The following is a 229,551-nucleotide window of genomic DNA, read 5'->3' as shown; positions in this document are numbered from 1 at the left end:
TCAGAGCTTCCGCAGGGGATGGATCCGTGTGAAGTGTTCGTCAGCAGGATCAAAGCCTTCCTAGCAGCCAAAGAGTGCAGCTGAAAGCCGAGACACGCAGCAAAATAGCAAGAAGTCTTTACGGAATACAACACTTGCGATAAATATTTTATGCCCCCCCACGCCCCAAGAGGGCTGGCCAGAGTCAACCAATGCTGGGGCTGTTCCCCCACCCCAAAAGAAGAAAGGGCTGGTTTGCAAATACAAGGTTTTGTGTCTGAGTTCAGTCCCACTCCTTCCCCACCTCGATTGTGCTAATCACTTCACCTGGTGCTAATCAGACCAATGAAATGTTGCTCATCGTTAAACCAAGTGATTTATTACAGGGGCTGCCATGGAATCCTGCCACCAGCATCACGAATTTGCAGAACACAGTCAGAAGCATTGCCAATGGCAGAATCTGAAGAGTAAAATATTGCCTCATTATTTATCCTTCCTCATCACACGGAAAGAGCACTGAGCGCTGGAGAGGCAGCTAAGGCCCTTGTTGATTTCAATTGCGAACATAATCTAATACAAGGATTTATTTTTGTAGATTTCTACCCAAAATAAGAGGCTGTCAGGAGCCAAGGGCAGCCTAGGGGCCAGCTGTACGTGGCCAGCCGTGCCCCCTGGGGCGCAGCGCTGCACAACTGCCCTTTCCAGCAGCCAGACTCGAGCACTTCTACTCTGGGCAGGTAAATATAGATAAGATTTTAAATAGAAGTAATGGTCAAAGGGCAGCTCAGTTGACAGCTACATGCATTCCCCAGTAGGAAATTTGCAACTTTTTATATAGTCTAGGTACTGCTGTAAAAGCTCAGGTATGAGCACGGTTCTGTGCCCCAGCGTGCAGCCAAGCACAAGATGCACTGAGGAACTGATTCTCCCAAACATCAGCTCTACAGAAATACATCCTCAAATGAGAACTGCCACCTTCTTTTGAGTCAAGGTGGCAGATTAGTCTGCACTCATCCTTGGTTTATAGAGAGAGAATGATAAAATCCTTGCTGATAATGAAAACAAACCATGAAAGGAAGGGTGGGATGTCTGCGGGCAGGTGTCTGAGCACCCAGCCACTTAATTGACCAATATTCTGTTTCCGCTGTGAACTTTTCCATGAAGCTATCAAAATGAATCTTGTTTATGCCTAAAACAGGTATTGTAAGATCTTCTAGCCATGCTCACATCTTGACTCGTTTCTTATCTCAAATCCAAAGCACCCCAACCCCTGGGTGACTTCATCCTTCACTATTGCTAAGACCTGAAGACAGAGGGACAGAATCCTAAATACCTGTGTTTTGGTGGAGCCGAGAAGTCTGTGAGCACCAGCACCCACAATGCTAGCTGTTGTCAGTGGTGAAACTAAGCCATGGCAGCCACAAAGCCACTAAGGACCCCCAGTTTCCATAAGCACTAACCCTGCTTGCAAGAGAGGGTTCCCACTTGTTTAACAGAAGAGCTCAATTCTATTCTAGCGCATCCCCTGGAGGGACAGCATCCAAGGAACATGGATCCTAAAACTTGGCAACGTGGCACGGCGATGCAGTGGGCTAGAATTCACTTTAAAGCATTAGGAAGGAGCTGCCCTGCAGTCAGCCCATTTGAGGATTTTAATATCTACAGATTAAATGGATGTGACTAAGAATAGACACAAAATATTGCCTTGATTCTGCTTTTAGATGGGAAATTTGCTTGTGCTCCATTGCCAGGAGACTGCGTTAATTAAGTACTTACTCAGACTGGAGCTTGCTCAAGTCACAAGCAGTGCTTTCAGAGGGAGCCTGCTGATTTGAGCCAAGCACTAACAGGCTGCAGACATGCCTCGCATACAGCCCCAGAGCACACAGACTCCCCAGGTCTTTCACAGGCTCAGGAGCTGCTGCACGTGGATGGGTAGGAGAGGAGGAAGAAGCAGATACCACGAGTGGACTTGGTCACAGCCACATCACTGGAGCATTTGAAAATCCAGATGCACAGTTAAAGGACTTCTGCTCATGAGACTGGGGACCTTTTTTGAACATTTGTTCCCAGGCTTCAACCATACAATGCATGGTCACAGGCATGTATTTTACTCTCAGATAATTTCATTTTCATCTCATACCAGAAAGCTGAAATCCTACAGGGGCAGACAGCAGCAGCAACACCCCCACATTCCCGAGCATTCCCTCCTGCCAGCTACCACCTGCGCCCTGCCGAGGCCAAGCTTCTGCTTGCACAGCAGGAGGAACGCAGGCTGTGCGCTCCGGGGCCACAACCCCACAAAGTGTCACGGGGAAAGGGCCCGACTTCACGCCACCTCCAAACAATCGACTCACGTTTGCTCAGTTCATGAACCCAATGCCAAGTTTTCTATTAAATTTCACAAGGGGTCAGGAAAAGTCAGGATATCTGCTTTTTGCATCCTCCATCAGCAGCAGTAAGAGACCCTACTCCAACGCCAGCTGAGGATCACCCCACTCTTTAAGCAGAGCAGGATGCAACTCATTTCTCCCAAGGTGCACTACCTTTCATGTGAAAAGGATTAAAGCTTTCGCAGTCATGGTGGTCAGTACTGTCTGTTTTAAATGTCACGATTTGACGCAGATGCAGCAAGTTGTAAATGACATGCATCTTTTCGGTTGTGAGAACAAAAGGAGGTCCTGCTGTCAAACGGAATTTGAAGTCAGCTAATTCCACAGAGGAATTTTAGGATTAAAAGATAAGTTGTCAACCTAGTGTTTTAAGCTTGCCCTGCCTACCCACTTCAGAAGCCTGCAGTACAACACATGAAATGCCTAAAGTGATTATGTTTCATAAGCATAGAAGACACGGCAAAAAAATTGATTACACGGTGATAATGGGAATATGCTAGCTGTTTAGGTGTCAAATGAAACAATTCTGAAGAATATTTTTGCCTTTAGAATAATACATCATCTTTCCAAACTGCCACAAGCTCCCCTGTTATTAATACTCTTCAGAATGACTACAATTGAAATGATAATGCGTTTCTAAATTAATATTGCATCTTCCCATTTCAGTATCTGATGAGCTGTATCAAAACTTCATTAAATCACTCCCTGTTTTGCCAACTACAGCTTATAATCAGGCCTGAGATACACATCTGTCTTCAGATCACAGTCCACGCTCTAAGCTGTGTTCTAACTCTGGCAAACTCCAGTGCACGATGAACTATACTAATGGGATGAGCGAGAGAGCTAATGTGTTTTTCAGAATATGACACCATTTTTGAGTGCTAAATAAATATTGGAGACAATTAGCAGGCTTATCAGCTTACAACTTGGTGATCAGCTAAAAGTTTCCCCTTTTCTTCAGTACTTCAGGAAGTCATATTTTCCTCAAATTTGACATTAGTTGTAAAAACTGAAATGGTTTATGTTCTGCCTATTTTTTCACTACAGGTATAAACTTCATCCCTTTCACTTAGGGACATGTCACACTTACAGCACATACACACAGTGTGTTTTGAAGCATCTACCGCAGTCCAAGCCGCTCGGCATGACACAGCTCAGCTGCTCCTGGAATCGCACCGCACGCTCTCCAGGACAGGAGCAGAGCGCTCCGTGCATCCCCACAAGCACAACGCTCATTACCTGCCTCAAATTTAAATGTTAAATGACATAATTCAGCTAAGGGATCAAGCTAACTAACTTCCACAGGCACACATTAGGTCAGTAAATTAATTAGAAAGCAATTTCAATACTTGTAAAAATTTAAATCCCTGGCTACCAAGGCCAGGCTCTGCTCTTCCCCTTGTGTTTTTGTTTATTGCTAAAACTGACTGTAATTAAGCTGTATCTGCCAAGCCAGGATTATACCTACCTTTTAAATTAAAATAGCCCCTTCAGCACCTGCTGATAAATGCAGCTAATTCATTTAAATTCCCATTTCAAGAAAGACATTTCATTTCAAGTTGGAAACTTAATTACTTGGTCAGGGCCCAGGAGACCATGCCACCACAAAGTGATTATGATTTCTGAGTCAGGGCCAGGGACTCGGAGGAGCCCTCTCTCTGCTCAGGCCTCCCACGTGTAGCAGCTGCTCGGCCCCTCTGCTCTCACATCAGCTTCAGTCTTCCGCTGCTAAGCCTCCAAAGGGAGAAAAATCAAGGAAAACCTCAACATATTGAATAAATTCAGCAAAGATTTCTGCTCTTAAAGCCTATCACCCAGCTCAGCCCCAGCTACAGCCCAAGCAGAGCCCACTCGTGCCAACAGCTCTCAGTGCCCTGCAGCCAGTGCTCACGCTGCCTGCCCCGTGCCTTCTCACACCGTGACAGCACTCCAGGATCCCCCCACGTCTGCCCCAACAAGCAAAGCAGCTCCAAGTTTCTCCTGACACCTTCCTCACCCGCTGCAGAGCGATGTACGCTCCGCACCTGAAGCCCACCAGCTCCCCCGAGATGCACTCTCAGGCTCAGCGGAGCCCTTCGGCACTGCCACGCACTCAGACCTGGTCACTGCAAATACCCAACTCCTTTCTGCACACGAGGCTTTCCCCAGAAAGATGTCACAAGACTGACTATTTATTTTTTAAAGGCCGGTGTTACTACTGCACTCCCGATTTCAGCCTTTGCCCCCAGCGGCGCATGTGGGAGCAAGAAGAGCACAACTCGGCTGCTCAGGGCTCACCGGGCCTCATCAGCTCCAAGCAGAAAAGCCATAAATCAATTTGTAGTAAGCACTACAAAATTGATTTTTTTAAAAAGTTACTGTATAACGGCAGTTCATGTGATGGGACAGGCTCTGGAAAAATAGATCATCTGTTAATTTGCATTAATGAGCCTTAGCAGCGTTTGCCAGAAGGTGATTAAGAAACTGTACTAGCCTCAACCTCGTCAATAGCACAAAAGCAACACCCGAGGCTTTCACAGGCAGCGAGCGGAGCTGTGTCTGCTCCACCCCCAGTCTTTACGGGGGCATTTTGCATTAATACGTTGGTGTAGCTGCTGCTTTCAAAATCCCTCCCCTCAACAACTACGGCCATAGGTTTCCCAGGTAATAATCCAAAGCTTTCCAACACACTGTGGCAGCTTTTATTGCCAGGGAATTGTGTGAACGTTTTCATTTTGACAGCGCTTCTCATTGCTTAAGCTAGGAACAAACAGCATTTTTCCTTTCCAGGAGGAATTTACAGTGCTGAAACATGAAACACCAGAGCTTGTCGTCTTTAGAAGGTATTTCTTGTGCTCCTTATTAAGCTATTTAGGTTGTTGAACCATGACTTCTTTAAACTGAAAGGACAAAGGAATTAAAATACATGAAAACACCAACTGAAACGCACAATGAGGAAAGCATTTGGGAAGTGTGGCTGCAGCAATGTTACATAAAAAGATTTAATGAGTTCTCTGGGAAAAACATGACTCTCAGCAATTCGGCTGCAACGCTTTTCAGATCACTTGCTCATTACATGCGCTGCACTGGGACTTAAACTTCTTTCGTCACTTATTATGAATTGTAGCGCCGTGTTCTCTGGGTTTTCTCCTCCCCGTTTCATCCACACTCCTTGACTCGAGGGTCAGGATGGTTGCTGAGACCTATTAGTTTAGACGTCCCTAAGAGGTAAACCATGGGTGTTTTAGGGAGTTGAGCTAAAGAATTTGGAAATCAAATTTGTTTAGTGGCAGTTAAGTAGGAATTTAAACGCCACCATAAGTAAAAATAGAAATTTATCAACTTCTGAAACAGAACTTTATAACAATGTCAAAGCAAAATGACTCATCAAAAACATCTTTGCAAACAAATGACTTGACCTTCAAGGAATTCCACACTCCAAGGTCAGCTGTTATCCAAATCAAACTTGGTCTAGATTTTCTTCCTAAAAAGCTACATTCGTTAAGAACAAAACATTGCTCAGCTCAGAACTGACTGTTTAGGAGATTCCTTTTCACCCTCCAAGCAAGCCACTAAGTTCAGTGGAGGCCCTTGTTGGACCTCAGCTGACAGTAAGAAAAGGAGCTCTTAATGTGAATATTAACCTTTTCCAAGGGTGTTGGGAGCAGAACAGAGAAAGGGACGGAGGAGCATGGGGGCAAGTCAGCGTTAACTTCACGATGAAGAACAGTTGTCAGTACACAAACTGATGTACTGACAGCAGCGATTTGAGGACAAGCGGATGGCATTTCCTCCTCCAAGGTACCCAAATTACCACTTTTACACAGCGAGGACATTACCCAGCTGCATGCCGTGTGGTCGGGGGCTGCCAGAACAACCCTCCATTTGTCTGTTAATGTAGCTGTGCCTTTACACCGCGCTCCTGCCGTGGCATGAGAAGCCCAGCACCAGTCCCTTGGACCTGCCCCTTGTCCAGACGCTGCTCCCCAGCCACCTCTCCTCCCATCGCCCAGGGCATCTGTGGCCAAAGGCCTGGGAAGTCCAGGAGCAGGCAGGTCCTGCTGGCATGGGGCTGCCCTCTCTGCCTGCCCTGGCTGTCTTGTGTGACCCCCAAGCCCTAGGGAAGATTCCTGTTGCTACTCTGCACAGCTCTGTCATGCCAGAGCGTGGGTTTAGGAGCTCATTCGAAACTGAGCTCATGAACAATACAGCTATAGAAATTTGAAGTCATAATTAATATACGCTCCCGCTAACACAGAGCAATGCACTCTTAACACCCAGCATTATGAACCACTTCTGCCTCAGCAAAATTCCTCTTATGCTTCAGAAGAGGAGCACGTGTTTTCTTTGCAGAACACCGCTGGAGACAGAGGGCCAGATCCACGACAGGTGGAAGTCAGCACGGCTCTACTGAAAGCCATTTACACCAGTTAACAGAACAGCTTTATTGCTCACTGCTACAAACCCAGCAGTGCAGAAAGGGCTTTTTCAGGGGTGTCATCCCTTCTGCTGCTTCTCCCGGAGCTGCTGCAGCTCCACATTTTGTGCAGGAGAGCACTTTGAGCCAAACCTGCTCAGCTGACTGAGCTTGTGAGCTGCGAGGTGGAAGGTGCTGCTCCTGCAGCCCCAGCAAGTGGGCTGCAAGACAAACCCCCGGGATCCCGGCCATGGCGAGGTCACGCTGAGCTGCAGCGCTCCTGCCCAGGAACGGAGGCAGGGTTTGCTGCACGAGGCAGCCGAGGACTACAGAGCTGCACGATGCCAGGCTTTGTTCAATGATTCATTATTCTGATCCGCTGAATAATTCAGCGTGCGGGATTAATGGCATATGCCACCACAACACATCCCGTATGAAGCCTGGCTCCCTCAGGAAGAGCTGCTTCCAGAGGCAGCAGTTCCTCTCCCACCCCACCAAGCTTGTGCAGCGTGACAGCCAGGGAGCCGCGGGCTTGCTGGGGTCCCAGCATCCCTGGCTGGGGTGGCAGTGTAGGGCCTACAAGCACGGTAACAGAGAGGGATGGGGGGAAAAAGAGCTCTTCTCTTCACTCTCCCAACCCAAAACACGCCAGAGCCCTGGGTAAGCCAACAGCAGCAAGCTCTACCCTCTTCCAAAAACACTTCACAGGGCAGCACTGGAAGCCAGGCAGAGGAGATGCTCAGACCAACTGTTCTCTCCATGAGAAATCCCCCACAGCCATTTAGTGGGGGCAACTCCACTCGTCACTCACTTCTGCAGGCAGATTTCCAGCAGCCTGAGCCAGAAAGCTCAGTAGAGGCACCTCCTCATACACCGTTCTCACGAGTGCACACATTTGTCGGTGTAGGAACACACACCGCAGCAGTTCCTGAGAGAACCCGATGGTCTGAACATTGTGTTAGGCCTTCCGTGAGCCAGAATGATTTTTGCTATTATTGAGGGAAGGACATGGTCCTAGCAGACGAAGCAGCACGTGCTCGCTGCTTGTGGGTGCTCCGATCAGCCAGTGCTGCAGCACGTGGGATGCCCTGGACCTACCGGCTGAGGGACAGAACTAGTACTGGCATCCTCCCATATCCTAATCAATAAAAATTGAACAGAAGGCAATAACCAATTCAGAAGATAGAGATCTCACTAAATTAAATTAACATGTACAGTGTAACCAACATTCATTAAGCCAATTTAGTCAAGTGATGACCTCAGCAGCTTTTAATCATATACTTAAATGTCAAATCAATATGCAGATTTGGTATAAATCTTTTCCAATTATATCCCATTAAAAACTTTGAGGTAAATAAATGTAACTGAGTCAGCTATGTCCAATGAATATAAATACAACGACTCGCAGCAGCTAGCTGCTACCCACCCCACGTGTACCCACGGGTACGCAGTAACGGGGTGCTCTCACTGCTCGTCCTGCAGCACCCAACTCACGGGCATACAAAGCTTTGCTCCTCTCCCCACTCCCACACTTACAGAAGCGACTGCGAGGATTCTCCGTGATTTGCTGCCTAGCTGCCTCCACAGCTTCTTTAATTGTCACACATCTGCCCGCTGTCTCCAATGACATTTGTCACCCTGGTTGATGTTACACCATTTTCCTCCCTTCTGCAGCTGTTGTTGCGTTACCTGTAAATCTCACCTGCGAGACTGGGAGAAGCGAGAACTTCCTGTAAAAACAAGATTTCCAAGAACGTTTTGCTACGCAGTAAATGGAGCTTTGAACCGTGGGAGGCCTCAGCACAGGCAGAAATGCTCCACAGGCTCCCCTTGTCCAAGCTGTGCACACACGCGGCAACGGCCAAGCCTTCCCACAACAAAGGTCGGCCCCGCCAGCGCCCCGGTCAGCGCAGCGGGGCTGGCAGCCCTCCTGCAGACATGTGTGTGTCAGCAGAGATAACACAACTGCCGCTTTTTTCTCCCCGTCCTATTATTTAGGGTGATTGCAGGGCCAAGCAGTCTGACAGGTAAACACTGGTAATGTCTCGATAATATCACACCAGAGACGAGGGGAGTGCTGCGCCAGCAGCAGATGCAGCAGTAATGGGCCAGCCCTGCCCCTGCGCTGTCAGGCACTGACCCTTTTTGGGACCCCTGCCCCAGCGCTCCGGCAAACTCACTGCAGCAGTGCCACCAGCGAGCTCGTCTGGAACACTGAGGGAGGTGTGGACAAACCTCAGAAGACAGAGGAAGGTTTCTTCTATTTAGGAGAAAATTTCTAATAGAGGTGACAGAAAAAAGAAGTGCTAGAATCCAAAAAGCACTTTGAGTTTTAGACAGATCAGCAGAAACTCATTGATATCATGAGCCCTTTACACTGCCAAAAACCACCCGTCTCCTCCGGGTTTGTGGCTGCCACACCACGTGCCAAGCAGCCAGCAGGAAAAGGGCACACGCTGCCACTGCACCGAGCCGAGCGCGCCCTGCAGCATCGGGGGCTCCAGCAGCACAAACACGGCACCAAGGCGCTCGCTGCAGCTTCAGAGGAAGTTGTGCCTGCTCCTTGCAGAATGTAAGCAGTTCTGTGGTGCACACCTAGCGCGTTTCACCACCCCTCTGCACAGAGCGGATTTCTGGGAAGACTGGTGCAGGTTTGCAGAAGCACCACAGACCCGAAGGAAGCGCAAACCAACGCCAAGCCCAGCCTCAGCAGGCGTTCCCTGGTGGCACCACGAGAAGCTCCAGACCCAGTTCCTACCCTGGAAGGAATGCCACGAATGCCTTGCAGTTCCACCTTCCGACAGCTTCCTTCATCTTCCGCGAGAAGAAACTCCCTGGCCTTTCTGCTGTAGAAACGTGTATGTAGTATTGCGGGCAATTTTATTTGTGGGGCTGTCGTTTGACCACAGCAAGCAGATGAAAAAGCAAGATGAGGTCAGCAGGCAAGCAGTGCCCTGTGCCAGAACTCCTTGTGGTTAGCATATCAGGCTTCTCATCAAAATCTCCCTTATGTGGGGAGTAAATCTTCTTTAATGTATCATACCTATTGCTAACTCACAGAACTGAAAATCTCATTTCATGGGCTCCAGGTTTACCAGATTACAATTCCACTGCAGAGAGTTTCTTAAAGTAATACAAACTCCTAAGAAAATATCAGCAGGTAAAAGCAGCATTTTCCTCCCCACTGCCCCCGGCAGCGGGAGAACACGGTCCTGCCCCACCGGCACGGGACTGCCCTGCTATTCAGGCACAACACGCAGGAGGCAGCCGCCTCACCACGGCTCTCCAGTGGGTTTTCAAGCTTTTCATTTGTGCTTATCTAAAGGGAAAAGCATTTCCTCCAACAATAGCTGTGAATTTATGATCAACTCAAGATGTCAAGATTGCCGAGAGACACCCTCTTTAAGGCTGCTGTAAATTGTTTAGACAATAGGAAATGACAGCTTCTTTTATAGCTTACAGTGGAAAATCCAGGATGGAGTGCAGATTTATTATTTTGCAGTTAAGGAGACCACTGAATGAATATTCTTCAAAGGGAAGTAAGCATCTCTACAACTATGTATTCAGTTATTCTGTACTTGTACTCATACTTCAACTCACAAAAGCAGGAGTTTAATTCCCTCCTGCACAGCTCTTGCTTCAGGGCTGCTCCGAGGCACGCTCACAGCCTGGGCGATGGCTGCTGCCCACGGCCAGCTGCGGTCCTCGCTGGGTGACGGACCCAGCGCCTCCTCTCAGTTGCCACCTCCTTGCCTGGCAGCCCTTCTGCTCCTCTTCTTCGTCCTTACTGCAGGAGGCTCGTGCAGAGTGCTCTGAACCGGACCTGGCAAGTCCTGAGCTTCTGGAGGCAGGGTTCTGTGCAGGAGCTCCCCGCAGTACTCGGTGCCAGCGCCGCATCTTCCCTGCAGGACCGGGGTTGGTTTCTGATGTATTTTTGTTCATGCATATGAGCTACACCAGGGAAGCTTTACCATTTGGAAATACAAGATCTGGTTTTCTGAAGTTAAATCTATCACAACTCAGGTGAAATCAATGGGAAATACAAACGCACAGCATTTCTGAAAACACAACACCGCGCACATTTTCTAAAAATCCAAGTGGGTTGTCGTAAAAATCTCCCTGTAAAATTTCACTCCCTCTGATGTTTCTATTTCCCCTCACACAAAAATCTGAAGTCTGACTTGTCTTTACCCCAAATTTGTGTTATTTATTCATAGCCAAGCAACCAAAGATCAAATTTATCAAACAGATTTCATCATGTGGAAAGCACAGTGATGAAGTCTAAATTGCAATTGACTGAATTTTGAATTAAGCAATCAACTGATTAATTACTTGACTTTTGTCTAATAAAGTAAAGTGTAAGTGACACAGCAAAAGAGTTACATTCCATTACTGCAGCTTTCCCTTTCCCCTGCTGCCTGGCATGGAAATAACACTATCATCTGGTAATTCCAATGAAGAGATGCATGAGACTGTCAAAAACACCCATTATCCCAGTCTGCCATTATTTTTTCTTGCTGTACGTCTTACAAAAGAGGGAAAACATTGTGTGTGTATGTATATATATAGATACAAACAAATATTCTGTTTCCCCACATAGTAAATAGCAAGTGCCAGGATATTGCCAATTCTAGCACAGAACCTATGATTCTACGATCCTTCATCAACATTAAAGTAGATCCAACCCGTTGCATCTTTCAGATTGATTTCACCCTGATGAATGGGAGATTGTCAGAGTGGTCAGTGCTCCCAAATACATTAATCCAGTCTGAGGTCATCCCGGACTCATTTAAAATAGCTTTTAATGTCTCTGTGCCCCTGTGATACCTCTGATAAATGTCCAGTGGAAGACAGTCTATCCTGAAACATGTCAAGGCCACAAAAACGAGGGCTGTCAAAAAAATCAGCATTAAAACCTGCTCCATGTGCTGTTTCTCTGAAATCCTTTAAATGGCATGCTTTGCCTTCTGACATTAATCAAGGGTGACATTCTTTGGAGGGCTGAGTGTGCATGTCAAAAGAAACTCTTCAGATCCCAGAGATGCGAATCACCTGGAAAGCAGACACTGCTCTGACGGGTGAGATTCTCCTTTTCCAGCTGATTACTGCACGGCATGCAGCTGCGAGCAGCACTGCAAGATGCCACCCGTCTGGGCTTTGGGAGGAGGAGGCCTGGCTGCCTCCTGCCCAGGGGCTGGATGAGCTCCCCACTCATGAGCCCTGTGCCTACAGCACATCCTGGGCAGCTGGGACAGCAGCTCCTCCACGAGCAGCTCCATCTCCCTGGGTTTAAGCGAGCCAGGTGGGATTCTGATCCTGTGGCACTTTGTTGCTTCTGTAATAAATCCCCTCCCCACACCAGGCACAGGTAGCCAAGGGTGCTGAACCTGCACTCCCATCCTGGGGCAGTCAGCACGCCGGGGCTGGGAGGCTGTTCCTGGTAGTGTCTCAAGCTGGTTCATAGAGCAAAGCCTCGTGGCCCGCTGCATTTATTCACATGCTGCTTTTTGCCATTAACCTGTTCATAAAACTTGGGTCGTCTCACATAAGCACCCTTTTGGACATCAATGACTACTGGCTACTCCATGCTGTTTTTTGCACCAAACTTAATTGTAGTTCTGGACGACGATCCCGCAGGACAGCCGTGTGAAGCTCTGCTAGCCTCTGTTCACTGTGTTCACTGCTACCCATCAATGCTGCCCACATTGACCCAGGACTCATTCACCATACAGCAAGGTCCAAACACAGCAGGAACCTATAAGCCTGCAATACAAAAACCTGCATCGCCTGCTCCTGCTCTTATTTGCATCTCCTCCTCTCACCCTTGCACTGCTGACAGCCTTTCAGACAACGTCTCCAACCCTACAGCGTTTTTTTCAGTTCCAGTCCCTGGAGGGACAGTACCGTAGTTTTGGTTTTCATTTTCTCCCCATAACCAGAAAACACGTGTACTTATTTTTAGCTGCTAAAACCCAACACACTTCTGTGACTTTTACTGACTCACAGCCCTTCAGTTGGTCTCCACTTTTTTCCTCCCATCAGCCACTGACCTACAAGAGAAAGCTAGTGGCACGTTTCCACGTGCTCCCATAATGCCCACTGCTGGAGAATCCCCCAAGCAAAGTCCCTCCCGAGCTGGCAGCTCCAGCTGGAAGGGAAAGTACACGTTAGCATTCCCATAATAAAAAGGAGTTCTAATTTTAGCAAATGAAAAAATAAATGGCTCCAGGCCTATATAATCTACACATCAGCACAACAAGATGCTTAGTCAATAAAATAGTTCAACTAAGTGATCTCAGCATGTAATTCCATAAGGATTTTTTTCAGAGGGAAATGCTATCATTTTCCATTTCTGTTTAATGAATCATGTGAATTATAGTAACATTACAAATGGTTCTCTTTGCAGCCTATTAGTTTGTTTCTGTAGGGTTCTAATGGAAGACATGCTTCATTTAAATCTTAGCTTGCCCCCAAGCCACAAAGAATAAATTGTATTATCATAAGCAGTTACCTTTTAAAATGATCTTATCTAAAGAAAGTATTCTGCTTTGTTGAGGAGGGTTATTACCATTTTAGGCAAAATGCTGCAAGCACTTCACTTTTTTTAAAATATAAATTGCAGCAGCAAAGAGACCAAGGGGCTGAAACTGTCTAGGCATCCTCTAAGCATGAGGATGAACAACATCTTCCCAACACTGTTGTTCCCATCAGCAGTAAATTGAATCATTCACAGGTTCACAGAGTTTAAGGCCATAGGCAACAGCACAATCACTTAGTCTAAAATCCCGTGCATCACAGGCCACTGCATTTCACCCACCTGCCCCTCTGTTGAAACCAATAGCAAGTGCATTTGACTAAAACGTAGCTAGTGTTCAGCTGAAGCCTGTCTTCCTGAAGAGCCTCCTGCCTGGGTTCAAACGCTCAGGTCGGGAGAAGAGGGCTTCACCCCTTCCAGGGGAGGCTCATCCAAGTGAGGGACCACCCCCATCCTCGCTGCTTCTCCCATGTTCTCTCTTGATACAGCCCTGAAGCATCACAAGTATTTCTATTTTTACTGCCTACTGTCACAATTTCACAGCAGGGCAAACACTGACTATATTACACACACACACATTCATATAGGAAATAAATTCATATATTCATAAATTCATTCAAGATAAATGCGAAGCTGCTTGCAAGTGGGTCTGAGCACTCATCACACACCTAGAACACCGCAGTGCTGGGCACCCCATGGTGCTGGGCACCCCATGGCGCTGGGCACCCCATGGCGCTGGGCACCCCATGGCGCTGGGCACCCCATGGCATTGCCCCCCAGCCAGGAACCCCATTTGGCTCAAATAGCCCTACAAACCAGTTCAGAGAAGCAGCAGCCCAAGCCAGAGTGGATCCCCAGGAACGAGCAGGTATCTGCCACCTGAGGCTGGACCAGTTCATCTCACTCAGCAGATCCCTGCCCAAATTCTTCCTTAAAAGATTTTGGTGACAAAGACTCAGTACCTTCCAGGCAGGGTAATCCCACGCTCCACCAGTTTTAAAAGTGGTAAGTTTTCATAATATTTAATTTAAACATCTTTTTTTTTTTTTTTTTTCCTATTCAACTCCATTTCTTCTAGACCTGTCTAACGTGATGGGAGACTTTCCTTGCAGTTATGTTTTATGCATTTGAAGAACATTCTGCTCAGTCTTTTGTGGACTGAGTAATTCCAGTTTCCCCGACCTTTTCACATGGATCAGCATTACTTCCCTAGTTGGAAATTAGGTTAGAAGGCACTGGATGTTTTAGGAACTTTTAAGCAAGCTAACAAAAAAGTACAAATAAAATGCATGAGTTTTCTGAAGCCCGCCAGGACCACTTAGCTGAAGAATGCTCTATCTTGCTATTTTTCAAAGATACAGCATCTTTGATTTGAATAACCCACATCACTAAGTCAGTAGCTCTCCTACCCAGTCTAATACACGCACTGAATCAGAAAATATTATGGTCCAGGCAAGAGCGTGGACAACAGAAGAATCACTTCTAGTGATGATGGGTCGGTGCTGATGGAGTGTTCCACTTCAAGACGCTTCGGTTCACAAGCTACTACCCAGGTCACTAACTGCTAGAAGCCTCCATTTATTCCGCATCCTATGCCAAGTTTGTCATATGAATCAAGTGATATATATTCATAGCCCAGCTGCTATCTGGACCAACACAGTCCAAACAGATGAACAGCAGTGACAAAAACACCAGGTAACTCAGTCACCGTGCTTCTCAGTAAGAGTGAAAATAAATAGGGAATAAGAATTCATGCTACTGTCAAGAAAAATTAGAGTGCCATCAATTTAATGCAGTTTTGCTTTTTCAATAAAAATGCATCTGCTCTACCACACTGAACAGTAATAATACCCTGTAAGGCACGAGGTCAAAAGCCTTCTAATGACATACTGGGAAGTGTGCATTTGTTTTGCCCACCTTGTGAATGACATTCTTATTTAAAACGTGAAAGAAAATACATACCCCTGGGGAAGAAATAGATTACACCACTATCTATTGTAGCTTTGACACTGGATGGGGATGACAGGCTTCACAGGGTTATTTTCTGCAGTATGCAGAAAGTGGGTGTTAATTCCTAATTGTGTACGTACATAAGCACACGTACGCCCTGGAAGCAATGGGTTGCTCACCACTGGGAAGCTCCAGGCCAAGAACATGTCACGAACTTCCCACCTTTATATATTCCAATACATAAGCATGCAAAATAAATGGTATAGAAGGCCTTACAAAAGGCATGTCAGCTGCTATGCCAGAATAAGGGCTGTCCTGGCAGAAGGCTCACTTGTTGTCAGAGTACAGAACTGCCTTCAGGCTCCAAGGACCTGTGACACTGAGGAGAGCAGCCCTGCTGGTCTGGTATCCTGCACACTGCCAGGCACCGTCTGCCCTTTCTTAGGTATCCTGCCTGAGAGAAGGACTAGCGGCAACTGCTTGGTAAGACCCAAACAGCAGCTTGGTGACAATCCTGGGAGGGAAAGGACATCACCCACCCTTGGGACGTCCTCTGCACTGGGTGATCACAGCACTCCCATCACCTGCCAGCCCGGGGCTCCCCCTGAGCACAAGCACTCCCAGAGCAGAGCATCCTCCCAGGGAGGTCCAAGCCTTAGTGCACGAGGGCTGAGAAGCTCCCCTCTGCCTGTTTTGCTTTTTCAGTAGCTCCCTGTTATAGAAACTTGCGTGCGCAGGCCAGGCAGGAGGGGCTGACAGTTTCCAAAGCCTTTGCTTGCCAGCTGCTGGGCTGCAACCAAGCCCTACCGCGCTGAGCTCCCTGGCTACACGGCACAAGGAGAGGCAGCAGCTGTGTGCCGGCGCCTCCTGCACTCATGCCTTGCTTCTCCTGGACTGCCCCAGCTTCCCTGCCGCAGGGCCACGCACCTCCAGACTCACCTGAGAGCTCTGAGACCTGACACTGGAAATCTGGCCCAAGCTAACCCTCCACAGCAACAGTACACCTGCCCCAGTACAATTATTTCTGTGTATTTTGGTATCGATCATGTCCCTGATCAGACAGCTTGGGATACTAATTGTAATTATTCCTGAGTTCCAAGGCAATAAAATTGCCTGGAGTTGTCAAAGGGTAGTTTAAGGCACAGGGACTCTGCAAATTAAACCACACTGGCAACCTTAAAGAGCTGCCTAATGGGTTTGGCTCTAGCAGATTATTAACCAATTCTCCTGAGAAGTCCTGCCATGGGGAAAGGGGCTTCCTTTTATGAACTACAGAAAATAAGTTAGAGTTTTCTCTCCTCTCTGTAGGTAGAAAGAGCTCTACTATCCAGAAAAATGAACAAATTTCCAGAGGAAAAAAAAACAACAAAAAAATCAAAAATCAGGCCAGCCTGCAGTTGCACAGCTCGTCCCCACTTGGCAGCCCAAGCACGCAGGCTCCCCACTCAGAGTCTCACCTGGAGGCTGGGAAGGACAAGAAAGGGGCAGGGAGGAAGGAACTGGAAGACCTGCTCCCAGATGAACCCTCTGAGATGCAGGGATGGGGAGAAATTCCCAGCAGAGCTCAAAGGGGGCAGGAGATTGTTGCATTAAAACCCTCCAACGCTATGTGCCTTGCCCAGGCTCCTAAGGAAAAGAGTTTTCAGATTTCAGGTGGAATTTCCCCGCAGAGGAAGAACTAAGAACAGCCAGCAGCCTCTTTTCCCCCAGAGCACGCCTGCTCAGACAGGAACTGCCCCGTCCCAGTGTTTCTTCCCCTGGCCAAAGACACTGCATGAAGCACAAAGCAGACAAAGAGATAAATTAAGTGATAGTAAATAAAAAACAGCAACTCAATGTTAAAATTCAGGCCACAATCAAGCGAAGAAATATTGCGGTCCTTATCTCTACACACTCTGCTCTGCCACTGATGCCAGAGGCAGGAGCCTTTATGGGACCAGAACGTGATCTGTTCGTAATTGCAGAATTCTCAAACACCGGGCTTTTGTTTCTACAGAAAAGTTTTGCCTAAGAGCTATTTCAATTCCAAGCAGCTGCCTTAAAAAAAATAGCAACAAGAAAACAACTTAATATGTAGGGCTTTACTGCATAGGGCTCATTATTGACTGAAAAGACAAGAAATAATTATGTTGCTGAACAATACATTTTGTCCCTATCTGAAAAGTTTCAGGGACTAGAGGATGGATTTGAGGTGAGTTCGTGCACCTCAGCACAACTCACCTGCCCCGGGAGCATGTACCTTGAGGAAGTTGAGATCTTCCTCTTCAAGGCAATTCAGTGCTCGCCACAGGTAGAAAACATAAAATGTGCAAAGGGTAAATACAAACAAAGGCAATGAGCAAGCCTGTGGGCCTGGGCCAGAGCATCGGGTCTAGGCAAGGATCTGCTGGGCTCAGAACACCTCCCTGACGAGTCCCTGCTGGATGTGTGGAAACTCTCCTACTTGGAGGCACTTTTCATCAATTATCTCAACCCATCTGGCTCCTTCTCTCAGTTGCATTGATTATGAGCATCCTGTGCCCTAGAGATAAAAAACACCAGCCCCATTTCCCCCCTGTGCCTTCTCCATATTGGCTCATAACATGATGAGACTGGTGATGAATAGCCTGCTGGGAAATCAATAAGAGCACAGACATGTCACAGCCCCAAGATTAATGGAACTGACTTGGCACAGAAAACTTTCCTTCGTCTGCACAGCCAGCCCACAACGCTTGTCACTTCAAGTTTCCTTAACCGTGAGCACAGATCCGACTTGCGTGGCCATCCCCTGAATTGGAGTTCACCAATTTCCAGTCCTAGCTGCACAGTCACCAGCGGAAGAGCCCACACCAGGTCCACATCAGAAGAGACCCTGAATATTGAAAAAAAAAGTATTTCAAGGAGTTACGAGCAGAATACAAAAATGACTAAGCAGGAGGCCCCAGACACTGTCTTCACAGATTGGTTCTGGCAGGGTAGCAGCTGTATTTTGTTAATGATAGATAATCATTTTTGGGAAGGCTAATTAACTTTTCAATTAATCCATCAAATCAGTCCCACACCTTGCCTCGGTTTCAAATCTGATACAGCTCAAAACCACTCTCCTCCAGTGACTGCTGCAATTGCCCATGAAGGAGCTCATTCCTAGAGCACCTCTTCCACATTCCTCAGGCATCCGAGCACCTGTAAAGGAAAAGCCTCAATCTTTAAAATTGAGAGGAAAATAAAATACACTACTGTAAGCAACAACTGTATGGGTGGGGGAACTGAGCAGCAGCCAGTATTCCAGAAATCGAGCAGCAGCAATGAAAGGGAGAGCTGACAGAGACAGGACACTGCACAGACCTAACTCCGCCTCTGATCTAAGACTCTGTCTCAGAGAAGACCAGCATCTGCTACTCGCTTTCTGACTACTCTGTTACCTCTGCAAGGGCCCAGACAGTTGCATATGGCAAGTCTAGAGAATGCTCAGCCTACGGACCAGCACTCCTGGAGGAAGCTTTTGAGAACCAGGCAGGGTTACCCGGGATTCCTGTATCAGGAGGCAGAGCTGGGCACATTTACCATCTTGCCTTCTTTGACCCCACTTCTGTTCTTCCAACAGGAGAAGGCTCCTCTGGTAACTTCGCATTAGCTCACAGCTGGTAGCGCCTGTCGTGCTTCAAACAAGGTTTTCGGCACACTTAAACGCAATGCCTGCATAATGTCATGGCAGGTATCACACCCGTTTTATAGATGTAGAAGCTTATCCAAACATCAATCCCTTTCCCCAAAACACCAGAGCAGATGGCCCACCAAGGTCACGCAGGTGCTCTGCTTCCTCCATGAGATGCAAGCAGTTACTGAACAATCCCTAATCTCACTCTGGGGCTTCCTAGGGTGCTGACTAGCTTCAAATATTAAATGTCTTATGTACACAACTCCAAGCACTTCATCCAGCCTGAACAGTCCTGCTCTTGCCCCTAAGCACCCATACAAGCCTGCACAGAACTCATTCTCATACCACAGCATCCAACTTTCAAGTCTCAAAGTGTCCTATGGAGTGCAGTATCCCTGTTCGGAAAGCCATAAAGACATTTCTGTGGCTGGCTACGGCAATTCCTTCATCTGTTACATTAGGATAAATAATACATGTCTTCAAAATTACCTAGATAAGTATTTCTCCATTTAGAGGCCTCTGTAGTGCCGCTTTCCCAAACACAGCCAGAACAGCATCCCCAGAACCTGGGGGGCACGAGAGGAGCACACACCATCCCCATCCAGACAAGACACGGCCAGCTCCGGCACTCCCAGACACTGCGAGGGGCTGCAGCTGGGCTGGGAGGTTAAACATTAAACTCTGCTCCTTCTGACTCGGCTTCAGCCTTGATTTGCTCTTCCCAGCTTCAGCAGGATGTCAGAAGCTAGGAATTTGGCTCTGGTTTCTTTAGCAGGCAAAATCCAGAACTCCCTAATGCTGAATTAGTGTGTAGCCTTAAAATACAACTGATTTAGCAAGCTTTAAGATGAAGTTTAAGATTTACACCAATTCATACAAAAAGAAGCCTGGATCAAAGGTCCAAAAAAGGATGAGCCCCACCATAGAAAATCTTTACAAATTAGTATTTTTTCCTGTGACAAGAAAGCCATTTCTCGGCTGTGCTGCTTGCACAACATTTCTAGAGCCTGCTCTGCCTTCAGTGAAAGTTTCAAGAATTTTCAATCTTCAACGTGCACCCAAAGGGTGTATAATTAGAAGTGCTTTTGATTAACTATTAAGTAGCAAATAACAGTTGCCATTAGGTACAGATTAACAAGGTCATGCAAACTCCAGGAACCTGTTCTGACTCAGTATTTTCAGCCAAGCCTGTTTTCTCTAGCTCCCGCGGAACAACGAGGTCCGAGGCTGCATTCCCTACGTGCTGTATCAACACCTCGGCACTAACGAAGACGAGCGTCACTTACGCTGGACACTGCAAGCCAAAACATTTCAGCGTCCTCTCCCCCTTACTGTGCAACCTCCAATTACGTTGTAATAAACTGAAATAGGGCAGGGTGTGAACAGACAGCAGTCCCATTCATTTACCTCCAAATGAATACCTTGTGGTTTTAGTAACATGGATTTTTCACTGATCATTTGAGTATGCATAACTGCACCTAACTCCTCCTGTTGGGCGGGTAAGTGGAGGATTTCAGAGCGTTCGGGCTGCACCACAACTGTTGGTGGATTTCCCACTTCCATCCTCAAAACTTTTTCATTTCTCCCCGAAGCTGCATGCTGCTGATGCAATTGCAGGGCACAGCCAGCGACCCCGGTGCGCACTGTGTACCCACAGCAGTGCCAGCCTGTGGCAGCCACCCCAGCCACGACCAGGCAACCAGGAAGAAGGACCTGGGGTGCTCACATACCGTCAGTTTGTCGCTTTGCTCCAGCAGACCTCAGCCAGCACATGCAAGGCATCTATTTCCGCCCCTTCATCCAGCCTTAATCACTTTCAGTCTTTAAAAGTCTTTGTTTCCCCCTCCATGCCACCAGTTTCCAAATAAATGACCAAGGGACTTGCAAACCTTTCAGTAGCACACCCTACAGCTTGTTTTGCAGGACCTCCAACAAGCACAGCAGGCCTCCGTGCACAGAGGCTGACCTTGAAGCACACAAGAGAGCAACTGCAATGAAGTCAGAAGCACTGCACACTGCCCCCAGGGCTGCACCTTCACCACAGCTCAGGTCCAGACCTCTAGGAACATTTTCCAGTCCTCGGCAGGCAGAGCTTCATCCTTAATGTTGCCAATTACAAAAAAAAAGAATTAATTTTCAACCTGTATTCATGGGGCTTAGAAACTACACAGTACAAAGCTGCCCCACTGTATGTAAACTAACTGGCAGCACTGGAAAGCCAACCTGGATCCTGGAAACAAGAGGAGTGGGAGGGAAATGAAAGCATGTGTGTAAAATACAGATAAGAAAGCAAATCCCAGCTGTCTTCCTTATCAGCCCTTCCTATTTCTCTGGCAAGAACATGTAATTTTGTGCCGTAATAGCAAAGGTTGGAGTGACTGCTGTCACATTTGAATGATACTGCTATAGCTTCCCTCTTTATATGTATCTGAAATAGGAATCTTGGAATCCGTTCTCTGGGTACCATTTGTTTTCCAATGCTTGTCTTAGTCCCTCCTTTTCTATAAAATGCACCTTACTGAAGCACGGGTCTGAGATAAATAACAGTACTGCCTTGTGTGTTCAGAGCTTTTCAAAGACATCGTATTATTTATCCTTTCAGCAAGCTATAATTTGCGCCCAAACATGAGGAAAAACTGAGACCAAAGGAATAAGATTTACCCAGGCCAAGAGCAAGTCCCTGCTGTAACAAAGTTCCTTCTGTCTAGAACTGAAATATACACCTAATTCCTTCCTTCCTGAAAGGACCAGAGAGCGTGCTCGCATCGGAAAACAAAGGTAACAGTATGATTTTATCGCCTCAATAGAAAAAGCACAAGTCCAGAGAAACAGCAACTGCAGGTCCAAAATAGTTGGCTAAATGGGAACAGAGCTGCCCAACTGAGAGACAGTCCCAGGGACTTTGCTGAAAATACAATTAACAGAGCACACAAATCACCTATACAGACTCACAGCTGGTTTCAATCTACAAATTTCCCTCCGAAAACTTTACAAAGAATCTGTTCAACACTTACACACTGCAGCCTTAAGCACAGACTTCGTTCCCATTCAGCTCTCAGGAGTTATTTTTCTAATCACCAGAGTTAGCACTATATGTAGTATTATACACGATCAGGTTTGTATGAATGGGAAATAGGAATTTCTAGACAATCAACAATTTTGCAATGCAACTCTAATCAAGAGTTGAATTAATCTTTATATTTCAAATCTTAAATCTTTACTTAATGTGTACCTAAGGACATAGCTTAAATTCTGCATATGCACAGTTGTCAGGTTTTGACTAAATTAATGCTGTAAATGCCGTAGAAAAAAGATTAAGTGAAATAAATTCAGAGACTCGTGAAATTACACAGGCATTCTTTCTACCCAAAATTACAGAATGAAACTAGTTTCACTTTTCAGGACCCTAGAATGTAGCTCTCAAGAATTTTTATCTGCTTCCTCTGTGTTAAAAAGAAACAACCTGGTCTTTTTTCAGCATCTATTTCATTAAGAACAGACCCACGCAGTGGGTCCAGCACTGCCCTTGCAGTGGGAGCAGTGCCTTGTTACTGCACGCTCCATTTCCTGTGTGACAAACACCTTTCAGCCCCACTTCCCAAGCTCTGCCACTTTTGACTGATAGCAGGAAATTGAACTGCACTAAGCACACATTAGAAAATCTGATAAATATTGTTTGGAAATATAATTGAGGTTTAACTGGAGCATGAATTTTTCACTCAGAAGCAAAGATTTCTCCACTTATTTATGAGAAAGATTTAGTGTTACAAACAACGATGACAGTTAAGATAAATGTTAACCTAAGTTAGGCTTTTCCTCATAACCTGCAGAGCCTTCTTTTTTAAAAGTGCTTTAAGTCACCGCCACACGCATCACTAGACAGAGCTGCAAAACCTCGACAGAACACCCCCACCCCCTGCCCTTTTCAGGCGAGGCACTGGCTGCAAAGATCAGAAGCACCTTTTACATTTGGGGTTCAAAATCCTGAGGAATGCTTTTGAGCTACAAGCTGCAACTGAGGCTTGGTCTACCCTTGGATCAGGTTTTGTGTCAACACCACTTCCAACACATCGGTTGATAGCTTTGCCATGAATATGTAAGAGCCAATGTTCACCAAAGTTATGTTTTACGATGCATGAAGACTTCTCACATGGCAGTTTTGCTCTCAGCCTGTACAACACTTCTACAATATAAAGAGAGAATCAGATCAAGGTGGCCGTTATCTAGGTACCCGGGCTAACTGGAAAGGGCCCTCAGTTTTTAAAGCTTTAAGTAATCTTGGAAGATTCTTACCTACGATGCTGACAGCCTGGTGATGAGAACTGCAGAGACTGCTGTCAGCACCCAGCCCGCACCCGGGCCGTGCCAGGCACTGTGCAAGCACACAGAGTAGGCAAACCTTACATCCCCGAGGAACTCAGCCGGCTACACTAAGTGCAAAAGCATCTTTAGGTGGACACTGAAAAGCTAATTCCATGTGATTATCTGACTAGTTGACATTAAACAAGATTTACTTACATGCTCTCCTCTCATCTGCATTTCCATAGGTTTAAGCCTGCATTTGAATGCAACAAGCACTCGCACTTGAACCACAAAAACATGTGCTGCTCTAATCAGCTCCACTAACAAGGAACCAGCGGTATCAACCAGTGTTCTATTAAATCAAGGATGAACATTAAAAATTCCCATATAGCATCAGGTCAGAGCCAGCACTGGACTCGAATGCTAACGGCTTGCCCTCCTGCTGTATCTTTCTATTAACACTAGTTCAACTGTGCAAACAAGATAGTAACAACACTCTACTACACAGCAAATGCTGAATTCAGATCCCAGCTCTGTGCCTCATAAATTTTCATCCTGGCATCACTTCTTGTTCTTTTTACAGCATTTTAAAAATGTAGGTTATCCTTTGCATTTTAAGCAGGCACAATTGTATCAAATGCCTGGATTTTACAGCAGCTGAGATGTTCCCAAGTTTGATGAACTGATCTCAAGTGAGATAAGTTATGTCAGTTGCCTGCTTTGTCAGTAAATCAAGAGTTGACATTTCCCTGATTTGCAAAGGTTTAATGTTACAGTGAAGAAAAGTATGTTCTTGAAAATCTGTATGGCAAGGTTAGATTAATAAGCAATTTAAAGAAAACGTCCCCACGTAATGGGCTTGGAACATCCAAACTCAATTCTAGTTCATTGATGTTTCTGAGGTTCTTTTTTTAGGAACTCCAAAAATGCTGTATAAAACATTTTATGGAATATTCCATCTATGTGCTCCTTTGCTTTACAATAATTGACAACATTTACATATATTTCCATGTCATACCATCCCATAAATTTGCATATATACGCAGGTAAAATTGCTCGGATTTAAACATGCTGCTTGAATGAATTTCGGGAGCTGAATCACATCTCCAATCCGAGCTGCAGGGCTCCTACAATCCCCTCTCCTTTGAACTGCTGCACCCCGTTGTACCTTCTGCTCCCGTCCCGGTAAGCTGCTGGGTGCCAGCCCATTCCTGCATGCCCACCCTCCTGCCATGTAACGTGGGGAGAGCTTCCCACCCCGCAGGATGCCTTTCTCCTCACCAAGCACACGCTGAGCCCAGGCAGCAGGGAAGCCTTGCTGCCTCAGCAGTCAGACAACCTTCCCCCTTGAAGCAATTTCCACGCTGATTTGTTTCTGGTCCCCAGGGAGGAAAGTAGTGCTGCTGAATCTGGCTGGTGGGCAGGTCCTCGGAGTCTCTCCCACCATGGTTAAAGGGAATGCTTATTTCAGCAGCTGCTGATAAACAGGAGGGATTTATAACTCACCCCGTGTTTAAATATTGGCAGTAGTTACTTTTCCAGAGGTAACTACATTGGCATAGCTTAAGTACTGTTCAGAAGCCCTGTAAGAACTTGATCTGTTATTAAAGGATATGCATGGTGTGAATTTATATAGATACAGAGCTTTTAAGGATTTTTAGCAGGAAACTAATGAAAGCAATAAGGCACTAAAATCATCTCTAAGTGAAAGGGATTCACCACTGATTGCACCACCCTGCATTTCCCACATTAAGGTCCCCATGAACCCCTGGAGCACCAGTGTAGGAAGAGCATCGAGAGCCATGCCCTGCATCAGTGCAGCTCTTCGAACCAGATGCTGCAGAGATGAAACCTCACGGCTCAGCTCCCCAGCCCACCAACCCTGTGAAAGGCCCCATGCTGCCTTCCTCTAATCGTAATTCTCCTGCTCTTCTCTGTACTCTTAATTGACAGAAATGCAGGCTTTGGGTGGAGAGTACACTGTTCAGCAGGGCAACACATTCCACTTTAAGGCAGAGCTGAAGAGAGTGATTCTACTAATTTTTATATTGTGAAGCCATCCTTAGACTTAACCCAATTTATCCCAGTTTGTCCGTACAGTTTTCTGGAGCTATTTTTACTGCTTTGAAGCCGTACTTTAAAAGCACAGATGGTTCCTGAAATGAACCAAAACAAACCCTACTTGAGCCGGACTGGGAACAGTTATATTGAAGTGTTAGATTTTATTTATTTTTTTAAATCACTGAAGTAATTTAGAGTTGCGTTTTGATTTACATTAACTAAAATGTACTGGTTAGCAGCAGTGATGCCATGAATTTGAATGTGACATTTGGCAAGTGTACTAACCATCTGGCCCCTGCAAAGTGTATGCAGGGCATCTCGGAGCCTTGTGGGGGAAATGTTCACCGAATTACACTTTGATCACCATCAATAACTTTTTTATAGGACCAGTCACCACAGAATCTGATTGAGCAGCGGCTTTTGCATTGGAAGTGGACAATAAAACAATGGGAGGTTACACGCACTACTTCAATGTCCTTTTGAACACAAGTGAGATTTTCATGGAACAGACCGATGAACCTGAACCTTCGCTTGCACAGTGGACTCAGCATAAATCAGCTGCGATGCCCAGGCTCCAGCAACACAAGCATGTAGTAAGGGAATCCCTCGCCACTGCAGTGGACAAGAAGCAGAAACCAACAGCTTTATTAGAGGGCCTGAGAAGCTTCCCAAGATCTCACAGCAAGTCACCAGAGACACACACAGAATAGTCCACAGCAGCCAGTTCTTCCTATCGGACAGAGCAAGCTGCCTCCAAAGGCCTCAAACCTTCTGGGAGCTCAAGGCAATGGCTGCACTGGAAGGCAGCATTTGGGAAAGTGAGGACTTTGAGCTGCCCAAATCCATTCCCAAAAGCAGTGTTCTGCTCTGAGCAAATGCCATTTTTAATAAGTAGTAGTAAAGCGGAAAGAAAAATGAACTGAGATGACTGATTGAAAAGCCTATACCACTGAACACCCAGAGCTGCCCAGGGAAACAGCAAGCGAGGATCCCTCCTCTTGCATCAGCTGCTCTCAAAGTAACAGGGATTGCTCATCTTCGGGACTAGAATTGAGACCAAACTGAACTCTGCTGGCTTAATTAGCTAACCATAAGTAAACAAGCCACTTGAGGGCACAATCACAAAAGACACTTCTAGGCAACTGATATTCTTCCCATATATGCACCTTTTCGGACCTCATTCAGCTGCTGCTTTTAAGGTAGAGCTCTTCTGAAAGCAGGTGGCAGTGGGGCGAAGAGGATGAGAATTAATACATGAATACATTGTTATGAAATCAATTATTAAAAGCAAGAACCGAAAACTTAAGGACGCTAAGACCCAACTCCTCATACAAATACTTCTGGTAATGTATAAAAAGAAATTGAGAAATTGCAAGATTATCTGTGGAAGCAGAATGCAGCTCTAAGCTTGTGAGATGGTACCAACAGCTCTTTACCTTGAGCTTCCTTTGTATTACCAGCATTTGCATTACAATAGTACTGAGAGGCTGCAGCAGAAGTCAGCATAGCATTGTGCTTAGCATTTCACCAATAGAAATAGATAATTCCTGCCCTGAAAACCGAGGAGTTCACACTTACGATGGGAAGAGGAAAGATTATAATTAACTTTTTACCACAGAAGGACACTTCAGCTCATATATTGAAACTGAGCTCAAATCAACCCACATCTAGTTCAGTCTCAGCTCCAGGTTTCCTCTCCCATCCGCCAGGCTCTGTTTTCCCCTGTCCTCTTGAAGCTGAGTTAAGATTTCTCTCTTTTGAGCCCTGTGGAACGCATGGACAGCCACAAATGAGGTAGTGTAGTTGGCATGGTAAGTTAATGAACCGTTAGAGGTCTCTGGACAGTTGACTTCTGGGTTACTGTAATCCTTGTGGTTCGGTTTGTTTAAACACTTCACATTGTCTGCCAGGTTTGCAATAAAAGGTCAGAGGCAAAAAAACATCAGGAGAAGGAAGCAAGGTCAGAGAGCAGGAAGCTTTAATTTCCAGTGCAAGCAATAATATAAACCCTAGCTGAAGTCGGACAAACGCAGCCACCCTCCACACTGTAAGCAGCCGCACGCTTTTCCTCCCACCTCTCGAAACCCAGGTAGAAAAGCCGCCGAGAGGCCCCGTCCACTGCAATGCTGCTGCAACCAAAATGCCCTCCTCATGGCTGCGGCCAAGGTGAGCATTTCGCCTCCAATAAATTAGTAAGAGGGCTGGAGGAGTGGCTAACACCAGAGAAAGACTCAGTAGCCCGGGGCAGTAACCGTGCCAGTAGGACAGCTTCATTGAATTGCCATAGGATTTCTGAGCACCCTGTGCCCACCCAGGAAGGTCCAACAGAGCCCCCACCTGCATGGCCAGCACGTGGCACTTCGGTGCCTGGAGCTGCCCTGGGAAGCAGCCAGTGAGGATCCCTCCTCTTGCCTCAGCTGCTTTCAGATGGCAGGGAGTGTCACTGCTCATCTTTTGGACTAGATCTGAGACCAAACTGAACTCTGACGGCTTAATTAGCTAACCATAAATAAACATCATTTACAAGACCTAAACATTTAAAACGCCCTGTTAAGCATCTGAAACATAAATGCTTAATTACAGACTAGCTCAAGATTTAAATAACACTGGGATAAATGCTGGATAAATGCTATAGAGCAGCTGTCTATGAATATTTTACAATGAGATTGCTCTCTAGTCTCCATGGACCTGGAGACTATCAGGTTAGGAAGAACACATTCATTCTTCAGAAAGCCTGTTCTTCTCTTTGCCTGTAGAGTGCAACTGCCCAGCTATCACTGCTAGCTCTGCTACAGCTTGCTGAAAGCTTTGTCCTCCCTGAAGTGCCCACAATGAACCCAGATATTTGGGTTTCCCTGCTGCTGCGCTAAATTCTGTTCCTCTTATCCTCTCTTATCTTCTCTACTCAATATCCAGCTAAGTCACTAGAAGGATTCCCTTGGCTGCAGAGTGCTCTGGAACAGATCTCAGGATTTATTAATGACCATCCTTAAAATCTACAGAAAAGGTACAGTTTTGATTTCCTTTAAAACATGTTTACATTATTTGAGTGGTATAAAGGGACTTTAATACCCCCCAAAATAAGGCCACAAATGCCCAGGTGACACAGCTTCAAATTGCAGAGACGATGAGAAGTCACTAGTAAACCTTTTTTTCATCTACATCAACCCCAGCACATTACTGCACTGGTCACCGCACTTGTGCTGACCCCAGCTGACACCTCCATTGCCTTGCGAATGCAGGCCTGGGAAGTTTCAGCAGGGAAAGAGCAGCATTTGCCTGGCTTTGCCCAGCTGATTCTCAGGTCTGTATTTCAGATCATCCTGGTTTCTCATGAATTACGTACAGGTGTTAGAACAGCTCGTGGAAGCTCAGCTAAGACCACCACTGCAGCGGATGCAAGGCAATACTAAAAAGTTCTTACTCCAAAGAGATGCAGAAAAGCCACTGCTGCTTTACCCATGACCAAGTTCCAGCACCATGCCAGATCTCGGGCTCTGATACCTAGAAAGTAGCAAAAAACGCCTCACTGATGACTTTCCTATTCCATCGGAAAAATTCAAAATGTCTCTGGTTTGAGCTAGAACAATGTACTCGAAACATAACTATTTGAGGGCTTTTGTCCCAAGTATTAATATGACAGTCACAGGTCTCATTTAATGTGAAATATGAGCAAATAGACAGCAACTGAATCAGCCTTCAAAGAACAAAAGCAAAGCAGCTAATTTCACCTTCAGATGAGTAACGCTCCATCCCCTGAATCTGCTGAACATCTGCAGTGTATTGATTGCACTTAAACAGCTGCCTTTAGAATGCTAATTTCAGCTCTGCCTCAAATTCAGCACTTCTTTACACAGAAGGCACTAGCTGCTCAGCTTTTTTTCTGTGAAGTAAATGGAGCAAGTGATTTTTTTTCTTTAACTACAGACTAGAAACTTCATTCCAATTAAAGTGACAGTAATCTATTAGTTAAGGAAATAAAATTCTTACTACAGGAAGGGAAGGAGATACTTAAGCCTGCATTTCAGTTCATTCTCTATTAATGATGAACATTTGAAGCCTGGCAGAAATAGATCGTGCGTTTATTGCTATGAGTATATTAAGAATTAACAGCAAGCAGAACAATAAATGAAAGTCAAACGTCTTCACCCACTCTTTGCCAAAGACCTTCACGGCACAGCTGGGTTGACCAGAAATATGTACCAAAGGAATATTAGAGCCAACCAACAAGGTCTGCCAAAAGCACGGCAGACCCTGGTTATTTGGGCCCTGCCATGAGAAGATGTGGAAGATGCCCAGTGGACAAGCTGGGAACACAGCAGAAGACTCGACTCCACCACCCTGCAGAAGCAGCTGCTGCACCCCTGATCCCTTGGGAAAAGGCTACCAGGAGGTCAGCATCACAAAGTCGCTTACTTGTGCTGCTGGTGTTAGTGCTGAAATGAGACTGTTTCATTATTCTTCCATTATGATTTTTCCTCTGCTGGTTTCTTCCACTGATTATTGCACCAACTTAGGGCTCCCACATCCCAAACAGTTTCCAGTGTTACAATAAATCTTCAGTGTAGTCAGTTTGCATTATTTCCCCTTCTCTGCATATATTTTATTCAATGCTTCCAGATTTAGGTACAAGTGCCAACCATACTATCCTCTTGGGAGACTTCTAGGCATATTTTTATTAACCGTCTTAGATCAAAGCAGTTAATGTGTATTAGTGTAAATAAAATGCAGAGTGTCTTAATGAGAGGCTAAAGCTTCATTTGATTCTTTGTATAGTGCTTCATCTGAAAACAGGTACGTAAGTTCCCACAGCCTGCATTTTATACTTGGGTTCAACCATGTACATACCCTATGTTAAGTACTTAGAAGTCTACAAAGAACTTTGAAAAAAATAAAGTGCACATTTTCATGCCATCTTGTAAGATTACTCTTCTCCCCACTTCCCCCTCCCAAGAGCTCTTCTAAGCAACAACACACAGCATAAAGTTCTGTTCAGTTTAAATAACTATCCACACATTCAGATCATTTTTTGAAATTCTTCCAAACTGCCTTGGAAAAGAGATCAGATTTTGAATTACTGTGCATACTGTCTTGAAATATCCAGCTCCCAGGCCCTGAGAAAAGAGCTTTGCAGAACTTTTTTTTTTTTGCCAAAATCCATCCAGCCAAACTGTGCTTTGATCCACATTAGCGCACACTACCCACCTCTGGAATTTTAGTATGACTGTTCAAAGCAATCCAAAATCTCTACACAAAGCCCCAGCCAAAAATTCTACTTTGATAGATGCCAAAGCCAGTTTAGAATTTTATTTTGTCACACATTTAGTAGGGGGAACTTCAATGCTTTTTCCCTTACAGAAATCTGTTGTTTCCAGAGCACTCATTTGAGAGAGCCTCTCAAGTGGCTGGGACCTGCAGCATATTCCAGAGAGCTGATGAGAAGCCCTCTGGGTAAGGCAGCACGTGCTACAGAGCACGGTATGCAAAGCCTAATACAGACAAGTTCGTAAAACGTGTAAGGACTGAAGACCTGTGTAACAGCAGATAAGGCTGCCTACAGCAGCCCCATGCACCAGTCCAAGCATACTGGCCCGTTCACAGAACAGTGAAACGAGCACACAGCACCACGCAACTGCCAGGTTCGCTATCAAAAGAGCTTCCTTGAATGTCTGTGCAATCCATTACTGCTCCTGCCTTTCCTGGTTTATGCTGCTAACTGAACAGCCTGCAGAGGTTCCCCCCCCCCCACTTCTTCCACTGACAATTAAGCAGATTTATGCACGCAGTATTAAGGAAAGATTGGAGCAGATTCTGTGTGAGCAGGAAGGATTCGTCCTTCGCTGCACACAGCCTCCAGCTGGCATCAGGGCACTCCACAGAAGGCCAAGGGAAGAGCAGCACCTACAAATCAAGTTTCAAAAACCAAATCATCCTAAGAAAGTTGTAATTTGAATGATGCTCCTGCCCTCCCAGGACTCAAGCCTGCAGCTTCGGGATCTTTCACCTGTCTCTTAAGATCTAGACTCTGATTAGGCCGTGTCTGGGGCTTGAAAACTAACAAAAATTTTCATCTGGTTTCAGCTCTCAAATAAGTATTCTTGAAAATTCCATCCTGAGCTTCACGTGATTTGCTTTATGAAGCAAACTGAAAGAATTGAGAAGTTTGGAATCGCTTCTATCAAATGTATGTATTAGCAATTTTTGCTATGACCTATTTCTCAAGCATTCTCATGTAAAAAGTATTTATGGCAGTTCTGCAGAATGAACTGAAATTAGAAAAAATCCCTGAATAGAGCAGAACACACATTGTGGTTCATTTCATTATTTAAATGTGTTCTTTTCACTCTAAACAGCAAAATTAAATAAAGAAGGAAAAGAAATATTCTATCCTTCAGAATATTTCAGGAGTGACTTGCATTCATATCTGTCTACATCTCTATATTCACGCATATAGGGGATGAGGATGCATCAATTCTATCTAGCAAATGGAGTTAATTCTCATACAGAAAATGTGCCATTTAAATTCCAGAAGGGATAATGAACAGCACTGGAAAAAAAGACCACAAGACAAACACGATAAGCAACTGAAAATAGCTTTCAATGACTACAATGTATTTTTCTAAATCTGCTGTTATTTCATTTGCTGAAGATATGGACGCTTGCCCAGTCTGCTGGAGTAGGTAAGTCAGTGCAACCTATCAGCCATCTGCTCTAATTGGACATGCAGCCTGAAGAAACATTATAAATATGCAAAGAACTACAAAAACACCCCGATGGAATAGCTGGATAACAATAGCTTTAATTTTTCATTTGTTTATTTGATTTGCCTGTAATGAATGAGTTACTGGAGCGACATCTGGAATAAGTGAAATGAGACAAATGCAACTTTAGGGCAAAATAAGTCTGTTAGAAACAAATCTGCATTTTTATTTTTGATACTGGTTTGGTTTTTGAGCTGACGCTTTGCTCAATCATCTGCACCGCTTTGTTATGAATAGGTGGATGGGGATCCTGGTTTGTTTATGTGCTAACTGCTAGCTTTGAGGGCCTCTAGTTAGTCTGGTAAACTAGACAATTTCATGGCCCTGTCACTCACAATCAAATTTTCTGATTTAATGCTTGGAGCAAACCAGAGGAGTCACTACACCAAATGAACTGAATGATGTATTGCATTTTGCCATCAAAGATGTTGAAAGTGTTTTCCCCAGATCTTTGCAATTCAATGGCATCAAAAAAGCGTAATTGCACCTGCAGGGCAAGGATGGATGGACTGATGCAAAAATCACTTGAACAAAAACTGTCATAATTATAAATGACAGGGAGCTGAAGGTAGCCAAACCCACACCGCAGCTTTGCCACATAGAAGGGAACTGACTGCAGATTAAGGCCTGCAGAACCGTAATTTTAGTGCTTTCATACAAACAAGAGACCAAAAAAGCCACCAGAACCACATGAAAGCAACCAGTTGGCATTTAGTGCAGGCATCTACCCAGAAAACTTCTTCCATACAGCTACCCGTACAGCACACCACAGCAGTCTTCTGGCAAGACCAAGCCCAGCAAAACTCAAGGCTAGAAGAAAACGGACAATCTCCAAGACAAACATCCTGGGGTCCTGCAGTGTTTGGCCAAAGCATCCAGATGATCCTTAGATCACTGATGCAGGACACTACATTTGGATATGACGTATTTTAATTTTACTTGTATTTTAGTTTGGGGAATCTGTCTCTGAAGAACAGAGCAGTGACAGCATCTGCATGCTTGCAGGAGACCCATGGTAGTGAGGTAACTGCTTCTGAACAACACCTATTCTCAACACCAACAGTTCAGAAACAGCTTTAATACATCTTACTTTGAGCAGCAATTCTGAAGAGGAAAATAGCAGTCTTAATTAGGAATTAGATAAACAATTACCATATTATGTTCAATCTTTTTAATGTGCCTGGGTACACAGAAATAAAAACACAAAATGCACAGTATATTATAAGGAGAAAAAAAAATCCTCATATATAAAGTTAATTTTTAGTTAGCTTTGCCTTTGATGTCTCAAACAGTTCCCCAAAAAGCAATTCATCTGAAACAGGTGGATGATTTGTGAAATTGGAGGCATGAGCCTTGAATACTTCCCCAGTAAGCTTAAAGAAACCTGGATTTAGCCTTGCTTCACTATCCTCTGGTATACACAAGCTCCAAGCACTCACCACCCTCACCTCAAGCACATGCAGATTTGGGCCTGACACAGACTGGAACAGTTCTCTTAACAGTGCTTAGGTTATTAAGATTTTTATATCCTACCAAAAAAACAATGGGAATCCAGTTTCCAGCAAGTAAGTATCATTCTGCAATGCTAGTTGAGACATTAACTTGAGCATAAAACAGGAGCCACCCCCAAGCAACCCATTCTTCCTCAATCACTTCTCCACCATAAGAAAAGGCAATAGATCAGCAGCAAGATGCCTGATGTTTTCAAGAATATCTTTGTTACATTCTTCTCTAAGCTTTTTATTTCTTTGTCTGTGTTATTTTTATGGGATATTTAATGGAAGGTTTCAACAACCCCATCACAGAAAGAAAAGAAATAGGAAAAAAGAATAATTAAATTTTTAAAGGTTCTTTCTGAAGGAAAATGGTCTTATATCATTTTAAATGTTTAAAATCTAGCTGACTCCGGTATTTCTCATGATGACTTCAGCAACTTGGAGAGCAATTTAAAGACATGAAGAGAACTGGGAAATACAATCTATAGTAAAACTACAACAGATTATCCCATTTGAAGGGAGAAACAGCAGAACATATGTTCTTGACTTCTGAGAAGAGTTTCATAAACCACACATTCATACAGGGTCTGACACCACCAAGATCCACACTGCTACAGGTCAAAGCAGTCAGCACACAGCAGTGAACCACTGATACGAGGACTTCGATGTCTGTGGAAACCAGCCACTGGAGGGATGGGGAAGTGTCTTTCACCATAAGAAATGCATCTGCAAAGGCACAGCACACACGGAAAAACTACAGCTTTTATAAATAACAGAATACAAAATTACTTACCTTTTAACTTACCATCTGATCCATTGAACTGCATCTGTAGGCATACTTTTTACTGCCGGGGCTGTGCACCCATGCAGCCAGGAGAGAGAAAGGAAAACCCTCGGTCCACGTATCAAAGTAGAAAGTTTGAAACTGAATTCATGGCTGTGTGGTGTCCTAAATGCTGTACCTGGGCCCCGTTTGGTTTGTGGTATGTGCTGGCAGGGAGTGCCAGAGGAAAGTGGGGCTATGGTGGAGCGTGCTGTGGGGAGCTGGATCCTGTAAAAGTTGCTGAGCAAAGTGCTATTTGATAGAGTGCTTATTTATGTGTGTGTTTTTTGTTGTTGTTGTTGTTTTTTTTTTTATCTTTTTAACATATTTTGTAGATAAAACATGCATGGTAAGTGGTGTGGTGTTGTATATGAACTGAGTGCAGAAACAGAGAGAGGAGAATGCTTTCTTTTGAACTGGAGGTGATTTTCAGGTTGGCAAAGCTTGCCTAAAAACAGGTGGTGATCAGTTTGCAGCTGGCAAAGTGATTAGTTTAAGGGGGTGTCTCAGGTGGTGAGGGAGAACTATGTAATTCCAATAGCTTTTGCAATCTTGTCAATTCTTGACAAAAAACAATTGCTAAGGTGTAAGTACAGCATGGTCTGAATGGCCTCCGCTTCTCATCTCTGGAGATCAGTTTCAGTGGTGTTCCTGGCCTCTGCTGTGAGGGGAGGATTCAGCCCTGGCATTACAGGACAATGAACAGTCCTACAGCCTGAGGAATTTGAGAAGGATGGTAGCAACAGCACAAAAATTCATGGGAAGCGCAAATTTATTGACTTGGGCTTATTACTTCCCATGCTGTCAAGAGGTTGCAGGTTTTGCATCCAAGCATCAACCCTCAAACGTGAATTTACTGAAGCACTTAACACACCCCTAGGGAAGCCACTCTGAGGCTCAACACTTCTCCCCATTAAAAACCAGCACCTCACTTCAAAAACGAATTTTGCCATCACCTCCAAGCCAAGAGAACCGCACCCTCAACCACTGGCCCCTCACGACAGGGGCACCAAGCCACGCCATGTCCTACCGTTCGACGACAGGCGATGAGTCTGGAGCACTCCTCCCTCAGCAGCAGCCTCCGCCCAGCATCAGGGCCTCCACACGGTGGTCTCCTTGAGGCAGGGGCTCCAGCGGCGTCTCCTCAAAGCAGTGTCTCCTCATGGCATCTCCTCACAGCAGGCTGCCCAGGCCTAATGGGGGAGCTCAGCTCCAGGCTTTCAGGGACAAGACCCCTCATCCCACCACCACTCGTAGCACCACAAGCACAGCAGGGCTGGTGGTTTCCTCACAGACAGGCACAGAAGAGGAGCCTGCCACCATCAGCAAAGAACCACAGGAGGCAGGCAGCGGCCAGGATCAGTCTGGAGCACGGGGTAGGCCTGTGGGGAAGAACATGAAGTGAGGGCCAAGGCGCAATGCAGGGAGGGTAAACAGAGCAGCTGCTTGAAGCCACAGTGGTGGGCCCAGATAGGCATAATGCTTACCAAACTGAAGGGCAGCACCCTGGAGGCTGAAGGCCTGGCTGGGGAAGGAGATTCTGACTGGGGGCAGAGAACAGTGCAGGCCCCAGGGCAGCCTGCCTGCTGCAGCCCTGCACCCTCCATCACCTGAGCACCTCCAAGATAGCTCCACCCTGAGGGAAAAGCCTCAAAACGCTGCTTTTGGCGCCACAGTTCCTTAAAAATATAACACTCAGACACTCTCCTCACCCCTACAGCCAGCAGCAACGGCTGTGGAGTGGTGGGGGGACCCTATTTATAACCTCGGTGCTGGGCGGGCCTGGCAGCCACCGCCATTTCGAGGCCTGCAGGGAGCGCTTTGCCCCTTTCTGTCAGCCCCAGATGGCGGCGGGCCGAAAAGGCGGGCTTCCAGAGGGCCGGCGTCGAGGAAGTTTCTGTGAGGAACCGTAAAGAATTAAGGTTTGCTAAGGGTGCATTCAGTCTTTGTGTGTACTAAGTAATTCCCAGTTTTCTACTTAACTAATTCTCTATGTGTTTGGAGAATAGGTGGGAGGAAAAAAAAAACACTTTTGTTCTGTTTTAATACCAGAAAGATAAGTATAGTTACAATTGTTGACTTTAAGTTGTTAATACCTTGTATTAGAAAATAGAAGCATTGTTGTATGAAAATCTCTTCCAAGTTCTTTCAATTCAGTGCAAGAACTTTCATTGTTGAAGGTTTTTTACGTAAAGTATCTGCAGAATAGCTGGTGTTAATAAACATTTGCAGATGTAATATGCTAGAAAGTGCAACAAAAATGGGGGAGTTTGCCTCAAAAAGGACTCTAGGAAGAGATCTTAATACTCGTTCGTTCTTTAAGGTAGCAGTTTGTTTTTCCTTTCTTACCCAGTGCTGATGAAGGTCCTGGAGCTGACACAACCCTACTGTGCTGCTGGGGATGGCTGTGACCAAGGAGATGAGGTACCGATGGGTTACTGGGGGTGCCCTGTGTACGGATGTGACTTCTTGTGATATAATCAAGGATAGAAAAGGCTTTTGCTTCAGACACAAAGCTCATCCAAGCTTCCCTACCAAGTAGTAGGAAAACCATTTCTGTTCTAATTCTCTCAGAATTGAGACTTGTTACTTATTGATATTGCTAGTCCATTTTTTGAACTTGCCCTGGAAGATAAAAGAATACTCATAAAATCCAAATTACATAGAAGCTACAAGTAGGATCAGGTGGGGGAAAGAATGAGATTATATCTGTTTGGGTATTTCCCACCTGGTTTTGTTTAAGGTTGTTCTGTTTGCTTTGTTGCTTGTTTTATCCCCTCCAAACACCATTCCTTATTACATTTCTGTTTGAAAAGTAGAAAGGAAAGATCTGGGCCCATTATCAAATTTCAGGGTCCTTTTCAAAGAAGAAATTCATAAGGGTTCTGTGAAAAAGCTTCTTATCACATTTTTTTAAGCTGATAGAAAATACAGCACTACTAACTGTGATAGGAAGCCTTTTTTCCTGGTGTTCCTAGGCCAGTACTAGAACGATGATGCTGACATTTACTTTCACAGACCCTGCAGAAGTATTGTAGAAAGTCCTGGGAAATCTTAAAGCAATAAAGCAGCTTTCCCTTCCTTCCTAGTTTTTAGGGTACTGGATCACACTTTCACATTATTCTAAGGGCTGGAAGAGTAGAAAAACTGCCTCTTGCTGGTGTTGGAAACAGCTCCCTACGTAGTCACAAGACTCCCAGGTTTTTCAAGCAAGCATCAAACCAAAGCTAAAAGTCAGATGATGAACGTTGCCACCTGGGCAGCCCTGTTTCACTGGCCAGAAGGGAGGGAAGGGGGAAGAAGGGACACCTCTTAAGGGGAAGTGAACTTGAAAAGAATAGCAGCTATTGTGCTTGGTTGGAGCTGTGAATGAGAGCTGAAGCAATGTGTTTAGCCTTGCCTATTTGGGCTCTTTTAAATGAAGAAGGCTGGGCTGGGAAAGAGGGAGGAGGAGCAGAAAATAAAAAGAAATGTGGAAGCTAATCCCAAGCACTGTGAAAAGGTCATATGCTTCGATATGAGTAATTAATTTTCTTAGAGCAATGTTGAAAAGGTTAACCTGATTTATGGAATGCAATTTAATTTAAAATGTGTTGTGTACCTTGTTAAAAGGGTCCAATTATAGCTGCTAATTCTGTGGACTGACACATGTGGTATGGTCTGATAATAACCCAGTGTGAGGGGGAATATGTGCCTTTCAATAATTAGACATGGCCTATTGAAATTTGAGGGGGAAGGGGTAGAAATGCTTGAAGAACAACTGTTTTCTTTGTATCCAGGTCCCTTAGTACTGTCTTTCATTTACCTGCACTGTGAAGTACTCTGATTCATTTCAAGTCAGGTTTGCATTCAGAGTGGCAGTTTGAGACTGGGTAAAAATGCATGATATTTACAGATCAGCCCACTTGTCTCTTTGGCATAGACAACAGGACTCCGATTTAAATGGCCAGAGTGTGCCCTGTGACAGGAAGGGACCCTTCATGAGCAGCTCACACCATAGCCCTGAGAGGTGTCTCATTGTCTAAAGCAACTGCCACAGCGTGCTTCTGGAGTAGGGCTCCTTGGCTGGAAGGACTTGTGGTCTGAATCTGCAGTCTGGAAATATTAATCACCCTAATTCACTCCTTGCTTGACTGCTCATCCTTCCTGGACTCTGCAGTATCCCAATTACCCTCTGCTCCTGAGGAGTGTGTGCCTGGCATCCCCCAGAGACCTGCTGCTGTGCCTTGCTGCTCTGCTCCTCAGCAGTAGGGAGCATGAAGCACCCTGTGATGGTGCAGCCCTGAAGCCATGTTCTACCCAACCCGCAGTGAAATGTGTTTTCCTCCAGTACCTTCTTATTTTCTGTCAGTCTGTCAGCATGCAATGTCACTCCCATTGTGTTTTGTAGCCACTCCTTCAGTGAGCAATTAATGCAGTGCACATTAATGCAAAGTGACTAATAGCTGGGGAGGGAGGCATTCCTGCATGTAGCACATAATGTTTTGAGCAGTGTTCTGCATTATTCCTTCCAACAATGAGCTTGTTCTTTGCTCGATACGCTTAAGATTAATGGAGGAACAGTTGTAACCCAAAGAACTGCTTGACAGAATACATTTGTTCCTAACGTGTGGTAAGTTGCTGCCAAAGTAGCGTGGCTACAAATGGTTGCTTTGGAGGTGGTAGCCCAAGCTGCATGAAACGAGCAACTGCGTTGTCTTAGTTCGAGGGCTCTCTGGCTCCAGGTGTAGCAGTAGCTTGGTGAGCAGGAGGGATTCTGCCAGGGGAGGAACTCTGCAGCTAAAATACTCCTGGTTGCAGTTTTTCATAAAGCTAAAAAATGTGTCCGGTATTCAAAATGGAGGTTGTAGTCAAGCTAAAGGAGTTTCCAATGTCAGAAACGTAGTGAGATGTGTATAGATGGATTTCCAAATTATCGTAGGCTGCAAGTGCTGAGCAATTGCGACATGACAGGCACTGTCTCCTTGCTTCCTGGTACCCTCTTATGCATCATTTGTCAGTGGTGTTTGAGGAAAATAAGCTGATGTACTCAGGGTTATTTGTTGATAAGCATCATATTTTTACTCCTTGGGTATTCCATTTGCTGAGGAAAGTATCTCAAGCTTACCTTAAACTTTAATGAAGTGCTGTACTACTGGAGAAATAAATCAAACTTTTCTTTTCAATAGCATTGAGTGGTCAGAGACAGGAGCAGCCTATCTTTATATTAACCTTTCCAATTTTCATTGCTGTGACATTGAGTATTGAAACTTTTTGAAATCTTTAACAATCCAAGGATTAAAAAACTTTCCTGTTGGTCTGGAAGGGCAGGGATGGTGGAAGAAACTACAGCCTGTCTTGAATAACCCCAACTATCCCCATGTTCACTTCTCTAAACAAAACTCTTCTCGGCCGTTACCTGGAACTGCTTTCTAATGCCATCACCAAATTAGCTCAGCAAACTGCATCTTGTGATAACTTCATTATGCTATATTGATGTCTCAGGAAGCTGAAAGGAATAAAATGGCAATTTAGCATAATGAATAACTGGATGGGGATGCCAAGGCAGTGAAATGGCTTTTTCCTGCTCTACCTTTACCCAGTCAAAAGTCATCCATTTCACTTCCTGGTGTGTGTTAGTCTCTTATCAGGCTTTCTCACCCAAAGAGAATTCTGCCCTCAGAGGAGCACACAATGATTAGCATCATCAGGTGAAAAACTGCTGTTTGTATTACCACAATATTAAAGGGGCAATTGTCATTTCTCAGCTGCAAGGAACACTTAAAGCAAATTACCTCGATTAAGAGAATAAGAATTGGGGAACTGCTCTCAATCTGATGCATTGAGAAAATCCTCAGATAGGATGCAACATATCTGTTTGTCATTGGGGGTTTAATATTTACTACTGTTTGAGATTTTTGTCATGCTCTATTACAATTCATAGATTTGTTTCTGAATTCTATGCACTAAAATGCTTTGATTTATAGGGTGTAGTTTCTTTTTTTCTCTGAATTCCTTTTTATATTGCCATAAATGTGGTCAGTGATGCTTATCTCATGATATTAATGTGCCTCTTTTAATTATATTGTCTTGCTCAAGAAGTGCACTTAGTTTGAAAGAAACTACAAATTGTTAACTTCTGGTAAATGCACTTTTCTAGCTGGAGTGCCGAAGGCTCCTTCTGCACAGCTGAAGAACAGATACCTTGAGTGGTCGTGTTCTGATCTCAGAACCGTAACTAAGGTCCTTTCTGAATCTGCCTCATGTGGGACTCCAGCTTTAGGTCTCGCCATCAGTTTCTGTGCTTTCTCATTACCTGTTCTGTGGCTTCTCCTTCCCACTAGATGCCCCCCGAAATGCACCGCGTGTAACAGCCTGTTGGAGCAAACCCAGCTGTCGGCCTTGCATGGTGCTGCCCTGCTCACTGAGCCCAAGGAACCACAAGTGTGCCCGTGGGTTTTGACTTCCCCTTTTTAGGGTCAGGGTGCTATGATTCCCTATTGATTACTTCATCTGTGTAATTACAATCAAAACTACAGGGATTTCAAGCCTGATTGACTTCAAGTTAGAAATCTATTGGCTTGGCTGGGCTCCTAATCAACAGGATTAGGAGAGAACATTGTTTGGGCCTGTTTTTTTCTCTATAGGCTTCATTTTAGGCAACCAAAGATTTGATAGAAGAGGTTTGCAAAGGGATGCACTCTTCCACTCGGCAGAGCAGGGCTTGCAGGCGATTTAGCTCCTTCATTCCTGACCGCAGCTCTGCACGTGATCAGCATGCACAACTGGCATCCTGTTTTTGTGACCTTTCTACAGTAACAGTGTGTGCAGGAGTCAGAACAGAGACCGGCAGGAATGGCAAGAGGAGCCAAGGAGCTGTCTGGCCATGGGCCCTGCTCCCAGCTCGTCTTTGGGTACCTTGGGGACATCAGTGAGGAGGATGGATGCTGTTAGGGGAGCCCACGTGCTGGCTATGTCCCTGAGCAGGCAGTGGGTTCCCCTTCCCTGCCTGCAGGACCCATCGAGGCAGGGGACAGCCCCTGCCTTCCCTGGGGCAGTCAGACCTGCTGGGATCTGGGCAGGGGGTTCACCAATACTCCCTGCTGAGGGAAGGGCTGACAAGTGATGGGTGCTTGCTTCCAAAAAGTCTCTTGGCCTGGTGTTTGTCTCTCTGAGCGAAGGAGCATTAGTAGGCAGGGAAAGGGATTTTTTCTTTTTTTTTTCCAAATAGGTTTTCATTTAAAAGATGCCAGAGCCAGCAGATTAGTGTCTTGACTATATAGGTTTCCTAAAGATAAGGCAGAGAAATTGATTTCAATTACCAAAGTGGATAGACAGGCTGTTCTGCACTCTCCTGAGGATTGTTAACCCTCAAGAGACAAGAAATAAAAACCAGGAAGGGAGGCGGTTTAAATCTCAAGCCATTTCCTTAGGAACAGCAGTGTCTCTCACGAGCATAAATCCTCACAAAGGGAGAGAGGTAAAGAAAGAGGGTTTATTTGAGGATGTATGGTGATCCTTTTGATACTTGGGGATTTCAGCTAGCTTTCAGGTCCTTCAGCAGGGCTCAGGAGGCCAAGGGTTAAAGTGACTGCAGGGATTAAAGGATTTGGTGACTCACAAGCACCAGGTTCTCCTTTTGGAAGAGCAGCCTGGCTGCAGGGAGGCTTCCCTGTGGGGGCTGAGTGGTGTTGGACCCCAGCTGAGCTGGCTCCCAGTGCGGCGGTGGCTCTGCTGGGCAGCCCCTCTGCATCATAAGGGCACGGCTGGGCAGTGACAGCAGCTCAGGTGTGCCTACAGAAAAAGATCAGCCCCTTCGAAATTTCACACGCAGGGCATGCGAGGGGGGTTGGGGTTTGTTGCAGAGCTGGCACCATCCCTCACCGGCAGAGTGTGTGGCACCACGGCACAGGAAAAGGCAGAGGAGCGATGCCACCGGCATTGCAGAGAGCTCAAGGTGAGCCTGGGGAGGGCAGGGGGAAGGAAAGGCTATGCAGGGAGAGAAAAACAGACCTGGGGGCCAGGGCAGCAGGAAACACCCCCTCTGTGCCCTGCTGGAGCTGCAGACAGTGGCAAAAGCAGGAGGTGGCTGTGCATGTGCCTGCGAGGGAGCAGGGGCAGGCAGCTGCCTGTTCCCTTGGCACATGTGGGCAGGCCGCTTCCCCTGCCTCCTCAGACCTCTCCCATCTGCTCTTCCCATATTTACACACCCAGCAATTTCTAAAATGTCTCCATAATTGTGTCCACAGGGTGCCTGCTTTCCTTCCCTTCTCAAATTCAATTGCCTATTTTTCACAGCTTCGCTGCTGCTTAATAATGGGCACCTTGCAATAGATTTTTCCACTGTTCACTTGCTGGGTGTCTTTTGTCCTACCACGGGGAAATTTGCCCCCATAGGTCTCACAGTAGGCTTCTCAGCTGGATTTCTCACAGGCTTTTATTGCCAGCAGCCATCTGCTCTCCTCTCCAATTACTCCAGCCCGTTTCTTTGATAATATGCTTTGCTGGGTTCACCAGCAGCTTCTGCCTCTTGCTAAACCTCCATGCAGACCGTTTTCTCTCCCCAGGGCATTTTGGTGAGGGGTTTCACTGGTCAAATCTTACGTTGCACATCGCTGTTTCTGAACAGAAGGAATTCAGTGGTGCTGTGCTGTGAGAAGACCAATGTGATGAGCATATTTAAGCAAGGGAAGGCGCAGCATATAAATAAGACTTTGTTCCAGGCCATGGAATGCATTTTGTTCCTGGAAGCAGCTCAGCAACTGCAGCTTTTTTGTCCTTTCAAATAAAATTACATATTTAGAGAAACATCCTGTGATTTGTAGCTTGTATGAGTTGTAACGTGGACAGGGACTGCACCTGCCCTTGCAGCAGCAAAGCTCTGGTGAAAGAAATCCACATTACAGATAGAGCAGGAGCACCGGCACTTACCGCACTGACTCTATCTGTAGGCATCCTGGCCTCAGCTTACATCAGGCTCAGAAACAAGGCTGATCCACCTAATATCTAGTTCCTGCTCCATAGTTTCATATATCAAGGGGAGAAAAATTGGTTGACTTTCAGCATGAGCAAAAGCAGAGACAACCTCTGTCTTTTTTCTGGGGAGAGAAGAAAAAGCAACTGGGGACCAACCCTGGGAGCGAGCTGCTGTTCTCTTGCTGCAGCTCTGCAGGACATCACCAGCACTGATGCCGCAGGAGCACCTTGCTCCCATGTAATAGCTCTCAAGGAGGCTTTCCCATGCCTATCCTCAGTGTGCAGCATCCTCTTTTCCTACATCTTGCATTTCTCAAAATTCTGCACACTCCAAGGAGAGAGGATGGCCCTGCCATGCCTGCGTGGCACAGCTGATTGCAGGGGTAGCCCCTGGCACCAGGCCTAGGGAGGCTGCAAAACAGCAAATAGTTCTGGAGATGTTTGATTTCCTTCCTAGCCACTCCTGCCTAGTGAAAAAAATGGTTTCTGACACACCAGACATGTTAGCAAAAGTATACCTAGATAAAGAACTGTGTAGTTTTTTCAGACACTCACAGCCAGAATGTTTCCATTCCCAGCAGTGTTTTCGGCAAGGAAAACCTAATCATTTCCTCCCCGGTACCTCACTTATTTTCCTTCTGACTTACTCTGTGGACAATTCCTGGCTTTTCAGATGAAGATCTCGTGATTAAATGCTGTGGGAGTGGGTGTCAAAGAATGTATTAATGGCATGTAACCTCATGCTCGCCCAGCCTTATCCTCCTCTGCGCCGTGCCAAGTAACACAGTGGGACCTTGATGTAGTGCTGGGCTTGCTGGAAGCGCCAGCGGTGAATATTACCAAGATAGATGCTTTGAGGGGGCTAATTGGGTAAAACTGGATTTCATTCATTACCCGGGATTTCCAATGGACTTGCAGATTTTTTTCTGCTTTGCTTGTAGCTGTTGGCATCATTAATGCCTAGATTTAATATGACAGAGCTTTAATTGTACAGGACAAAGGTGCCTGGTTCCCTGCTTCACTGATCAATTCCAGTTCGTAAATTATCGCAGAAACAAAACTCTTTAGCAGTGCTGACAATTAAGTAACATCCTGATAAACATCCCCTTTTGTTTTATTTAAATGAAAATGCCTTTATTTCCACAGAGTCGTATCTTGTAACAATAAGATTCACTGTCCCTGAAGCTTGGTTAATTAAACACAGTATTTGCAATCTACCAAAACAAGCTGTTTTATGGGAGCTGATAACAGGGTTTCCATTTCATAATGTGAACAATTGGGTTATGCAAATGCCAGGATTTTAAGCCCCTATGATCTGTTTTTGTCGCCTTATTATCTGTTTCTGTCTGCAAACTCCAAATATAGACATCCCAATTAAAGCGGCTAAATGCCATTAAATCCAACTAAGATGTTTTTATCAGTTAAAAACTTCCACAATTTAATTAAAAATATGGTTTGAAATTGGCCTTTCCTGGCCCAAACTCCACTCCCACGTTCCCATCTGTTTGATTCAATTCTTCCCCGAGCACCCCCGTGGTTTTCATTCCCTGACATGGCTTACGAGCCCTTTGGAGATGGTGAGAGACCATTGCTCAGCCCAGCCTGTGCCCACCCCTTGGCACGTGCGTTATTAACGCAGCTTCCAGCTGACTCAGTGAGCCTCGCTGGATGGTTTGGTGCAGAAACAGGACTTGGATGTGACAGATGAAGGATCCTGCCCAGGCTCCTAGAGGTGACAGTACTCGTGGAAGATCGTCCTGCGCAGCTGATCTGATTTCCCCCGTAGAGCATGTCGTGTGTTCGCGGTGTCACGCCGTGTGTTCAGTGTATCTCGTAGCTGCGGATTAGAAGCAAGAAGGAAATGTAACCGTGAAATTGGGAACAAGCCCGGGTCTTCTCCCAAGGGGCATCCTGGCTCTGGCGTGCCCTCAGCAGTCTCAGGCGTGCACTCGCTGGGTATCTGCAGCTCAGCTCGTTCTGTCAGTGACAGCCTGGCTATCTGAACGTGTCCGTGAGCTCACTGCCGAGCTGTGTGCTGAACACCGGGGTGAAATACAGGAGTCTGTTCCTTCCTGGACCAGCTGTTGCTGAGACAAGTTATCTTCCCCATCCTCTTTGGTCACCGTGTGCCACGTGCTCCCTGCACGAGGGGTGCAGGAGGAGGAGGCCCTTCTCTGCCTTGCGGCTTGGAGTTTCCGAGCACGGCTGAGATAAAAGCCAGTCCCTTTTAATAGCCGCACGTGGAGATGAGGCGAACACGAGGCTTTCAGAGCGCTCTTGTCAGGGAATTGCTGGATGCCTCTCAACTCCCACTTTTCCCCAGGAGGATGTAGCAGATCACCCCAGCTATGTTCCAAGCAGGCTTTGCACTGCTTCCGAAGTGCAGTAATTTAACTTTATATCAACCACATTTGCAGCAGCTGTCAGTCAGCACGACAGCAGTATTAACACTCTTGATATCTTTGTTGTGAGCAACAGAGAATGTAATATTCTTGAGGGAAGAAGCAGCAATCGCTTGAGCAGTTGCTTACAACCCAAGTGACTCTCTATTGAACTGGGAGAGGTTCAAACTGAATTTTAAACATAAGAAAAGACTTGCTTTTAGAGTATAAAGTGACTTGAATTAACTTTAGACCGACAAGAGGAAGTAGAGGGAATCACTGGAATAAAAATGTGAGACGGGAAGATTAGAAGGACACATTCTGAAATCTCATAAAAATGCAAACTCACTTTTTTCAAGGCATTGACTCTGTAATGGCAGATTTACATTTCTTTAAAACTTGCAGGGAGGGGAAGAAGGGTGATTAAAAGGGAATTTGTTATCCTTGTGGTCTTAGTTGAATACAAACCAGTTGCTCAGAGAATACTGAGGGTAGTTTCTAGTCTACATTTTCACCAAGATGTCCAATGGGAAAATAATCGTACTGGATTTCAAGCATTGGTGTTTGTCTCCTCATTCACGTCCTTTTTGGGGGAAAGCAAGCGACCATTCTTTGTTTCTCAATATTTACTTTCTTTAATTGTATCTAATCTCCCTCTTCCCCTCAAGAAATACCCCTGCATTAAGATAAGACACTGGTTTTCTGCACTGGGAGGATGTATTCTACTTACTAGTTGTTTTTTTTTCCCACAAGATTGATGACTTATTAAGCTATGATTAATTACAGGTTTGAAAATAAAATTAAAGAAAAATGCACTTCTGCTGATTCTGCTCTTGGCTACCCATGCAACTTCTGCCATTGCTATGTACCAGAGGTCCATAAACATTTTTTTTAACACTCTTCTTCACTGAAACCCAGCTTTGGGGTTCCCAGCTCTATAGGTCCATGGCCTGAGCGAGAACACATGCTGATCACACCATGCAGCCGCTGTTTTTTCATGCAGGTCCGGAGCAGGGGGGTCCCCAAAAACTTCAGCGGTTGTCGTAGCCACAGCACCTCAGTGGGTACCAAATGGGGTGCCCCAGCCTGATGTACCAGACAAAGGAGAGGGGTTTGCCAGCGTCGGAGAGCAGTGAGCACCAGCTAAGCCAGCCGAGGTGTTCTGTGCGTGCTCAAACACTTTGCATGTGGTTCTGTGCTCCTCGAAGCAGCGTGCCAGCAAAGGGGACCGAGCACCTTGTGCTCCCTGGCAGCACGCAATAGAGATGAATAATGGAGCCAGAGGAATGGCTCGCAGGCGTATCCATCACATACGAGCTGATACTATCAGTCGCAAAAATACCCTCGCCTTTGTCTCATAAGCCAGGCAGTGCAGAACTGAGTGCGGGGTGGCGGTGGTGACCGCAGCTCCTGGAGCACCAACCACATTTTCGGGGAGGAGCTGTGAGACAATGAAACCTGGAAGTGCAGCCGAACGCTGTATGCCTGCAAAGAAGCTAATGCCTTGCTGCCAAGGGAGCCCACAGCAGCAGTTGTTAACCACGTTATCAGCTGTGTTTTCAGCTCTAAAATAGAAGGCTTGGATGCTAAAATTAACATTGAGCAGACTGAAATGAAGGAAAGTGTGATGTGGATCTTCGAACTCCAAAGTGCGAGAGAATAGAAAGCAGGCTGCTTTATTGCTGTTTTACTTTCTGCTTGCACAGCTCCTGCGATTGCCTGTTAGGTGACATTTGCACTAGAGCAGTGGCAGTTTAGTGGAAAATTAAAAAAGAATCAAACACTTGTAACCCAAACTGTTTGCATGGCAGAGTCTGCAAGCCAGCAGGGCCGGCTGTCAGCAGCTCACAGAGCAGAGAGGCAGAAGGAAAAGACAGGATTTGGTGACAGATTTCTGAAGCAGAGGTGTTCTGTCAAGATGGTGTGTAGGGCTGAGACCAGGCTTCGTAACAACAGAGTGCAAAGGGCAGGCAGGAAAGTCATCCTTCTTCCAGCAATGAGTGCAACAAGCCAAGGGGCCAAAGTTGTAGCGGGCCCGTATCTTTCTCATTGTAAGTATTCCAGATGGCGAAGAAGCTTTGGAGGAGATGTTGCAGCCTGCAGAGCTTCCCTTTGGATGCCCTGCTTGACGCTTCACCATCAGGATCACAATTAGCCGTGAATCCCACTTCTCCCGGTTTGTGGAAATGTCAGCTTCCCTGATATTCCTCAGGGAAAATGTTTTTGAGAAAAACACAGATGGTAAATCAATTCCTGCATCCTTCCTTCCCCCCTTTCTATCAAGCTACTAGCATTGTCCTTTTGGGAATGTACTTACGAACCATAAACATCTGTCATTTTGCTGCAGACAATTCCCAGCCTATAGCCGAATGCCTTCCTCCCTCCTTTATTTTTTCCCAGAGGCTTTTCTGGCTGCGCTGGGTATAGTTTAAGATGACTGGCACCAGCGCAGGTGCCCACAGGCGGGAGCTGGCTGACATTTGCCTTGGTACGTGAAGTGAGGGCTCGTGGCTTGTTTTCCATCTCGAGAGGCAGCAATTTAGAGAAAAAGAAATTAAAAGACGTTAGGCTAGGACCAGAAATAGCTCCAACAGCAACTCAGGACAAAGAATTATGGAACAAAAAGTTAAAGAAATGTCAGTAAGTGAGCATCATATTGCAAGTTTTGGAGTCCATCCACCTATCTTGTGTCCTGCTCAGCGTCAAGGTTATCGTTAGCCGTGTGGATTGCCAGTGCTGCTGCAGGATCCCTGCAGCACAGGGCGCTGCACAGGCTCCGTACTGTGTTTCAGAGGGAGCTGCACTGCCTCCTGGGGGAGAGAATCCCACCTGAGAGCTGCACCAGCGCTGATGCAGGTACAGAAACACCAGGAAAAAAAGGCGCTGATAATCTCATGTCAGCACAAGGTGAATGCTCCCTACGTGAAGGCACCAGAGCTCAGTTAACCAGGGTAGGCATACTGGAATGTCCCAAAGAGCCTCTGTCTTCACCCTTTGATGAACGTCACTGAAATTTGCATTCCTGGGCTCCACAATCAATTAAAATTTTCCTCTACCAGGGGCAGGACAAACTTTCTGGCTATGTTCCCTTGAACAGCTCGGTGCGGGCAGCTCTCCGGGTGGCTCGCTGCGCCCTTCAGAGAGGCAGAGGGAGGCAGCAGGGAGCAAACTTCCACCACCCCCTGCGCCTGGAAATTCGCAGGAGCTCCACGTTCAAGCCAAGGGTATCGGGTCCTGGTTCCCAGCTGTGAGGCCGGGAGCCTCTGGGGTTTGTTGGATGCTTTCCAGCTGCCACCTGCCTTCCCTCCATTGTGTGTCATTTGTCACCGCTGAAAAATAGCTCAGCTGCATGGGCTTTATTCGTAGTTTTATGAAGAGTATTGTTGCTATTTTATTTTATTTTCCAGCAAAATTCACATTCGGGGATAAAGTGCCATTCACACAGGAAGATTTAGTCCCTCTTCATAAAGTTATACATTACAAGTGAAAGGGGAACAAGCATGGGCTGGCAGCAGAAAATTGAATTAGCTCAGCAGCACATAACACAAAATAAGATAAATACTGTACGGAAATATAATTGAAGCTGTATTATTTATCCTTCTGTTTGGGGTTATTTGTCAGAAAGCGAGCTGCAAGTTGCAAATTAAAATACCTATTGATTCTAAAGTTGTTTTAAAATATTTTCTACATTCAGATCCTTTGAAACAATTATCTCAAGGTGTCATCAAACAGCCGAATCCTTATTTGTATCAGGTTCAGGGAGATAATGCATTTCCAGCCTCTCTCCATGGTTCGTGAGCATTTCAGATGACACTTTTTAATAGAGATTAGTTCCTCTGGGAAGCAGCAGGAGTACGGATGTGATCGGAAGGGCAGCAGGTTTGTGCCGTTGTATTTGTTGACTTGAGCTTCCAGGTTGGTGCCAGGGAGCAGGGCAGCTGAGCTGCGGTGCCCAGCACAGCCCGGTGGGGTTGGGAAACAGGCTGGGGATCCCCGCCTGCTGGCAGGGATCGGCCCTCGGGGAAGGAGCTGGGCTCTGCGTTAAATGATCTGTGCTGAAACAGAAGGGAACTGCTCCTTCTGGGTCACACTTCAGAGGAGCGTCTTTGATCAAAATTCTCCCCGTCTCCCTCAGATTAGCATCCACCTGCAGGGTTATTGCTTGAATTTAAAGCTGGGGTTGAGGCAGGAGAGCGTTCACCGGCACCATTAAACTTTTACCGCCACGATGCCACCTGCAATTTGCCTGGTTCGGCTCTTCAGCGATTAGCTCGAGCTGTGGACAGAGAATGCGTCACGGGGTTTGAAATTAATTTGCAGAGCGCAGTACGGCAGTGGCAGGACAAGCCCCCAGCTGAAAGTAGTGGAGTTCAAATGGCAGTGTCGTGGTGGAACGGGAAGGGGGCCATGGGCAGAAAGAGCCCCGGCCCTTCTGGGCAGGGCATTGCAGTCCGTGCTGTGGGGCAGCCGATGCTCTGCTTTGACCCGTGCCACTGCTGAGGAGTCCTGCTGGTGTCTCCGTGCAGCAGAGAAAAATTCTCTTGATTCTCTAGAAATTAGGTGCTTACTGTCCCTTTATCTAAGAAAAGAAATGTAATTTCCTCATAAATTTGTGTAATTTTATAGTCTTTTATTTTCACTCTGACTTCCAAACACAGGTTTAAAACCAGGAGGGTTTTCTTCCTGGACTGAACTTGCCAGCAGCCCTGGGGATGCATTGCTGCATCACAGACTTTAACTCCTGAGTAAAAGACCCTTTCAAGTCTTCCACTTCACATTTTAGAGTTTTCTTTTCCCTAAAGCTGACCTTTGGGGCCCAGTTCATCAAGCATGAGTTTTTACGCCCTGGGTGGAATCCTGATCTTAAACAAGCCCCAGCCTATGGCCCCAGACCCCAGCCACTGCCAGCCCTCGATTCCAGGCGCATCCTGTAAAGCTTCTGAAAGTCATCAACTCTTGTGATTAAACAGGATTCAGTGGAGCATTCATCCAAGTCTTGATGAGCTAAAGACTAATGAACTAATTAAAGAGGCTTCATTGTCTCAACAGGGTAGATCAATACCTTATTATTGTTTTCATGAGAAGAGAAGCAGGAAGAAAGGTGAGGCCAGAAACACTGCAGAAGAACTATTTGGAACTGAGGGTCGTGGAGGCAGATCTGAAGTGCAGACCTTGGAACGAAGGGATGGAGGGAAGGAGAGGCACGTTGCAAGCCCTCTGTGCTTGTGGAAGGAAGTTGGGGAGTAGATGAGGGGACTTGGACCACAACAATGACACAAACTTCGTAGTTTTCTATTTACAAGCCTCCTCTGCAGACAAGAATAGGCAAAGAGAGGGGAGGTGTGGGTGGAAATAAATTACCAGAGCAGTAGAGATCACTGGCCCGTGCATTTTCAGATATATTTTTCTTCCAACAGTGACCAGATCCGGAGAAAGCATAAAGCAAGCTCATCCTGTGCCTAAACAACTGGGTGACGCACTTCTCATTAGTGTGGAGGAGTAAAGCGATAATTTTGTTTTGACTCCCACTGCTCACTCGATAACCTGTAATGTAAGTTGCCATCTGCCTGGCAGCTAACGGCAGACAGCATCCACATGAAAAGCGCTAGCCGGCCAGAAATCCAGCCCGCAGAGCCTGCTCCCTGCCGCAGCAGTGGCCAGCTCAGCCCCTGGCAAGTCTCGTCCCCTCTGTCCTCCCCCTGCCGCTCTCAGCCCCGCACACCATCCGCTTCCTTTTCCCTCCAGCAGTACCAACGCTGTGCAGCAGCAGAGGAAACCATCCTCTCCATTTCTGCAGTCATGTGGGGTCTGATTCTGATCCCAGCCACCCCAGTCCAAATCCAGCGCATCACCCCGTGCACATCTTCGTGCCGGGTTACCTGCAGTGGAAGCAGAGCAGCCAGCATCCCTGCTTTTCCAAAAGAAAGGCATCAAACATTTTTCCCACTACAGAACTACGCTTGTACACTCCTGCTTACGTTTTCCCGCTGTAACAAGAAGGCAAATAGTCCATCAAATAATATTGACTATTCTCATTACAAATCTCTGCTGAAGACAAATACCTGGAAAGGTCATCCAGCTGTTTCTGTGTGCAGGCTGTCAGAGTCAGGGTGGATGACAGCGTGCTAGCACAGCACTCCTGCCTTGGCTGTGTATGCGGCAGGAGAGACTCGGATAGAGTTTGGGGGGGCTGCTTTTGTTTTGCAAAATAAACAGAAAATAGCCCTTGTGAATACAAAAGAAAAAACAAAATGCATAAAAAAATCCATCCGCTACAGCATTTGAGCCATTCTCCATGGGTCCTCGGAGTCTCTTACTGTTTGAGTTAAGGCTCCTTATATAAAGTTTATGGGTCCCATCAGGGTGTTTTTAGTAGATTACATTCAAACCAGCTCATGCAATGTGGGTATGAAGCAGTCAGTAAATCAGCTAGCTTAGCTCGTAAGCTTGTACATGGCTTTCCCAATGAGTCTCAGTGCTGGTATAATACCTCTTATTATTAGCTGACATCTGGTAAACAAAGATCCTGCTTTTGATACACATTGTTGGTGCTTTTATAGCCTCGGCATACACACAGTGCTTGGGAAAATTGCCACTTTAATAAGGAGCTGAAGATTTGTCTACAAAATGGTCAAAGCGTGCCTAACAGCAGTAAAGGCTTGCTGTCTTTTCACTGGCCCCTCAGTTAATTTGACCCTTATTCCTTCTGATGCTCAGAGAGGTCAAACCCTGAGGAAGATGGCATTGGGATATCTCAGATCTGCTGCATCTGCTGCAACCATATGGCAGACATCTATCTCGGTTAGTGGAATTTATACTTGCAGGGTATATGTTTTAAGATCTCCCCAGCTTTTCTTGCTCTATAAATTGCTCACATCTAGATTATTTGAGTCGTAGGGACAATAGGCTTATATGGAGTCTGTAAACTCTGGGCTGGGACAGTTGATGTGTTTCACGGGCCCCTGAAGAGTGTCTGGTCCTTGAAGGCAGAAATCAGACCAAGACTGCGCTTTCCGGAGTTTTATTATAGAGACATCCATCTTTGCCAGTCGCTTAGACAACAATGTGTCGTCTTGTTTTCAAACAGATGCCTCCAATCTGAATTTCACTCACATACGTGCATTTATTATTCTCAGCACCGCACTTTGATTTAAGCACCAGGACTCCAAGCAACTTATGTCTTACACATCACTCTAACAACGCTCCTGCTACTGGCCAAGAGCAAGCAGCAAAGGGAACCTGCCATCTGTATGAAGTGCGTTCACTTTGAAGAAACAAAAATCATTTCTTTGATATGTGGCATCGGCAGATACGTGATTTGCAAGGAGAGTCATCGGCAAATTGTTCTTCTAGGGGCAGTTTATTTAAATCAACTGAATGCTGATTTATTTGCTGTGCTCTAATTACTAAGGCGAAAAATGACTGAAAGTCTGGTATTACCAAAATCCCTTGCCTTGTAATTGCCACCGTTTGTGTGGTGAGTGTTTCACAGTGCACCAACACACAGCCTTCACTACTGCATACAAAAACCTCAGCATTTAATTAAAGGCAGATAAATCACTATTTTTACCATTTTCCTTTCCAGTTGTCACACAAAGCCGACTTAGGAGAGGCAAAAGAGTCCGGATGCTGAACATCTCCTTTGAAAAGCTGAGAAGACCTAACGCAGAGCTCTTCTCTTTTTTCCCCACTTTGCATGGGAAGAACTGCATTGCTTGGTAAATCCTGCGTGTGAGAGGAAGATGCCAGCACATCAGGGCTGGCAGCAGCTTGCACAAACAAGGCATCAGCAACCACATGCTGGTGGCAGCAGGAGGGGCTGGGGCTGGTGGCCCCTCGGGCAGTGGGTCCCAGGGAGCCCAGGCCAGCGCCGGGACCCCGCGGGGATTCTTCCCCGAAGCGCTCCGAGAATGAAATATTCTTTGTTGTTCTGGAGCCTGAAACTTCTTTCCTTTCGTCAGAAGTTGGTAATTGGAAAGCAGCAGCTTAGGCCTCCAGAACAGAAAAAGCTGAATATTTCTACATTTAGAAATGTTTTTGAAGTTTGGATTTTTTAGAAGCAAAGCCCTGAAATGTTCAGTGAAAGCCTTTTCCGTGGGGAAAATCTGTCTGAATAGACAGTTCTGAACAAGCCTGTAATTGGCATGAAGTAAATAAACAGGTCTTGCTTATCAGTATCTGCAATAAATTTTGTGAAAAATAACATTCTAAGATACAGAAGCATATCTCTTTTTTGATAAACACCTCTACAAGTGGCACATTTCCCCTCCCTCAGGGTTTATCCTTCCCTGCTCATTATGTTCTGTATTCATCATCAGAGAGTCGTATCTCCTCATAATTTAGATAGTGCAGCTGATAGTGTTATGGATGGCACAGTTGCAAATGGAAGTTCGGCTTTGATTTCCATTATGCATTACCTTGTCTGACTCCCTTTTATTGTGCAGTGGAGTAAATGACCTCCCAGATATTCAGGTTCAGATGTGGATGTGTTGGTAAATTCGAGTCTTGAAATTTCCATCCAGTGATAAAATGGAATAATAAAAAAATCACTTTCTTCTGCTAATACCTGAGCTCCTTTTGGCTGTCACAGCAGCATTATGACTAGATTGTATTTTGTAATATATAAGCATGGAATTCAAACGATGTGTGCTGGTTTCTCTTGTTGCAAAATAATACAGCATAGGCAAGAAAAAAATCAGTAGATGAGTTGTTCCACTTTTATTACTATTAGTTTTACATGAACTTGACAGATGATTGTTGGTATCAAATTTGTCAAGTATAGCATTTAATTAAATAGCCTTCCTCTTACCAGTGTTGAACATCACCTTGAATAAAATTACTTGCCTCGGATCCAGGCGTGGAAAGGTATTAGCAGAAAGGAATAGGTCCTTAATTGTGTAGTCACGTTGGTGTGAAGGCTGTCCCTGCTCCGTTCTCTGAACACTGTTGACTTGCAGCCAGAAATGGCTGCTCGAAACCCACAATTAGTCTTCTTGCTGTTATCCAGAACATCAAAGTGGATGGAGAGGACTCAGCTCCCAGCCTGGAGCTGAAAGGCCAGAAGTCCCACCCGTGCGTCCGACTCCAGAGCACTCACTGCAGTTGCCTGCCCGGTCCCCCCGCCAGCAGCGGGCCAGGGGAGCGCTGGCAGCTGCAAAATGAGCGCCCGAGTGGCCACAGCGAGGGGAACTGCCAGCAGCTCTTTGGCACTTTGTCTTGTTCTTCACCGCAGTCATTAGTTTGGGCACACAGGGGCAGGAAGTGCTGCGGTGCCGCTGTCCTGGGAGCAGAGCCTGAGCCTGGGGCCGTGCAGGGAGCAGGAGAGCTCAGCGGGGCTGCAGAGCAGGGCAGTAGCTGGTGGGGCTGCCAGGACGGCTGTCTTCTCTGTGCCTTCGTGAGTCCATCAGGGTATGTGGCGTTTCTCAGTGTCTCAGTGGGTTAATTAATTAATGGACCTGATGATGGAGCTTTGTATTAAAACATAAACTGCATATAAGCTGCTCTGTGAATGCTGCCTAAGATGCAGCATTGCCTTGATGCTGCATTACAGAGCCCAGCATTTTGTTATTACATTGGATAAATGTTATCATGTTCATCTGTTGTAGAAATTTATCTAGTTTACACTGCAACTGAGAAACATTAGTTCTTTAAACTCAAGTAATTTTTCTTTAGAAAACAACTACCCAATTACTAACATTACTTATTGGATTGGTTGCTCTCTCTATTAAATGGGACACAGTGCCAATCAAATCAGATAATTCAGCCACAAAATCAATGGCACCACATTTACTCAATCAAATACATTGCTTAGTAAATTATATCCATATGAAATTAAATAGATGAATGTACTAGCTGCGCACTGGAATTGGGCTTCATAATTTTGGCACACGCAGGTTAAAAATAAGGAAATCGATGAGCAAGAGAGAATGTATTTGACATCAGTCACTGCATTTAATACATTAATTTCTTCACTAGATTAATCAACTATTGATCATCCTTCAGCTTTCCGAGAAGCTGAGCCATGTGATTGCTGTTTGCTGAGCTCTGCCCATCAAAACCTCTTGGCACGGGGATTAAACATGCCCCAGCCTCTCCCTCCTGGTAGAGGCACCCTGAGGTCTGAGAGCCGTATGGACCGAGGAGGTGGCTCTGAGCAGCGTAGCCTAATCCCCGCTGCCTCGTCTCCTGCCGCTGTGCAGAGGTAAGCCTGGTTTGTTTGCCCAAATATTTGCCTGGCCTCTCAGGTGGACCTGGCAGCCTGTGCAGGGCTCTCTGCTGCAAGCTCAGTGTGCCAGCACCCAGGCTACCAGTGTAAAGCCCTTCTGGGATGTGTCATTAATCATTCAACTTCCAAATGAACCTGAATAGCTGAACTGTAGCACACCTGACACAAACCGCAGGCACGTGGCGCAAACCAAAATAAATTAAATGGGCTCGTGGTTGCCAACATGGAGCCGGTGGGCCAGGATCTCTTTTTAAATCTTCTTACCGCTTTCGTGATGGCACCACAGAAGGATTTTTCTGGATGCTGCAGGTACTGAGAGCAGAAGCAGGGTCAGTCATTCCACAGTACGAATGGAGACTTGATCCCTGCCTTTTGCACTCCAACGTGAAGTGTTCATAAACAGCTTGAATGGGAAGTTGAAGTGGCATGGCACATAAGGGGAGGGCAAGAAATCATCATATGTTTGTAGACAAGTGACAATTTCTAATCTCAGCATTGTGAAGGATCTGATTTACACCAGGACTGCTTATCTTTATGCCATTGCTAACCTCTAGCTTCCCTTTCTCAGCACCGTGCCAATAACACAGCTGTTGTTTGTCTCTGATAAAAGAAAAAAAAAAAAAAAGGATGGGGAGGGGGAGGGAAAAAAGTATTATAAAAATACATTGTGAGATGCCAAAATAGAAATCGTCAAAGTGTGTGTCCTACTTTAGAACATGCTGATGCAAGTAAGCAGAGAGAAAGCGCTTCACATTTGTAACTGAAGTTGGCTTGTAAGAAGCATATATCCCTCCTGTGCCCTGAAATCAATTCTACAAGGCTTAGGATTGCCTAGGTTTGAGTAGAAGATGACAAGGGTGATAAAATTAATTAGCAAAGCAAGAGACAATCCTCAAGCTGGTTTGACTGGCCAAGTATATTACGTATCAACAATGGCTTTATCTCCCTGACAAAGAGGGACACGCTTCCTGCTGAAGGTTATCACAGGTGATGTGACAGGCGCAATTGTTTCCATTTCACGATTCTGCATGACGGAGCCAGACAGGTTATTGAAACAGTGATTTTCCAGCTAACACATGCCTGCCAGTCAAGTGAATTAGTAAATACAGGGCTCTGGTCACATCCCGAAGTTATATTAAAACCACAGATGAACTGGAGCAGTTTGTCACGGCCTTCTTGCTCTCTCCCCTATCTCCTCATCCATTCGTGCCCTACACTGAGCCAAATTCCTGGGGCAAAAATGTTGTGCCTGAGATGTTACGGATCTCCTGCTCAGCTCCACAGAGCCAGGCTAAAGCCAGTTCAGGGAAGTTACTTGGCACTGGGGACTGCCCACGTGTGTTCTTACAGATGGCACTACAAGGGCCTTTCTGACTGTGTCAGCCTGTGGACTCCGGTCCCCATGAACATTTGGGGTTCCTACAGCATAGCAGAGACACGCAAGCAGAGCTGAGAAGACGGATACCCTGTAAGTGCCTACACTTACTTATAGTGATATTGTTAACAATTAGCATAGCTGACTAGCACAATTAATAATTCGTCACCATAGGGGCTTGCGTGGCCTTTTTATTCCAGAAAGCAGACAAGAAGGAGATGGTTGTCTTTAATTACAAAAAAAACTGCTTATGGAGAGATAAATAAGGGCCAAAGTTTGTTACTTTTTTCCTCCAGTAGCTGCCTTTTCTAGGCATAGATGTTGCAGTTTGGAGTAAGCCTCCATGGGCTAGGAAGGGGGCACTGCAAACAGCACGAGGCCATGACCAGCACCTGTTGGTACGACTCCTGCCACCTTGCAGGGTATCAGTGAGTGCTTGCAGACAAAGACTTTCACTCCCTGGCATTTTTCAAAGATTCGGGCTCATGGGTGAACTGACACGGGTCTGCTCATCTTAGGTTAGTGAAATGATTCGATGGAGAATCTGCAGAAACCAAGCGGGCGGAGGGCCCCGCCTGCGATTCCCATTCATTTATCTCAGCTCTGTGACACAGCAGCCGCACATTGACTGGCTCATTCATCAATAACCCGGTCACACTGGAGCCCGTGTAGGAACACCATTAAAATTAGCACAGACAGATCTCTAATAATCGCAGCTACTCTTGGAAGAAAGAAAGCATCTTTCTTTCCAAATGCAGAGCCGGTAAATAAGAATAATCAGTATCTTGATGTGAATTTTCCTATAGATGTCTTTTTTGTAGAAAAGCTTCCCATACAGGGATACAGGACAGGTAGATTCAGAGTCAGGAAGCCCAGCCCTTTTCTGCTTCCTAGAGGTGGGCTGTCAGGAGGCGAGGGGACTGCAAATACTCTTCTCGTGCTGATGAGGTAGAAACCCCACACTGGGAACAATCTGAGATGTGCATGCAATGGGAACTTCTCTGCAAAATGCAATCCTTTCTTGGCTAGGTAAATCACCTTTCATTGTCTGTGCGTGTGGAAGAATCATCAAAAATAGATGGATGGGAGGGCAGAGCAGGCCCTGCACCAGCAGGAGCCCCGCGAGCTGAGCCAGCAGCTTCACGGCTCGTTCAGATGCCGCGGTTCATCCCGGCAGTGGCAGCCCGGACATGTGCCCTTCGCAGGGTCCCATTCCAGAGCAACCCACTACAGCCAAGAAGGCTGGTTTCACAAAGGGAAGCAGGCTCGTTCCTTCTGTTCCATATAGCACTTTTTTCAGCATGTCTCTCTGTTCATTGACTAACTGTCCCCTTGTGTTAGGTAGGAGCAGCCTTCCGTACTTTGCAGATTGCATTCTGTCTTCCGAGATTGTTTGCTCGTTTGTGCTCTATTGACGTACGAGTCATAAACTTTAATGGTCAAAGGGAGTACCTCTGAAACCAAAGACTGCAGAGCAGAGCTGCAGCCGTCCAGACAGAAGAGGGCAATGGAGAAGCCCTCAGCTTCTGCTGCAGTAAGCCCGAGCTGCAGGGCAGAGGTACCTGGGAGGCAACCGCTGCTGACTATTGGTGTGGTTCAGAAAAATCCCTCAGTGACAAATGCTCCTGCTGCAGAGCTGTGGAAAGGAAACATGTGAAGACTGGACCCTGAAACCCAAACCTTCAAAGTTCGGAGGAGTTATCCTCCATTATACAGAGAAAGCCCCAAATTCACAGTGGGGTGATGCGCAGAAGGCAGAGGAAGGCGCAGGGGAGGACTGCGGGTATCTGAGCACTGGGGAACAGTTTCCAAAGCACCTGTGTCTCAGGAGGTGGTGTCAGGAGCATATGAGTAATTAGACAGTGATTAAACTTGAGGTAAAAGCTTCCAGTGTGGTTTTGAATCCCAGATTCAGGCACAAAGCTTTGCATGGGGTGCACACCTGCAGACGTTTAGCATGGTGGGGAATAGCACCCCTTGGGTAGCAGCAGCAGTGGCTGTCTGTGACCAGCTCTGGAGCAGGGATAGATGGCACATGAAGACTTCTCTCCACAAGAAGGTGCAGTAAGGGAAGCTCCTCTCTGACAAGCCTGGGGCCTCCTCCACTTTAAAAAATAAAGACAATCTTCTTTATTTTAACCCCAGATCATAACTGAGCCAGTAGCCTGAGGAGAAGGGCTCCATACCCGCCATACCTGAGTTTGTTGTCACTCTGTTGTTCAATCCTGTTTTATTTTTCCAAAGAGGAAAGCAAAATGGCCTCTCCAGGGTACAAAGTACCAAAAGCAGACAGCATTTGTGTACGGCAGGGCTGAGACCGAGCCGGCACATGCATGCAGGTGTGTGTGTGTACAGAGGGATTAGCATGTACATCCTCACCCAAGTAATCTCATTTGTAAATCTGAACGGAGCTTAAGGAGCACAACTCTGCAGAGAGGACTTCTTAGCTAATTGCCACAGTTTTGTTTGGTTGACTCTTTGGCGAGATGCCATGTGCGTATCAAAACAATTAAAAGCCCAAATCCCACAGTTGGCATGTAGATTTATTAGATGAGTTGGGGTAAAAATGTCGCCACAGAGCTCTGGTGGCTTTTTCCAAATGTTCCCCCTGTTTTCCAGGTGCAAGGCCTGAAACAGCAGGATATGACAACTTGTAGACCAATTTGTAGCATCACTGATAGAAATTATATAAATTATCCATAAAGTGGCCCTCGAGGGACAGGATGCAGGTGCTCTGTTTGTTTTAACCATTCCTGTTGCCATGAGCAATGTGCAAGTTGTGCTTCGGTTAATACTGTTCCAGTTATTCTCATTTAATTATTTAAAAATTTCGGTGATTAAATAAAAGTGCCTTGATTTCCGGAGATGGGGATCACATCAGCCTCAATGAGAACTGCAGTTGCTCAAACATTAGGCAGTTACAAGAGAAGCCTGTCTCTGGATTTAAACACTACCCTCAGGCACAGAGGGTGGAAAATGTGAGCCACTATCTTTGGTCAAATTTAACTACTTACTATAAATTGCAAGCACTAGTGAAAGACAAAGAAGAAGAGTATCAGATCCAGGATTGCTTGAAGGGATAAGGGCCTCTTACAAGCAGAACAGTCAAAGATTGTTCTCTTAAAATGCAGCTATGGCCTCATGCTGATATTAGGTTTATATTACAAAGGATTTGGTAAAAAGGCAAGAGTTTTTCCTTTTGCTGCTTTCATTTGTGTTGTGCAATTCATCGTTTCATTCTGCTGCCTCTAATTATCAATCTGTCATGCTTTTAAATAAAAAAAGAGCCAAAGAACAATAATGGTTCTGGCCGTCGGGATGCTCCAGGACTCCAGAAGGGTTTTGCAGGGACTGTTTGCCCACGGGCCGCACAAGTTGCAAACCTGACCCCTGGCTCAGCCCAACCACCGGAGCGGGGGTAGGGGCACGAGGCCACGTGCTGTACAGGCTCCAGCAGAAATGCTCATGGGAAAAGCCACCAGCACCTGGCACCTCTCCGCCCTGCACCTCGTGGCTTTGCTGGTGGGACCCCAGAGCCATCAACCCCGCGCTTGCAGCGCTCCGCAGCTCCAGCGCCGAGCCTCCAGTCTCCAGGGAGCCTCCTGCTTCGCCTGTGCAGCAATCCAGCAGCACGAAGCAATAACCAGTGATGGATAACCTCCAAGGTGCTTCACCCGCAGCTTTTACAATGCTTAATGAGGTAAACTAATTGTAAATTGCAGCAAAATGGGAAACTTAATGACACTTCAGCTCTCAAAAGGAATTTAAATGCTGAGGAATTCACTAATATTTTGAGGCATTGGGAAGTCGCAGGGAAGCCCTGGCACTCACGCAGATGGGCTTCCTGGTCTCCAGCGCACCTCCTACCACACGTGCCTGATCCCCTCACACGTGGACTTGGTCCCTGCTGGAAACCAAATGCAAAAAGCCATTTGCTCTTTAATTTGGAGATTCCAAAAGGTCTGGGGCTGTAGAACAGGACCAAGCAAACTGCTGCCTGTGACACCCAGCCCTGTTTGTAAGCCCTCCTGCCAGGCTGCTCCATACCCTGCTCGACCTGGTGCACGAGTCCTGACATGGAGCAGAGGTACAGCCAAAACAGGAAGCGTCTTGGCACCTGGCCGATTTCAGGAGACAGGAGCCTTTTCTCACTTTCTCTCTTGTGTTGAAATTTAACTAGCTGCCTGTCAGATTCCTGAAGGAGAATAAAATTACAGCTAAGAATCCTGAAATCCTGGAACAAATTCATGTCATATGTTCATGCTGAAACTCTGCTGCTCCTCAGTTACACATCACCATGCTACCAAGTCTGTGAGAAACATGCAAACTTTTCATATCGTATAATATGAAATATTCAAGTTGGCTTTGCAGCAGATGTCAATGGCTGCACCAGCTCCTCCGCTCCAGGTTGCTTCCTCTGCTCCAGTGAAATTTCTTCGTCTTTCTACAAAATCTGTGAAAGCTGTAGACGCTGTGAGCCCCAGACAAGCAATGACCTTCCCTGGCATTTGAGATTCACAGCTCAGTTTGCTCTCTAGCTTTACTTTGCACGTCTGCAGTTTGGTAGCTGTAGTTCTGTGATGTCGCCTGGCCAGTACAAGCGGTCAGCATAAGGAGAAGGCTTCCCAGCCTGGCAACACCGGGAATGCTTCTCCCTTTCTATCATACTAACAATGTCCTGGTTCTTCAGAAGGCTGCAGCAGCTCACGTAAGCCCCTGATAGGACCCCGCTCATCCAATTCAGCTCAGACCCTTACAAGAGTGATTGCAGGGATCTTGGATCCACTGAGGAAGGACTTGGGTTTTGTCCGTTCCCTTGCACAGCTTGATGAGATCTGTGTGTGCCAGCTGGGAACATGTTTATGGAACTGCATGTGTGCAGCTGACCAGAGCCAACGTCACTGGAGCCGTGTCGGGTTTTTCCATCTGCCATCGTACTGGAGAGGAAATTTGGGCTGAGTTATCAGTGAGCTGATGCAGAACCTCTCCCTGTCCTCCGACAGACTTAGTAAGTTTTGCACATTCAAATATTGACCTTTCATAAATCCTTCTCAGCCTCCCACTGAGGCTGCTGCTGCTGGGAGTGAAAGCAAGAGTTGGCAGGACACGAGCAAGCTGAATATCATTCTCCTTAAACAGCTCTGAGATGTTCAGGGGCATAAAACCTTTAAGAGCTCCAAATGGCATTTTTCAACACGCTGCTTCCCTCTCGAAAGGTCAGATGGGAGTTAAACTGGAGGCTCCTCTTCTCTCCATCTTAATCAGCTAGTGCACATGCTTATCAAATTTCCCTCCTGTCTCCCAACTCTGATACAATTGATAGCCTGATCTGAATTCTCCCAGAGCTTCGCTGATGGAAAATCAACGCGAGGCAGAGCAGGGTGATGCCAGGCGGGGGAGATGGCCTGGGAGAGCAGCTACGACAGTGCCAGCTCTCCAGCTGCCTCTCTGACCTGACGGAGCAGCCAGAGCTAAGCTGCAGTTTCTTTTTATTCTGAGCACAGCCCTGCTTTTGTGTCCCTCTCAGCATCTGTGTGCCTCCCTCCCTTCCCAGCTGAGAACAGCTCAGCCTTGGAGCTTCCTCCTTCACCACAGAGCCCTGTGGGTACAGGACGGACAGTCTTCGAGGGAAGACCAGGGCTGGGTTGTGTCACGGGATAGAGAAGGGCTTAGGATTTAGAGGAATAGAAAAAAAAACAAGAGTAGTAGCTGAAATGGAAACAGAAGGACGTAGAGGAAAATGGGAAAGGAGGCTTTGAACACAAGGAGTTTGGCAGCAGAGAGAGGGAAGATTTTGGAGCTAAAGCTTGAAGCCCATTGAAGCACGGGGAGATGGCCTGGCAGAAAGCAGCCACAGGTCCCCAGCACTGCTGTGACTCGACTTTCCGAGGACATGAGGTGGATTCACACCCTGTCCCTGTGCAAGAAAGGCTGTTAAAGCCTCCTCGCTCAGGGAAGTCCTTCCCTCCAGCAGGCTGATTGATAGTCACAGCCTTGACATTCAGCTCCGAGCTTGCTTCCACCCCAACTGCAGCATCTCTACCAGCATGTCAGATGAAAGCACCTGCACAAAAAATCAAGCATGAATTAATAACACCTTCAGATTAAAAACAAAGCATGTCACAAAGCCAGCGTGTAACAGAGTGGTGACAAAGCAGGAGAGGTACAGGAGTCTCCATGAAGTCTGTGCTTCACTCCTACCAGTTTTCAAAAGGAGAGATCATAAGGGAGGAAGGCAGCAGGATTTATTCCAGCTCTGAGTCACCATTCCCTCAAGCCAGAGGCTGCGTCGAGAAGCAAGGGCAACAGCTCCAGCTGCCAGACATCCGCACAGAAAGGCAAGTCATTGCAAGAGCCGCGTGAAATTTGGATGCTTCAGCTGGCTTAGTGCTGAGCAGTTTCTGCCTTCGTTTTATTCACCTCCTGTACGTGCTCTGATGCTGTCCCATTCCATCGGGGATTTGCCCAAATTCCCATGATCTGCAGGTAGCACACAGCTGAACCTTCTGCTCTTCTGTGAGCTGGCACAGGCTCTCGGGATGGGGAGCAGTAATGGCGAGGGGAATCGGCCACGGTCTGCCTCTGCTCACCACTTAACATCATGGCTAAGCTGAAAGTTTCATTAGCATTCTGCTAATGAGTCACTTCCAAAGCTCCCTCCTTTCTCCCTCCTCCCTCCTCCTAATTACTCTCAGACGGATGTGCCGTCCTACCGCCAGTGACAATGATGAACCAGATATTTAGATAATCGCTTTCCAGGAGGGACTTGCCCTGCCGCTCTGCCTGCCCCAAAACCCTGAGCGAGCATAAGGGGAGGAGGAGGGAGGAGGAGACCCTCTGCAGCTCTGCCGGCAGCTTGGCTCCCAACCCCTGGCTTATGCTCCTCCGGTAACCGGCAGCCTGTGGGCACCACTACCTGATACTGCCTTGAAGGGGATCTTAGCAGCCTGCCCAGGGAAGGAAGCCCCCATCCCCGGAGCTAATCGCACTCCCAGCTGCACCTCTGCTGTGGCAGGAGCTCCCTGAAAGAAGCTGATTTGAAGGGAAGACAGATCGCGTTCCAAGAGATCCTCCTCCTGTCCTCCACCTCTGCTGATTTTTCCCTGCCTATTTTATTAATCTTTCCCAGATATATTGGAGGCAAGAGGTTGAACTTGTGTGTTCACTCACCGTCAGCCCTGCAAGCCTTCCCCTCGAGCTGTGCCCCTGACCCTGACCTATCTCCCATCCCTGCCACCCTGAGACCATCAGTGCTGCAGGCTGAGTATGGAAGCATCCTGAACCCAAATCACCCACCTCCAGGCTGCTCTTGCACATGTCCTTAAGGCTGTGAATGTTGAAGTCAAGCAAGCTTTGGGCAAGGCTGGGTCAGTATTCTGAGAAACATTGCCCTGTTTATTAAAGGAATTTTTAAAAAGTATTGCATTCGAGGTCAAAATTTGGCACACAAACACATTTCCCATAACTGGTTCACCAGGCAGAACTCTGGAATTTGATTTATAGCATCAAGTATTTACTGAAAAACTCTGTGTTAAACAAAAACAAAAAATCCAGTGAAATAGTCACAGAAGTGTTTTAGCCAGCCCAAACCCTGAGTCTCCGAGAAAGAACAGCAGGATGGAAGTCAGCAGGAAAGGAGCTGGGGTGACCGTTCCCAGCCATATGTGCATACTCATCAAGGAGGTGCAGAAAAGGACAGATTTGGCTGCTTAGCTGCACGTTCCAGCCCTTGCCAGGTGGGGAAAACATTTGTTAAGCCTCCTAAAGCTTCCACCTTTGCAGAAAAGTCCTTCCAATCCGCGAGTGTGCCGGGCTGAGGGTGAAAGTCCTGCCTCTATTTCTGGGGCAGGATCTGTCATTCTGCTACCCCTGGTCGGTGCCAGTCTGCTCAGCTCCTTGGATGCAGCCCCGCTTGCTGAAAGCAGATGCTGTGACCAGATTTCTTCTGCTGTTGAATCTCAGCTGTGGTTTGGCAGTTTCACATTGATTTAGTGTTTTTCTCTCTCTTTCTGTCATGCCATCCCTCCTCTCAGGTGAGCTGGCCACATTTTCCATCAGCTGGTAATTCATCCTGATGTTTGCATTCCTATTTCTTTCCAAAGCACCACAAATCACGCTGCTTCTCCTTCATGCAAATAGCAGCTTCCCCAGGGAAAGGCTGCAGAAGAACACCCTGGGAGTGGCATTTGAGTTCTCTGCCTGCCTCAGAAGGAAATAATTGTAAAATGGGAAAATCTCTGATGATGTTAATCGGTTATTTAAATATTTGCTGTGCTTGAAGCGCTAATCTGCTTTTCGGAGTCTAGAGGGTAGGAAATAGCACAAGGATTGTGGTGGTGGAAGGCGCGCGTGCACGCGGAGCAGTGACAGCACCACTCCAGCGCCGCTGCTGGCAGGGCTCCGAGCACCCCGCGCGCCGGGGCTCGCAGCCTTCCGGAGGAATCCTTTCCCTGGCAAGTGACTGCAATATTTAAAAAGTCAAGGTGTTGCATTATGTGTCAGGAGTGGTCAAATTAAGTTAATTTGACCTTTAAACTCCATTTTTTAATCCCTTGCTTTGGCATCCAGTATGATTTGCATTCAACTCTACTGACACTCAGCCTAACAAATGACTTTCTTTCCAAACTGCCTTTGAAGTATCTGAACTTAATGGACTATAACATTTATGAACATCTGAGTTCTTCTCTCAGCAGCTGCACTAGGTTATTGATGATCTAATTGAAATGCTGGCAAATATATCCCAGCAGTATATGGGGAGCAACAGACTACACGGCAAGACCCAAGAGTTCTGGAAGCGTATGTTTTTCATGCTATTCATTAGGAGCAGGCAGTATATCTTCAGCTTTGTAAAAATAACAACAAAGAGCAGAGTAAAGACACCAGAAGCAAAGAAATCCACCTGCAGGAAAAAGGCTAAGATTTGCTGATCCTCCGTGGGTTCCTTGTCAGCTCAGCCGCGCAGGAGGATGGAGGCCAACCTTTACAAGTCGGATGCCCGCTGGAACCTGTAATCTATTTGCAGCAAGGAGCCAAAGGCAGCTTAGCTTACTTAGGGTACGTTCACTTTCCTGCCTGCCCAGTGTAAAATGCATGAACGTGCTGGACAACTGGGTACCAAAAACTGGGTTTTCCCAATTTCTCTCTTCTAAGCCCCATGGGGGTTATCTGTGCTGGAAACTTTCTAATTGGCCATAAGCTGCCTGTGTTGCTCCACAGAAACACAGCTGGCACACATTTCCTCCGAGAGTTAAATACCTTGAAGTTTAGAAATGCCCATTTTCCTAGTAACGTCTGCAATTTCATTGCATTCAGTATTTATCCAGCAACCAGCTGATAGCAACTTCTTTGCTCTACGCTGATTGGCACATAATTAAGCAAAGGAAAGAAAGTCATAATGTTTAGCAGCAGCATCACTTGAGTGTTCAACAATGGCAGGAAAGATATGAACACTGCTACTAAAAATAAATAGGGAATGTCTTATTAGGAGGTGTATTTAGTTCCTGTGCAGTGAATAGCTTCAGGCAGTCCATTCCCTTCCATTTCATTTCATTTGATAGTATCCGATTTACACCAGGGATGAAATGGGAAGAAAAAAGGATATTGAAAAAGAGGAGAAATTTTCGACATGAAAATAAAGATGAGGAGAAATCAAATTTGTATCTTAGAGCAGATGGAGGCTGAGCCATTCCTGGCATCATCCACACAGCTGGATTCCCCCTCCTGGTCCAGGCTGGCTAAAAGACTGAAAAATGAAAAATGCAAATGAATTCTCTACACCTTACTGGACATACAGAAATGGAGGGTGCCACTCAAAAGGCAATCTCTCCAAAACATTTAAAAACATTGTGCAATTTATATCTCGTGCTTGACAGAGCATCCAAAAGTAATTTCAACACTGTGTACCAGTGCCACAGCTCTCTGCCGAGGGTGCCAGTCAGACTGCAGTGCTGCTGTATAATTTCCCTTTCCTCTCCAAGCTGCAGTGCTTTAAAATGTAATACGAGTTGGCTGCTGGCCTCTCATTTCTGCTGGAAAATCTGGCTGTGCCAGCATGTGTAAGGTCAACAACACAAAGCCTGCTTATTAACTGGAAATTTGGGGGATCTAGTGCCAGAAAATAGCTTTCAGCCTTTGTGAAAATGAAGAAAGAGGTTTCAGGGCAATGGTTTGCTACAGAGGAAAATCGGTTTTGAGCATATTTCATTGACCGCCTATTGCATATATTTGCCTGCCTTCCTGAGCATCGGCAGCTATGTCTTATCCTAACGGGGCATTCAATTAGGCCTTTTTAATCTAAGCATAAAGAGCATAAAGCTCTTCTGAAGCACATTACTCGTACCTACAGCACTGCCATCACGCTGACCAGCTGGGGATGGCGTCCCACGGCCCCCCAGACCCACCAGGAACCACCGCGCTCCCTCTGGCTGTGCTCTGGCTCCTCACTGTTCTATCTCCAGGCGTTTCGTTACCAATCAATACCATTTGGGGCTGAGTCACACAAGAGAAATTCCTGGCTTCTTTCAGAAAAAAAAAAAAAATGGTTTCAACTGTGCTACCATGGATATCCAGTCTTTCCCACCTGGCTCGCTAGGCACAGATTTACTGTTGAGCAGGTAGAGCCTGAGCACTAGGAGCAGGGTTTTATTTCCCCTTCTTTCCACTAAGTGGAAATTTACAGCGAGATTGTTGAGTATGAGAAATCTTAGCAACTGGGCTGCGATCCAGTAAGGTATTTAACTACGTCCTAAATGCAGGAACGTATATAGCTCCGCTGACTTTTATAACGATACGTACTTAAGTTTATGCACGCGTCCTGGTAGCTCACTTTGGGGCCACTGGAGTTTAAGCAACAAGGTTTCTAACGTGAAAACTGGAAGCAAATATTTCCACTCATTTATCATTTTAGTTTGAAATGCAGTTTCAGGAAAAGTAATCTCTGGGTGCTAACAAGCTGTAGTACTCCCATGCATCAAAAACTTCTTTGTTTATTCATTACTAGTCTCACATTGGTTTTAGGTAGAAGAGGTAGAGTCAAACCACAGACTTCTCTCACAGATCCGTATGGAGTAGTCAGCAAGATAAAACAATCAGTTGTTTATCTTACACAGACTTCATGCATGTTTTTTAAGGCTAAAATTCCTCATTTTTTTTACAACTTTTAGCCTTTTTTGACCTTGAAGTCTGTCCCTACTCCTGCTGCAGCAGTGTTTTGGGAAATGGACAGTAGTTCACAAAATTAATTTCTGCAGTTCCCAGAAGAGGTGAAAGGATTTACACTTTGGATGATAAGAAAAGGGCATTAAAGCAACAGTATTCCACTAATTTTGCAAATAGATTTTGGATAGAATGATTAACATTTCCACTCCTGGCTAATGTATCATGTAAATTCTGATGATAACACAGCTCCCCTCTCTCTTGAGCTGTTAAATGATTTCCTGAGGCTCCTTGCAGAATACATGCTTCATTTAAATCCCCTCTCCTACTCTCTTGCAAATAATGAATACTAGATTCATTCCGTGGATTTGTCACTTAAAATTTCTATTAAGAACGGGAGTTTTATGTTAAAAGCGTAGGAGTTTTGGACCAGTTAGCACAAGCTTTGACAGTGCTTCATTGGTTCTGTTGTCATACTAAACAGTTACTGAGACTTTCAACCTAATTAGCTTTCCTTTGTAAGAACAGACAGACACTGGAAACAATAGCGCCCTCTGATCTGGGATTTGGATGCATTTGGGCTAGGAAATGAGCACGCTGAAGAGATAAGGCAGATTAATAATACAGAAGGGATTTCTGCAGACCATTCTGTCAGTCTCGCTTTGCCTGTTTTTTTGTGGGCTGAAATTCTTTTCTGATTTGAAGTTATGCAAAAAATGCATGGTATAAATCATGGTGTAAATCAACCGATGGAGCTTTGTCTAGGTCAAAACCAGATGGAGCCTGGGAGCCTGGTTTCTCTCCAAACATATAAATCATCCTAAAGTGATTCCAAGCTCACTGGGATGCTTCATGAAACTTGGGAATATTCCAGCAGACCTGGCACTAGTCCCAGTGTAGAATGGAAGTTCCTTAAAATTAGATAAATTTCACTTGAAATTTCACCTGTTTTCAAGATCTTAGCTACAAATTTCTTGACCACTTCTAAAAGTGACTTACAAGATTCAAGTAGAAAAGGCGGAAATCCTCAATACAGATTTCAGTTTTCTGTTTAAGAAAGTGTATGGGCACAGGCATTTCGTACCGGGATGCTGATCGACCTCTATTCCAGCAGCAGCTCAGGGGAATGTTAAACAGCAATTATTATTGCTAAAAATAATGTTAAATTCCACAGATTTGGATAACTCGCCATCCGCACACTGTAGAAGAGCTGTCCAAGGAGGTTTCTAGATCATTAATATTGAATTTTCATAAATCTTAAAACGATTGGTAAAGTTCAGAGGCTCGGAATAAGGTGAATGCTGTGCTTGTGTTGGAAAGGGGAAGGTGCGGTGGCGTAGTAAGGGTGGCTCTGTTAGTGCAACATCCAACCAGCACGGAAAGAAAGGAAAGGCCTTCCTTAGTGAAAAATGAAGAAGCGATTGACACAGATGGGCTGGAGCAGCCACCGCCCACGGTTACCCCGTTGCGGGGTCGTGGTGGTGCCAGGGTGCACCCAGAGCAATCCCTGCTGTCCTCGCACCCTTCCTCACCAAGGGGGTTGGAGAAGTTTTGTGGAAACGTCAGAACCTCTGGCAGCGTCTCCAAGCCGTGCCAGCTACTTCGGAGGTTCCCCCATCGCTGCTGCGGGGGCTTACATTACGGTTTCATGTACTGCAATATCAGACAATTATTTTTTTTTACAACATTTTTTCGTTCCTAAGTGAACACAGCATGTTTTCTGATCTGCATTTCCCTGCTTTGATCATCTGTTCTGCAGATCAGTTTTCATGTTTAGAGGTACAGCAGGATATGTAATGAATGCAAATGTAATGCGTTCAGAGATAAATGTCTAGACTTCAGAGCCTAATCCTCACAAATCTTACACCCCGATACAATGTTTTCATATTTAATACATTCTGAGGGATTTTACTTTTATAAATAATGAACTAATCTCATCTTCAAGGCATCACTTTGCAGTTTAGGCGTAAAAAAAAAGCAATACTCCGTGCTCAAAAAATCTATTTTAACCAATATTAACTGATACCTCCCCCCAGATAAAGGCTTCTGCAGGTTTGTCAGGTGATTCCTTTTGAATAAAAGTGTACTGGAAAATTACATTGCAGGGGGCAGGGTAAGAGCTGGGATAAGGAGACACCAAGGAGGAGGAATACATGAGCTTTGCAGGCAGGATTGCTGCTCACGGTAGAAGCCGGCAATCCCATTCCTTAAGCCTTGGGCTTTGGGTGAGCAGTGGCTGAGGCTCTCCTGCTCTGCCTTTCCTGGAGTCACAGAAATTAATCTGTAGAGAAGGAGCGCAGGTAGGCGGGAGCTATGATTTGGGTATTTTTCCAAAGCGTCAGGTGCCTAGACAAGATTACGATCTTGTCTTCGTTAGAGTACACATGTAAGGTCATGCTCTGGAAGCAGTAGCTGCAGTGATGCAAAGCACTCGGTCGTATGCATGAACTTGCACACTTCATCGGGTAAGGGCTGTGGAGCAGAGTGTGCTGATGTCCTGACAGCGAGCAAAGCAGGGAAGTGCAGGCCCCCAAGCCCATCCACACGTCCACAGAGAGAGCAGCTGCACCCACTGCCTGACCCGCCATCGCAGTAGGCATGGAGAACTGGCCTGAATCATTACCAAATAGTATGCTGTCTGCCATATTGCAGTGGATAATAATTAGCAGCTCTAAACGTAATGCTGGAATCGCTATGTAGGTTGCAAAAGAAATGAGGCAGAAAGTAGTCTTGATTGCTCAAGACCATATGGCTCTGCACACCACGGTTTCACACAGGGAAACGAGAGAGTGCAGAAAGCAGGGCGGGTGTCGTGGGAAACCACCTGCAACTCCCCTAGCTCCATGCAGTGAGACACTCAAGAAACAACAGGCTGTAACTGAAATAATTGCAGGAAGTGTACCTGTGAGCTGTCCCCTGGACCCACCTCATATCCCTTATGTAGGCCACTTGTTTCCATTGGAAAACGTGAACTGGATTTTCCCGGTACCTGTTAAAAGCTGCAAGAGGAAGAAAATGTTCTGGAAGTTGTGTGACGGTGCTTCCCTGAGATCTCCTTGTTCTCCCTTTTTAAAAGCAAACCAAAAATGACCGTTTAGAAGCGGAGCTCTGGTGGCTTTGCATGATAGAAGCAAAGGAGCTCAATCACAGTGCTTTGAAACTCCCCGTCACTTCTCCCTTTATCGTTTGCTGCAGCAGTGCCGGCTGTTCTCCGTACCCACGAGTGCTGTCTGTCCCTGCAGCTCCCGGTGGTGCTGCGGGGTGTCCGGCAGCAGTGCCTTCCGCCACCTCCACTGCTCTCTGGTAGAAGGTCTCGCTTCTCCCCAGTTCCCACTGAATCCTCCGTGAGCCCCCCAGGCTGCCAGCTGGCTGCTTTCCATCTGCACCCACATTCAAATACCTGAAAAGTTGAGAATGAACTACTGTGAATACTTTTGTTCAACAAGGAAAGAATATTATTACTATTTTTTGCAAAAGTTAGGCAAATACTTCTTCGCGTAACTAATATTTTAAACTTAAAATATAATTAGTTTTTCCAGGGAGCTTGAATCCCAGGGCTTGAGGTTTTGTTCCTGGTAAAACCAGGTGGAAGAGATAATTTGCTCTGAATACCATGCTAGTGTAATTTCGTTTCTCTGAAAGCCAGCAGAGGTTTTTATTTTTCCTCCCAGCTTAATGGCGTTTCAGTGATTTAAAATAAGTGCAAGGCATCAAGCCTGCATTTCAACAAGCCTGGAAAGTCCCAGAAGTCAGGATGTTGCTGCTCAGCACCGGGCACGGGGCACGTCGGAACCAGGATGCAACCCAGGCAGCAGCAAGCGAGCTGGTCGGGGAGGGCATGTGGAAGCTGTGCAGCTGGCAGCCTGTGGCCAACACAGGAGCAAAACCAAAACAAAATAAAAAAGGACAAAACAAAACAAGAAAAAACACAATTCTTTGGAACAAGAATGTCTCTTTTAGTATTTGTCATCTCAGTGGCAGGAACACAAGCCTCCTTTTACTACAGTGAGTCCCCAGATCTATCCGCCAGGGTGGAGAGGAGTGTCAGGTGTGAGAATGTTTGTGGAGAAAACTGCTGACAGCAGAATTGCTGCATTGCCATCCCTGCACGTAGATCCCACCTAATAGCATCCCCAGAGAGGAGCAGGAGCCTGTCGCTCCCCGTTTCCCTGTGCAGACACAGCCGCATGGCTCCTGCTCTTGCCAGCTCCTTGAGAGCAGCGCAGTCCATGGAGAGGATTTAAAATAATTGACCGTGGCAAGAGAATGTTTTTAAATTGGTAGCAGAAGCAAGTCTGGATTGTTTCCAGGTCAGAGAGAAAAACAGGTTTCTCCCAAGCCTGAATATCTCTTGCAAGATTTTCTCCTGCTGCCTAGCAAGGGAACCAGCTCCAGCACCCCGTCCCCAGCCCCGTGGGATGATGGAAACGGGGTTTGCCTTCTCCTTGCTGCTTGTGGTCACCTGTGGGGAAAGCAACAAATCCGTGCAGCAGAGCCCAGGATTGTGCTCAGGGAGCACGCATCCCTTTGTGCCTGGCGCTGTTTTCCCACAGCAGATTTTGGAAGCAGCTCCTGCCTGCCATTGCCGAGCGCGGTGTCTGGGAAAGCAGCGCAGCGGGACAAACACAGCTCGGGGGGTGCAGGCACCGGGACCTCGTCTGGGAAGCTGCTGAAGGGCCTGGGGAATTTGTGTCTGCAGAATGCTGTTGCGGACTGTCTCCAGCCACCCTGGGTTGTTCTCTCTCCTGCAGAGAGCAGGTAATTTTCCAGCAATTGCCAAATGATCCAGTCTCAGTTCTTCGGGGACTGCTCAGCTCCAGCTTTGCAGCGCGTGGAGCAGCTCGGTGCTGGGTGCAGTGTGGGAAAGCTGCGAACAGGTTTCAATCCGCCTGGGAGCCTGATCCCTCCTGCAGGCAGGAGAAAAGCAGAACAAAAATGGCATAAGGCACAGATGGAGGCTCGACAAACACCAAGGCAGCAGGTAGCAGCAGTACTGAGCACGGTACTACCTGGTTCACCATCTCCCCAGAAAACAAGAACCTCATCAGAGATTGCTCTGAAGTTCTTCGGTGGAGAGGCAATGGAAGGAACCAAACATCTGAACATGTGCCTCTTGCAGGGCCACTAAACAATTCCCTTGAGGCAAACATCCCAGCACCTTCCTGTCCCCAGAAATTCTGGCATCGTCTTTTCTGGGCTCCACTGTGCTCCTAAACTGCATTCAGCAAATGGGGTTCAAAGGGACCGAAGCTCCAATTTAAGTGCTTTACTCAAACATTACTCATGTGAGTAGCCCTCTGCATTTTGTCAGGCTGCTCCCAGGAGTGGCTGTTTGCACAGTTAAGCCATAATTACTTTCTCCTCTTTCTACAGTCAACCTCGAAGCACTTTTTTGCAAGGGGAATTGCTATTCCCTTGTCAGGAGATGGGATTCCGGTGTAATTGAGAGAGAAGCAGCAGCCTCTGCTTCTGACCAGAGCTCCTTCCTCCCTGCCTCCCTCCCTCCCACTCACTATTGTATGGGAAAGAGAAGCCCTCAAGATATGCTGGACAGACTCTTGGAAATAACCTTTTTCATCTCAAAGATCCTGCTGAATTTTAGATTAAAAAGGAAGCTTTTCTTTCAATAATGTATTTCCCCCTTGGCTCTCTGGCTATCAAGTAACTTTCCCTGAACTGAAAGCTCAAAAGATGAAGCTTCCCCAGATTCAGATTCATGAACTGAATCTCATACCTCCCAGAAGCCTGGCTGGAGAGAGCAAAGGCAATCAGTGCATGAATTTCATATTAAGAAGAATAAATAAAGCACAACCTCTTCTATTTTATTCTTTCTGCCCATGCAGGTGAGACGAGGTTATTAAGCATCATTTTAAATGAGCACATCTGGAAGGAGAGGGTCACCCAGCTCTGTCTTCGTACACCCCGAGCTGTTCCTGCCTCCAGCCAGCGGGACAGCTAAGCCTCCACAATCAGCTGTGTTTGGCCTTGGAGGGGAGCTTAAAATATGGCATTGCATTGTGGGTCCAAAGAAGAGAAGAGAATTTGAATAATCCTCCCCTTTGGCAATGCCCTTTCCAGATCCTTAAATCTTTGAAGAGCATTGACTTGAGCGGTCGGGGCCAGCCAAGCGAGCCCACACCAGATTGCGCCGGGTGTTTGGATCCAGACATCTCCCCCACAGGGTCCCGGCCGTTGTGCAGCACCAAGGAGACCTAGCACACCGTCCAGTGGGTGGATGGGTGAGCGCAAACGCGTGCTCAGAACCTGTGGCAGATCTTCAGCAAATAGGAAATGGTATAGAGGTTTTCCAAGAGCTAAACCGCTTTGGAGAAGGAATGGTGAACTTTGCTGGAAGAGCCCAGCAGCGACACCACTTTTGTGAGCTGAGCCAAGATCCCAGAAAGACAGGAGCGAGACGGCCCTTCGGGTCACCTGCAAAACCACTGCCCAAAGCCCAGTCCAGACCGTTTATGGTACACTACAGCTTTGCTTGTGACATTTCTCAGGCCGAATATCATACATTCAAACCACACTGTGCAGCTGCTGGTCTTACTGCTGTTTTCAGCTACGCCCGGCCGTCCGTAGCCAAATAACCTGTGCAGGTTTGTGTGTGTGCGTGCACGGGCATCTCGGCACGCACCTCCCTTAGAGCAACCGCACGATGCGAAATGTATAATAAAATAGGAAATAAACCTCCATAGAATAAATGAATTGCTCAAAGATGCCTCTCAGTGAATGATTTAACATACTAAACATAGCCCTGTTGCATTACTCATACCTCTCCTGACTAAGTATATTCGGCGCTGGCTGAACTAAATTAAAACTGAAGCCTTTAATGAGCGAAGTACCACGCTGGCTGTGATAGGGACCTTTCCCACATAAACAGATTTATCCCAGCTCAAGTGTGCAGCTTCCTAGCAGGTACCGGAGGTATTTTTTGATTAGGGCGCATTACTTCTATGGGATTACATCTGCGTTTATACTCCTTTTTCACCGAGACAATTCCCTGCTGCTGCTCGCAGGGCAAACCTCTCGTCAGAGCCCATGCCCTGCAGATTGCCCACCCCGGCGCGGCCGTGCCAGAGCACCGGGATCACATTCAGCCTTCGGGCTTTATTAATTGTTAAATGAAGGTACGGTAACACCTCCCAGATCCCCATAAATGCCTCCAGCCAGCACGCTCTGACAGCCTCCCCGTTTCTGCCTGACAGCTTAATGAGACATTGCTCTGCTCACGCCGACGTCTTTGGAGATCTCCTGAAACAATGCCCCGCGCTCCGCCAGGCGCAGCCCGACGCGCCCGATCAAAACTCCTGCGGGCGTCGTGCCGCTCACACCGCGACAGCCGCCGCCGCCCTTCAGCGCAGGAGACAGCTGAAAGGAGAATCCCTTTGTGGTTTCGCCGTGCTTTGTCTGTCAGCTCCCCCAGATAGGTTTTTCGTCGAGAGAAACCGGCGTCCGGGGGAGAGATAAGGAGACGAAGGTCGCACGAGCTGCAGGCTGTGCCGGTGCGGCGATGCGGTGGGCTTTGCTCTGCACCTCTGTGCTGCCTCCAGGAGCTGCCCCCTGCCTCTCTGCAGCCCTGTGGGTTGCAGGGCCTGGGCTGGCCGGGCTCGTAGCACCATTTCAGTGCACCTGGGTGTCCCCTTCAGGCTAAAGCTCCAGCTCAGGCTGCAAGAAAGTGAGTCTTAGCGGGGCTGGCAATGTCAATTCTTGGCTGAACTGATTCCTGCTGTAATTCCCCCAAGACCCATTGTTTTTCTATCATTATAGCTGTATAATGAGTACCTGTGAACCACAAATAACACTACAGCCTTTTATTTCCCCGTTAACAGCATATATGTAGCCGTGGAAATATCAAGCAGAACCGGCAGTCCTCTCTGGTTTTTGTCTAGGAAATAATGGAAAGCTCCTAGGGTAGTGATCCAACCTGCAATAAGGAGTTCCAGCAGCGTGTACACCCAGGGAGAATATTGATGGCTTGATCTCATTTCAAGGGCTGTATTCTTGCACTTGGACACAGATAACAAAAAGGGTATGATCGATAGATGCTACAGGGGCTGGTTTGCAGGGCACTAATAGAGTATTCGCTACAAGTCTTCGGATCATGTTAACATGCATGCATGCTGATTGCTTTTGTTTATACAAGCAGCAAAAAGTAGGGAAAGGACTTGGAGTCTTTCTGCTTCTCATACTGCCTGACCCTAAACTGTCCGGACTGCATCTGCCGAGGGCAGACAGAACAGACAATAATCATGTTTCACTCTTGGCACAGGGTATTTTTGACATAATGGCAGCAGCCGACAATTTGCAACTCCATAAACGGAATGCACGATTCTAATTTATGTATGGAGCTAATGGATCGTTGCTCCTGTAATAAACTGCTCAGAGTGGGTAGGATTTATCAGCAAGTGGGTTGCCCTTTACACATTTTTATTTAATTTTGCTTTATTTCGTGAGGTGCCAAGTCAACAAATGATTAAATATGAGCAAATATTTCTCCACTGGAGTTTTATCAAGTTACCTAATCCAGTTAAGAGATGGAATGTAATTGCTTCTGAAAACAAAGCTTGTTTTCCACCAGGGTTCTCGATTGAAAAATAGAGGAAGAAAGGTTTTTCCTTTCTAAGTATAACAGAAGGCTACAAAGTATATTATCTCTGGAAAACAAATAGGAAACTTGTTGAGATAACGGAGGCTTTGGATGGGATCTCAGAGGCATTTACAGTGATGTACCACGCAGGCATTTCCTTCCTTTAGCCATGTGGGAAGCTGCCCCTGCCTGCCGGTGCTCAGCAGCCTCCAGGGGCCTGGACGCAGGGGCATTCCCTCCCTTTGCCCCGTCCCCCTGAGCAGAGCAGGAGCAGCAATCCCACCTGCAGCACAGCCCCGGTGCTGGGGCAGGATCCGGCTGGCACCGCCGCAGCTGGGGCACGTCCCGGCTCTGCGCCACGGCCGGCACTGCGGAGCAGCAGCGCTTGAGAAGCCCGTTGCCTGCCCAGCTGCTCTCCTCCGCAGCTTTCCCCAGCAGAAGGGCAGCGATTACAACAAAACATTGCAGAAAACGCAGGGAAGGGGGCAGGGGACTGTCACAGGAGGGACACAAAGCACTCGAGAGTCTCTTGGCAGCACCGCGCAGTTCATTAAGCTGCTCTCAGGAGCACCGCGGACGTACTCTGTTTACGGTGGTGAGGGCGGAGGGCTAAAGTACTTGGCAGACTTGTGTGATTTAGGGCTTCAGGTTCATCATGTTGAATCGCAAACCATGTTTGAGTTACCATCAGTCACTATAAATATTGGAGATGAGAGGGCTTGGAAAAACCTGGCGGCGAGAGCTCTCCATCCCTGTCTCCTCGGAGCAGCACTCCCAGCCCGGCGGGGGAAGCAGCACCTCACCCCACAGCTCCCAGTGCTGCTTCCCAGCAGGAATTTGGGGAATTAAACCTCCTGACGGTGGAAGACGAGGGCAACCCAGGCTCGGGGTGGCAGAGGGACGGTGCCTGGAGCCTGGCCGGGAGCCGCAGCTCTGGGCTGCTCTGGGAGCGCAGCCTCAAAGGGCAGCTCTGCTCCCAGAGCTCAGAGAGCAGCTACACAAAGGGAAGGGTTTGTGCTCAGGATTACCTATGTCATATTTTCTGTTGTATTTAGTGTATTAATTAAACTCGATAAGCCCAGCTGAGCAGCCAGAGCCTCTGGCTCGCCAATGCTGCCATCTATAGCGGGCTCCGCAGCAATACAGAGCTCCTCGTCGGGCTGACCCGGAGCCAGGCAGCAGCACCCATGCAGGAGGCAGGGCAGAGATTTCTCAAAGAGCAGAGGCACTTGCAGAGCCCCTGGAGAGGTTCTTCCAGGGAGCAGAGGGAAGGAGCGACCCTGGGGCTTTGCTCCTTCCCCTCCCCAGCCTCCCCTGGTGCCTTCTCCCAGCGCCAAAGGCAGAGCTCTCCTTCAGTTCCCTGGCTCAGCCTGCCCCGTGCCAGCACCGAGACGTGCACAAGACTTGTGAGATGCCCCAAAAATGAGAGCTCAGCCCCCTGCAGAGCGGCTAAAGGACAAGGAAAAACCCATCCCCAGAAAGGAGCTCACAGCTCTGCGGTCAGCGGGTTTTAGGGAAAGCAAGAGAAGGAGCAGGTGGAGCAAGGAGAGCAGCTGCGCTGGGGCAGGACAGGAGCAGCATCAGCTGCCGCCCCGGATTTCGAGGAGATTAATGGGGTGGCAGCGGGCAGGCTGGGCTCAGCCGCCGTGCTGCTGGTGGGACAAGCCCAGGTGATGGCACGGGGCTGGCAGGAGCGGCGGCCGGGCAGAGCTTTGCAGGAGCGGGGCTGGGAGGTGGCCAGGTTGGGGACGTGCTGGCACAGCAGTGGAGGCAGGAGCATAGTCAGCCTTCTGTCTGTGGTTTGTACTCTGAAGGAGAGGGGAGGAAGCGGATTTCTGGAAAGAAAAAGAAGCGAATGGCAGGAAGAGAGACCTTGTGAAGCAATTTGTCCTTCACCAGTGCAGCCCCATGTCCTGCCCCCCCAGCAGGGCCAGCCAAGGGCTGACGTGCATGTGCCAGAGCTGGGTATCGACATCCAGATCTAAATGAAATGATTTTAAACATCCAAAATTCACACCACCCTTCTTGTACCAACCTCAACCTGTGGCTGCTCCTCCTTCAAAGTCAAACTTGGTGTGTGTGCAGGCCTGTTTCTGGTTGTAATTTTAGCTACCAGACATCATGTGGTCGTCTCAGGTTTCCAGTACGTGCAGAGCAGCCCATAAATATTGTAGCTTTTTTTATTTTTATTTTAATTCGATGCTGTCTTGCAAACTGAGCTATCTAATCCTTGGAACATCTGCTTGGAGCAGGCAGCAATCTCTTTAATGCCACTGTGCACTGAAGAAGTTCTCCTCTTCTCTGTGGGAGCCCCTGGAAGAATTTAACTGGTATAAGGCACCTCCCACAGCTCAAGCTAATGATCACAATACAAATGACATTTGCATGCTATGATATTCCTTTTGTGCAGAAGACAATCTGCACAATAACATCTATTCATCCCCTACAGCTTGTTTTCCCTCCGCCTGGAAATAATTTCCCAGCCCAGGTAACAGCCAGCAGCTGCCCACAAAGCCTGCGGACGCCCCGATCTCCCTCTGCCCCTCACATTTCTTCCCTTGTAAAGGGAACGAGCGCTGGGGAACCTTCTGTGCTGGGTGTTCAATAAATTACAAGGATTTGGGGAAGATTTTGGGGTTTTAGGGATGTCTTTAAGGGGATACGTTGCCACAGCCACCGCGGCAGGGACCGGGCGCTCTCCTGTGCCTGTGTCCCCTGCTGCGGTCTGGCAGCGGTGGGCTGCCCGTGGTGGTGGGCAGCACGGTGCAGGATTGGTGCTGAGCAGGACTGGTGGGGAAGGGCAGCTGCTGGTGTGGCTGAGCCATCGGTACCAAAGCCTGGGGAGCAAAGGCGAAGTAGCAGTGCCGCGTCCGAGTTCCCTGCTGCGATCCCAGGCGGCTCTAGGGGATGAAATCTCCTCAGGTTGTAGCTTGCTGCCTAATATTTTTTCCACCTGCAATTTACTTTATTTTAATTGATCGTACTCTCCTGTGGCGTAGCAGCTTATTGGAAAGGGAGGCGGTTCCAGATACAAAACGAAAAAACAGCCTTAATATTCACTCATTTGCCTTGCAGCTTTTCACAGCTCCACTGTCCCAATCCTTAATGACAGAAACCAATAATGTTTAAGCTGTTGAAGTCCAAGTGACACAAAATCAATGGCACAATATTGGAATTCTGAAAGACTTTGTTAAATATTTTGTTTCTTATTGTTTGCTCACTGAAAATCCAGACAGTCCCGCCAGAGCAAGAGCAAGTTAATGAATTAAAAGCTCCCGGCAGCAGTTTAATAATAGCATTAACACTGTAAAATGCATCATTAGGTCAGTGTCTGTCAGTATTACAAGGCATTGGGGAGACGAGCAGAAAGGCAGAAAGTCAGGCTGCTTATTAGAACCAGGTTTAGGAAAAAAAAGTTCCTTTTGAAGGGCTGCATTTATTCACCACCCTGCCTGCACCACGATGCTTCTGCGCTCCCCCCACCACCAGCAACCTGGGGGCCCCGCAGCTTCCCCCTGAGCCCCCCACGAGCCTTCTGATCAGCTGGAAGGAAAGCTAGCTTCACTGTTACAGAAAGAATAACTCTGTGGAAATTCACGTTCAGGTGGGGAGCAACGCCGAGAGGCGAAATCCTGCTCAGTGCTGCCCGGTGTTCTGCACCCAGCTCTCCTCTGCAGTGCGTTCAGGCTTCGGGGGATGGATCCCCTTCGGCTGCACTGGAGGTGATGGTGCTGCAAAAGGGTTTTCTTTGTCCTGCAGGAACAAGTTCTGCTATCTCCCCTTGGAAAATGATTTACCCTACGGAGATAAAAATCAGGAGAGCGCCAGCTTGGTTTGGATTTGTACTCGGCCGCGCAGGGGCTGGAAGAGCTGCAGGTCAGGAAGAAGGGAAATGGCAAGGAATGAAGTGAATGTAGAGATGGGGGGAAAATGGGGAGAAAAAGGAGCTGTCTCTGTTGTGAGGCCGTACCGGGGGAGCAGCCTGCAAGCTCGGGGATCTTTGCAAAGCCCTGGTCGTCTCAATAGGAAACGGGCTTTCCAGCAGCTGCAGCGTGAGCCTGGTTCCTTGCAGAACTGCCAGCTCCGGCTGCCCTCCTCCCCCCGAAGGAAACAGCAGGAGAAAAAAGGGGATTTGACATCCCTGGGGGGCCCTACAGAAAGGGCACGGGGGAGCTGTGACTCCCCCACACGCTCCTTTACCTGTTCCCTTTATATTTATGGGCTGTGCTTCATCAGGAGTTAAGGACACGCACAGTTTGGGGATGTTAATGCATGTAATGAGTAATCGCTTGTGACAGGGGAGTTATGAAATATTGTGTTAAATAAGCTTGACTGAGCCAGGCGATGGATCTGCACGGGGTGAGCCCATTCCTGTGGGCAGCAAGCACTGCACCCAGGCGGAGACCTCCGGCCGCTGTCAGTGTGTCTGTCCCGGAGCCTTGGCTGTCCTGGGGACATCTCACCTCCCGCAGGACTTACGGGGAGAGCTGGGCTGCAGTGCGGTAGGAGCAGGATGGGTCCCGAGTCACACCTGCCTTCCCAGCACCCCTTATGTTTTCACACACATCCACATCTTATTTTACAGAAGGGACATTAAGCCTGAATTCAGTAACAGTCCTGTAATTGTGCAAATCTCTGTGACCTCATAACAGTAGCAAGACCAGAAATCTTTCTCTTCCTTTTGTTTACTAAAGAAAAGCATGGAAATGCAAGGGAAGGAGCTTACAAATAGCAGTGGTTTCTCAGAGTCAGGACAGACCTTTGGAAGAGAGAGACCTGAAACACCTCTCCCGCCTGCCATTGCTGGGTTCAGACAAAACAGCCAGCAAGACAGGTTTTAACGGGGCTTACAACGAGGAAGACCAGAAGGGAGGAAAATGGAGAAGGTGAATTAAAAATGCTTCCAGAGCTGAGACGCGAGACGAGATGAATAGGGATCATCGTTTCTTCTCCAGGGAGGTGCTGCCACAGTGCTGCTCACCTGGCGAAGGCAGAGGTAAAATTAATGCTGGTCGTGGGCACGTTAACGCCGCTCACTCCTGCCCCGTCTGTCTCCTGCTGCCTGCTAGGGGCAGCCTGGCAGCCTGCGCCTTTGTCCTTCGCTCCTTCTCCCTCCCTGGGGCTTTCCCTGCTCTCAGACCCCACCAGAAGCTGCAGGGCTCCTTTCTCTGCCCGCGTCCTTCTGCCGAGAGTCCTCCATGTGACATTTCAGGAGGTCTGGGAGCTGTGAAATCTCGGCATCGGGAGCTCAATCCAATTAGCATCCTGACAAGCTTTTCAGAGATTTACAGTGGGTTTTACCACCTGCTGGAGGTGCAGCCACATATATCCATCCCTAACTCATTCTTGGACCAGGATTTACGGCTGCTGTCAGCCCGTGCTGTCACTCAGTGCCCATCTGAGGCAGGCAGGTGGGGAAAGGTCACTTTTTAGAGCCATAAATGCTAAAGCTGTGACCGAGCCTCCTGCTCAGAGGCCACATCCCAGCAGGGCTGTGAGCGCTCTGCATGGCTCTTGGCCACCAGTGCTGCATTAACCTCCATCCCCGGAGCAATGACTGTCACCAGCAGCGTCGCTGGGGGGAGAGGTAGCTCTCTGTGACCCGTGAGAGGTCCCCAGAAGCTCAGGGGATTTGGGTCACGGCTCACTTCTCCCTCCGGCTCCCCACAGCACTGACCGTTTGAGCCCTGGTGGTTTGGATCACCTGAAAACACGGCCGTGCCACCAGACCATCGGCAGGAGGAGGGTTGGTGGCACAGGGCTGGGGACCCACGCGTGTCCCCCCGCCAGCCACAGGCTGTCCCCGACCTCTCCCATGGTGACATGGTCCCAGTTCAGCCAGCCCTCGGGTGGCAAGTGGAACCTCCTGAGATTTGGGGTCCAGAATCCCTGCCAGCTTCCCGTTGTCTACAATTTATCATCTTTCCCAAATATTATTACACCATCGGAACAACAGACCTGCTCTTCACAGACCCTTCCGTGCCGAGCAGCTCTCCCTGTTAGCACATTTCCCTGCTGCTCAGTGGAAATCCCATCTCCTAATTTCGCTCCCTTACTCCTTCAGATAGATTTCGTCCCCTCCTTCGTGCCCACTCCTTTCCAGGATCTGCCAGGATGCATTGTGTCCTCCCTTTCCTTACTGCTCTTTTTTTTTTTGGATGCTAAAACGGAACACGCTTACCAAAAAATAAACCTTTTGGTAACTTGCAAGAACAGCAATTGAACATGAGTAGGAGTTTATAAAGGGAAAGAAAGAAAAGATGAATTTCCTCCTTCTGTTTTACACTGTGGCATTTAATATATGGCAGCAATTATTCCTGTTGCCTCTGGAGTATATGAGCAGTAGTAAACAACCCTTGCATGTACACAGTGTACTGAACTTGCACTACGAGGGAGCTGGAGTGACTTTGTAAACTCGGGGGCCAGAGAAATTCTCCCTAAGCAGACATAAAATCACAGCCCTCGGGAGCAGCAGGAGAGGGGCTCGATGAGCACAGGCGCTGAGGCTTTTTCCCCTGCTGGCACCAAACGGAGCTGCTCCAGGTGAGCCGCAGCAGCGGCGATTTGGACACAAAAAGCAGAGCCCTGCAAAGCAACAGCCGGAGCGTGCCCGCTGCCTGGGAGCTTGCTGCTGGGGTGTCCCCACGTGCTGCACGGACACGGTCACCCCACTCCTGCCTGCAGAAGGAAACCACCCGTCACAGCACGCTGCCCTGCCCTTATTCCTACCTACAGTTAAGCCACGTTTTCAAAAAGCACGGAAGCCGCACAGTCAGATATTAGATGGGTATATTTATCTCTGCGTGTGGGCAGCTATTAGCACAGCCTTTATATTACTGTAATTCCCAGGTGCGTGAAGCCTGAGGGAAGGGGGGGGAAGAAGAGGCCGGGACTGGTGCTCTCCGCTGCTGGAGGAGCCCTGCAGAAGCTCGGTCCTTGCCGGAGCCCAGAGGAAGACCCCCGCGTGCACCCGCTGGAGCTGTGTCTCTGTGAGCAGCCCGTGAATTTGCAGTGGGGCTTTTGCGGGAGCAGTGTGATCACACGAGTGGAGTCCCTGATTTCAGGGACCTCACAGGCCACAAAGAACTTCCCAGGGAGGTCGGCAGCCCCTGGCCCCACACACTTCCCCACAACCCTGCAGTGCAGCGTTTTGACTGTTTTCTCTATCCTTTTGTCTTTCACGCCTCTCCTTGAAACCAAGCACCCCCCGTGTCAGTGCGGTGTCCCTGACTCGGGGACTGTCAGAAGCTGTGACAGCTCCAGCCCGCAGAGAGGATGGTTTCCTGCACATCTCCTGGACACAGACGATTCGTGATGTTGCTTCTTGCTTCCCCAGCAGCGTGAGGCTCAGTGGAGCTGATGGAAAGTGCCTGTGGTGTCAGCTGGTTTGGATCAGGCCGGTTCAGAAAACAGCCGGTGTCCTTAGGGCACTCCTTTTGGAAACAGGCTTCTGCCGCTGAAATGCCCAGAAAAAACAAGCAGGGGGGGCAGGAAGGACACAGCCTCGCTCACCTTCCTGGGAAAAGGCTGGGTCTGCTGAGCCAAGGTCCCCCAACGAGCCTGAACCCAAATGTCCCCGGTGCTATGCACACCTTGCCGCCTGCAGCCCAGCTGAGGTGCCGTGCCCACGTCCGTGCCCATGTCGCTGAAGGACAGATGGGTTTTATTCCAGCCTGGCGACCTCTTCCCTGCTCTAAGGGGACATTTTCCCCTCCAGCTCCTCTGCCTCCAGCTCTCTGCTCAGCACAAGGAGGTGGCGCGATGCCCTGGTGCTGCCTGGGCTCCTTAGGGACCCCCCGTCACCCTCCATCAGCCACCGGCAGAGGGAAGCGCTGAAATTAAGCACCTTGTGTATAATTCATTCCACCCTGAAAAACCGCTCGTAGGCAAACATCTGTGGCGGGGGCCGGCTGTGTGGTGCCGAGGGGAGCTGTGGGCAAGTGCCTGAGGAGCAGAACTGCTCCTGCATGGCCTGGCCTGTGAGCAGGCAGAGCACCAGCGAGGTGGGCAGGGGGGGCCTGGAGAAGAGGTGGCACTGGGCAGGGACATCCAGCACCCATGGGCACCCTCCTGTCCTGCCTGGGCGGTGTGGAAGCAGCATGGTGCTGGCAAACAGGGCAGGAGCAGAGCGAAAATCCCTGTTGGGAAGTGGGGATACGAGGCTGGGAGACGTCGGAGAAGCCTCAAGGCACCACAGGGCGCTGCAGACCGGGCACCCAGCGCTCCGAGCTGCCCTCAAACACTTCCAGCCAGCTCGTCCCAGTCCACATTTTGGCACGGAAAGTCGTGGCCAGACAGACAGGGTGTGCTGGAGGCTCGGTGCTGTACTTGCTGTCTGGCTCCCAGCACACGTGAATAATAAATGAAGCTCCTTTCCCTGCCGTCCTGAGCGACAGATGTCGGTGCTGTTGTGGAAGGCAAGCTGGTATTTCTAAATGGGGTAATTCAGAAAGAAATAGGTTTCCTGATGTCCAATTCAGTGCCATGTTGACAGGACCATGCCTTTCCTGGTCGTGGGGAGGCTCAGGGGACGGAGGCTTTAGCAGACGTCTGCTGGGGAAGGAGGAAGGGCAGGGTGAGGAGGAGGAGGCAAGGGGTGAACTGGTGAGGCAGGGTCCCAAACACTGGGCTTTCCTGAGCCCCCACGTCCAGAGCAAAAAGGCAGCACTGTCTGACTTCTGCCGAGTAATTCTGCTCCATTCACAGCCTTGAGGAAATATCCTACAGAGCATAATGACGGTGGTGAAATCGGTGGGTCTGAATAGAAGTGTAAAAGCCTGTAGCAATCTCTCTTAAAACTGCCGAATTCGAGAGAGCGTGGCATCCTTTTTGTAAGTTTTATCATTCAAATGTGTTCTCCGAATTGTCATTTCTCACCCGTTCCAGCGGAGGTTTCACCCACTCAGCCTCCCGGCTCCAAAACGTAGCTCCGAGCTGGGTTTTGGTGCTGCAGCCCAGCAGGAGAGCTCCGCACAGGGCGCCCAGCTGAGCGCTGGGGGAATCGCGGTGGAGCTGTCCAGGGGCTGCCTGAGCTGTGTCGCCCTGCGCTGGGTGGGTGGGAGCCACAGGGTCACAGGGGAGCATTTAAAAGCTTCTAAAGCTGCAATTTAAATAAACCTCACCCTGGCAAGCCCCTCCATGCTGGCCAGCATCACTTTGTTTTCAGATCCGTGCCCTCACAGCAGAGCAGCCCTTTCGCTGGCATCCCGGTGGATCCTCCTCCCTGCCCTCCTCTCCCCTCACTTCTCATACTGCTCTTGTTTTCTCCCCACTGCTCTTTTGTCAGCTGCTTTGCACAGCGGATCTGTGCCTGATTTGCTGCTCCCCTTTCCCCACTTGTGGTCGTGCCAGCTCCCCGGTTGGCGTGCAGTGCCGCTGCAGCCCCAGACAAGTGAACATGGGCAGGAGGAAACGCACCCACCGGGATTTGTGTCTGCATGGATTTAATGTCAGCCTCCCATGCACGTAAACATCTGCTTTACTGTAAGAACCGGGATCTCGCAGCGCCTGGATGTGTCTCCAGAGCCAGGCAGGATGCCGGCCCCAGAGACCCCAGCACCTCAGGGCCGTTGTGCTTCCCATGCCCATTGCTCAGCAGCTCCCCTGTTTCTTGTGGGTGGAGGGGAGCTGAGGTTTGGGGCTCCTGCAGCCCTGCTCCTGCTCTGGCTGGTCCCAGGGCATCCCAGCACTGCAGGGAGGAGGAAATGCGAGACCCATTTGTGCTCCTTTCCCTCTAATCTCAGCCACTTCTGTGTTAGGTGCGGCAGTGATAGGTGAAAAACGCTGGTGGAAGCGTGATTTGTTCGCTGATGTTGTCCTTATAATGCACATGGGAAAATTAACTTAAAGCCCGGGTTATGAAGAGAGCTAATTAGTTAATCCATGTAAAGTGCTTTAAGACTCTCGGATGACAGGAAAGAATAGCTAATGGTGGGGCTCAGACAGGGCTCTGTTGATGCAAAGTGAATTTCAGACAAGAAATCCTTACTGTACAGAATGGAATTACATTCGAGGGTTTGTCTAAAAGAAAAACCTCAGAATTGATCACATCCCAGTGAATAAAGGCAGTCCATCAGTTCAAGGGCATCTTACACGTATATCCGTGCCCACTAATTATTCTTGAAACCAGCCTTCCTGGCACATTCCCAGAGTCAATGCATCGAGGACCTCTGTGTCAACATTAGCTTTGTAGCAGACGGATAATTGGTGGTAAGTACCCAGAGCTGGACTGTGCTGGACAACATAATGGCAAATATTAAATTCTTCCAACAAAATAGCTCTTTGCAGGCGTGTTCAAGCAAAACAGGCTTGAGAGACAATGCCACTGTGAGGCGAAATAATCACAGAGCAATTAGAGGAGTGAACTTCACGAACTCACCTGCACAGCACCTATTTGCTGCTCTGCAATCGTCTCTGTCAAAGCTTCAAACATCTCCTTTGTTCCCAGCAGCAGTCGCTGGCTGGGTGACTGTAAATAACAATACAGATGCGCAGCCAGGAGAAATTGGGGAAGATGTCTCAAAGCATTTGCCAGATACCCCTGCAGGCTGATTTTGGGTTGAATCCCATACTCTTTGGGGCAATTGTTACGTGCATGGGCTGCCCGAGGAGAGGTGAGCCACCCACTTTGACACCCAGCCCGTATTCCCATCCCACAAAGCGCAGTGGTGTGGAGAGCATCCCAACGAGGGGCTGCATCTCTCCGAGGAGCGGAGCTGAACCCCATCAGGAGCAGCCCCCGGTGCTTTGCATCCCCAGGGACCACGTGGGCTCCGTGCTCCCTGTGCCGATTCCCCCGGTCCCGGTCCCGGTGGGCACCGAGGGGCCGCGGCACGCCGTGCCGACACGCCAGCTCGCAGTGCTCCCTGAGTGGCACGCGCGGGAAGTAAAGGTGACAGTGATGCGGATGGCTGGAATTGCTCTGGCGGCTCTGTCTAGCAAGCGGTATAAATTGGATTACTACGTGGTGAAGTTTTCTGCGAGGGGAGCTTTGCCATTTGAGTGGCATTTCCATATTCTGTCAAGCAACCCGCATGCCCATAAAATCTGATAAGTTTTCTCGGTCATCACTTTGTGTATTTTTATGAGTCTATTAAAATGTGATTTACATTTTTTCAATTCCCTACCCCCCCTCCCCTTTTCCCTTCAATATGCCCAAGGGATGGGGAATTAGATTGGAGGGAGCCCAGGACCATATGGCCAATTGGATTAGGCTCTCCTAAACGTTCAGCAGAAAGTAATAGGGGCTCTAAACCCGTATCCCAAATTCCGGATGCTTCTCTCGTCTGAATTGCCAAAGAGCTCCATCTTTTAAGGCTGTTGCGGAGGCTGAAGCTAGCGGCACGGTGATGAGGGCGCCCGAGGTTCACCCTGCAAGCCAGAGCCGACCCCAAGGATCCTGAACTGCTCTGAACATCAGGGGATGGAGCTGGGACAGCCGTGGAGGACTCTGCTGTCTGCACCCCGCCGCCTCTGAAAGTAGTCACCAGTTAGCCTTGTGTCCGTGTATTTTCAGTGAAAATAATAGTTTATTTTTGAGACAGTACAAGCGTAAGCAATACCTCCTGCTTTTCAGCTTGCACAGGGCAAATGCTGAAGTGTTCGTGGGACATAAGCACAATGGAGCTGTGAGGGCTGCCAGATGAAAATCTGCTTTTATATTTGAAAGAATATTTGTAGAAATCCCGTTCATTGACGTTTGCTCAATTCTGGTAACACCGGGTTGCAGCCAGGTTCAAGGACAGATGAGAAGCGGGCCCCCGAGCAGCCTCTGTAATTCTCTTTTCTCTAAAGAGGCAGAGGGAGATTAATAGAAAAAGTGGCAGCAGGAGGGTTTGCTAAGAGAAATAATCATTTTCAAATCAAGGAGGCATGCTATCTTGATAGCGAGCAAATGCAGGAGCAAAAGGACTCCCGAGCCTGCCCCTCATTACCGAAGAAGGGAATTAAAGCAATTGCACTGCACACAGCTGAAACTTGGCTTTCTTCCTCCCTCCGCCACCCTCCTCCTCCCCAAGCCCCCCCGAGGCCTCCCCCTGCCCAGCTCCAGGAGCCGTTGTGCAGCGCCCATGTCGCAGCTCGGTTGTTCCTTGCCCACACCGGGCGACCTGTAGCGTTTGCTCCGGCGTTTCATTGCGTGCGGCGGGCGTGCGGAGCGCGGGCTGATGCTGCCATCTACGGAGAGCGAGTCCCGGTGGCGGCGGCAGGCAGGGACAGCAGCGACCGGGGACGGTGCAGCAGGGACAAGCAGCAGCGTGAGCCCTGCACCGCAGCCGGAGCAGCGGCTGCATGCGAGCACCGAGCAGCCCGTGCCAGAGGAACATCTCCCCGCCCCAGATCTCCTCTGGGCACCTGCAGGAGGTGCCCAAAGCTGCTCCAGCCCCAAGCATCATCGCCACGTGCAGGGTCACGTCTGCTGGTACCCATGCATGCAGGGGGCCAAGGCAGGGAGAAGAAGGGCAGGACGCTGACGGCTGCCAAATTGCTGGCTCGAGGGTCCCGGATCCCCCCTTTGGGGCGCTGCACAGCACCAGTGCTGGGTTTGCACCCGCTTCTACCATCCCTTGGTGCTGCAGAGGTGCTAAAGTGCTCTGGGCTTTGCTGCTGGCAGCTGCCAGAACTCAGCACTCTCGGGGCTGGGACGCAGGGGACAGCAGGATGGGGCTGCGGCACCAGACCCGCGTCCCGTGCAGCCATCGGGCAGCAAGGGGGAAATTGCACAACGAGGCGTTTTCCTGCCCTCGTGGGCTGTCCCACGGCTGAGCTCTGAGAGCTGCCTTCTTGTTCTCTTCATGGAGAAGGGGCCAATTTGCACTGATTAACAGGAAAAAACGAACTGGTTTCACTTTCCAGCGCGGTTTGCATAACACACGACTGCAGTTTGTTTGTTTTCGTTCTCAAATAGCCTTGGTATCCCTTGACAGCTTTCTGCTTGTAAACAGTTGGGTATCACATTCCCCCTGTGGAAAACAGGGTCAACAAAAACCTGAAATCCCACCTTTTTTCCCCCCTTTTTTTGCAGCTGTGCTGCAATTTCAATTAACATACACCTTGTTTTGCCCACAGGGAATGGCAGCGAGACGATGAGGAGTAGGGAAAATGTGGCAGGTAATGAAAGACACGTACTCACTTCTGCTACAGCAGATAGTGCAAGAGCCCATTAAATGCTAAAATTAATTGTTTAAATTGTTCTGAACAGCATTTACCAAAATCGCCTTGTCAGTGCAGCTGGGCATTTGGTTTCAAAAGCTTTCCTGGTGTTATCTCCATCTTAACATTTCAGCAGCAAGCTTCTTCACGACAAACTAATTTGTTCTACACACATTTATTTTCTCCCAGCACGACACTTATAAAAATACGTGGCAAAAATGCAGACCGTTTTGTTCTCTTGTTTTTCTACTGCTCCACAGACAGATCGCTTTGGTGCCCGCTGGCATCCCCCGCAGAGGAGCGTCCCAGGGGGGCTCACACTGGTGCTGCAAACGGCCAAACCCATGGGTCCCAACCAGCCTGGTGCAGCCGCCCTGGAGTTTTTTAACACCAGCAGGACGCACCCAGCAGGTGAGGAGGGAGCTCCCAGTGCTCCCAGCACGCCCAGTGCCCCCAGCCCTGCACGGCCCCAGTGCTGCTCGGCCGAGCTCCTCTCAGGTCCTGCTCGGGGCTGCTGTGGGAAGCAGCGGGTGGCAGCAGCTGTAAAATAATAATTCATTTAATAATAATATTAACGTGCTGATAATAGATATATATATCATATATATTATATATATATAGTATTTATAAGGGTGCTGCTCATTCTCACTGCTTTGCCATAGCCATCGTGCCTGGGTGTCAGCAGCGGTGACACGAGCTGTTAGGGCGAGCACGTCGGGCGTCACAGGGCTGGCACCTCCCTGTGCACGGCTCTGCATCAGCTCACCCCTGTGGGTTTTCCTCCCTGCTTTTTAATTAACCCCTGCAATCAGCACGCCCTCCCCCAGATCGTCCCAGCAACTTTATGGACGTTGTTGGCACCGCACGTGTTGGTCTGCAAGGGTCTGGAGCCAGCTCCGACCCCGGCTCTGCAGGGTTTGGGAGGGCGCAGCCCCAGCACCACGGGCTGGCACCACATGGCTTTTCTTTCTTCACCTTCTCTTGAATGGTCTGGCTCTGGAAAGAGACCCCTGAACCACAAATCCCTCTGAGGAACGGATTCTTTTCAGGAAGCCTCCCGTCCGAGGAGGTTGCGCCGCGCTCCCCTGGGTGCGGGCGGCTCACGCCAGCCGCTATTTACCAACAGCGCGAGCGCAGCCATCCCGGGGTGAAACACGAAATCACTTATGTAGCTATGAATATTGTATGCCTGCTTAGAAATTAAAATGAATTTTGAGTCGTGTAGCATTTATGTGCACTCCTAATTTATATTTGAACAGGAGAGGAACTATTTTCTGTCTCAAAATTCGAGCTTAATTTTTATCTCTATTATCTTTAGAGCTCAGTGAATAATTAATTCTTTTTCTTGCAAATTTTCACTGGGTTTGAGGCAACATTATTTCAACCAAGGCAGGGGCATTGCTGTTGTTGTTGGCTTTGCAGGAGGCAATGCCAGCCCCTGACCAGCGCAGAGTCCCAGCGGTGCCACGAAGCGACGCAGCTCTGGGCACAGCGCTCGTCAGGCACGCAGAGCAGCTTCTGCTGCGGGGTTATTTCATCCTGAAGGATTTTCCTGCCTACCCCAGCCCCTGGGCAGCGGTTTCCATTCTAATTGCATACCAGGACTTAAGCAGATGCTAATTCAGTCCTATTTTTCATGCTGATACATGCACAAAGAAATTTTCTACCACTGCTCAGGCAGAAAGATTTGAGGCCGTTAATTGAAAATTAATCAGTAAAGTATGTGTGCGATACCCACGCAGGCGTACAGGCCAAATGGATGTGGGCTCGATGAGAAGGAGAAATTGTGCTTGTCTCTTTTTATAGCCTTGAGCACGTTCAGTGGCAGGGTGTAATTCCTAACAAGGCACAAGCACTGACGGCGCAGCCCCAGCGCACGCCGGCCGCCAGCATCCTCACCCCGGCTGCTTGCAGAGTCCTGGCCCCACAGAGGTTTGGGGGTTTTGTCAATACAGAAGTTTTATTTTAGATGCAAACCAGGGTTAAATTAACCTGCAGGAAAAAGAGGGTGAGGAAGGCAGGGATTCAGCCCGGGAGCAGGCCGGTGGCACACCGGAGATCTGGGGTCTGCAAGCAGGGAGGGAGAGGAGGAGGCTTCTCCCTGGGAGGAAGAGCAGATCCCTGTGCTGGGGTGCTGTGAGGGAAGGTGCAGGTCCTGCTGCATATATAAGTGGGACCTATAGGGTCCACAAAGATGAAGGACACGTACGCATGGGGGACAGGTCGGAGAACAGACTTGTTCCGGCAATGCTGAGTGCGCAGCTCACCCCGGCAGAACAGCCAGGGCTTCCCTGCATGGAAACAAACAGAAAAAGGAAAAAGGTCGGCACAGAGGGCTGATGGAGGGGCTCACAGCTCACTCAGCGAGGGTTAAACATGTTAAAATGTTAAACTGTTTCTGCCCCTTGCATCCCCAAAACTCAGCAGTGCCAGGCTGCCGGGGGCACCGCCAGCCTCACGGCCCCGTTCCTGCGCCCCTGCAGGTGCTTTGGGGGCACTCACAGACGGGAGTGGGAATGGGGAGAGCACTTCAGGAGATTAAATTTCCACGGGCGTTATGGCCAAAGGGTTTTGTTTGCCTGGCAGGAGCCGGGACCTGTTGCTGTTTGTGCTCCGTGCAGAAGGGATGACAGCAGCCCCGCTGTGATTGGCATCGTAATCAATCCAAATATTCTGCTGACTGCTCTGCCTCCTTCTGCAGCGACATATTTCACTCCAGCCTGGACATGTTTATGAAGCAAAGCCCGTGTTGTGATAAGATTATTGTTTCTACCCAGCTGATGTATTTGCTCCTGTGAAGTGCAGGCCAGAACCCAGCCGCCAGCGCTGCCATCTCTCGCAGTTTTACTGCAAGTGTTGCAGTGTTTTATGTTTTATTTCAGGTCTCAGAGCCTGGGTAGGAGTCCTTACAGGAGAACCCCAATTGCCCTGCTCTTGGGATGAGCTGGTTTGCAGATGAAGGCAAACACCTGGAAGGGAGGCTGTGTTACTGGGGCACAGCTGCTGAAATGGGGGAATGGGAAAAGTCTTCTCCTCGCAGCAGGATCGGCGCTGCCGGCTGCTGAAACAGGCAGCAAATCTCACTGATATTACACTGCATACTTGACCTCCCCGGCCTTAAATAATTTCACCTTAAAACAGTCATAAAAGAGCTATTTAAAGGCGGGAGTAAAGCTGGCTATATTTCAGCATTGATTTTCTGCCAACACGCTGTGCTTCCTCTAACATAAACTTGGGTGATCTTTCAATAACCTCGCCCTTCTCGGGGCTCACCCCGGCTGCGCTGGTGGAGCACGGAGCTGCGATGGGCACAGCACGGTCCATGGATCACTGGGTGCATGGAGCATGCTGCCAGGATGGGTAGAGCGTGGTCCTTGGCTCAGTGGGTGCGTGGAGCACGGAGTCAGGATGGGCACAGCACGGTCCTCGGCTAGCTGGGTGCACGGAGCATGGCTTCAGGGTGGGCACAGCACGGTCTGAGCCTCACCTTCTCAGTTCAGCGGAGGCGAGGCACCCTGCAGGCTGGGCACTGCATTGCTCCACAGGTGAGGGCACCGAAGAGAAAGGGTTTGTGGAAAGGGCTCTGGCAGGAGCTGGAGCCTCGGAGCCAGAGGATTTGGGGCTGAGCTGCTCTTCAGCAAGCTCCCGTTGTCCCCCGGTGACTCTTGGGGCAGTCTGACCGCTTCAGGTCTGCGCAGCGCCCGCAGTGCAGAGCTTAAGGGCTGAGACTGAGAGAAGAATTATGATGCTTAAACAGCAGGATTTTCAAAGTTTTTCAAGGAGCTACGGAGTCCTTTTAAACAACTTTATCTCTTAATTCAGAAGTCTGTTTGAATAACCCCAAATTAGATCAGTATGGAAGGACTGGAAGATGATCTCCTAACCACCAACAAAGAGCAGCAATTCCTTTCCATTCAACTCAATTATCCCCTGGCTCAGTCTTGGAGAAACAGCCATGATTGCTTTCCTGCCAGCTCCTGGCTGGCAAGTTAATAACATTGCATCCTGCGCTTGATGCACCAGAGGATTTTGCAATTACTCCTGAAGAATTTCCCTGGAAGGAAAGAGCTCGGGGAGGGGCGCGGGGGGACGGGCAGGGGTTGGGAGGTGAGGTGCCTGCGCGGTTTTGTGTCAGTCCCCAATCCCCAGCCCTTGCTCCGTCCTGTTTGGATGCTGCAGGACGGGCAGGTGCCGGGCACTGCGGGGCTGCGCAGGATGGGCGCTGCGGCAGGGGACAGTGGGGGCTGCCCTCCTTCCTTCCACTGCTAGCGGAGCTTGTACACTGCTGGGAGCAGCCCCAGGCAGCGATGGTGCTGCAACCCGCGGCTGCGAGGAGCCCCGGGGATGTTTCGTGCAGCCCTCCGTCAGCAGGTGGAAGGGGACGAGCGGCTGCTGGAGCTGCTCCAGATTTCGGGGGCAGAGCCGGAGCTGGGTCCCACGGGGGCACATCCATGGCTGGTGCTCCTCGTTAGGGGCTGCAGAGCCTCGTTAGCTGCTGCATGCTCTGCGGCCCTATGGGTCCCTCTGCTGCAGCAGGGAGGTCTGTAAGCAGGGACCTTGGTTTCCAGCAGAAAAATCTAAATAAACAGGTAAATTTAAGTTAGTAGGTAAATGTAAATAAACAGGTTAAACAAGATAAATAAAATAAGCAGTGTAAATGAAAATAAATAAAACGAACAGTATAAATAATCAAATTAAGCAATGTAAATTGAATGAAGAAATAAACTGTAAATTCCATTTACAAATACATATTTCCAGCCCTCCTGGCTGCCGGTGCAGCACCACCTGCGCGCCCCTGCAAGGTTCCCAGTCCCTAAGGCAAAGGAACAACAAATCGGGGTGGTGCCAGCTGGGGTTCTTTTAACGTTCAGCTGCTAACGTGAGAAATCTGGTGTTTGGGGGCAGTCTGAAATTGGATTTTCATGCAGCATTGCTGTGCTCAGTGCTCTGCATTCGGGAGCTGGGCAGGAGCTCTGGTGTCTGCCTCCACCTGGTTCTGGCTCCCCCCCTCCAGGACCCCAAGAGGAGGGGACATTTTAGGATTTGGCTTTGGCTGCAGTTAATAGATGCCATGTGCTTTTTACCTCTTAACATGTTCTCCAGCTTGTCTGACAACGGCATTTCACAGGCTGGATAAATCCTGTCCCTGGCTGTAAAAACCAGCGCCGCAGTGCAAATGCGTGATGGCAGCCGGACCTCAGGATGTCAGGAAACCCTCGCCAACCCAAACCCTGTAATCTCTCCTTAAGTACCTCTGTAATGAGAGGATTAGCCGGGGGCTCCTCGGCTCTCCAGGCGTGGTGGCTAATCCTGCAAAATCCAATCCTGCCCATGCTGATGCCGGCGACCTCCCGCATCTCCCACCCCGCTCCGTGCGGGTGGGCTGGATGCTGCTCGCCTGCCTGCCCCGGGCAAGGATGCTCCTCGGTCCCCACACTAGGACGTGGCTGTTAATGACCTGCTCACACGTTTGCTAAGCCCTGTGAGCTGGTGATCATTGGTGGTCGGGAGTGGGAGCATCCACATGGGGCAGCTCCCATCAGACCAAAGCTGCAGGCAACGCCAAAGCAGCTTCAAGCCCTTGTCCCCAGCCCCTGGTACCAATGGGGCACCCATGGGACGCGTCTCCAGCGCCGTCCCCAGCCACTGCCTGGGGCAGTCAGGACCCAGAAATGGGACCCTGCTGCTTCCAGGGTCCTCACTCTGCAATTAATGCAATTAGCCCTGCCCAATTAACCCTGCCCCTTCGCCCCCAGACCAGCAGCAGCAGCACGAGACCTTCCCTTTAGGCACTGCCTAAAGCTTGGCCGGTCCCAGCGCCGTGATTATTTTTAATGATGTGCAAATTTGCTTAGGAGCAATCAGCCCGAGGTCGGAAGCTCCGTGGTGGGACCCAGTGTCAGTTTGCCCCGGGGGTGGGAGCTGTGGTGGGACCCGGTGTCAGTTTGCCCCGGGGTTGGAGCTGTGCGGAGCTCAGCACCGCTCTGTTTGCACAGCAGCAGAGCGATGCCCCCGGCATGCCGGGGCTCCGTCGCGCTCGGACTCGCGGGATCGATTTCAGCCCGCGTGTCTGTGCAGCAGCAGCCAGATATATTGCACTTGTGGGGCCGAGTACAGAGCTCTATTATTCATACTCCGGCTCTAAGTTATAGCAGTTTTTGTGTCAAATGTACCAATTCCTGCAGCTTTAATGGAGTTGGCCTCTGCACCCCTCTCCAAGTGGCAGCTGGTGTTTTCTACCCACATCAGTTGTACCTACGAGGAAAAAATATGGATGCTCCCGTGGCTGCTGCTTTCAGAAGCGAGTTAAAGGCCGGGGAGGTTTCCTGACTCCTCCAGCATCCGGGCTGGATGGAGCCCGTGGGGTCCCCCTGCGCCCCAACACACCGGCTGCGCACAGAGCCCATGTGAACGCGGGCTCAGAGCTCAGCCTTCGGTCTGTAATTGAATCAGATGCTTTAAAACACGCTCTGATCCCTCAGAAAAGGAAATTCTCCTGGCTGCCCCTGTAAACCACTGTGCCTGTAAACAACTGGCAATCTGCCTGCCTCCTAATTTTTTTAACTAATTACCTCTCGTTATCTCACATCAGGCCAGTAGCCAACGTGTCAGTAAATGATTAATATAATGCACACGGCAACACAAAACTGCATCCTTCATTCACCGCCAGAATTATCCTATTTGCCCTCTTATTATCTAGCTCAATAAAATGGGAAGAAAAGCAGGAAATGGGCGCCTCCCGTTGACCCAGCAGCTGGGTGGGCCTGAGGGCACCAGGGGCTGGTGCCGGGGGGGACCTGGTCCTGTGCCACACTGCGGGCGATGATGGAGCAGCCCCTCCAGCCTGACCCAAGGCTGTCCTGCAGCCGTCAGAGCACGGTGAGGAGGTTTTATCCCCGTGCAGGTCCCCAAAAAGCCACGCAGAGGGTGCAGAGGGGATGCTGAGCCCGGCTGCCGTGTGGCTGGATGAAGTGCTCCATCCGCGCCGGTGGCACCGTGGACACGAGCAGGTCCCTGCAGAGCAGCAGCCACTCGCTGGGCGCGCACACCCTGACACCATTAGTACCCTGATAATGCTGCACTAATTGCCTGTATGGATGATAACCCAGGATTAGTGCTCTGCCGGCAGCAGCGCTGGAGCAGCGGCTCCCCGGTGAGCGCGAGCGGCTCCCCAGGAGCCGACAGCCGCGTCCCATTATCCAGCCATCAGCCCCATTCACTTGGGCTTTCATGGGCTGTGTGCACTGAGCCAATAAATTAAATTGTAGTGGCTTCATCAATATTAAGCTAGGTGATGCTCAAAAGAGCCTGAGCAGAGGCATCAAGCTCTCTTGAAAAAAATCAGGCCGGATTGTTAACCCTGAGTTTGTCCCGCAGGCCGGGGCGTCCCTGCCAGCCGCCCTGCAGGGATGGGGCAAGATTTGCAGGCAGGGCTCTTCCCCTGCTGGGTCGCTGGCAGGGTCGGCAGAGACGGTGCCAGGAAGGGCTGGCACACGTCGGGTTCTAAAAAATGCCAAGGGCAGGCGGGGGGGAGCACAAGGACGAAGAGAAAGTGCCACTTTTCCCCCGAACCAACGTGTCAGTGCCACACGCAGCCCTTGTGCTCACTTCTGTAGCCTTTACAGATTTGTTTTGCAGGGGTAGCCACTGCTTTAAGTGCGATCCAAGGACAGCAAAGCCAAACTTATCCCCGGCAGGTTTCATCCCTGGTGTTTGTGGTGGCCCCGAGCCAAAAGGGGCTGCGGGGTCTGGGCGAGCAGCGTCACCGCCTGGTGTGTGCACGCCCTCGGGGCCAGCAGCGTGGCTCTCTGCCCCCTCCTGCAGCCCCTGTCCTGCACACACCGATACCAGGCCATGTCCCGTGCACATCACTGCCCTCCCTCCTGGGTTTCTGGGCCCTGCAGCCCAATTCTGCAGGGCTCCCCCCGTCCCCCTGCTCCGTTCCCGGCCCCTTGCCGCCCGCAGCAAGGGCAGGCAAGCTCTTGCACTGAAGAAGTATTCAGCACTGACACCTTTTAATTCCCCAAATGATTAACTTTCAGCGGATTAGAGCTGGGATGGCTATTTAATTAACAGACACGTCAAGCTTGCTTATGAGTCATTAAAAAAAAAAAAACACCCCAGTGATTGACTTGTTAATACAGAAGAAATCAATTAGATTTTTTTTTTTTTCCCTCCTCTGAAGTTTTTGGCTTCGGCCAAAAGGATGGAGGAAGAAAGGATGCTGGGACTCAGCCGAGCTTTATTCTTTGCAGAGGAGGTTGCAGGCACGGCCTCATGCCGGGGTTTGCAGTGGTTCCCAGGAGGCAGGGGCTGCGGCGTGCCCTGGGCGCAGCGAGCCCGGCACGGGGCCGGCGGCAGGGCAGGGACCCTGGCACTGCCCAGCTCTGCTCGGGGGCTGGATCCGGGGTCTCCCCCTCCTCCCACATCCCTTTCCCAAAACCTGTCCCAGCTGTCGGGCTCTGTTTAGGTGCAGGGATGCGGAGGGGTTGGGAAAGCTGGAGCTGGGCAGCAGCGGGGCGGACTCGGTGTGAGAGAGCGAGGGCAGCCCGGGGGGCAGAGGGGGCCGCTTGCAGCTCAGGAGCTGGGAGTTTTTATTCCAGTGCTTCCAAGGGGCAGCAGACCAAATCCAGAGGCGGCAGTGGCGGGGAGCTAATAGGACTCACGTGGAAAACGTATCCTGCAATTTGCTGAGTTAATGATTACACCGGGAAAAAAATCGCACAGCACCTGCGAGCAGGAGGCAGAGGCCGGAGCTGGGCCGGAGCTTTCTGCGCGGAGATGCAGGGAAAAGATCCTGAAATTTGGGGGCAGAGAGGAACCAGCGGGGACCGGGAGCTGGCGGCCACGCAGGGACGTGGCACCAGGGCAGGAGTTCAAGGGGGTTTAAGGGCTTTGAGTTAGCACAAGGCGGTGGGGATGGATGGATGTGGGCTCCCCAGGGGTTAAATCCCCTCCCTGCACACCGCTGCAAGCTGCTGTCTGCCAGCCTGACTTTGTGCACAGGAACTCTGATTGCTCAAATTGTAGATTGCCTCTTGACATTAATTACTATGTAAATCCAGCAGATTAACATTGTCAGATGATGAGTGGCAAGTTTCACTTGCAGCCAGTCTCCCGGCAGCTCAGCTGTTGCATAAGTTGCCATAGCAATTATTTTTTTTTCTCTTGGAAAAAAATGATAATAAAATAAACCAAAACAAAGCGGCGACAGCCTTGCTTTGCCACCCGAACGTTGGCGCGTTGCAGGGCTGCACGTGCCCACGTGCCCTGATTTAATGAACGGTCAGAGCTGGTCCTGACCAGCCCCGGGGGTGTGAAGCGCTGCGAGCACACACGGGGCTGCTCCTGGGGCTCGGTGCATGAATGACCGGGGTGGGGAAGCTCCTGAATGCTGCACAGCCCTTGGGCACGAGTCCTGGTGTGCCAGGAAGGGCTGCGGTGATGGTACCGGTGGTGGTGATGATGGTGATGGCACGGAGCCTACGGGGCCATCGGGGATCCTCTTTGTGTTGAAGAGCTGCGGCTGCCCTTTCACGGCCACTTGAGGAGGAGATTTGATTTTGTTATCTCAGTCTCCGAAACCAAACTAAAAAAAAAATAAATAAGGAAAGTGAAAAAGAAAAGAAGGCTCCCTTTTCACATGAGATTAAAAATGCATGAGCAGAATTGAGCAGGGCTGCTCGCTGCAGAGCGAGGCTTTGAAGGGGAGCCGCAAAGCTCTCTAAATAAATTGATAAAATGCCTCAGATCTCAGGTCAGGAGCAGAGCAGGCTCCAGCTTCAAACCCCACCAAAGCCGGGGGTGCTTTGAGCCCCCCAGGCCCCTGCAGGCACCAACCCCGGGGCAAGCGGCGGGGCCGTGGCACCCAGCCCTGCTGCTGGGTCGGGGTCTGCCCTGCCCCGGGGCATCGGGGCTGTGCCGTGCCCGAGCTGCTGCTCTTGTCCCGGGCTAAACACTGCTGAAACCCCCCTGCACCATGAACTGACCCCAGATGAAAGGCAGGGGCTGCCCACGAGGGTCCCCGTGTGCGCTCAGCACCAGGGACCCGGTGCCCAGCCCCATCTCCTGGGCTCAGACGAGGCCCCAGCTCCCGCGGGGCTGCAGGGATATCGGGACCCCGCTAAATATCAGGATCTCACCGTTAAATGTCGGGATCTCATTAACACAAGCCGATCCATTAGCTTTAATTACCACTCCTGTTGAGGAGAGGCGCCCTCGTTAGAGCTGCCTGATGCCGAGGCGGGCTCAGGAGGCAGGAGGGGAGGCCGGGGCTCTCCAGCTGCCCGTGGCCCCGCTCAGCACCGTGATGTCGGGCACAGCGATGCGGGGCCCTGTCCCCCAGCCCCACACTAATGGGGCCATGCTGATCCCACAACCAGCACATCCCCAGCAGGACGTCGCACCCGAAAGGTTGTTCTTCGCTTTTCAGAGGCCAGGACACGCTTCGCATCCACACCACACTTCCAAAAATACCAGGCGTGCTGCCCCGGCTTCCTTGTAATGACAGCTGAGGAGCGACATCTGTATCATCACAGAGGAGAAATAAATTCCTCCTTGCCCCCAGAGAAGGCTGATTATTTTACTGGCAAGCCACATTAAAAAATGCCTGGTGACACAAAGCGACATTAATGTCGGGAAATGGCAGCAAGGCGCCTCCGGAGAGCCCCGTGCTGTCACCCTGATTAAATGCCTGCCTCTCCCCCCGCATCCAGCGCCTGTCAGCATCCACGCCGGAGCTGCTCCACCCCGAGCCGGGGCTTTTCGAAGCAGAGAGATCCCAAAACCGGCCCCGCTGTCCTGCAGACCTGTCCCAAAGGGGACAGCGGCCAGGAGACGTCCCGCAGCGATGCAGAGGAAGGCAGCTTGCAGGGTGGGATGAAAACGTGCCAAACGATGTAGGTTTGACTTTGCATTTCTCATTTCCAACTTCCATGGGGAGGCCCGGAGCTCGCTCCGCGCTCCCAGGAGCTCCAGATGTGCCCACGACGTCCTTCGGTACCAAGAGCAAGAGCCCCAGCCGTGTCCCTCCCCAGCACCGCAGGGTCAGCATCACCCCGATACGAGCGTGTGCTTTGTGCTGCCATCACCTGCAAGTGCCTGCACCAGCCAGGAATTGTGGCAAACCAGCAGAAGCAAGAGGCAGGGATTAACATTTTAATCCAGGACTTTCCGTGCAAGTGCTGGCGTCGCCCCGAATCGCTCCCACCCCACGCCGTCCCTTCAGGTCCCCCGGCACGGCGGTCACCGCAGGCAGCAGCCGCCTCAAACGTGGGCTCCCCAGGAGCAAGTTAAAGTAGGATGCCAGCCATTAAGGGCTCGTTAATATTTATGAAATAATTAATAGATGCACCTACGTTCTTTAATAACTCCTTGAAAACCGTGCTACGAAGCGCAGTCTGCTCAGCGGAGGTAGCCGCGTTCCGCAGCCCGGCAGATCAGAGCACGGAGGGGCCGTTAATTATGCATTAAACACACACGTCTGCGTTACACAAAGTGAGGAAAAATAAAGGCTTTTAATTTAAGGAATAATGAGGCAAGTTCTGCTACCTGGAGGCTGGTTTTAAAGCGAACGCTGCTTCGGCAGCTCGGCTCCGAGCGAAACGTTCAGGCAGGGAGGGTGCAAGCCCCAAAGTGGTGTGGATTTCCCTCTTTTTGGGGGGATTTTGTGCCCACCAAGGGAGAGTGGGGATGGCACCAGGGCTCCCCGCTGCTGGCTGTGCACTCACACAGGCACACATGTGCATGTGCAGGGGCTTCCCAGGAGCTCTAGGGGGTGGCACCTGCCCGGGACCTCCAAAATCTGGCCCTGGGGCTGCGCAGCCCTGGAGCCCTTCCCGAAAGCGAGCGGCGCTCTACCCGAACAGCGAGCTGGGTTTTCAATTTTCTGAGAGATTATGTTTTCATCCTAAAAGATGTTGTCTCCTGCTTTTTGACCTGAATAAACTGAAAGATAATAGAAAGCAGATGAAATATATATCTGTGTTAATCCTCCGCAGAGAGAGCTTCGAGCGGCTCCCAGGTGCTGCAGCAGGATGGATCCGGCGCGCTCGGATGGCAACCTTTATCTGGGTCACTCCCACCCCCATTTAATAGGATTAAGTGCCCCGCGATGCCACATGTGCCCAGGCAGGGATGAGACCAAAGGTCTGGACAGACAGATGGACGTCATGCGGCCAGGACATGCAGGGGGGTCGCTGCTTTCCCCCGCCATGGTCCCAGATCCGAGCGGGGTCCGGCAGCAAGCAGCAGCCGCCGCCTCCTTCAGCGCCCGCGAGAGGAAGAAATGGGATTGAGAGGAGGCAAATGGAGTTCCCCGGAATGGATGTACATTTTCATTATACTTATACGCTGAGTAATTGGTGGTAATACAAGAGATATGGGCAGTATCATTACAGTCCAGGCTGTGCTGGAGATGTATTATCATCATCTGTCATTATCCGGGCTTCCTTGTGGCTGCTAAACTTGTAGAACATGATTTTAATAACCCTGGAAGGCAAGAATCATTTTTCTTTTGTCACTTAACAACTTGGCCTCATTCACTGATACCTTTAAATACGAAGGGGGGGATTAATTTCTAGAGGAGGAAATGCAGACCTGGGTGTTTTCTCCTCTCCTCATGCGCAGAGGTGCCCCGGCCAAGCCTGGCAGCTTTCAAGGAAACTGCAGGCGATGGGGGGGGGACTGCAGCGAGCTGGGGGGGCACAGAGCAGCGGGGTGAGGCCGTGCCAGACATGGGGACCCCCCCGAGCATCCTGCTGAGAAGCACAGAGCAAAGCGCCGGCACCAGCACTGCAGTTCTGGGTTGGAGAGGCTGCTGGAAAGCACAGCATCTCTTTTAGTGTTTTTTTTTAGCGATCCCTATTTAGGGATTTTTTTAGGGATCAGCCTGGTGGCAGGACCTCGATGGGTGCCCGGTGCATCCCCGTGCCTCGGGGTCCTGCTGGCCCCAGGGAGCTGCTCCCTGCCCGGCACAGCGCCCTGCAGCACCCAGCACGTGGCCGTGGTGGCAGCGGTGACAGCAGTGACAGCGGTGGCAGGAGGTGACTCGTGGCTGGCGCAGACGCTGGCCAGGTTAGCGAGCTCGAGGGGGTTTCATTCATCGCTTCCCTTAGCTGTGGAAAAAGCCAGCAGCAGGAGACGGACAAATCAAATTACAAGGCAGCTAATGAAAATAATGGGGAATAAAGTACTTCTGGAGGCTGCTTGGTTGGATTCCCATTTCCGTGTGTCACTGGATTTAAATCGGTGATGTTTATAGCCCTCCAGAAGCAGTCGTTTAATTGCCCTTTGTGATTAGCACGAGGCAATGGGCCGTGGGTTTCCTGCTCCCGCGGACCCGGGCGCTGGGCGGCTGCAGCAGGAGCTGGGGGCTCTGATCCAGTCCCGGTGCCGGATGCTGGGCACCAGCTTGGTCCCGGCCTGCTTCCCACCCCTACCCCGGCCACGCTGCTGGGGGCTGCACCAGCAGCAGCACGGTCAGACCCAACCAAAATTTCGTGTTCGTGCGGCGGGGTGTGGGATCTCCTGGGCAGATGCTGCCCCGTTTCCATGTCAGCCGCTTGCCTGGGCTAACGACCTCGTTCCGCGGCTATTGGCTGTGAGTAAATAATCTCCAGATATATTTTTCTCCCGATAAAAGCCGATTTTTTTTTCTTTCTATTATTGTCAGGGGTGTTTATTAGAGCAGAAAAATAATAGCGCTGTGCTCGCAGCCCGATTGCCGGGAAGCGCCGCGGGCGGCTGCTCCCAGATGTGCCGTGGGGCCCAGGGGGAGGTGGGGGACACGGGGGGCAGACGTCACCTGCCCCGCCGCGTCCCCAGGGAGGGTTTTCCAGCAATGGAGAAGGGAGGAGAGGCTCTGCACATCTGGTAGGGAAAAGGAGTGGGGATTTTCATGGGGATGGAAAGGGGGAATCTGGGCAGGGGGGGTGAGGATGAAGCAGGGAAGGGGCTCAGCCGCCGGGCAGGGGACGTCCCTCTGCCACCTGGGCATCAGACCCAGAAATTTGGGGACACACATTTTATATTCCCTCGCCCTGCATCCCAGAGGTACTCCAGGAGCCTGCCTGTCCCTGGGCATCACCCCCTGCTCCTGGCCCCCAATAAACACAGGGACCCCCCCCCGGCACCGTTTCCCCATGCTGGCGGTGTGCGCGTGGCTCCAGCTCCTCCACATCCTTTTGGCATCTCGCAGATTAAGGAAGAAGGATGGCAGGCGGCCCCGCCGCCCCGTCCTCCCCCTCCCCGTGCCCACCAGGGACTGCCCGCATCCCGGCAACATGGAAAATTAATAGTCCTGCCTCATTAATTACAGTAATGTGTCAGGAGCCTTGTTCAAGGTCAGCCTCCTGGACCCCGCGCAATCAATTCGCTCCCAATTTGCATTCGTGTGGCTGGTGAGGAACTGGGGAGCGGAGGCAGAAAGCGGCTGCGGTGCAGGCGACGGGGACCAGAGCCCCCCAGCACCGCGGTGCTGAGCCCCACGGGGGTCCGGGTGCCTCAGGACCCCCCCGTACGGCCACCGCTGCCGTCAGCAGCCGCGGGGTGACCTCAGGAGCTGCCAGCCCCAGCCCGGAGCAGAGCCGTCTCTGACTCACGCTACAATTTCCGTCGTTGGAAGGGGCTGGAGGTAATCTGAGCGTTTTGCAAGTAACGCGGCGTGTTAAGAAACGAAGTGTTCCGCGCAGAGATGTTCAAAGCGCCGGGGACAGGGACAGGGACAGGCAGTGCCCCTCTCCGAAAGGCCAGCGCAGATCCGGCCTGACGCAAATCACAACAGGAAGGTGTTTGCACCCCAAAGCCCGGAGTAAAGCCTGGGGAAGCCATCCCTTAACCAAATCAGGAGGGGTCGTTAGCACCACTAATTACACAAATTGCTCAGAAGTGGGGAAAACTGAGGCAGGGGCAGGGGAGCAGATGAGGCCCTGCCTGTGCCCGCAGCCCCCAGGCGAGGGTCCCCGACCCCCCAGGACCCTGCAGCGAGGCTCTGCTGGGCTGAGCACCGGGGTTTGTTTGAATTAATCACATCGGGAGGCAATTAAACAGCTCCGCTGATCCGTTAGAGGCTGCACCAGCTTTGCACTTAGCTCTCACATCTCACACGGCTGGCAATGTTTTATTTTTTCGGGGAATGCAAAGAAGAAAGGAGAAGTCTCTTTAGGGAGGCTGGTTCTTGCTGACAGCTGAGCCGACGCAAGCTGGTAGCATCCTTTACTTCACCTAATGGCAGTGATCCACCCGGCAGGGATTTAATCAGAGGGGCTGACGAAATGCCTGAGGGCCGGAGGCGGCCGACATCCCACCGGCATGGGATGTCAGCGGGGGGCTCGGCTCGGGGCTGCCCCTGTGCCCCTACCCCATGCGCAGCGGGGTCACTGCTGGCCCCACCGCCCCGTGCCGTGCTTGGAGCCCATCAGCAGTGCCCGGATCCGTCCCTTTCTGCCACCTCCAGCCCTGTGGGTGGTGCCCAGGGTGGCTCTGAGAGGTGCCACCAGCCCTCGGTCCCCATCCCATGCGCTGCGACCCAGGGAAAACCCCACAGTGCTGCTGCTGCTTCCCCTCCCCGCCTCCCCACCTGCTGCCTCGTGCCACGGGCTGGCAGCCCCCTGCCCAATGCCCACCCGCAGGGTGCCTGGTACTGGCCCCAGGCACCCTCGTGTCCCCAAAGTGGGCTCCCTGCTCTGTCCTGCACCCTTCCCGGTGTCAGCACCCACGTCTGCACCGCTGCAGGTGGATCCCAGAGCCCTGTGTGACCCCCCTGGCTCTCATCCGCTCCCTGCACGTCCTCCTGTCCCCCTCCTAAGGCCATGGGGACGTCACGGCACTGCTCGTCCTCCTGTCCCACCCACGGGACGGGGTCCGTGGGCTGGTGAGAGTGACTCAGAGCCGGAGGGGAACTGAGAGAGCTGCCGTGGGGACGCATCCACCCCTTCCACCCATCCCGCATCGAACCCTCTCCCTGCGGAACAGGGGAGAAAGGAGCCCAGGGGCAGGCACCCGGGGGTGCTCAGCCCCACGGACACCCGTGGGGACACCCAGCCGTGGTTCCGTGCCCGGCAGCGGGCAGGGCAGAGCTTGTTTTTGCCCGGTTTTGTGTTTACAGCTTTCGCCATCCCTCGCCGGTTCCCACGGAGATGCCCACGTCGCCATAGCTACCGGCACCGATATTCCTGCTCTCGGCAGTAAACAGCCTGCAAAGAAGATTTCCGTGGTCGAATACTGGGGGTTGCTACACCCGAGGGGAATGTTGCAAGGGCCCCCCTCCTGCCCCGCTGCGGGAAACGGCCCCCATGGGGCAGCGCCGGGCACCGGCTGGGGACGGGGACGGAGCCCCCGAGTGTCCACCCCCAGGGGGATGCCCACGTCTGGGTGCCCACCAAGGAGCTCGGTTGGGTTTTTCCCCACTTGTGTGCACTTTTTGGTTGAAATCTTGCCTGAGGGGCTGGAGACTGGGTGCTGGGGCCTGGGGCGGGGAGATTCAGGGAACAGACCCATGCTCAGGTTTGGGGTCTGCAAGGTGCGACGGCCGCAGCCTGGCCAGCTCCATCCTGCGAGAGGTCCGGCTCCACGGGAGATGCTGGGGCTGCGCCTCCCACCCCTGGCCCCCCGCATTTTGGGGAACATCGGCGTGGGGGTCACGCTCCCACGGCCCCAGTCTCAGCATCCCCGGCCCCGCGGTCGGGCTGTTTGCAGCAGGGGTTGCGTGAGCGCTGAGTGAGGCGGCGCTGACGGCAAGACGCGTGCTACAAATCCCGTAGTAAACACCCGTTTGCACAACAGCCGCCGCCGTTGCGAAGGCTGCAGTGCGTGGCGGGTTGGGCAATCCCCTGTTTACCCCGCGGGACGCGGGTTTCCCCGGGGAGCCGATGGCTCCCTGCCTCAGGCAGCAGTGCCCGCAGAGCCACCCGGCAGCCGGGCAGCACCCAGGGCGAGGTGCTGCTGGAAAACCCCGCTCCAGCACCCCAAAACCGTGTCCCCATCCATTCCCCCACGCCGCGTCCCTCTCCGCAGCCCCAGCCGGGAGATGGTGGTGCTGGAGCGGGGAGGGCGGGGAGGCCGGGTGCTGCTCCCCGGCGCTGGATGCGTGCGTGCCGCCGGGCTCTTTCCTTCCTGCAGCGAGCGAGGCAGTCCAGCCTTCAGGGAAGTGTTTTGCAATCACCTTCTTCAGAGAGTCGCAGCAATTAACGGCGCTGGTTTTGAGGAACTAACGGTGAAAGCAGCATGTTGGCAAACGGGCTGAGCGCGGGGAGCCGCGGGGAGCCGGAGGCCGGCGCTGGGAGCGGGCGGTGACGGCGGCCGGACGGAGAGGTAGGGATGGGGCTGGGTGCTGGGGGTCCCCTCGGCCACGGGTGGATCTGCTGTCCCCTGCCGTCCCCAGCCACGTGTGCCAGGGGGCCGCAGTGCCCCGGGCTGGCAGCTTTCCTACCGCCCGCGCAGGGTATCAGAGCAGGGGGAGAGGTGCTGAGAGCACTCGGAGCTGGGTGCTGGGACGGGGCAGGTGCCCAGCACCAGGGGGATGAGGCTGGGACAGGGCACGGGGAGAGCTGGCACCGGGACCCCTCCACAGCCACAGGATGCAGTGCAAGAAGTGCAGGGAGAGGGTTCAGGCAGGACCCCGAGGCCCTGCAGGCTTGGCCAGCCCTGCTGCATCGCCTTCATTCATTCTTTTCCCTGTTTCAGCTTATCTCTGCTGCCTGAAGCCCCAGCTCTAACCCCTGCTCAAACCACAAATCTCTCCCCAGCAGGGGCTGAAGATACCCGATACAAGATCAGCCCGTGGTGCAGCGAAGCACAGGGCGTTTGTGCCCCGGAGTGCCGGCGCCGAGACCTGGTGAGCGTGGTCTGTCGGTGGGGAGATCCAAAGTGACTCCTGCAGCAGCACGGGCTGAGCCCAGGGACGGACGTGTCAGTGCTGCAGGGGGGCAGCTGCGGGTGATGCCAAAGGGACGTCACCCTCCAGGAACAATCCCCGGCCGTCACGGGCTCCTCTATCCCTCCTCACCCTGAGCCCCTTCCCAACTCGCTGCGTCTCCGTTCCAGGTGATGCCAAACCCACGGAGCAGACCATGGCCAGGCGCGGTGCGGGGACGCCCTTGCTGCTGCGGCTCTCCCTGCTCCTGCTCCTCCGCCTGGGCGGTGAGTGGGGACCCAGCCCCGTGCCCCCCGAGTCCCCAAGGTGCCCGGTGCCCATCCCACCAGCCGGGGGGGTGCCGGGGACAGGAGCACCGGCAGGATGGGGCCCAGCACGGCTGCGAAAGGCTTGCCCAACGCCCGGCTCTTCCCCTCCGGCGGCTGCGGGGCCCCTCTCAGGAAAGGAGCCCTGCTCCTGCCCTGCCTTGGTGCCGGGGGGCTGAGACGGCTTTGTCACGGCCGTGCCCAGGCTGTGACATGCTCTCCCCGCCTGCAGGGACCCTCGGCTGTGCCTCGGTGGACGTGGGCTCGCCCGTCGTGCTGCTGGGGTCGGCCGTCACGGCGTCCTGCAGCGTGCGCAGCAGGCTGTGCCGCGGGCTGGAGGGCGGGCGGGTCCGGATCTCCTGGATGCTGGACAACGAGACGGTGGCCGGGAGCCAGTGCTGCGGCGCGGGGGACACCGAGGTGTCCAACCTGACCCTGCCCCAGTTCAACCGCACGCAGGCCAAGCTGTGGTGCTGGGTGGAGTGGAACGGGACCAAGCAGCGGGTCGGCCTGGCCGAGATCCGGGCGGGCTGTAAGTCCACCATGCACGTGTCTCCCCCCGAGGTGCTGCCGTCGCCGCGCGCTCCCAGCCAGGCAGCGACGCTCGGGGTGGCCGCGGCTTCTCCACGCCCGAGACGGGGCATTTTGCCCAGCTCCTCTCCTGGCTGCTCTCTCCTAGACCCCCCTGCCAAGCCCTCCAACCTCAGCTGCCTGCTGAACCTCAGCGACTACGGGCTGACGTGCCGCTGGGAGCCGGGAGCCGACAGCCACCTCCCCACCAGCGTTGCGCTCAAGTGCTCCACGTAAGCCCTGCCGGGGGACACCATCCCCATCCCTTCCCTTCGGCTGCATATCCCAGCCCTCTCCCCACCAACCCTGCCCGTCCTCTGCCCCCTGAGCCCACCCCTCTCCCCCCGCAGGAGCAGAGCCCCGGCGGTGACGGGCTGCACCCCGCAAGGTGGCCGCAGCCACTGCACGGTGCCGCGGCGGCTGCTGCAGCTGTACCGGCAGATGGAGATCTGGGTGGCCGCCTCCAACGCGCTGGGCACGGCCGAGTCCGAGCGCCTCCGCATCGACCCCATGGACGTCGGTGAGTGACGGCCGCCGCCGCCCTCCCCGCGCACAAACGAGGGCCTGGGGAGACTAATTATCGGTGAGAGAGGGATATTAGAGCGCCGTTAGAGCGTGTCAGGCTCCCGGGTCGTATTTTACAGGCAGGTTGCCGTGATAAATGGCTTGCCGGGATGAATAGGTGCCAGCGCCGCGTTACAGAGCTGTGCGGCGTGTGCCGGAGGGTTATGAGCCGTCGGTTGACCCGCTGCACTCTACAACTCTCTCCACCAATTGATTACCCATTTATTCAGGAGGTCCATTAATAATGTATCCGGCTCCCATCAACTATTTATAACAGGAACCTTCCCAGACATCGCGAGGCGTCCTGCTGGGGGCGGGCTGTCAGCCAACCAGCCCAGCCGCCCCGCTCGGAGCGGGTCCTCGCCCCCATACGGACACGGACCTGCCGCCTTCCTGGGCTGCGCACCAATCCTGCACCCCTCGGGGTGCTTCTCTCCCCTGTAGGAGTTAGCACAGCCCGTGGTGTACGCCGGTGCTGGCCCCGTGCTCCTGGGCATCGTCCCCGTGTCCCAGAGTGGGGTGGGCAGAGCCGGTGGAGACGGGGGGCAGCCCCATGGCGGGGCCAGTTGCAAAACTTTTGGTTCCTGAAGAAGAAGATGAATTTCCCCAGGCTCTCCCCGTGTGCTGCAGGTTGCTTGCACCTCATTGCACTCCTGCCCTTTCTCACAAAGTCCTGTCCAAAACATTTTGGGGGGGATCCTTCCCTGTCCCTCACCCTGAGCTCAGCACAAGCCACACGCTGGGGTTTGAGGCGTTGATAACAACAGCCCCGTGCCAGGATGCGGCCCCGGCACAGCCCCACGGACACCCCCAGCTCCCCCGTCTCTCCCTGCAGCCCAGCTGGACCCCCCGGCCCTGCGGAGCATCCAGTCCGTGCCCCCCCAGACCGACTGCGTTGCCCTGGCCTGGGCGGTGGCGCCGAGCAGCGCGCACATGGAGCTGCGGTGCGAGCTGCGCTACCGGCCCCCCGAGGACCCCGCCTGGGCGCTGGTGAGTGCTGCTGGGGGCAGCGGGGCCCTGGGGACTGCAGGAACCAGGATCCAACCCCCCCCTGCTCCGAGCTCAGCCAGGGTTTGTGCCCTGCTTTCTGCACCCTTGGGCACATCCAGGGGCAGGTTGCAGCCCCCGGGTCCCTCCCAGGAGGGATGCAGCAGCAGCATTTTGCCTGCGGTGCCATCGTAGTGGCTCCCTGCCTTCAAAACCCCAGGGCAGTGCGATGGGGCCGGACCCGAGCCTGGTCCTGAGCCCAGCCAGAGCAGCTCCCTCTTTTCCCCTCCTTGGAGGGGGAAGATGATGACAGGACGCGTGCAGTGACCGGGGAAGGGGACAGCAGGGTGCCCCTCACGTGCCCACACCAGCACCCAGCTCCCAGGGCCGAACCCCCACAGCCGGATGGGGTTTGGAGGCAGGAACCAGCGCTGACCCCGCTCCGGCTGCCCCCAGGTCACCGGCATCGTCGGCCAGGCCGGCACGGCGCAGTGCTGCGGGCTCCTCTTCGGGACGTGTTACCTCTTCCAGATGCGCTGCCGGCGGCACTCGGCACACGGCCACTGGAGCGAGTGGAGCGCGGCCAGGAACCACACCACCCATGAGAAAGGTGGGTGCAGAGACGTCCGGGGGGGGGCCCTGCACACCCCCTGGGCGGCGTGGCTGCAAGGACACTGCCACACTCACCCCTGTCCTGCTGCAGCCCCCGCGGGGAAGCTGGATGCTTGGTGGAGCACGCGGCCGGACGCGGCGGGCAGGAGGATGGAGGTGCAGCTGCGGTGGAAGGTGAGCGCACGTGGGGAGAGGTGGGGAGAACAGGGCATCTCCTTCGGGACAGAGCCCCCCCTGTAAGCCCCGTCTGCACCCAGGCCCCGCGGCAACGGGAGGCAAACGGGCGTTTGCTGGGGTACCGCGTGGCTCTGGGGCCCAGGAGGAGAGGCAGGGAGCCCCCGACTGTCTGCAACACCTCTGACACCCACTGCGACTTCACCGCCCCGGCGGGGACCAGGAGGCTCTACCTCTCAGCCTACAACGCCGCCGGCGAGTCGGCAGCGACCGAGGTCGTGCTCCTGGAGAGGAAAGGTGAGGGTCTGAAAGAGCAGCTCTCGTGGGCTGAAAGCTTCCCCCTCGCAGGGGTTTGGGTGGCATTTTTAACGTGGCTGCAGCCCCGAGGGAGGGTGAGCACCCACGGGGCTCCCAGAGAGGCTCCCCACGAGGCTCAAAGCCTGCGTGGGCACCCAGGCAGCGTGCAGGGGCACGGGGGGCTCTCGGCTGCAGGGAGCAGGGCCGGGCTGCTCCCCTCTGCCCTCAGCCCCGCTGGCTGTCCCCACGCAGGTCAGCCCCTGGCTGGGCTCCGGGCCGTACCCGGAGGCGAGCGCAGCCTCTGGGTGCGCTGGGAGGCACCCACGGCCCCGGTGGCCGCCTACGTGCTGGAGTGGCAGCGGGTGGCCTCGGAGCCCGGCCGCTGCAGCGCCTGCTGGCAGATGGAGCACAACGGGGCCGCCACCGCCGCCCTCATCCAGGGTAAGTGGGGGAATCCGGGGGGGTCCGGGGGGATCCCGGCCCTCCTGGCTGGCTGCGCAGGGTTTTGTGTCCCAGGGTCTGTCCTGTGCCTGTGGCTGGGGCTCCCAGCATCAACCCCTGCCCCGAGCCCACGCCACATGCTCCCTCCCTGCTCTGCATCGGCTCCCCTGGGGCTGGCACAACCGGGGGGCTCAGCAGCCAGGACCCCCAACCCGCAGCCCCCCTCTGCTCTCCGTTGCAGACGGCATCGAGCCCTTCCAGCAGTACAACATCTCGGTGTGCCCCCTCTACAAGGACACCGTCGGGACGCCTGCCCACACAGCAGCCTACTCCAGGCAGAAGGGTGCGTGTGCTCCCAGCACCTCCCCTCGGGGCCCACCTTGGTCCCCGTGTGCCCCTAATTTAGGGGCTGTGCAGAAGATCTCAGCCCACCGGGCTGGGATTCGGCTTGCTGTGGCTGCACCGAGCCCCCCAGGGCACAGAGGCAGCAGCTCAGCACCATGCTCAGTCGCTTGTCCTGCTCCGTTCCAGCACCATCCCACGCCCCGAAGCTGCACCTGAAGAGCATCAGCAAGTCCCACGCGGAGCTCTGCTGGGACTCGGTGGCCGTTGAGCTGCAGAACGGCTTCATCACCAACTACACCATCTTCTGGGCCAACAGCACCGCCGAGGTGGCCAGTGAGTCCCGTCCCCGTGCCCTGCCCCACCTCAGCTGTGCTGTGCAGGGTGTCAGCAGCCCCAGGCCCTGCTCAGATGGATATGGACCCAAGGGGCTTTAATCAACCTGCTTTAGTGGGAGCTGTCCCTGCCCGCGGCACTGGGGTTGGAACTGGGTGGGCTTTAAGGTCGCTTCCAACCCAAACCCTCCCATGATTTTATTGTTCTGCCCTTCCCCTCTCCCTGCTGGAGCCCAGCCCCGCCGGGCAGCCCTCGGTCGGGCTGTGCAGGGCGCAGGGCACGGCCAAGCCGCGGAGCTGCCCCAGCCCTTCCAACAGCCCCCGTGCCTCTGCAGGTGCCGTTGTGAATTCCTCTTTCAATTCCTTCATCATCCGGGACCTGAAGCCATCAACCCTCTACAAAGTGCACATCATGGCATCCACGGTCGGCGGCAGCACCAACGGCACCAGCCTCACCCTGGTGACCATGGTGCTAGGTGAGGCACGGCCGCGTGGGGCTTTGGGGATGCTGGAGGGGTGTGAGGGGACCCAGCGGAGCCAGGTCCTGCCCCAAACTTGCCCCATCACTGTCCCCCCCAGTCTGCAAGGGGCACTTCTTGCCGTGACCCCGTCCCCTGCCTGCTTTCCAGATGACATCGAAATCCAGATCCTCTTCCTGACCCTGGGGCTGATCTTTGTCCTGCTCATAGTCCTGCTGATCTGCTTCCAGAAGAACGGGAGGTGAGCGCCGAGAGCCCCGCTGCGGGGTCGGGACCGGGGTCTGCACGGGGCTGGAGCTGCCCTCAGCCCTGGCTGTCAGAGGGGCTGAAGGCAGGGAGGGGACGGCTCCATCCTGACGCCGGGCTCCAGCCCCACAGCAGCCAGCTCCTGGGCGCTGTGCTGACCCCCTCGTTCTGTCACCCCCAGGGTGAAGCAGCAGTTCTGGCCCAGCGTCCCCGACCCGGCCAACAGCAGCCTGGGCAAATGGGTGCCGGCGGAGCTGCAGCAGGTGAGACCTCTGGTGCCTCCCCTGCGCAATGCTGGGGGGGGACACAAGAGGGGACACTGCAAACACGGCCGTGCCATCAACACGCTGTTCCTCCAGGAGCCACCGCAAGTCCCCGGTGCGAGGGAGCCCGGCCTGGCGACCATTTCTACCGTCACGGTGCTGGAAAGAGCGGCAGGGAAGCAGGCGCCCGTTTGGGGCAAGGATCCCCCCGCAGAGACCGCCGTTGCCTTCCCCGGGGTGCCCCAGCCCTACGTGCAGCAGGACGGCCCCGGCAGGGCCGCAGGGACGGGCACTTGCTCCTACGGGAGCGGCGAGACCGTGCAGTACGCGCAGGTGGCGGGGGATGGCTACAAGGGCCAGCAGCACGTCCCGTGTCGCCTCTACCTCCGCTCCAGCTCCACGCAGCCCCTGCTTTTCGACCGCAGCCCCAGCCCCAAGCCCTACGAGAACCTGTGGTTCCACGGGGCCACCCCCAGCCACGGCTGCCAGGGGGCCGGGGGCTTCCTGGAGGAGCCGCTCATCGACTTCCCCCTGCTGCAGGGCCTGCAGATCAGCGGGGCCGAGGAGCTCCACGACTTCCAGCGGTGTTAACGGCGTGATCCCATTAAGGGACTGAATGCCCCAGACCAAACCCTGCTCCGTGATCCCCCCCCTGTGCCCCCCAAGCTGGGCACGGAGCCCCCCTCCTGCTGCCCCCCGAGGGCCTGCAGCCCCCAGGGGTGTTCTGTGGGGATCCTGGGCTTGTCCCTTTTGCTTTCCCATCCTTTTTGCTCTCCCATGCCCTTTGCCCTCCTGTCCCCTTTGCTCTCCCCTCCTGTCCCCCTGCCCCCCAAGCCGGGCATGGAGCCCCTCTCCTGCTGCCCCCCAAGGGCCTGCAGCCCCAGTGGGTGCTGCGTGAGGACCGTGGGCCTGTTCCTTTTGCTTTCCCACCCCCTTCACTCCTCTGTCCCCTTTGTTTTCCCGTCCCCTTTGCTCTCCCGTCCCCCTGCCCCTGTCCCCCTCACGACCCCCACAGCCTGGCTGTGAGGCACGGGCATGCCCCTCACTGCAGAGCAGCCCTGGCCGGGGGCTCCCGCTGCTGCGTGCTCGCCTCCCCCCATACCAACTCCCCCAATAAACAGGGATCAGCCCGGGGCCGGCGCCCTCCCTCCTTGTGGCCCTAAAGGGAATTTTGGGGGGGACACAGCGGGGCCGCGCCCATCGATGCGCTCGGCGATCGCTCGGCTGCGGCGCCTGGGCAAGATGGCGGCGCCCACGGCGGCGGGCCCGTGAGGAGAGGAGGGCGATGCTGGCGCTGGGCCGCGGCCTGGCGGGGGCGGCCTCCGCCGTCCTGGGGGGCGGCCATCGAGGGGCAGGGGCCGGTGAGGGGGCGCGGGGGTGCGGGACGGCCTGGGGAGGGAGCCGGGAGAGGGGGAGGAAGCGGAGGGGAGGACGGGAGGGTGAGGGAGGCTCGGGGTGGGCAGCGGCCCGGGGGGGTTCTGGTGGAGACGGGGAGCCCCCGGGCGCAGGGGTGGTCCCTGAGGGGCAGAGGTGGCCCTCAAATGGCAGAGGTGGCCCCAAGGTGGCAGAGGTGGCCCCCGAGGGGCACGGGGCTGGGTGGCCCCCGGGGAGGGGACAGGGGCTGGGGGTGCTGCGGGGGAGGCGGGGAGGGCCCGGGAGGGCCCGGGGGGTCCTCAAGGCGTGAGGGGGCCGGGGGCGGGCGGCATGGGGTGAGCGTGGGGCTGCGGGTGGGGTGAGTGGGGCTGGGCGGCCTCCTGCGTGCTGGGGCTGAGGGGGCTGGGGTGGGCGAGGGGTTCTGGGGCTCGAGGGTGAGGTGGGCTGGGGACGGCTGGCAGGGCTGCCCCGAGCACCTCGGGGCTGTGCTGAAGCAGCTTGGGTGGCCCCGACACCAAGGGTCCCTCGGGCACAGCACGTCTGCGTGGCTGCTGGGTGCACAGAACCAGCCCTGAGCTGATCCAAGGCACAGGTCGCACCTCTGACGTTCTTTCTGTGCGTGCTACTACCGCACAGCCCACACGAGAGGGCTAACTGAGCCGTGGAGAGATCTGCTCTGCACTTAGCACGTGTCCTGCGAGCCAGGGTACGGGTCTGGTGCCTCCCAGCTGCAGAGTTTAGCTAGCTTGCTGCTCGGCATGCTCCGTTTGTAGGCAGGACTGGGGAAGCCTGTACTTGAAAGCATGCTTGAAGCAGAGGTGAATAATCTCAAGCAGGTGTTGATTCCAACATTGTGGCCCTGCAGTTGGAAGAGTTATTTCTTGAACAGTCTCAGAACGCTGAGGAATATTCTTGTCTGTACCAAGGTGTGCCGGTCAAAGGTTTTTGCTGTTGTCTCTCTGCCACTGGCATAGTTCAGAGCAGCCCATCTAACTTGCACATGAAATTATTTGCATTAAATAATCCATTTGAACCCTTTAAATGAACACAGTTCAGCTGGGGAACCTTGCATTCTGTTTAGCAGCAGGCCAAGTGCTTGTGATCTCTTCCTGCTAGCCCTGTTCTTTTTTTCATTGGAGTTGGCATGGCTTCACCCGTTTGTTTTAGCACCAGTGTGAGGACCACGCTGAAACTGTTCCACGCTGTCTGTGGGACAAAAGACCTAAGCTGGCCACAAATCACCTTGGAGTCTACATACTCTGACTAGTTTTCTAGTACAGACTGGGCAGTATTTATTTCTAGTACAGACTGGGCAGTATTTAATGAGTACGCAGGTAGAAAAGTGCAAACAATCTAATAAATCTTTGTGGTTTTTTTTTCATCAAGTTTGCAGTGCCTTTATTCAGCCAGCAAGATGTTACGCCAGACCCGTGAGAAGAAAGATAAGAGGTATGGCAGGATTGATGGGAGAAATTGGTAAAATATTTTACTGTTGGTGCTATTGGAGTTGTACCCTAATGCAGCAGGAAGAGGGGATATTTGGAGAAATTTGCATCTTTTTCACTTTAAAGATGCAGATGCCCACTGCTAGTGAGGAGAGAGGAAACATAATCCCTGCTGCAGGACTTTGCATCTCTGCAGCTTGAGGGGTGATAACAAAGGTGAGGGAGCCAGACTTCTCTGTACTGCCAAACAGCGCGGTGAGGGTCAGTGGTCACAAGTAACCATCTGGAGATGTTCAGGCAGGGCACAAAAGGAGAAAAGAAAAAAAAAAAAAAGGATTCAGTGGAAAGGCAGAGCAGTGTGGGACTGCACTTCACAGCGAGGCTGTGGCATATCTGTCCCCAGAGGCTTTCAAGGCTGTGTTAGACAAAGAAGTGGCAACAGTCACACTTCACAGGGGAGATTGGACTAGAAACTTCATAAGGTCCCTTTGTCAATCTTTTTGTGGTTCTGCAAGTAGTTCCTTGCAAGCTTAAAAGTTACTTGGAGAATCCAACAGTTCATGAATGTGGGCCAAATTAACAGTTGTCATTAGCAGGAGATCACTGCTCTCAGTGGGCTGTTTACCATGTTGTAAATCCGGAGTGCTGTCGACTCCTGTCATCTCAGCATGGTCTCTTAAGTTCATCATTATTTGGGGCATCCAGTCTCTTTTCTTTGCAACCTGTTTCCTCTGATCTAGTTTGCAGCATGTTCAGAGCTCCAACTTTTACTGCTGTTCCTCAAATGTTCATCTTTCCCTTGTAGACATCCCCAGCCATTTGGATGATCTTCCTCCAACAGCGATGAAGAAAGAGTATGCCAATGTCCCGATAATAAATAGGTATGATACAGCAAAAAGGCATGGCTAATCTCTTGAGAGCTTTGTATCTTCCATTCATATAACCACCGTCTGTAGAACGTCACCTGCTCAATAATGAATGTTCTGTGGTCACAGGTACACGATTCAGCACAAAAATGGCAAAGTTATTTTGGAAGTTGAATTTGCAGAAGCCATCACTGTTTGTGACTTTGTTAGGTTTCTGTTTAATTAATGTAAGTAACATTGAGCATGTTTCTCAGAAGTGCTCTTTGTCCACATCTTTTGTGGGCTTTGTCTACATCCATAGAAAAAGAAATAATCTTGACATGATAAAAATAGTCTTCTTAGAAATAATCTATGCCTGTCTTGAAAACAGGTGTTAAAGAGTATACAATTAACTCAAAGTGAGAGGCTACTTCTGATATCTGGGCCTGGAGTTCTGCATTTTTATGCTTTGATTCCAGAACCCTTCATGTGCGGTGCATGGAGAGCCCCCAGTGGCGTAACTGAGACTTTCACAGATCTTTGAAGGAGCAGATCTTAAAAGTAATTATTTTGTCCTTGGCTACTTACCTGGTGGTTAACCTTTAGCACTCAGTTTGCATGCATTGTTGTTTTTGGAACTGATAAGACTTTAGCGTAATTTGAAATAATTCATACAGTGCTTCCTACAGAAGCTTGATGCTTCTGTGATTTTCAGCCATTATTTTTCTTTGGAATACAGAAATAGCTCGTGGCTGACAGGTTTAGGAGGGGAGGAGAGTCACTGTAAACCTGCAGAATAAATTTGAGGAAAGTTAATGTGTTCTGAAAACCTAGCTTCATTCCTGTTGTTAAATATACTCGGTTTCTAAGCTTATAAACTAATCTGCAATCTCCTTACAGCGTTGATGACGTAGTAAAAAGATTATTGTCTCTGGAAATGGCAAGCCAGGTTAGTGTCATTTTACATGCATAAAAACTAGATGGTTTGTCAAACACATTTGTGTAACTTACCTATATTATTAAATGCTCTACATTTACTTTTGTTTTAAATGTTTCTTGGTGTATGCAGATCTGGGGCTATTAAATACATGAGGATGATAAGTCTTCCGTGCTCTTAAAATTTATTATGGAGTCTTCTTTATGATAATAATTGCATATTAAAATCGGATAATAAAGTATTCCATGAGCACAGGAGGAGATGCAGCTGTGCTGCGTTATTGCTGACGGTTGGGCTGTATTACAGAAGTAGTACACTGGGCAGCAGGTGTTCTTCAAATGACTTTTATTTTTTGTATGCCCAGAAAACAAGTAAGCAAATCAGAACGGCATCACAAAGATTTTACTGTTTCTTGATGCCTCCCACCTAAGCTTAAAAAGATGCAAAAAGTGAAGGCTACTGCCGTGTGAGACCTGCTTTGGTTCTGTTTCTTCTGCTCATGAGAGTGCCAGGACCTCTTCAACACCCTTTTGTTATTTTGGGAAGAAGGATGCGCCTGGACTCTTAGCAGAAAGCAGAATCACTGTTGTTGAGATCTTTTGTGCTCCTTCCTTGCTGTACTCTGAGCACTGTCCTACGTGCAGTACGGCCCTTTTTTGTAGCACTACCTACACCTTTTGCGAGGGATATCAAGTAAAGTTACAAAGCCTTTATCTGGGCATTTGGGAAGAGATCTGGGGTGTCTCAGACCTGCAGTGTTCCTCAGGAAGTGACAAGCTCTTTTGTTGTCCACAGAAGGAGAAACTGAAGATAAAGACACAGCAGCTGGTAGAGAAGGTCAGGAGGTCTCCCGATGACAATGGCTCCTTTGAGGTGCAAAGTATGTTAAAAGAAGCAGAAGGATATTGTTGGCAGATAATAGTTCACTTTGCCTTTATTCAGCTATTCCCACCCTAACACTTCAAGTTTCCTGTATCGGTTAGGAAAATCTCTTTCAGGAGAGCACCTGAGAGGCAGGTAGCCTGCGGTATGCACTGGGTACTTACAATAGATTTGCTGAGGAAGGCTCAGCTCACTTTTGGTGAAAGAAATGTGAAATACCAGAAATGTAGGGGCACAGTTGACTCCATTCCAGTTATATTTATTACAAGTGTCTGCAAGGATACTTTCCAAATTGCTACTCGATATCCGCCCTCTAAAGGCTGCATGTGCATTATTCTGCTTGAAATGCTTACATGACATGAACCATTGCACAGCATCCATTACTGAAATGAAATACTAGATTCAGCCCTGGAAGCCAAATTTCCCTCTGCATAGGCAAGTTCTGTCTGAAGCATGGTGTAGGGACAGTGCAGAGATGAAGGCTGTACTGCCATTGACCAAGATGTTCTCTGCTATCATTAAAAAAGGCCTTCAGTTTCTCAGGCTGCCACCAGAGCTGTTTCCAAAATTTGAAAACCTTGAAAGCTGGTTGCAGCTGTTAGGAAAAGCTCTTAAATTGTGTCTGTTCCTCCAAAGCTTAAACCAAGGGGGATGAAATGAATGTAAATTCACCAGTAATTCAGCAAGGCAAGAGGCCTTACAAATAAATTCATGTGATCAGTTGTTAAAATATTAACCTCTAATCAGGCAGCTTCATTATAGTAATAGTTCTTGCTTGGGTTAATGTAGGTTATATTTTGTGTTTTGTTTACCATTTACTGTGCAATAATATTTGCTGTGGTGCAGTGGGTACACATAAGAACAGCAGTCTGTAACTGGCAATTTGAAGGAAATGCAAATGATACCATCTCACCCTGGAAAGCTTCTGCTCTCTCATGGCTTCTTATGTCTGTCCTTTATAGCTGCTATATTGACTGCCAAGATACGCACTTACGAGGAGCATCTTCAGAAGCATCCCAAGGTAACTGTCAGTAATCTGAGCCCATGCATCTGAGACAACAGCTGTTCAGGTTGTTTTCTGAGTTGAGAACAAAGGGATTTTGATTCTGGGGATTACGGCTTTGCTAAGGTGGTTTATAAAATAGTAACTGTTCCTTGTTGTCGATCTGGGAAACTGCTGGCTCAGTTGCAGCTACATTCTCACCCACTGAAATGTGGAATGTGTTTTATTTTTGTTACTGGATTGTTGGGAATGCCTGAGCAGATACCTTTCAATGGAGTTTAGCTAAATTGTTTTTGTTGCAGATACAGTTCTCTTGCTTAGTGTTCAACATAATTAGCGTGGTCACTTCAGCTGTATTCTCCGTCTGTTCTGCCTTTAAAAATAGTAGTGGACAGGACTGTGCTAATGTCATAATGACCTAAAGTTCAAGCCCAAACTGAAAACATCACAACTGTAATTTTCTGAACAAGATCTACTGAAGATTCCTAACACAGTGGGAAGTGGATTAATCAACTGTGTTTAAAAAAAGTTCATGTTAGCTAATCGTAAAAGCTTGAAGGGTAAAACAGAACAGAATTCAGTTTAAAGAATGCAGAAATTGTACCAAATGTACAGCAGAAAAGACCTTTTGAAATTACTTGGCTCAAGCCTGGTTTTAGACAAATTGCTTGTAAAGGGTAGAGTGATTTCTTCCATGAGATTGCCCTGAATGGCATGGATCAAGCTGTGCATATTCTCTTCCAAAGAACAACTCAAACTGTGAAATAGAGCCAAGTCAGATTTTATCTTTACATTTAAATTCTGGAAAAGCAAAAATAAATAGTTCCAGAAATAACACGGAAGCATACATTTGAGAGGAAGCAGAGTTTTTAGCCAGTAGACTTCTCCCACAATCTTTGCCTCCAAGCCGTTGCAGCTTGGAGAAGGCAATTTCAGTGGAAAGTAAATTAAGTCTTCCCAGATCTTCTAGTAGTGATCTAATGTTCTTGTGATATCTCGTAAGAAAAATTGTTCTAAGATACTGTCCTTAACCTGATTGTTTCCTTTTAGCCATAATTTGGTTTAAGTAATTTATTGGAATGGAAGTACAATCTTCTGCAATCTAGAGAACATTAAGTCCTTTGCAGGATAAAAGTAACCGTCGTCTCATGCTGATGGCTGTGGATCGCCGGAAGAAACTACTTACATATCTTCGCCGTGTCCGCTACGATGCCTTTGAAAACACCTGCAAGCAGCTGAATATCCAGTATGCACTACCCCCTGCCTACTCCCGAAGGGTCACCAAGCGCTGGGCTGTTAAGAAGGCATTTTGTATCAAGGTATGGAGCAAACCAGAGCAAAAGCTATGTAACTGGAGTAGAAAAAAATCTCTTCATAGAGGGCACAATTAAGACAGAAGGGGCTGATACATAAGAGTCCTGTAAATCTGTGTTTTGAATTTGAGGGCATGATGACAACTGTAGAACAAAACAAGCTTGACAAAGAACCCCACAAAGGGCAGTTAGGCCGTGGGCAGTGAAGTGTGTACTGACTGAGGGAGTACTGTGTTTAAGAACTTCAAGTTGAGCTGCTAGTTTGCTCAGAAATGCGTGATTCTAAACAGCTTTTCTTCCAAGCCTGATACGGGGAACTAATATGCAAGACTATTAAGTTTAATGGCAATTTTAGAACAGAAATGCGGGTATGGCCACTGGCTCCTCTCATTTGCGCTAAATGTATTGCTGTAACTGACCAGAATCAAAGTCAGACAGTGCCGTCAGTCTATAAATATTAAATCTCAATCCAATTAAATTATAAGTAAAAGACTGGATAGCTGTAACTGAGTATCAGAAAGCGGTACCCTAGAACATAGGCTGCTTGGAGTCCTGGAGGAAGAAAGAGGAAGGAGCTGATCTCACTGAAATACATTGCATGCCTTCTGGCCTCCGTTGCAGACACTCATCAGATCCATGCTGCGTGTCGCATTGAGCAGCAGTGGCAGAATGGTTGTAATCAGCAGCAGACAGCTTTGTCTTTCCCCTTCTCTCACCTGCTTATGCTCCTCCTGCAGGTTTTTCAGGAGGTGCGGAAGCTGAAAGCACCAGAAAGGCTAAAGAAGAGGAGAGAGTGGCAAGCAAAAGCCAGAGCTGCAAAAGAGAAGCAGGTGCAGAGCAAAGGGACAGCTGTGTAGCTGCACATTGGGTTTGTGATAACAGCCAGTCTCTCCAGAAATAAACAACTACCAAAAGGCATGTTGACTTTGCTTAAGTGCATGCGTGATCTGCGCCGTGTGAGTACCCAAAAAAGTGCAGTAAGCGGTTTAAGTGTTTTAGAAGTTTAAGGCTGCTTCCTTGGACTGTGTCCTGAGCAGTCTGTGCTGTGCTGAGAGGAGCACTGGGGGCTTTATCAGCATGCCTTTGGCAGGGAAAGGCAGTGATGTCTTCAAGTGAAAGCACCTTTGAGTAGTGTCTGTCTCCTCTCATTACCTGGTGAGCCTGCAGAATTGCACTGTCAAACAGCATTGGAGCAGCTGCTCGGCAGAATTCAGCAGGGGATTCACTACATGTAATGGAAATGAGAGGAGAGAATGAGGAGAAATGCGCCTTATTTGGAAATAAAGCAGCTCTGACACTGACTCAAAAAGCCATTCCTCCTCACAATCAAATGCAGGTTGATTCTGAACTCTACAGCTGTAGAAACCATACTAATAATCAAGTCTGTCATTTCCCAGCTGACTTGGGTATTTGCATTCGTCCTTTGGTAGCCATCCCTCAGTATCACTCTGGAACTCAGTGATGTTATTTCAAAAATGCCATTGATGGTTATTAAACTAAGTAATTACGAGTAAAGTGGCGCCCGCTGGCAGCGTTCGATAAAACAGCCCCGAGTTCCCCTCAGCTGTCGCGTGGACGCGTGCCGGGGTTGCCTGCGTGCTGAACTGAGGCAAGATGATTTTTAATCCCGTCACAAAGACTTAAATTTGGCGAGGAAATGACTACAATTAATCAGTTATTACAATTTAATTAGTTTTTAAGTCGTGGTATCACACTGTGGCGGGGGGGGACATGCCAACACGGCGCCACGCCATTGGCCCGGCCGTTGCCTGGCGGCGGCGGCGGCTGTGAGGGGGGGGGCGGGCGCCATGTCGGGCCGGGCGCTGCCGCTGCTGTTCCTCAACCTGGGCGGCGAGATGCTCTACATCCTGGACCAGCGGCTCCGCGCCCAGAGCATCCCCGGAGAGAAGGCCCGCAAAGGTGAGCCGGGGCTGGGGCCGGGGGGTCGGCAACGCGGAGACCCTTTCCGGAGCCCCGTGTCCGGCTTTGTGAGGACGGAGCTGCGAGGGGCAGGGTGTGAGGGGATCCCATACGGTCCTAGGGTCATTAGGGTTGGAAAAGAGCTCCAGGATCACCTGGCCCAACGGCCCCCTACCACCATCACCCACTAACCATGCCCCAAAGCCCCACATCCAACCTCTCCTTGAACACCCCCGGGGACGGTGACTCCACCACCTCCCTGGGCAACCCGTCCCAACGCCTGACCGCTCTTTCTGAGAAGAAATGTCTCCTCATTTCCAGCCTGAACCTCCCCTGGCACAACTGGAGGCCGTTCCCTCTGGTCCTATCCCTGGTTACCTGTGAGAAGAGGCCGACCCCAGCTCCCCACACCTCCCTTTCAGGCAGTTGCAGAGAGCAATGAGGTCTGCCCTGAGCCTCCTCTTCTCCAGACCAAACCCCCCCAGTTCCCTCAGCCGCTCCTCACAGGACTTGTGCTCCAGGCCCTTCACCAGCCTCGTAGCCCTTCTCTGGACATGCTCGAGAAGAGGCCGGGTGCTAGAGGTAATCAGCAAGGAGCCACACTGCTGTAGGTGGAGCATTGCTCAGGGCTTCGCAGGCTTCTCCCAAAGTATCATCGCTTTCAGTGCTCCATCAAAGAGATCTGTGGTTCCTTAATAGTGTGCAAGCATGCGGTCAGTTTTTTGGTAATGATTCTCTTAATAATACAGGAATTAATGCAGATATACCTGTCATGATGTTACTGGAAGGATGCTTGAAAAGTAATAGAACATCGCAGTGCCTGCCACTGAAAGAAGCCCTGGGGAAGTGGTTTCCTTACAAGTTTCATTGCTCTGCCACAGGAATGAGTCCTGTGTGGTTTTCTTCTCTTAAAATAAAGCCATTTGAGTTAAACTACTTTCATGAAGTTTCTGTTGTAATGACTGCTTGCAGGTATTTGTGAAATGCACACAGATAACACAGAAACTGGAACAGATTTCAGTATTTCTATACTTGCGTTGCAAGTTAGTGCTGCAGACACGTGCTTTTGGAATCGCAGTAGCTCAGGATCTGAGCATCTCAATACAGGCCCTGAAATGTTTCGGGATGACCAGATTTCTTTGCAACCAGAATAAGAACTTTGAAGCAATACCAAAGGTTTCCTTGCAGCAATACAATTTTTAATTATTCGTATTTGTCTTCAGTGATCTGCCGTGAGTTTATTTCCCTGCTGCTGTTCGTACAGTTCTCAGTTTATAGCTTAAACTACATTTAGTTATGTACAGTGGAATATCTGAGCGGTTGAATTAGATCTGTACCAGTTTATCCATGCATCTATTTCTGTCTTTCTAAAAAAAATGGGCTTTAATTTTACTGAGATGTGGTGCGGTCTTCACTGAGGTGTTGCTGATGCTTAAAACTGTTCACCAAAATATTGTTCATTTATAAGTGCAAAAAAACAGCTGAAAAAAATCCAAGCTAAATGCAAAACACGCTAAGGGTAAAATCAAGGGTAAAATTTTAGCTCCATTGAAGCAACAGGTTTTTTTCCAAGGGGAGGGCAAGGTTTCATCTTTTGTGTATTAATTGAAAGTGAAAGATGTCAAGTAACAGAAGAGTTCTTTCTTGGTAAGCACAGATTGCTGATGAGAAAAATCCAAGTCCATTAGTTAGATTTTTTTTTTCTTTATTTCTTTTATTCTTGAAACTCTTGTTCTTACTTCTTGAACTGATGTTTTTGTTTTATATGCTTCGTGTAGATGAATGGACAGATGTGGACAGGAAACGAGGTACTGTAACCTTCTAGCTGCATGCAGTAGACGAACACCACTACATGCACACATGAGGCTCGTTGTACGTGAACACACTGTATGCTGTTCCTGCAGCCCTCTAGTGATGGTGTCAAGGTTGAATAATATTTTTCACCTGTTAAAAAGCACTTTAACTATAGATCTTACAAAAATAGGCAATATCTCAAAATCTAGTGGCTTCAAAAGTAGCCTCTTCGTTAATTTAATCAAGGCAATATCTATAAATAGACGATAACGTTTTCTCATAGCGGTCCTTCTAACCAGAATGATGTTTGGATTTTGCTAACATCTAGCAATGCAAGCATATAATTACGCAAGCATTGTGATTTTTTTTTTCTGCTTAAAGGCAGGAATATTATGTACAGTGCATTTCTCTGTGATAACTTCTAATTTACCATTCAGGGTTTTGATGGGTAACTCCAGACATTTGCATCCTAGCTGCTTATCCACCCCTGCTAGTGGTTTGCCACCCTTGCAGCAGACTGATCACAAAGGAGCAGGTTCCCACACTCCAGACAAACTCACCTTGACTTAAATTATCGCTGAAGGTGGGTTTGAGCTGAGGTTTTGCAGTGGAGAGCTAAGGTGAGAGCGTGATTTCCTCCTGGGCTCTGCCTTGAAATGGTAGCCTCCAGAACAGGGGTACAGTAAGTAGCTGGATGAGAAAATAAATCTCTTAAACTATCACTTTTTTCTGCTAGGCGGACGTGAGTAGAACTTCCAGTGTCTCTTTAAGCAGGCCTTTTTTAAGAGAGATCAGGGTTATGATTTCCTTTTTTCAAAATAAGTCATTTGTAGGTTTTGAATGTTTACCAATGTGATACCCTGGAGTTTGCTGCTTTTTTGCTACCATTAGGTGCTGTTTCCAATAATTTGTTTTTTCCAGCATTTAATATCTCAGAAGCATAAAAGATTCCACATTTCTCCTCTCTTTTATCACACCCTAAATGGAGATAAGTTTTATAAAATCCTGCTTTATCATATTCAGATGGTAAAGGCACAGAGACAGGTCTTGTGTTGACCAATCAACTTCTCCTTGTGAGAAAAGACAGCTTTGTGAGCGCTGCTCTTAGGACGATCTCTGAAAAGTTACCAAAGAGCAGCCGCCAGTCTGTTGCTGCTGATAAAGCCAGACAACTAGGTTTGCCTGCTTTTGACCTTATGAACAATGAACCTATGAACTCATAAAGTTCCCTTCGCTGCCTTGAATGTACTTGGAGAAGCATGAGCACAACCCAGACGTGAAGTCTCATGTCATGCATATGAGCCATGTTCCGTTACAGCGCGCTAGGCGTTGAAATGTGTATGTCACCGGTGACATGACACATGCAGGCCAAAACCACCGTAAATCCTTGGCTTCTCTTTTGTCATCGCATTGTCTATACTTGGTTTCCCTCTCCCCTTCCCAGTTGATGAAATCCCTCTCTGCTAAACTGCTTTTATGCTATGTTGCTTGGCGTGCCATTATCCCTGAGCTAACACTCCTTTCTTTGTTATTTTCCATTGTGAGAACGGTGTAAGTATGTTCTCAGGGACTACCTGGGCTCTGAGATCTTTGCTCTGTCATTATCAAGTGTACCTTGTGAGATTTGGCCTTTACCTTGATTTTTTTTTTTTTGTCTTTCTCAGTTCTTTTCATAGCCAATACAGGAGGTTTTAATTCTGGATGATAATTTATGTAAGGCTTGGTGTGTGGTTAACGTAGATCATGATTTCATTATGAATATCTACCAGCTACTGTCTGCGTACAGTGGTATTGTCTCCTGACAGTTTTGGTTATTAGAGACTCTCTTAAGATGGAGGAGAAGCCTTTGTACAGACAACATGTGGACAACTTAAAGATATTTTTTGTGATAGCAGTATAGGACAAAAGTTCTTATTTTTGTCACAACTGATTACTTGCAAAATCAAATTTATGCTAATACGTTGTGTTTGATTTTCTCCACTGAAAAAAAGTGAGGATTTTTGCCTAAGACTGCAAGTAGGGGTTGTTTTATGGACAGTTTATTTGAAAAGGGTGGAAGAGGAGGGATTTTTTTTTCCATTTGTAGGGAGGTGTATTTGTAATCCGTGCTGCTCAGAAGCTGAGCTGAGGTGAGGCCCATCTCTGTTGGTTGGAGTACTTAAAACAAGAAAGTGAGCTGTGTTACGTTACAGTGCAAGGGATGCTGAAATGCATACCCCACCGTAACACGTACAGGAGAAAACCTGTCAGCATCAGCTTTAAACAAGAGGAGAGAATCGCTTCAGAAGGCACTTGCCTTCCAGAAAACAGCTGCCACCGTCCAAGTGCTCAGCATCTATTACACACCTAGCAACATTCCCCAGGCATTAATCATCCAAGAAAAGATGAAGTGACTGGAACATCAACTTCTCTTTCTTTTTTTTTTTTCCCCTTCCCTTGAGATTTTTCTAATCTATAAGAGTTAGCTCTCATTACAAGCTTCAGTAACAGTCATCTGCTTAGGGAAATTCATGCTTGTACAATTATCCTTGTAAATTGAAATTGACACTTTTTTCAACATTTTTGGATAGGAAAAAAAAATTACGATAACTCTGTATCAGGTGTATGATAAAAGTATCAAATCCAGCAGGAAAGCAAAGGTGTCTGCTTGAGACAAAGACGTTTTCTATCTTCTTTGCATTCAAAGCTTGTTAACCAGAGCATAACCCTTATATTCAGTATTCCTGGTCTCCAGGTATTCTCGAGTAGGTTATGTAACAATTCCATGCCTAAATTAACGCTTAAAAATGAAGCACTAATCAGGAAGTGTAGAGTTCTCAGCCTTTGGGCTGCTCTAATATCCTCAGAGGTTATTGTGTTAAGAGCCCTGGATGGCCTTGCCACAGACCCCACTGTTATAAATGCTTCCTTAAATACTTGTCAGTCCTAATCCGTTTCACACAAGTACTTCAAGGAGCTTTGAATCAGTCAGGAGCTTCTGTTTAGAAGGAAAAAATAGTGTCAAAGGCTAAAAAGAGAACCGATAGCTATGGTTTATTTATTTCAAAAAAAAAATGCAGACTGATGCAAAACAGTCTTCTTAGGAAGCAGAACTGTAGCTTTTATAGATAATACCTGTCAGAGTAGCCTGTAAACAGAATTATTTTAAAAGGGGAAAGTGCTAGCCATTGCTGCAAAAACAAGGCAACAAAACCAGCGTTATTCCCGTTGGAAAACAAAGTTTGTTGTCTGCAGCTCAAACACATTTCTGCCTCTGGGGACAGCCAGCAGGAACATGCTGCTTGCTGAGACCAATGTGGCATTGAGAAAATGTCAAAATGACAAAGTGCTCTTCCTTGCTTTTCCTTTTGTGGCTACGTACCTGGTTTTTACAGGTAAGCGTTCTGTGAGCCCTCACAGCTGTCGGTGTCCACGTGTGGAATGAATTAGGCGAACGCTGTGTTTGTGAGGCAAACAACCGAGGCTCTCTGTCTTTACAGTTATGAATGACATCATCACAACCATGTTCAATAAAAAATTTATGGAAGAGCTGTTTAAACCACAGGAACTCTACTCCAAGAAGGCTCTGAGAACGGTGTATGACCGGCTAGCTCATGCTTCAATCATGAGGCTGAACCAGGCAAGCATGGATAAGGTAAGAAGACAATCTGTCTGGTCCTGACTGTGCTGCACTTTAATGCTGCTCTTCACAAGTTACTCTAATTTTGAAGCATTTTGTAACAGACCTCTTTCCATTTGTTTTCTTTGTAAAAATGGCTCTAAGCCAAGAAAACTTTGCAGAAATCCATGGTAGTACCAGATAATTCATCACCTTAAGCAGAAATACTTGGTTTTGTGTTTAATTAAAGTTTGAGTTTAAAAGGTTCAGGAAGCATTCTTTATAAGAATGTTTATATATATATTAAAAGCCTATACATATGTTGTGTAAATATATTTTTGTATATATATATATTTCTGTATTGATGCTCATTATTTTGCAGTTGCAGGTGTAAGAATTTTTACCTGCCAACAGTATATCCAGTGGTCAATTTTCTGGAAAATAATGATAATAATAATTATAGGAACTTGACTACCTGTGAGACCTCTACCCTGGTGTCAATGTTGTTGAAATTGTCAGTAGTCTGAGAGGCCAGCAGGAGGGATGACAATGTGATTTTAGAAGTCTTATTTTCGTAGGAAACAAAGCTGAAATGGTTCTCCTTACCTGCAGGCAGGTGCTAAAAGAAAAAAAAAAAAGCATCTAAAACCCACATGAAATTATCTAAGTGGTGTTGCTGTCTGTGTTGTGATGGAACCCAAATTTCTCCCTTGTTATTTTGCAGCTGTATGACCTTATGACTATGGCTTTCAAATACCAAGTCCTGCTGTGTCCTCGGCCCAAAGACATTCTGCTGGTCACGTTCAATCACCTGGATGCAATCAAGGATTTCATTCGCGATTCCCCTGGCATTCTGAACCAGGTGGATGAAACTTTTCGACAGCTGATCGAAGTAAGAGTCCCTAGAAAAATGGTGGAACATGCTCTTGTTTGAAGGTTTTTTTCCTCTGTCAAGCTGATCTTAGAGACTAAATACTGCATCAGGAAGTGGCACATCAAGCGTGGAGCTTGATGGGTTCTTAGCCTCAGAGAACTTTTGCTCATGTAACTGCTGTAATTCTTTGTACAAAGAACAGGAGGATCCCACTGAAAGGGATCTTTCCTTAAAATGTTGAAAGTTCTGGGAAGTCATGAAATGGTTCCCAGGGACTTCTGGAGATGGAGTTGTTTACAACATAAATTTTTCATGCTTGCCCCCTTTAAATCAGTATGTTGCTTATTCAGCCTGATCAAAGTCTCCACTGACTTCAGCAGAAATTAAATCAGGCTCTTAGTCCCTGATAACAACTACTGATGCTGATCAGCAGCTCCCCATAATTATTTTCCTCTTCCTCTGCCACACATGTACTGGCTTTGGCCAGCAGTATTCTGATAGGCTTGTTTCCACCTTTAACTTGGTGGGGCATGGTACTCTTACAAAGTCTTCCTGTGTTTTTTCTTTTTCAGGTGTATGGCTGTCTGTCTGCTGGTGAATTTCAGCTGATCAGGCAAACACTCCTCCTTTTTTTTCAGGACATGCACATAAGGGTAAGAATCCAATACAAGTAGACAGTAAGAACAGAAGGAAGTTTGACTGTGGTTAGAATATGAACATATCGTGTAATAAGTTCATGATAAAGAGTTGGGTTTTGTTACTCATGCTTTTTAGTCATCTTGATGTGCTTGTAATTTCAGTCTTCAAAATTTAACAAACTGAGCGCATCTACTACAGTAACACCCAATAATTCTAAAATATTCTGGAAAAAAATTACCCATGATTACCTGTTTATTTCAGAGGTGACTATATAGAGTAACTCCTGATTCAGGTTTTCATTAGTTTCAAGTTTCACAAATCTGAAAGAATATCTGCTAGTAGATAGATAGGTTTTTATTTTTAGTAGAAGCTTGATGTGAAACTGAGAACCTCAAGCTTGAGGCTATGGGCCTTGATGTTCTGTAAATAAATTGATCATACTCAAGTGCATAAAGAGTACGCTTTTTTTTTTTTGATGTTTCATCAGTGTGCCCATCCTCCGTATCAGAATGTTTATGTATATCAAAATCTCTAGGAAACCGATCCTAATCTAAGCAGGAAGGCTGCAAGGTCAGACTTCAGAGAACTCAGATCAGAAGATATTTAACTGATTTTCTAGAGAACGGGATATTCTTTTGCAGGTCTCTATCTTTCTGAAGGATAAAGTCCAAAACTCTAATGGTCGCTTTGTGCTGCCAATCTCAGGCCCTGTTCCATGGGGTACAGAAGTTCCAGGACTCATCAGGTGAATTCTGAACCCCTGCTTATACTGTTTGCAGTGCCTTGCATGTATGGCTGCTCAGAAAGAACTATTAGTCCCAGAGGTCTAATGGGAATCATGCTTAGACTGTCACTCATGTTGCATGGAGAGCTGAACCTCCAGTAAGTGTCATTTATATGGCAAGATTTGGGTTTAAGTCACTTGGCAATGAAACGCTAAGCATGTTTCTGGCATTCCCTACTCCAGTAAGTCAGCTATTAGGCATTTATTCTCTAAAATAGGCACTTACCAGCATACAGAATAGTGATACTTGTACAGTAAGCAAAGGAAGTCAGTACTGAACATCAGTAATAGAACTATTAAACATGTTTCAATGATGGCTTGTTTTTAAGGATTTATAATCGTAATGGAGATGAAGTTAAAAGAACCGAGTTCACCACTGATGGAAATTACATTACTCCACAAAGGGAAGGGTCTTTTGATCTCTATGGAGACAGAGTCCTCAAACTTGGAACAAATATGTAAGTCGTTTTTGTCCTACATAGAAACATGTAGTAAACACTGATGATTATGGATTTGTTCAGAAGCACATCTTTGGTCTTGTTTATTTTTACCTCTTTGGCTGTTATCAGCTTGACTGCTTTACAAAGCGATTACCTGATACAAAACGTGTGTGGATAAATGTGTTCAAAAGAGCTGTGGAAAAGAGCAAAAGTTTGATTCATGTCTACAGTAGAGCTTTACAGAGCGTTTTCATCTGGTACTGCATATTCTGTGAAATGTAATTTAAATTTAACAGCATTCAAGAAATCCTTTTTTTCCTTCACGTTTGACTTAGATAATTTTTTCATTCTCAGAATAAGAGACAGTAATGTTCTTTCATACAGTTTTGTCACTTATATGTTTTAATGCTATAATACTCCATAAAACTGACCCGTAACTTCTCATTTCTGTAATTTAGAGTCTTCATAAAAATATTCTGAAAAAAATTTAGGTCCTGTACTGCTCCCTTCTGTTTTTGCATCACATACAAGTAACAGGTTGCTTTTCCTTGTGTGTTTTTTTTCTCTAGGTACAGTGTTAGTCGGCCAGTAGAGACACACATGTCAGGATCATCCAAAAACTTGGCATCCCATGCGAAGGTTAGTGTCCTTCTGATTCTGTCACTGGTTAAATTCGTGACCTCAGCAGCAGTCTGTGCTATCTTCTCTTTTGCTCGCCTCCTTTCTCAAGTAAACAGTAACTATCTTTTCAGTCTACGCTTACAGGATAACTTCAGGGAAACCTGTTTACTTGTTCCTCTCTAGTCCTCAGCAGTTCTCCCTGGCCCCTTTTGAACTAGGCCGTGAGAATGTTTTCGTAAAGAATTTTACGCACAGGCTTATGCGGTGGTGTACTGAAATGTTACTTCCTATTTTATTTTCTTCCGAAAACAGGAAGCTGATTTTACTGACTTCTCAGCCACCAATTTAGCTGGAAAACTATCTTGTCCTAGGTCTGTATATTCAAGCAAACATTTTAAATGTGTAACTGATATTTATGACTTACCTGTGCAATCTGTAACACTAACAATACAGAAATGTATATATGACACTCTGAAGAACATTTATGTAATACCAGGACACACAAATGCTTTTAGCCCTAGTTTTCCTGGTAGTCTGACCGCTGAACCCATTTCTGTTTTCCGCAGGAGAATGTGGCCCCTAACCCTCTTGCTAAAGAAGAACTGAACTTTTTGGCTAGGCTCTTGGGAGGTCTGGATATCAAGAAACCTGGTGGCAGTGAGACAGGATTTCGACTGAATTTATTCACAACAGACGAGGAGGAAGAGTATGCTCAAGCTGTTTTTCGTCTGGGGTTTGTGATTAAGTGCCATGTGGACAGTCCTGGAGACTGAGGCCGGCCCTTGACAGCTTCAGGGACAGAACACCAATTTTTTCAGTATTTTCTTATCCTGGTCCAGATAGTCCCTGCAGGAACAAAAGAGGAACAGTTTGTCTGGCCATTTTTAAGACTATCAGGAAGGAGAGAGTGATTTGTTACTAGTGCATCTCCTGTAAAGCAGGGTCTTGCACTGCCTTCACATGAGAAAGTCAGTCACCAGCAGGTGACGATCTGGGCTTAGGTTCCGTCCCACAGAACAGATGCATCCCTTTAGCTCTCCTCTCCCCCAGATGCTCATTTCAGAGATAAGTTATGTATCTGAACTGGTTGGAGGTGATAAGCCTGATGGGCACAAACACTGCAGCCTCCTTCTGGCAGGGAGCATAAGGGTAGTGAGAGTTCTGTTACGTGGTTCCTGCAGAATGCATTTGTCTGCTTTTATTCCGAACTACAAAGTTAGTCCCACTGTTCTACAGTTAGTATAAAAAATCCAAAGCAGGGATAAGTTTCAAGACTGGGATCAGTATATGAATTTCCTTAGCAGAAATAGGAATGCTGTCTAAACTTCACGTCTATAGGAAGCTCATTACTCTGTTTATCCCTTGTATGTCATCGTGGGGTTAAGCACTCTTCATATTTTTAATCAAGACAGGCAGCACTGACGAGACCAGAGGAGTTATCTTACAAGGTTGTTAACATACAAGCCACTCAGGTACGTACAGTGCGTTTCACATCTTTGACTCATTCTCTCCTTGCTAAGTAATTACTTTTACCCATCGTAGTAACTTTAAAGAAATACTTTTTTTTTAATTATTATTTATTTTGGTTAAGCTTATAAATCAGTGATGGCAGTATTTTCTGCTAAGCCTGTGGATTTGCTAATTGGGGTTGTTTAGTCTGGAGGAGCAGAGGCTCAGGGGAGACCTTGTTGCTTGCTACAACCGCCTGAAAGGGAGGTGTGGGGAGCTGGGGGTCGGCCTCTTCTCACAGGTAACCAGGGATAGGACCAGAGGGAATGGCCTCATGTTGTGCCAGGGGAGGCTCAGGCTGGAAATGAGGAGACATTTCTTCTCAGAAAGAGCGGTCAGGCGTTGGGACGGGTTGCCCAGGGAGGTGGTGGAGTCACCGTCCCTGGGGGTGTTCAAGGAGAGGTTGGACGTGGGGCTTGGGGACATGGTCAGCGGGTGATGGGGGTGGTAGGGGGCGGTTGGACTAGGTGATGTTGGAGGGCTTTTCCAACCCTCATGATGCTGTGATTCTGTGATCACTGCTCGCTACGAGACCTCAGCCCCCAGCCCGTTAGAGCGAGCCACCACCCCGTGAGGCTGGCGAGCAGTTCCCGACCCGTGTCCCCGCGCAGGACCCGGGGCTCCGGGCGGAGCTGGCCCGCATCGCGGGCGAGCTGGAGGTGGCGGAGCCGAGCCCGGCGAGCTCGGGCAAAGGCGAGGACCTGCTGGCGCTGATGGACGGGCTGTGAGCGGCGCGCATTAAACGCGCTCTTTCCAGCCCTGCCTCCGAGCCACGCTGCGGGGCGGGGACGGGGCTGGGGCTGCGCCTTCCTGCGGGGGGGACGCGGGGCCGCCGCGGGGAGGTGAGGGAGGGACGGAGGGAGGGGAGGAGGGCGCTGGGAGGAGGCGCCGAGCACGGGGGGGGCGCACGCGGAGCGGGAGCGGCCGGGGGCGGCGTGGGGGTGAGTGGGGGGGAGGGAGGGGGAACGGGGGGGTGCGAGTGGGAAGGGGACATGGGGGGGTGCAAGGGGACACGGGGGGAGAGGGTAAAGGGGCGACTGGGAGCGAGAGGGAAGGGGGAACGGGAGGGTACAAGGGGACGGGGGGTGTAAGGGGAAAGGGGGCACGGGATGCCGGTGGGAGGGGGTACAGGGGACGCGAGTGGGAAGGGGGCATGGGGGGTGCGAGGGGGGCGAGTGGGAAGAGTGGGCACAGGGGGTGCGAGTGGGAGGGGGCACAGGGGGACTTGAGTGGGAAGGGGGCAGGGGGTGTGCATGGCTGGTTGGAGATGGGCAGCGTGCAGGTGGGTGTGCAAGGGGAGGAGGCGGCAGCGAGCACCCACGTGTGCAAGGGGTGGTGGGCAGGGGGGAGTGCAAGAGGGTGGTGGGAGAGGGTCAAGGTGCAGGTTAGCGTGCCAGGCTTGTGCGTGCACAAGTGTGCAAGGCGAGGAGGGTGACTTGAACCCAGGGCTGCACCACAGCACGTGCTGGTGGCTTGGGGCAGGTGGCCTGTCCCAGAGCCCTTGGGTGCTGGTGGGGCACAGTGCGGCGTCTCCCTGCCCCTCAGCCGCGCCATGGAGGTCAGCCACTCGGTCAAGGAGCGCACCATCGCCGAGAACAGCCTGGTCATCCTGCTGCAGGGCCTGCAAGGCCACGTCACCACCGTGGACCTCCGCGACGAGAGCACGGCCACGGGGCGCGTCACCAACGTGGACGCCTTCATGAACATGCGCCTGGCCGAGGTGACCTTCACCGACCGGCGGGGGGCCGAGTCCCACCTGGACGAGCTCTTCGTGACCGGCAGGAACGTGCGCTACGTCCACATCCCCGACCAGGTGGACATCAGGGCCACCATCGAGCGGCAGCTGGAGCTCATCCACCGCGTCCGCTACTTCGGCGGCCGCGACAAGGGCCGCAGGGAGTTCCCCCGCGCCAAGCACAAGTGAGCACCCTGCTGCCCGGCACGGACCTGGGGCTGTGGAGGGACACGGGGACCACATCCGCACCTCGGCCAGGGACCGTGAGGTGTGAGGCTGTTTAATGATCAGCCGTTAATTGGGGTGTGAGGCTGTGTAACGAATGTTGGTGATTGATGCACTGGTGCTGGGCACTTGATGGTCCCCAGCCCCCAAACAAAGCCCTTTTGGCCACAAGGCCTGGCTCCGTGGTGCTCCTTGGGGATGACCTGGCCTGGCCTCGCCGGGCCCCGGCGCTCCCCCCCCCGGCCCAGCCGGGCCTCGCGCCCCGGAGGCTTCGCCTGGGGCCCAGTCCCGGGGTAGGCCCCGGCCGGGCGCTAAGGCCGCGGGGTTGCCATGGCAACGGGCGGCAGCGCGGAAGCCCCGCCTCCCCACCAATCGCAGCGCGATCCCAGCTCCCCCGTGACCACCAGCCCCTCGCCGGCCAGCCTTTGATGCCAGCGCAGCCAATCGGCTGAGGGAGTCACTGCGCTTCAGCCAATCAGCAGTCGGTCCTCGACCAATCGCAGCCTGCCTCCCTCCAGCCACCCCCCCCGCATCTTTTCCCACCTGCCAATCACATCGCTCGCCCAATCACCGCCGCCCTTCCCACTGAGCCCCGCCCCCTCCCTTCGGACGCCATCTCGGTGGCGGCCGCCAGGAGGCGGGATGGCGGCGCGGGGCGGGGCGGTGCCGGGCCGGGCCGTGCGTCACTTCCGCTGTCAGGTGGCCGCCGAGCGGAGGCCGCGGGGCTGCGGCTGCGGGAGGCGGCGGCGGCCGCGGCGGCCCCGGGGCCATGGGTGAGCGGGGGCGGCCCGGGGCGGTGTGGGGAGGGCCGGGCACGGGCACGGCACCGCTCGGCCGCCCGTGGTACCGGCCCCGCGGCTCGGCAGCCGGGCAGCGCGGCCGGCAGGGCCCCACGGAGGCCGCGGGGCCGGGTCCGTCACGGGGGGCTCGGCCCAAGGCTGGGAGGGGGGAGCGGGGACATGGCCGGGAGGCGGGGGGGGGCCGGCTGGGTCCCCGCTGTGCCGGGGGAGGCTTCATGGGTTCCTCTCCGGTCCCCTCCCGGTCCCCCTCGGTGCCCCGCAGCTCTCCCCGAGGTTTCGCCGGTTCCGGGTCTCGTTCCCCCGCCGGTTCAACGCGTGCTGGCGTCTCCCTGAGGAGCTGGGCCCGTCCCCGAGCCCCCCTCGGGAGGGAGGTGGCGGGGGGGGGGGGCAGGACCCTGGGGACGGGGCCCGTCCGGTGCCGTGTGAGGGCCTGGCCACCAAAACCAGGGCTCCTGGCCTGGGGAGGTGAGCGGGGTCTGTGCCGCTGCCCAGCACGGCTCTCGTGGGGCCCCTCAGCACAAGAAGGACATCGAGGCCCTGGAACATGTCCAGAGAAGGGCTACGAGGCTGGTGAGGGGTCTGGAGCACAAGTCCTGTGAGGAGCGGCTGAGGGAACTGGGGGCGTTTGGTCTGGACAAGAGGAGGCTCAGGGCAGACCTCATTGCTCTCTGCAGCTGCCTGAAAGAGAGGTGTGGGGAGCTGGGGTCGGCCTCTTCTCACAGGTAACCAGGGATAGGACCAGAGGGAACGGCCTCGAGTTGTGCCAGGGGAGGCTCAGGCTGGAAATGAGGAGACATTTCTTCTCAGAAAGAGCGGTCAGGCGTTGGGACGGGTTGCCCAGGGAGGTGGTGGAGTCCCCGTCCCTGGGGGTGTTCAAGGGGAGGTTGGACGTGGGGCTTGGGGGCATGGTTAGCAGGTGATGGTGATAGGGGGCGGTTGGACCAGGTGATCCTGGAGAGCTTTTCCAACCCTAATGATTCTCTGGTTCCTACAGTCAGGGCCTGGTGACCTGCTTTTTGTCATCACAGGGCTGCTGGCGAGGCTTTGCCTGGCTGGGGGCACAGCAGAGGGGCTGGATGTGCAGAGCAGCACTCACGCGGTGCTTCTTGCTGCAGTGTAACCACGAGCTGTTGGCTCGTTGGTGCTGGTGGCCTCCTTGCTCGGGGTTTGGGTTTTTTACGTTGTGCTGGGTGATGGAGGAGGCAGCGGCTGCTGATTTTCTGCTCTTTGAACATGTGTGAGGGGAGAAGAGCTCAGCCAAGGTGGAGTTGGGGTTTTTAACGCCACTGCAGTTCCCAAGATCCTCTTTCATCCCGCAGCTCTGTACGCTGTTAGGTGGGGTTTGTCTGCTCCCTTCCCTCTCAGCGGCAGACTCCGGGGGTGAAATCTCCGGGGAACTCGTTCCTGCACAAAGCCCGTAGGTTTTGCCGGTTACCTGAGCTCTGCGTTTGCGCTCGATACAACTGCGACTTTCTCCTGCTGCAGAAACGCTTCTTGAAAACACCCTGGCAGCTCTGTCAACAAAACCTGTGTCCGCTGCCACGCGACAGCACCCGTGCGCCCGTCCCGCTGCCGCAGGTGACAAGTGGTCCCCGCGCTGCCTGTGGCTTTCAGGGAGCAGAAACGAAACGCTCCCAGGAAGGGGCTGGGCTCGCCTGTTGGTGAGGAGTTCTGCTGGCCGTAGGGGATCCCGGGCGTTACCGGGGTCTGTTGGAAACTTGTACGGGAGCAGGGCCTCGTGCAGGTGGCTGCGGGCACGTTCCCGCGGGCAGGCTGTGAGCGAGCAGCCCCTGGGCTGAGCCGCCCGGATGTGGGAAGAGTTTCCCTGATGCCGGAGCGCTGCTGCTACATCCTTTTATTGTTTCTCTGTGGCATCCGCACCGCTGGCTTGGTCACACAGCCGCGGTACTTAAAAAGCCCCCTCGCATCCAGCTGCTGCTTGTCCTCGGGATGTCGCTGAATTGTCTCCGGACACCTCGCAGGCACCCAGCTGCTGCCTGGTGAAGGGCATCCTGCCTGAGCTCCTGCTGGACTGGAGGAAGCTCTGCTCCTGCTGTAATCTTCTGGGTGAAATAGTCTGATTTCGTTAGCTGTTGTCCTTTTTTTTTTTTTTTAACTTGCAGTGCATCAAAATGCTTTCGTGATACAAACTACAGCAACACTAGCATGGCGCTAAGAACTGGTGCTGAGGGACAGGAATAGGGTAGGAATTAACCGTGTGGGTAACTTCTATTATTTAGAAGTCCCTGTTATTTAACACCAAGCCGGGGCTCGGCGAGCAGAGTATCGCTGATGAGCCCGGTATCGTTTCCCTATCGAGCCGAGCGACCACACCTGGCTGTAAAAGTGTCAGCACGCCTGAGTCAGGCGAGAATCCGTGTGTGCGTGAGGAAGGTCCCGCTGCGGTGATTTATGGAGCGCTGAACGCACGCGGCAACGTCAGCTCGGATCAAAAACCCCAGCCTGGTCCTGCCTGGTGCAGGTTTTAAGGGCAGTGCCCGCTTGGCTCGGCGCGGGCGTCCCCGGGGCTGCGGGTTTCGCTCCCAGGCTCTCCGGTGCTGCGGGGAGAAGGGGTTAAGCTGGAGGTGGTGTTTGTGTAACCCGGCAGGGAACTCCCAGCGTGAGTCCGGGGTTGGGATGAGTCCTCGAGCCGGGGTGCTGATGCATCAGAGGGTTTGGAGGCAGCGCTGCCACAGCTGCCAGCTCGTGCCGTGGTTAGGGCGCTGGATTCCTGCGCTTCGGAGCTTCCCCCGGGGGCCTGGAAGGGATTTCCTCCCCCGTGGTTCCTGCAGGTGGCCTCGGCCCTACAAAGTCGCGGACCGGCAGCAGCTGGAGTGAGCAAGGTGCGTGGGAGTCCCCTGGTGCCACGGGGGCTGCCGGCGGCCGCCTCGACTCCCCCGTGGGGCTCAGGGTTCGGGGCTGGGGGTGCCGCCTTGAGAGCGTGGCTATGCTCGGGGGGAGCAGCTCGGCGTCCCGCTCGGAGCTGGCTGGGGCGCGGGGAAGCAGCTCGGTGAGTCTCCGTGCGTTTCCAAGAACTTTCTGAGTCAGGGCTCCTCTTTCTGGAGGAGGCGTCCCTTCCTGGAAGGGCTCGCGGCGCCGCACGCGGGTTGCACTGTTGGCTTTCTGAGTCATCCGGTGGACCTTTTTTTTTTTTCCCTCTTTTTTAATTATTTATATTTCTTTTGCAGAACTTTTGCAAAGCTTTTGGTGCCGTAGGTCTGTAAAAGTTAGTGCTCCCATACAGCAAAGCGACCAGAACACTGCAGCTGATCCGACCGCCGCTGGGTGCAGGCAGAGAAGCTCCCAGCCACTCTTCGTCGGGGCTGGTTCGTGCTCCACCTTTCAGGGCAGCTGTCCTGGGGCAGCCCTGCCTCTCCCCGAGCAGCGGGTCTCGGGGTCTCGGGGGAAGGTGTGTGGCAGGGCGAGGCGATGGCCACGCTCTCGCTGCCACCCGAGCCTGTTGCTGCCGCGCGTTCCTGCGCTGAGGAGCCAGACCACAGCCCGGGTTTTGCTCACTTCGTGTTAATCTTTGTCAGACCGTAGCCCAGGTTTTGTTCATTTCACGTTAGTCCTCATCTGGGTGTTCAGGTCCTGTCCAGCTTCGCTCCCGATGAGCTGGAATTCGCCGTTTAAAAACAGAAATGAATGAACCGGGACCTTTGTTCCAGCTCGGCGCCGGGTGCGGCGTTGGGCTGCCCAAAAACCAAACCGTGGCAAACCCCGTGTTGGGGAGGGGTCTCCCTGTCTGGGCGAGGACAGGGGGATGCAGGAGCCCGGGTGAGGCGCAGCGAGCTCGTCCCGTCTGCAGCGAGCTTCTCGAGGGGTGGCGGCAGAGGTAATTCACAGCTGGTGACGCCGGGGGGACGCCGGTGGCTGGAGAAGAGCAGTGTCTGCGCGTCCTTCTGGGTTGTCTTTCTAATGTCACACTAGAAAGCGTAACCACAGAGTGACCTGCTTCGTCCCCCGTGAGATAAAACCAGAAAGCGTCGCTGAGGTTCTGTCAGCTCTTCCAGTTTCTTAACTAGTTTCTGTGGTGCTGAGTAATCCTGTTAACGCCCCAAAGGTGCTCTTTTTGTTGTGTTTTTTTTTTTTCCTGCTGTCAGTGGTGGCTGCCGGACTGCAGGCCCTGCCTGCTCTTTAATCTGGGATGAAAAGGGCAGCTGCCTGCTCTCGCTTTCCTTTGTTGCCGTACCGGGCACTGGAACGTCGCGCGGCAATTCAGGAATTAGCCCGTGTCCTTAAGCTACGTAATTAAAAGACGTTGCGTCGAGGCCTGCAGAATGATTTGATTAATAATTCCATTAAAGGCAGAGCTGGTGCAGCAAGGAGCTGCGGCCGCTCCTCCGGTGGGACGTTGGATGCGGCGCGTCAGAAGCAGGCGGCGGATTTCTGTGCGAGGCTCCTCGTCTGCGCGAGGAAGGCTGTTGGTGCCGCAGATGGCGGAGCGGGGGCTGCTCGACTCGGTTCGAACAGTTTGTTTTTGGGGGGAAGGGGGCGGTGAACCCACCCTGCGAGTACCCACGGCCGCGTCCCTCGGGTGGCTTTTGAAAGGATGAATGCTCTCGGTCCGGCTCTGCAGCAGTGTTGGGTGCTCTCTCTTGAGACGGATCTTGCTGAGGTTGAAAGGAGGATTTTGCAGTCTTTAGGGCTGGAAAACCCCAGGTACCTGGCTCCTGAGGCTGCCTGTAGATTGCTAGAGGCGTGCTCTTCACGTTTCGAAGGCTGACCACCTCTTCCACAGGAACCCTGCTGGTCCTGAGCCTTGCACCACGTCTGAATTTTGGAAGAGCTCAGTTTGCAGCCTGACGGGTTCACGTGCGGGGCTCCGCTTGCTGCCTCTTCGCTCTCTCTGCTCGTTGTGCTGGAGGAGGAGCCCTTGTGTGGTGCAGCAGCCCCTCACCTGCGTGCTGTGAGTAAACCTGTCCTGGAGAAGCTCTGCTGCCCCGCCGCGCTAGCAGCAGGGTGAGAAGAGGGACCCAGCATGCCGTCAGGACAGGACGGATCCCCCATCGCACCCATCCTGCTCCCAGCTCCGAGTGCCAAGGGTTGCTGCGGGGCTGGCGTCTCCGTTTCCAGCTGCGGAGTAATTTTAAGCCTAAAACTAACTTCAGGCTCGTTCCTCCAGCACACAGTGCGGTTAGTTGTGTCTGAGCGCTGCCGGCTTTGTGCCGCGAGCGCTTGCAGCAGAGCCCCTTGGACTCAGAGCTTTGTGTCGAGATGAAATGAGTTCGTGGGTAGAAGGCACCTGCTGGCCCGGCGGGGAGGGAGCCTCCCGCCTTGCAGTTGTGGCTGCTCAGTGTATTTTCCTTAAGCCCTGTCTTAAAACGCTATTTTTAGACCCGTGCCGAATGGATGGCCTCGGTGCTGCGGGAGGCTTACACAACGAACTCCGCGGCCTTTTGACCAATTTCCTTGCTCTAATCGGGGTTACGCAACGCGCAGAAAAGGGAACGGTCCTCCTGCCTGCCACTGCGCCTGCCCCTGCTTCTCCCCCCTTTGTCCCGAGACCTTCCTGCATCTGACTTCCCTTTGCTCTTTCCACAAAGGAGCTCAGCACGAAGCGCTCTCACGTGGAAGCCCAGAGCTGGAGGCAGCTCTGGCTCCTACGGGGCAGTCCCTTTGTTTTTTTGTGGGGTTTTGCTGCCCTCGCTGTCCCCGCTGCCTTGAGGCCCAGCGGATGCTGAGCAGGGAGGTGGGATGCAAGGTGCCCTGGGTGGCACGAGCAGGGTCGTCCTTCGTCCTTGAGCGCACGTTGGTGTTTCCTCTCCTGCTCCCACGAGGATGCTGCTTGAAATTGGAGGGTGTCCGTAAAGAGCAGCCGGGCTGGGGCACCCCCAGAGGTGCTCTGTGCGCAGACAGCTCGTCCCGAAAGCGCTGCAGGCTGGCGCCGTGCAGCCTGCTCGTCCCGCCACCCCCCAGCCTCCTGGTGCTGGCAGCCCGGCTCCCACGTGTTCCCTACGTGCCTGCCGTCGATGGCCTGATCGATCACTGGGTGTGAGCCGGCCTGGGTCATCAAACGGGCGGCGTGTGCGGTACCTGAGGGTTAAACGCGGAGCTCTGGGGGTCGGTGCGGTTCTGGAGGGTCCGTTGTAAGTTGTAAATGGATCCTTTCTGGTGGGGCTGGGTGAACCACTAAGCAGCACCAAGTGCCACTAGCTTGATTGTTTTTTGTATATAAAGAGTCCAATATAAGCTGTAACAAGGAATCAGTTTGCAGTGGGGGTTTGTAAGGGTGGGACTCAATGTGGTGTTCTCTGCCTTTTGCCAAAATTGTGCTGTTCTAGTCCAAGCTTTAAGCATCGGTATTACCGTGACTTAAAAATTACGTCCCGTGATGAAGGTTCTGTTGTGGCAGCATCGCTAACGCGGGTATGCTAGAGAGGAGGTTAAAGCAGGCAAGCCAGTGTGCTGCGGTGGAGGTTAAAGTGCAGAATGTGTGTGTTTGTGCTGTGCAGATGTGTGTCACATCACAAAATGTCACTGGGGGCCGTTGACGCTCGTGTTTGCCTCTCTGCGCAGGGCCGTGCGTCTGTGACTCCTTGGTGACTAAACTCGCAGAGCCCTTCTCGTTCTCTCATGTGATAGCGGGAGGTTTCGGGCCCTTTCTGAGCCAAAACAAACACAGATGTCTCAGGCTGCAGAAGTCTGGGTGCATACCACGTTACTGTAATCAGGAATAATCCAGAAGCGCAGCATCAAGTGTATCTCGTTTCGCGTTACAGAGCCCTCGACCTCTCGACCATCCTGCCTTCTCCGAGGTGATGACTCCTGTCTCCTGAGACGTTGGAAAACCTAGTTTGGAAGAAGAGTCAAGATACAGTTGATGCTGAACTACGTGAGTGCTCGGATCGTTTTGTTTACGATAACGCCGTTTGCACCAGAGATTCCTATCCGGCTCCGATTGCACAAGGGTCATTATCTCAGAGTTTCTGTGCAGTGGGGTTTCTCCTGTGGAAATCTTACTCATAAGTTTCCAGCAGGGCTGATTGCGTTGCGAGGAGCGGAGAACTTTATAAGGCACAACCAAACATTAGGGCAGGGATGGGGAAGGAACGAAGCAAGGATCTGGAGATGCTGGAGCAGCTGGGCCTGGTAATGTTTCTCTTTCCCAGATGTGAACTTTTGGTGGAATTCAGTAGTGCAGGGATGTGCAGCCTGCTGAAAGGCTTCTCACCTAATCTCTCTTGCTATCTCTGACCTCGGTGACAGATACTGCTAGATAATTAATGCAATGAGATCACTGTTGTGGCTACAGAAAGGGTGGGGCTGCCAGAGGGTGAGTGTCCCAGCCTCGTTCAAAGTATGGTGATTTTATCAGTCTCTGACTTGCTGAAACTCTGAGACCTTTTTTTTTTTTTTTTTAAACAAGTACAACCCAAAATATTTTCTTGGTCTGCTGTAGTAACCTCTTAGGGAAGACCAGCAGGGCTTGGTTTTGACTTGCTCAGAGGAAGAAAATGGATCTGTGCTTAGTTCCTCCTCTCTCCCAGCCCCCTTAGAAGAAAAAAAAAATCAACCTTTGAAATGTCAGAGCACGAACATTTAATGTGTAGATGTTTGTGAAAGCCTTTGAAACTATTTTCCAAGAGAGAAAGGTGAGGACAAAGTGTATTGGAAACACAACTTCAGTTTGATGGAGCTGATTTACGTTGAGCATGCTGCGTGTGAAGGACTGCTTGGCAGCAAGTGTGAGAGGCTCTCTTCCTGCTAAGCCAAAACAGGACTTTGCTTTGGGGAAGAGAAGATTCAGTGACTGAGGCTTGAATTTATTTGGCCCTGTAGGTATCGGTTTTTCACTGCCACCTCAGATTCTCTTTAGATTTTTGAGTAGCAGAATATTCATGTTGGAAATCGGATTTTCTGCTCTGCCAGAATAAGCAGAAGTTGGTGACTTCTGGTTGTTTGTGCTCGAGAGCTGTGGGGGTACGCATGGACCTTGGGTACTTTGATGCAAAGCTTGAGGTTCTCATCTGTTGGATTGAATTGCTGTGTGCTGGTGGTAGTGCCAGAGAGCCCACGTCCTGACACCGCAGCGTTTCCCTTCATTAGGATATCAATTAAAGGCAGGTAGCAGGGCTGTAAGCTGAACAGAGCACCCTTCCTGTGTGAGGAGGCTGCAGCGAGGCAATGTTCCCCATGTCAGACTCAGATTTCAGGTGTTCTGCTCAGTCCAGTTGTATGGCATGGAGATGGATGGAGGAAGCAATAAAAAGCTTCGAGCCTAACGAGGTACAAAGAGAGAGCACTTATTCCAAGACTAAAAGTGCCTTTTTGAAAAAATCATTGTTAAATTAAATGAATTCCACAGTAACTAGTGTGTGTTGGTTTTCCGTGCCCTTGCTAGAAAAGGTGAAAGATATCGTTCATTTTTAAGGTCAGCTGAAATGTCCTGTGCTCGTGGCTGCTCGAGGAATAGACTTGAACCTCTGGGGTGCTTGGTGAGCCGGCTGCAGGGGAGTTCTCTGAATGGATCTGCACAAGCCCATAGGCTGAATCAGAAGTAGGCACCCATGCAAAAGGATAACTTAGGCATCTGCTTTCAGAGTGTTTTTTTTTTGAAATATGTTAATGTGCAAACTTGTTTTTGCTGTAAAACAAGCTCTAATTATTTTGACTTGTTCCCACTATGTCTCTCAAACAACTGTTCTAGGAAACGTTGCTTTGAATAATGAGCCTGATTTATACCTTCAAAATGCATTAAGCCTCCAGCCCACAACTGGGCTATCAATAAATGAGCCGTAGTTGTGTTTTTTTTCCACAGAAGCACGAGTAGGCAGAGACAAGCGCATCAGTAAGTGAAAGCCTTCCTGTATGAAATAAGGGATAGTATGAGGAAACTAACTCAGCTGCTCACCAAAATGTGATCTTCTCTCTCTTTCAAGAGCCGAGGATGAAGCGGCGAGCATCAGACAGAGGAGCTGGGGAAACATCCACTAAGGCAAAAGCTCTTTGTACAGGGATTTCTGGAAATAATGCCAAGAGAGCGGGCCCTTTTATTCTGGGTAAGCAGGGAGGGTTTTCTTCCTCTTTAGTTCTCAAGATAGAGAGCTGCTGATTGCAAAACTGAAAATGAAGGGCAAAGCAGATGTGTAACGTAGCACCTTATACCAGAGCAATTCCCATGATGTAACAGAGCAGCAACCCTTGCAGCTGGTCAAACTAAAGAGATCTGTAATGCTAATGCAGCAAGGCGGGCATGTCCTTTCAGATAAATGTGAACCCTTGCTTTTACTTTTACTTTTTTTTAAACTACATTCTTAAACTTTGATAAAAAAGCAAATTCAGAGGCTTTTCAGTTAGAGTTCTAGGGATGTGTTTAACCCATTTTGCCTGGAACATTCTGTCAAATCAGCATGTAGACAGCTAAGTAATGCAGTACTGGCTATTATAATGGATGTGTGCCCGGGCAAGGCACTCTGCTAGCTTTTAAGAGTTGCTAGAAAAGTTGTTAGTTTGCAACAAGTCACACAAAGTGCTAAAAACTTGATGGACTTTAACATGATGGACTTCCCAGTGGAAACCAATGGTTAATCGATCAGAAGTAGATTTAAACTGAAGAGGGGAGACTGTACATTGACCTGAAATTTGGAGTTACCTCTGCACCCGAGCAGTCCCTGCAGAGGTGGCAGTGAGGCTCGGAGGCGCTACCAGTAGTTGCCGTGGGTGTTGGTAGTAAAGGTAAAAGCTGTGTGGTTCAGGCATGCAGAAATTTGAATTTCTAAATACAGCTGTGCTGCGTGTGGGGTTTTTTGTTAAATGGTTCTCTAGTGAAGAACCCGAAACACTGTCCAAAAAGGGTTCATAGCTCAGTACCACTTTTTTCTTTAGATCATGCTTTGTGGAAAGACAGTCTCCAGAAAAAGAAGGAACTTGACTTAAGCTAATGTAAACTGCGTGACACTTGAATACTGATGTAATCCCGAATTAGTCATTTCTGCTTAAAGGAAAACAAGTCTGTTTTTGCTTTGTGCTGTTAGGTCCACGTTTAGGTAACTCCCCTGTGCCAAGTATTGTTCAGTGTTTGGCAAGAAAGGATGGGACAGATGACTTCTATCAGCTAAAGGTAAGCAAAACGCAGGAGTTCCACATCTTCAGAGCTCTCTAACTTTTGCCCTCGCAACGAAGCGCTTGCAGCAGTGTCTGGTGCAGGCTGAACTGAGGGAAATGGCTGCTGGAACTTCCCCTCAGCAGGGCAGCCCTGCCAGGCACCACTGATCTGGTGTGGAGATTGGCTCTGAGACGAGGCCGCTGTGGCTGCTGGTCTCGTGGGGCTGTCCTGGAGCCTTCAGGTCTCCACCACGGTACCTGAGATAGCGGTGGCTCCAGCAGGGAAGGTCACTTGGGGTGTTTGCAAAAACCACCTGAGCTGCTTTCCTGTGTTAATCAGACTCATGCTGTGCGTTCTGCACAGCTCTTAGTTCAGACAGGTTTGTGGCAAGTGTACAAATCAGAGTAATTACACCCAACTGTTAAATACACGTGTGAATGCCTGAAATGTGAGAGCTCTGGGCGCGTTTGGGTTTTTCTGGGAGTTGTAAAGGTCTTTTCCCTTTTCCTGAAGATTCTCACTTTAGAAGAAAGGGGTGATAAAGGAATAGAAACGCAGGAGGAACGACAGGGCAAGATGCTGCTGCACACAGAGTATTCTCTCCTTTCCCTGCTCCACAATCAGGAAGGAGTGGTTCATCATCACGGGCTCTTCCAGGTACAGCTGGTCACCGTGCAGGTTGGGGGAACGCCAGGAAGTGCTGTTGGCTTCAGCTGCTTTTGTTTAATGTACGGTTCACGCTGACCCCGTTCTTGTGCATACAGAATTAGCAGCACACCGCTGGGATTAATCAACGCTGCTTCAAACGAGCAAGTTTGTGGCAGGGCCTTGTGATGTAACGGGGTTTGGGATTTGGGGAGCGTGAGAACAGTGAAAGATGGGGCAGGCACACCGTAGCACACCCTTTGATACTTGTTTGACAGTGACTCCTGTGATATTGCACCTGAGGCCTTTTAAACCTTGTGTAATGGCCGTTTATAGGCTGCCTCGCTGCTTCACAGGGAGGAAAATAGCTGCTTTACTGGCAAATTAATTTGTGCTCGTAGAGCACCTTTAGAACTGAAGTTGTGCTTTCCGGTCTCTCTGCTGCTTAATGATGACTTGTAAGGAGGAACAAGTTGCCAAGAAACTGCTTCAGCATGTTAAAACAAACTAGTAAATGTGCTGATCAGCATCTCCAGTGAATTGTGATGCTGTTAACACCCTGAGAACTGTTTATGGGTACGAGGGACTGGTACGAATTACCACTTTGGACGTTGGAGTTGCTTTGCTTGCTGGTTAAATTTTGTCAACAGACATTTCACTCGAGGCCATCTGTGCTATATCTTAAGTAAACCAAGCCCGAGTGTCCTGTTTAATGTTATGAAACAACTGCTGCTTTTGTCCTGAGATTGCTATTTTTCTGATTATTGATGCCTTTGATCCCTAGTATTCAGACTGTACCACTGCAGAGCTTTTTAGGCTTTATCTAAAGGTGCATGTTTCAGCATCAGTACTGATATACACACGTAAACAAATGGCATTTACTTCCTCTGGCTTCTTTAAGTACAGATCATGCATCTTCTTTCTGAAATCCCCACTCGGGACAAAGATCAAGGCCTATAATTGCATTCACTTACTTTGAGATCAACGTGCATTTATTTTCTGGCGCTCTCTGTGTCAGTGAGTATGTCCAGATAGCTTCCCTGAACTATTGCTCTTTTTTTTCCTCCCTGTAGGACCGAGCTTGCGAAATTATAGAAGATTTAGAAGCCAATAGAATGGTCAGAAAAATGAAGAAGCGCATTTGTCTTGTGTTAGACTGTCTCTGTGCTCATGATTTCAGTGACAAAACGGCAGATCTGATCAATCTGCAGCATTATGTCATTAAAGAGAAGAGGCTCAGTGAGCGAGAGACGGTTGTGATATTTTATGATGTGGTACGAGTGGTAGAAGCATTACATAAGGTAAGGTCTTCGTTGTCCCTTTCTGTGCTGGAGGGCTTGGTCTTCTCCTGTTAGTATGAGATGTTTTAAAGCTTCCTTGTGCAGGCAGTGGAAAGGTTATGAAGGATGGGTGTTCCAGCCATTTCCCAATAAGTGTTCTGCGTAAGACCTCGTGCCCCGAGCCATAAAAGAGCGTTCCCTTCCCCTCCCCTCAAGTTTCTCGATGATAACGCAGCATTTGTTGACTGTGGAGAGGGGCCAGCTGGACTCGGTGCAGATCAGGTGAACTACAGTGTTATTAACCTCAAAGTGGTCGCTGAAGAGTAGGAGAGCAGAGGTTAATCAGATGCAGGAAACACTCCAAGCTATTTCCTTTCGAAGCAAAATAAATCTCAATGTAAGAATTGATTTGTGAGATCAAAACCTCAAGCTGCAAGTTTGAGATCAATGAACTAGGAGCTACTGGAACAAAAATAGATTCTGCTGATGTCTGACTTCTTACCCTGTAACAGGGGGCTTCCATCCTTCCCCAGCAGAGCAATGAATTATATATCGTTTGGTAAAATGATCGTTACTGAGGTCATACTGAGCCCGGGCACTTAAGTTTCTGGCCTTTTGGTTTCATTCAAGTCTGTCTGGATGTCCAAAGGAGCGAATTTGCTTGGTCTGTCCTTTGAGCAGAACTGAAAATGAAGTGCACAGAGTACCCGGAACACAACCAGACTAAAAAACTTAATCTGGGTTATTTTGAGGTGTCCCCTTGTGTTAGGCGTAGGACTGTGGGCATTATTGTTTTTTTCCCCCCTGCTTTTCAACCCAAAAGCCAGTGTCTTCAAGTACTGTAATTAATTTAACATAGTCACCATTCAGTGTTCCTTCTGTATGTGAGAATCAGCTCTGCCTTTCTTAATTTATATCTAGAAGAAAGCAAACTACCGAAGGAGGTGGGTGGTTCCCACCTGTTTTGTTTTAGTCTGAGAATGAAGACAACGTAATTTCAAAAGATGCTTAGTGCTTTTGTCTAAGCATTGAATTTAGACAATTCTGCCTTTGCTCATGTTATACTATTACGTATTTTACAGAAAAATATTGTGCACAGAGACTTGAAACTAGGAAACATGGTGCTAAACAAAAGGTAAGTCTGCAGGAGAGCTGCTGTTCGGGCAGTTCTTTTATGCTTTTTCCCTGAAGTAGATGCTTTATTAGGAACACAACTGAAGGCAGCAATCATTGAGAGCGCTTTTGTGTGAGAAGGCTGAGGGATGTGGAAATGAGCTGCACAAAAATACAAATCCAGTTCAGAGTTTATGGGCTAATTTCCAAAAACGAATTGAGCCCAACTTAAATAGTTCACTCTTCCACCACGCTCGCTGACATCATGTCAGCACTTTCTGTTGGACTCTAACTTCTGAAAACTACATTTTCTAGTAATTCAGAAACCTGTAAGAGAAATGCTTCTTACAAGAAAGAAGGAACTGAGATGTGTTGAGTAGTTCTGTTCACATAACTCGCTTTCCATCGCGCTAAAGGAATTCCCAGCGCTGCAGTCTGCACCATAATCACAGCAGTGTTAAATCTTTGACTGCTACACTGCTGTGTTTTTGCTAGCAGTAAAATATTTACTTATCTAAACAAAAGCTCTTCTGTCTGTGTTTGTGCTTGAAATAGCTTCCTTGATGCCATTAGCTGGTTTGCTGCAAGCCCCAGTTTATAAAGCAGTAATATCCAAAGTCTTGGATGCTGTGCAGGCACCGGAGGGAGCAGCCCTCCTGGAGCAGAACGAGCAGCATCAGTGGGGCATGGCCTCAGCCCAAGTGAGAGGCAGCTGGGGGCAGCGTACGCTTTGCCTGGTGGCTCCTTGGAGTTTTCACTTGCCTTGATTTATGTGTTTAGTTGGCACGCTAGTTCCAGCTCGGATATTTTGCTGTATTCTTCAGTATTACATTACTGGCTAAATATTTTGCACTAGCCTTAAGAATGAGCGGAATTCATTGTCTTTTCACACTCTGTCTGGTTTTCTGTGGAATGAATAAAAAATTGGAAGGCTTTAGGTCTGCAGGCTTCCGGAGTCTGCACAAAGCACTCAGGTTCACCGTGGTCACAGCTTGCTCTTGCTTTTTTTTTCCCCTCTTCCCTAATACTGTTTGAAAGCAAACAGATTTTTGCCTCTTGAGGTTGAACTCCTTGGTGTCCCCCCACCCCCAACACACACGCATAACAGCCAGTAGTTTTCAGGGAAGCCTGTGAATTGTTTAGACATTTTTTTATATAGCGACTTTAAGATCAATATCTTCTGCTTGCTTGTTTGATTCCTCCTTGCTAGGAAGAGGCAGGCAAAGGTTGCTTCTTTAAAGGATCCACCCAGAGCTTCCCTCCTTTTCTGGGCAAAGTGTGCAGTGGAGATACCTACAGCTAGCGCTGCACGCACGGGGCCCCACTAGCAAGAAAGGGAAGGTATTTGAAGCTCTGACCGTACTTGCCAAAGTCGTTCTTTGCGCTGTGTGTTATGTTTTGGCTTTTTACTCGTAAGACCATCGGCTCTGGTGAGGAACAACTGCAGCCTCTGAAGCAGTGAGTCATTTGAAAGGGTGGGTGAGGCTTAAGAATAGATTACCATGGAGAGGACCAGTCATCTGGACTGATCAGAAGTGTTTGTTCCGTTCCAGACGTGCTCACAAAAGAGCACCAGGTCTTCTCTGTTGGCTGGGGAGCGAAGTTAGTTGTGCGTCACTCTACGAGGTCCTCATTAGGCTTCTGGGCTAACGAAGGTCCCTTGGACGCTGCCCCCTGCCAGCTGCATGCGGTGAAGCCTCACAACAAGGTCAGGCTTCCATGTAGTCAGCGCAGTAGCTGGATGACTACAGGTTAAATCAAATCTCAGGGACTAAATAAAACCAAGCAACCCCGAACGTTCGAGCGTCCCTTAGAACACTTTGTCTTGTAAGTCTGTAACAAATCCCACAAATTGCTATTCAGCCAGGGAAGTCTCCTGACAGTTGAAGCTAACACTTCTTAAGCACGAGTCTGTCTTAATAATCAACTCTCCATTGCCAGCCCACACTTGGTTTTATTTCTCTTGTCTGTGAGACTCGCTGGAAACATTTCTTGATTATTTTGACTGACTTAATTTGTGCTTTCAGGCTTTTATTGTGTAATATTTTTCAAGAGTATAGAAGTCTTCTAGGCAGCGTTTTTCTGCTCAGTCCTGTAAGCTGTATGTCAAGAGCCAAATTACCTGAGTGACAGGGAAGATTGAATGTGGTAGTAATTCCGTAACGGGCTCACTTTGCCTTAAAAATGTCGTTAATTGGAGCTGGTGATGCCGTAGGGAAGTAGGGGTATCAATACAGAAATTGCATGTGCCCGCTGTTCTCACCTTTTCTGAAGTGTTTCAGTGTAGGAGGCTTTTTGATGGTGATTAGATCTTCCCTCTTTTGTGAAGAGCAGTCCTGGAGGCGGGTAACACTGCCGTGGGACTCTTGCAGCGGGGTTGTTGGGCAGTGTGCAGGTGGTCACGCTGAACCTGATCGTGTCCTGTGGTCACCCACTGAAGATGCTTGAGCAAGCAGTGCGCAGTAGGGCTTGCCTAGGGCAGCCCTTCCTGTAGGGTATTTTCCCTCAGCTTCCAGAAAACGTGGGAAGGAGATGCAAGGTGGTTAGGGAAAAGTAGAGGAGAATCAGCTTTTAAAATAGGGTTTTACTTTCTTAACGTTCGTGCCCTACAGTGGTCAGCAAGCACGTAAGTGCAGGTCCTGGTGCTGCTGATCCCTGCTGGGTGCTGTCAGGCTGGTCCTGGGAGGTGGTCGTGTGGCTGCAAGGTGTCACCGCGTGCCACTAAGGCTGGATGTAGGTTGTGTCCGTAGCTGTAAAATGGATTTTCTTATTCTCTCTGTAGGAGCCTTGCAAGCTGTGCTGACGGGTGTAGAATCTCTCCCTGTCAGGATGGTGTTGATCTCGCAACTCTGCTCATCTTTTCCCCATAGACATCTCTGTTTTGGTGTCAGCTTCCTCTGTTTGTGCTGTTTGGCTCGTGGCACGATGCTTCTTGTTCACTGATGCCTTCTGATTCTCCCCAGGACTCATCGAATAACCATAACGAATTTCTGCCTTGGGAAGCACCTGGTGAGCGAAGATGACCTGCTGAAGGACCAGCGAGGGAGCCCTGCCTACATCAGCCCAGATGTGCTCAGCGGTAGGCATCCCCTTTGCTCCTTGGTGGAATTCACAGCCCCTGCTTTTAATGTTTGCTTTGCTTTTATTCGTGGCTCTTAACATTAAATGAAAGCTGCCTAATTCTGCTCCCACGTGTAACCCACCTTTTGAGATCCCCTTAATTAGGTCCCGATTATGAGACTTGATCTATTTTTTCAAGTATCAAGGGAAAGTGTGAGTGTACCTTGTCTTAAGGTTAGTCTGAACTTCAAAGCTAATTAAAAGCTCCCTGCCTGTTCCTAAATAAGTCAGACTGCAAACAAGATGTTCCATTTCCCACATCTGAATTTTGTTCCTGAGGCTTCGCCTGAGCTGCAGATAAATCCCTAGGACTAAGCCAATTGTCTCAAACCCCTGTAAGGTCAGTTTATTGCAGGCAGTGCAGCCCAAGGAGCAGTTGCAGCAGCAGCTACTTGTTTCCTGAAGGGAACTGCTGACCCTCGGGGCAGCTTCTGGGCTGACTGAGAGGAGTTGCTAAAAAACAGAGGAATGATCATGCCAGGCCAGCCCAGCGGTGTGTTTGGCCTGCACCTTGTCTTCAGCAGAGGCCTAAAGCAGATGTCTAGCAGAAAACAGCTTTTCCTAAGGTTCTCCACCCTTCTAACTGTTTGCAGCGCAGGGACTTTCAGAAACAGATGGGGTTTCTGTCTGTTTAGTTGCTTCAGTAGGTTTCTCTTCCCTGCGGTCTGCTGCTGTGCTAGCTTTTGTGCTGGCAGTAGCTGAGCAGGCAGTGGTTTTGCTCTCTGGTGAGCTGGACTAGAGTGTTAGAGGGTGCATTTACAGTCGGGGCTGTGCATTTGAAGCATCTCTCCGTGCAGACTCCAGTTACTAAGCATTAACTCATGTCATGGAGCCGTTCTGTTGAGCACAGATAATTCCTTTGGGCTGGAGCTGAACTGCAGATTGAAGCCCAAGATGACCACTAACACATCCCATCTGCCAGGGGTTATCCATTGGCAGGGTCAAGCTTGTGTTGGGATGATGGTGAACTGCCCAAAGCTGGCCAGTAGGTCACCAGCACCAACTGTTCTCTGTACGAGCCTGCAGTGTGTTGGGCAGCACCCCTTGGTGGTGTGCTCATGGCTAGTGTGAAATCCAGAACCCCTGCCAGCCTTCTGTGCCACTCGTGCGCGTGAGGATGCCGTTAGAACACCAAGAACTCCTCTGCAGAAGATTTGGGTCGTTCCTTACTGGTCTCTGGTCTCCCAAGGTTTTGTATCTGAGAAACGCCCTCAGAGGGAGCTAGTCCTTTCTGCTCTCTTTGCGAGAGCCAGCAGACTCACCCCAGTTTGTTGTCGGGGTTACAGGAGGTGGCGATAAACGCAGCTGAGCTCTTCGTCGTGATCTCTCAGGCAGGTCTGAGGCTGCTTCCCTCCTGGGCAGGACTGAGCCAGGAAGGGAGGCAGAGGCAGGCGGGGGGGTGGGACGTGTGTTTTTTGCAGGCCTTTCCTGTTCTGCAGGATATCCTGAGGCCCCCGTGACCAGATGGATGACAGGAGCCAACTGCTCTGTAGGAGCGTGGAGCGGCTGGGGCTCAGCTAGCTGCTGTCTGGTGAAGGTGGCGTGGAGCTGCTCCTTCCTGCTGGCCCGGGGTGCTGGGCTGGGCTGCAGGCACCCAGCTGCTTCCGACAGCCCCTGGTGGTGCATTGAACGGCCTCTCTGCGTGCCGCAGTGCCACAAGGTGCTGAGCACGCTGCTTTTACTCACTTCTCTGACAGCTGAGGCTGTCCAAGACCCAGCCTCACATACAGGACAGTGCCTTGCAGCAGCACTGCCTGGACTCCTCACCTTCAGGTGCAGTCGCTCTGTGCTCCAGCTCCAGCGTCCCCACACACAGCCCTTCCTGTGCTCTTGAAACTGCTTTTCCAAAGTGGCTCAGTCTGCAGCTCCCCTCCGGAGGCAGAAAGAAAAGTTACTTGAGGACAGCTCAGGCTTCGCCACCATCTGCAGACTCTGAGCATCCTTCTGTCTGTATCGCTAATGCTCCTGTGCGAGAGGAACCCAAAAAGCCTGGTGAATTAATCATTGTTGTAGTCTCTGGGAGAAGCTGTCTTCTGCTAAGAGGTGGCTCGCGTTTTGTGGCTGCTGAAATGTCACAGCAGGAAAAGCTGGAGGAGGAGGGAGAGGTGCCTTTTTTTTGAGCATATAAAGCAAAGAATAATTAGTACAAATAACAAATGCTGCAGCAGTGACTCACCGTGTGAGTCAGAGGAAGCCATTCCCTCGATCCTGTGCTGTGGTACAGCCGTGGAGTTTCAGTTCTGACCCTCGTGCGAGCTGCTGTTGGCTGATCTGTGGAGCCACTGAAGGGATGAGCAGCGCTTCCACCAAGTGGCTCCCAGGGCCTGCTGGGCCCGCAGCAGCTCTCAGGAAAACCTCTGCGGGGAGGCTCTCGCCTTCGCAGCTGGATCCTGCAGCCACCTCTCGGGATCCGTCCTGAAGGCCCAGTGCCATCTCGATGCCCTAAATCTTCCCCTCCACCTAAATCCCCCTCGCCGGCAGTGTGGTGGCATTGGTGTGAGCGTCGGGCCGCTCCTTGCTGGAGGAGCACTTGTTCTTCTGGGGCTTTCCTCCCTGCCTGCCCTGCTTCGTGCCTGCTGGCCCTACGTTCTCTTCTCCCCTGGCCTGGACTAGCAGCAGGGTGGGTCTGTGGAGCCTGCAACGTTCAAGGTGGTGACAGTCTGCTGGGGATGGAGAAGGGGGCGAAGCAGGTGTCTGAAGGCAGAGTTAAAACAGAGGGAACCTTCTGAGAAACTTGGGCTCTTCGTTGTGCTGCCGGTTAGTGAGTGGATGCATTTCTGAGAGGCAGCACTGCAAGGCTGCTCCCTGGGTTTAGCTGTACCCCGGGGCAGATGTGGGCTGTCGTGTGAGCTCCCACACTGTGTGCTTCTGTTCACCTGATGCTATCGGATCACGTCCTAGCCGCTCAGCAAGGAAAGCATCCTCTGTAGAGACAGGATGACAGCTCTGTGGGGACCGCTGGCTTGCTAATTTGTGACAGAGGCACCTTTACAAGAGGTTCTCAGTGGCCTCCCGTAGGAAGGCTCGAGCATTTTGACCAGTGCTTAGAAAAGAGGAACACGCGCAGAGGTTGCTTCAGAGCTTTTACCTCTGGCGGTGGGCTGCAGGGGCTGGCAGGACTGTAATTCCTGTTGCTTTTGTCTCTTCCTATCTTAATGCTTTTGTCTCCTCCCTCCCTGCAGGCCGGCCGTACCGTGGAAAACCCAGTGACATGTGGGCGCTGGGCGTGGTGCTCTTCACCATGCTCTATGGCCAGTTCCCCTTCTACGACAGCATACCTCAGGAGCTCTTCCGCAAAATCAAGGCTGCCGAGTACACCATCCCCGAGTGAGTACAGCCTGTCCTTGGCCAGGGAGTCAGCCTCGTGGTGATTCCTGGGGTCAGAGCAGCAGTGGCTGCTGTGCTTCCTGACCCCTGCTCCCTGCTTGTGCATCCTGCTGCCGACTGCCCCCCTCGGACACGTGGCCTCACCTGTGCGTTCTCTCTCCCAGGGATGGGCGGGTCTCAGAAAACACTGTGTGCTTGATCCGAAAACTGCTGGTCCTGGATCCACAGCAGCGTCTGACAGCGTCTGAAGTGCTGGATTCTCTCAGCTCCATCATAGCATCGTGGTACGTTCGATAGGAGCGAGGCAGGAGCGTGGCATCTCCGGCCTCGAGCTGTGTTAGTGCAGCCGTGGTCAGCAGGCTGCTGCCAGACACAGGACACCAGAGGGTGATCTGTGAGAACTGCAGAAAGTCTAAAATCCCGTGTCTGCTGGGGACACAGCCAGCACGGTCAGTGCAGATGCTTATCGCTGCCACAAGGGTTGCGTTCTGTAAAACAATAAAATTGTGAAACAGTGCTGGGTACAGAGAGGCCTTCGCTGCTCCTTTCCCTCCCTTGCCCCAGGTTTGACTTTAAAAGTTTAAAAGACTTCAAAGACTAAGGTCTAAAAGACTTCTTGACTGAAGTCAAGAATAGCATAGCTGTACGTACACGTGAGGCCAAATACAGACACTTCCTACAAGCTTGTAATTAGGCTTACACTCTTAAATAAAATCAGGCATGAGATCTCTAGAGGGGGAGAGCCAGGAGACCCTAACACAGAGGGGTGTGCTGCAGTTGCAGGGTGGAGACGCCTTTTAAGGGTAAATCTCATGCTGGGACTGGCACGAACCAACAGCTGGGGTGAGATTCCAGTAGCACACCCCAGCAGAACTGCATCCTGGCAGCGTGTGATCTATGCAGCCCTCTCATCAGCCCTGTGACCTCCTGTCTGTGCCGCACTGTGCGCTCAGGCCGAGTTCTTGTGCTGCCTGCTGGGCCGGCTGTGCAGGCTGTGATTTTTGGAGCTGTGGCTGCTTTCTCTCCCACCTGTGTTAGCTCCGCATCCTGTTTAAAAACAAAAAGCAAGACTCTGGGGATGACGACGTGATTTCGTGCGGAGCTCTTAACGCAGCGCTCTCCCCGCAGGCAGTCCATGTCCTCGCTGAGCGGCCCCTTGCAGGTGGTGCCAGACATTGACGACCAAGTGGCTAACCCTGAAAACCCCCAGGAGGTAGGTGCAGGAGGGCCACCCCCGGCGCTGGGGCTGTGGCTTCGTGGCCGTGCTTCGTTTGGGCTGGCGGTGCTCGGTGCGCTTCCCTGGGCTGCATCTCCTGCTGGCCTAGCAGCCCTCAGCACCTGCACACCCAGACTGCTTTTCCACATCCCTGTGCCACATTTACTCAAAGCATGCCCATCCCTCGTGGCCTCCGGCCTGCCGAGCTGCATGGCAGCGAGCTCGCTGGCCCCGGGAGCTCTCCTCGAGCGGTGTCTGCTTGTGTGCAGCTGGGAGCTGGGGCAGGGGGAGCGGTGCTGGCTCAGGCTCCCTGCTGTGCTCTGCATCCTGCTCTCTTGCTGATGTTTGTCCTGTTGGAAGCGGTGGCCGGTGACCTCGCCAGCTCGTTATCCTCAGCTCGTTATCCTCCCGTGGCTCAGGCCAGTCGGAGGCAGTGGCAGAGGGGCTGCTTGTCAGGAGGGCTGCTCCTGGCCGTGGCTCTGACGAGGCGGCTCTCCCGCAGGTGAAGGTGACGGAGGAGTGCTCGCAGTACGAGTTCGAGAACTACATGAGGCAGCAGCTGCTCCTGGCGGAGGAGAAGAACACCTTGCACGAGGCCAAGAGCTTCCTGCAGAAGCGGCAGTTTGGGAACATCCCCCCCGTGCGCCGCCTGGGCCACGACGCCCAGCCCATGAACCCGCTGGACGCGGCGATCCTGGCGCAGAGGTACCTTCGGAAGTAGCTGCCCACGCCTCCGAGAGCACAAGCGCCGCCCTGCAGCCCGCCTTTCACGTCGCCTACCACAGCTCAACAGCAATACCGGTGTCCCGCGATGGAGAATAATGTAGCAATTCTTCTGAGCTCTGTTCGGGGGCACGAATCGCTCTGGAGGGAGAAGACTTTTTTTCAAAAGCTAGTTTTGGAAGCAGCAGCCTCTTGGCATCTTCTGGAATCTGTTTTTTAAATCGAAGCCTAGATGACTAATCTGCTTTTAATCATGACTGTAATCTACCTCTCTTGTCTTTTTAACCATGCTGTTCTCTGGATCGAGCAAAGCCTGGGGGAAAGGAGAAGACTACCAAGGGTGAAGCTGGCTTGCTGGCACAAAAGTTGCGGCCGTGTAGCATGGAGAGCCGGCTGACGGCGTTGGCTCCGTATGGTTTGAATAAGCTTAGATTTATCCGGGTTTCTTGAAAGCAAGGATTTCTTGAAGCCTCCCACTTCCTTTCATCTGCATCAACCCTTTTGTTGGTCTGCCCGTGCCGCCTGCTCTGGTGCAGCCTCACGCTCGGTGGCCTTGTGAGGGCTGCAGCACCCCGGGCGGCGCGTTGTCACCCGGCGTGACCCGCGGCACGGGACGGGACTCGTCCTTGCAGGCGATGGCTGCAAAGCCCGACTCGTGTCCGCAGCCGTTCAGAGGTTGTGCAGAACTTGGCCCGGCTTGGCCTTTGACCTCTTTCCTCCCTTTCACTGATTCTTTTAGTTCCGTAAGAATATATGATTTAATCTTATTTTTTTTTTCAGTAGCTTACCTAAGGTGCAGTTAAAATTGCATTAATTCTGATTTAGCATTTTTCACACTTCAGTTGTGGTACAGATATAATATATGAGTTACAATGTGAAAAAGCTTCCCAAAATAATCCGCCTAGAGTTAGCAAGGGGCTGGCTGAAGTCTCTACTGTATTTGTTCCCTCGCTTATCTTGCCACCCGGCCCCGCCACCGCCCCGCGTGGTGCCGAGGCTGGAGAAGGACGCCCCGGGTGGTCACCCAGGGCCGTGCTGAGAACGGGAGCGGTCGTTTCTGAGCCTCACTCTGTGAACTGGATGCCTGTCTTGCCAGATGACCCGTTCTCGCACGGCGCTCCTGCAGCTCCTGGTGCCCCCCGGGGCCTCCTGCTCGGCGCGGGGCGCTCCGGCTGCCTCCCCCTGTCCTCGGGGGTCCCTTTTGGCACCGGGGAAGGGGCGAGTGGGGGCAGGGGGGCTTCTGTGGCCTTTGGCCGTAGGTGCTGGCCCCCTTTTGGGGCTGGCACTGCTCCCAGAGCCCTGGGGGCTGTCCCCACTGCCCTCGCCCTGCAGGGAGCGAGCAGCGTAGCGTGTTGTTGCCTTCCCTTGCCCCAGGCAGGCTCCCCGCCTGCACCCTTCCCCTCCGAGGCCGTGGTTCTCCATGGGGGGACCCCGCTCACGGCCGCAGGGCTTGACCCAAACTCGGGGCAGCACCGGGCATTACCTCCTGCCTCCCCCTCGCCCAAGCACGCTGGCAGAGCAGGCGGGTGACTTGTGAACACTAACACAGACCCGAACGGTTGCGCCAACCCCAGCCAGCTGAGCCAGTAGCTTCAAGTCGTAGCCTTATTTATTGCCAGGATGGTCGACCCGTCCCTCGCCCCCCCCCCGTGCCACCAGCAGGGCCCCCCCCCCCCCGGCCCCAGTTGCGCAGGCTCTGTCCGATTTTTCCCCCTCCCCGTCTCTCCCCCCACCTCTTTTCTCTTCTGTTTCCCGAAGTTAAAGCAATATTCTGGGGACTCTGCGAGGCTGCGCGGTGCTGAGCGCTCCCGCACGGTGAATCGCGCTTGGGTTAAAGCGAACTGGAAAATTTGGGGGGGGGGGCGGGTCGTGCATGGGGGGCATGAGCGGTGCCGGGGGGAGCGGTGCGTGACACGCTGTAGAAAAGGTTCCTATTGTAAGGAAAAAAGGAAAAAAAAAAGAAAAGGAAAAAAAAAAGTTTGTATAAAGACGTTATTTTTGTACTGCATCCAAACTCCTCCTGCATGTCGGCAATAAAACTTGGTTCCGAGACCCAGGCGCGCAGCGACCCCGCGGGGACGGGGCCGGGGGGGGCCGGGGGGGCTGCGGTGCTCGCGGGGGCGCTGCGGGGGTGCGCGGAGCGGAGCTGCCCTGTGCGGCCCCATAGCGCCCCACATCGCCTTGCATTGTCCCAAATTGCCCTGCATTGTCCCACACCACCCTGCGTTACCCCAAATCGCCCTCCTGTGCCCCACATCACCCTGCGCTGCCCCAAATCACCTTGAATAGCCCCACGTTGCCCTGCACATTGCCCTGTATTGCCCCTTATTGTCCCAAATCGCTCTGCACATTGCCCCAAATCACCCTGCATTGCCCCAGACAGCCTGGCTTTGCCCCATATCACCCTATATTGCCCCAAATCGCCCTGCATTCCCCCACATCTCCCTGTATTGCCCCCCATCACCCTGCCCTGCCCCGGCAGAGCTCAGCATCATCCCCCACAGGTCCCCGCATGGTGCTGAGCCCCTGGGGCTGATCCAGGTGCCCCGGCAGAGCCCGGCCCTGCCCGCAGCGTTTACGGGGCCCTGGGGTGCGGAGCCTCAAGCTGGAACCCACCGAGGTGGGGCCGGGCCCCATCCCCCCACCCTCGTCTTTGTGCCGAGCTGCCGGAGCACCCCGTGGCGCCATCCTGCTGCCGGCTGCAGTGGGGCCGAGGCGCTGCTCCACGTCTGGTCCCTACTCGGCCCCACAACCCCGGGGAGCTGGGCCCAGGGCAGGATCCCAACCCCACACCTCCCCGGGGCCGGTGTCTGCCCCGCGAGCCTGTCCCGGTGTGGCCGCGGTGCCTTCGCCCTGCCGAGGCTCAGCCCCCGCGAGGCCGGGATGCGCGGCTGGATCCCGGCACCGCCAGCCCGGCGAGGATCAGGCCTGATCCTGCCGGATGGGTGCTGAGCACGGCCAGGACGGGGCCTGCAGCAGACGGGGTCCGGCGCAGCCCACCCGCGGCTCGGCCCCCCTGCTCCGGGCCGTCCCGGGGGAGCGGGCGAGCCTCGGCCCCGCGCCCCGCTGGGCGTTGGGACGGGGCTGCCATTGGCTCCGGCGGGGAGCGCTGACCGCCAGCCTCCTCCGAACTATTTCCTGTTGCTGCCGCGTTAATGCTAAACAGACCTTTCCCTCTCTTCCCTCGCTCCAGCCAAAGTGCAGCAGGCTCCCACCGCCGCCGCCGTCCCGGTGAGTACCGGCCCCACGGCTCGGGGCACGGGGACGAAGGGGTCTCGGGGTGGACGTGGCACCCGAGGGGTCCCCGCACCCCATGTCCGCCCCGTGCTGATGGCCACGGCGGGGTGACACCGCTCTGTGCTGTCCCCTGCTCCGGTGTTGTGGCTGCGGATGCGGGGTTTGAGGACAGAAGACTTGCTCTGGGCGCCAGGCTTGGTGCTTGGGGACACCGGGCTTGGGGACACGGGGCGTGGTGCTTGGGGACACCGGGCTTGGGGACATGGGGCTTGGTGCCTCGGGACACAGAGCTCAGAGCTTGGGGACGCGGATCTTGGGGCCTCAGGGCTGAGGGATGCCGGGCTCCGTGCCTGGGGACAAGGCGCTCAGGGACGCACGGTTCAGAGCCGCACGGGGCCATCCATGCTTGGGGACATCGAGCTCGATCCTTGGGGACATGGTGCTTGGTGCTTGGGGACGCAGGGCTCGGTGTTTGGGGCTGGGTGCTCTCAGCTGTGCCTGCGTGTCTGGGGGTGATGCTGCTCCGGTGCCCTTGGGGGGGGGGTCCAAAGCAGCCCCAGATGCATCGACGGAGCGAGCCCAGCGCCTGGCCAGCGCCTGTCCCCTGCTCCCACTGCCTGTCCCCCACCTCACTGCCACCCCGAGCCCACCGCAGCCCCGGACCTGCCTCTCCACGGCTCACGGCCATGGGTGCCCATCGCCAGCAGGGTGCTGAGCCCCCTCATGGCCCAGGTGCTGGTTCTGCGGTGCCCTCGCCAGCAGCCTTGGCACCCAAAGTCCCCAGAGCACGCGGCGGGGCTGAGCACATCCCAGCCGGCCCCATGCAGGGCTCGCAGCCCGGGCCCCTCCTGGGGACACCGCTGGCCTTATTTTGGGGTGTCCCCACCGGCAGGGCCGGCCCAGCCCCGCTGCGTGCCGAGGCCCCGCAGCACTGGCCTGTCCAGGGACGGTTCTGCTGATGTGTCACATTTTCTGCATTTCTTTCCTCATTCCTCCCTCCGTGGAGACGTTTCTGGGAAATGAGCTCTTCCCTCTGCCAGGGCCCGCGTGCTGCATCCCCTCCCGCCCTGCCCAGCCCTGCACCAGCATCACGGGGGGGGGGGGTGCTGGGGGTGGGGGGGGAGGGGGTGGGGGGGGGGGTTGGTGCTCAGCTGTTTGGGGCCCTGGGGGGGTGTCCCCGTCCCTGGGGTGTCCCATGGGGCAGCCGCCTCGCCTCCTCCCCACATTTCCTGTGGGAGCATCGGCGGCTTCTTCCGCTTGCAGCATGGGCCCAGCGCCTGCCCCAGCCCCTCTGTTTGTGCCCCCCCCCCCCCCCCCGTGCTGCTCACCTGAGCGGTGGCCTTTGCACCACAGCCCTGTCCTTGTCCCCGTGCTGCGGGGGCTGGCCCCGCTCCTGGCCCAGGGCCCCACAGCAAACAGCCGGGGCTGGGAGCAGCACCGGGAGAGCTGCGGGGTGGGGGGACACTGCCCCATGCCCCCCCCCAGTGCCACCACAGGGGGAGGAAGCCCTTGGTGCCATGTCCTGGGGCGGAGGGGGTGGAAAGCCTGGCCCGCTGCAGCAGATCCGCTTGGCGCAGCGTCCTGGGGGGGGGGGTTTGGCCGCATCCTGCCCAGCCCCACAGGAAGAGCAGAGGGCAGCGGGAGCGGGACGGCTCCGCTTCGGCAACCACCGGGGCTCGGCCCTGTCCGAACAGCAGCACCGCCGGGCACGAGCCCCCTCCCCTTCCACCCCTCTTTGCTCCACGTGGTCCCCCCCAGACGGTGCCCCAGGTGGGGACAGGGGACTCCAGGAGCCCCCCCGGCTCAGCCCCACATCCCATGTCCCGCAGATGCCCAGCACGTGCTGCCCGCAGGGCCCCTGAGCGCGGCTGGGCGCCGCGATGGAGAGCCGCAAGCAGGACATGGAGCTGCTGAGCAACAGCATGGCCGCATACGCGCACATCCGAGGTGAGGCCACAAAGCCCCCCTGGCTGGGAAACATCCCCAGTGGGGACCCCGGGGCCACCGCCGCCCCGTTGAGGTCTGGGGCAGCCCCTCAGCCCCATCGCCTTCCCTCCCCACAGCCAACCCCGAGAGCTTCGGGCTGTACTTCGTGCTGGGCGTCTGCTTCGGGCTGGTGCTGACCCTGTGCCTGCTGGTGCTGCGCATCTCCTGCCGGCCCCACGCCCGCCCCCTGCGCCGGCCCCGGCCCGGCCCACCCGACCTCAGCGAGGACGACGACGACGAGGACGATGAGGAGGAGGAGGAGGAGGACACCATCGACCGCGCCGCCTCCGAGTCGCTGCTGCCGGTGACCGAGATCCCGCTGGAGAGCCACGGCCCCGGGGACGGCGCGCTGCCCGTCAACGTCTTCGCCTCGGCCGAGGAGCTGGAGCGGGCGCAGCGGCTGGAGGAGCGCGAGCGCATCATCCGCGAGATCTGGCGCAACGGGCAGCCCGACATCCTGGGCACCGGCACCGGCACCCTGGGCCGCGTGCACTACTACTGAGCGCGGCACGGTGCGGCACAGCCGGGGGGCACGGGGGGACCCTCGCCTCCACCCCGGTAACTCGGCCGGTGCCGTGCCGCAAGACCCTGCGGCACTGATGGGGGCTGAGAGTGGCACATGACGTGGTTTGGTGCCGGGACTGGGGAGCACAGTGGGGCCACTGACTGCCCATGGGGTGGAGAACCCTCCCCGGAGCACCTCGGCACCAGCACCCGGTGCCACCAGCACCCCCAGCCTCTCCTCTGCCACCACGAGCAGCCGCTGCGGACACGATGCACTTTGAGCCATTGGTACGACTGCCGGCACAGGCCAGCAGCCCCAGGACCCTGCGGAGACAGGGACAAGGACAAGGACAAGGACAAGGACAAGGACAAGGACGAGGCAGACCCTGCCCCGCTGGCCCCGCCGTCTCTGCGCTGTCCCCGGAGGGACGCCACCCTGCCGGCCGCGGTCGGGCTGTACACCCGTGCGATCTGCGGGGTCCTGTCCTGCCCCACCAACACGGTGCTTTCGTCCCCTGGCTCCCGCTCCCTGTCCGGCCCCCGGCTCTCTGCGTTTCCCTCCCGCCGGCCCCGCTAAATTCCCACTAAATTTAGCCTCCGGCCTTTCCGGCACCGCCCGGCCCCTGCCCCAGCGCCGTGCCGGATGTTTCCCAGCTGGGCTCTGGGGCTGCTCGCGCTCCCCCGGGGCCGCGGCCGCTCCCCGCAGGGCTGGGCCGCATCCTGCCCACGCTGCAGGCACCGTCCCAGCCCCGTGCAGGGGTGCGGGACCGGGTCCCCGCTGCCCCCCTCCCCAGCAGCTTTATAAAAATAGCTCCTTCCCAGGCCCGTCCCCGCGCCGGCAGCAGGGTCCAGATGTTTTCCAGATGTTCTCCAGGCCCCACGCCGGTGGCGCGAGGCCAGAATGTGCCGGGGGGCTGGGAAATGGTGCGGGGGCAGCAGACGGAGGAGGAAGAGGAGGGGGTGCTGCCCCAGCCCCGTGGCACATCCTGGCTCAGCACCCAGGCTGGGGATGAGGCGTGGGGGCTGCAGGGGGCTGCGGGGGGCTGCGGGGTGGGCTCAGCCCACCCCAGCCCGGCCTCTGGGCTCGGCGCAGCCCAGCCCGTGACTCCCGGCACGTCCGCTCCCAGCGCTGGTGCTCGGCCATGGCGCGGCTCAGGCTGCAGCCCGGGACGGTGCAGGGGACCCCTGTGGGACCCCCCGTGTGCCACAGCAGGACCGGCCCAGCCCCTAAATGGGACCCCAGCAGCGCTCCGTACCCAAAATAGTTTATTTTAACCAGTATTTGTAACAAAGCAGGGTCTGCTTCATGGCCTCAGAGGCGCAGCAGGCGGTGCCCAGGTGCAGGGATCGCTCGTGTCCGGATCGGCACAGCCCCAGGCCAGGGCTGGGGGTGCTCCTGGGGCTGGGGATGCTTTGGGGGGTCCCTGCGCACCCCCCCGCAGCCCCCCGCTAGCAGGGCAGCGCCTTCCTCACCCGCTCAATCTCCGCCTGCAGGGACGAGAAGGGAGCAGGAGGGTCAGTGGGGCACTGGGGGTGTGTGGGAGGGGTCCTTGTGTCCCATGGCCATGGGGGTCTCACCTGCAGCGCCTCGCGCTTGGTCCGCTCGTGCTGCAGCTCCAGCCTCACGTCCTCCAGGTCCCTCCTGCGAGGCCGCGGGGGTGGCTCAGGTGGGGCCGTGCCCAGCAGTGAGCTCCCGGGAGACCTCGGGGACCTTTTTAGGGTCGGCCACCCCTCCCCATCGTCCCCGTCCCCACTCACAGGTGCTGGCCTCGCATCAGGTCCACGAGGATGTGCAGAGACCGGACCTCGGCCTTCAGGTCCTCCAGGGCCAGCCGCTGCTCCGGGCCCTGCCCCGCGGCGGGGAGATGGGGGCAGAGCTCGGCGCAGGGCGGCCCCAAGCCCCCCCCGGCCATACTGGGCGGCCGCCGGCCCGGCACCCGGGGGCGCGTGGCCGTGGGGTGGCTCAGCTTGGCCGTGGTCACCTGCAGGGCACTGAAGCCATCGGTGTCTGCGAAAGGGACGGTGTCAGAGCAGGGCATGGCTGCAGCACCCGGTGCTCGCACTACAGCCATGGCCCTACCTGGGTCTCCGGCTCTGCCCCGCTCCATTTCGGCCGAGGTGCCGGGCTGGGGGCTGCTGGGCCTGGGGGTGGCAGGGGGCAGTGAGGTGGCACGGCCGTGGTGTGCCCCCGGGGAGATGCCGAGCATCAGCAGAGCCCTGGTGCCGGGCACGTCACGGCAGCCCCAGAGGCCCCAGCAGGGCCACGTGCAGCTTACTTGCTCGGCAGCCCCAGGGCCGGCTTGGTTTTGGCAGGGACGGGGGGCGCGGGAGCCATCCTCTTGCTGGGGGGCGGCTTGGCCGGCTCCATCCTCACTGGGGAGAGCAGGGGGTGAGCGGCGGGGCCGGGGCCGGCACGGGGAGCGGTGCACGGCCGGGGCAGGAAGCGTTTCCTGCCGGGAGCCCCAGCACCGCGCGGCACGGGGACCTGCCCCAGCATGAGGGTCCTGCCCTGGGCAAGGGGACCTGCCCGTCCCTGTCCCTGTCCCTGTCCCCTTCCCCATCCCCATCCCCATCCCCGTCCCCTCTCCTCCCCGTCGCATCCCCTGCCCAGTTCTCACCCGTGTGCTCCTGCTGGTGGCCAGGCCGGTCCCTCGCTGGCTCAGGCTGCCGTGGGAGCGTGGGGGCTCATCAGGCGCTGGGGAAGGGTCCTGGTTATCGACCCCTCTCCCAGGGACCCTTGGCTGGTGTGGGACAGCCCCCGTCCCCCCTAGGACGCGGTCTCCAGGTGCCACCAAATCCCTGGACCTCCCACGTCCCTAAATCCCGTTCCTGCCAGGGACGGGGGCTCAGCACCACGAGCTGGGCCGAGGCTGGCGGTGAGGAGACATCCGGGGGCAGGATGAGGGTGAGACACCCCCAGGGCACCCCGGGCCCACGACTCTCACCGCCACCGCCCCGAGGTCTGCCGGGACCGGCAGTGATGCTCAGTGGGACCCGAGCAGCCCCACGGCAGGCCCTGCCCCACCGCCCGGGCACCACATGCCCAGAGCCCCCTGTGCCAGTCCGGGGGCAGCCCCAGCCCCCCCAGCCCCCCCCCCCAGCCCCGCACCCAGCCTCGCACCCAGCCCCGCTCCTGGCGTCGCTGCGGTCGGCGCTTCCTCTGCACGCCGCAGACCTGCGCCTCCCCCAGGGCACCGGCACGGGCAGGATGCCGGCCCCACCGCCACCACCTACGGGGCGGCAGCACCCCCCCTGCACCGAGCCCGGGGTGGACATGGGGTGCCAGGCCACCAGCACGTGCCTATGGGCCGTCCTGTCCCCATCACAGGCCAGTAGCTCTGGGGCCACCGGGTCCCCGCCACCACCAGCGCGTCGCTTGGCTCTGCGGCCTCGTGGGCAGGAAAACCGCCCAAGGGCTTTGCCCATCCCAAGGTCACTGCAGCCACAAGCCACGTGCGGGGCCACGGGGACAGGGACGAGGGCGCCCAGCCCCGACGGCACGGGAGATGCTCTCCAGGCCCCGGGCACCGTCGCTCCCAGCAGCGCGGGGCTGGCGGTGCCCGAAGCTGCCGCTGGGATGGACGCAGAGCCGCGGTTACCCCATCCTACCTGCCGGCACGGGGCTGCCCCCCAGGCCGTGATGCTCAGCGCCGTGCCAGGCTCCCCCCGGCCGCCCCAGCCCCACGCCGCGCACGTGACGCTGGAGGAAATCGGCTCCGCGCGGGGAAGGAAGTCAAAGTGCTGAGCACCGCGGTGCTGGTCCATGCCACATCCCTGACACCCCATGGGGGCTCCTCCTGCCCCACGGCACAACCAGCCCCGCTGCTGCCACCCACCTGGCACCCTCCGTGGGGCTCGGAGGTGCCCAGGGCCCAGAAGCTGCCGTGGCCAGGCTCACGGGACACTGTCCCAGGCCGGCATCGCCTCACCTTGCAGGGGACCCGGACGACATCTCCCCTCCACAGCAGCAGCTCCAGGGTGTAGTTGAACAGCTCCTGGCAGAGCTGTGGCTCCAGGAAGGGCAGGAGGGGGCTCACTGGGATGCTGCAGCCCCCAGCCCCTCCCCAGCTCCCTGCACCCCCAGCAGTCCCCAGCTCCAGGGGCAGGAGGGCTGCTGGGTGCTGTGTCACTGCCTGCGGCTCTTCCTGCAGGAGAAAACCCGCTGGGGTGCAAGGGACCCTGCTCCCCCTGCCCCAAATGGGGACGGGGGCCAGCCCAGGCAGCACCAAGCCATTTCAAAAACCCCTAAGCTCCAGCATGGAGTCCCCCACCCACCTTCGCCTGTGCCACCGGGAAGGGCTTGGGCAGCTGCTTCCCAGCGCAGTGAGCTCGGCGTTGGGGTGCGGCAGGGACAGGGGCCCCAGGGCTGCAGCCGTGCGATGGGGTCCCCTGGTGGGAGCTGCTCAGCAGGGCCCCGCTCACACCCCTGGTGCAGGGGGGTGGCCTTGGGGGGCCTAAAGTGGCCGGGTGGCTTTGTGCTGGGGGCCGGGGAGCAGCAAGCAGCAGGCTGGTGTAAGGTGGCCACGGAGAGAGGTCAGGAAACCGCCGCGCGGAAAGAGTCGGGGAGAGGAAGGGAGCAGGAGGTAAAACCACGGGGCTGTCCTGCCCTGGCCCCGGTGCTGCTGGGGAAGCTGAGGCAGGCACCGATTACGTTTTAGGCTCCAAAGAGGCAGGAGTAACCCTGTGGGCTCCCCTAGTGCTTCCCAGCAGCGCTGGAGGCCAGCAGCAAGCTTTGGTACAACAAAACCTCTGCACCCGCCTCCGGGCCCTGCAGCGGGGCGAGCTCAGCCCTGCCCCGACCCATGGGACTCATCCTCCCTCCCCGGCCTCCCCCAGGGCGTCTGCACTCAGGCCGGGCAGGACAGACCCAGGTTTGTGCAGGGGGCTGGCAGCAGGGAGCAGGGCCGGAGCGCAAGGAGCCCAGGAGGCAGCGGCGCTGGGTCAGCACCCGCCCGGTGCAGGCGTGTTGGGGTGAGGCGAGCAAGGGGCACCCGGTCACTTTTTGGGTGCTGACGTGCAGGCACCGCTTTGGTCTCCCTCCTGCCCTTGCTGCTGGACACTCGCTGTCCCTGGGGGCAATTCGCCGCCTCCCCTGGGAGCTGCTGCCCAGGAGCAGGAGGGATTTTGCCCCAAGCCTCCCACCACCGCCGTCCTGCAAGCACGGGCTGGGGAACGCACGTTTGGGTCAGCGCAGGGCTGGGGCTCCGGCCGCGGGGCCGGTTTATCTGACGAGCAGGAGGAACCAACCCCCCTGTCACTGCAGACAGGAGGATTTGTCACCCGGCCGTGCCTCCTTGCCCAGCAGGGAGCACGCGAGCGGCCAGCAGCAACCTGCCTGCCCCTACCTGAGCTGCCTGCGCCAGCTGTGGGCGACCCGGTCCCGCTGCAGACCCGGGAGCAGGATGAGGGCAGGAGGCTCCGTGCACCCCAACAGCCGCTCGACGCCTCGCGGCTCTCCCTGTCACTTCAGCATGGAGGGGGAAGTGAAAGCTAAACCACAGAGGGGCCAAAACCCACAAACCGCGAGCGCACGAGGCTCGTGGTCTGGAGTCCCGCTGCAGAGCGCAACGGCCGGAAAGGGGCAGCAGGGCCGAGGGCTCCCCGCTGGTCCCGGCCCCACCAGCTGAATATTCCTTTAAAATCCATTTGAATTGGTAATGCTGAACGAAGGTAAAAGGAGAGGCTTGTTTGCAGCTGGCCCAAGGACCAGCACCAAGGGGGACGTGTGGTCTCGCCCCTGGGTTTGCCCGTTCAGGCTGAAGGAGCAGTGAACACAGGGCAGCTTTTGTCCGAGTTGGCACGAGGGCTCGATTCCAAGCACGGAGGGAAACACGAACCATTAACCCACACCCCTCTAAACCCCACACGCTAGGAACGCCCCTCCGCATTGCAGGCATAGCCCTAGACTCACCCCAGACCCCCTAACCAGCACCCCACCCCGCACATCTTGCCCAAGGAGTGCAGCGAGCCGTTACCTTCCTTTGAAGTGGCAGCAATAGAAAGACTTGCACCGAACGGCACAGCAAATGCAACGACTGATTTCATAAATTAGCAGTTGCCAAGCTTTCAGGGTTTGTGCTGGCGTGCACATCCTGAGATGGATGTTGGATGGGCAGACAAGATTCCACCGAGGAAAGAAGGGGGAGAAGGGCGGAGCACAGAGCACCCCCACTGCTCTGCAGGGCTGAGGGGCTTCAGCCCCTGCCCTCATGGCACAGGGAAAGCCCTCGGGCCCCAAGCAACAAGCAGAGCACAGCAGGAAGGCAGCAGCTTTGCCTCAGCCTCCAGAGCCTTGGCCAGGGCTGAGCTGCTCGTTCCGCTGCTCCCAAGGGACAACTAACACAGGTTCAGGCACACACACAAATTAGCTTTTAGCTACTAACTTAAAAAGCAGGTCAGGCTGATGGCACAAAACACCCACGCGCCGGGTTCCTGCACCTACCAGGATCACAGCTAGCGCCAGAAGCTGGAGTAAGAAAAGTGGCCGCCATCCCATGCGCTGCCCTGACAGCTCCTGCAGGAACAACTCCAGGGATCCTCTCCTGCCCTCAGCTGTGTTGCAACGAGATTTTCCACTTGCTTCCACGTGCAAAGTTCCCGAGCTGGAGAGCCGTATAAAACAGGAACCTCGAGCGTTAGGCCAGGAGAGTAACTGCTTGCAACTGCTGCTTTTCAACAGTGGGGGCAGCCCCACAGGCCCCAGCCTGAGCTTCCTCTTTCATTACTGCTGTTCATTACTGCTGCCTAGGCTAGTTTCTCCTCTGGGACCATGTTTTAAAGCTGCTCTTCCCAGCAACTCTTCTGCAGCTCCACCCTGAGGCTGGCCAAAGCCCTTTGGTTCTTTCGGCTCCACCAGTTCATTCAGAAGGCAAATGGCTGGTGACAGAGGGAGCCCCGGACTCAGACCACAAAACAAAGCAGAGTTACACCTACTACTCATTTTATTGTATTTTATTTGCATAAACAAACTTGAGGGGGTTGCTAAACAGGAACTGTTCAAGTCAAAACAAACCAAACTCTAGTTGGTGTGTGGGGAGGGATGAGCACAGCAATCCTGGGGGAGGGAAGGCAGAGGTGGTGAGGACAGGGAGAGCGGTGTCTTTACAGCACGTGCACACTCAGCGTCGGTGCGTGGACATGCCTCTCCTGCTACCAAGGCTCACTGACTCAGCCACAACTATCTGCAAACTTCTTCAGAGTACTTCTTTTTTTTTTGTTTAAAGTAGAAGGTAAAAAGAAATGCATCATAACGGCCATCCTTAGCCAGCACAGGAGGGGTTTGCCTTTTGTTTTTATAAAAAGATTAATAAAAAATATTGAAAAATTCTCATCTTTCCTTTTATATTTTTTTTTTTAACCTAGTAGAATTCTGAAGTTTCTTAGAAAACTATGTTACCTTGGAAAGAGCACTCGAGTTCACAACCAGCTGCAAAGAGGATACACAAAATGCCTACAAGCAGTTTGGGGCTCCAGCACACACCAGGCCTAACGCTGTACACAAACAGTGATGAAAAGTAGGGTGTAATTTTTTTTTTTTAAACCATGCTAATTTCGTTAACTTTCAACATAAAAGGAAAACGATTGTTTTTAAAAGGCCCTAAAACAACTGTTACATAAAAAATGTTTTTAAAAAAACCATAGCAGTTTGGTCCCAACAAGTTAACATTTAGATGTTTATTCACATGCTTCATTGTTTCTTATTTATAAGAACCAAAAATAGTTTCCAAAAATTATCATTTAATTGATGTTACTACATACGTAAAGGCCTAAAATAAGTAAGTATGAATTTAAAAAATTGAATACACAGTAGGGGAGAAAAATTTGAACTGGCGAGTTAATCCCGACCTTTGCTATTTCAAATTATAAAAGAGAAACAAAAAGTGTCAAGACTACTGGGTTAAGATGGGCACAAACTGAAATCCACATCGCCTTCAAAGCCTGTTACCAAAAAAAAAATTTAACCGACCATTCAATAAGGTCACAGACAAGAGAGAAAATCTAGGATCTCACCCAGTACTTGACCTTATTCAGTCCAGAAGGTAAGTCTTTGGGAAGGTATACTCCATGAGCGGATCCAAGCATATATGATTTATCAGTTCTAGTCCACACTTAGGGAGGCTGAACTCTGAAAATGCAGTTAACTTCGGGATATTTCCGAGCTCCTCTCTGGGGCTCTGCTCAGCTCTTCAGGATCGCCCTGACAATCTCCATCACTAGCATGCTGAACCCCTCCACTCCTGCCAGGGCTCCCTGGAAACATGCAGACTGCGGCTACTCAGTTGTTGACTGTAAGTTGTCCTTTTCCTCTCTGTTTTCTGTTCCGCTTTCGTCATCCTCGATTTCTCCTTCTTCGCCGCTGAATTTGTCGTGAGCCCACTTGGGGCTGGTGCTCGACTTCCTGAACATGAAGCGACCTCGTCCTCGGGGGAAAGCACCCCGACCACGGCCTCTGTTCACCCACTTCTCCGCACCTTCGCCCTCCCGGTCATCGTGCTGCACGGGGAGAAGGCAATGACATAAGCTGAAACAGGCTGGCTGCTCTCGGTGTGAGAGGAGCAGGAAAACACTGCCTGGTGATATCAGCCCTGCAGCACCAACCAGATTTATGCCACAGTGAATACTGCCCTCTAAACACAAGTACTGGCTTGTTTGGGGGAAGAAAACAGCAGATGAAGGCAGGAATGCACAAGTGCCACACGGGCTCTCTTTGTGCATGGCAACCCATCGCTGCAATTTGTACAGGCTGCTATGAACCACGCTGCTGGGCTCAAACCGATCCATTTCTGTATGTAAAATGCAGGCTAGAGACTGGACACCAAAACAAATTACAATTCTACCTTCAACAAGATCAGAAAAAGCGAAGTAAGGTAAAATCAAGGCTTTCTTGTTTGAGCTGCAAGACTGAAACACAGCGTTATTTAATGAAAAGCCTCAGGTACCCCAAATCAGGAAGAGGAAAAAAAAAGTCTGTGTGTGTTTAAACTTTCCCTTCTTCAAAGAAGGGTCATTCAGACAGGTTTCTCCCAGATAAATGCCTGTTAGTACGGCAGACTTATCAGAAGTAAAAAGGAACGGTGCTAACCCATCCAGAAGCTGAACTCTGAACGGGGATGGAAGAACCAAGAAGTGTAGGCCATCTGCAACACAGTCTAACAGATTTAAGCTGCTTTTTCTGCACTACCGTGAAACACGGGGTCTTTAACCAGCCTTCAGGATTTCATTTCACATAATGGCCAACCATTCTCAAATGAACAGTAACAAACTCAAGACGAGCCGTAAGCTTCTGGTGAGGAAGCAGCACATGAAGCCGTAAGCTGGCAGATTAGAAATGTTTAAGACCAGATACCTGGTGGATTTATACATGTTTTAGTACTTCAGACACATACCAAGTAGTACTTCTTGCTCTTCGGTGTGTACTCTGGATCCCACTCCTCATCTCTGTTTCTCTTCTGGAAGTCATTGTTGCCACCACTGTTGCTGTTATTGTTTCCTGAAAAGTTGCCTCTGCCCCATCCTCTCCCCCTTGCTCTGAACTGCTGTAACGGCAAAACACGGAAGAAAAATAAAAAGGTTGTGGTGGCAGTGCCCCCCAGCTCCCTGCTGACTTCAGGGGCACCAAGCTGTAAGACTCAAATGTAACCAAGGCACAAAATTTGCAAACAACAGGCAGGGTTATGACCAGATGAGTCATTTTGGTAGCCTAACCCAAACCGACTGATGCACATTATGCTGCCCATCAGGGCTGCTCAGCAATTACTAATGAGCAAAAGCTTCCAGGCTTGATTCTGCTCCATGCAGCTTGAGTTCAACCGCCCAGGCTATGTTGTGAACACCCTGGTTAGTGCTTGAGATACGGAGTGATCACGTTCTGGCTCATCATCCACAGCCAGACCACACCTTTGGGGCTTCTCCTTTACCGTATGCTTTAACTGTGGAAGAACAATAAACAGTAGGTGCTTCTTGACTGCTTTAGCAATTGATACTCGGGGTGGGATACTTACAAAGGTCCCTCTAGCTCTTCCTCTCTCATTTGGACCTGTGAATTCTTTAGTCCCCAGCCGGGACTTGTCAAAGCCTGTGGAGCTTTCCTCTCTCTCCTCAGTCTCCTCTGGATATTCCTCTGCTTTGACTGAATGAGAGGACCGTGATGATGATGAGCTGGATCTGGATCTCTCACGCACCCTTCGGTGTTTCCTGTTTCAGTGATAGGAAATTAAGGTCAGGGGGACATCAACAGGCTTCATAACTTAGAAGTAACCTGCTTGCTACAGAATTATTTACCACTCCCCCATCAATGCAATGGTTTCATTCTCCTACTATGGAAAAGAAAAGCCATATTAACAACTTAAAATCGGCTACAACATGCACATCTAACACAGGTCCCAAGTCTTCTCTGGCACAACCTTGCTGCTTTTAAGGTGTTTATACCACCGACTATAAGATAAGCATGAATTTGAGACCAGTACTATTCCCTTCTCCTCTAGGTCTCCTTTCTAGGAAAGAAGGCACTCACAGATACAATTTTAGTCAAATGGAAAAAAATTACACTAATAGAAAAGGATTAAAATTAAAGAAAAGTCATTTAAACATTGCTGTTTTCTGTAACTGGAACAAGAAGAAAAAGTGACTCACCCATTCTGACATACGAAGCCTTCTCATTTACCTTTAACAGTTATTTAGCGTTTCAGACAGATATAACGGTATCGAGAAGACACGCAGAGGAATAATTCACGCCACTGCAGCAGTTATGTCAACAGGCGTACAACTATATATACGTGATGTTGTCTCCAACTTTAATAGCAGAAATATGAAATGCAGAAGGAAATGGCTATTAGGTTTCCTACATACTTTTTCTTTGAGCCTTTGTGAGATTTCTCCGTTTTCTCAGTTGATCTTTCCCTTGAGTGACTTGAATCTCTCGAGTCCACTGATTCTCTGGATTTATCGCGTTTAAGATCTCTTTCCTTATGTTTTTTACGGCGTTCGATATCAAGGCGCAGGTCAACAGGGTCGTCCTTATATTTCCCTTCAGCCTACAAGTGCAGGGAAGGGGAGAGTTTAACACAAAGATTTACAGCGCACTACTTCAGCACCATTACTTTGCTACTGACTGCACAGACTTCTGGAGAACAGGAATTTATCTGAATGCTAATCAATACTTAATCCATTTTAAGATGTAAAATAATGCACAGATTTCAATTTTCCTACATCAAGAGCACTGTTTTTAACCTTTAATTTCTTTTAAACAGCATTAGCACAGCCTGGTAATAGGTAGGAAGAAATACAGAGGCTGACACTTATTGTATACACCACAGCCAGTGAGGTGAGAACAACTTGGAAATCTAATCCATCTGATTGTGTGTCAGGCATTTTTGGCACGCTGCAGTTCTAGCAGCCATTTATCACCGAACAGCAGCACGCTCACTACCCTGCTGACGTATCATCTAGCAGCATGGAAGGAATTTTTAATCACCAGGTCTGAAAACTTGAGAAGCAAAAGGTGTCTCCAAGTGGCAAACAGCTAAGACAGCGATTGCTAATCAAAGAGTTAAGAGACAGAGGCCACCAAAATGCAGTGATCAAGGTTCTTTGGAGGAATATCAGCATCCCACTGATCTTTAACACATCTGTCAAGAAGATCTGCTCTGTGGCAGGTATCACCTACAGCACTGCTTGCCCCTCGACCAGAAGGCACCACGTGAAAGATGCCAAGAAGTCACCGCAGATGGCACGTGTTTCTCCACATAAGCCTAGCAAATCTACTAATGCCAACTACCTGGCATTCACAAAGAAAAAAAAGCTGAAAAAAACCACAAAACTAGATTTTTACTTTTAAATAGCTAACTAAAATAAAAATCTACTCATGCTTGAGTTCCATTGAAATTGCTGCTTAAATGATTTTCTCTAGAAAATGTCAAGTTGTGTTACTGTGTATATTTTAAGACCCATGACTCTTCGATGAACTTCTGCTCTGACTGCACACACGAGCAGCAAATTGACAGTGGCTGTGGTTTTGACAAACATTTAACAGCGGTTCTTTAGTGGGAAGCCTGTGCACAATGCTGCTAGCAACATACAGCCTCCACTGTTGCGTCCAGAGATTGCTACTTCATTTACACATTTACACTTCATTTACTTATCTTGGGAACTGTATTACTTGATATGCAACATAAATCAGATTAATCGTCTTGAATTAAATACAAAAGGATTAGTAATTCTCTAGCTATTAAATTTTTTACTTACATGAGTTTCTAAACACTTTTTTGTTTAAATAAAAATGTCAAATAACGCAGGAGTGGGAGCAGACGTTTTGTTTTGTTTTTGGTTTTTTTTGCTCTTCTACTTTCCCCAGGCAAAGAGCTTTAATTTCTACTCTGAGAATAAAACTGCTCCCAACACGATGGATGACAGATAAGTGACAAAATCAGCAGCAGCTCCCTTATGTGGTACAGCAAACACCTATTTGGGTTTGTGAGGGCACGTCTGTTTCACGGAAGGCTGGCGAGCTGTTTGGAAACCACGTTTATAATACACTCTGCCAAGCTGATGCTCAGAGTTCAGGCCCATCAAATCCATCTCACCATCGTCCATGTCAAGCCACAAGTGTGTTTGGAAAAAATCGAAAACAAATATGAAACAAGTAAGGTTTCAGCAGGACTGTTTAAAATCTCTTCAACGTTCAACGTAAATATGTATGAAGGTGAATAAACAAAGTTTAAAATCCCAAACATTAAGTTAAGCCACTTTAATGATCGTTTACAGTACGTGCGATGGCTTAACATTGATCTACTCAGAAAAGCTAGCACACTAAATTCCAAATGGTCTGGATCTACTCAAACAGGTGCTGAATGTTAAAGTAACAGCAATCAACAGAAATGGTACAGTAAGTTGTTAGAACAAAATTTATAATCTGCTTAATAGTGTATCTTGTTTAGATAAGTATTTAGTTTTACTTTCCTCTTTTTGACATGCATGTCTTTTTGAAAACATGGTTGGAAATATCGCATGTATACAATTGATTTAATAATACTTACAAGCAGAAAAATATCACAAAAAGTCTCTTCTCTCATCATGGGCACTTGTTCCAAAAATCCTCTCTTTTTTCTCAAGCTCACCTCAATTGACTTTGGGGTCATTTACCATAGTCTAACCACTTCACAAAGGTTGTTGATACATTTTTAATAAAAATTAACCCTTTGTAGTTCATTTTTAGAATTATGCCCATCCTTAAAAGAAAAACACAAACTTAAGTAGAGAGTAATTTAAACAAAAACATCACTGTTAAGTTCATGCCCAATGCACTCATTTTGTTGAATTAAACTAATCAGAGTAACAGTTCACCTTGAAGCCAGGATCTCTGGAGCTTTTCGTTTCCTCTTGAGAGAATCCATGTTTTCTAAAAGTACTGGGAGAAATATCTATCCTCCTAAAAGAAAGATAAGAGTCATCTTACAAACAAGATTAAGTTTTTACATCAAATGTCACTTAAAAGCAGACTGTCCAATGTTTCCAAATCTATTTAAAACTCCTCATTTTTTCCGTTTTTGCTGAAGCTACTTTACAGCAACTTAAGGTTCACGAATAGGTCTGTTGATGTCAAGCTATTTTTCAATAAATAACTGTCCAAGCACTCTTTCAGCTGTAGACAAAAGGACTGAGAAAAATATAAGGAAGAATGCAACATGGTAAAACATAAATGCAAGTCTTTTTAAAACCAGAACTTTATAACATTATGAAAATGCCTATAAACGATACACGATCAAACTTTTTTTTAAAAAAAAAGTTTTCATATTCCCATATGCTTACCCAGTAACACTAGCAAGCTGCTGAAGTCCATCTAAAAGATATTAAGTCTAAAATGTAAGGAATTCAAACGATAGACTAAGACATCCCCTCTCCTCTTCCACCAAGACATCACTTCTGTCCTTCAAGGATTTACTCACTAACTTCCTTTGTCTTGTCAAAGGCTGGGTAGGAGACTAGACACAACTCTAACACGCAAGCCATACTGCACGACTTTCTTAACTAGGTACAGATCCACCCATTCTCTCCTATTCTTGAATTACTCCAGAATGACTCCAGTTTAAGAGAAGGAAACATGAAATCCCCCCGCAATGCCACCAACCTGTGAATTTCAGGGCTCTTTTTGTTTTTAGCTGCATCTTGTTCCATTCCTTTCTTTAGGTATTTGGTAAAGCGTTCATTCAGTGTCATTCCTGACGATCCAAAGTGATGCTCTGTGGGGTGGTTGAGCAAACGTCACAATATTAATACCATTTTTGTAAACAGAAAGAGCACATCAGTCCCACAGCTTGGTCAAATTCAGTTGCAGGACACATGAAGCACACACATGAGCAACTCTACACTGCTGACAAATTTCAATTTCACTCTTGAAATTAACAATTCACTCAGGTAACTTACTCTTGAAATTAATGGCATGTGACCACACTTTACAGACATGATTTAGGTAAATATAAACAAATCAACAGAATATACAAATTCTAAATCACAGTCTCCCTGAATATTGTTCAGGTAAAAGTGAGAACACCTCTTCTGCCTTTCCAGAAGAATTTTTTTTAATGTAAATGGCGAGGTGGGTGTGCAGGCAACTGGTACTTGCAAGGCTGTCTCTGGATAAAGCTAGACTTTTAGGCTGTTCAATGAAACAGAGCTCAAAACTGGCGAATGTAGAAAGTTATCAGGATGGTTTGGGGTGTTGGAGTAGGTGATGTACGAGCAGAGTGGAAGTGGTGTCTCTCTCTTTTCTTCAAAATTCAACTGGACACAACACAATGCAACCTGATCCAACCTGCATGCTAGCTCTGCTTTGAGCAGGAGGCTGAGCTAGGCTCCAGGAATCACCTCCAACTAAATAATTCCACGACTACATGATCATCAGCTGCTATCCTCATCTGTTGCATATCTGCTGGAGAACAGCTCTCTGAGCATTAACTAGAGTACATGAAAATCACTTGTCTGGGCAAGGAGGGGGGGAATGAACCTTCATCTGAGGATACAGGGACTTTGACCCACCTCTTACGTGATGGACTATAGTCACTATGTGTTGAGCAAACAGTTCAGAAGGACTTCGTTGAGACTGAGCAGACTGAATATGATGAAAAATAGAACGAAATTCTTGCTCTTTTTTGTTGCTATGCACAAGGTCACGACACAGCTTGCGTTCCTGAGCCAGTATGCCACTTGGACTAGAGAAAACAGACGACATGAAGTAGAACAAGGGAAGCAGTTTGTTTCAGAAGATCAAAGTAGAAGAATTTTTATATAATACTATGAAGTAATGTAATAACATTAAATTGCACAAGCTAATTGCTTATTTAAATATCTTTAAAATACACTAATCTAAGTTACTGTACTAATTCAGATCACTTGTTGCTCTGTACTTGGAGGGCTGCAGAGATATTAAACCCTGACAGCTATGAAACACAAGCTCATTCCCACCCCACTAGCTAGCTATAATCCTCTGCTACTGTTCCTAAATTCGAGATTAACCTCTAACATCCCACATGGTATATTAACATTTACTGGCTACTGCTGTACAAACGTGCTTTCTGGAGCAACTTTTTATTGCCTTAAGATTTCTTGAAACAATGCCTAAGTGGCTGTCAGAGCTTCCTAGAGTTTCAGTAATGCTACGTTAAGAATAAGCGTAAATGCTCTCCACAAGAAATGTCATTTAAGCAGCACTGTAGTTTTACTGTATCACAAACTTCTAGAAGCAAGAAGTCACCAAGTACTTGACTCTTTCCAGAGGCTGGTGCAGCATGAAAACTGATGTAGAAACATTTACAATCTGAAATGAATCTAGTTGGAAAAAAAACGAGAAGTTTTTTAACCTCTGTGCTACACATTATCTGCAAACTGGCAACCCCTCCAACCTCCTGCCACACAAAGGGATCCCATAAGTGTTCTAAGGCCAGAAAAAATTTCATCTCTAACACTGAAAAAATAGAAATTGTGATACGGTATTACGTAGCCTTCCTCAGATCTGAGGAACGTAAGATCTCAAGAAGACAAACAGGCAGCCAAAATTACTATTTAACCTGCCCAAAACTATAGCAAATACACACCGTGCAAGATCTTCGTCAAAGGAATCCATTCGAATATTGACCTGGGCCTCACGAGTAATGGAAAAGGAGGATTTGCCAGGAGCTAGCCCATCTCCTTTCGTTGCTGGCTTTTCCTTTACCTCTGAAGTCTTCCTTGGTGGTGGGGAAGAACTTTTTTCCTGGCTTGTTTTGTAAGTGGTCACTCTAAAATTCTTTTCAGGAACAAAGCCCCTGTGACCTGATTCAGCTCTCTTGGATGCTGGCCTCTCTTCTTTTTTTGATCTTTCAGAATAGCTTTCCTCCTCTGCTTCATCAGATTTCCTTTGCTTCTCCTTTCCAGGTGGCAAGAACACCACGCCTTCCCATTTTCCTTGCCTCTCCTCTTCCTGACTTTTACTTGATGTCGCTACCACTTTAGACATAAATTTGGGCTCATCATCAAACTCCGAATCTTTTCGGCCCTTTGCCTTATCCTTCTTTTCCTGCTCATCCGTTTCCTCTTTGCCATAGTGACTTTCCTTGTGGAACTCTGGTGCCTTTAGCTTGTCAAAGTCATCCCGGAACTTGTAGCGCTTGGGCGACTGACTGCCACGGTATCCCTTCTCAGAGTCTGCTTTGGATGCATAGGAATCAGATTTTGCCTTTCCATCTGTTGATCCCAACTCAGAGAAATTCCCTTTTTCTTTAGGTTTTTCCTTTTCAACATTTGTTACTTTCTGCTCTTTGTCTTTCCCATTCTCAGTCTTCTGCTCTTCCAGATACCTGTTCACAGAAGAGACATTACAACAGTTCTCTTAGTAAAAATCAAAGAGGTTAATACTTCAGTAGAAAGCAGTCAAATCTTAGAGAACACAGATATGCATGTACAAAAGATTGTCTCTAGGCCCTAAATAACTAAAATGTAACGCAGATTTCTCGGCCTGGATTTTAGACTTTTACTTCTCAATAAATTCAATAAATGTAGAAGAAAATGGATATGCATAACTGATGAAATGAGGCTTAAAAGCAAGTAAAAAACACACTTACCCACAGATTCATTTTAAGGAAAATAGTAGCATCTTACCCAATCAGTTTATTTACTTACAAACCTGCTTCAGGAGAACAACACATCAAAACTTTCAAACTGGGCTGTTCTGCTTTAAACAACACACTGGAAATAAAAGCCTCAAAAGCTACTTCAAATTTTGGATGCAAGTTTCATAGGTAAGCTAAATATTTCATGACAGACTGTAAATACAAATAAAAAGCAAAAAGGTTAACAGTGAGGAATTTTGCTGGGAGAAGACAAAACATTTAGTAAGAACAACAATTTATCATAAGCTAGTTTCAAGCATCAGAACTAGGTTTTAAAGCAACCATTAAGCAAAACCCTAGCTTTAGGGAGAAAGCAGTAATGCTCAAGGACGTTAATTCAATGCTCTGAAAAGCCCAAACCAGAGTTTTGTGGCTTTTTTTTTTCCTTTTTAAAGTTCATACATCCTTGATATAGGATAGTCCGAAATAACTTTAAAAAGAATAAACTTAAAGCACCTGTGAATGCTGCCATATCTTTTAAAAGAAAGCACCACCTTAAGGCAGAAATCACAGTGGACTAACCCAGCAAACACAGACGTGGTAAATCGAGTCCTTCCCTATAGAAGGTTGTGTCTTAATCAGTGATGACTTCGGTGCTTGCCTCTTAATTTCCGTGATGACTTCGGTGTTCATCATACCACCCACATACACAGGCACAAGCTTCAGAACTACAACTGCCCTCGGCTGCTTGCAGCAGGCCATGCAGCAAGATTTACATTAGATATTAAAATTAGATTAGATTATAAAATCAAAGTAATTGAAGAATACACTACTTAAAAAATCTTTAACCGAAAAGTAAATTACTTAAAAATGCATGCTGTTAGGCTGCTAGAAAATCTCACTAGGCACATCTTCATTTCAAGTGTTCGTGCACTATAAACAGTTTTGCGGGGAACTAACAACTGCTAGCACTAGCCAAGTTAAATCAGAAAACAAGCCCCAACTTCCTGCACCACGGGGCTAGGTCTGCGTTTTGTTCCACCACCGAGGCTGTACCATGCCCACAGCTACCTAGCACCCTGCACACACGGGCACCTTGTTCCAGCTGGAGCCCGCAGACAGGCTGAGAACTGCTGCAGTGCTCGTGGGGACGCCTACACATGCGAGCTGGCTTGTCAAAACACACTGCCACAGAGAGAAACGCGTCACTTGCCTCTTTGAGAAGGCTCCTCCTCCAGGAGCTGTGGTTTCCTCCTTCTGAGAGGTACTGTAAATTGAACCGATTGGCGTTGGACTTTTGCACACAGGGCTCTTCCTCGTCGGGCTCAAGCCTGCCGAGCCATGGTCAAACGGACTCTGGTGAGAGCCCGCCTGAAAGGAGGTGCTGCTTTGCAAAGAAGAGCTCAGCTGCGACGGGTTGGAAAGCGGAGGGCTCGACTTCTGCAACGGACTCGGCCGAGGAGAACGACGCCTCACCACAACCGACTGGAGAGGGCTTTTTAACGCAGGACTGCGTTCCCTCGGGCTAAGCTCAGGCGCGGCAGCTCGTGACGCCGAACCTGTCCCATAGGTGCTCATATCTTGCCATGGTTTTGATCCCTCAGATGCCTTGACGTCTTGAGCCGCCGCTCCCGAAAACGGCTGCTCCTTAGAATCATCCCCTTGATTATCTCCTGCAGCCTGAGATGCTCGGGCATCCTTGGAAGATGACTTCTTCTCCTTTCCAGACTTACGCTTGGAAGACTCAACTCGGCTATGATTTGAGGAAGACCGAGAAGAGGAAGACCTCCTTGACCGATCAGAAGATGACTTATCGGAATTTCTAGAATGACTTCTGGACCTTGGTGAAGGAGACCTCCTCTTGGGTGAACGAGAGCGTGACCTCCCTCTACGAGGGCTATACGCTTGGCGGTAATTTTGCCAGTTAGACCTGTAATTGCCATATCCTCCTCGGTTATACTGGCCCCATGGATAAAACCCTCGGTTTCGGCCACGAAAATAATACGGTCTCCTGTATCCTCTGTTATGACCTCTGAAATCACGGTTCTGATAGACTCTTGGATGGTTCCTTTCTCTGTTATGAGATGGAGAATATGATCTTGAACGAGACCTAGAACTGATAAAAAGGAAAAAAAGTATTTTAAAGTTTATTCTTAACTTTTTATTTGAAGCCTTATCTTCCCTCTCCCATGTCCCTCAGTTCTCAAATACTTTTGAAATTGATGATCAAGATGAAATCCCACTTCTGTGCCAGGTAAGTTAAACAAATTGCAACACCTCAGCACGAGGAGAGCAGGAGGGGCGCAAGATGGCACACTGCTCTGTAGGTCAAGTTTCAAAAGGTGAGCCAGTTGCCACAATTTGGAAGCTGGAACTCCAAACGAGCAGGACTGCAGAGGGAGGCAGCCACTCTCCAGCCCAATGCCACGAGATGGCGCCGTCCAGCACTGCCTCCGCTCACAGAATGAAAGCGCCGGCTGTTCGTATAAAGAACAGAACTGAATCCAAGACAAGCAAAAACCCTGTGAGATGACTGATTGAAAGGACAAAACGTTAAGGGATAATTGTTTCAACAGTCTCTCCCGTTAAAATGTTGGAACTGCTGCTGTGTAACTGCTCAGAAGCCGCAGTGTAGCTCAGGTTTAAGTGCCAACTTTAGAGCAAGTATTTCCCAGCTGTTGGAAAAACACAAAACTCTGTTTAATGTCTGAGATTTTAGCAAATTGTGCTTTTAAAGTAGAGAAAGTGTCCAAACTAGTAGAATTAAATAAGAAATACTTTTCAAAATGAAATTTAAGTAGGTAATATTTGTTCAAACTGTTTCCACACTCCCTTCCTATGTTAAGAGACCCATACAGACCCTATAAAACACACTCCAGTAGACACGTATGTCTACTACAGAGCAGCAATACACAACTCTCTGCTGCCCCCTCTCTGTTCACATCCCAAACCACCATGCACAAGGCAACGCAAAGCTGCCATTAGAAGTCCCAAAACATTGAAGTACGTGCAGGCAGTAAGAAATGTATTTTATTTCTATTTTTTCCACCTATCAAATACATTACAGTCATTGCTATCAAACAAATTAATGATAATTTAAGCACCGGCTTCATCTTTTACCTCAAACAACCAGAAAGCCTATGCAACTTACCTGAGACACCTCCTCATTCAAATCATAACGATAGGGAGGAAAAGCACAGAAACAGACAGCAAGAACAATTTATACGGAATCCTAGTCACAAGCACTGAGAACACTCCCGTTTTCAGAAAATTGCTGCATTTGTTATTAATTACCAGCCAGGGACCTGTTGTATGCTGTTTCCAAAATCTATTCTATCATTTCAGAGAGGTTTACAGCAAGAAACTTTCATTCCAAAAGCTGCAGAGACTATTTACAAGAAATCCCTTTAAAAAATACAGTAAGTTCTACGCAAAATAAATGCCACCAGTAATGATAATTCTCCCAACTTTGCTACCCCCTGTAGCTAAGCAGCTAACACTCTGCTCCAGCTCTAAAGCACGCACCATTTTGCAATAGTTAAAAATGAAAAAGTCATCAAGAAAGCAAGAAACAGTAGGCAGACTCCGACAGAGCAATGCAACTTAGAGAAAACAGTAAGCTTCCAGAAGAAAGAGTAAAATACTTTTCACGATGTATGCTCAGGTACAGAGTAAGAGATTTTTGTGCCACGACACCATGTTAGACCTACCTCAGAGAATATCCTAATGCCATACAAGATGACTTGCCTGTACTAAGCCCCTCCATATTGATTCTTTTCCAAAAAAAAAGTTATTTACAAAGCAGAAGCAGACTCAGCAGCAGCACAGAGGAAACAATCATGTTTGTACAGGGTGCCTTTGTTTTCAGCTGTCAAAGTTCCTTCACAGCAAGGCAGATAATCCCAAATGACAACGTATTTTCCAGCATTCCAGCTTCCTTCTGCAAAGAACTTGGTTCGACTGAAGTCTCCGCCTCTAACTTAGTTTTGTCATGTCCTCCTCTCTCCAACTGGATGTTTATTATGGCCTCTGTATTTTAAAAATCTCTTTAATTGTTAACAGTTGCATGTGTTTACAGACTAATGATTTTCAGAATAAGTGTTATTCATTCGAGATCACTGAAAAAGCAGCTGAACATCATTATACCCAGTCCAACTAGAATGTCTTTGCCAGATACAGCTAAATGCTCAGCTAAAAGAAAAGGAAAAAAGCAGATATCCCGATAGCCAGGGAAGGAACGAGCCTTTAACTGGCCAGATCAGAATCAATTCAGGGAAGTAAGAACAACAATTACTATGCACATTAGTGATATCTCAAAGTTAACTGCAGTGAAATTAACTTCTACTTTGTCCAACCAGAACTAGAATTTTGTTTTTACTGACTCCTGTACATTGACAGGAGGGGCAGGGAAATAGCAACACAAAAATTGCCCCTACCTTTCACAGCAGTGTCTGTTAATTGACATTAAGACTCGCCTGGATTCATTTTCAAGAGAGAAAGCATGCAACATCTGCAAAGGCCCCTCAAGCCTGGGATCAATTACATTAAAAGCTTAAAAAAGCCCAAGATGTTTAACAAAACAAAGGAGCATGCTTTGCTACAAACCTTTCCAACTCTCCTTCCCTGCTCTATGGAACCCACACTCAAACTCTCTCGCTCAGAGGAGTAACGCCCGTCTGATCAACAGCATTTCAAATCTGCTAAAATTATTCTGTGTACACAGGTTGTCAGTCATGATGAAATGCCAAGTTTTTTTGTACTTTGCCCTGATTTGGCAATTTCAAAACATCATCATTAACCACGGCCACCCTTTAATACAGGAAACTAGAAATTCACAGAGATTGCGTGTGGTTAGACTATTGTGCTTTTCCTAATGCTAACACGTTACATGTAGCAGTAATTAAGAACTGCAGAAGAACACAGAAAAACACCTTTTGGCATGGGCTTCTATCAATATCTTTTAGGAAGAGGGAAAGTACAGACGTCTTCTCTTACAGCCTGGCGTAAAATGGCTGCACCAACTTCACTGCAGACTGCATCCCTGACAAAATTAGCTATGCTAACAAATCCACTTTCTGATGTAACTGTGCTGTACCTGCTAGCACTCTTATTAGGGGAAGGAGATCTAAAAAGAAAAGTAAAATTGCTGTTCACCAAAGACTTGCTACAGGGACCAGATTACGAGTTCAAGCGACTTGGCAATGCTAAGAACTAGTCCAAATTTCTTGTCCTAGTCCACTGAAAATACTTCAAAGCAGTACAGGTTGGCAGGAAACAACCTAAGACACAGGACATTATCTGTCCTCAGAATCTAATCAAAGGCTTTATATAGAAAAGGACTAAGTGACAAACCACCTGAACAGGACGGAGGAAAAAACACAGCCACACCCACAGACTTCAGAGCTGCACACACTTACCTAAGCCTGCGTTTTCTTGACCGTGAGACAGAACGAGAACGCGAGCGAGATTTGGAGAAGGAACGTGAGCGAGATCTTGATCCGGATCTTGAACGAGAAGAACGGGATCCAGACTTTGATTTGTTGGTTTTAGACATCTTTGCAAGCACCTGTCAGTTACACCTAAAGGAAACAGCGAAATAATCTTTGAAAAATGAAGTCACATTGTAGACCTGAAAGAACAGGCAACATCTGGCAGTCTGAAGAAATAAAATAAAGCTTATCTGCCAACCTCTCTCATCCCCCAGACTCTCCTGTAATTTTTGGAAGGAATCACAAACAAAAACAATAATCCAAGATAAATTAATAACCCTGTTTCCACAGATCTGTCTAGCTATGAACACTCAGGTTAAATCCAAGACGTGTCCTGTCTGTGCAGTTCACGCAGTTGCTGTGCTCAGTGCATCATCCAGCGGGGAGTTGTAGTGCAGCCAAAATAATTTAATGTCCTTCCAAATATTCGCAGAGTTATTCAAATACTAAAGATAGAAGGTAATACCTTGTAGTATTAAGTGACTCAAAGTAGCTACCGCATAAGAATTATCTGTGTTATTTTCAGGAATGTAACCAGGTACAGGTTCAAGAGTCCCTTAAGAGGTGATTTTAGGGCATACACTCTGACCAGATAGTCCTTTCAGTTACACGACTATCTGATCTGTCAGCTTGTAAGCAAAACTTTGTATCGAGATGCAAGATTTTCTAAAGGACTTTCATCACCTCTTACCTTCAGGGAAAGAAAAACATTCAGGAATATTCAGGACAGAAAAACCCACAATAATTGTTAACATAAAGGGCCGGAGCATACGGTTTACATTTGAAGGTTGGGACAAATCTTGGTAGGATTAAAACTGCTGTGTTTCTTTCAACTGGTCAGATTTTTTTGTCAGGGAGCTTCCGACAGGGGCCTTCACAAACTTTCCCCTGCACGGTACGAACAACCACATTTTGTGACCTCCTTTCCACGAAGGGCTGGGAGCAAACCTAACATACCAGAGTGACAGATCAGAAGAGCTCATGCCATTTCTGTTCTGCACTTGCAGTGCTTTGAAACTGTAGTAATAGCTGACCTATTTAATTTCTGTATCCAGCCACAAACAAAATTCCTTACAACTCAAAAGTTGATCGTGCTGCGAAACACGCTCCAGCTTCAGATTCCCCATTGGTTTCAGTTTAGTTCCGCAGCTGAAATGGAAAAGGCTTTGGCCCCTGGCTTGGAGGAGAGGAAGGGAACTGTGCTCCCTCCCCTCCGGTTACGTTCCCAGGCTCTATTTCCCTTCCTAGAAGCAGGAGGGAGCAGCAGCAGGTGGGAAGGGGAGCCATGCTACTGATAGCTGCTGTCTGGATCCTCAGCTATTCCACACCAGTGGGCAGGGTCAAGATCTGAACTCTGCAATTCCACAGGCAGTGGAGCTGAGAAGAAAACCTGCTCACATTAACCACGTTTCATTTACAAATGTTAAATAAATTGCTTCTGCTGTTAACAGGCCACCAACTTCACCCCACCACCTGAATTACTTCCTTCACGTGAAGGGAAGCAAGACTACTAGATGACCATAGCTTCATCACAGAATGCAATTTTTGCATGAAAAGCAAGTGATGGTTTTGGACAGGTTTCAGCAGGTGCTTCCCTCTTAGCACGTTGCTCTCTAAGCAGACTGAAATCCCATCAGGACACCCAACACCGCGCTGTGGCGTGGCGAGAGCTCTTGCTGTTTCCGTTGGCTTGGATTATACAACAGCGCAAGCACTCGGCGAGTTGTATCACTACCTGAAAACTAACACCAAAAAAATATATATATAATCCCTCACACTTCAAGGAGATCAATGCACTAACCCAACCAACCTCCTCACCATGTAAATCCCAGGTCCAGCACAGAGGAGCAGACAAATTCCTGGCTAGACAGCAGCACTGCTTTCAGCAGCAGGGCAGTTTGATGAGGGTAAGGCAATCGGGAAGCAAAAGAGCTGAGCTACAGTCCAGCGTGCACTGCATGTGGTACCATCACCAAATCATAAACAGAGGTCCCATCAAAACCCTTCATCCCCTTCCTGAAGTTGCTTACTTCTGTGCTGATGAATCAGACCAAGGAACTGATCCAGCAGCAAAACAAATTAAAATTAAAAAAAAAAAAGACATTAGTTCATTAGAAAAACAAAGCACAGAGCGGAGAGAAGTAATGGATTGGCTTTCCAGGAAGCACCACGAAACGTTTATATTTACGTGGCAGACAGGAACATCCTTTCATAAACCTTTGCAGTTTAAATCTCTTCCAAGAAATTACATTAGCAAAAAGTCCCAAAGTTAGGGAAATGTTGCATACGTAATTTGGACAAAGGGGGGAAAATGGTGTAATGACAGGTTTACAGTTCTGCTTGTATATACACATGTACAACAGTAAAATTCTGGTTACTGAAAAAAACCACTTTATCCTGACTTATCATTGAAAGGGGATCTGTAGACAGCTTCATTCATGTTTTGGAACTTTATATATAATGCATGAAAAACGATACTTCAGGAGAAGAAAACTCTCCATAGCTTCCAGATTACAATTTAACATATTTTTGGTTTCTCAGGAAACATCCCCAGGGCTAGCAAGCGATCCTCGTAATTCTGCAGAGCGTGTTTTAGGGTTGGACCGATCGTCATACGTACTTGACCGTGTTTGATTCATTTCTCTGCAGATCCGTCCGACTGCAATCTGAGTCAGGCAAGCAGTCAGAACCAACTCTCACATGAAGCAACCCCCACATGAGCTACATGGAGGCTGCCAGTAACACCGCGAGGAAATCTGATCTCAATTTTAAATCGGTGCACTAAAAGGCGACTTGCTATTATATTTTGTTCTCTTATTTAAGATTTGTCACCTATCCCCCTCTCAAAGACATCATTGGCAGGTCACTAAGACTTCCTATAACGTGAAACATTGTTTTTTTGTTCGTTTCCCTCCAACAGATTTTGCCAGAATCTGTTCCAAATCAGCCTCCACTACGTTATCCCAGCTCCAGGTAGAGGCAGCACGCCTAGAAAAGATTTAAGCATCTTTGTTTTTCCAGGTGCAATGTAATAAATCCAGAGGTGGAATTTTAGGTTCTCTGATCAAACAGAAACTACAACTGCGACTGTATTAATAAAAATATATTACTGAATAAACATAACACATGCTTAACTAAGAGCTGGCTTTTTATTAGTGCCTATTTAGTTCTAGTACGTTATCAGCACTTCAGTTTTAATCACGATACATCCTCCTCTCAAATAACTTAAGGAATCTCAGAATACATATGAGAGCCCCAAAAGATCATTTAGTAAAAATCTATCCAGTGTTTTTAATGTACACCTTCCCATGGCAATCAGGGTTCTCAGAACAGACTGAAATTAGACGGCTTTACTGAACCTAAGCGGCATCTCTCCTGTCACCGGATCCCTGGTGGAGACGCAGTCGTTGGACAGCTGCGATACACACTCTGAAAGCACAAAGGCAAGCTGCTGATACCATGCACGCTACACAACTACAGTCATGGCAAAGCGAGCCCAGTATCTGCCGGAGAGAAACAGCAGCTCCTACGTGCAGTGCAGCTATGGAAAAGAAACCCGAGCTGTCACGGTTTCAGGTATACCACTGCAAAAATCACCCTCGGAGCCTGACAGTTCCCAGTTCAATCTACTACAGGTTCCTGATGCAAAAATAAATAAATAAAATTCCTAGCTTTATCAGAAGCAGCTAGGGAGGCTGAATTTTAGCTGGCAAGCCTTATCACAAGGAAGTAGAACAGCTCTGCAATCCAATCACACTCACTGAATATTGCTGGATTCCACCAGCACGCTGCCTGGCTCTCTGCTACGCGAGCTGCAGCTGCCCTGTCCTCCCCCTCACCCTCCACCCCTTCCCCTCACCCTCCACCCCCCTTCCCAGGCACGGCAGGCAGCAACTGCACTCCATCAATCTCACACCTCCGCCGAGCAGAGCCGCCTGGCAGACCTGGGCACCGAAGTGCCAGCCGTGGTTTGCGCGCCCACTCTTTCAGGATACGCTTTGTGTGATTATTCCGTCCTACAGTGCCGCAGCAAAGTCAGAAGAGAAAAACAAGTAAAGACTTTGCTTCTACTTCTGGCCCTGACAGCAGACTTCTCCGCTTCTGGGTTCAGGCAGATGTAGGGCACTTTACCAGCGTAAGAAAGGAGGGACAGAGCACTGCGACTCGCAACAGCCCGCAGAACAACTCGCCTCACTGACGGCAACATTCCTGACTTGAAGATGCTCGAGGTCAAGCTGGTTTGGACTTCGCCTGAGCCTTAACTGGTATTTAGTATTATTTAACTGGTATTTAGAAAACATCAAGGAATGATAAAAGGGTGGTAATGCCAAAAACATGGTGAAAAGGTCTGTTGCAAAGGAGTCACTACACATTCATTCCTTCAAAGGGATGATAGTTCCAGTGTTAAGTGAAGAGCTGCTGTCATGAGCTCATTAAATTGCCCTTTTCAATACACTTTTGAGAAACCATGACCCCAAAGCAGTCCCTGTGAAAGCTGTGACTGTCTGTGGCTCTGAGATCATGTAAGAATCTGCTCATTTAAGTATGCAGAAGTCCGTAGCCTCTGCTGCCCTAGGAGAGAATAAAATAACACTGTTCAAATCCATGAGATCATTGAAAACTGAAGATCAATAGTAGCTGTGACGGTCCAGAGTTTATGCCGAGTTACTTTAATTATTTAAATGGCTAAAAAGCATCTCAAATCCTAAAGTGAACAAAGAGGCAGGAGGAAAACAAACTGCCAAAAGCTGAGCATCTGTGAAGCAAACACCCTGCAACGCTCGCTCCCCGCATTCTAGAACGGGAGGAAGGCGGCCCTGCTCTGGGAACGAGGAGAGGATTGCAAAGACGAAATCTGCGTTAGCTGAGCACTGAATTGGTATCAACAATTTGCAGCAAAAAGGACTGATGAATTGCAACCGGAAAAAAAAGAGGGGATTCTATTACTAGAATTTTATCCCTTTTTTTTACCTCCTTTTTTAAAATAGAGACATTCAGCTATGTAAACACGACTGATTGAGCACTTCTCTCTGTATCCATTTTAAGGAAATTCCAGTGGACTGACTTGTTTTCACTTTCAGTTGCTCTACACAGCCAAATTACATATATGGTTACCAAACGCTCCGACGACTGCCAAGGCGCTTTGAGGAACAGCACAATGCTGATCACGGGGGCAGCTGCTAGGAAAGAGGGCCATACTTCATCACGGGCTGGTACTTTCCAGAAGTGGGAAGCTTGTTTTTATTTCTAAGATCATGTTACACGTTCTCGTTCTCCCCTTTCACTGTACTAACAAAGCTATACCCATTCCACTAAAGTATTTTAACATCATTCCACAGAAGAAAGTTTGCAGAAAAAAAAAAAAGATTTAATGTTGCCTGTTCTATTAAGGGAGAAAAAAAAATGCACCAGGGGAAATCAACAAGCACTACCACTGCTACAGCAAAGTTCACTCCTATGCATGGTCATTTTTCAGGGAAAGAATGTATGAAAGGCCCATTTATAAATATTTCCTTTTAATTCACTAAATACATCTGTGGAAACAGCAACTTTTCCAAGGTCAGCTAGCCAAAAATCAGTCCAAAGCCAATCAAAAACCTAGCACACTAAACCAGAACATGGAAACAAAACAGAAGAAACAATGGTAATAGGAACAACTGAATAGCATGAAGATGATCTAAATTGCATCCCAAAATCATAAAACTGCTCCCAACTAAATCCTCTGGGGCTTTGATATAATAATGTCAGGGAAAAGCTACATTATAGAAGGAGATTACAAAACTATCCCACGAACTGTGTAATTTCAGGATGGCTTTCTATTAAATGACAGCCCTGAGGTTCAAGAACAAGCTACACTTCAACATAATACCAGCTCTAAGTTAATGTTATCAAGCCTGAATTCAATACGAGTTGAAATATTTTAATAGGCCAGTACCATTAGAATTTAGTTCTCACCACGGCTCCTCCTGGTTGTGTCTCTTCTGAGATAAATCATTTTCCAAGAAAAAGTACGTGGTTAGAGCTGACCTGACAAAGCACAGCAGAAGTGGCTTGCAGCCCACAATTACAGCTATGTTACATTGCACAAAGAGCTAAATACCGTCCAAAAACTTAACACACTATTTTTTTTATTATTTTTTTAAATAGTTCCCCTAAATACCAACAGTAAATACCAACATCTACAGTCATGCAATTACAGAGGTGCAGAAAGGGAGAACTGCTCCCTCCAACCTTGGGCTAGCTTGACAACTGTTTTAAGAGTAGACATGATCCACTTTAAGTCACAATTTTAAAGCTGAGCCTCTTTAACTAACAAGAGGTGTAAGTCCTCAGAAGGTCCCAAAATAGACCTTAAAAGTATCACTTGCTTTAAGCTCTTTAAGAGTCTTTACAGTTTACTTTGATCCGCAGCACTTACTAGCCAAACACTAGCATGGTACATGCGGTACATGTGCCAAAAGCTCCCTTGCCTTAGAAGTTATTTTTAACCTTTGCCAATTTTCAAAAGGATGATTAATTCCTAACATGAGGTAATTACTACTAGAATAGAAACCAAGTTTCTATGCTCAATCGGGAACCAAGAGGTTAAACAAACCAAGCATTGGAGTCACTTCATCTCCCCTATGTTAACACTGCAGTTGTAAACATACTATGGCACACGTTTAGTCCTTCTAAGAATTAATGATTTACTTACTGAAATAAAATATGTTCAGCTCCTAAACAAAAAAAATTGTTCTGAAAGAATCTATTCTTATAAAACCTGCTAAGAATTACCCTGATGTTACAGAGACACCTGTAAATGAAGCAAAGCTGACCAGCGAAGGCAGCAGGGGCTGCTCACTTACCTTACACCTTTTAGGTTTTTCCACTGAGCGTGACGCTGTGCCCCCAAAGCCATGCACACAGCCTCATTCAGCTCACAGGGGGATGCAGCTTTGCAAAGCATCAGAAGATAAAGCGTGCCTGGTCCTGAGAGGGGACTACAGCAGAAGCGTTTACACAGTGCTATGGAGACTCCTCATTAGCAACCTGCTCCAACAGCGCTCAAATTTCCTCCCTGCTCCCAGCTCCCGAGTTGCCTTCCCGTGGCACCGACTCCACCTCTACCTTTAAAGGGACACGATTGCTCCTGCTGACACGCAGAGGGTTTCCAGATGGAGAACCAGCAGCCTGGAATCCTCTGACAAAATTTCTTAAAGTTTGGCGGCTATTTCAAGAATTAAAGTTTGCCTTCTCCATTTCTAAATCTTTGCTGCAACCCATCATAACGCTCAAAGAGAGGAAAATTGGAATAGAGAACGCTCCTACCAAGCCACTTCAATGGACTTTGCCCGAAGACAAGCTTTTGTCATGAAACGGTGTCAGAGATGTTAATGTTTTACCAGTTTTATGTCTTCTGACAGAATTCAAAACGAGCGCTCAACTCTGCTCCAAGCAATGGAAAAAACACACTGTCAAGTCTACTGCTGCTAGCCACCTCCACTGCCTACCTAGGCTTCAGAATCGGATTATTCAGAACAGTTAAGTAGAAATTTTATGCTGCTTTTCAAGTGGCCACCGACTGAAACCAGTGCAATGCTTCAGCCAAAAAAAAAATTTAACCAATAAAGTTTAACATGCTGCACACCCAGAATATAGGGGATATCGGGAGGTATATTCCAGAACAAGCAGTTTTACCACCTTTGAACATTTTATTTTCTATCGCATGCCTACCTGCTCAAGCAGATTCACACCTTGCACCCTTCAACAGTCAGTTTTTACTGTCTCAGCTTCGTAAGTTATGAAATCAGGAAACAAACCTGAAACGAGAAGAAAAGGCACTGAAGCACTTTTTATTTACATTCTTTTACTTACTGCTGTCAGTGATCAAAAGCAGTCTAGCTTCCGTAAGCTGACATTCAAATCTGTACCCAGAACGCTCACCGTTATCTTAAACATTTTAACAGAGCAGATGTAGTTGCAGAAGTTCACTGCCCATTTCACCACGAATTCTTTCACGGACTGTTTTGAAGAACATTGTTTCTAGACTCAAGCTTTCCAAATTCTACGTCTACTTCCTCCTCCTTTCTTCTGCCTGCCCCGCTCCTCATCCCATCCCCTCTTACATACATGCTAAGTTTTCATTCCATCTGCACAGCAGTACTGAAGCAGTTTCTCTCAGCTCGTTTGTACGGTCTTACTGGAGTCGGGACTCAGTATTTTCCCATGTCATTAAAGAGGACCCAGAAGCCAAAAGAAATAATTGCTTTCCTGACAAATTCATCCATCAGCATAGCACTGTCTTCAAAGGGTGCCACTAGTCCCTGTGAGCTGTCAGAGCTTTGACAGGTCAATAATTATATTTCAGTATTCCTCCGTGCACTGCTAGGGGGGTGTAAATTTTTTAAGGAGAAAACAACAGTAAACAGATCCTCATAAATGACTCCGTGCTATTAAACCCCTGAGCTACCAGCAGGAATGTCATTTGCTCTGTGTTCAACCACAAAATAAACCTGTTCAAAGATATACTTACAAAGATACACCATTCTGTTTATTTCCCTGAACAACAAAAGGTTTCAAAGGCTACCTGAAGATTACTCTTGCTCTGAAACAGCAACCAACTCCTACTCTCATCCAAGAGGGAAGGTCGTATTCCAAGGCTTAGTGTCTTCTACACCACGTTTACCAACTTTGGGGGAACAAAATGAAAACATATCACTGACTTTTTAATGCTGTTGTGTTTGTCTTTAGGGTTAAAGAGAAAAAGCTTGCTTTCTGGGGAAAGGCCTCTAACATTCGGCCTTTTGCAGGGGATATTGGAAAAATTGGCTATAACCATTCTTTCTTGCTTTGTGATGAAAACACTTCATGTTTTCTGTTTTCATGTTTATTCCCCAAACAACATTACCACAAACTCCCGTTACGATACGCTGCGGATATTTGTCATCCAACTAAAGATTGGGCTGAATTATCTTCCGTAGAAGAATACGGTTTTCATCTTAGAGCACTACTACAATAAAAAAGAGAACCAAGACAACACACAACAACTAGGAGCTAACCTTTCTTCCAGATATGGAAAGAAAGGTAGGAAACGTGCTCAACGCTCGCTGCTCAAGCAGAAACCATAGCCCAGGAGTTTCATATCCCAGAACACTATAAAGAACATTTCTATATGCCAAGATGTGGGTCAAACGAAGAACATTTCTTGTTTTCACAATGCCTTTTTCCAGGAATTTGTTTCCTATTTCCAACTGGCCTGTGCTACTTTAATTACTGTCTTTTTCCATCCTCCACTCCTTCTTTGAAGTCTTTCAAGCAGCACTCATTATTATTTCAGACCTCTCGCAGATGTTAGAACAGAGCAGAACCACCAGAGCCCTGCACAGAGCGGTCATTTAGCAGGGTTACAGCTGAAATCTCTCCATCCTTGGCATGCCATTAGGGACTGCTAACACCACACGTTACCCCAGCCTGCCAGCGAAGAGGAAAACACAGCAGGTATGTCCCTGGAAGACGCGCTTAAGTGTGTTACAGACAAAGTAGAAACACTTGGAAGATGTGGTAACAAGTGAAATGGTTTATGTACATACCTTAGAAAGGAGCACACCACTGCAAAATTTGTTACTGCAGTTTCAGTTCATTACACAGTATTTACAAAACATTAAGTTGCAAATATTGAATATTTTGTAAGAGCTTTTGTATAAAGTCCTATAGAACTGCTGTAGGAAAACACAAATCTACTTGCTCCCTTCTGGCAAGCATTTAATGAAAAAAAATAGTTTATTTTGCTGTAAGACCCAACACAAATGAGACTACCTCATTAGTGAAAACATTCCTGCCTCGGCATCTTGTCATCCACTAGCACAAATGTTCAGTTCGGGAAGAAACAGCTGAACTGCTGCTTGATTTGCTCATAATAGCCTCCATTATCAGTGAATAATTAAAAAAAAAATCTTTCAGCCAAGTCTACAATTCATAATCCTGAGCTCCAAGACACAAATGAGATTAGTTAATTCAACACAAAACAACAAAAAAATCCTACAAAACATCTCACACAGTCTACTTTGCAGAAAACAGCAATCCTCCAGAAATACCCTTATGAAAACACTCACAGAACCACCTAGTAAGTTAGTTTCATTTTCTACAAAAGCAAGCTTTTTACCATTTGGATCAGACATTTGAGAGGCGTTCCTCCATTTAAACTGCAGTAGCCTTTGTCCCAGCCAAAAAGCTCCCTCTTTGCAAGTTTAAAATCCCAGAAGGTAAAAATTACGGATTGCTCACGGACCCTATTTCCCAATCTGCACTCTGGGAAGATAGCAGGACTGGAAAATGTTGAAATGAACAGAAAAGTCAGCCCTGTGTTCTTTTTGAAGTGAAAACAATAAATCAGCTGTTTGTGAAGTTAAACAATAGCAATTACTGAAATCCACGCCTAACAGAGGCAGAAAATCTGACCAAGCAATTAAAAACGCAGTCCTATACATGATCTTGTAATTTACAGCCCTGAGAACACACAGAAGTGGTGATTTTTGATCTACCCCACAGGGAAGCTGAAGAGGTAAGCGGCATCTGTGGATGTCAGGAGAGTTGGCCAAGAGCAGTGCTGTAAGGACTACCAAATGTTAGTTAACATACAGTGACACAAGTTAGGAAACTCAAAGATGCGTTGAATAAAACTCAACAACCGCCAGCGTCTCTTCAAACGCATTTCAGCACGGTCTCATTTCAATTTAATGCCTGGCTGCAGAATGCGAGCTGCACTGTCCGATACCAAATCGCGCTCTGAACACCGAATGATACCAACAAGAACAAACTGGTTAAATAAGCGAACATGAGCTGCTGGGCTAATGTAAAAACCACACCGAAAATAAATTTGTAATAAATTCGGTGCTCAGCACTTCCCCTTGCACTCAGACTCCCTACTCGCAGTAAAAGCACCCTAATGCCCGTGTCAAATCAGAGCAACGTCGTTTATTAGACACGTATCTGGCAAAGAATGAGTTTTTATTTTCTTCGGCAAGTGCTCCAAAGGGTTATTTTTCATCCCGTGTATTAATTCGCCGCAGTCCCCGCAGCACTTGGCTCTTGCACCTGTCGAGGCTGCTCACAGCTGAGGGGCAGCTCGCACAGCAGCACGCGGCCACAACACCCCAAAACCCCCAAAAACTAGTGAGAGGACACGTGGCACCTCCAATTCCCGTGGATCCTCCAGCCCGAGCAGATGAAAGTTTGCCTGGACTGCAGAAAGCCACTCCAGCAGCAGCAGCACTGGCTTCGCAGCCCACTTGGGACAGGAGGATTTATCTGGCGCTCCCTTCTAACCAGCCATTAACCACGGTCACCCCCCTCCGTGGAAATCAGCGTTAATACTCGGTGTCAGCCGTGTTTTATTGCTGAACCAAAACCACATTGCTCTTAACGATGAAATCTGAGCTAAAAATCGCAGTCCTAATCTCAGTGCAAGAAACCAGATCTGGAAGTTTTATCAAAGAGCAAATAAAACATGACCACAGCAGTTCTGGCTACCAAGGTGCCTAGAGTAGGTTAAAAGATGAAAATAATATTCCTAAATGAGTCATGTTTGACAAATATCAATATATTGAAGCAAATTATCTCCTGTTCTCAAAGAGCCGTCCAAAAGCACGACAGATTAACCTTGCTACGCTACACCTGCTCACCAGCAAGCTGGGCACTGAAGTTGCACAAGTTTCTTAAAAAAAGAACTTAAAAGTGAAAAAAGTTGCAGGTATCTGGACATCAGAGCACACAAGAAGTGCCGGGGTAACACACAGAGTACAGAAGGCACACTCTGACTTCACTAGCTCAGGTATCAAAGTCTAATAACCTCCCTTTCTACTCGATTCTTCCTCGTCCAGCCAAGGCTTGGTCTTGCAGCAAACATTAAGCAGGCCCTCGACATCAACAGAACGCTCAGGGGACAGGAGAACGAGCCACCTGCACGGCTCCCACTGCCGCCCCGGCGGACTGCAAATTAAAACGCCATTTCTAATCACGCAGTTAAAGTTTCATTAAGGTAACGAGCAGAAGAGCGATTCCTCTTCCTACAGCAAGTATCCAGGGTATGTTTTCAGGAGATGAATGTCAGAAGTCAAACTCAAGCCTGCAAGTACACCTACCAACCTCCCCAGCGAAAATTTTCCTGGACAACACTGCTAAAACGAAAAACAAAACAACTCAAAACAGTGTGTTCTACTTCAATACATGCCAAACACGCTTCGGGGGAAAAAAGTTCCGATTATTCTGCCATGGCAAGCGAAGCCTCAGTTTGTCAATAGCTGTTCCAATTTCTCTCCACTCTATCTGCTTTCAAAATTAAGATTTTCCTTAAAGTATGCCTGGGCTTTCAGACAATTAAACTAATATTTTAAAAAGCTTGGCATTAAGTTTCAGCGTTGCTTTCAGATAATTAAAAGCAGATTCTATAGAATGGCTGGAAGATTATTTACAGGTTCTTCCAGAAAGGACAGATTCTGCAGATTGCTGTGCTGAACAATCCCGTTCCAAATAATCTGACCAGCTGTAAACTGACTGGTGACTAATTCTGACATTAGTTACTTGGCTAAGAACTGTTTTAGGCATCCTTGAGCTTGAAGTCTTCTGTTTTTATTCAGATTGTTTAGTGACATGGAGCTCAATGCAAACATATCCAAGAAAAAGCTGATTAGAAATCAGCATGCATGTTTTTGTAACAGAAGTCAGGCAGCTGGATTTCCTGTTAAACACGGGAAAAAAAATCTATAGTAAAAAGGGAAAAACCTTTCAACAGCTTTCTTCTCCCAGACCTACACAACCCAGGAACAGAAGAGCAGACAAGCAGAAAATTCAGATCTTACTCAAAACTAACTGCTTCCTCACAGAGCAGCCCTACTATTTTGAGTGGTACTTGGATGTGAACTGAACCCTCGTCAAAACTGTTGGGGGCCTACGAATCCTTGTGACTGTAGTTTTAGAACCCCCAAGAGCAAGAGAAGCAAGAAATGCTCCAACTTATTTTACATATGAAAACTATTCACAAATGAGTTAACCAAAAGAATTCGGAGCCATGAATAATTGAAGTTATTGTGCTACTCCCCGTGCAGCAACGGAGGAATAAACCGTGACCTCCAGCGAAGCTTTCAGCTCGCTCTCGTCCCCGCAGTCTGGAACCCAGCACACCACATACGCTAATATTTCCTTCGTTACAGTGACCACAGGGCGCTTTAAACAGTTTGGAAGTCATGCTCCCAAAGAAACAGTAAGTACTGGTAAGAACAATTGAATTTGGGGTACCTTCTGAAACACACAGCCCCCAAACTGGGTCTGTACTGAGGGATTAACACTCTTCACACATTTAACCTAAGAGAACGTGGGCTCTGGCAATTTTCAGTTATAAGCTGCAAAAAACAAACCCATTCACGTATTTATTATCAAGCCAACACTGGACATTACCTACCTCAACCTGAGTCTTGTCACCTTAGGGAAAAAACACGGAAAAGGATGTCCGTGACTTGGTGTTACGTACCTCGAATAGGTCTCCCATCAATGGTGTTTCTGAACGTTGCTTTATGAGAAGCGGTTGAGCTCTCACCTAAGGAGAAAAGGAAAAACCAAATTTAAACCAACCGAGACACGACAAGCACAGCACTGGGTTCTGAGTTTACCTGTCCGTCCCAACACTGTTTCCCAGTAGAAAAGGCCACCCAAAGATGCCCACTGCAAGCAGACAGTGACTACGCAGACCCTGAACTCAGGGAACTGATCTCATCCACAGCCCTAAAGGAGCAATTAACTGCAATAACTCACAGGGCCCAAAATAATCAGGTACCAGCCCCCGATGATATCACACGCACGATCCTCTGTTAAGGCACAGGTTAGCACTGTTAACACCGAACCTCGCCTCTTAAGACCAGGATTTCAGCTTGACGCCCCCACCCCACTCCCCAAGCCATCGTTATTTGTACTCTCAGAGCAGAGAAACTTCTGGGGTTACTTGCCCAGCTTTCATTTCTTCCTTGCACTCAACCAAAGGTAAAAACGAAACGCCAACAGCGATGGGGAGGACATGTGCTGGCTGGCCACACAAGCTACAGCACCCGCACTTCACAGACGGAGTTTCTTCTTTCTTACTCCCCCCCCCCCGCAGCTACCCTACACTGCATCAGGACAGGCTAAAAATGGCCGGGTGACGAATGTGGAGATGAAACGGCGAGCGGCCCCACTTGCTCTCGTGTCAAGGAGCAGAAGCTGTGAGCTGGGCTTTGCAGAGAGGCTTCGTCCTCGCACGGGTACAGCGGGGGAGAAAGGCACCGAGCATTTTCCTGCGAGACGGGACGGGAGGGCGCTGGCAGAAAGCTGGTCCCGGGTAGGGAACTGCGCCCCCGGGGCCCTGCGCCCCAGACCGGCTGTTGTCTGCGTATTATTTTTTTTATTTTTCGGTGTCGTTATTTTTTTTAGGGATGCGACAGCTTCCGGTTACCATGGAGGGGGAGGGCACAAACACAGCGCTCAGCTGGCGCGGAACGCAGTCCCATGCCTCGCCTATTCATAGCTCTGACACGATGACGCTAAATTAAGCAGAACTCCTCGCTGTCTCGGACCTAACGGCGGTGACCGCCGCTGTCAGCCAGCCCCTGAGGAGGGAGGGGGATTTCCCTCGGGGCAGGAGAGGCTCCGGAGTCACAAACCCAGCTTGCCACCCACAAAATGGCACCCCCTCGATCCCAGTCCCCGCTTCGGGGTGACTCCAGCACCAAGAGGGAGGAGGAGGTGAGCCCTGGTGCTGAACCTGTTCCCCTCATTCGGGGACCCACGATGGAAATTCACGACCCCCTTTCAAGCCCCACTCCTGAGCCGGCTGAGCCTTTTTGCTGACCTACCGACCCCAAAGCTGAACGGGGCCAGCTGGAAGCAGGCAGAGGAAGGGCTGAACCAGCACAACCCCGGCGCCTACCACCCCCTGCTGACAGAGCCTTGCAGAATCGCCTTACCGCAGCTCCCTGGGAGCCACCAGCTCTGCTCTTCGCGCTCTCGCTCTGCCCGTGCCCTCAGCTGCGTGGATAAATAAATAAATGCACGGCTCCAGCTCCATCACACCGCGCAGCTCCCCGGGCCGTGGTAATTCAGAGGAAACCACGACCCCCAAACTTAGGGCATTGTCCTGGCACACCGAGCGGTTCACGGCTCCACGTGCAAACTTTTCCAGGTGTGGAAAGAAGTCCAGGGGCTATGTAGCTGCTGAACCAATTAACAAGTTGTGACACGGCCAACTGCCTTTTTGCAAACACAAAGCCAAGTGGGCTAAAAACCAAGCTGCTGGCAAACCTGCGCTGTTCTTTTAGGGTGAGGGTGGTGAAACTACAAAGGGAACGCCGCTGCTGCACAACCAAAGCATCCCCGGGCATAACCAGTGCAGCTCAGCACTTCCTAGGCCTCCACGAGCAAGGGTTTCTGTTACAGTGGACTGGGGGAGCAGGTTAAAAATAAATAAATAAATAAGAAATCTGCTGCCTTGTGTGAATGAGCACCCATTTTATATCCTGTTTCAAGCACTTCATGCTTTGGTTTTTTGATGGCACCAAGCATACCTGGAGGTGCTGGCCAAGCATGCCAACCTCTACCAACCTCTAACATAGCCAGCGAGCTCAACACAGGCCTGGCTGGAGCCAAATGACTAATTATTTGCTTAAGTAGAGTTTACAAAGCTTCCTGGCCTAAATAAGCTGCAGAAACCAGCAGACAGCTAAATTACATTATCATGACCCCGAGTGCAGAGCGCCCATTAAATTTATAACACAGAGGCTTTAGTCCAAGCAGAATTGGAAGAGTTAATGGCAGGGGGCACGGCTGCGCCGACATCTCAGCCCTCGGCAGAACCTCTGTGAGGAGGGCTTGCTGAAGGACTGAGGAGAACAACAGATTAGTTCTGTGCACAAATAAAGAGTCTGTAAACATGGAGTTAAGGATGAAGGGAGCAGGAAGGCATTACGGTGTAACAAACAGGCACAACTTGTGCGAAGAGAGTGGCAGGGCTCGGACTGCACAGAGCACACACCTGCCCCTGTCAGCTCCACACGTCCCGCACAGCCAGATTCACTCCAGGGCACTCACAGCAAGCAAAAGATACCAGGAGGAAAGCGTCACAGATGCCTTCTTGTCACAGCCGGGGTGTTTCTTTACTGTAAGCATCGAAACATTGCCCCTTTTTTGTTCCTGGATGGAAAAGGGTGCCAGCTCAAACGCCCGTGGGTTCCCCCGTGCAGCTGGAAGCGCTGCCCTGCCCTTCTCCCTTCTTCCCCCAAGCAGGAGCCCCAGCCAAAGGAGAACGGCGCTGCACTTTGAGAAGATGTCTCAGGACGGCAAGGCCTACCTGCCCGAGTCCTGCCTCCGCAGCACCGCTTGTAACCGACACGGGTAACTTCCTAAGGGCTTCGGGGGTCACTCCCGAAATCTGCTTGTCATACGCGTCCCTCCCTGTCCCTACTTTAGGAGCAACGAGTTCACAGCAGGGAGGATGCGAAACAAAACCACGCAGCAGAATCCAAAGGAAATTTAGATGCAAGCACAAGGCCCTCGGCTCTGCAAGGGATCCTACGTCACAGGAACGTGCATTTTAGACAGCTTTCCACAATAACTGCCCGATTTTATCCTCTTAGCTGCCGTCAGGTTGTGTAACTGGTAATGCAGTTCACGGAGTCAGCCATTTCCTCGCTGGGCTAAGCACCTGCAAAGTGCCAGGGCAAGCAGACCCAACTATTACATTCCTAAAAAGAACACCCGGGTATGTCTAAGTAACTATTTTCCTGTCTCCACAACACACTCCCGTAAAGGCAATTTGCAAGGCTAAGCTTCAAAAGCCAGCTGCTGAAAAACGTTTAAATGATGAGGCTCAGGTTATGCAACACAAACCCACAGAACAGATCTCCGCGGCCGCAGCACTTGGCGGGAGCGCCCACACAAAAGGCACGCTGAAGATGGACCCAAAACTTCCCCTTGACCTTCCCGTGAGCAATTACATTAATTACCTGCCTGCTACTAGAGGGAAGGAATACTGCGGGAGTCCTCTGCGGGAAGGAACTGGATGATTTGGGTGTCTGTGCTCTTAGGAAAGAGCATCCCGAAAGCGTCCAGCAGGTAAGGAAGGGCCCTCCTCCTTCCGCCCACCCAGCAGTTACAACAACCCCACGCCACTTTCCCAACAGTTCGGCTTATTGTTCATCACACGTTTGTTCCGGGCACCCTTCCCCTACATAAAGCGTTCCCATATGACAGGCTCAGAGCCCACGATGGGCACTGCTGCTCTCTGATCTGTAACGAGGAAGCGCAGCAGGACACGTAACAGCACGCACCCGATGGAGGCCTCACGCACAGGGCGAGCAAACAGAAGTTAGCCCGCAGCTTGCAAGGCTGCCACACTGAGTGCGGCCTGTTCTGAACTTATCACGTCACCTTCTGACGTGTCAATGCATTCAGAAAGCCGTACAGAAGGCAATTAGAGGAACAATCAGCTTGTAGAGACTTCAGAACGTGTTTATAAAAGCCTCGAGCACTTTACCCTCTCCCAAACAGCACAAGCTAGGAAAATGAGGTGTCATAGCATCCTAGAATCATTAGGGTTGGAAAACACCTCCAAGATCACCTGGTCCAACCACCCCCATCACCCATTAACCATGTCCCCAAGCCCCACGTCCAACCTCTCCTTGAACACCCCCAGGGACAGTGACTCCACCACCTCCCTGGGCAACCCGTCCCAACGCCTGACCGCTCTTTCTGAGAAGAAATGTCTCCTCATTTCCAGCCTGAACCTCCCCTGGCACAACTCGAGGCCGTTCCCTCTGGTCCTATCCCTGGTTACCTGTGAGAAGAGGCCGACCCCCAGCTCCCCACACCTCCCTTTCAGGCAGCTGCAGAGAGCAATGAGGTCTGCCCTGAGCCTCCCACACCGAGGTGCCGCAGGGCTGGGGGCGCAGGACACGACCCCGCTCCCTGCCGCACCACCGGGGGGGGGGGGGTATCCGGGCCGCGGAGGAGCGGGCGGGGAACGGAAACCTCCAGGGCCGGGTCGGGGGGGGGGTGGTGGGGGGGGGAGCGGGGCCCTGCCCAGCCACGAGGCCGCGGCGGGGCCGAGGCCGGGAGCTCGGAGCGGGGCCCGGGGCCAGGATGGGAAACCGGGGAGGGGGAACCGGGGGGGGAACGGGGAATGGGGGGGGGGCGGCACCGGGAGCGGGGGGGGGGGGGGGGGCACCGGGAGCAGGCCCGCGGTGAGGCCCGGGATGGGGGGGTGCGGGGGGGGGGGGGGAAGGCCCGGCCGGGTGCGGCTCGGCCCCGGGAATGGGGTGAGGGAACGGGGCCGGGGGCGCGGGGCAGGGCCCGGCGGAGGGGCAGGGACGGGACCGAACCGGGCCGGGCCGCACTCACCGGCCCTGCTCCGCCCGCGGCCTCCTCAGCAGCAGCGGCAGCAGGCAGGCGCCTCCACCTCCCCTCACGCACTTCCGCTTCGCTCCCGCCCGCCCGCGGAGGCTGCCGGGAGCCGTAGTCCACCCCCCACCGCTCCCCTCCGCGGGCAGCGCCGCGCGGACTACAACTCCCAGCACCCCCCGCTCAGCGCGGCGCACGGCGCGGCTTCCGCCTCCCTCTCCCTCGCCCGCTCCCTGGCGCCAGGGAGGGCCGCAAAATGGCGGCGGGGCCCTGGCGGGCGGTGCCCAGCCCTCAGCGCCCAGCCCGGGGCCCTGTCACGGGCCGAGCCCCGCCGTTTGCCTCCGAACCCCCAGCCCCGGGGACGCAGCGAGGCGAGGCGCGGGCGCTTGTCCGTTTTTATTGTTGGAGGTTGTCCAAATGCACGACACTGACACGAGGGCGCGGGGTGCCCCCCACCAGCCCCACGCCCGCCGTCCCCACACGTCCCCGGCCGAGCTCTATTTACAGTATTCACATCCATTGTACCCAGCAAGTTAAATAACTACATTATTACACCACACGTCCGGGGCGGGGGGAGGAGGGGGGCGGCTCTTGGCAGGCTGCTAGGGTGAGGGTGTCAGTCTGATAAGGTGCATGTTTAAAAAAAAATAATAATAAAGAAATAAAAACGAGAACGAAGAGAGAAACCAGGAGGCCCCGGTGCGGGCAGGGGGCCGGTGGCCGCCTTGCCGGGGCCTCGCGCCGCCCGGGCTCCCCGCGGCGGGGCCGGGTGCAGGTGGCGGGCGGAGGGGAGCAGCGCGGTGTTTCTTCTGACAACAGCTACGGGTCTGCGCGGGAGGCCGGTGGTGGCACGTGCGCGGTGGCCCCGCGGGGACATCTGCCAGGGCCAGGCCATCACAGCACCTCTGCGGGGATGAGGAGAGAAGGGATTTGCTGTCAGAGCTGGAGCAGCCGCAGTGTTGCCCCACACACAGCCCCCCCCTTGTCTCTCACCTGTGACCTGAGGGGGTTTGACCACGGCCTGCTTGAGGAAGGGCTCCTTGTCGCCGAAGGGGATGATGCTGCCGGGGCTGCTGCTGTGGTGGGAGAGCTCCAGCAGCTCCGGGGAGCCCTCGGTGCCGGAGAAGCCGTTCTCGTGCTTGCCGGGCTGCATGCCGTTCACCACGGGCGCCGCCACCTCCTTGGTCGGGGAGCTTTGGGGTGGGAAGTCGGGTTTGAGCCAGGCTCCCCGCGCTCCTCGCCCCACTGCCCGCCCCTGTGCTCACCTCGGCTGCAGCCCCTCGCCCGAGGGGCCCTTCAGCATCCCCGGTGACCCCGTACTCGGTGTCTCCGTCTCGGGGAGCTCCTCTGCCTTGGGCATTGGCCCCGCTCGCTTCTCACGGCCTGGGGACACGAGGAGAGCCCCAAATCAGCCCCCGGAGGCATGGGGCATGGCCAGGCAGAGAGCAGGATGGCTCTGGGGACCCCGGGCACCCCAGGGAACTGCAGGTGCTGTCCCCAGCCCTGCAGAAGGGTCCGTGTGTACCTGTGACATCCTCCTGCTCGGCTGCTTTCCCGTTCATTATCTTCTTGTCCTCCTTCTTCTGCAGGGAGAGGAGAGCCGTGAGGGGCAGCGGCAGGGAGGGGAGGGTGCTGCGGACCCCGCTGTCCCCAGCAGCTCGGAACGGGGCACGCAGGGTGGGCACCCACCTTGGCATCTGCCGCGTCCGACTTGCGCGTCCTCTTCATGATCTCCTCCAGGCGCTGCGGGGCAGACGGGGGCTTAGGCACAGCCCTCGCCAGGGGGACCTGCCCCAAATGCTGGGCAGGACCCCTTGCCTGGGGACCCCTCCCCAAGTGCCACGCGCTCAGGCGAGCCCCCAGCCCTCACCTTCTTCCTCTCCAGCCGCTCCTGCTCCTCACGCTGGAAATGCTTCTCCCGCTCCTGGCGCTGCCGCTCGGCCTCTTCGCGTGCCCTCGCCTCGGCCTCTTCCCTCTGGAGCACAGCGGGGGGCGGCAGGGATGGATGGGGTGGGGACAGCGGGGACAGGCTGAGCAGGCGGCTCAGCACAGCCCTGTTCCGTGTCCCCAGGGATGTGCTCCCCCCACAGCACCCCACTGCCACGGGCATCGCAGGGCTGGGCTGCTCCACGCTCCTGCATCCCGCTGTGGGGGGGACCCCAGGAAACCCTCCCTGCCTTCACCTCCAGTCCTGCCTTCATCCTCCAGCCCTGCCTCCATCCCCCAGCCCTACCTTCATCCCCCGGTCCTGCCTTCACCCTCCGGTCCTGCCTTCATCCCCCAGCCCCGCTTTCACCCTCCAGCCCCACCTTCACCCTCCAGTCCAGCCTCCATCCTCCACCCCACCTCTCCCTCCCCTCTCCCCCCTGCACCCCTCCACCTGTACACCCCTAACCCCGCACCCCACCACCCCAGACCTGTCTCTGCAGCCTCTCGGTCTCCTCCCGCTCAGCCCGGGCCCTCTCCTGGGCCTCGCGTTCCTCCTGCAGCCGCCGCTCCTCCTCCCGCTGCCGCGCCAGGGCCTCCCTGCGGCTCTGCTCCTCCGCCGCCTGCTGCGCCCGCTCCTCCTGCAGCCGCCTGCGGGGAGGGGACCCTCAGCGGGTTTCGGGGGCTGGGGACCAGGGGGCTGAACTGGGGGGACACCCACCTCTCCCGCTCCTCCTGCTCCCGACGTTCCCGTTCCTCCCGCTCCCGCTGCTCGCGGGCCTGGCGCCGCTTCTCCGCCAGCAGCCGGGCGGCCTCCTCCCGGTCCGTGGTGCCGGCTGGCGGTCTGCTGGGGGGGGTGGCCACAGCGGGGCTGGGGGCTGCGGGGGCCGGGGGGGCTGTGGGGTGCACACGGCGTCAGTGCTGCTCCCGCTCCCCCTGGCCCTGCCGTCCCCATGGCCACCCCGTCCATACCGACCTGCTGTCGGCTCTGCGGGCACCCTGGGGGGGTCGGAGGGGGCCGAGCCCCTCTCCTCCTCCTTCTTCTCCCGTGCCTTCACCTGGCCCTCCTGCTCGCCCCGCTCGTCCCGGGCTTTGGCACGCACCTTGGGGGACGAATGGGCGCTGCGGGGCAGGGGCGGCTTGTGGGGGGAGCCGAGGGCCGGGCTGGGGGACGCCGGACGGCCTTTGGGGGTGGCGGGGGACGAGGGACGGTTCTTGGGGCCAGGGCTGCAAATGGAGAGAGAAATGGGGGGGTTAGCGGGCCGGGGCAGCCCCCCGGGGCACAGGGTGGCGGTTTTGGGTCCCTACCTGCTGTCCCCTGCAGGCAGGAGCCGGGGCTGTGCCCCGGGCAGCGACTGCCGCTTCTTGAGGCTGCGTTCGCGGGACAAGGCGCTGCGCTCCTTGGCGTTCTCCCGCTCCTTCTCCTTCTTCTCCTTCTTCTTCTGCTCCGGCCACGGAGAGACAGCGTCAGTGTTTGGCATGGCCGGGAGCTGGGCCGTGCCCCGCGGCCGCCCCGGCACAGCCAGCACCCACGGGTGTCCCCGCGGGAGGTGAGACTCACGGGCGAGGACTCGGTCCGGCGGCGCGGCGTCACGTCGGGGCTGCCGGCGGGGCCCTTCCGCCGCTCCCAGCAGCGGTGCTGCAGGCGGTGGTTGTGGCAGGGGCTGAGGGGGCTGGCGGAGGCCGAGCGGGGGCACACGGGCACTGCGGGGCCGGAGCAGCAGCGCCGTCAGAACGCGGGCGGCACAGCACCAGCACCACCAGCTCCTGGTGGCTGCGGGCGCCTTCCTCACAGCCCCGTGGTGGAGCGGTCCCAGCCCCCTGCCCTGCGTGGTCCCGTGCCCCCCCTGCTCTCACCCTGCTCCTTGCCGTTCCCAGCCAGCGTCACGGCGCTCCGGCTGCGCGCGAGGAAGGACAGGGTGGGTGTCATCAGCCGGTCCACGATGCTGCTCTCCCAGGGGCTCAGCTGCAAGCTGCGGTCTGAGAAGGGAGAGGAGCCCTCAGCGCTCCCCAGAGCCCCCCAGCACCACCCCGAGCCCCTCTCCTTCAGCCCCACAGCTGCGAAGCCCAGGAGTGCCCAAACCTCAGCTGCAACGGGGTTGTCCTGGCATGGACAACCATGGCACTGCACGGGTGCACACGCTGGTGGGTGACCAGGCACCCATGGGACGGCGCTGTGGCAGGACGACGACGTTATCCCCATGCCCCATTCCGAAATGCACCCGCAGCGAGCGGCACGAGCAGCATTGGGGCCAGCTCTGCTCCCCGCCGCCCTTTCCACCGGTCCCCTCCTCGTACCCGCTGCTGGCGCACACCCTCCTCGTGCACCCCGTCCCGGTGAGACCGAGACCGAGCCCTCAGCGCAGGGCTGCTGCAGGGCACTGCACCGTGCCCTTGCCCCAAAGGAGACGCGCTGAAGCTGCCAGGCATGTCACAGGAGCCAGGCCAGGCTCGCAGCACCCGAGGAACAGTGGCCTGCAGCGACGCTGCTGGCTCAGCTGGGCACGGGGACGCTGCCAGCTGCCCTCCGGTGCCTGCTGCTGGCACCCAACACCCCACGGCCACATGGATAGCACACGCAGGGACGGGGACCCTGTGCTCCTCTCCATCGGGACCCCCGGCCAGGCAGGGAGCAGGACCTCGCTGCCGGGAGGGGAGAAAACAGAGACATTGGAGCAATGGTGGGGACTCAGCACCGAGTCCAGCACCGGTGCAGGACACAAGACGATGTCGACAGCCCTGGGGGTGCCCCCCCCGGCTGAGCCCCAGAGCGGGGGCCGTCGGGAGCCGCCTGCATCAGCTGCTCCAGCTATTTATACCCGGCGGTGCGCGCCCATCTCCAGGCAACCCAGAAACACAACAGCAGCCCCGGCGCTGGACACAGCCCCGCGGCACGGCCAGCAGCCCCGGGCAGCTCGCCCAAGCCACGACGACCTCACGGCACCCGGCGCAGCGCTGCACCCACGGTGCCCCGAGGCACCCGGCCCCGGGACGGGCGTCACGGTGGGCACCGGCCCCGAGCAGGCTCCAGGTGGTGGGCAGCCCCGTGCTGCAGCTGCCTCTGCACCCATCGGACGCGGCTCGCACCCATCCGGCTCGCACAGCACAAGCTGCCCTGGGGCAGGGAGCAAAAAGGCTCCCTGATCCCCATCCCAGTCCCTATCCCAGTGCCACCACCCAGTGCTCCTCCTCCTTCTCCTCCCAGCCGGCTCTGCCATGCCCCGTGGCTGGGCAAGGAGCCACCGGCCGGCTCCGGCCTCCTCCTGCAAGAGAAAACAGCGAACGGCTTCTCCTCTCCGCGGGCACCGTGCGGAACGGCAGGGTCGGGGGGGCGTGGGTGGGCGCTGCCTGCCTGGGGGGGGGGTCCCTAGCGTGGGGTGGGGGCCGGGCTGTGCCCCCCTGCGCTGCGGGCACACGCAAAGGGCTCTTACTTCTACTGGGAGAGTTCCAGAGGGTGGCGGAAGATTTGGAGAGCCGCTTGTTGATTATAGAGTCGACGTGTTTGGGGAGGTTTACGGCGGACACCGAGCACCGGCTCGCACCTGGAGGAGGGAAAAGACACAAGGGCATTAAGGTCGGGGGGCTGGGCTGGGGTCCCCCCGCATGCAGCATGCACTGACGTGGGGCTGTGGGGCTGCGGAGGGGCAGGGGGCAGGAGGAGGACGTGGTACGGAGAGGCTGGGACCGGGGGCGACGTTGTCCGGGGACAGGCTGCGCGGCGCTGGCGTCCCGCACGGCCTCGCGAGCCCCGCTCATGCTGGAGTCATGCAGGGATCTCGTCTTCGGGGACCGGAGCAGCTCCTGGCCCTGCCACCCTGGGGTCCCCACAACCCGGTCTGGACCTCGAAAGCTGCCAGCCAGGAGCAGCAGGACAAGACAGACACGGGACGACTCTCCCAGCAGCTCCGGTTCTCCGTGGCAGCACCAGGATGGTGCTGGGGGACAGCAACGCCTCGGCAGGGCGCTGGGAGCCCTCTGCCCCAGCCGGGCAGACAGAGAGCCCGCCGATGGAGGAGGCAGCAGCCAGGGCAGCAAACAAGAGCACTGGTGGCAGCGCTGGCCGCGTGTCCCCACGGGAGGTGGCAGGGGAACCCGGAGAGCGTCCCCTTGCCAAACCCTGCCAGGCACCGCACGGCGGGGGAAGAGATCTGATCCCGAGTGTGCCACGAGCCACAGCCGGGCACGCAGCGCCTGTACAAACCACGTCTGTACGCGCAGCACCTGCACGCACAGCACCTCTACACAGCCTGACCAGGCACCGCCGCACACCCGACGCTGGCACACGCAGCCCAGCCAGGCGCAGCCGGGGCTGCCGCAGCCACCCCGTGGCACGAGGGGAGCAGCCGTGGCTCAGGGACGTGGCGCTCCTCACCATGCTGTAGGCTATACCCCAGCCCTGTCCCCTCGGGACAGGGCGTTGGGACCTCCGCACGCAGAACCGTGGTGCCAGCACCACTAGAGAGGTGTCCCCGAGGAGAGGAGCCCGCTGTGGGGCACGAGCATCCCGCAGGGGGCACAGTGCAGCCACGCACACCGGGGGCACACACAGCCCTGCTCACCCCCACGTTGGGGCCAAACGCTGCCCCCACACAGCAGGAGGACGCGGGGACACGCCGCAGCACAAATCCCAATGAGTGGGCAACGTCCTTGCACGGCTCCACAACCTCACCCGGCTGCCAGAGCCGCACCACGTCCCGCGGCCGCCCCACAGCCCTGCGCGGGACGCAGACTGCAGAAGGGAGGACGCAGCCTCCGGTCACAGCCAGCCTGCAGGGCACGGAGCCACGAGAAACGGGAAGAGCCGAGGGGTCCCACCGGGCCCCGGCACAGCGCGGCGGGGTGACGACGTAGCAGAAAAGCAGCACGCTGGGTTTGGTGGCACTCATCCCCCTCGCCCAAGCACCGCCGAGCCGAGCCGAGCTGTCACCCCGGGCCCTGGGGGCCCCGCTGCGCGCCCAGCCCCGCACTCACCGTCCTTGTGCGCGGAGGAGCCGTGGTGCAGGGCCCCAGCCCACGACCACCGCTGCTGCCGGATCTCTGCCCACGTCTTCTTGGCCGAGCGCTGGATGGCCGCCTCGTAGCGCTCCTGCCCGGGGAGAGGGACGGGCTCAGGCTGGGATCGGGCAGCGGGGACAGGACTGCCCGGAGACCCCCAGCCTGGGGCTGTCACAGCCACGGGGACACTCGCAGAGAGAAGGGACAGTGACGCCCGCCCTGGCTGAGGCACACGTGTGCCCGAGGGGCCCTGGATGGGCTGACGGAGCCCCGATGGGGCTGCACATCCCCGCTGTGCCAGCCCCCAACCCCACCAGCCCCCGGCCCCACCTTGTTCTTCTCCAGCTTCTGCCTCTGCCGCTCCTCCAGGACGGCGCGGCGCTTCTCCGCCTTCAGCCGCTGCTCCTCCAGGCGCTTGCGGCGATCCTCCAGCTGCTTCTCCCGCAGCAGCTTGGCCTTCTCCTCCTTCTCCAGCCACAGCACCCGCTTGGCAGCTGCAGGGGGGAGCCCGGGCAGGGGGGGTCGCACCCTCGCACAGCCCCCCGGTGGGACGCTGCTCCCCAGGGACCCGGAGAGCCCCGGGGCCGCGGTGGGGACGCGTGGCAGTGGCCGCGGCACGGGGCCGAGCGGCTCCCCGGGTGTGCGGGGCCGGCAGCATCGCAGCGTGGCGAGGCGAGGGAGGAGTTTGGGCGAGGACAAAAGGGAGCCCGGGAGCCCGCCGAACCGCTCGGGGAAAACAATGGGGGAATGAGGGTGGAAAGAGCGCGGGGACCAGGGGGCCCCATGGGCGGCGCGGGGGCTCCGCCGCCCCGAGCTGCTGCCTGCCCACGGGATGGAGCCGGGCTCCCACGCAGCCAGGGGCACCCGCACTGAACTGGGGGGCGCTGGGGAGCCCCGAGATCGTCTGGTGTGCAGGGCAATGCAGCGGGGTCACCCATGTGCTGGGGGGGGCAGACCCGCAGGCACAGCTGCTTCTGCCCTGCGGGCTCAGCCTGCTAATAGCAGCTAATGGGATTGCCAGCGACCTGGCCAAGCTCCTTAGCTGCCCCGCCTGCCCCTTTCCCATCCACTTTCACTCCCAGCGCGCACCCGTGGGGCTCCGGGGGCTCACAGCACCCCAAATCCACCAGCCCCGTGCTCCCCTGCTGCTCACCCAGGTACTTGGCCCGCTCCTCGCGCCGCTCCTTGGCCTGCTTGTGCCTCGCCTGGGCTTTCTGGGCGTCTGCAGCGGGGAGAAACGGTCAGAGCAGCGCCTGTACCCGCACCCCGCTCCCCCACGAGACACGGAGCAGCACCCATGGGTGCCGGCGTCCCCGTAGGGCTGCGCCCCCGGGGCCACCCACCTTGCTTGGGTCTGGGGCTGGCGGCCGAAGCCGGCGATGCTGCAGCTGGGGCCGAGCGGTCGCCCTTGGGGGGCACGTCCTTTGGGGGTCCGGCCGCGCTGCCCGGGGGGCTCTTGGCATCTGGGGGGGGCCCTTTGCTGGCGGCGGGGTCCTGGGGGGTGCTCCCGGGGGGCAGCGTCTCTGCCGGGCAGGGGGCAGCAGGGACGGGGTGCGGCTGGCCGGCGGCGTGGGGCGATGCCTCTTCTTTGGGGTGCTCCATCGCGGGGGGACGGGGAGGTCCGGGGGGGGGCTGCTTGCACCAGGGGGGGACGCTCTCCGCTGAAGGGGCCACGGCTGGAGGGATGGGGGAGACGGGCTGTCCTGACGGCGCGGCGGCTGCGGGAACGGGTCGGTCACACTGCGGGGCGCCGCTCTCCGTGGAGGGGGGGACGGTGGGGGGGACGGGGCCGGCGGGCTGTCCTGGGGGGGTGACGGCCGGAGGGACGGGCGGGATGCTCGTTTTGGAGGGGGTGACGGCCGGAGGGACGGGCGAGGCGGGCTGTCCTGGGGGGGTGATGGCCGTAGGGACGGGTCGGTCGCGCTGTAGGGGGGGGCTGTCTCCATGCAGGGTGCCCCCAGGCGAGGGGGGCTGCACGGCGAGGGGCAGCACGCTGTCTCCCATCGGGGACGGTGTCTTCCCTGCAACACACATAGAGAGGAGGTGGTCAGTGCACGGGGGGGGAGTCGGAGCGGCCCTGTCCCCCTCCAAAAACCCTGGGGGGGCGAGCAGCGTGGCAGCAAGGCTGCCCCCGGCCGCAGGGGCTGGGCACTGTCCCCTGGGTGCTGCCACCGTCCCGGGGGGACCCCCCACGCCGCCCCACGCCGGGTGCCAGGCGCCACCCGCACAAAGCACAGCGCGAGCGGCCGGGGCTCCGCCAGGCACCGCGGCCACAAAGCCGCCCTTCTTCCCCCGGCAGCTGCTGCCCCACTGCGGGGGGCTGGACGCGGGGACCCCACGCCGGGCACCCAAGGGTGGCTTTGGGGACCCACGGGCTTCCCGGAGGATGTGGGGCCGCTTCCGCCGGCGCGGCCGGAGGCAGGATGGGCGCGGGCCCCTCGGCCTGACGTCACCGCTGTGCCCGTGTCCCCCAGCGCCGCGGCACGCTGCGGCCGTGGCCCGCGCACAACCATTAACTCATGCCCCAGGAATGCACACGAGGCCGCCGCCGCCGCAAGAAAACAACCCCCTCCCCGCTCAACGGTCCCGCGCCGTGGCCGCTCGGTGCACCCCGGGGTGCCCCCCCAAAAAAAGCAGCGCCCTTTGGGCACCGCTGGCACGGAGCACCCAGGGAAGCGGCTCCATCCTGGGCGGTCCTGCTGGGACGTGGTGCTGGTGGCTCTGCGCAGCTGTGGGATGTGCTGGGGCCACCTGTGGGTCCTGTATGGCCGTGGCACCCCGTGGATATCAGCAACCCCCTGCAGTCAATCACCGAACGCACCCTTGGGGATCGCAGCCCCGATCGCCGTGCAGCAGGAGGGGTCACTGCCTCTCCCTGGGGAATGACACCCGTGTCCCCAAGCGGCTGCACGGGGACCCGGTGAGCCAAGGAGCTGCTGCGGGAAGCGGCTCTCGCCCCGGGGCGCTGTCACGCAGGGAGCTCGGCCGTGTTTGCAGAGCTCTCTGCAATCTTCGGAGACGGGCAAAGTATGGGCTGTGCAAACACCGGCCGGCGCCGCTCCTCCGCACCGCGGCCAGGCGATCCCAGGGGACAGCCCCGGGCTGCACTGGGAGGCACCGCCAGGAACCCCTCCACCCATGGGCGCAGGGTCCAGGGTTCCCAGCACCCCCACTGGGGGCTCTGCAGCTTGCGGGAGCTCCGGGTGCTCCCTGGATGGGCTCGGGCTAGCTGGGGCTGCGCTGGCCGCCCCACGGCAGGACGCGGCCAGCCCCAGCCCTCCCGCAGCCTTTCCGGGTATTTTGTGCCGCAGGAAGCCGGCCCGTCCCTTGGCCCGATCCTGCACATCCCACATCCCGCAGGACAGCCCCGTCCCGCTGCACCCAGCAGCCCCAAGGAAGGCTCCCCCCACCCGCTCCCAACACAAGTGTGACGCAGCCCGCGGGGCCACCACTTGAGCCGAAGCCTCACGGTCGGGCTGACACCTCGGAACAGATGGACATAACTCCCCCGAGCCCCCCAAGGTGCGCCCGGCCGTGCCGGGGGGGTGCCATCCTGCCACCCATCGCTGCGGGGCACCGAGCCACCAGCACAGCCCGCGGGCAGGACCCGTCCCACCCCGCTGCCCGCAGGGACGGCGGCACCCACGGCCGGGGCAGGGCCGCGGGGCACGGCCAAAACCCCGGGAGCCGCAGCCCAAGCGGGGCCAGCCCTGCGCCATCTGTCCCTGTCGCTGCTCCGGCACGGCAGCTGCCCTGAAACCCAACGCTGCCGGCGCCCAGGCGGGCGGGGGCCCCTCTGCCCCGGCCTGGGGCATTCCAGAGGGGATTAGCTCCCGGCCCCCAGACACGGCTCCCCTTCAGCCCCCAGCCCGGGCGGCACCGGTGGGGGACGTGGGACGGTGCTGTGCCCAGAGCAGTGGGACCACAGTGGGCTGTGGGGCCGGGAAGGGTGCTGGGCACCCGGCGAGGTGCTGCACCCCGATGCCAGGACCACCACGGGGGCAGAGCTGCGGTGCCGGGAGCCCATCCCAGCTCCTCTCATGGCTCCTTGTGGCCTGGACACCAGGCATCGCGGTGCCATCGGGCGCCACCAGCCCCTCCGGCACGTGGCCGGGGCTGCTCAGCCAGGCAGAGGCAATTCCCCGGTGCCGTGAAGCGAGAGCACATCGAAGCCCGGGGGCGGCTCTCGGAAGGAGAGCAGCCTGCGCCACCCGGCCGCAGTGGAGCCCTGCGGGGGCTTCCCACGACGGGAGGGCAGGGGCAGGGGAGGGCAGCCCGGTGTGCTTTCACCTCGCTTCCCCCCGCTGCGCCGTATCCTCACGTACCCGCTCCGTGGCACAGCCGGGCCCACCGCAGCGTCCCCAGGCTGTCCCCAGTTTGGGCAGGTCTGGGGACGTTGGACAGGGCTTATCCTGACCCAAGGAGGGGAGGTGGGCACAGCAGGGGCCTGCCCGTGGCTGCTGCAGAGCCACCCCAACGGGGATGATGTCCTAGTGCCTGGACAACAGCCCCCAGCCACCTTTGCCACTGCCACCCCAGGGCACAAGTCCCTGCACGGGGGTAAGGATGGCACCCGCGCTGCGTGGGGACAAGACCCCGATGCCAGCCTCAGCCCTGGAGCCACCGATGGCTCTCCAGAGCCTGCAGCCCCGTGGGGACGCACGCACGGCCTCGGCCCTTCCTGGTGCTGCTGCTCTCCAGCTGCCTCCCCCACCTGGATGGCACCACCAGCTCCACGAGGGGGAAGGATGCGCCCCCAGGGCCTCTCCTCATCTTCAGCAGGTCCCGGTGCCGCCTGCATGGAGCAGGGAGGCAGCAGCAGCCCCAGGGGCTGGGATTGCTCTGTGGGTGCTGGCATCCAGCAGGGACAGGGGCTGCCACCAGAGCCCCGTGGGGTGCACGGGGGTGCTGAGAGCCCCAGTGCTGCCCCCGTCCCACCCCACCTCACCATGACTCAGATGAACCTCAGGGACATCCCCTGCCCGGTCCCACCCAGCTCCAGGGGATTTGCCCGTGCTGCAGCATCCCTCACACCTGGATGGGGCAGGGACAGTGAGTAAGCATCCCCAGCACATCCCCAGCACGTCCCCAGCATGTCCTGGCCGCCCATGCAGGCGCAGCGCTGACGCACGCCCTCGTCCCCATCTCAGATGCGGGCGACGCGCAGAGCGAGCATCAGCAGCCCTGCGCCGTGGGGGTGGTGGCTGGTGGCACCCCGGCAGCTGCACACGGCGGGGACACCCCGTCCCCAGTGGGGAGGGTCCCAGGAGCCAGCCCCACGCACTGCCAGGGCAGCAGCAGGGCCGCAGGGGGAGCAGGCGGGGGTCCCGCTGCCCACCCGCTCCTGGGGGTCGGCGCGGTGAGGGGGGCACAGGGCTGCAGCCCCAGGGCAGGGCGTGCAGGGACACCACGGCCCGGCGGTGACGTGCTGAGAGCAACAAGGGGAACTTGGGAGCTGGGATCTCGTGGCCAGAGCGGGGCCAGAGCTCGGGGGGGGGTTTCCAGGGTTTAAAATACCCGCAGAGGAAAGCAGAACGCGCTGGAGCTGCTCCTGGGCGCCGCCACCCCAGCGATAAAACTTTCCACTTGGCCGTGGTCACGGCGCGGTCCTGACTGGAGCGAGGGGCCTGGGCACCTGCCTGCCGTCCGTCTGGGCAGCGCCGACATGAGGTGCCCTCGTCCTTGGGGCGACCCACACCGCCGCCACCCCATGCCCTGCTCCTGCAAAGCTGCCCGCGAGCATCACGCTGGGAAATCACAAAGCTGGCTCGGAGGCAGGGCTCTGCTCCCATCAGATTCAGGCTGCTCGGAGAGCAGGGGCTCAGCACCTCCAAAAAATAGGTCCTGAGCTTCGTAAGGTGGCTGCGGGCACCTACTGGGGGCTGGGGTGCTGCAGGATCCAGCTCCGCGCCTGGGCAGCTGCCCTTGCTGCCACTGCCCTCCGTCCCCGTCCCTGCTTGGAGCCCTGCGAGGAGCGAGAGCCGCGCTGGCTATTTTGGACATGGCACCACGGGACTGTCACATCGCCGCCCCGCACGTCGCATCACGTTGCTCTGACGCTTTCGCAGCAGCGGCTCCGCTCGCGGCCCGGAGCTGGGCGAGTCGCTCCCGGCGCTGCCTTCTCCCAAACGCAGGCGCTGGCGGGCGACCAGCTCGCCCTGCACCCTCCCTGCGCTCCGTGCCAGGGGGAGGAAGGGCTGGAGAAACCGAGGCAGACCCAAATAAGCACCAAGCCCTGCCTGCTCCGTGCCCTGTGCCCTGCTCCTCGCCCCACCAGCTCGCCATGGGGCAGTGCCCCCCGTGCACCCCTCTGCTGGATCCTCCGCTGCGACCATCCGCACCGCCGGGGGAGTCCCTGTGCCTGCTGGAGGCCAGGACGAGGCAAACCCCGCAGGTCTGGGGCCTCCAACCTGCATTATTTTGGGAGTCATGGAGCAGCGTGGGCTTCCTGGCCCTTTGGGTCACCCACATAAGGATCGAGGACACTTTTCAACAAGCAGCTGCAGAGGAGGATCCACGCACACGAGGGGAGCTCCCTCTGCGAGGTGGCCTCGTCCCCAGAAACCTCAACCTCGGCCCATCCTCGAGAGGCCTCCGCCAGCCTCCACGGAGGCAAGTGCCTCTGCACATGGGGGGCCAGGCTGCTGGGGGGCAGCCTCAGGGAGCGTCCCCCTTCCCCACGCAGGCCGGGGACGGCACCGAAGGGGAAGGAGATGCTCGGCTGCGCCGCAAACGAGGGGAGGCAGAGGAGGCGAGCGGAGGCAGACAAGATGTCTGCAGCGCCGTTTGTCAGGCTCGCTATCCGCAGCCAGCTCGCTCAAGAGCCTCCGATAAACGGCGAGAGGCATTTGGGCGCTCGCGGGGAGGCAGACAGCTCGTCCTGCCCTCCTCCGAGAGGGCCCGAGCGGCCGAGGCCGATGAATCACGGCGGCGCCGCGGCCCTCCCACTCGGGCGGGCTGCGGCGGGCACCGGGGGCCGAGGGGGAGGGGAGCTGCCTCTCCTCTTCCTCCATCAGTGGGAAGCGGCCCCGCCACAAAGCCCTGCTTAGTCACAGCCCCTCTCCGGCAGACACCAACCCGTCCAGGGCCAAAGAGCACTTGGCCGGAGACCCTGGAAGAAAGAGCCAAAACAAACCGGCGCCCCGAGACTCGGCCCCGCTGCCCTCTCCCCGTTTGCACCGGAGAGGCCCGGAGGCCGAGCTCCCCCCGGGGCAGCGCTGGGCACCGGCCCCGGGCACCGGCGGAGGCAGGAGAAGGGCACCGTCCCCATCGCCTCCCCGCCGGGCACCACCAGCCACCGGGCACCACCAGCCGCTCTCCTCACCCACGCCCCGGCCAAGGTGCCGGCACGCGGCACGAGTGGGGTGTGGGAAGCAGGGGGCCACCCACGCCATGGCACCCGCGCCCCACGGTGCGTGGTGGCTCCCCGGGGAGGGTGTCGGGGTGCCCGGGGTGCTGGGGCGAGGAGGGGAGCTCCGTGCCAGCATCGCCCCAGGCGGAGGAGGCGATGGCCGAGCGGAGCCCCCCGGGGAGGTCTCCTCAAGGGCAGGCTCCATCTCGCCGCAGCGCCGCGACGCAGCCGCGGGGCCGGGGGCTGCGCGCCTCCTTCCCACCGCCAAAATGGAGGGACGGGCCCGCGCCGCCGGGCTTTGTCCTCACGGGTGGATCCCCCAGCACCAAACATCTCCGGGACCCCCCTTTCCCATCCGTGGGTCCCCCCCCCCGAGGACCCCGCCACCGCCCCAGGCCCCGCCGCCACCGCCGCATCCCCGCTGGGCTCCGGCATCCGCCGCGCCAAGGGGAGCGCCAAGGGCCGCATCCGGGACCCCCGCCCGAGCGGGACAACCACTGCGGCTCTGGGGGGCTCCCTCACCCCCATGGCCGCATCCTGCACCCCTTCCTCCCTCCCCGCCCTCTTCCCCAAGTAGCGGGGGCCGGATCCTGCACCCTCATTCCCCCCCCATCTCCAGCCCCACCGCCCTGCTCCTGTGTCCCCCCCCACCACCACCCAACCCCCAGGGGCCCGATCCGGTGCCGGTTCCCCGGAGCCTTACCGGGGGCTGCCTGGGGCTGGGGCTGGGGCTGCGGCTCCCGCCCGGCGCTGCTCCTCTCCATGGCGTGGCGGGGAGGCGCAGAGGGCTGGCCGAGCCGTGCCGAGCCGTGCCGCGCCGCCCCGCTCCCCCCAGCCCGGTGGGGGAGGACGCTCCGAGCTCCCCGCCCCGGCCCCGGGCCTCCGGCGGGGCTGGGGAACCGGGCAGGCTGGGGGGGCTTCGCCCACCGACCCCGCTCCGTGCCCCCCAGGCCGATCCCTCAGCCCTGCGCTCGCCCGCCTGCGTCCCCGGTTCTTCTCTCCCGAATTCTGGGGCTCGCTCCCACCGGCGTTTGGCGATGCTCCGGTAACCGACGGGACCCTCTGCCCCCAAAAAGCCGTGGCCAGCACTGGGGGCACAGCTGCTGCCACCCGGGTCAGCGCTCCGCTCACCCCAAAGGGACACGGGGTTCCCTCGGCTCTTTGTGGGGTCCCACCCGCTCTCCCCCGCCACCCACACCCCGCTCATCTGCACCCAGCACCACCCAGCGCCCCGGGATTGAGGGCTTCAGCCCCACGCACCCCATCCCTACCCCAATATGGGGCAGGTCACGGCGGGACCCCCCCTTCCCAAGAGGATCAGAGCCCCCCAGCTCAGCCCCTGCCCCATGCAGCAGCCTGTAGAGCTTGTGCACCCCAAAACACGGGCACTGGGGCTCTCCAGGAGAGTGGGCAGAGCTCATGCACCCCAATAAACGGGCATTGGGGCTCCCCAAGAAAGGGGCAGAGCTCGTGCACCCCGGTATATGGGCACTGGGCATCCCCAGGAAAGGGGGCAGAGCTCGTGCACCCCAATACACTGGCACTGGGGATCCCCAGGATAGATGGCTGAGCTCATGCACCCCAAAACACGGGCACTGGGGCTCTCCAGGAGACAGGGCAGAGCTCGTGCACCCCAGAAGCAGCGGGGCGGGCAGGGACCTTGATGAGCACGGGACATGGTGATGCACGGATTCGGGTTTGTGCAGGCAGCGCCTGTTTTGGGGATGATGTCAGCGGCAGGCCAGGAGATCCCCTGCCATCCCTCCTCCTCCTCCTCTTCACCTACCCGGCAAACAGGTTTCCCCAAATCCCAGCCCTCCTCTCCGGAAATGCATTCCTCTGACTCAGGGAGCGGGCAGGGGGCTCCCAGCGGGGCAGGGGAGGGCCCGCATGGATTTGGGGGAGCACGAGGGCCATATGGGGACACCCAGCTCGGCACACCCTTGGGACCGGGGCACGGGGAGACCTCGGCAGCCTCCGGCAGGGACAGGGTGGCCCCGCTCTGTGCCACCTCCGATGTGGCCACGCGCACCGAAACCGCCCCAAAACCACCCCAAAACGCCCCAGGGCTTTGTGCTGCGGGCTCCTGGCCGGGTCAGAGCTGTGGTTTCCCCGAAACTGCTGGCAGCAGACTCCCCGCCGGGGAATGCTGCGTGGCCAAGCGTGGCTGCGGGAGCCGCAGGGCCCTCCGGGGACGGGACGGGACGGGACGGGATGGGAGCACGCAGCACAGGAGCACATCCAGATGAACCCACATCCAGGTGAACCCACAACCAAAGGTAAAACCCCAAGACAGGGAAGGGGAACAGCCCTGCTCAAGGTGCCTGCGCAGCCGAGCCTCCCTGGGGGCTGCAGCAGCCCCCCAGCCCCTCATCTGCAAGCACAGTGCACGAGGGACCCAGGGAGCGGGGCCAGGGCCACCCCACAACCTGTGTCAACAGTGCCCGAACCCTTTTCCTGGTGGAACCACAGCCCTGCAAGCCCCAGGGGGGAACAGACAGAGATGGTGCTCCATGCCCAGCGCTCCCCAGCCAGCCCGGAGCAGGGGCACGGCGAGGAAGGGGCCACCACGGAGGTTCGGGCCCTGGTGCCGTGCTCCCGGCACGGGCGGTGATGCCGAGGGCTCCCAGCAGCCGTGCTGGGCTTATACAAGAGGCAGGCAGCACCGAGCGCCCTGCTGCACCAGGGGTGCTGGGTTCGCCCCCCCCCCCCGCTCCCGTGGGTGCTGGGAGCAGCCGCCCTGCCCGAGCTCATGGAAAAATCGATGAGCTCATCACGAGCACGCCGCGCAGCCCGGGCAGCCCCAAAGCCAACCCCAAAGCCAACCGCGTTCCCCGGGTGCTTGGCAGGGGGGGCGATGCCCCCCGCCCGCTCCCCAGGGCTGGTTTGGGGAGGGGGCTGCCCCCCAGGTTGTTCCCTCTCAGCCCCAGCATCCCCCCACCCCGATCCCAAGCGGCTCAGCCTGCGGGGAAGCCAGCGGGGCGCTGAGCTCCCCTCAAATCGAAGGGTTATTAATTAAGGTAATTACAGCTGCTGCGTGGCCGCTGCCCTGCCAGCGCGTGCGTCGGCGCTGCGGGAGGCTGGGGGCAAGCGGGGAGGGGAGGGGGGCAAACAAATCCCTGCCGACGGGGCGGACATCAGCGGGCAAAGCGCTGCACGGACACCCCAACCCACCGCTCCTGCCCCCTCTGCCCCACACCCCAGGACTTTGCCCCCTCCCCAGGCTGCTCCCACCCCGCTGCCCTGCGTGCCATGGCCACAAGGGCTGATCAGAACCCCTGGCCCCAAAAAGCTCCCTGCTGACCCCCCCAGCTATAGGGCAGCGCCCCAGCAGGAACCCAGGGGTGCGGGTCTGGCCCCCGAGCTGCTCGCTATGGGGTTGGCGCTGCAGCCAGCCCCAAAGCCCCAGTGCTGCGGGACGGTGAGCCGTGGGGGCAGGTGATAAATGGGCCAGTGCCGGGCTGAGCCCTGCCCTGCCCTGCCCCAGCTCTGTAATTATCCCAGGCAGCATCTGTAATTAGTGCCCTGATGTAATGGTGCCGGTGCCGGGCAGCCTCACGCGCTCCCCGCCAGCCCCACCTCATCCTCCAGCCCCACAGCTCCAGGGCCAAGGGGGCCCCATCCTGCAACGCCACCCCTATGAGAGCCCAAATCCCTGCTTCCACTGCCAGCATCGCTGCTGCACCCCATTTTTGGGGGGGGCACGGCTGCAGCCCCGCACCCTGCCCGTGCCCTGCGGCCGCCCAGACCCACGTGCGCCGCGGCCCTATTTATTTATAGCTGCCCGGAGCCGCCTGGGCCAGCTCCAGCACATTCCCTGTGCCCGGGGGGGCCAGGGGGGAATGTCTCCCCCTACTCGGGGGGGCAGGGCAGGATCCGTCCCCAGCAGGGCTCAGCAGAGCGAGGAGCGGGCAGGATGCGGGCAGCACGGGGGGACAGAGAGGCAGCGGTGGGAATGGCCAAGCCCTGCGCTAGACCCGACCCCATAGCAGCTCAGGGCAGTCAGGGGGGGCTCTGAACCGCGGTGAGGGTGCGCTGGGGGTGGCACCACCACGCAGCACAGGGCAGCGAGCCATCCTGACCCGACACAGCCTCCTGGAGCAGCGCTGGGCACTTTATTGTAAGGCAGAGCGCTGCGCTCCCCGTGTCCAAGCAGCCTCCTCCTTCCCCCTGCTCCCTGTGCCCAGGACCCGTCCCCGTGCCCCGGACCCATCCCCGTGCCCCTTCCCACTCCTAGCACTCGCGCAGCGGCCGCGCGGCCCCGCTGGTGCTGAACCGCGCGCTCAGCACCTCCGAAGGCGCCCTCGTCTGCTGGCCCGGCTGCTGCCCACCGGCGAAGAGGGTGAAGGTGCCGGGCTCCAGGTGCCAGTGCTGCGTCCAGACGGCGCGCTGGGCGGCCAGCACCCCGAAGGACAGCTTGGTCGCCCGGCCGGCCGGCGCGGCCACGCGGCGGAAGGCCACCAGCTGCCAGCGGGGCACCGGCACCGACGGCTGCTCCCACCGCAGGTACAGCTGCACCACCTGCAAGGACCGGGGGGAGTCAGCCGAGGGGACCCCGACCCCATCCGTACCCCGTAGGGCCCCGCGTGAGCAGGGCCACCGCGCTCACCTCCTCGCCGTCCCGCTGCCCCGTGTTCTCCAGCACCACGGACACGGAGAGGTTGGCGCAGATGGGCAGCACCGGGGAGCTCAGCACCAGGTCCCGGTACTGGAAGGTGGTGTAGGACAGGCCGTACCCGAAGGGGTAGAGCGGGGCCTCCTGCCCGTAGTAGCGGTACGTCCGCCCCTCCATGGTGTAGTTCTCCATGGGGGGCACCTGCGGGAAGCGGGGCCATCAGGTGCAGGCTGGGTGGGGGCACCCCACAGCCCCCCCAGGACCACCGAGGGCTGCGGGGCGCTGCCTGCACTGCCCTTACCTGGTGCATGCCCGCTGGCCACGTGGCCGGCAGCCTGCCGGCGGGGTTGGCCCCCTGCTCGCCCAGCAGGACCCTGGCGATGGCCAGCCCGGTGGCCTGGGCGGGGAAGAAGCAGGCCAGGATGGCCCCCACGCCGTCGTGTTCCTGCGCCCAGCTCACGTCCAGGGGCCCCGCGTTGAAGAGCAGCAGGATGACGGGGCGCCCGGCGGCTGCGGGGACACGGGGTGTCACCACGAGCCCCGTGCCAAATCAGCTCCACGGGATGGGGCACGCGTGGGACCCAACTGCAGGGCGCTGTGTCCCTTTTCCTTGTCCTGTCCCTGCTGTCCCTGCCCCCGGGACACCAGGCAGCCCCCGCAGAGCCCTACCTGCCCGCACGGCGTCCTGCAGCAGCTCCAGCTGGTGGCCTGGCAGCGCCAGGTCCCTCCGGTCCTTCGCCTCCGTCTCCACATCTATCCCTGCACCGGGAGCCAAGGGACAACCCCTTACACCCCGTCCCCGCGTGTGTGTGCCCCAGGGGCAGCGCCCCTGCCCTCCGCTCCCCCCTTACCTGTCCCCAGGCACACCAGCACCACGTCGGCTCCCCGCACCGCATCCTCCACCTCTGCCCGCGAGTACTGCTGGCACCGCGGCTGCCGGCACCCCGCCGCAAAGCTGACGTTGGCCGGCAGCATCTGCAGCCCCCTCCTGCGCCAGGGGACGGCGGGGTCAGGGGACAGCAGGGACGGTGCCCCCCGGCCCCAGGGAAGGGCAGAGCCAGCCCGAGGGGTGTCCAGCACCGCGGGCTCACCGGGGCGTGTAGATGTACCGCGGCTCCGGCACCGGCGCGTAGTCCCCAAAAAGCACCCGGGGATTGTCCGCGAAGGGGCCCACCACCTGCGGGGGGCAGAGGGGGGTGAGGACGGGCACCCGCAGCCCCCCGCCACGCAGCCCGGGGCTCCCCAAAGACAGGGACACCGGGGGGCATGGAGCTGGCCGCCCTGGATCTCCGTGCGGCGCTCACCGCCAGGCGCTTGCCGGGCAGGTCGCGGGCGCGCAGGGGCAGCGTGTCCCGCTGGTTCTTCAGCAGCACGAAGCTCTTGACGGCAGCTTCCAGCGAGAGGTTGCGGTGCTCAGGGCTCTGCACCACGCTGAGGTCCAGGGCGCTGTAGGGGTTCATGGCTGGGGGGTCGAACTCCCCCAGCCGCAGCCGCGTGTAGAAGAGGGGCCGCACTCTGGCGCGCAGCGTCTGCAAGGTGCCAAAGCCTCAGCCGCGCTTTCGGCACGGGGCAGCCGGAGCCCAGAGCAGCCCCGGCTCCCTCCCGCTGACCTCCAGCGTGATGTTGCCCATGGCCAGGGCCTGGGGGATGTGCATGAAGACGTTGTTCCTCATCCCGTAGGACAGCTCCAGGTTGCAGCCAGCGTTCACCGACGCTGCCGTGCCGGAGAGAAGGGAGACCACCGGTCAGGGCTGCGCGGCGCCCGGGGTCTCCGTGCCCGTCCCCCCTGCTCACCGACGGCCGTCTCCAGGAAGGTGCGGGTGTAGCGGTGCCCCAGCATGATGAGCTCCACGGCCCCCTCGTCGCTCACCACGTAGCCCTCGAAGCCCCACTCGCCCCGCAGGATATCCGTCAGCAGCTTCTTGTTGGCGCAGGCGGGAACGCCGTTGATCCTGATGGGGAAGGGATGGGGACGGCACAAATGGGGCAGCCGGGTGGGCACAGAGCTCCCCGTGCAGCCCCCCCCCGAACTCCCCAGCACGCTCCGTACCTGTTGTAGCTGCACATGAAGCTGTAGGACCCGGCACGCACGCACGCCTGGAACTGGGGCAGGAAGGTGGTGCGCCAGTCCCGCTCCAGCACCTGTGGCAGAGACGGGGTCAGCACCCACAGGACGGGGGCCACCCACCGTCCCGTGGCCCCTGCCGCCCTCACCTTGGCATCGAAGCTGAGCCTGGAGACGGGGATGTTCTCGGGGCCCCCGTGCACGCTGAAGTGCTTGCAGCCGGCGCTGGCCTTGATGTAGCGCGGGTGCCGGCCCTGCAGCCCCTGCACGAAGCTCGCTGCCAGCTCCCCGCTCAGGAACGGGTCCTCCCCGTAGGTCTCCTGGCGGAGGGGCGAAGCGAGGCCGGGTCACCCCTTGTCCCCGCCGTGCTTCCCCCTGGGGACCCTTCCCCAGCCTCCCCACCCTCACACCCCGCAGCCAGCGCCCGCGGAGCTGCTGCCACCCTCAGGCTGCTGGGGCACGGCCCTGGGTGGCCGGATCCTGCCCCCCTTTCACCCCCCCCGACCCCATCACCCCCCTGCCCACCCCGGCACCTGGTTCCTGCCCCACAGCGGGTGCCTCATGATGTTGAGCACGGGGCTGAAGCAGCTGAGCCCCGTGTGGTCATCGTAGCGGCCGGTGGCAGCGAAGTGGTTGTGCTTGGCGCGCACCTCGGTGGCGGTGGCGTTGGCCACCCGGTACACGAGCTCGGGGCTGCGGGCAGAGCACGGGGGGGGGGGGGTCAGGACATGCCAGCAAGCTGGGTCCCCATCCCATGTTAGGTACCACCACCCCCCGGTACCTGAAAGCAGCGGCGAGCCCCAGCGCTTGGGGGAAAGCCGTGGCCCACCCGGGCGCCTCCGCGTCGCCCCGCAGGCACTCGGTGTTCCAGTTGTAGGGTGCGATGCCCAGGCGCGGGATGGGGGGCGCGGGGCCGTTCCCCAACGCTCCCCCCCTGGCTACCTGCGGGCCACAGGGGCTGAGCAGGGGCTGGGGGCCGTGCCCGCCGCCCCCCGCCGTGCCCTCACCTGCAGCACCATCTCATCAGGGCTCAGCCGGCCCAGCAGGTCCTCGAGGCGGCGGTGCCAGGGCAGCGTTGGGTCTCGGAAAGGGAAGGGCTGAGCCTCGCTCGGCTCGGGGCCCAGCACCGCGCACAGCAGCACGGCAGCAGCCCCGAGTCCCATTAATGCCGCCCTGGGACGTGCCGGGCCGGGACGAAGCAGGAAGGGAGCCCCCGGGGCTGCGGTGCGGGGGCACGCGGCTCGGCGCGCCATGGCTCTCGGCTCGCTGCAGGCTCCCGGGCTCAGCCCCGTTCCGGTGCTCCCGGCCCCGTGCAGCTCGGCAGGGCGGAGCGAGCTGCTGCCGGCCCTGCGGCAGGGGCAGAGCGGGGTCCTGGGCTCGGGGAGAGATTGGGAAGGGAATGGGAAGAGCCACGCGCATGGGATCCCCCTGAAAAGACCCTCTGTAAACAGAACCCCCCCCCATCCCCGAAGAGACCCAGGCAGCGCCATCTGAGGGGCATGCAATGTAGGGACCGTATCTCAGGGTGGAAGTGGGGCCGCCAGTCCCAGAACGGCACCAGAGCAGCACGAGGGGCACTGGGGGCACACACGTGGCACGCACAGGAGAGGCACGGGCAGCTCGTGCCCCTGGCAGGGTGGCACTTGGTGGCACGCCGCCCAGGAGCCTGGCGCTGCCGCGTCCCTGGTGAGGAGCCTGGCACTGCGGCTGGGGCAAAGGCTCGTGCAAGGTGGCAGGAGCAGCAGGAGAAGCACGGCAGGGCTGGCCTGAGCACGCAGACTGCCTGGCCACAGGTCTGGAGCCCTCACCTGTACACTGGGGACACCAGTGCCATGCCCAGGCCATGCCAAGCCCCACAGCACCACGCCAAGGCAATGCAGCCAGGCCCTGCCTCATGCCCCCTCCTGTACTCTGGCACCGTCACCCATCCCCGCCGCGGTGGCAGCCCACGTCTGTGCTCTGGCTCCCGGCTCACCCCCACGCACCCCGTGGCGGGGGCAGCCCCACGGCAGGAACAGGCACAGCCGGCCCCGGGAGGGCCCTGCTGCAGCCCAGGGCTGTGCGGCACGGCTCCGTGCTCGGGGGCACCGCTTGCCCCACTTCTGCTCCTGCCCCCAGCTGCTGGGCCTGGGTGCTCCCAGCAGGGCCACGAAGGGAAGCAGCCGTGCTCTGGGGGGCAGAAGCCAGAGCAGAAATATTGAGAAGTCTCTGACCCAGCTGCTGCTGCCAGGTTCCTCTTGGCCAAGAAAATAGGGTGGTTCCCATAAAACCCCACTGCTCCCACACCTCCAGCAGCTCTGGACAGCCATGCTCTTCCACGGGGCTTAGCCTCCATGGACGTGCATCTGGATGGAAGGAGATAAATAAGTAGCTGCAGTAGTCTGATAATGATTGTTTCCAATAGTTTGCAGCCCAGGGCACGCGGGTCCCTGCAGCATTGTGCTCGCACGTCCCCAGGGACGAGGCTGCCACGGTGCCAGCGCTGTGCAGCCCCCCTGTGTGCCCCCAGCCGGCTCAGCACGGCGGGGACACAGCACGGTGATGTTTGCTCTGCAGCTTTCCTGTGCCACCGCTCCCACAGGACGAACCGGGAGGTGGTGGCCGAGGTTTAGCTCGGCACCAGGCAGCCCCTGCCCGTGGTTCGCAATGGGGTTGCCATTTGGGTTGCCCTTTCCATCAGCTCCGTGCCCGGGCAGCGCATGAAGCCTCTGCTCCTGGAGGAAAAAGACCAAGGGAACGTGTGTATGGGGAAAAACCAGACAAACCAGGGAATGCATATCCGGGGAGTTAGACCACGTGCAATGCGTATTTCACTGATTTTGGCTCACTTTGGGCCGGGGAAGCCCCAAAAGCTGAGCACACCCGCGGCAATCGCCTACCAAAGGCGGTAAATTCCCTCCTGGGGGAGGCACACAGCCCAGGGTAGGGACCTCACGGTGCAGGAGGGGTTGGGCACGGAGCCGCAGCACCTCCACCTCGCCGTGTCCCCACCACCCTACGCACAAGTCATTATTCTGCGTTTAATGACTGTAATTAAGCCCCGCGTGGGCGCCCCCAAGCGGCGCGCAGCACCCTCCCTCCCATCCGCCCCCAGCGCCTGCCGGGAGCGGAGTCACCTGACCCGCGCTGCACGCCGGGACTTGTAGTCTTCTCACCGTCACGTGACGCATTGGGCATGCCGGGAAGCCCCCCCCTTCCCCACCCCTCACCTCCGTGCGCTCAGCGCTCCCGCGTTGCACTGCGGGACTTGTAGTTCCGCGCCCGGCCCTCAGCGCGGACGGAGGCGCGGCGCGGACTACGAATCCCGTGGTGCTTTGCGGGGCGGCCGGGCGAGGCAGCGGGCCGGGCAGGGCCGGGCCGGGCCGAGCCGTGCAGGATGTCGCGCCAGGCCGGCCGCGGCACCGAGAGCAAGAAAATGGTAACGGCGGGGCCCGGCCGGCCGCGGGGCCGTGTGGGGGCCCGGCAGCTCCAATACTGCCGCCTCCGCCGCCCGGGGCCGCGCTGTGAGCGGGGCTGGGGCAATTAGGGCACGGGCAGTAATTGGGGTAGGGGCAGTAATTAGCTCGGGGGCAGAACAGTTTGGTTAATTGGCCGTGCAGTACTGCCGTCTGGGGCCTTGCTGCTCGGTACGGGTGCTGAAAGGTGTGGGGGGCTGGGGGTCGGCCTCTTCTCACAGGTAACCAGGGGTAGGACCAGAGGGAATGGCCTCGAGTTGTGCCAGGGGAGGTTCAGGCTGGAAATGAGGAGACATTTCTTCTCAGAAAGAGCGGTCAGGCGTTGGGACGGGTTGCCCAGGGAGGTGGTGGAGTCACCGTCCCTGGGGGTGTTCAAGGAGAGGTTGGACGTGGTGCCTGGGGACATGGTTAGTGGTGGGGGGGGTGGTTGGACCAGGTGATCCTGAAAGTCTTTTCCAGCCCTCGCGATCCTGTGTTTCTGTATTCAACAGCAAGTATTAAACCTGTTCTTTCCCCGCTCTTTGCATGTTCCCCCTCGAGGGTGTCAGTGGCAGCCCCCAGGTGGGTGCTGAGCGGCTGGTCCTGCCCA

General features: G+C 52.4%; 12 protein-coding genes across 60 annotated transcripts in view; 8 read left to right on the top strand and 4 right to left on the bottom strand.

The window, feature by feature from the left end:
* Window positions 1-36,107: 36,107 nt before the first annotated feature.
* Window positions 36,108-103,045, top strand: LOC308182563 (uncharacterized protein). Of its 27 annotated transcripts, none has more exons than XR_013941875.1 (5): window positions 36,114-36,232; window positions 36,687-36,757; window positions 52,387-52,470; window positions 52,806-52,924; window positions 53,255-53,406. XR_013941875.1 is itself a non-coding variant. In XM_080567431.1 (4 exons), exons 1-4 carry the CDS (start codon window positions 36,178-36,180, stop codon window positions 100,765-100,767), a joined length of 447 nt encoding a protein of 148 aa, XP_080423557.1. In that variant the 5' UTR covers window positions 36,114-36,177; the 3' UTR covers window positions 100,768-102,158. The 27 variants fall into 27 exon arrangements, 4 of the variants coding, with proteins under 4 accessions (XP_080423557.1, XP_080423558.1, XP_080423559.1 ...); XR_013941865.1 differs by lacking the exons at window positions 52,387-52,470; window positions 52,806-52,924; window positions 53,255-53,406 and adding exons at window positions 90,082-90,123; window positions 90,426-90,576; window positions 91,170-92,744 and having other exon boundaries at window positions 36,118-36,255; XM_080567431.1 differs by lacking the exons at window positions 52,387-52,470; window positions 52,806-52,924; window positions 53,255-53,406 and adding exons at window positions 90,426-90,576; window positions 100,598-102,158.
* Window positions 103,043-114,800, top strand: CSF3R (colony stimulating factor 3 receptor). Of its 5 annotated transcripts, XM_080567377.1 has the most exons (18): window positions 103,043-103,765; window positions 107,336-107,475; window positions 107,910-107,998; window positions 108,208-108,303; window positions 108,575-108,874; window positions 109,022-109,145; window positions 109,263-109,432; window positions 110,291-110,466; window positions 110,920-111,073; window positions 111,167-111,249; window positions 111,333-111,546; window positions 111,799-111,987; window positions 112,229-112,330; window positions 112,519-112,665; window positions 113,000-113,140; window positions 113,294-113,384; window positions 113,571-113,652; window positions 113,749-114,800. In XM_080567377.1, exons 4-18 carry the CDS (start codon window positions 108,234-108,236, stop codon window positions 114,241-114,243), a joined length of 2,538 nt encoding a protein of 845 aa, XP_080423503.1. In that variant the 5' UTR covers window positions 103,043-103,765; window positions 107,336-107,475; window positions 107,910-107,998; window positions 108,208-108,233; the 3' UTR covers window positions 114,244-114,800. The 5 variants fall into 5 exon arrangements, with proteins under 5 accessions (XP_080423503.1, XP_080423505.1, XP_080423501.1 ...); XM_080567379.1 differs by lacking the exon at window positions 103,043-103,765 and having other exon boundaries at window positions 107,913-107,998; window positions 110,312-110,466; XM_080567375.1 differs by lacking the exon at window positions 103,043-103,765 and having other exon boundaries at window positions 107,913-107,998.
* A 53-nt stretch (window positions 114,801-114,853) lies between these two features.
* MRPS15 (mitochondrial ribosomal protein S15) lies at window positions 114,854-122,366 on the top strand. Of its 2 annotated transcripts, XM_080567428.1 has the most exons (9): window positions 114,966-115,013; window positions 115,663-115,732; window positions 116,413-116,475; window positions 117,277-117,352; window positions 118,217-118,265; window positions 119,049-119,133; window positions 120,098-120,156; window positions 121,266-121,457; window positions 122,189-122,366. In XM_080567428.1, the coding sequence occupies exons 4-9, from the start codon at window positions 117,315-117,317 to the stop codon at window positions 122,306-122,308; spliced, it is 543 nt and encodes a 180-aa protein (XP_080423554.1). In that variant the 5' UTR covers window positions 114,966-115,013; window positions 115,663-115,732; window positions 116,413-116,475; window positions 117,277-117,314; the 3' UTR covers window positions 122,309-122,366. The 2 variants fall into 2 exon arrangements, with proteins under 2 accessions (XP_080423555.1, XP_080423554.1); XM_080567429.1 differs by lacking the exon at window positions 115,663-115,732 and having other exon boundaries at window positions 114,854-115,013.
* An 851-nt stretch (window positions 122,367-123,217) lies between these two features.
* OSCP1 (organic solute carrier partner 1) lies at window positions 123,218-134,386 on the top strand. Of its 2 annotated transcripts, XM_080567399.1 has the most exons (11): window positions 123,218-123,371; window positions 125,150-125,179; window positions 128,645-128,799; window positions 129,488-129,655; window positions 130,210-130,290; window positions 130,918-131,021; window positions 131,390-131,518; window positions 132,070-132,139; window positions 132,688-132,827; window positions 133,530-133,593; window positions 134,242-134,386. In XM_080567399.1, exons 1-11 carry the CDS (start codon window positions 123,260-123,262, stop codon window positions 134,356-134,358), a joined length of 1,170 nt encoding a protein of 389 aa, XP_080423525.1. In that variant the 5' UTR covers window positions 123,218-123,259; the 3' UTR covers window positions 134,359-134,386. The 2 variants fall into 2 exon arrangements, with proteins under 2 accessions (XP_080423525.1, XP_080423526.1); XM_080567400.1 differs by lacking the exon at window positions 125,150-125,179 and having other exon boundaries at window positions 123,224-123,371.
* LSM10 (LSM10, U7 small nuclear RNA associated) lies at window positions 134,380-135,761 on the top strand. Of its 3 annotated transcripts, none has more exons than XM_080567437.1 (2): window positions 134,380-134,472; window positions 135,176-135,761. In XM_080567437.1, exon 2 carries the CDS (start codon window positions 135,183-135,185, stop codon window positions 135,552-135,554), a length of 372 nt encoding a protein of 123 aa, XP_080423563.1. In that variant the 5' UTR covers window positions 134,380-134,472; window positions 135,176-135,182; the 3' UTR covers window positions 135,555-135,761. The 3 variants fall into 3 exon arrangements, with proteins under 3 accessions (XP_080423563.1, XP_080423561.1, XP_080423562.1); XM_080567435.1 differs by having other exon boundaries at window positions 134,466-134,571; XM_080567436.1 differs by lacking the exon at window positions 134,380-134,472 and adding an exon at window positions 134,483-134,571 and having other exon boundaries at window positions 135,090-135,761.
* Window positions 135,762-136,214: 453 nt separating this feature from the next.
* Window positions 136,215-159,914, top strand: STK40 (serine/threonine kinase 40). The gene is made up of 12 exons (XM_080567398.1): window positions 136,215-136,363; window positions 143,113-143,225; window positions 145,273-145,392; window positions 146,368-146,453; window positions 146,952-147,095; window positions 148,157-148,384; window positions 149,446-149,498; window positions 152,440-152,555; window positions 155,779-155,923; window positions 156,088-156,207; window positions 157,052-157,136; window positions 157,642-159,914. Exons 3-12 carry the CDS (start codon window positions 145,281-145,283, stop codon window positions 157,858-157,860), a joined length of 1,308 nt encoding a protein of 435 aa, XP_080423524.1. The 5' UTR covers window positions 136,215-136,363; window positions 143,113-143,225; window positions 145,273-145,280; the 3' UTR covers window positions 157,861-159,914.
* Window positions 159,915-160,939: 1,025 nt separating this feature from the next.
* On the top strand, window positions 160,940-164,108 carry EVA1B (eva-1 homolog B). The gene is made up of 3 exons (XM_080567430.1): window positions 160,940-161,093; window positions 162,929-163,046; window positions 163,163-164,108. The coding sequence occupies exons 2-3, from the start codon at window positions 162,980-162,982 to the stop codon at window positions 163,585-163,587; spliced, it is 492 nt and encodes a 163-aa protein (XP_080423556.1). The 5' UTR covers window positions 160,940-161,093; window positions 162,929-162,979; the 3' UTR covers window positions 163,588-164,108.
* A 729-nt stretch (window positions 164,109-164,837) lies between these two features.
* On the bottom strand, window positions 164,838-170,367 carry LOC308182548 (uncharacterized protein). Of its 8 annotated transcripts, none has more exons than XM_080567392.1 (7): window positions 168,935-170,367; window positions 167,519-167,734; window positions 166,208-166,253; window positions 165,866-165,962; window positions 165,348-165,731; window positions 165,168-165,231; window positions 164,838-165,077 (listed from the first exon to the last, which is right to left on the bottom strand). In XM_080567392.1, the coding sequence occupies exons 1-7, from the start codon at window positions 169,484-169,486 to the stop codon at window positions 165,039-165,041; spliced, it is 1,398 nt and encodes a 465-aa protein (XP_080423518.1). In that variant the 5' UTR covers window positions 169,487-170,367; the 3' UTR covers window positions 164,838-165,038. The 8 variants fall into 8 exon arrangements, 6 of the variants coding, with proteins under 6 accessions (XP_080423518.1, XP_080423517.1, XP_080423516.1 ...); XM_080567391.1 differs by having other exon boundaries at window positions 164,838-165,231; window positions 165,348-165,597; window positions 165,670-165,731; XM_080567390.1 differs by having other exon boundaries at window positions 164,838-165,231.
* Window positions 170,368-170,512: 145 nt separating this feature from the next.
* On the bottom strand, window positions 170,513-204,688 carry THRAP3 (thyroid hormone receptor associated protein 3). 7 transcript variants are annotated; one of them, XR_013941856.1, is made up of 13 exons: window positions 204,556-204,688; window positions 199,664-199,729; window positions 193,873-193,958; window positions 186,088-186,249; window positions 181,884-182,786; window positions 179,678-180,418; window positions 178,623-178,795; window positions 177,715-177,826; window positions 176,931-177,015; window positions 174,222-174,622; window positions 173,591-173,783; window positions 172,976-173,125; window positions 170,513-172,082 (listed from the first exon to the last, which is right to left on the bottom strand). XR_013941856.1 is itself a non-coding variant. In XM_080567367.1 (13 exons), the coding sequence occupies exons 4-13, from the start codon at window positions 186,222-186,224 to the stop codon at window positions 171,861-171,863; spliced, it is 2,898 nt and encodes a 965-aa protein (XP_080423493.1). In that variant the 5' UTR covers window positions 186,225-186,249; window positions 193,873-193,958; window positions 199,664-199,729; window positions 204,556-204,673; the 3' UTR covers window positions 170,513-171,860. The 7 variants fall into 7 exon arrangements, 5 of the variants coding, with proteins under 5 accessions (XP_080423493.1, XP_080423490.1, XP_080423494.1 ...); XM_080567367.1 differs by having other exon boundaries at window positions 172,976-173,122; window positions 174,438-174,622; window positions 204,556-204,673; XM_080567364.1 differs by having other exon boundaries at window positions 174,438-174,622; window positions 204,556-204,671.
* Window positions 204,689-204,935: 247 nt separating this feature from the next.
* MAP7D1 (MAP7 domain containing 1) lies at window positions 204,936-219,732 on the bottom strand. 2 transcript variants are annotated; one of them, XM_080567357.1, is made up of 18 exons: window positions 219,531-219,628; window positions 212,820-213,497; window positions 212,630-212,698; window positions 211,807-211,970; window positions 211,453-211,567; window positions 209,913-210,023; window positions 208,339-208,461; window positions 208,043-208,185; window positions 207,790-207,923; window positions 207,458-207,708; window positions 207,203-207,377; window positions 206,973-207,132; window positions 206,426-206,530; window positions 206,245-206,298; window positions 206,081-206,138; window positions 205,821-205,938; window positions 205,549-205,748; window positions 204,936-205,460 (listed from the first exon to the last, which is right to left on the bottom strand). In XM_080567357.1, the coding sequence occupies exons 1-18, from the start codon at window positions 219,589-219,591 to the stop codon at window positions 205,450-205,452; spliced, it is 2,730 nt and encodes a 909-aa protein (XP_080423483.1). In that variant the 5' UTR covers window positions 219,592-219,628; the 3' UTR covers window positions 204,936-205,449. The 2 variants fall into 2 exon arrangements, with proteins under 2 accessions (XP_080423483.1, XP_080423484.1); XM_080567358.1 differs by lacking the exon at window positions 209,913-210,023 and having other exon boundaries at window positions 219,531-219,732.
* A 3,192-nt stretch (window positions 219,733-222,924) lies between these two features.
* On the bottom strand, window positions 222,925-227,666 carry LOC308182540 (uncharacterized protein). The gene is made up of 14 exons (XM_080567374.1): window positions 226,515-227,666; window positions 226,289-226,449; window positions 226,041-226,200; window positions 225,657-225,827; window positions 225,493-225,584; window positions 225,237-225,394; window positions 225,053-225,156; window positions 224,747-224,971; window positions 224,534-224,619; window positions 224,294-224,430; window positions 224,112-224,201; window positions 223,744-223,952; window positions 223,437-223,643; window positions 222,925-223,348 (listed from the first exon to the last, which is right to left on the bottom strand). The coding sequence occupies exons 1-14, from the start codon at window positions 226,995-226,997 to the stop codon at window positions 223,061-223,063; spliced, it is 2,571 nt and encodes an 856-aa protein (XP_080423500.1). The 5' UTR covers window positions 226,998-227,666; the 3' UTR covers window positions 222,925-223,060.
* A 1,066-nt stretch (window positions 227,667-228,732) lies between these two features.
* TRAPPC3 (trafficking protein particle complex subunit 3) overlaps window positions 228,733-229,551 on the top strand; it is a 6,313-nt gene continuing 5,494 nt past the window's right edge. Inside the window, exon 1 of the mRNA XM_080567356.1 lies at window positions 228,733-228,925. Coding sequence (XP_080423482.1) covers window positions 228,884-228,925 — 42 coding nt within the window. The 5' untranslated portion in view covers window positions 228,733-228,883. The remainder of the gene's footprint in view (window positions 228,926-229,551) is intronic.

Source organism: Anser brachyrhynchus (assembly GCF_964034855.1).
Source record: "Anser brachyrhynchus genome assembly, chromosome: 24".
NCBI lineage: Eukaryota > Metazoa > Chordata > Aves > Anseriformes > Anatidae > Anser > Anser brachyrhynchus.
Note: the sequence above shows the minus strand (reverse complement) of the source record. Positions and strands in the feature narration are given on the sequence as shown.

What these genes read in the sequence shown, in the direction of transcription:
- MRPS15 (XM_080567429.1), top strand. Translation starts at nt 114,938, where the DNA reads ATGCTGGCGCTGGGCCGCGGCCTGGCGGGGGCGGCCTCCGCCGTCCTG. An exon ending in CTCTGGAAATGGCAAGCCAG is followed by an intron (nt 118,266 to 119,048) that starts GTTAGTGTCATT and finishes TGTTGTCCACAG; the next exon opens with AAGGAGAAACTGAAGATAAA. An exon ending in AGAAGGCATTTTGTATCAAG is followed by an intron (nt 121,458 to 122,188) that starts GTATGGAGCAAA and finishes CTCCTCCTGCAG; the next exon opens with GTTTTTCAGGAGGTGCGGAA.
- LOC308182548 (XM_080567390.1), bottom strand. Translation starts at nt 169,486, where the DNA reads ATGCCTGCAATGCGGAGGGGCGTTCCTAGCGTGTGGGGTTTAGAGGGG. An exon ending in AGCTGGCGCAGGCAGCTCAG is followed by an intron (nt 167,735 to 168,934) that starts GTAGGGGCAGGC and finishes TTTCTCCTGCAG; the next exon opens with GAAGAGCCGCAGGCAGTGAC. An exon ending in CCACCAGCAGGAGCACACGG is followed by an intron (nt 165,963 to 166,207) that starts GTGAGAACTGGG and finishes TGCTCTCCCCAG; the next exon opens with TGAGGATGGAGCCGGCCAAG.
- STK40 (XM_080567398.1), top strand. Translation starts at nt 145,281, where the DNA reads ATGAAGCGGCGAGCATCAGACAGAGGAGCTGGGGAAACATCCACTAAG. An exon ending in CAGCCCAGATGTGCTCAGCG is followed by an intron (nt 152,556 to 155,778) that starts GTAGGCATCCCC and finishes CCCTCCCTGCAG; the next exon opens with GCCGGCCGTACCGTGGAAAA. An exon ending in ACCCTGAAAACCCCCAGGAG is followed by an intron (nt 157,137 to 157,641) that starts GTAGGTGCAGGA and finishes GCTCTCCCGCAG; the next exon opens with GTGAAGGTGACGGAGGAGTG.
- OSCP1 (XM_080567399.1), top strand. Translation starts at nt 123,260, where the DNA reads ATGTCGGGCCGGGCGCTGCCGCTGCTGTTCCTCAACCTGGGCGGCGAG. An exon ending in TTCAGGACATGCACATAAGG is followed by an intron (nt 130,291 to 130,917) that starts GTAAGAATCCAA and finishes ATTCTTTTGCAG; the next exon opens with GTCTCTATCTTTCTGAAGGA. An exon ending in ACTTGGCATCCCATGCGAAG is followed by an intron (nt 132,140 to 132,687) that starts GTTAGTGTCCTT and finishes TGTTTTCCGCAG; the next exon opens with GAGAATGTGGCCCCTAACCC.
- LSM10 (XM_080567437.1), top strand. Translation starts at nt 135,183, where the DNA reads ATGGAGGTCAGCCACTCGGTCAAGGAGCGCACCATCGCCGAGAACAGC.
- CSF3R (XM_080567377.1), top strand. Translation starts at nt 108,234, where the DNA reads ATGGCCAGGCGCGGTGCGGGGACGCCCTTGCTGCTGCGGCTCTCCCTG. An exon ending in GGCCGAGATCCGGGCGGGCT is followed by an intron (nt 108,875 to 109,021) that starts GTAAGTCCACCA and finishes GCTCTCTCCTAG; the next exon opens with ACCCCCCTGCCAAGCCCTCC. An exon ending in CCACACCACCCATGAGAAAG is followed by an intron (nt 111,074 to 111,166) that starts GTGGGTGCAGAG and finishes GTCCTGCTGCAG; the next exon opens with CCCCCGCGGGGAAGCTGGAT.
- LOC308182540 (XM_080567374.1), bottom strand. Translation starts at nt 226,997, where the DNA reads ATGGCGCTGCCTGGGTCTCTTCGGGGATGGGGGGGGGTTCTGTTTACA. An exon ending in GGCTCAGCTTCGATGCCAAG is followed by an intron (nt 225,585 to 225,656) that starts GTGAGGGCGGCA and finishes TCTCTGCCACAG; the next exon opens with GTGCTGGAGCGGGACTGGCG. An exon ending in CGGTACATCTACACGCCCCG is followed by an intron (nt 224,431 to 224,533) that starts GTGAGCCCGCGG and finishes CCCCTGGCGCAG; the next exon opens with GAGGGGGCTGCAGATGCTGC.
- THRAP3 (XM_080567365.1), bottom strand. Translation starts at nt 186,224, where the DNA reads ATGTCTAAAACCAACAAATCAAAGTCTGGATCCCGTTCTTCTCGTTCA. An exon ending in TCAAGAAAACGCAGGCTTAG is followed by an intron (nt 182,787 to 186,087) that starts GTAAGTGTGTGC and finishes CCTTTTTATCAG; the next exon opens with TTCTAGGTCTCGTTCAAGAT. An exon ending in GAAGAGCTAGAGGGACCTTT is followed by an intron (nt 173,126 to 173,590) that starts GTAAGTATCCCA and finishes TTGCCGTTACAG; the next exon opens with CAGTTCAGAGCAAGGGGGAG.
- MAP7D1 (XM_080567357.1), bottom strand. Translation starts at nt 219,591, where the DNA reads ATGGAGAGGAGCAGCGCCGGGCGGGAGCCGCAGCCCCAGCCCCAGCCC. An exon ending in TGGGAACGGCAAGGAGCAGG is followed by an intron (nt 208,186 to 208,338) that starts GTGAGAGCAGGG and finishes CCGGCCCCGCAG; the next exon opens with TGCCCGTGTGCCCCCGCTCG. An exon ending in CGGACGCGGCAGATGCCAAG is followed by an intron (nt 206,139 to 206,244) that starts GTGGGTGCCCAC and finishes CTCTCCCTGCAG; the next exon opens with AAGAAGGAGGACAAGAAGAT.
- LOC308182563 (XM_080567431.1), top strand. Translation starts at nt 36,178, where the DNA reads ATGGCGGCGGGCCGAAAAGGCGGGCTTCCAGAGGGCCGGCGTCGAGGA. An exon ending in CCGGCGTCGAGGAAGTTTCT is followed by an intron (nt 36,233 to 36,686) that starts GTGAGGAACCGT and finishes TTTCTTACCCAG; the next exon opens with TGCTGATGAAGGTCCTGGAG. An exon ending in CAGCAGGACGCACCCAGCAG is followed by an intron (nt 90,577 to 100,597) that starts GTGAGGAGGGAG and finishes TTCGCTTTTCAG; the next exon opens with AGGCCAGGACACGCTTCGCA.
- EVA1B (XM_080567430.1), top strand. Translation starts at nt 162,980, where the DNA reads ATGGAGAGCCGCAAGCAGGACATGGAGCTGCTGAGCAACAGCATGGCC. An exon ending in CGCATACGCGCACATCCGAG is followed by an intron (nt 163,047 to 163,162) that starts GTGAGGCCACAA and finishes CCCTCCCCACAG; the next exon opens with CCAACCCCGAGAGCTTCGGG.